At 37.9% G+C, this 249,990-nt stretch overlaps 4 protein-coding genes and 1 long non-coding RNA gene across 12 annotated transcripts in view; 3 read left to right on the top strand and 2 right to left on the bottom strand.

Annotated features, from left to right (window-relative positions):
• Positions 1-8,035: 8,035 nt before the first annotated feature.
• On the bottom strand, positions 8,036-18,938 carry LOC307156752. Its single transcript, XR_013820797.1, has 3 exons — positions 18,200-18,938; positions 9,603-9,719; positions 8,036-8,256 (listed from the first exon to the last, which is right to left on the bottom strand). It is a non-coding gene; the product is annotated as an uncharacterized lncRNA (long non-coding RNA).
• Positions 18,939-19,734: 796 nt separating this feature from the next.
• Positions 19,735-87,096, bottom strand: chchd3a (coiled-coil-helix-coiled-coil-helix domain containing 3a). 6 transcript variants are annotated; one of them, XM_079868260.1, is made up of 10 exons: positions 86,845-87,070; positions 84,705-84,966; positions 84,360-84,458; positions 75,946-76,039; positions 65,157-65,337; positions 48,229-48,243; positions 45,178-45,261; positions 35,829-35,899; positions 25,813-25,948; positions 19,735-20,447 (listed from the first exon to the last, which is right to left on the bottom strand). In XM_079868260.1, exons 1-10 carry the CDS (start codon positions 86,923-86,925, stop codon positions 20,424-20,426), a joined length of 1,047 nt encoding a protein of 348 aa, XP_079724386.1. In that variant the 5' UTR covers positions 86,926-87,070; the 3' UTR covers positions 19,735-20,423. The 6 variants fall into 6 exon arrangements, 5 of the variants coding, with proteins under 5 accessions (XP_079724386.1, XP_079724384.1, XP_079724387.1 ...); XM_079868258.1 differs by having other exon boundaries at positions 84,360-84,966; positions 86,845-87,096; XM_079868261.1 differs by lacking the exon at positions 84,360-84,458 and having other exon boundaries at positions 86,845-87,093.
• Positions 87,097-89,658: 2,562 nt separating this feature from the next.
• exoc4 (exocyst complex component 4) lies at positions 89,659-209,285 on the top strand. The gene is made up of 18 exons (XM_079868311.1): positions 89,659-89,750; positions 92,079-92,268; positions 94,528-94,722; positions 99,467-99,651; positions 101,164-101,264; positions 104,757-104,985; positions 109,410-109,584; positions 122,629-122,774; positions 122,996-123,084; positions 139,836-139,932; positions 170,483-170,702; positions 184,570-184,706; positions 186,559-186,714; positions 188,867-189,045; positions 196,255-196,396; positions 197,728-197,906; positions 197,989-198,148; positions 207,549-209,285. The coding sequence occupies exons 1-18, from the start codon at positions 89,671-89,673 to the stop codon at positions 207,784-207,786; spliced, it is 2,898 nt and encodes a 965-aa protein (XP_079724437.1). The 5' UTR covers positions 89,659-89,670; the 3' UTR covers positions 207,787-209,285.
• Positions 209,286-209,797: 512 nt separating this feature from the next.
• Positions 209,798-229,006, top strand: lrguk (leucine-rich repeats and guanylate kinase domain containing; the record flags this gene model as incomplete). 3 transcript variants are annotated; one of them, XM_079869878.1, is made up of 20 exons in its annotated part: positions 209,798-210,002; positions 210,113-210,214; positions 210,903-210,984; positions 211,242-211,342; positions 211,575-211,656; positions 212,238-212,362; positions 213,881-214,024; positions 214,489-214,569; positions 214,666-214,752; positions 215,025-215,131; positions 215,392-215,511; positions 215,787-215,883; positions 216,740-216,853; positions 216,973-217,174; positions 217,969-218,085; positions 218,979-219,097; positions 219,236-219,324; positions 220,448-220,564; positions 222,084-222,241; positions 222,671-224,194. In XM_079869878.1, the coding sequence occupies 20 exons, from the start codon at positions 209,997-209,999 to the stop codon at positions 222,832-222,834; spliced, it is 2,214 nt and encodes a 737-aa protein (XP_079726004.1). In that variant the 3' UTR covers positions 222,835-224,194. The 3 variants fall into 3 exon arrangements, with proteins under 3 accessions (XP_079726004.1, XP_079726006.1, XP_079726005.1); XM_079869879.1 differs by lacking the exon at positions 209,798-210,002 and adding an exon at positions 228,740-229,006 and having other exon boundaries at positions 210,107-210,214; positions 222,671-222,859; XM_079869880.1 differs by lacking the exons at positions 222,084-222,241; positions 222,671-224,194 and adding an exon at positions 221,432-221,468.
• A 12,737-nt stretch (positions 229,007-241,743) lies between these two features.
• col7a1l (collagen type VII alpha 1-like) overlaps positions 241,744-249,990 on the top strand; it is a 62,517-nt gene continuing 54,270 nt past the window's right edge. Inside the window, exons 1-2 of the mRNA XM_079868252.1 lie at positions 241,744-241,938; positions 247,812-248,040. Coding sequence (XP_079724378.1) covers positions 247,959-248,040 — 82 coding nt within the window. The 5' untranslated portion in view covers positions 241,744-241,938; positions 247,812-247,958. The remainder of the gene's footprint in view (positions 241,939-247,811; positions 248,041-249,990) is intronic.

Here is a 249,990-nt window from a genome sequence, read left to right as displayed (position 1 = left end):
GACTTTTGAAGAAAACATTAGACTTACCAAGATTCCGTCCTTGTGAGCAACTTCCTAATGTGACGATAGGAAGACCCTGTCTCCCCTATAAATGTAAAAAAATGGATAAAAAAATTAATATGGTTAACTTGTGTCAACAGTCTATTATTATGCAAAGAATAGCATACTTACTATTTCCACATACTATAATTCTGTGCACAATTTTTTTTTAAGATGATAACTGGATGCCATTCACTGAATAACATGCATGTAATAAAACTTAATTTGACCATAAAGCATACTACAGTTAGATAGCTGCTCAGCTGTCACAACTAATCATCACAACACACATATATCATAAATCAAAAAATGACCACAAATGAGAGTTCAGTAACGTGACACAGTAAGATTAATATTTCCTCCAGCCTGTACCATAAGGCTCATTGTTTTCAATAAAGTGTCACGGCGCCCCATTACATAATCACATCTGTGATTTGGGATCAAGGTTTTGATGCAATCAATGCCTATTAGAATCAGCCTGTATTGATTGAAAGCAGAGAGCTGATACCATCTCTCCATCTCTGGCCTGCTTAGATCATAATCTCTCTCTGGTCTGTGTGGGACTTGATTGGCATTAATAGGTCAGTGTGTTGCCCAGGGATGCAGACAAGGATAATTTTTCACCACTAATAGTGTGACTGTAAACTGCCCTCAGACCCATTAGGGTCAAGGGCGGAGGTGCATCCTGCCCCCTGAGAGCACTGAGCAGGACAGAACTGTTGGGATGAGATGAGAACTTGAATCAAACTGATTTAAGTGTGGGTTTCCCATTCTCTCTGGCTAACTACTAAAATGTTTCCAAACCTATTTGTTTTAGGTAGCTACTCCGAAAGCCATATTAGTAAGCTTTGGCTTGAATAACCCTTTATAGTTAGTATTCTTTATATTAATATCATTATACTAAATAATTAATGTACATTAATATATTAAATTAACCATTATAAAGTTACAAAGATTCACATCAGTGAAAAACTGACTTACCAATATTGACCTCTCAAACTAAAGCATGTTGTTTGTTGTCTGCTGTATTTGCACGTGTTTATAAAGTGTGATATTCGTTTGTTAGGCTTTGCAAAGTTAAACAAACGGAGTGATTTATCGAACAGGACCAAAAATTAAACGTGGCGGACCATTAATGCGACACCTTGCGTTTGATTTGATTTACGAGCAGGTGCACTTAGAGTATGACGTGTGCAGCGAACAGCCAATCGCGTGAAACATGCGAGGGAAAGAGAGAGAGAGAGATATGTTGGTTTGTTTTATTATTTATATCTGAATGCTTTGGCAACATTGTGATACACAGTCATGCTAATAAAGACCATTTGAAATTATTTAAGAGAGAGAGAGAGAGAGAGAGAGAGAGAGAGAGAGAGAGAGAGAGAGAGAGGATACTTTTCGCGAGATAGCGCGATTGCGTCGTTTGTTTAAGATTAATTGATAAATAGTCCCAGACTAAGTTATTTATTAGTTTTTTTAACTGAAATCAGCGTACACTGACATGTCTTAAAATATGTCAGTGTCATTGTTTTGTCTCAAGATACACACCAGTAATGTTTTTTTGTTTTTTTTTCCTAAGACATGTTTATAAAAGCTCATTTAAAGTCTTAATTGACATGAGGCCTAATTCAGGCTTAATCCAAGCCCTGTCTGTGAAATCGGGCCATATAATCCAAGAAGAAAAACTGCTGTTGCAAAAATTTAAGACACTTTCTGGAATAAAGTAGCTGCATATAATCAAATAAAACCTCTCTTAAATATTATAAAAGTAGCAGATATAGCCATGCATAAATTAATTTGTATATTGTACATCCACATGGAGGCTTAGGCTATTCATTTCTTTTAAATCTTAAAATAGTTTATACATTCATTTTAAATGTAAAGATTTTTATTTTTTATTTAAATGCTTAATCTAATTGTTATAATATACATTATTATGCTAGAATATTAATTATTACTAAGCCAAACAAGACATGCAAATATAAATATCAAAGTGAATGTTTGCAATTACCTCTTGATTCCTCTTGACTCTTACTAACATGTGAGCGACACATAGGATAGGACAATAAGTAAATGCAATAAAAATGGTTGGAAGGTGTAATGTCAACCTGCAACCTCAATGTTCAAAATAAATAATGTACTGCATCAATCCCTGCACAAACATTACAGCTAATGTCACTTTGATACTACAATATCATTTTAACCTATACACTACTATATATATATTTTTTTTTTTTCAGGTGGACACCTCTACCTGGAATAGACCAGTGCCATGACACGGTATGAAAGCAAGGCTCCTAGATTACTTACAATTTTCAATAAGCTTATATTGACAGGAGTTTTTTGTCTACTGAAATTTCTTGGTAAGATATTTTCCAGTGTTTCATGAACAATCCAAAAACACATTAAATAACAGTACAGCCCATTGAAGAGATGCCTGTCTGTCCCTCACAACCTCGTTCTCATTCCCATTAAAAATCAAAGATGGCACTGTGAATGAATGAATGAATGAATGAATGAATGAATGAATGAATTTTAAAGTCATAGTTTCTGCTTTATAGGTTTAATAAAACAACAAGGAAATGTTTTCCCCCTCGTGGTACGTACCCCTGGATGGGAATCACAGCACTACCCTACACAAGGAATTCTCTTTGAAAAATGAGAGCGGGTGTTTGTATCCTGTGGGAGTTTCCTGTACGTTTTCACAAGGTGACATTTAAAAGACAGTTTCACACACTGCAGTTCAGCAGCCATGAGCAGCTGACACATAAAAAACCTTTATCACCGTCAAACCACACGGCAGAGCAGGACCAGCATCCTCTGAGTGTATGTGTGTGTGTTTGAGACCCAGCCATAATAGGAGCAGCAAGCAGCTCAAGTGTGTGTTGGTTGATAATGTCCTAGAGTGTGTGTGTGAATCAGACGTTGATAACAGGCAATGTGCACGTGTGTGTTGATTGCTAATTAAAAGGATATTGAAAGGTCTGTGCGTGTGGTTTTGAGACTACAGCATTGAATAGGTGCACCTACTTTCATTTGAAACAAGGAAATTTGTATGAAATTGTCAACAGAAAAGTGTTTAGATTTTACTGTAAGTGATTGAAATCTGATATGGATAGGTCTATTCAAGTTTGCATACTTCTACACTATTCTACCTCATTTTGTGGTACTAATGGTACAATAAATGTGTTCGCAGGGTTCAAACGTTCAAAGAAAAGTCAGTAAAAAGTGTATTTATTGGAAGTGTGTTAATTTACCATGTTGATTTTTTCACAGGCATTTTGCCCATAATTTGAATTACGCATTTCATTGTTGTGTTTAAGGAAATGTCTGCAAGCTTAACAGAAAAGGTAATTTTCTGCCCAGACTTTATTTGTTTTTGTATGTATTAATATTCCTTACTGAGAGTGTGTAATGTTAGGCTATATCTATCTGCTTGACAAAAAAAAGTCAAAATGGCAGACGTGGAATTTGTTGTGCCAAAATTTTTGTACAGACATGATATGACTGCTCTACCATCATCTAAAGTTGTGAGACTTGTGTTTTAATACTTTTATAATAGCCTATGTAAAACACAATTTTTGGGCACTCATATTGAACTTGCACTTGGGTAAGCTAACATGCTAAAGCTAACAGCAACACTAAACAAGAGGCAATTGGCTTTTTGTTCCATCTGAAACTATATTGCCCTTCAGAAAACTAAATACTTTGCCAAAGTACACAGTGTAAAATGCTAGTACACAGTGTAGTACATCATTTGAGACTGAAGCTATGAATATGCAAACCTGTGATGTTTTAAACTGAGAACATGTGGGTCTTGTATCATCTATGTTTTAACTGAAATGCACTGTGGGAATGAGTGTTGTCTGTAGACTGGAGAATGGTAATTTAGGAAGTGTGTGTGTGTGTGTGCTGTTTTAAACTGAGAACATGTGGGTCTTGTATCATCTATGTTTTAACTGAAATGCACTGTGGGAATGAGTGTTGTCTGTAGACTGGAGAATGGTAATTTAGGAAGTGTGTGTGTGTGTGTGTGTGTGTACTGCAGTTTCCTGTTCTCAGAATGTCTCATTACGATGAAGAGGATCTGACCTCACTACTGCAGTGTGGTAGTCAGCATGCATCTCACACCCCGAGAGGAGGAAGAGTCTCTCTCTTTCTCTCTCAGTACACTCAGTTTTCTCCTAGCGAACACCACTAAATAATAAAAGTAAAGATAATAAAAACTAAATTTGAAAATCTGAGCTTGCCGCCATAACGCCAGGGTGCTTTTACTCAGGTGTTCGGAGTGGATGCAAGTGCATTGCTATGAGGTTGCAAAGTAGTTTTGACTGGTTGCTAGGGTGTTTCTAAGAGGTTGCTCATTGGTCCATTAAAAAAAAAAAAAAAAAAAAAAAGGGACATTTTAAGGCCATTTAACACTGCACCGACAGGCAGCAACAGACACTTTATCAGGTTTTTTCGGATCAGTGTGTTACCTCTGCCGGCATCTGTTGCCGTTGGTCTGCGCTTGTTATCAATGATTGAACAGCTAACACGGAAATCACTTTGAAACCAAACAATATTTTGTTGGTCAGTGCAGTGAATTCGTCTGACCAACTCATTGCGAAATCTGTGTTGGGAATATGATTAACGTGATTTCACCAAGTACAACATGTTCCTGGATCATCATCTTTGTTGATCCTGGAACAACATTCCAATCAACCAATCAGATTTGAGGGACAAGTTTACAGTTTATGTCAAGTTTAGGCTAACGACCAGGGTTAGGTGCTTCTACATCAGTGTTATTCACCTATCATTTCCCATTTCCCTAACTTATGGGCTACATTTTCAGACAGGAATGTTGTTCCAGTATTAACATCACAGTGACCATGAAGAAATCTTTAGTCCATATTCAAAATGCAAAATGTGCAATTGCATGGAGTCCTATTGAAATTATTGGATTTCGCCCACGATGATACGGCGAATACCAATAAAGGTGCAATTACATTAGTGAAATTTCAGGTTAAGCAGCTTTCTGTTGGTAAACATGGCAAATCTGTGTGACCATTACGAAATCGGTATGGCTAAATCTTTCATCATTCCAATGACGTCCAACAACGCCGATTTCTGAACTTCATTTGCAACACTGAACAGCCCCAGATCCTTTCTTGAAAGTCATTTTATATCCGCCACGCAAAAGTCTGATCACTTCGAAACCATTATTTTGGGTATCATTCATGGGAGTTTTATGGCAAAAGTTTAATATCAAACACCATTGAAAATAATACTTAACAGTTCTAGAGACATTACACAACATTTAAATTACTTTTCTCTTCTTCTCTCGTTCATTTGTAAAACAGACACCTCCAGCGGAGCTCTGCTTAACCAAACTTCATCAAACACGGCCGAAGATCTCTGTTGACTCAGAAACGCTCAGTGATGATGCAGTGTTTCAGCTTAATAGAATAATTGAGTCTCTTTATATTTTATTGACTCTTTGAGAATAAAACACACAAGAAAACCCTGCGTTCTCTCCCCTCCACCGCCCTAAACTTCATTTATTTTTCTGCCGGCTTCTCATTATTGATAAGACACGACTTTTCCTTTATTTGAATGTAAATGAAGCGTTAGATTAACCCGGGCCGTGGATTTGAAATATTACAGATGTATTTGTAGGGAAATTAGATTTATTCCGCTGATCTGATGGATTCCTCTGATGGCTTTTTGCTTTCAGTCCTCTTTTTTTATGATGAGCATATATTTGATTTCGGAAATGGAAACAGCGTGGCCCCTCTCACTCCATCTGCTGATTATTTCCCATGATTACTGAGCTGAAGGTAAACAGAACTCACTTGATGGAGGAATCTTTGGGATGCCGCATGTTTAGAAGATTGAAATGAGGCGACAGTGTCATCCATGTCTGAACTCTGGCTCTGTATTTTATCTATCAGGCCTGTCTGACATCATTACATTATGCAGTTCCAGGGCATACACTACTACTTGTGACTCCGACCTTTTAGAATCACAATACAAATGTGTTTTAGGGTTAAATTTAACTTGACATGATGCTCAGTTTTGTGTCCCATAGCCTATACTAATTTATTAAAAATACACTAAAAATGTATTTCATATACATACAATGACTTGAATTACAATGAATTGTATTATATATATTATATATATATATATATATATATATAAAAATAAAATATATATTTGTGTATTGTGGTGTGACCAAAAATGTTATGTGGTCCAATCAACATGCAGAAATGTGCAATAAAAACAAATCTGGTAATGATATTACAGAGGATCCCTGAATGTGCCAATGTCAATTAAATATCAGATAATTACAATATTTAAGTAAGGTAGTTGTTAAGTTTAGGTATTGGGTAGGATTAGGGATGTAGTATATGGTCATGCAGAATAAGACATTAATATGTGCTTTATAAGTACTAATAAACAATATTATGCATGCTAATAAGCAACTAGTTGTGAGAATTGGACCCTAAACTAAAGTGTTACCCTTAATATTTATGAGTCATTGATTAATGTTAATTTTTTTTTATTAAATTGATAAATCACGATTAATTGCATCGAACAGTTTTGTTTATATATGCATGTATATAATGCATGTATGCATGCATGCATGCATATATATATATATATATATATATATATATATGTGTGTGTGTGTGCATACATACATACATACATACATACGTATATATATGTGTGTGTGAGTATGTGTGTGTGAGTATGTGTGTGTATATATTTATACACAGACAAAGACACACGCACACATATTTCACAGTACTAATACTTTTTGGTAATAAGAATTATTCAAATGTGTATTCACGTGTCACATGTATTAAATATATGTTTATTTATTCTTGAAAATGTCTAAACTTACTAACGACATTTTGAAAGGTTTTTCTTTTCGTTATTATTGACACTAATGTCATTGACCCATATATTATAAAAATCAATTTAGGCTGTTCATTTTCTGCCAAATGCATAAATATATATATATATATGTGTCTTATGACAGAGAATAAGAACATTAGTGTATGAAGACATTATGTTTATGCAATAGAGGAATACATGGACAGAACATTGGTGTGTTCAGGATGAGTGTGTATGTGTGTGTATTCCTGCCTAAGGCTGTCTTTGCTCTCTCCTTCATGGCCCGAGTCCCAGCTCTCAGCCTGACCTCTACGCCACATACAGAGAGCAAATGAAGAGGAACTAACACGCAGCCCTGCATCTCTCCCCTCCACTCCACAAGCCTTTCTATCTCTCTTTTCCACCCCACAATTCCCTTTTATCCTCTAATCATCTCTCCCTCCTCTCTCTTTTTATTGCTTTCATACCCGTGCTCACCTCAACTCTCCTTTATTCCCTTCAGTCACTGTGAGGATCAACTTTTATATTTAAAATAGCGTTGTCATGAAAAAGAGGGATAATCCTGTTTTCTGCTCATGTTCTGCACAGGATGAACCTGCAAGGTGTCTCAAATACATATCTATATTCTTGTTAACACACAGACTGCCAACTTTTTCATTTATGCTTAACAAGAGACTATAAAAAAGTACATAAAACTACAATTGTACTATGTTTTTCAGACTTAAGCATTTACCATGGTATTCTTTTAAGTATTTGCAATACACCATGATAAGTGATTATGGTAGTCATTCATTACCTTGGTATAGCCTATATACATCAAAGTATTATGGTAATACCATGGTATCTTATTTATGAGGAAAATTTGATGGTACTCTTGTATGAAAAGTTAGTTTTGTAATGATAAAAAGCAGCTTATATGAGTTGTCCCACCCCGTTTCAAGCATAAGTGTGTGTTGCTTGCTCCCTCCTGAGCAGTCAGACCTGTAGCCATTAAAACATTCAAATATATATGACCATAAATATATATGAAAACATATGAATGCCAACCCACAATTGAAATCCAGAGAAAGGTTTCTGGAGCTCCTCATTTCTGAATCTGCATACAAAGGCACGGCACACTCATACCAAGATGGGTGGAAGGAGGGAATAAGTGTGTGTGTGTCTGTGTGTCTAGGGGTCTCATCTCTTGTCCATGCTAATGAGCGTGAAGTGACTTCACTTGCTGCAGCTGTCCGGCAGGCTGCTCCGAGTCGATTGGTGGCAAAATAAATAAAGATCTAGACGATGTGGTATGGATGACTGCTTCTGTCCCGAAGGCCGGAACACAGTGAGGGTCTGTGGGGAAGACACAAATGACAATTATTAACACACACACACACACACACACACACACACACACACACACACACACACACACACACACACACACACACACACACACACACACACACACACACACACACACACACACACACACACACACACACACACACACACACACACACAGTGCATTGAGACACTAAAACAAATTATGAAAATGGATGAATTACAACCCAATATATCTTTTTAACTTTTTTCTTTTTGTGGTTGAAATTAAGATCTTTTCTTGAGCAGCAAATCATCATATTAGAATGATTTCTGAAGGATCATGTGACACTGAAGACTGGAGTAATGCTGAAAATTCAGCTTTGCATCACAGGAATAAATTACAGTTTAAAACAGAAAACTTATATATAATATTGTTATAATATTTCACGATATAACTGTTTATGTTGTATTTTTGATCAAATAATTGCAGAATTGCTTCGCATAATACACTACTTTTTAAAAAAAAACATTTTAAAAGTATTACCGACCCCAAACTTTTGAACGGTCTTGTATGTATACAGTACTATATACAGTACATAAAAGGGAAAATATATTTTAAGGTCATTTTCCAGTTTTTCACCTTTTTAGCAGTTCACATAAATGATCCTCCAGAGTGATAAATACATTTTAAAAGTACAAATATTACATATAGGATCTCATGGTGTCATAAAAACTACACTTAAAAGGATAATTCACAGAAAATGTTATAATTTACTCACCCTCATGTGCTTCCAATCCAAAGTCGCATCACTTTCTTTTGATTTTAAGCAGGATGTTTAGTGCTGTCTTCCATACAATTAAATTACATGCACAGCCTGTCTAAATTCAAAAATGCATCATAAAAGTACCATAAAAGTAGCCAGAACAATTCATAACCTTATTCAATAGCTCTCAATTCTCATTTGTGCAATTTACTGTAAATATGTGCATATTCAAAATGGGTCGCAATCGGTTGTGAGATAACAAATGATGTTTGACACCATGGACACAAAAAATTTGAATATACACAAATAAATATTTATTTCTTAGTGAACACTTCTTTCAATAAAGTATTAAATAATCAGAAACCCATTTAAAATAGTTTTAGATGTCACACTGTAGGACTTTTTTCTATCACTTCTTGAAATTTCACATCAACTACTCAGAAGTATATTATCGTCTGCTCAAGTAATCCAGGTTTCACCGAGCTCTACCACAGTAATTTGCAGCACACAGCAGACTAGCCTCCTCGCAGAAATAAATGGCACTCAAGTCAGTGACCCTGACCCAAACCCGGCTTCATTACACGCTCACTGAACATGGGCCCTTCTCACCTCCTCCTCAGTCTGGACTCGCGTGTCGAACGGAACATGTCTCATAATGACGGCTGCCAGTCAGTCATTCAGCCACGCTCTGCCACTGCCGCAATGATCTCTAGACCTTAAATGTGCCTGTAGTGAACAAAAATGGAATTATTTGAGGTACAAAATGGCTGTCTATTATCTGTGTGTGACGGTGTGTGTATTGATGGCCTGTGGCTTGTGGTATATGTCACACTTTAGCATGTGGTAATGACAGTCCTTGGGCCATAGTCTCATTAAGAGTGGACACACACACACACTTCACTAGAGGTTACGAAGAGGGCCAGTGCACTCTGAAATTGTTCTGTAAATAAGCACAGCACTCATCTATAACCACTGGATTCCCCTCTGGGATACTGCAGATCTCACGTCAGACTTCAGCTGCCAGCATTTATTGGCTTGATTTTTCATTGTGCTCGTGATATAGTTATAGTACAGATTGAGATATTTGTCTGTGCAATATCGGCTGCAGCTGGGGTTGATTGTGATAATGGTTAGCCTACTGTGGATAAGAGCTGGCTGGTGAGCCAGTTTGGTGAAAAAGTTTGAGTCGGAGAGGGGGTTATTACAGTATGAGTGTTCATGGTGACCATGACTGACTCGGAGAACCATCCAAGATGCATGTTCATATGTTGTATATGCTATTTTGGGGAATGTTGACACTTTTATTTTGAGAAACAGTAGAAGGATGGTAAGGGTAAGGGACCATTATACATTACAAGGTAAGGAACCTTGCAGACTACAAATTCCAGTGTGTGGCAGATATAGCTCCGAGGGTGGGGTTAGGGTTAGATGGCATATATTTAACCCTAACCCTAACCCTGCTATTATTCAAGATACATTAGAAGCTCTTCAAAAAAATGCACTAATGTTCGTGTTTGGAACATATGCAAAGCAACGCAACAACATCCACGATTAGTTTTAATAGGAAACGAGATAACATACGGTCATTATGTCGTGAAATATCACCCTGAAAGTGTTTATTTTGTGTTAATGACCAACTGACTGTACAACATCCCGCTTATTACATGGCTAATCACCAAATAAGGGGACATATTGATTTGAGTTGAGATAAGTTTATAATCTTACAGTACCTGTATATTATCTTAAAGCAATTTCGCTACGAAAAATAGTTCACTACAGCGTACAAAATAATCGGTTTTAGCAACAAGACGAACAATGCAACAAATATTACATCGATAAGTCATCAGAGGTCATTTTCACTACATCCGATATCTGAGACGCAAGATGGTGCCAGAAATTTTGCAGGCAAAATATTTCCACTGTCTATAAGTGTAGTGATGTATCAAGCACAGCTCATACAGAAGTCTCTTTCAAACCTATGCAATGAATTTGCATGCCCAAATTGAACCTATTGCAAAATCATTCGCGAATGTGTGGATTCTTAGTGAAATTCTTGGACGAACATTAATTGCCACTGCACGTTGAATGAAACAAGAGAGCGAGTCCGCAGTGTGTAAACGAGAAACAGATATAGAGAACGAGATATACAGTGTTGCCATGGATGACAGTAAATTCTGCTTCAATTTCAACATTTTTGTTCATGTGTTTTTGTATTCACTGCCATTCATTTGCCTTACTGATGGTAATATGATAAATAGAAATATGATAAATTCGGTGAATGAGCGGAAAAGTCTGTGACTGAAACGGATGAATATTAGTAAAAACTGAACAGTTGGAGTATTCAAGAGACTGGTAGCATCATTCATATTCTGGAGAAAATTACAATTTTATGTTGTGTCCTCTCAGTTTTCAGTTCATGCAAAAAAAAAACACCTTTCATTTGCTTACTAATTTTGTACATTTTAATCGTATAAATCGTATTTTTTAAAAGTAACTGTACAGTACAAACAGGCCGTGAACAACAAGACAGGGCAATACTACAAAACCCAACAGTTAGCAAACAAATCCTGAAACTATTTAGCATTACTGTCTTGTCAGAGAATTTTAAATGATTTAAAGACTGTGTATTTGCGGTTTGCACATCTAAAGCTGCACTGGATGTTTCCCGAATCCCGAGAAACACTTGAGACCAGAGCACTGACACACGGCTTACCAATAAACCATCAACACTCTAGAGGTGAGAGGGAAAGAGAAAAGCGTCTCTGCCTTTCAGTTTGCCTGAGGGAATGCTATCCACTCCATTTTTACATGAAAGACCTTTTCTGTTTTTGTGATTGAGGGCATCGGGATGGCCTGAGGGAAGAGAGTTTGTGGGGGAGCGTTGTAGAAATGGGGGCGTGTTGAATGGTAATTCGCACGGAACAGCAAAATCCAATCATCCCGGTCAGTCGAAGCGCTGAGCATACAAAAAGCTGGTGTGCTCATACACACAAACACGCAAGCTCTTCGAATGGATATGAATCTGCTTTATTCGCGGTCGATTGAAGACAATGGTGCGCGCCGCAGATAAGATTCGCCCGGTCTCCTCGGACTGAGAAAATAACTATTACCCATCCACCCCGACCCCCTCGAAAACATACACACACGCAAACGTGTCCCAAATGTCCCAATGAACATAGATAAGCAAATGTCATGTCATTCTTGAGTTAACACGCATTCATTGCGGTTGCCGTCACTTTCGTAATCAAAATCAATAACAGCCAAAGGGCCATGAAAGTAATAAAAAAAAACAAGCTAATAAGCAGATGCTAATGAGCTCCAGAGAAAGGTCAAGTCTAAACAAAAGATTTCCTCCTTATAAATATTTAACCATGATTAGTATTAGAGGAGCAGGTAATTAAGCCATCAGGCATTAGGGCTGGCTACCTCTGATTGGGTCCTCATTTAAGATTAGTTCACTTGAGTGAAGGACCCCTCAACAACCCCTAATGGGTATCTTTTGTGTGTGAAGATGTCCGCTGCAAAAACAAACCACACACACACATAAACAACGCCAATGACTTCTATCCTTAACTACATACTGCAGATAACAGAATGCAATGAATGTAAAATAGCTGTTTATAAGATATGACTAGCAATTGGGTATTTGCATATGATGATATTGGTTTTCAAAAATAGAGCTCTCCAAGGAAGAAATGAATGAGATCTGAAATAGAAACGAGTAACTATTAAACAAAGAGCTGAACACTATATGGGCAAGGTGTCCTGCTTAGTGCCTGACAGACCGATCAGCTTTACAGGTCATATATGGTAAGGGTTATCAGTAGGTCAGGCACAAAGCAGGGCACCTTGCACCAATGGGGCCTACTATAAATGCAGCATACATGACAACCCAACATGTGCAAGGTGAAATCGACTTGACAGATATATTATAAGCAAACAAGAAAAAGAATGTGGACAGGTTCACACGGTAACGTTATCAGAATCAGTGTTTTGACAGCTGTGCAAACCTATTGATAAATACATTTACGGTTTGTGTACAACATATATTTAACAAATATCAGATTAACTGCCAACAAAGTACAAAAAACCATAAAATATAAAAATATAAAGCTAATTATAAAAGCACATTACATTACTGCTACTAAAAACTGATAAAAAAAACTAAAAGCTAATTCAAAATATTAATAAAAGTATGAATGATTATACTTAATTGGCCTACAGGTTTTGATGAATAACGAGGATGAAAACAGTTATTAACCTACATGATATGATTACGAATAATGAATATGTTTGGAATATGCATATGAATATACGAGCAGACCACAGTGTAGAAAAGTGAGGGTGAAAACAGTTGTATAAAGCTATAAATCTGCTTAAACAAAGTATTTAATTAAAAAAAATTGAATAAAGGATTAGTAGCGCACAAGTGTTACCACATTCATATACCCTACTTTATCCCCTACTCTTTTACCTGAAGTTGACATATATGTGGCGTTTATGTTTGTGTGTGTGTGCACAGGACAGTCCATGGGGACGGCTGTATGTTATCGCTCCTCTGCCATGACACACACACACACACAAGCACACGCACACACAAAAGCAGGTTTGTGTAGACTTGTCATAAAGGGAGCAGTTTGCCGAATCCCAGCACTCTGAGCGGGAGGATGTGAGAGAGCTTTAACCGTCTAACAGAAATTACACAGCTTTGCAGGTGAGTCAAGACGGAGACGGGTTTATTTTTCTTCACACGTTCCCCTGGTGAAAACTCCCCAACCTCGAGACACAAACCAATAAAAGCGGACGAGAAAGCAGTCATATACCAAGCGATAATGCTCCGCCTGCACACATGTGTGCCAGAGGGGGAAAAAAAAAGAGTGAGTGATTCTCTCGAGACAGACACTTGACATTTGTTGAATCAGACAATATATTCTGAAAAAGAAATGAATCACTTTTATCTATTCTCATTCCAATCTCTCATTATTCCCAGTTTATCAACCAGTTTTGGTCCGACGTGATGCTCATATAAGCTTAATAGAAGCATATCTCTCCATTCCCCATGCCACCAAAATAAAAAAGGGCTGTGTAGGATTAGGGCAGGAGAGAGGACATTACTGCTTTGTAAAAGGGACTGAAGACATTTCAGTGCTCCTCAGAGGGAGGGATGAACAGCGGAAAGTACATGAGCGGGGAAGGGGCAGATACACTAGCAGAAGAAATCATTCAAATCCCCTCAAAGGGAAAACCAGTTTTCCAGTCTCACAGTAAAAAGGATTGGGAGTTCACACATGGATAGGTTTATGTTCAGTACGCTCTGCCTACAAAACAGCTCAGAGAGAGAAAAGTATATGCATACTGAACGCTTGAGTCAGTGTGCACCTGTGGATCCTTGGCATTTACACACTTGCACCTGTCAAATTACTACAAGGAGACTAAACTCTGTCTCAAGGCTTGTTATGCGAGTCGGCATGAAATGAAAATTCACCATTCAACTTTATCAATTGCCGATTGGCTCTTTTATTTAGAAGGTGGGACTTTTTCTGCCATATTGAGTGTTGCAGTTTCTCCATCTATAATGAGTGAACCATCTTGATACACAGTCTTTGGTTCAACTTGTTTTAATTTACTTCCTTGTGTTCAAATTTGAATAGCAATTGTGTATCTTGTTTGCCACATCAATCTAAATTCAATTCAAATTCAGTTCAAACTGGTATTCTTAGTTCAATTCTGAAGGGTGCACAACCCTGAAACTCCAGATCCTTTGTTTTATTACTATTATTTTTGAAATGTATGCCTTTACAAGATAGTGCAGAGGAAACAACTCAGATCGAATGCCACCTGTCATGCCACGTCTCCAACATCACCCCGTACAAAGCACCTTATCAAAAACATTTAAACTGAAGTAACTAAAGTGAAGTCAGCTTGTAAATGGGTATCGGCAAGTTTTTTTTTTTCTTCGGTTCACTCTGGTTCAGTTAAGGGAGAACTGAGTAAAGAAAGTTAAACTTCTATCAGCACATGCCACACTCAGGCCTCTGCTGTGACTCCTCCATTTTTCTCCCACTGAAAGGTTCATCCCTCACAAACACGCACCCCGAGACCAGGCACTCACACACCTTCAGCCCACGAGGTCATTCTTCTGTGGCCAAGACAGCAGCACAGAAGTTCATTATCGTGTCCCTAATCTCAGGAGGAAGCATGCATGTTGACCGTAACCTTGGATTCCCTTGCAGACACATGCACATACACAAAATAACCACCAAAACAAGTCACTTCTAAAAATAAAGCCATTGCCACACATGGGAGGAAGAGAGCGAAAACAAGTTCTGTTCCAAATTTTAGTGGGCTGCATACCTACACACTACATTCTGCCTTCAAACCCTTACCAGACATAACAAAATAAGTTTACAGAGTCATGTAACATAATCTATCCACACAAAAAGTGAAAATACTGCATACATAACATTTTTACACTCTAGGAATAAAATGTGCAAAAATTGTAGATGTAGGGGAACAACAGCTTGTTACTAGGGCATTACCCTCAAAGTGGCATCTTTTATTTACCCCTAAGAGGTTCAAAGTAGTACCTTAAGGGTACATGTGACTACTCTAAAGGGCTTTTCGCACTGCATTTAACCCATATCGTTATTCTGAACCCTGCTTTTAACCATGGGTGGAAAAACGTTTCACACTTTGCTTTTGTGCTTAGGCTGGTTTGTGATCATTTTTTGTCAATGAGAACATAATACGTATGATTAATTTTCAGTTATTTGAATAAATGAGAAGTTGAGTGTCTCATGTGATTTGAGCAAGGACTGCCAGACCATCGCTAAAACCTTTTGCAAATCATTTTACGTTTTTTTTTTTTCAACGAGAGAAAAAAAAAGGTAAAACAGGACTTCATTGGATAGTGATGAGTGGCTATAACATACAAAACAAAGCAAGATTATACTAGTTACTTGGCTACTGGTTAACTTTATCCAATAGCCCATGCTGCTTAAATAACAGAAAAGAAGAGCCATTTCAGAAGAAAACGGAGTTATAAAAAATATTTTTTAATTAAAGAATATGGAGAGATTTCTTTCAAATAACATGCAACATCAGATCTTTCAAAATGAATCTGTTAACAAAGTAAGTTATGTGTGTTACTTCACTGTACGAAGGGATTGAGATTCAGTCTTTCTTATCTACCATCTCAGAATCTCACTCTCTCACCTCTTTTACCTGCATGAAGTCAACGAGACTTTCATTTATGCATTATTTAGCTAAATTCAATTAATTCTACATGCCCCATTTTGCCTGAATTACATTAGCAACAATTAATGTATAAATGTCCCAGCCATATTTAACAGGTCAATTAAAATAACCTTTTGGGCAATTTGGGGGGAAAAAAACAGCAGCAAAGGACCTGTTCAAATTTTCAGGAGACAAATGACCAGAGCGGTTATTATATACAGCAGAGCTCTTGAGCTTTTGCACAAGAGAATGAAAACATTACTTATCAGCCGTTGATCCAAATGAAGAATTATTCCAAGATGGTGTCTTAGCTAGAGGCTCTGCAGCGAGCAGACCACAGTGTAGAAAAGTGAGGGTGAAAACAGAGGAAGTCTGCAGTATATAAATTATTTGGAGAGCATGTTAGAGGATATAGCTTGCTAATGAATAGAGCCATCAGGCTAGTGGAGCTCATGGAAAGGACTGCCATCTGCCTCCCCATTATAATAATGAACTGTGTGTCACCCCACGGCAGGAACTGTGCGCTACAGGTGCACAGAACCTGTGGGAGAGCATTATATACCAGAACATCCAAATAAGCTCCACCCCTGGAGCACCAAAGCAGTTTCTTCACACCTCATCGGTTAGACAAATGCACTGGTGAACTACTTGTCACTCAAGACCACAATCTGCAAACTACTGTTCTGAGAACTGTCAGCGTTTAGTTACAGTACCTCATGATTTTGTTAAAGAGATCATTCAAAAAGATAAAATTCCTCACCCTCATATGACTTTCTTATGTGGAACATTCTGTGGAGATATTTTAAAGAATGTTTTACTGCCTTACAAAGAAAGTAAATGGGGTCCAAACAGTGTTACTATCATTGACTAAAATTACAAGTATTAAAAGCATTTTTAAAGAGGACCTATTTTGCCCTTTTACAAAGTCTTGATTTTGTTTTTTGGGGTCTACTAGAATAGGTTTTCATGCTTGAATTCTAAAAAAAAAAAAAAAATTTTTTTTTTTTTTTTTCCATAATTTACATTATTGCAGCACCTCTCTTCCCAGTCTGTCTGTAACGGTCTGTTTAGTTCTGGTCTCTATGAAGGGACGAGGCCTTCAATATGTTTGCCCACAATTTCATAAGTTGTATGGATTATGAAACTTTACTTTTCTTTTCCTTTTTTGGTCACCATTAACTTTCATTGTAGGAAAAAGAGCAGCATGAACATTCTTCAAAATATCTCCTTTTGCTTTCCACAGGTGAAAGAACATTTGAAAGGACACGAAAGTGAGTAAATTATGACCAAATAAAAAAAACCTTTTCTGGGTAAACTAATACTTTAATGTGTAATCCAAAATGATGGTTCAGTTGTCATTCCTATAATGCCAAGTGCTAGTTCGGCAAGGATTAGAGTACCTGAGAAACACAGTGAGAGAGAATCCATAATCCCTCTGTGAGAAACTCTCTTTGATTACACCCGGCAGAAACATTCACACAGCACACAAACAGGAACAATCTGCAAAGTTATCAGAGAAAAGTAGTAGAAAGAGAGGAAAAGCACTGATAAAGTAGAGAGGACTTAGGGAGTATTTCCCCCGTAGCTGCTCTGAGATGAGAGCGAGATCTGCCCTTAGAGGAATAATCTTAACAGAATGAAGATTAACCTCTGATTTCTGAGAGGCAATGACGGAGAAAACCAAGAGCCGTGAGAGAAAACGAACATTTGCGGGCACGATCTCAACGGGGAAAAAGGTAGACACGAAAAGACTGACAGGTATAAAGGGCATGGATCCGTTTAGGGCGCATATGAAGAACGATACATGTAGGAAGATAAAGAAAAAGGGAGATAGGTATTATATGTTGACAAACAATGACACAGATTAACATTTTTTGGATGAATGTACACCACAAAAATGTATTGAAGCAAATAAAGGTCATTTTAATTTCAAGTTGACTATTGAGGGTCTAAGCTAGGGGCAAAGTTACCTGACTGACAGGGTCTCTGAGGATTTAAGTCAATCACAGATGCTGCACAAAAAAACGTGGCCAAGATTTTGATTCTCCATGTGGTGTCCATTCAGCCTTGGCCTCTCCTGAAAAAACAGCCTTCATTTAGTCAGTCCACCATTCAATAGCTTTATAAATGGGTCTGGATTCAAATGTTGAGAGAGAGAGAGAGAGAAAGAGTTCCAGTGAAGATGGCATGTTTGTGTTTGCCATGTTTTTAGACCACCAGTGCGCACAGAGAATGTTCATCTGGCATGGAGAGGAGTTCTCATGGCTGGCAACTTTATAAATGTGTGTGTATGTGTGTGTGTGAAGCGGATTTTTAGCCTGAAAGTGAAGAGGCATTTTCACTGCTCTCCAGAACTACTGGAGCGACACTGCATAGTCTGACGGATAAATTTAAAATGGTGAGGAGAATGAGGGTGGGGAAAGAGATATAAAAGAGAGAGAGGCTATGCTTCAGGATGGAAACGTGCTTTCACTCTCAAATGCTCTCATTCTTTGCAGCGTCTAGCTCTCTCTCGCTTTTCTTCTAATTTTGTGTGTCAAAATATGCTTTTCATGAAACTATTCCTAATCTACAACTATGAACGCCATCAGTGGAACATATAATAGTTTAAAGGGTTATTTCACCCAAAAATAACAAATCTGTCATCATTTACTCACCCTCATGTCGTTCCAAACCCGCAAGACTTTCGTTCATCCTCGAAACACAAATGAAGATATTTTAATGAAATCTGAGAGATTTCTGTCCCTCTATTGACAGTCCATGCAACTACCATTTTCACACTTTAAAAAGTTCATAAAGAGATCGTAAAACTTATCCATATAAACGGAGCAGTTTAGCCCAAATTTTCAGAGGAACAAATTTAATTTAGGCTTTTCTAAATTAAAAGTCACACATCAGTTGTGGTAAACAGAAGCTCGAGCTCTACTAATGAGGTTCATTCTCGTGTGTTACGCAGCACGTTTGAGCTTCCGCAAGATCCAATGAGGTTTATTCTCATGTTCAAGTACAGTTGGGGATCTGTTTGTGTTCGCTAATCAAAGAAACATTCACTGATCAAAGAAAAGCTGATCAGAGTTCTCATTTTTGGGTGAACTAACCCTTTAACTAATGCAGTCAATTGAACTTATTAAGAGAGCAACTTCTGAATATTAAAAACTTCTACTTATAAATAAAAACGAGCATTTAAAACGTGTAAAGCATTTAAAAGAATGTAAAACACAAGGCACAATAACTGAAAAACAGAGAAACACGGTGTAATGGCTGAAGGCTGATCTGATATTCGGATTATTTGTCACGCAATTTAACTAAAGCATAAAACAACAAATTAAAAACATTTTAAAATGTGTAAACAAGTCATGATTGACAAGTTAAAAACTCAAATTTGATTGCAAAATGGACTGAATTTGTAGGCTTATTTGTGATTAATTTGGTTAGTCATGTAATTTATTTGATACATGCATTTAATCATGCCCTCCTATTAAGACAATAATAGGACGCAGTCAGAAGTGGTTTAGGGTTTGATTTGTTTATTCTTTTTAAAGCAGATCAGGGGCTCGACCTGAAACTTGTGAACGACAAGACAAAAAAAATCGATAATGAACATCACACGCAAAAACACAATGAACAGCTGGAAGATGTGACTAGTGCAATGGGGAGTGTGATGGAGGATTGTGGTGGATTAGAAGGGTGGATTCACAGGTATGGCGGCTGGATAAATAAACGCTAAGCGGCCAGATGGACCGAATCTAGAACCAACTCCGATTTCAGAGTTCTGCGATTTTTTTGCGGTTGGGTCTAGACTGGCCTAGTGAGGCCAATATTTGGTGTCTAGTTCGGTTGTTTTCAATGAACGCTTTCCTTTTTGAACCAAAAACGTTTTTGGTTCAGGTGTTCAGAACATTAGAGTTCCACCTACGATCGCCGCTGCTTACTAATTCTGTCCCTTTCAGAATGTGATTTCTCCTAACTGGATTAAAGAGAAATAACAGGAAGGTAGGAGGAAGGTAAAAGTGATTGGGGAAAGGTACAGGAAAAAAGGAAGGTTCAAGGGTGTCTATCTATCTCTCAGTTCACTGCAGATCCTGGTTCAGTTCTGCTCAGGTGTGTCTCCGGGTGGTTTCTTTCCTTGGGAACAGTCGATAAACGGTGGGATCACAGACACAAACAGGTCTTCCTCTCTTCCTGCATGGAGACTTAACCCCCAGTTCTCAACTTGTCCTAGACAAAGATAAAAAGACAGAATTCTTGTTAGGAAAAAAGCGAGAGATGCAGTGGCACGTTTCCAAGGCATCTGCATGCAAATACACAAGAAAAAGAGATTTAGAGGAGAAAAAGGGAGGGAATGTGAGTGCATGTGTGCATATTCTTGAGAGATGAACCACAAGGCAAGCCACGGTGGAAGCAAAAAGCCCCAACACAACCAAACGTAAACATGCGGCTCTTTCTTCCATCAATACACATCTCTCACAGGCTACTGCACCCGATAACAGGAAATAAGAATCCCTCGAGTGAGAGAAGGAGAGAGTATGGAGAAAAAAAAAGGTGAGGTGGTGAAGATAGATGGGCGTTATGACTATTAAAAAAAAAGGAAGAAGCAATGGTGAAGAGGTTTAGAGAGAAAACAAAACGGATTCGTCCTCATTTGAACTTCCATTAATATGAACACATTAAATTGCAATTGCAACCCATTTTATGTAATCTGAGTGAAACGGGATAACGGGGAAACATCATAAAAGTACTTAAGTACATAACATACTATAAAAATAGTCCATATGACTATATGCCAAGTCTTCTGAAGTCAGATGATCGATTTTGTTATATCAAAGAGTTTCCATTGACAGATCTCTTAAATCTTATTCATGTTTACAATTTGCATATATAATATTTGGCATGTCAAGAAGTGTCATAGCAGGTTTGGTGTCACTGACGGCAAAAGTTATTGTAACAGACTGTAAAGCACCAAATTTGATATGCACATATATAAATCAGTGTTATTGTTAACTAAAACTAAAGTTATTAAAGGGGTGGTTGAATATGATTTCACTTTCTAACTTTATTTAGTCTGTAATGTTGCTGTTTGAGCATAAACAACATCTGCAAAGTTACAACGCTCAAAGTTCAAATCAAAGTGAGACATTTTCTTTTAAAGAAATTGCTTTTTAAAGACGACAACAAACGGCTGGTAGGGACTACAAGACATTCCTCCCGGGTTAGTGACATCACTAACCCTAAAATTTACATAATCCCCACCCCTGGGAATGCGATTTAAAGATTATCAAGACAAAATATGTTAATCAATGACTAGAAGACAACTACACATAACTACACTACACCAACTAACCATTCAGAAAATGTTGTCTACATGTTGTCACTTCTTCTAGAATCTCTCCATCTTTCTGACTTCGGTTTGAACATAAAAGGCTAAAAGTTTTTGAAATTTTCAGTGCATGTCTGTGTGAGGTAAAAGGACACAAGCTCTTGAAGCTCCGTCCCCTGTGCCGGGAGCAGCAACTCATTTGCATTTAAAGAAACAGACACAAAAACGGTGTGTTTTTGCTCACCCTCAAAAAGTGACAACTTCAACATGCTATATAAAAATATCTGTGGGGTATTTTGAGCTAAAACTTCACACACACACTCTGGGGACATCAAAGACTTATTTTACACCTTGTGAAAAGTGTATTATACCACCCCTTTAAAAAAACAGCAATTGAAATTAAGATAAAAATGTAATAAAATATAAATATTACTTTAAAATCTAAAAAGTAAAGAATTTAAATGAGTACAAGTAAAATTACCAAAAGGAAACCTGAAATACAAATTAAATAAACTAAATAGAATTATTAAAATACAATAACTAATAATAGAAATGATAAAAGCACAACACAAAACTACTACAACTTAAACCAAAATAAGAATGAAAAATGAACATAAAAATAAACGCTAATTTAAAATATTACTCAATAGTATATAAATAATAATTACACTGATTGAAATTGCTCAATATGGTAATTTTATGAAGATTTTTGTCATTTTTTGTAGTGTGACAGCCCTTGGTCACCATTCACTTTTATTATATGATTGAAATTGCTCAATATGGTAATTTTATGAAGCTTTTAATCATTTTTTGTAGTGTGACAGCCCTTGGTCACCATTCACTTTTATTATGAAAAAGACCAGACTAAACATCTCTTTTTGTGATCGATGAAATAAAACCATATGGCTTGCAACAATATGAGGGTGAATAAATCCCTTTAAGGCACCTCAGTGTATCTCTCTCAGGCACTCACTGCTTTTGTGAGCTCAGTATCATAATGCTAAAATATGCGGAAAGTTCTAGAGTAGAGGAAAAACACTCGAACAGGTGGTGGCATGTGTCCCAAACCTCTATAGGACACAAGTTTAAGCCAGTGAAAAATACGTCTTGGCACAAACAGATGCTGCAGTCACAAACTCTTCCGTACTTTTTCTGAAAGAGTGGACGACAGTTGAGAGAAGAGAGGGAGAGAGAGAGGGAGGGTGAGGAGTGTTTGACCACGCGTTAAGAATAAGAAAGAGCAAATGAGAGATCGCTGGTGATAAAGTAGTATTCATGGTGCTTAGAGAGGAAGAGGGCGTGTGCTTTATCTCTGGACTCAGGGCACTATCGGCTCGGGGTTGTACCGCAGTCACTGCTTTACAAAGTGATAGAAGAAGGAGAAGAAGGTCACAGCCAAAATATTATCAGTCCAGCAAAGATAAACCATGGAGTAATTACGCTCACAAAGCAACAGCCATGACCGATCACTGTCGTTACCCTCTCTGCTGGTCAGGCTGTATCAGGGGAATTCATTCCTCTTTAGCTATGGTGACAACTGATTACAGAGCCACTCTATCTAGACGCTTTCAATAAGAGTTAGTTATACAAATATATAGTGCTTATGTCCGTGTTCTCTGAAAACGACAAGGATAAGATCCTGAGGGACTTCCAGATCCAGACAGACAAGCAAGGACTGGCCAACAAATCAGACTTTGTGATCTACAAAAAAAAGGCCAGGGATTCAAGGAGAACACAATACACAGCATTCAAAGTAGTTCTGCGGGTGAAAGGGTGTCTAATCAAACTCTACAGTATTTTGGTCCAAATTCAATTGTTCATTGATAAAAGATTTAGTTGAATTAAACAGATGCCAACATGGAAAGGGTGTCTGACATGCCCACATCCTCAAGAATCATGAACAAAACTATGCAAGGTAAAATATTACAGATTAAATAGGGCTTCAACTTGCATATTGTTCAGCCAATGCAGCTAATGATGATACAGTATTACTACATTTCAATGTGCGACTTTACTCAGATAAAATATTTATGATAAACACATTGGTATTTAGATCACTATACTTGACATCCAATTTAAAATACAGGTCTAAAAACCAGTTGAAAACCACTGTCCTGGTTTTCAAGAAGAACAGACATGATACATAGAAATGATATTTTATCAGAGTTATGAGTTTGCAGTAAAGATAAAAGACTGGATACCGATAAAACACACAGCTTATTTCCATTGCGTAGTATATGTGTAAACAAAACAGCAAACAAAAAGTCTTTGGAATAAGAACAGACACAAATTCAGTAATTTTTCCGATTAAAATCTCTTAAATCACATTGATACTTTGCTTATATACAGTACAAATATGGTTTGTCAAAAGACATTTCACTGCAGGTCTGGTATAAAACAAAACAAAATTCCAAATTCACACACTTTGCATGGCTGCAGAGGAATAGGACTCCATCTCTCTTTCTCACACATAGACACAGCACATAAGCTGTTTAGCTATTTTGTTATCTGGCTGTTATTTTTTTGGTGTTCCTGTGTGACTAATAAATGCTTATTACACAGGTAAGCTCTGATCCTCACAGCAGAGTCAATGAAATCAGAAAATACCTCATACCCATATTCAATTTACCAGACAACAATACTAAGAACAGGCCCGAGCACACGAACATGCATATACGCAAACACAAAAACATTAGAGATGCTAAAGAAGTTACAGGTAAATTCGGCGCATACACAACTATGAATAAAACATCTCTTTATTTACATGATGTATTGCTTAAGTGCTGCAGAATTCACAGCGCTGCATTAAACTAATACCCAAGAGGGCAACACTCTTTTGCTCTCGCTACCCAAAAACTGTGCCGTTGTAAAAATCTAATGGAAAGACCCATCTGAATATAAATTGTGTTTGCGTGGAATTGCTGGAGTGTGCGGAGGAGATTTTCAGAGAGGGTCGGTCCAATTCTGCCCATTGCCATCCTTGCATTGCAGAATCGGGACCGGGGGATGTTGCGGCGGTGGGGGATTGTGGGACGGTGCTATTTAAATTTCTTGTCCCCGTTTCCACTTACTTCATTTAACACACACTTAGGCCGCACCAAGAACAGCAGCTGTCAGCTGGTATTATGGAAATTACTCTTTCGTCTGAGCCTACAATTTAGAGTGAACTTAGTGGCGCCTGTAGCCAAGCAGAAAGTGAAGAGAACGCTAGGCAAAAGTTTCGATCTGCAAAATGGAGGTGTGGGTCAGGCAGAGAGTGTGTTACAGAGCTTGGAGAGGATGGCAAGGCTGTTTCACTGGATCTTAATGCTGGAGGCTAAAGAGCAGCTGTAGATGCTAATTCCTACACTGGGGTTACTGGGAACTGGTAGAATGCACAAAACAGAAGACACACACACACACACTAGAATGTGTCTCAATTCACACCACTAGCACTATGGGCAAATGAGGCAAAAATTTTTGACTTGCATGAGTGATTCTTTTACAAACTATTTTACATTTATATTAAAACATTAACATTTAACATCTCAGCTGCCCTGGAATAAAGATCTCAAATTGTACACGTATTTACCATATAAATAAAAAATAAGTTATGAAAAATAAAAAACGTTGTATGTGTATATGTATATATATTAGGGCTGTCAAACGATTAATCGCGATTAATCGCATCCAAAATAAAAGTTTGTTTTTACATAATATATGTGTGTGTACGGTGTATAATTATTTTCTATATATAAATACACACACATGCATGTATATATTTAAGAAATATTTGCATGTATATACTGTGTATATATATTTATATTATATATAATTTATATTATATATAAATATTTTATATATAAATAACACATTTTCTTAAATATATATATGCATGTGTGTGTATTTATATATAGAAAATAATTATACTCCGTACACAGACATAAATTATGTAAACACAAACTTTTATTTTGGATGCGATTAATCGTGATTAATCGTTTGACAGCCCTAATATATATATATATATATATATATATATATTTATGTTAGATGAAACAAACTTTTATGTTAGATGCAATTAATCACGATTAATCGATTTGACAGTTAAAAATAGTAAAATTCTGTGAAATGTAACATTTCAACAGTTCTTAAACTTGGGTTAAAACAAAATTAGCAAAAATAAAACTGAATAAACATCATGTTAAGGATATTTTGGATCTGATTCAACTAAACTAAGACTATCCAGTGGTGAAAATATCAGGCATAAACAAACACTCACATATTCACCTGTTTAGCATTGTTGACACACTGTAGGTATTGAGAGGCGATGTTGGAGCACAGCAGAGTTTTCCCAGCATTTTCTCTGTAGCACTTCAGAATCTGCCCCTGAAGGTCAGTGCACACTGGACTAATTTCATATCGCCTGTGAGAGCGCGAGAGAGAGAGAGAGATAGAGAGAGAGAGAGAGAGAGAGAGAGAGAGAGAGAGAGAGAGAGAGAGAGAGAGAGAACCAAAAGTTAAAAGAAGGGAAGAAAGAGAGAGAGAGAGAAACAGAGGACAGACAAATTTAGCAAATGAATGTGGTCATTCATCATAGTTACATTTTCCATTTTTAATAAACTGATCCTGTAGCAGTGACAAAGAGATGTTAAATGATGTTCTTGCTGTGTTTTCACAAGTAAACATCAGATCAATCACTAGTCAATAGCAGAATTGATTTGTGCAGAATTAGTTTGCAGGATAATTGCATGTTGAATCTCATTGAAGGAGGTCTAACAAGGTGCTGATTCAAGACATACATCAGCTGTAGAGGCCGTAGACATCCTGAACAAAACGCACATTTAACCTAAAAGAACACACACTATACAATGGGTTTACATTTATAAACCCACACCCTTAATTTTTAAAATAAAAAAACAAAAATTTTCCTTCTTTATTAATCATTTTTGCCTTTTGACAACCTTCCTAATTGTCAGATTTAGTTAACTTCTGGTGACAGTTTTACCTCTTGACCATAGCTAAGTAAAGCCACCCGTCCAGACAATAGAAAGCAGTATTATTCAGTGCAGCTTATGCTATGTCTCCAATGTGTAGATTCTCTGGTGGCGGGATGGTCCCTCACTGACAAACACACCTGCATCTAAACCCCTCCAGCTGTCCCATGTGTCTGAGCCCAACAGTCTGCACTGATATGGACATTTTGGCAAATAAATGATATATTGTCTGATATTAGAATGCAATATCAATCTACATTTTGAGAAAATTAAACTAAACAACCATGCAACACAGATATTATTTATTTATTTTACTGAGGAATCTTTTTCATATATCTCAGCTACAACTGAAGGCCTATTTTAAAAATATTTATATATTATACATGGCAACTTTCTTTAACAGCAAAATGGAAAATACACACTACCAATCAAAAGTTTGGAATAATTAAGAATTTTTAATGCAAAATACAGTAAAACAGTAATATTATGAATATCTTCCACAAGCATGACTAGGTAAGATTAACCAAATTGGATTCCAACAAACAGTTATTATATGCTTACTGTTACTTGTTTATTTATTCATATAAATAAAATCAACCATAAAACCTTCAGTCTTTTCCATTTCCTTTTCTCTCAATGATAGAGATTTCCACATTTTAATGTAGTAACAATATCTCTATGCAACTGTAATTATATTTTGGCAGAAACTACCATGGTGATATTTAGCAAGCAACCTGTGCACTCAACTCAAGAGCACTTTTTCAAAATGTATTTGCAAAACACCCCAGAATATCCAAAGTTTGACCCAGACAGCATTGAGTTTCATGCTGGATTTTACAAAACGTTGCAGATTGCTATCAACAACTTGTCTATCACTCAAGGTCACAAAAAACAGCACATTTCCAACCAAATATCGTTCTTTGGAGAAGATACTGAGGATAGAGCGGGTCACACTGGGCATATTGACGAAGACCACCCGATTCCCATGAAATCTGAGGCCCAACGTGTCCAAAAACGAAACTTCACCTCTGTCCCTGGAGGATTAGAACACACACACAAAACTCTTCATTTGACTGGGGTGACCTTTGGGACAGCAAAAGGCAAAGCAAGGATTGGGCGGGAGGGAGATGTTATCCTGCTCTATTCAAGGAGACGCTCTTTTTAGATCAGACGCGGTTTAATCCGCGCCGTCATTCATATTAGCTGCTCTGAAGGGCAGATGAATGAAGGAGTGAATGGACGCCCGCTGTCAGTCACCACCCCAACTCTTTGGGTCCCGGAAGGACTGGGGATTCACCCGTTCTCTTTTCTTATCCTTCGCTTTTTCTCTATCTCTCTGTCCTTTCCTCAATCCGTCCACTCAAATACACACAGCTGCTGTCCATCACACATCATCCCCCTTCTAGACAAAAATGACAATGGTAATGGTACTATACTGGTGATGGAAAAGTATATAATTTTAAGTATGAAATAAAACCGTATGGCAGTACTGGGACATACCACCGTGTTATAAAAAAAAAATATGTATGATAGTCTCCTTCAGTTCATTTATACTTGAGGAAGTCAAAAGAGTCACAAACTCCTTTTTTATAGTTTAAAGGGATACTTCACCTCTGGGAAGATGAATGTGTATTTAAAATAGGTCATTTAAGTAGAAGAAATGTGAAGAAATTTTTGAATTTGGAGCTTTCTAGACCGAGAAAAGCCAGAAAATGTATTTTTGGCTTATGTGGATGAAAGACAACAACTCCCAGAATGCACTTGCTTCGCTGCCTTAGGAGGCCACGTCTACCGGTAAGAGTGCGTAGTTGAAAACAACAAGGCTAGCCTACGTGATGAGTTTGCCAGTGATTTAGAGATGGGCCAAAATGTCCGGGATTCGGCTTTTGCGTTCTACAGTCGCCATTCATTATGTTTACTGTGGCGAGCAGGACGAGGCTGACGGCCGCGGGAGAACGGCGCGAGGCCGGTGGCGTCATTACTGAGACGCGCCGGGTATCTCATCTCTCACGGAGGAGCGGGAATTTTCTTAGCAATGGTAAAACGCACATCAACCGATCACTTGTTTAGCGTTCATGTAAACACTACATTCAGATTCACCAATCGGAATGAATTCAGTTAGATTGAAACAAAAGGTGCATGTGCATGTAAACAATGAATGGCGACCACAGAACGCAAAAGCTGAATCCCGGACATTTTGAACGATCTCGCCCGCCGAACAAGTCCGGGAAAAGGAGGATGTTGTTGTTTACCCCTACTTACTCAGCTTTCTCCTACTATTCAGCTTTCTCCACAGAACAAGAGCCTACTAGCTTAGCTTCCAAAGAAAGACGGCTGACTGTACATTCTGTGAGTGAGATCCCACCTCCTATGGGCGGGCTGAAAACATGCGGAACAACGCCATCTACTGGCTGTAGTCTTTAGCCTCTGACCAGAAAATCCTCAGATGACGCAAAATGACGATTTTTGCGTCATCGGAGGATTTTTTCCAGACAAAAAATACATAAATCTCTTGTCTCAGGGGGATATGAGGGTGGAAAGCATGGTAATTCGAAAATAATACAGGTTTTCTACTAATACAAAGCTTAATGCTAAATCCTGAAGTAACCCTTTAAGGGTTGTGAACAATATTAGCTTAAAAAGCATGATACAGAACTAGATATTTTATGTATCGCGCTTTGCATTTAAACATAAGGGGCAGCTAAAAACCTTAAGATTAAATGTATTATATTTATGAATTATATATTTATAAATTAAATATAAGCACACACTACCGTTTAAAATTTGGGAGTGGGATTTAAAAAAAAAAAAAAAAACATTTAGCAAATGTGACAGTAAAGATTTGATCATTTATAATGTTATCAAAAAAAAAAAAGTTGTTCTTTTGACATTTCTATTCATCAAATCATGCTGAAAAAAAAAAAAAGTACAATATCATGGTTTCCTCAAAAATATTAGGCAGCACAACTGTTTTCAACATTGATAAGAAATATTTCAGCAAAATATAAGGACCAAATCAGCATATAAGAATGATTTCTGAAGACTTCACAATGCTACTGTTTTTACTGTATTTTCTATCAAATAAATGCAGCCTTGGTGAGCATAAGAGACATTTTTCAAAAACAATAAGAAATTCATTCTGCCCCCAAAATTGAACAGTAAAAAAAAAAAAAAACATGTATACTTCAGATAAAGCACATCACCATTGGCATACTACAAATTATGATTAGGGACACACTACTCCTAATATTAAATATTATGTTATATAGAACGGATAGTATGCAAATTGGTTTTGGAGAAAAAAAACATAGGAGGGAAAAAGCTTTGTTGTTCAAACACGTCATCTGAGGTTTAAACCTAATGCCAATGGCATTATGGGTAAAATATCCACAAATCAGCACAGCTGAATGGCACCTTCACCATCTCTCTTTCTATCTCCCATTCTCTCCCTCGCAACCCACAGATCGGGTGTCAAAAAGCAGGACAGCTCTATGATATCATAGGCGTGTATATATTTATTTATGTCCGCGTGTAAATCCCTCCATCCAGCTGAAATGGTTTTTGGAAGAAAAGAAGTAGATGTGGGTCATAAATCACAGCGAGCAGGCGCTCGGATGACTGTGACACCGAGGGCTGAGAGAGACACACAGATATGAGATGCTTTATCACAGGAGGAGCGAGAAAGAGAGAGCTTCTGAATGAAAGACAGGGAAAAGAGGAGAAAGGACAGAAAGAAACTGTGCTCTAAATTATTCCATGGTTCTACAACCTTCCTTTTAACCTACACTAGCACATGAAGGACTTCCTATAGGTGTGCTGGTCTGTAGGGGATTTACTAGGCAAAAAACCATTCGGGCACAGTAGCGCAGGGAGGAACGGCAGACGAAAGGCACAAAGACACCCTCTTCCCTCTGCATTCCGCTTGTTAAAATACCAGCACACATTTCTCAAACAGTCTTAATTCTCTCAAATCAAGACTAATGAAATATCGGTCCACCGGCGCTGCGTATTTAACTCCAGTGTTTTACAGTCGGCTCGGATGAACTGAGACGTCTCTCTCTTAACAGACATGTGACTATCCGTCATCATTATGAGCACTCGCAGTCTAGCGGGGTGAAGAGGTTAAGCGTCCACTTCTGAAAAAAACACATGTATGTTCATTTAGGAGCTGACGGCGTGTGTGACAGGCAGACAGAAATCAAAACAAATGAAGCAGTTACGAAGAAAAATGATAAGCACTCATTTTCGTCGTTTTTAAAACATGATCCATCAGTTGCGAGAGGGAAGAGGAGACGCCACGGACTCTGAAATGAACTCGCATCGTCCCATTACCTGTCGGGCTGGAAAGAAAGGGGGGGGGGGGGGGGGGGTTCAACGGAGAAGATGAGCAGAGGTCAGATACCAGGGTGAGAAAGGCAAGGAAAGACAAAACACAACGATGAAGGAGTTGGAGGAATGATTTATAGGTAAAGATGCAACAGAGCTAAGAGTGGTCCGTCTGCAGTCTGGAGACACACTTTCAAGATGATGAGGGTTTGATAACCTGTGACAGCACCAGTCATAACTGTGTGTGTGGAGCTCCTCTTGTTGAGTGAGAAGGCCATTTACTCCGCATTGATATTCTTTGCTGTTCAGCCGTCGACTGACCTCTTTTAAAACAGAATACTTAGCTTAAATATTATGGCTTGTCTACTGCCGTTCACTTATATTTCACTGTAATAGCTATAATTGTGTTCTCTGAGACAGGTCAAGCTGTGCTTCAATAGGCAGTCAAACTTCATGGCCTTTTAAGAGGAGTTATTCCTTCTAAAGAGCAGACTATTATAGTCTGAGATCTTGCTGTGGATTATGGGGCTTTTCCAAGGAGACGTGAGAAATACCAACACACAGTCTCAAAATAACCTCTATATGCAAATGAAGGTGCTAGGGATCCAAGATATATTGGTACTGTATTGGATATCAACTGATATTAGAACTTCAATGCTCATTTCCTATTTTTTAAGAAGATTAAGATTCCATTGCTGTCTTTTAACAATCACTGAAAGTTACATAAATAATTTAATAATGCCATCAAATGTAATTTTTGGAAAACAATGTATGTAATATACATAATTATAATTTAACATTTAATAATAATAATAATAAGAATAATTACAATTTATTATGAAATAAAAATATTCACTTATAACATTCAAAACAATTGATTTTACTAAGTATAATATACTAATAAAAACTATAATATCAGATTTTTTTTTTAGAAAAAAAAAAAAAAAAAAAAAAAAAGAATGCATTTTTCTACTATAAATAATTTATTATTACTTAACACTAAATTCACATGTTTCAACCTATACTTGGACTGTTTCTCAATTCCAAGAACGCAAAGAACGGTCTCCAGGCCTTTATCACTTTATTAAAATGAAGCAAAACAAAATATGACAAATGTTTTCTTTCGCGCGGCGTCAGTCTTTTAAGTGAGAGCTAGAGGTTTAAAGCTTACAGGCTTCCGTACATCGTCCTCTCGCAGCGTCTTCTTGAATTTCTAATGGTTTGATTCTCTCAAGTCTGCATTCGATGCATCCTCAATATCAAGAACACATCTGGGTACTTTCATGCATTCTCTGTACTTGTGTTCTTGAGTATTGGAATTGAACTTCGACGGTTGATGATGTACGAGAACACAAGATCACTTAAGAACACACATTGAGAAATGGCTTTAGTTTAACTATTCATGAAAAGCAGACTGATAGTGATGTGAAAATGTGGCGTAGTGCATTGGAACACTAATTCCAACAAGTGCACTTTGACCTAAACAGGACACGTTAATGGGCGACTAAACTGGGTGAGCAGAGACATTTAAACCCATTTAGAGAACAGAAGATAGCAGAACATAGGGAGAGGTCAACACTGTGAAACTGCTTTGATGTGACAGAGTTCGGTAACACCCTGGGGACACAAGACAAACACACAGAGTGCATGCTTAAACACAGCATCACAGGGATGAGGCAAAGGTCAGCACTGACAGGTGGCTGAAGACAACATCCCATTCTTCCAGTCAAGCATTTATCTGTAATTCAACCAGCATCCACGGCCGCATAGCTCAACAGGCTGTGTGTGTGTGCATAAGTGTGTGGAAGAGCTGTTTCATATGTGTGTGTGTGAGCAGACAAGCATTGAATGCATGCATTTGTGCATGTATTCTTCAGCATCATCTGATGCTTAACAATTATTTCTAATTCCAACCTGCTCCTAACCTCTACTTTAACTGTCTAACCTCAAACTTAACATCTTAATCTTCACTTAAACTAAACCCTATCCTTTAACTCTAAATCCTAAACATTACTTGCACCAATTTTCCAAGTCTAAATTCCCAACCTTAAACCATAACCCATTGGATGACAGAAATGTCATTCCAAACCCATCACTTAAAGTTCAGTTCACCATGTCATCACTGTATTGCTTGGTTCTCAAAGGTGTTTTGAGTTCTGTTTGGCCTAGAAGCGGTTATGAACGTCACTACTTTGTTGACATCCAATCAGTTTCTATTAAAGCTGCATGATTCTCCCGTGATTCTGAACGGACAACTAAACAAAATAACGCAATTTACTAGCTGTTCAGACAAAATGTTAATTGCTGCAATCTATTTAAAATTACTAATTAATCTGAATGAATTATTTTAAAAATAAATGGTTTGAATAAAATATTCACTGAATTACTCATAAATACTTCACTTGTTTCATTACTGGATGAATCAGAATTTTTGAACGAATCTTTTGAATGAATGATTCAATCAAATACTTTTTTGAACAGTTGCTTGTCGCCACCTACTGGTGTAATGATGTAATTATACAGTCGTTATTTAAAGTGTCAAGTTTCTTTCAAAAGGTGATTAACTATTTTGATCGCTACCTTAGAGATCAGCATTTATATCTGGATTATAAACTTTAATCCCATTACCTCTGTGAAAATCTCAATTATTGTAATCGTGTGAGTGTTTGAATCGAGAAAATGATTTACGTCTAGAAAATGAGTTAATGATTAATCGTGCAGCTCCAGTTTCTAGAATATTTCAACCCCTAAAATATATATTTTTTTAATATAAATATATAATATCAAAGCTGAACAATCACAGATGTTTTTCACACATCATCTTATATTGTCCCTGTACATGGTCAGAGAAATTCACAGGATTTTTTTTTAAACTTCTTCATTGTTTGTGTTATCTAGTCACTCCACACTTGCATAAATAGAACATTTCTAAACTTGCCATGTTGCTAGACACAATCTGTCATCAACGGCTGCTGATTCATGTCTCAGAAGTCACCAATAAGGATAGGCCTAACCCTAAAACAAAGGGTGTCGATCAAGGAACATGCTTTACCCTGGGTAAATCGGATGTTATTATACAGATGTAAAGGCATTGCAAAAAACATTACAACACCCCTTTGTTATTCGTGGAATAAGGTAAATTAAAATAAATCATGTTAAATCGAATAGGCATTTTATTTTACAGATGTGCAAACATCCCAAAGCAATTAGACCATTTGACCTCAGACTGATTTTTCCAGAAGTCAAACCCACAAGCACATCTAAAGCTTTCAGCTACTGAGAGAATAAAGACGTCGAAGAGACGATCATTTACAACTTCAAGTAAAAGATTATCATTTCAAACTCATGTTAATTCCATCAATTATGCAGATTTAGACCTCCATCTCCAGGGCAGTTTCAACTTTCAGGAAATCAAAAGGCTCAGACAAAATATACTTAATTCTTTTTACTCAACCCAATTCCTGATAGGATCTTATCGCCTGTTTTCCCTTTAGAGGGGAGATATGTTTGGAATATCCATTTGGGAAAAGCAATACAGATAGACTTGTTTCTAATGTACAACCTAAACACACACACATACACACACACACACACACCTGTGGCCCATCATTCATATAATACAGAGACTTTTATGTTTCCTTTCTTCTTTCTCACGCACATGCAGTTAAACCTCATTATTCTCGCAGTCAGTAAAGCTGCGTCTTTCCTCGTGAAACATCAGACCTTGAAGACATTTCATTATATAGAAAAAAGCCCACTCACACACGCTTTTCCCTCCACCCCGTAATCCAATCACAGCGTTGCTAATGCACCTCTCTAATGCAATCAGCCAATCACAGCATCCACTGTTGCCCCGCTGGTCACATGACACCCCAGTCCAGGCCTGTGCGAAGAACCATGTCAGGCTAATGCTATTTTAATGCATTTCTTAATGCAATTTAGCATTAGCCGCACAACCTCCCCCCTCCCGACTCCGATCCTGCCCCACTGGACACCACAAATCAATTTCTGACATTTCTAAAGAGACGATGATCCCTGTGTTGGCACTGAGGAAGAGGGATAATGACAGCCTAATGCGATTTGTGAGCGCAGGCTAGTCCTGAAACAGGCTGGCCTTCATTCACTTCCCCTTTACCAACATGCATTACTATTGGGGCTAATAGGCCACATTAAGACATATGGAGCCAAAATGTCCTATAATTGTAGGGCTCTTCAGTTACATGTTTCCAGCTACAGTAGCCTAATGGTCAAGATTTCACATTCATGACAAGACTTTATCGGAGTTTGTCAGAACAGATGATGGAAACATCTTAAGTGTGTTTCCGGATGAAGTAGCGAAGCATGATTGCATATGTTTTTTGTAGATTCAAAGTGATAGTTTGACTAAATTCTGTTCATCATTAACTCACCCTCATGTGTTTCTTTTTACACCCGTAGGACTTTCCTTCTACCGTAAAACATAAAAGGAGTCATTTTATAGCAAGATATTCTCCATATAATGGAAGTAAATGATGTCAAGCAACATTTTCAGTTAATAACACCTTACATTTTGCTCTGTTCCTTAAACAAGGCTTTCTCATGGCTTCAGAAAAAGATGATTCATAAGGGCTGCTTTTATAATGGTGCCCCTGGTCTTCATTGGCTTTCATTGTATGGAAGTGAGCAGCTTGGATTCTCTAAACAAAGATGTTTAAAAAAATATGAGGGCGAGTAAATAACGTTAGAATTCTCATTTTTTAAATGAAACCTATACCATACCTAATTACAGCCTTGTGTAAATGGGAACTGACAGAGATGCTAGAACAAATGCTCATTGTGAAATATGTAATGAAGCCAAGGAGCTACCCAGCATCAGTGTGTGCTCACATATGCATACATGCCTCTTACTTACACAATGTATTGCGTCTGAAAAGGCAGGATATAAGCTGTATTAATGTTGGACTTTAAGCTGATGAACGCCATGGTGTGTAATTCTGAACTCACTTGAACTTGGCGTTGACCTCGTCTGCTGCCTTGTGATAGTTCTCATTTGACACCTTGTAGAACTGGCCACTCTGAGGAAGAGAGAGAGTGAAAATGTGTGTCAAAATAAAATATTTACAGAAAATCACTTTGCTTTTCAGAATTAAAATCTATGCCTGTTTGTTTATTCCTAATCCTTTTGCTGTCTCCCGCAGTATGAATAGATGAAGGGGAACATTTATAGACATAAAAAGCTCCCAATAACACAAATGTTCAAAACAGCAGCAGGTCCAACCCAACTGAGTCTCCACCTTTCTGTGCTTCCAGTACAAAAGAAGGACAAAAAAATTGATTGAAATATAATTTTAAGCATTTTTTTTGTTTGTTTTCTGGCGTGCAGCACAAAGAGTTCTGCTGGCTTTTAGATTTCAAAGATGGGAGGAAATCAAAGAAAAAGTGTCATCAAAGATGAAAAGGTCATCACACTAACAGATGATGGCAATCTAAAAACTTATGAGGATCTTAGTGAAGTGTGTCAAGAGTAGGTGGGTAAAAATGAATGTTCCTTACAACCTGGAATGGACCTTGATAAACCGTTCAGGTCGGCGATTCGAAAAGATAACTGACATTTCGAAGAAAATGGGCCGAATGTCAGATGGACGACTGAATTTGAGGATGGGACAACAAATACTTGCTCAAGCTACATCCATAAAGAGAGCTCTCAATCACAGCGAGACAGGTTCATCTCGCATTCACTCTCTCGCACACACAATCAATACAAATGAAAGACAACAACCATGAGGATCAATAATTATATCTTAGGCTTTTAGTGAACCTACTGTATAGCTTCTGATGGACTGCATGTGAAGTAGAAGCCATTTGTCTAGTGGCTATAAGAAATGTGGTACTAGAGTCCAAAATCAGCTTCCCGTCAAACCTACCAATGGCTGGTAGATAAGCAATTTGCATACCATAAATTTTATGTATGCGTGATATAATATTCAACTAAAATAAGAAATCCAACTAAAATATAATTACATTAAATTTCCAATAGTTAAAAAATAGTTACCAGCTAATAGTTTTATTTACTTGCTAAGGAAAGATTTTCACATTTGGTGCTTGGCAAATTTTACTTTGGTCGCTGCATGGTACTATTACACTGTGGGACCTACTGTAGGAAGCTGAAGGGCTGACTCACACACTTGTAAAGTTACAAAATAATGTTTTATTTCCCCCTGAGTAAATGAGCCTGCCATCAAGCCTATTATTTGAACAACAGCATTGAGTGTTAAAGAGGGCATCAGGTACGAACCTGACTCTGAGGGGCCTGGTAAAAGGGAACAACAGCAGTGATTTTAAGAGCATGTTGTGATGATGCTGATCTGATGGGAGAAGTCAGCACTAATGAGGGATACACACTAAGAAGTCGCTGGCCTGTAGAGACACTGATTACATGAAAAGTCGGACCTCCACACACACACGCTCTAAAACCCCATGACCTGATTGGCGGTGTAATTTGGGAGGTCTGCCTTTTCCCTTGATTAAAGAGAATGGGATAGGTGCTGATTTTGATTTCAGAGTTGGGCCACACTGATTTAGAGGCCCCTCCATCAATCTGAGAGCGTACGTTTACCACCCACATACTCTTTCACGAAACCCTAAAACCTCGTCTTCATTCGTCATGGCTAGAGTATCAGATTATGATTACAAAACTAGATATTTCACATCTTAATCAGTTGTTTATATTTATATTTCATAAATATTAACGTTTTGAGAACTTGCACCACATGACATTTTACAACATGAACTAAACTTGCCTTGTCATGAAAACACCAAATAATCTGATATTTTAAGAGGCATGTTGACCTTAACACAGTCATGAGGATCTGCAGGAGTCATCTCTATGATGAGTTACAGTAGTAAGACCACAAGACTTTTTTGGTAACGCCACATGACTTGATTTTGCTTTTAATATTAAAACACTTGACTGTTGGACTTCTCGACTTGGTCAGACCACATGACTTTGCAGACAAACGTGTTTTATTATTACTATTACCTAAATATTTTAGAGGGAATAAAACATGTTTGCAAAATCAAAGCCACTCTATGGTAAGTTAAAACACTTGTCTGTTGGACCACATGACTTTGTTGGTCGCACCACAATTTATTTCTTGTTTTATTTATTTATTATAAATATTAAAAAAACACTTGTTTGTTGGTTGCAAAATCAAAGTCACGTGGTCTAAGTTATTATAGAGAGGCTTTGATTTTTCAAAAGTGTTTTATTATTCTTTCTTCTTATACATTTAAGAAAATATAAATATATTGTACAAAGTTATGTGGTGAGACCAACAAAGCCACTTGATCCAAAAAGACAAGTGTTTTAATAATAAAAACATGTTTTGTCTGCAAAATCAAAGTCATGTGGTGTGACCAACAAATTCAACTAACTTATCATAGAGAGGTTTTGATTTTGCAGAAAAAAGTGTTTTATTTCTTCTTATGTATATTTAAGAAACAATAATAAAAAATCTTTGCCTGCAGTATCAAACTCGAGTTGCAATTGACAAAGTCATAAGGTCCAACAGACAAAACTGTTTTAATATTAAAACTCTTTTGTTTGCCAAATTAAAGTCATGTGGTCACACTAACAAATCATCAGGACCACTACAGACATACATAACATACATAACATACATACAGTATACATATAATGTTATAATGTTACAATTGTATCAACCCTAACATTTCTTTTTTCAAGGTTTCATTCCTTTCCTTAGCAAGCACCACTAAAAAAAAACTCCAGTTCTTTACCTGTTCCACACAGCAGCTGTGAAGCACTCTCTCACTTTCTGTTTACAGGCATCTTAAAATAAAACTTTATTTAATCCGATGCACACAGGGGTGTTATGAACTAATGAAAGAATCTCCTAAAAACTACTCCTGCCACTGACGGCACATATAGGTGGTGTTTTGAGAAACAACCCCATGTTCAAATTAAATATCGCAGGCTTTATAATGAGAGATCTGAGCAGTGGTGCAGTAATCAGCAGGCTGCGTTATCTCTCACAGACCAGAGAGGATGTGGAGGGAAACCCCCGCTGAGACAGCCATTATGGCTCAACAGCACGGCAGCCATATTGGCTCCGCAGCGCACAGGCGGAGGCGCGAGACTGCGCTTTAACAAATCAAAGCTAGCAACTGCAAACAGGGAAGGAAAGCAGAACAGAGGCCTGTGGAGTCGATCCTTCCGTCGTTGCCTCTTACTGCGGGAGACTGTGAAACAAAACAGACGAGTGGAAATGTCCCAAATAAGCACAAATGCTGTAGCTTAATGGCAAAAACCTTCAGTCCAAGCATGGAAAACATTTTTAGAGTGACATATTGGTGACATTTTACAACTAATACAGAACACCATATGGGGTTGGAATGACAAGATCGTGAGCAAATGGTAAGAAATGTTGAACTATTCCAATTTTACTATGCTTGTGGCTGGAAGTAAAAACAAGGGGACATGACTGTGAGTGCAAAGCTCAAGCTGTGTCTCTTGTCTAGATAAAACTCTGCTAATTAAATTAACGAGGCTTCGTGCGGAGACAGACACTGTCCCTTTCCAGTGTGTCGTCTACAGGGAGGAAGAGATAATGACCACACATTGATCTCAAATAAAACAACTCACATTCTTCACTTAACAATGATGTCAGAAGCACAGAAACAGGAAAGAGAGAGAGTTTTACATGAAGAGATTAGCTATTTACATTGAAGCATCACTACGGGTTACTACGACTACATCATATAGCGTTGCTAGGTAACAGCCCCCAGAGAGTCAAAGCCTTGAATGGAGTTCAAGCAAAAGTGTCGCTACATCATGTGATAAAAAAAGATAAGAAGTTTTCTTTTGGAAACAATTTCAGACAGAGTTGTGCTCTTGAAAATCTGACTCCGCACCCTCAAAATTATGGTTGAGAATTGAGAACTGGTTATGATTTAGAACCGGTTTCAATTAAAAAAATAATAATAAATATATAAAACAAATAAAAATAAACGGGCAAATAAGTAAATAAATACTGTTATCTGGTTGTCCAATGAATGGCAGATGGGGAGATCCCATTAATCAATCAATTAGTAATTATTATTATCAATATAATAATAACAATATTAAATATCAAAGTTATTATTATTCAATACAATTTATGAATCATTCAATTACACATCAATAATTATTTTTGCAATCTCATAGAGCACAAACCTCCCCACCAGGTTCATGTTTTTTTTTGTCTTTTTTTTAATTGAATCTAAGAGATATTACAATACATTACTCACAAATATTGTTAGTTTAGTATTGTGTTCGTTTAGTGTTAGTTTAGTATTTTTGGTTTAGCATAAAGATAAGACTAGGGCAGTTGCATCTTAAAAAAATGATAACAGAATTTAATTTAATCATAAAGGGACTGGGAATGGCGAGACGGGATTAGAACAGAATAGCTTACAATTCCCAACTCTTGTTACCAGTTTGCACCTGACTGACAGGTGCAATGCACTTTGGGAATTTTATCACTAAGCCTGACTGGCTTGGTAAGCGATCAATGTTATTATGCTTTTCTTACACATTATCAAGGCAGATCATAAGAATGTCTAATTATGAGCAAGCTAACATCCATTCCAAGCCACTGCATTTAAGTGCCTTTGAGGTCATTTAAATTCCATTGATCAGGCTAAAATCACTGTATTAGCAGCTTTCTTCAACACCTCAGACTTTCCACTGTTATCATGGAGCATTAGGAAAAAAAGACACAAAACTTCTGATAACGCAATTGAGTAGACAAAAAAATGAAAAGAAATGGAGAAAAAAAGAGGAGAGCGGTCAGTTGAAATATGAGATTGTTTTACAGAGTGAAAATCTGAGGCGAATATATACGTCGTGCGGTTCATATATAGATATTGTTTCAGAGGCAATTTGAGTGGCCACGGCAATAAGTAGGCTGGAGGTGGTAGTCGTCTCAGAGCTGTGACGGGCTGTCACACGCAGGCCACTGATAAACGAGCAAACTGAATTGAAAGAGACATGTAATATATATCAGCGTTTTATTCTCTTCTCTCTCTGTATCTCTCATTCACTCTTTTTTCTTTTTCGTAGCTGGTATTGTTAGAGACCAAAGGCTAGGGAAAACCACAATCCTGTGGTTCCCAAAATGATGTGCGACACTGACATTTATATATAGCCACATTCTTTCTCTCTTTTATTGTTACACAGAAGATTAAAATGAACCTACTGGTCACTCATTTTCACGTAATTACAATGAACAGAGATTTCAAGCTTCAAAAAGGAAGCATACATACATATATACACACACATACATACATACATACATACACACCACTATACAGCTCTGGAAAAAATGAAGAGACCACTGCAAAATTATCATTTTCTCTGGGTTTACTATATATAGATATGTGTTTCGGTAAAATTAACATTTTTGTTTTATTCTATAAACTACTGACAACATTTCTCCCAAATTCCCCCAAAAAATATTGTCATTTAGAGCATTTATTTGCAGAAAACGACAACTGGTCAAAATAACTAAAAATATGCAGTGTTGTCAGACCTCAAATAATGGAAAGAAAATAAGTTCATATTCATTTTTAAACAACACAATACTAATGTTTTAACTTAGGAAGAGTTCAGAAATCAATATTTGGTGGAATAACCCTGATTTTCAATCACAGCTTTCATGCATCTTGGCATGCTCTCCACCAGTCTTTCACATTGATGTTGGGTGACTTTATGCCAATCCTGCTGCAAACATTCAAGCAGCTCGGCTTTGTTTGATGGCTTGTGACCATCCATCTTCCTCTTGATCACTTTCCAGAGGTTTTCAATGGGGTTCAGGTCTGCAGATTGGGCTGGCCATGACAGGGTTTCAATCTGGTGGTCCTCCATCCACACCTTGATTGACCTGGCTGTGTGGCATGGAGATTGTCCTGCTGGAAAAATCAATCCTCAGAGTTGGGGAACATTGTCAGAGCAGAAGGAAGCAAGTGTTCTTCCAGGACAACCTTGTACGTGGCTTGATTCATGCGTCCTTCACAAATACAAACATGCCCGATTCCAGCCTTGCTGAAGCACCCCCAGATCATCAATTTTCAGCTTTGTCCAACACCTGGTCGTCTAATGGTTAGAAGGAGACCTGGAGAGGCCTACAAGCCACAGTGTCTCGCACCCACTGTGAAATTTGGTGGAGGATCGGTGATGATCTGGGGGTGCTTCAGCAAGACTGGAATCGGGCATGTTTGTATTTGTCAATCAAGGTGTGGATGGAGGACCACCAGATTGAAACCCTGTCATGGCCACCTCAATCTCCAGACCTGAACCCCAATCTGCAGACCTGAACCCCATTGAAAACCTCTGGAAAGTGATCAAAAGGAAGATGGATGATCACAAGCTATCAAACAAAGCCGAGCTGCTTGAATGTTTGCACCAGGAGTAGCATAAAGTCACCCAACATCAATGTGAAAGACTGGCGGAGAGCATGCCAAGATGCATGAAAGCTGTGATTGAAAATCAGGGTTATTCCATCAAATACTGATTTCTGAACTCTTCCTAAGTTAAAACATTAGTATTGTGTTGTTTAAAAATGAATATGAACTTATCAGACGTTTTCTGCAAATAAACGCTCTAAATGACAATATTTTTATTTGGAATTTGGGAGAAATGTTGTCAGTAGTTTATAGAATAAAACAAAAATGTTAATTTTACCCAAACACATATCTAGTAAAACCAGAGAAAATTATAATTTTGCAGTGGTCTTTTAATTTTTTCCAGAGCTGTATATGAATAATGCAATTACACATACTTATTTTTGCTAGGAAAATGATCAATATTATTATTATTATTACATAAGTATTTCATAATTTTATGAAATATACATAATATAATTATGTAAATATACAATATTTTTATTTAACAAAATATTTTATTCTAAATACGTACTATTGTTATTGTTATTATTATTATCATTATAATAATTTATTATCAGTATCTGCATCTGATGGTTCTTTTAGAAAAGAATATGATGGTACATTTTATTGCATATACTGTATATGTTCCCTACTCTTTTCTATGCCACTCTCTTGTATTTATGATGTCTAACCAACAAATCATGATTCACAAACCAACTGGGCTCAGACACACTAGTGTTCAGCTGAGTGTGTCTCTCTCAGAAGGGGTGAGGTCTGTGTATGTGTTTGTGTACATGTTGACACAGTGCCGGGAATATTGAACAGAGCTCGATAAGTGATTGATGAAGCTGCGAGTGATCAATAACGCCTCCGCATGCAGAGCTGAAATGGCGTGAAAGCTGTCCTTGTAAAGAGACAGAGAGACTTCGGTGTGCAAGATCAGCTAGATTCATGGACACTGTATAAGTCTAATCACTGAATTAATGGAGCTTTAAAAGAATATTCTGGGTTATTTTCTAACCTAGATTCTATGGACTGCATTTGTGGCATGCTGTCGATAACCACAGACTTGTCCTTTATAGTGTACAAACTAACACAAAAAAGCAGTTACAGTAAATCACTCGTTACAGAAGCTTTCAAGTAGAGACCTGATGCAACAGAGTGTGGTGTGGGACAAGATTTGACGGGCAAGCGCGGGTTCAGGAAGTAAGACACTCGTGTGTGTGCATGTTTGCATTCTGGAGAGCATTAAAGGTTTCTATTTACAACATTGAGCAACAACATACAACATTCTATTCACATGTTGAGCAATGTAGATAAATCACAAATGTATCTGTTGATTTCTTGAACGCAATGGCCAATCAGAGGTATTTAATTTAGAATCCACCCAGTTGATGGGCCTCATTGACTTTCATAGTAAAGGTTTTTGTTTTTTTTTACTATGGAAGTCAATGGGGTCCATCAACTGTTTGGTTACCCATATTCTTTAAATTATATTTTGTGTTCAGCAGAAGTAAGAAACACATACAGGTTTGGAACGACATGAGGGTAAGTAAATGATGACAGAATTTTCATTTTTGGGTGAACTATCCCTTTAACAGTGGTTTGTGAATGTATGCTTTAATAACAAATAATTTATCAAGAGCGTTTAGGCTGGGATACGTAGGTTGTGTCTAGACGGCCTAAACTATTTCATGGAAATTTCACAGAAAAAACTGAAACTGAAAAAACATATGTATACTTTTACCTTAAGTGCTAGCTATCAAATTAGCCTTAGGCCCCGTTTACACAAAGGGAAGACACAGATATTTCCCAGCGGTTTGGCCTCTCATTTAGACGAAAACCCCGTTTTTATCACAGAAAATGATTATTCCTAAAAACTCCGGCCAAAGTGGAGATTTCTGATAGCGCCGGTTGTGTTGTGGTGTCAACTGGGAGAAACGGGGTTTTAGGTTCTCAAACGTCACATTATGCAACGTCATGTAAGCGCCCTAGGAAGTCGCTTGTGTTATTCGTTGTTGCCGACTCTGAGGATTCTGATTGGCTTGCGTGGCTTTATCCTTCTCCCTTCACTGCCACCCATAGGTTTGGCATAGTTATGATGGCGCTCGATGGCGTATTTATGCGGGCTGATGTAAATTACAACTTTTTTGAAAACGATGTTGTGTGCACGATGTTATTATTGAAAACGGAAGGGGGGGGGGGGGGTATTTGTTTCTCTAAATACCCGGCTATGTGTAAATGTGGCCTTAGAAAGACGAAAGATTCTGCAATTTAATTCCATAAAATTTAAATAAGACATGTTAGTGTTTTGCTAATGCTAAAGTATGTGAATTGCAGATGAGCTGAAAAAGCACAAAGAGATGGTTACTGAGGGCTAAACCTTTGAGACACCTATGGACACACACAACCTACACTTTTAAAATGGGTCAACACTAGATATCTACCATTTTTGCACACACTTTCACACCCCCTTCTGGGAGCTCAGTACGTGTACGTCCTTTGAGGGTGAAGAATCTGAGGTGAGGGAAGGTGGACGCCTCCCATCCCAGAGGCTCAGAGGAGGATCTGACCATGAGCTGCAGGAGGGTGTCAGTTTGAGGACACAACAAATGAGTGAGCAAGGTTGCAGAGAGGCCTCAGCCGCACACTGCAGATCAAGACAACCTGCCTCACCATGGTATTGTAAAGCAAGACAGCCTGTCTCACCTCTGCCTCTATAACACCAGACAGTCTGACTCACAATCTACCTCTATAGCTCAGGACAGCTGCACCGCGCATTAGTGAGTTACTGTTGAGAATTCGTAGAATATCGTATTCGATAATATCGTTAATAATAATGTAGTGCTTTAGCGTTCATCACTATATATATATATCTATTCAGGAACTGTGGATAATGTATAGGTTATACCCTTTCCTTCAGCTTGGCCACTTGCTCTCTGTAGAAGGCGTCCTGCTTCCGGAGCTCTTTGTCTCTCTCCTCCAACTGTCTAGCCTGTGGAGAACACACACATAGGCAACTGCATTCAATATAACATCACACAGAGTTTCTAGCATCAGCAGACAGCAAAATGAAATGCTTGGCAGGATGTTCACGCTGATCTTTTCCATACAATGATAGTAAATGGGCAGTCAAGCTCCAAAAAGGACAAAAAGCACCCTAGAAATAACATAACAATTGGCAATATGACTTGATCGTTATATTCGAAGCTTCTGAAGTAATTTGATAGCTTTATATAAAGAATAGAAATAAATGTAATAAATAATAATAATAAATTTTATTTATCTTCCACCTTTCTTAAACTCAAAAATGCAACAAACATAATGCATACAAATTAGCAAAAATAATACATGGTACATAAATACTACTACTACTAATAATAATAATAATTATAATAATATTAAATATTATTACTAATAGTATACACTATAATATTTTATTTTATAATATTTTATTTTAGAATATTATTCATATTTGTTATTCAAATATTTCATAAAAATAAAGTTTTGAGCAATTTCTTAAAACAATTAAAAGTTGAACACATCACATTTGAATATGCAAACCTACTTGACTAGAAGTGATATATGACTTAAATCTTGGTATTTTCCTCACAAAAAAATGCAAAATAAAACTATAGCATATTACAGCACATCGGTCATATTGAGCACCTTCATGGGGTCCTATTATGCTGTTTTACAAAGTCTTGATTTTGTTTTTGGGGTGTACTAGAATATGTTTTCATGCTTGATTGTTCAAAAAAACGTATTATTTTTCACATTATTACAGCACCTCTCTCCCCTGTCTGGCTCGAATACGCCGATTTAGATGAAGCCACTCCTTCTGAAATACCAAATGTGCTGTGATTGGTTAGCTGGCCCAGTGTGTTGTGATTGGCACCGCGTAGTGCGCGTTTGGGAAATGTCCCGCCCCTCCATAACTGCAAATTCTTCTCTAGTGTAAATATTAAGTTTGGCGTCAATTTCAAACCAATTCGAGCCCGATTCAGACCCTGACAATGTTAACGAACAAGAGCATTGTGCAGAACGTACTTCATGCACAGCACGGATTTCAAAGGATGTTTCAGAGTGGCAAGTTTTTTGTAATTTTCTTATACATTATAGATATGATGTTATCCACCATTTAATCATGATATCTGTCAGAAAACTAAGGTAATACAAACAGTAATCGATTACAAAACCATGTTTAAATGGTGAACGGTCTTACAAAAGCAAGAGCTTACAAAAGCAACAGAAAACTGCTCTCCAAAAAATGTGCAGCACATATATAAATGTTGGGGTTATAAATGTTCAGGAACAGTCTTTAAAAATCAATTTTAACCACTCTCGTCAGCTTTAGGAAGGTCAAACAAATGAGTGGAAAAAACTGTCTCTTTGACATAGCGACAACACTATTCTCTAACGCAGTTTTACCAGGCTTCGTCCCCTTTTTGTGCAATCCGTGGGCAGGGATTATTTAAATGAGGAACATTATGACCACGTTGTGGTTCTTGGAAAGTGGATTCTGTTAAAAATATATCCCTTTGGAGTGGAATTTGAGCTTTGTAACCTTGCAGATCTTTTTTATGCTCAAACAGCAACATTACACACTAACTAAAGTTGAAAAAGTGGAAAAGCATAATAGGACCCCTTTAAATTATTTTTAGCTTTGTAGCATTGGGTCACCATTTACTTTTATTGTTTGTAAAAGATGTTTAAATTTCTCCTTTTCTGCTTAATGGAATAAAGTCAGTTTTGGAACAACTTGAGTGTGTGTAAATGATGGCTTAATTTAAATTTCGAAGGGAGCTTTTAACATAACTTGAATATATTTCTTCAGGCACAATCATAACTAATCTAAGTCCTAACACATAGCAGCACAGTAGATATTCTCTACCCTGAAGAGTATGGCCTCAGGTTGCTGGCATTATGAGAGATGACATAGACCTTTGATTATTCCAAGGGCATCAGTTCATGACAGGGTTCATGTGGGAACGTTCACTGGAAACCTCTTTGTGTGTTAGAGGCTTGGTGTGTGTGAATGGAAGAGACAAAGCGATAACATCAGCAGTGGAAGAATAAAAAATCTTTATGGCCTTATCCGTGATTCTCTGTCCTATCGCACATGATTCTCCCCCTCTGTCACTCCTGACCTTCAGCTACTAGAAGTGACCCTCACTAATTTATAACACACTCAGAGAGGAGATGCAGTATGCTGACAGCCATGTTTACTCATTTGAATTTTTTATTTATTGCCTTTTGTGCCTTCAAAATGTATAGGACTGTTGAAAACAGACTCCAAATCGCTTTTTGATTGTGGTTCTACTATTCCTAGTTTAATTTCCCCCTAAAGTTTCCTATCCTAAAAAAAATAAAAATAAAAACACTGGAAGGAAATAAAAAAAATGGAAAAAGAAAATAAATGAGATAATCAATAAGAAAATAACACTCAAAAAATAAATTATTTAAAATATAAATTTCTTAAAATATAAATGTAATAAATGTTTATTTTATTAACTAAAATTGTAATTTTCACAAATTACAGAAAAAAAGTACAAATATTTTTTTAAAGGCATTTTTTGGTTATGTTGTGCTGGTCATCTTGGACTTCAACTAACATGTAGCAGCGTGGATGCAGCATCATGCAATAGTTTTCAGATTGAGCAATTCACATTCAGCAATGATTAATTTATTTTGTAAGCAAAAGTGTCCCATTGCACATTTAAATAATGTGGCTCCTTACATATGAACAATGAAACAAAAATGAAAATTAATTTCTGCGCTGGTGTAGAAACACAATGGCAAAAAGATGACATCAAATGAAAGAAAAATGATGATTAGAAAAAATCTCAGCAGTAAATCACAAAAAGAGAGAGGTATAGTATATTTAGGCATGCAGTACTGCAGCAGGAAGCAGGTTGAGACAGATATGGGATGTATAAATCAAACCTCTCTTGTGCCTTACCTTTCTCTCCAGTTGCTGGAGTGAGGGAGCAGAAAGAAAAAGGACAGAGAAAGAGAGAACAGAAATTTAACGATGAAGTTCCTATAATTACATTCAGTATTCAAAGGCTGAAGCGCACACACACACACACACACAGACAAACACAAAGACTGCAGTGTGAAGCAGCGGGGTGTTGCTATAGTGCAGGGACACAGAGACGGCACGTTCATCTCTGTTATCAAACACTGTCGCAAGGTGAGAAGGAGCTCTTCACAACAAATCTCATCTAAAACATAAACCCTGAAAATCTGATCTAATCTAAATCTAATCAGAGCGGAGCGATCTCCATCAGAGCTCAACCCCAGCGCTCATGGAGGCCAGTGCGGCTGATGAACTTCTCACTCACTCGTATATCTATAAACCCGCAGGTAAGTCTGCCGTGATTTCTAGGTCACTGAGAAGTGTTAATAATCCCAAAGAAAATTAAACTTTTTCATCTTCTCACGCATGCAAATTTCTCATTCGTTTCATAATGGGAAAGGTAATATCACCACATGACATTATTGAAAATGACATTTTTCTGCAGAAAACAGTCGCTTGCTTTTTGGTTGGGCATTAAAGGTCATTGTAAGGGCATTGCTAAGTGGTTGCAAAGGTACTCTGAGTTGTTGTTTTTTCATGTTGCTAGGTGGTTTTCAAGTCAGTTGCTTGCTTATCTGATATTATGGTCTCTTAATGTGGTTTGGTTCCATCCTTCCATGCAAGTTCACTGGATTTCCCCCCCCAGACCTTTTATGGCTTGCTCTTTTAAAAAATTCAAATCTAACGGCTTAAAAATGTAATAGCACACCACTCCTAAATCATATGTGTGAATTTACGCTCGTCAGTTAAGAGTTTTGCAGCATAAAAAAAAAATCCCTAACCCAAAGCATGAGCAATAGTATTAGTGATGCTTGCCGTAGCAAAAACTGCTAACTTAACATTTTCATCCTCTTACCAGGGATTTTATGAACAAAAAAACATTACAAAAATGTTACTTGAAATAAAATGAACATTAACTGAAATAAAATCAAACATAAAAAACAAACATTTTATTTTAGCTGGCTGCTAAGGCAACATTTTGATTTAGTTTAACTTGATGTACAAATAAATAAAAATACTAAATCCATAAAAAAATAAAAAAATAATATAAGGTAGAAAAGCGAAAAGGTACATCTTTGTATCTTATTTACCCCTAAATTCCTTCAAGGTACATAATAATATGTTTAAATACTTATTAATACCTTAAGTGTACATATTAGGACTTTAAGTGTACATACTAGCACCTTTTAGCTTTTGTATCTAAGGGTATTGCCCCAGTGACAGCTTTGTACCATTTTTTCTGATAGTGTGTGTAACACGATTTAACAGCAACACACAGTTGTAGTTTAATCAAGTCCCACACCTGCAGCAGTGAAGACGGACAGAACTGCTCTCCAAAAACACCCACAGCCCTCGACAGAAGAGGTCCAAACCCTCTGGCAGAATAAATCTGACCTCTGCACTGTTCCCTTCCAGCACTCACACACAAACACAGACACATTCAAGTCTGCAAGCCAATCGAGGCCCTTGCGTGGGCGAGAAGCATTGTGGGTAATCAGTCAAGGAGACATTATGGCTCCAAATTTTCAATGAAAAAAAAAAAAAAAAAATGCAGCTACCACCATTGACCTTCAGCCTGAAACACACACACACACACACACACACTGATGGAGCAGCTGCATTCACAGACCAGTAGGCAAATGCAGTGAAAGCGTAACCAATGAGCAATTAAAGGACAGGGAGGCACTGCCACCAATGCGCACGCAGGGATTTTCCCTTTTTATTCAATGAATCATGGGGGCATATGGCAGCCCTCTGTCGCTCAGTCACACAGACTGTCAGGATTATTTCCATCACATCACACTCATTCAGTCTCCTGCAGGTCATATAATCAAATTACACTGCTTACATAGGGCCCTGAGTCACATGACCAATCGCTCGCTATTATCCCACTAATGAAGAACAGGGAGTGGGATGGGAGGCTGAGAAATGAAAGTGAAACTACAAACACCAAGAACAAAAAATGGGGAGGATGGAAGGGAGGACAATGAGAGTGATTTATCATTCAAGTCACACCTCTCGTGACATGTATCTGGACGAAGAGAGAGAGTGACCCACAGTAATCCACTGCAATCCAACCGTTCTACAAAAGATTTTGTATGTCTTTGGTTTTAGAGGGATTTGATTTGAGCCATATATAATGTTGCATATTCTGAAAAAGTCACTGGCCTTATTAGCCACATTCAGTTTTTAAAATCACATTTGGCGTTGGGACACTGCTCCTTCTGGGCCCAGTTTCCAACATTAGGATTCTTCAGAAGGAAATGCAGAGTTGCAGGTGCTACACACAGCCAGGGACAGCAAAAAGTGTGGCTTTATTTACCATCTTTTTTTATATTCCTATGTTTAAGAATAGAAGTATCTGAAAAATAGTCCAAATTAATCTTTATACTTCACTGTAACTAAGTTTTGAATACCAAATAGACATTGCTGATAGACATTGTGAATGTGGGAAGTTGTGCTTCAAGTGCTCATCTGACTTGTGGCAGTAGTTCAGAACAAGTTTGCTTAGTATTGATAAAACAGGAAGGAAGTTCTGAAAGTTATTATAATAAATTCAGAGTGCAGCGAACCATTTTATTTCCAAAGGATCTAGGAAAATTTGATTTCTCATTATATGACCGATTAAAAACACTGCCATCCCTGAGACAATATTTGCATTTTGTTGTTGCCCACTCACACCCATTATAAAATAAAATAAAAAGCTAATGGCCTGACTCAAATGAATATTCTAGGTTATTTTCAATCTAATGTCTTTGCACAGCACCATAAGCGTGTCAACAAAAATGAAATAACAGCAAATGCATTTCCAATTTGTTTATACACACAAAAGTACAAGCCAGACACCAAGAGTGCCACACATTAAGTTGACTATAAACTATTCTTTTAAAGACACAACCAAACACTATCAACAAAGGAATCTTTTGTGAGATGAGCAATAAAAACAGATGCCCAGTGACATTTATCATGCCGTATCCACCAAGCGAGAATTCAGCACGGCCCAAAGCAACAGATGGGCCGCATTTCCTCCAGCTCTCTAACTCCAAAAAACTTAGACAGATATAATGCGTCAAAAACTTTGTATTAATTGCGAGCTTGCCTCTTCCCACACAATCTCCGGTCTCGCACGGCAGGATGACTTCGGCATCACCGCAGCAGACCCCATGGTCAAATTAAACGGGTCGTTTAGAACGAAAAGTGTCTCGCTGAATATCAATTAGCTGCAGCTGAATAATTAAGAAGAGCAATGTTTTTAATTAGCCAAGTGCTGGAGAGTTTGAGCTCACGCAGAACATTCTGACATAACAGGTAAAAGCATGTGCTGAGTCAGGGAGAGATTTAAAAACATCTCTCGTTCTTCATATTTCCATAATTCTACCTCCATTTCTACTCCTCATTTCACCTGCTTTGTCATTTGCTCTCCTACGCAAAGTACAATGACGTTTAGGCAGCTCAACCCTCTTCTTAATGAAGCAAGCATTGCCCACAGAGACCCACACATATGACAACAAATCAAAGCTCTTTGTTAAAAACGTTGTCTCTTTCACCATGACCTTCGACGGCCAAACCGAACAAGGTCAGAGTTACTCAGCACCCGGCATCCATCACCAGGAACTCAGTTGCCAGAACAAACTCGCAGTGTGCCAAGAGTTCACCTGCCCAGCAGGCACAGGTCGAAGGCCAAATGTCGGGTCACAGCCAGCCTGCTCGGATCTAATTGGCACTGAGAAGAATGAGAATAAAAGTGATAATGAGAGAGTGTAAATGTGTATGTTGTAGGAAAAAGATGTGTGATTGTTTGAGCAGGTAAGTGTGGTTGGAAACAGAGTTTAAAAGAGGCTTCTAAAAAAAAGTATGATTAATATCCAGTTAAACTGTTTAGAGTGGATCAATGCTGATAACACCACAACATACCTTTAACAAGGTCGATTTATGCATGACAACATGCAAATATGGTAGATTTCACATGGTTTCAAACAAAACATCTTCATCACATGGGACAATCCATTGAATCATGCTTAAAGGTGTCTGGAAATCCAGTGTATTACCCAGCAGTCTGTGCTGCTATGACAGAAAGGGTCAGTGAGTAATTGAGAAGGATGCTGAACAGAGGTCAGAGGTCATTCTAGCGTAGGCAGAAGGAGTTGGCCCCCTGTGTAGGACTGGACATGTCCTCTACCGAGACAGGAGAAAAAAAATGAACTGTCCTGCCAGTGTCTGGGCCTCATTTTCTGTGAGCAAAGATCAAATTAGCAGCGAACCAGAAGGCCTGTCCTTTACTATTAAAGGGACCAGATACAAAGATTTCCCAATCACACTTGGTGCCCTACATCCCGACCCCCACTCTACGAACGACCTGGTACTCTGACACCACGATCGATCCAGTGCCCTAAAACACACAAGCATGCACGCACTCCTCTGTCCACCTGTCAAAAAGCATCTCCATCCAATCCATATGAATTGACAGTCACCAGATCTGCTCATAAACAGATACATCAAAATTAGTATCTGGTCGAGGAATATTGTCATTGAAATATTGTGTACTCTAATCTAGTTCTGATTAACACAAGCCATCAGACTACCAAACAAGCCACTTTGAGTAGGTTACATATTTCATAAAAAAAGGTTTAATTAATTAGGCCCAAATGAGTTTTGTCCCCTTCCGCACGTGACACGACCATCACACATTCATATCTAGAAATAAACATAATATTTGTATTTATTTATTTGTTTGTTTGGTTGGTTGGTTGGTAGGTAATGTGATTTCAGCATGAACAGCCAGGACACAATTAATTTTTTACATGAATTGTATAAATCCAATGTGACATTTTGCAAAATTACATGCTTAATTTACCCTTGCCGTAAAAATGAAGGACAGCAAAAACTGTCTGTGATGCGATGGCGAGGTGTTAGACCTCATTGAAATATTAGTAAAAAAAAAAAAAAATTTAATGAAAAAAAGTAATAAATGAACAAACCTATTTAAAAATATATTATATTATTTATAAAGTATGTATAAATCAATAACAATTAATTATATTGTTAAATTAAATAACATATAATACATTTTTTAAATGTTTATACCTTTAATAAAAATATCTGTGTATTAATTATACAATGTACTCCATTTCAATTAAGTTCATTTTAATAAAGCAGCTATGATTTAAATAATTATTAATTAAATAAATTACATAAACCAATTTACATTTTTTGAATTTAATTAAATAATAAATAAATAAAATGTTGCTGTTTAGACCATTGTCTAAGCCACAATTAAAATGTACGTGAACGGACTTACAAAAATGTTGAATTTGAGCACAAAATTTGGCACTTTCACTTTTGAAATGTATCCTAATTTTCCCATATGTTAAATGGCTGTACGTATCATTGAGGTTTAGAGCCCATGTCACTGTCTGTGCCAGGCCAGCTGTCAGTCTACGGGTCAAGCTCGGACCAACCTGATCATACAGTTTGATTAATTAACTGATCAGCAGCCCGAGGTATTAACTGATGGCTAGAGCACTTTTCAGCTTGTGTTATCTCTGCTGAGGCCATATGGGCAAAACCATGGGGAAATCAAATCATCAGTCACGTTCATGGAGCGCGCTCTCTAAGGAGGACTAAGCCATCTATTACCACCAAGAGAGAACAGCCGAATAAAGAGGAAAGAGACACCCCTGCAGACAGAGAGGAGCAGAGGTAGACAATAGAGCGGGGATCTAGGACAAAACAAAAGAGCGTCCCACTCTCTAATATCCAACTCTAGGACACACGGAGGGACCTGAAAGGCTGAACAATTGCCTTTGGAATAAAGTTCTCCCTCGGGGGAATGAGGGGACAAATAAGAGAGGGAGAGAGAAAGGGAAAAGGACAAAGACAGAGAGAGGGTCAAGGGAAAAAAATTGAGATACATAACTGAGAGAAAGAGAAGTGTGGTTGCCCTTCAGACATGCAGTTGCCTTTGCATTTCCTGCTGATGGTGATCGCATGACTTCTGTGTGTGTGACCTCAGTCAGGCAGTACTGTAATGAGATAGAGCTGTTTACATATTCATGTCCACTGGGGCTTTCTAGGTAAAGGAGGGCTGCCCTTGGTATCTCCCAGTCAACTTTATTTCCATGGCAGTTCAAGGTGAACCTTGTTTGACCATTTCTATCTACAATAACTGGCCTTTTTTTCTTTTATCACTTTTATCAGAAGTCAGTAGATTACTTCAGTGTGGTATAATGTTTCTTCTTATATAATACACCACCTCTATGATGTTTTATTAGTGGTGCTTGCTAAAAAAAAACTTGATTTGCACTGAATAAAGGCCCTTCAAGTGAAAACAATGACTGACCTATAGTGACGTCATTTCAGATGGAAGTTATGAATCGGTAATCTACTGCTATACCTGCAGTTCCCGGATGCGAAATGTTGAATTTTCTGTCGAATTTGAACCACTGAATTTTGTGGAAGCGAATCTGTAAAGTGAAATAAAACGGACCGAAAATTGCCTGTCGAATATTATAGGCTTGTATTTTTAAACAGAATGAATATTTTGGAAGTGAAATCTGAAAGGTGAAAATGGATTATTGAATTTTTAATGTTGTGAATGTTTTGAATTGAATTATTCACAACTTACATAATACAACCATGATGAATTTTCAGCCCATTAAAAATGCAAGCCCTAAAAACACAATGCATTAAAATGCAAGCACGGTTAATCCAATGCATATTATTTTCAATTAGTGCAATTCAACAAGCTTTTTTGTTTCAAAAACATTTGGTATTATTTCACTTCCATAGCTGCTTTATGGTAGAAATTGAAGTTGTAATTCTAATTGAAAGTGATACTGTTTTTTCATGTGTAATACTGTAAAACTGCTGCTTTAAAGCAACATATTTTATAAAGTGGTATATAAATTAGGGCTACCCCCTAATATTCGACCAAACGTTGCAGACGTTAAAGGCAGATACTAAATATTAAAGTCTCGTTATGGTTTAGTATTGACCTCAATAATTATTTAAACAATCAAATTAATATAAATGGACGATTAGTTGACTAATGGCTTAAACTATTCGACTAGAAAAACCTTTTGTCAGGGGCAGCCCTAATACAAATAAACATGACGTGACTTGACTGGAGTGCAGAATTGCACAAACATATTCACATCGCTAGGTTCAGACGCTTTCTTAAATGCTGTTTTCTCACTACTGTCATTTTTGTGGTGTTTATTTTGTTATTGAGAGGAAAGCGAGCAGCAAATATTTACATATTCATTTAAACACCACTTTTGGCAGCGTCATGATGTTCGCTAACACCGCTGGTATACCGCTTTGGTCGAAGCTAACTTAATTGGATACTCCTGCTGAACGTGCTGAATGTGTTTGAGATCAAACAATAAATGAAGATCCCCGTCATAGAAATTTAGAGTTCTAACGTCAAGAAATGCCGTAGAAACCACCAAAAACAACTTAGCATCGGCACAAACCCCCCACTAAAGCACTCAGAACATAATTTATTCCAGGTTATTCTGAGAGATACAATTTCACACACACACAAAGTGGGAGTTAAAATTTAGATTGTGCTAAAAGATTCTACTGCAGATCTGTGACCGGTGGCAGGACAGTAACTCCCACATGGCCGCTCTCTCTGTGCTCACATTTGGGCATCTTCCCAATTAAAGGCAGATAAACAGCAGGGCTGTGCTCTCACCAAACTCTGAGCAATTATCAGTGTGCCTCAATTCACCGTGGAAAGTGTTGTCTTCATTTGCAAAAAAAAAACAACAAAAAAAAAAAGTTTTTGTTTTTTTTACTATTTTGCTAATGCAGACAAGGAAACAAAATGAAACTGAGGCAGCTGGTAGCAGCACGTCCAAAAACATGAATCAAGGGTGAATAAAGCCAATGTCAATATGGGCATTAGTGGAAACCTAATTATGGCATTTGTCCATCTGGAGAAACCTCATGACCTGGTCCATTCACATCCGAGCAAAGCCCTTTTCACCCAAAGATGCATGTTCAATCATGTTTACTATGTAAATTTAGCAAGGGATAATGTACAGTTGGCCGGTCGTTACCACAAAATGAACCCAGACGGGGGAGCAGCGGTCTTAAATCACCCTGAAAGAGTTTATTTTGCTATAATGACCGTCTGAGTGTACATTATCCTGCTTATTAAATGTCCACTTACCAAATAAATTAATAAATGAATGGACTTGAATTATTGATTTTGAGCTAAATTATTTTATGCGAGAAAAAGAGACTGCGGAGCGGAAAACCAAGAAAAAAACAAACCAAGTAAAAATGATTAGAATAAAATATTGTGGTCATTACACAAAATATTTATGCACTGGATTCTAAAATTGACCAATCAGAATCAAATATTTCAGCAATCCGTGCAATAAACGGACTACGACTTTATTCTTCATTTTTGCGTCAATGTTCCACTTTTTGTCTTTAATTCAGTGTCCTTCACCTCAGTACCAGGTCAAAATACACCTTTGTTCATTCTACTGCTCACAATGCTTCCGGCGAACTTTAATTGCAAATCTACTCTCGTAATGAAGTGTGATAATCAAGGATTAGGGCTGTGGATAAGGAAAGCCCAGATCATAACAGCTATATCCCACTTATTTCAGTCTGTCAGGAGCTCTGCCATCTTTGCCAAGAAAGTGATTTTTTTTTTCTTTCTTCATTTTATATAACTGGGGAAGTCAGTTTCGAGATTTAAAATGAGGTCTAAAAATAGCAGTGTTTTCAAATACCTTCTCTCTCTAGAGGCACGGCTACATGCAGAAACCCTCCTGTTGCCTTTTGGGCTGTAAATTGACTTCACAAGCTGCTCTGTCAGAAAGCAGCTTTCCTGACACCTGCTGCCATCCATCAATCCAACCCTGGTCGAAGCTCATGGAAACGGGCGGCCGGCAGAGCCAATTAGCTGCCGGGGTGAGCGTCGGGCACTGGTGCCAACCGGAGACCCAGCCAATTAGGGCCAGTTTCAGAACACTGGCACTGCAGGTGGGCAGCAAAGGCTACAAAACTCAGTGAACAAGGGGGAATCAGCAGGGAGCCCAAGCCGAGAAGGAGACGAGAGAAAACAAGCACACACACGAAACGGGATTGTATGTTACACGCCTAATTTACTGAAACTGAAACTAGCCATCCACACACCCACGTATTTACATGCTGAACATATACAGTTGGTCTTAGATTACCATAAATCTAAAACACCTACCTCACTGCATTGGCAAAACATCATTTTGCAGATTCACAAATAGCATCCATAGTTGGCGCATAGATCCTGGTTTGCATGTACTGCCATGATAAAGCTATTTGATATAAAGTTTCATGCTTTACATGAGATTTACAGGAAAAAACTCAAAATAATGCTACAGAAATTATATATTTATTTATTTATTTATTTATTTATATGTATAAAAAGCTCTGTTCTGACTTTCGTCTTGGTGCATTATTGCCTATAAAGGTTACACACACACACACACAGATAGAGAGAGGCATAGATAGAGGTCTGAGATTGGAGTCAATGTATAAAAAAAATAACAAAAATTAAAAAAGTGCTTCAACCTTCCCCAACACTGTTCTACAAGACATAATATCTTCACCTTTCTTCATCATTTTAATTTAAACTAATTATCCTGTACTCAAGCTTACATACCCTTAATTCCTAATATATTTTCAAGAATCAGAGACTGTTTGCAGACATTTGTGAGCCTGTAGTTTGTCCAGAGCAGTCAATCTGTCCACCCTTTTTTTCCACCAAGAACAAAAACCCAACAGGTCCACCAAGTTCTTGGGTTTTACACAGCATCCTCTTCACATTTAATCACATTAATCATCCCTACAGTAGTTATTTGATGTTGAGATCAACTCAGGACAACTCCTACACAGTCACAAAAATGCTGCAAAAAGTCATTAATGCTCAAGGAGGCAAAACAAGATTACGAACCAAGGTTATGTAAACTTTTGAACAGAATAGTGTAAATTGACGTATTATTTTGTCTTGTGGGATATATGTAAACATGTGTTATCTACTAAAAATGCTGAAAATCTTTTCAAAAAGGTACATAAACTTATCAGCATATCCGCATGAGAAACACCATCTCCATTCATATTGCAGGACATACACACAAAACATCCTGTTTATCTCACTCAAGACTGAAAACATGGAGAAAACTCATTTCTCAGACCTCTTGAGCAAGGCAAAGAGGGGATTTTTTTTTTCTGTCCTTCCCAAATACCACCAACAAGTACATCCAATTCAAAAACCAGCAAGTCCTCTTTAATACCTGGGAAATTAAATTGTGGGGTATTATCAGTCAGGGCCAGTCAGCTGTATCTAAAATGTGACAGCGTTTGAAGCACGCAGATTTGTGAGAGAGAGAGAGAGAGAGAGAGAGAGAGAGAGAGAGAGAGAGAGAGAGAGAGAGAGAGAGAGAGAGAGAGAGAGAGAGAGAGAGAGAGAGAGAGAGAGAGAGAGAGAGAGAGAGAGAGAGAGAGAGAGAGAGAGAGGTTGGGAAAGGGGGAAATTTGTGCTCTTGAAATACAAGCTTAACTGAGGTGGCGTCTGCAGCCCATCCAACCATCAAATAAAAACATCTGCAGACTCTAATAGGTAGAGCTGATTGTGGAAGCAGAAAACTCAATTTGAGATCAGAAAAAAAAAAAAAAAAAAAAAAAAGTTCAGCCATAGTTCAAACTGTCACCTAAAATTAAAGTAATACGGTTTCATTAAAAAGATTAAAATCATATAGTCACATGAAATGAAGACTCCGGTCATACAAGTAGGAAACAAAATAATAAATTAATAGTAATCAATAAAATGAATACATTAATTATGACTAATTGTACAAGAAAATATCCACACCATTCAAAAAGTAAACCATTAAGTTTTGATAAAGTTCAAGTCAAAATTGCCATATTGAAAATATAAAGAAAAATACTATAACACTAAAAATACTAAGTGCCCACTTAACAATTACCACAATAATGAATTTTAACTGTTTTATCTTGTGCTTGCTTTTTTTTAATTAGTTAGTGTTAGTTAAGTGTTAAATATTTGCAAGAGGTTTACAGTCAGATAATTTCTAAACACTTTTCGGTGACTGCAAAAACAACAATCCCTTGTGATTTGCCGGGTGAGAAAGTGTCAGGCACACATTTCAGGAGCTTTTGCAAGACTGTCTGATCTTTTGTCTCAACAAATCACGTCGCCAGCCATCGAATAAGTTGCATCAGTCACTGGGTTGCAGATTGATGACTCTGCGTTTGATTGAAATGTTCGCCCCAGGGTTTGCCAGTGTCTGAATGAAATGATATGCGTTGTGATTGATTGGCTGTCCTGAAAGATCGCTAGAGGGCCAGAATCACTGAAACCCAAACACTACCAGACTTGACGAGTTTATTAATGTCTAGAATCGCTGACAGCATGTATGGTTGAAGAGATACACGAGAACTTCTCGCCAGAGTGCAGAAATCACAAAAAGTCATTGCAATACATCTAAAAATGAGCAAGTTCGATATACTCAACAGGTCTATTGGGAAAATGACACTCGAGTTTAAATTTATAGCAAAACATCTAAGGAAACAGAAGAGATTACAAATGTCAAATAAAATCCATTCTTGTGTCCACCAAACAAAAATCCAGAACCGCAAAACAAGAACACTGCAAGTGCTTTCAAAATCTAGCAAAACTCAGGGTCTTTTGGCTGAAGAAAACAGAGCTTTGTTTCTAAGCTGGTGGGCTTTGAGGAAAATTATTTATGGTTTCAGGTAGAGTCAGCAAAGACTCAAAGAAAGACAACCATCGGAACAGCAACCTCAGAGCTCTTGGCTGGGGCGGGATAATTGGAGAGGCTAATTTGGGCATGCGAAGACTGTTCCCGGAGAATGAAGCTGGCACTAGCACTCAGCGGTGCTATTGTACGTGACAAACAGTGTCTGAAGACCAGAGCACAGTGTGAATTCTGATGAGAGAGGGATCGATATCTCCTTGAATGAGGAGATGAAAAATAAAATGCTCATAGAGCTGCACTGGTCAGCTTAATAGTTCACAACCTTTGAAATAAAAGCTGTGTTTCTCAGGCATTAGTCTCCTGTCGTCTTTGAGAAGCAAAAGGCGGAAATGTGGTTTTCATTTGGTTGCCAAAAATCGATTTCTAAAACCATCTATTTAACAATATAACGGCAACAATTCTGTTGATGACATAAAATGATGCAACACAGTGATGATTACATGCACCATTAAGTTTCCTACAGTCGTTAAGACTTGTATGGAAATCCCTCTATATAGTAACTTATGAATATGAAAGTGCCAAGACAACTATTTTAAAAGCCTGTCTTGTGTTGCAAAAACTGCAATATTTTTGGTCATTTTCATTCATTTATGATATACTGTTTAGGTGAATTGGTTCAAAACTCTTATGTAAACATTCATTTGCATCTTGGTCTCTGAAGTCCCTGTATTGAATTTGGCTTAGTAATAAAATACTTTAATTCCGCAAAAATGCATTAATTTGATCAAAACTGACAGTAAAGACATTTATTATGTTACAAAGAAGTCTATATTTCAAATAAATGCTGTTGTTCTGAAATTTCTACTCATCAAAGAATCCTGAAAATGATAATAATCATGGCTTCTGCAAAAATATTAAGCAGCACAACTGCTGTCAACACTCTTAATAATTAGAAATGTTTCTTGAGCTGCAAATTAGGATATTAGAATGATTTCTGAAGGATCATGTGACACTGAATACTGGAGTAATGACAGCTTTGCCATCACAGGAAAAATGTAATTCTAAAACATATTAAAATAGAGTTCATATTAAAATAGAAAACAATTATTTTAAGTAGTAATAATATTTCAGTATATTACTGTTTAACTGTATTTTGATCAAATAAATGCAGCCTTGGCGTACATAATTATTATTTTTATTTTTTTTAACCAATCCCCAAATTTTGAATGGTAGAGTAAATTTACAAATTTTTCATCAAGACATCTTTTGCCATTTCAGTGAATGAAGAGATACATACTGAATACCAACAAATGACTGAAAAATAAAGATTGCTTTCTTTATCCACTAAATATAAGTTACTATCAGGATACAAAGGTGAACCAGCAAGACATTTAGGCATCACAAGAGGTCTAAAAACAAAGTCGAGGCAATCCTGCTGCCCAAATGACCTGCCTCTGCTTAGACCGCTCAAACCCAAGAGAATACGACTAATACCGTAAGAACCCATTGGCCTGTGTAAACGTCCCATGAGTGAACAGTACACCGCCTGGCTAATGCATTTGTAAAGCAAACTGCAGAAACCCTGAAGTGTGGCACTGCGGCTCTTACTCGCAGTAAGAATGCATTTCAAAAGCCTGATTGATGTTCAATGATTGAACGCCTTGCAGTCAGGCAGAAACACAGTCAGAGGAAGGGTCTGCTAGGACAAAGGACTTAACAAATCATCTTTGAAAGGTCCATCTATTCAAAGTGTGCTGAGAGCAGCAGAACCATGTACTACCCCAGCAAAGACTTTCAAACACTTATTGATGTTTTGGAGGCAATTTAAACTAAATTTGCAATTACTAGCAGGTTGAACATTACTTCGTTATAAAAGAATAATGCATTGATTAACTCGCTATATCTTGCATGTGTGCTATGTTTATTAAATGCATTGTCACCTTGGTGATGTGTAAATCAATTTTTTAATTCAAGCAAAAATTACTGACCTACACACATGCTGCTAAGCTAAAAGGCATCTAGCCATGCCGTAAAGTCAAAAAATGTTGGATGGGAAAAACAAGTGTGAAGGTCCCTAGAAACCGGGAGATTACAATGGGAGTCAGGCAGGTTAGTCTACAGTCTTTCACAAGGAAAAAAATCATTTCAAGGAGAAAAAAAATGAAATAAAAGAAAAGAGTTTTATGATAGCACTGTCAGAACAGATGATTACATGAGAAAAAGCGGCATGAATCTGGCGATAACCCTTCAAATTCTATTAAAAAAGCTCTGCTCAAAAAAGAACTCAAAATTGAGAGGGATGAAATGTGTGTGATGATGTCCGGGAGTGAAAATTTTCTGTTAAGAGGAAAAGACAAGAACCTGTCCAACTAATTTATCTCTCCATGAGTGTTCATTTTGAACTGAAAGGAAAAGTCATCTCTGAAGACGTCTAGTTTCCTCATTGATCCATTTTATTTATTCAAACCTACATGTCCATTTCCTGAATGATTGCAGAACAGTGAAAACTGCAAAACACTGCAAAGCACCAATTACATACAATAATTAAAGCATCACAGATCAATAAAATACTGATCTGAAATGTCTTAAGCTTAAACATCCGCTACATTATAAAGACAGCAATTTTACATGTCCTGAGAAGACTTGCATAGTCAGACCTCTGACTGAACATCTACAATGCAGCTTATTCTGGACTAGAAACACCCGGATGGATGGATGGATGGATGGATGGATGGATGGATGGATGGATGGATGGATGGATGGATGGATGGATGGATGGATGGATGGATGGATGGATGGATGGATGGATGGATGGATGGATGGATGGATGGATGGATGGATGGATGGATGGATGGATGGATGGATGGATGGATGGATGGATGGATGGATGGATGGATGGATGGATGGATGGATGGATGAAGGCTATTTACATGGCAAACCCAAGGTCAATATCACAAAAAATAAAGCATTTCAACTTGACATAAGATTTGGGTGATGCATTCTAAAATATTCCATGTAAACATGTTTCTGAATAAAATCTAGCATTATCATAAAAATTACAGTCCAACAGAATATGTTTGGATGGATGGATGGACAAACAGATGGAAAATTGTGGAAAAGATCGACTTTTCTGAAGATAAACCAAAAGTACAAAAAGTGTAGATTACTTCACAGACATAACTGTGACAAAACAAAACAGAATATACAATTCTGCTTGTGGATATCAAGTGGAAGTGTAGCCTCCATAATGAGCTGAAGGACAGCGCAGAAAGAGCTTCCATATATGACAGTCTGACTCTTGATAAACCCATAATATTGAGTTACACTCATAAACCAGCAATTTGTTACTCAAGCATGCTTCATTATTGGTCTCACTCACAACTGCTGATGGTTTTGTGTGTATTATACTGTATTGCAATTGGTAGGGATTGAATTAGAATGGATTGTTTCTCTGGGCTGCTGGGATCCATATTTGTGTTTGTTTCAGCTACAGCTGGTCTGTTCAAAATATAGATATGGTCTAAAGTCAGTTAAAATATGAAAGAGAGTGTCCTACTGCTGTGGTCAGGCTTTCAAAGGGTGAATGCCGAAATGAGACCAGCACCAACAAATCATGGGGAAAACATTCCTACACACAAAATGCCTCGAGCCACCTCCTCCTCCATGCATTGCTTAGATTTACCCATCGTTCCTATTGACAATTTCCCAATTCTCTCTCTCTCTCTCTTATACACACCTTCCTTCCAGCCGTGAATTACAGCACATCTCACCCTCATCCCAAAAATGATTCATTTTTCTATTACAGAGATGACTGTGTGAAATGAGCTATGTAATCAATACCATACGTTTGTAAACAGCTCCAGTTCTCCAGGGAACCTCTTTTTTTATATACCTCATGCTCAAATAATCTGTGCCCTGTCAGAACCAATGGAGGGGCCCCTCGTCTTACAATGTGTTTACAAGGGCAATTTAGCTGCCTGCAAATAAAATTACCTTACACTGGTATGTGTACACACTGGTATTCCTTTTGGATTAGCAAAGAATGGAAAGACGACGTTTAACAAGTTTATCAATAAAGGCATTCCCACACTATTCTATGTGCTTGTGCGACTCTTTGAAGTAATTTAGTGTGTATGTGAGAGTTTGATGATGTTTTGATGGATGTGAATGAGATAGATAAGTGGAATAAGGTCCAAACATGAACTCCTGGAATAAAATAATTTTGTAATTATTTTAATATGACAGACAGACAGACAGACAGATAGACAGATAGACAGATAGACAGATAGTCCATACTGTAGTGAAATGATGTTCGTACCCGTTTGGTTACTCTGAGAAGAATGAATTTAGAGGCTGCTATATTTTTAATGCAGTGTTGAATAAAGCAAATATGCCACAAAAACAAACACACACACACACACACACACACACACACACACACACACATATATTGAAAAACATTAAAAAGGCTTTGTTCAGACAGGCAGCAAAAATGTGATTTTTTTTGGCATAGCCGACTTAAATCTTTTTAGTTGTTTGTACACTGAATAGCACTTCTTTCTTCCTTTAGCTCAAAGAGTAGAGCATGGTGCTAGCAAATAAAAGTATTTAAAAAGCATCTTCCAAACGCTTACATGTAAACGGAATCCAGTCAGATAGAGTTTCCAAATACTTTTTTACATGCAGGACACAATGTCATGTGATTATAATGTCATATGCACAGTAGTTTCTCATTTATATGTGGCAGTAACTGTGTAATGAATGGTAAATGAGTGAGTAGTGTCACACATAGCATTTTGATGAATGTTTAAATGCAATTACACCTCTGACACTTATGCTGTCTGTCTTTCCACAATGACTCTTATGTCTCTTGGCACTTAAGTCATCACTACAGCAACCAATGTTGATGGACCGGATATTGACTACACTGTCTGAACAAACAGATCAGATTTCATCACTTCACTCCTAAAGTTTTGGAAATCAGATTTATGTGCAGTGTGAAAAAAGCTTAAGTGCTTAGCTGTTTAGAACATAGTCATGCAGTTTTGTGTTTGATGATTCACTCACATATATCTGAGCTTGCAGTCTTTCATCCTCAGCGGTGACTCTTTCTCTCAGTATGGCCTTCTGGATGCTCTCCTCTGCACTGGCTCTCTCTAATGCAAGGATTCTGCTCACCTCATCCTTTACCAGGGCTTGAGCTTCTGCCTGGGCCTGTGCATGAGCCTGGGACCTTTCCTTCTCCAGCCTAAACGTAATGAAGCACAGAACACAGAAAACATCAGATGCATCTTCTGGTCTACATCACTGCAATTCAAATAGCTCTTTTTTTATTGGCTGATTGGTTGTTTGTTTGTTTGACTGATTGATTGGCTACAAAACTAATATTCCTGAAACCAAATAGGTGGCTGCTTTCGAATGATGATTGAATGCACTTCTTTATCAAAATGTCCATCATGGTGAGGTATTAATTCAAAAACAGTTGATTATGCCTTAAGAGGCAGGACAAAACAAACAAACAAAAATAAGTACACATTTTGGATCATTAAGCTTGTAGTGTAAATGCTGCCTAATAGACCTGCCACTGTCTATGTTGCTGATAATAAATTACACAACAATATTGACAACAAAAAAGGAAAAAGCACTCAATGTTCTTGGCTGGATCATTTTAAGAGCTTTAATAAGCGTTCTACAATCAAAAATGAACAACATTAGCCCTGAAAAAGAAAAACCGTACAGCTAATTTTAATTACAGGCCTGCATCTCAGTCAAACTCAGACAGCACTGAATCGCTATTAATGCATTATATCTAATAATCATACACTGAAGACTATGCCAGTAATTTAATTAAGAAGAAATTGAAGGCTGCATGCCATTGTTTCACTTTAATTAGTAAATATTCATATTAATATGTAACTTTTTAAATAAATTATAGTGAGTTCAAATTGCGCATTGGTATGATTCATTTCTCTAGATGAAACTTTTTCATGTGAAAAACATTACTAACAAGTTCTTAAAAATCTCAATAATACGATTAGTAAAGTTAAGCACACAAAAATGCTTTTATTCACAGCTTGGGATAAATATGGAAAAAGACTAAAAGTACCAGCCTCAAGGAAGAAAAGCACTCCTAAATCAAGTGAGATTTTAAATATGGTGCCTCATTTGAAGTTGTTTAATAGGTGTGTGGCGGTAAAGAATCTTTGATGTTTTCGAGATAATCTTGCGGAGCTATTTGGAATTTTGAGCTAGAATGTTGAGAGACTTTATGAGCTGTCACCCGGTTCACACAGTTGCCTAGCAACCTCAGCTGCACCATCAAGCAGGAGGTTTGATTTGTAAAGTAAACTCAGGCAAGATACAAACTGTAATCTGCAATGCTGTGTTTTCAATCAAACAGCAGCCATGTAAGAAAAAAAAGAAACCGAAGAAGCGAAAAGGGCAATAAGGGAGTGTATAATTATAAATGTTACCGAGACAAACACAAACAAGCGTGTGAGATTTCCAAAGATGTGCTTAAAATTCCACAAAAGTTTGAGAAATACAAAGAAACCAAGATACTGAGGAAGCACGAAGGGTTATTAGTCTTCAACAACAACAACAACAACAACAAAAAGAAGCAATTCCACAAAAAAGTACCAACTATTAAACAAATTAAGTATGTTTTAAATTATTTTTCAAGTAATGGTCATTGAAGGTGGTGGGGGTGCTCAACCTTCTCAAAATATTGATGGTCAATCTCAATACATGTATATGTTCCAATTCATTTTGAATAAGCCATGTCATTTTTCTCAGACGATTCCAAAAAAAAAAGAAAAATTCCAGAAAATCTGAATATTTACTCATTATGTTGCCAGGTTGTAAGGGTCTTGGGACCCTAGAGATTACTATCTTCATGGAATATGCCAGAGGCCAACATAAAACTATGATTTATGATTAATATTTACTAGTTTTGCAAGCACAATTTTACTAACAACCAAACAAGAATAAATAAAGACAAAAAGAAAAAGAATATTTGGTGTCGTCCTGTTGTGTGAAGACACACATCATTGAGCGTTTAGTTCTCCTGAGAAAAGTGAGAGCGACTCCAGCCATGTCCAGTCTCAGTCTACTGAACTGGACACATATCAGCACAACACATCCATCATTACTTCCCTCTCTGGTATTGTGTGTGTTTATCCCATCTTCCAGTACTAAAAATAGGCCAAAAGCGTCAAGTGAGCACAATGGTGCACAATCGCTTGCAGGGCAAAAACACAGGCCACTCAAATACAATTATGTTCATCTCAAAAAAGAAAAAAAAATAATATGCTGCAATTATGATACCTATGTGCCCAAAATCGCACTGCAAAACAACACCACTATTTCCTTCCTTATCCATGATTAATGCAGGTAGTTGAGGACATGCAAGGCCATACAATAGCAATACTAAATCTTAGAAATAAGCAGATGAATATTTCATGACAGGAAGAGAATGCCACATTGATGAAGACACGTTCATCAGAGCTAAAATAAATGAGTTGTACCACCCTTTGATTGGAAAGACTTGAAGAAACCACTTTCAAGCTTCCAAATAGAGCAACTTCCAATGAAAAGGCCCACTGAGAAAGAGCGTGACCTTAAAATCAAATAACGGCAAACCAAAAAGTTTCTAAATAATTCAAGCTATATTTCAGAAACCTATCTCACTCTCTCCATTGCTATAAATAAACTATGCTTTGATAATGTCAGCCAGACAGTACCCTGAACTATTCGGCTATTCTTCAGAGTTCTATGGTTATTTGATGTTACACGTTACCCAAGCACAAACCCCTCGATTCTTAGCTTAAAACGCTGTACAGAAACGCCGTTTGCTCAGAGACTGGCTTTTGTACGTACGTCGTGGCTCTGTACACCTGCAGGAGCTGATCTCACTTCCCCTCCGCTATCACACCATCTGTCGGCTCTCTCCTTCAATTTAAATCAACGTGTATTCGGGACAAAACGGATTCTGACACGCCCGTATTAAAGTTATAGAATGTTTCCCTCCTCGATAGCATTTAAAGGAGCCATGCATTATTAATGAGGCAAAATAATGTGTAAGAATGTAGGGTTTGAATATTTCATGACACCCCCCCCCCCACCCCCTTCTCTTCCCTTGCTGCTGGTCATGTGGTTGTTCCTTTACAGCTCTCACTTGGGGGGGATTTGTTCCCCTAGGAAAACTCTTAAGACTGATGCTGTAATTGTCAAATAATGAATAAACGCAAAGCTGCGCGTCTGTTGCTTTAATTACATAATTTGTCTTGGGTAGTAGTGGAGCTTTGGCTGTGCACTCTGATGGATTCAGTGCAGGAACTTTTTTTTTGTGAGATTACAATTTTTGTTAGATCATTTTTAACATATGAAAAGCCAATCCTCATCCTGAAGTTGGAATAGAAAAGAGATGAATAAATAAAGCAAATGGTGATTAAGTCACACAGTGACATGGATGAAATGAAAACAAACACAGGCACCCAGCATGCCTCTGGGGAGAGGGAACATACGCCTGCATTTCAGCTGTGAAATGATACTAGTGAGTGTGCGAGAGCTGCAGGGTGGACTGTGACAATGAGTGAATATAACATGTGGTTCTGTATCCTCATGCATGCACTAATGCATTTATTAATATGCATATTGAAGAGATAGTTCAGGCAAAAATGAAGCTCACATTCACGTTAGGACTTCTTTCTTCTGCAATATATTTGCCACTTCTTTAAAATAATGCGAGCGAGTGAGGCTATAAAGCTCCACAATAACTAAAATGCACTATAAAAGTAGTCCATATGTAATTACCGGTATATTTCAAGTCATCTGAAGTCACTAGGATAGCTTTACATGAGGAACAGACTGAAATTCACTAAAAAAAATGTTCACTGATAATCTTGACATCTGCACTTGCTTTCTTTCTGGTGTTTATGAGGTAAGCAGTGATGCATGATTTGTTGATAAGTCTTTTGAGGTGGCTCTTTTTTGAGATTAACATCAGTTGGATTGATTTGTTCATAAATTGAACTGATCTGTCTCTTGAGTTCACCTCTCAACAGTTGACAGTACTTCACTGAAGTTGAGATGGACTACTTTTGTGATACGTTTACGGTGCTTTTGTGTCCTTTTTGAAGCGCAACAGCTCCAGACTTCTTCAGTTTCATTATTTTAAAAACAGAAGCTGAGACATTCTTCAAAAATTACGGTTTGAAAACAAATGATATTTAATTTTTAGGTTAAATATCTCTTTAAATGGGTACTTCGCTGCTGGCAAAATGAGCTTTCATTAAAACTTGGCTGCCTACACAGTAGAAAGGCGGATTTTTGTTTTGTTTTAATCAGAAAAAATGGCTTCTGACTTCCCTTTTGCCAAATAGGTAGGAAAACACCCATAATGCACTGGGCATGATGCCATCCAAGGCGCCTCCCACTAGTCTGCTATGGATACGCTTGATCGGAGTCAAATACTGCCTTCCTTTAGTAGGAAATACTTCTTAGCAAACTTTTAGTCATAATGGTGTCGACTTGTATTGTTCCAGAGTACAAGAATTTAAAAGAGTAAACGTTTAGTGGGAGTGAGTTACAATCGGTTTCCAGTGAAGGATCCAGCGAGTTGAATAGGCCGTGGCTAAAGGCTGCAAAGAATTGTAAATATGGAGAGAACACGGCTACTGAAAATCTGAAGCGCCTCCTTTTTCGTAGTCAACATTTCAAACTGGATGACGATAAATACTGTGTTTTAGAATCGTGTTGTTACAATGTTGGTAGTAAATACAAATGAACAATGTTTACTCATTCTCTGTTACCTGGACCGAGAAATTCAAGTTTTTTGAAGTCCTCCGAAGTAAAATGCTGTCGTGTACAGGTAAGAAAGTTGTTGCCATAATGTTCCATTTTTACCATAAAGCCGAGTAGACAAAGTACAATACAATGTTCAGTGATAAACCTACGCTTACAATAAGTGTTCTGTTAATAACCCTATGTCGATCCAACCGTCCTTGGGCAGGGATACAAAAATGTGGAAGTATAATCTGTAGTTTTCACGAAAGCCTTGGAGCTGTCAAAAGTCTGCCGAATGACGCAAAAAACATGAATTTCTCGGTTCAGGAAACACGGAGAACGAGTAAACATTTAATTTACATGTCTATGTATACTATAGACACTGTAACAATACAAAGCAGGTTGAAAATCGGCAAAATTACACTTTAACTGCTGTATATATAAACAGCATAACTGATGTATATAATTTCAGAAAGAAAATTAAGTTCCAAAAGTTCCACTACCTGGTTGACTAACTAAATAATTAGCTGAATAAATAAAAGGGTAAAAAAATAAACATAAAAAAAAAAAAATGTTAATAGTCAAATAAATTAACAGGTAAATAGCTAAATAAAAAAACAAACGTCCAAATAAATAAATGGCTACATAAAAAAATAATAAAGCAAGCAAGCTGTAATGAGCAGAGGAGAATGCGCTGTTGTTTGAGGTGAGGTCAGGGGTGTTGAGAATGGGTTCATGCCCTAAGATGCACCCTCTCTCTGAGGACTGTGTGTAATCCTCAATGAGTCTCTGCGTGGCCAAGAACTGAGGCCTTTCTGCTGATGCAGCATTGCGCAGGTCAGCCAAGCCCAGTCTGTGCTTCTGATCTGCAGAACGGTTCTGCTCCAGTGCCTGCTGCAAATCTCCCATTAGAAAGGCCCGCAAAGGACCTCATACACAGGCCTCTGCAGCAGAAACACAAACACACACAGACCACCTTCTTCAGTTTATCCATACACACGTAAACATGTGATTTTTAATAGTGCGGTCAACTAGATTTCATCTAGATGCATTCATTTATTTTTGTTTTGATATTTTTGCTGCTACAGCTATACAGACAGACGCACTTGGTGTTTGTTGAGTCACTCGCTCGCACTATTTTTCTAAGCATCTTGCACTCTGAGCATTACATTTTAAAAAAACTTAAGAAATGCTTTTAAAAGGTTTAAATGACTTTCAAAAAACACATCCTGAGACCCCTGCATTCTGTTTCACTCTATTGTGCTCCATCTAGCAGTCGTTCAGGCAACCCACCCACTACATTCTTTTGAAAATACGTAGTTTTCTGATCCTTAACCTCCTACATTTAATAGCATATATTCACACTCTCAAGCAAAAACGAATGGCCCCACAATACAAAACACATTTTACATCATGAAACACACTTATAACAATCTGTCTTATCAGTTATATTTTAATCAGAAATAGAAAAAGTATAAGTAGATGGATATTGGATACTGAGGTGTGTATGTGTGTGCAAGGTTTATCAGAAATAGCGCATCATGGAAGGCCAGCACAGTGCTAGTGCTAATAAATGGAAGCCATTACTGACCCTACCTTAGACCGACACACACGTTCAGGCGCACTAGTTAGGTAGCTGTGAAGAAATAAAGCAAAAAGACATGTAAACACTGTGAAAGAAGTGAAGGAATGTGTACTTCACATATAATCACACCTTATAGGTGTCTTTAATGAACCGCCCACTGCCCTGAAGGCAGCTAGATTAAAGGTCACTGCTAAATTAAGTTGGCAGGGTCTGACAAATACTGTATACCAGCGGATTCATCGGAATTGTGCTCTTCTAAATGGCATTTGAGCATCGCATGCAGATTTAGCTCATGGTAAATGTGGAAATACAACCCACCTGTAATGTAAGTGAACTCAAAAGAATCAGTACTGAAAATAAAATAAAATAAAATAAAATAAAATAAAATAAAATAAAATAAAATAAAATAAAATAAAATAAAATAAAATAAAATAAAATAAAATAAAATAAAATAAAATCATAAAAAATAAATTGAAAAAATAAATTAATAAAATAATAAAATAAATTTAAATAACATTGTGAAAAATAAAATAAAGAACAAAGATAAAATAAGCAAACATAGCATAGCAAAACAAAAACATAACCAAAACAAAAGCTAAAACAAACAAAAACATAACCAAAACAAAAACCAAAACAAAAGATAAAACAAACAAAAACATAACCAAAACAAACAGCAAACCAAAAGCTAAAGCAAAGCAAAAAAAGGACATCAAATTAGTTAACCAGCTGTTCACCAATCTAACTGACTGAATCGGGAAACAGAGAAATACAACAATGAAGAAAGCACACAACAATGGACCACCTGAAGGCGAGGTTGGAGATTGCCAATATAAGGTCTTCAGACCCAAAGCCAGAGGCTAATTTCATTCATTCAATCCTGCAATCTCGTAAGGGCACTTTTAAAACAACACATTCTAGGGGAGACTGAAAGAGGAATGAAAGAAGAAATGGGAGTTGGAGAAAAGCTAAATGGAAGACAACATTAAGGACAATATTGATTCTGTCCTTCCAAGCATGACATCATGGTCAATAAAGCGCCTACTTTCCCTTAATGGCGTTGCCTGGGCGATAGGATGGAGCACTTTTCCTGAGTTGCCTCAACAACAATGCTGTAAAACAACACACCGTGCCCTTAAATTTACTTTTATAGCCAACAGAAAATAAACTTCCTGTCAATAGTAATTTCTGCAGGTCAGAGTGTTGGCCTTGTTGAGAATAACAGTATAAGAGGTACCGGCGTTGACAAGAACTTGAGACTCAAAGCTGGCACATCCATCACAAGCTTTAGATGAATAAAATGGAGTGAGTAGTTAAGGAACTTGCACTTTATAGAAGTAAAGCGTGGTGGTGCAACTAAAAGGTTTGGAAAAAGATGACCGCACATGATGGAGAGATATTAAAGGCAAAATGAATGTCACAGTACAGCCACCAACTCACAGATAGAGAACAGGACAAAAATGGAAAACTAAGCCCTCACCGGTTGAAGCTAATAGATCATCATATATGAAGAAATTAACTCCACCCTGACTCCCACTCCCTCGCTTTCATGCATGATTAATTGCTTTCACAAAAAAGAGAAAGAAATATGAAAAAAAAGGAGGCAAATGGATCCAGACAAAGCACAGACAGGTCTGTGCCCCAGTTTGACTGTTGATAAGACAAAATTCTCATTAACGCACAGCTTCTCTGTCTTGTACTGAATTAATCAAGAGTTTGTACCTCAGCTCATAAACTTGGCCCAGGCCGTGGCATATTTTTCATTTAAACATTGTGGAGGATGCATTTCACCTCATGCAAAAAAAAAAAAAAAAAATCTAATGTTAAGTCAAAGGAGAACAAATATCTTGAATAAATGATGTTCAACATTTTTTAAAACCTAACCTGAACTAGACTAGGCTCATTTTTAGTTTCATTTAGAGAGGTCCGGATGTTTATGTTCATGTATCTACGGTGCATGAATGAAAGAGAAACTTTTGTTTCGCTTGAACATGTTGTTGCAATGGATTTCGTGCTTAATAACTTGAAATGCTAATCGCACTAATGTAAAAAATTTTTTTTTTTTTAGGAAAAAAAGTTAAGTACAAGAAATCAAACACATAAGGTTTAACAAAAGACCTAAATGGACTAACTACTTTCGCGTTCTAGTTATTACTTCCTTAGGAGTTTACAGTAACAGGGTTCAGCGCACCTTCATATAGACAGTTACTCATGAGAATGCAGATTATTACTACGTTTTATGGCTGTCAATTGATTAAAACAATGAATCATAGACTGCGTTAACATGAATTCTTGAATCAGCTGAATATTTTTCCCACTAACCGGCAACGGACCAGTGCTTGTCTTCTCATTAACAGTGTTTCTCTCTTACTGATCATATTTCATGCTTGTTGAGGTTACATTTTTAAATGAATTTGACTGGTAAATAGGATTGCTTGTGTGCGTTGGTGCTCTTATTCCAGTCTTTTAAATATTTCATAAAAAATAATAAAGGTTTGTACTGATGTTATTCATCGGATCTCACACATTACAGCATCGGTCGCTTGTTTAGATGAGCACTGACACCCTGTGTTGAAATAATCACGAATGTTTACCAGCAGCTGCTTTCTCAGATCGGCTTGTGTTGGATTAAAACGTTGTGTTCCATTGAGTTTCTCCTGTCTTCTGAGTTTTTTTAAGTGGCGTTCAGTCAACTAGCTGAATATACATACAGTGAGGAAAATAAGTATTTGAACACCCTGCTATTTTGCAAGTTCTCCCACTTGGAAATCATGGAGGGGTCTGAAATAGGTGCAAGTCCACTGTGAGAGACATAATCTAAAAAAAAAATCCATAAATCACAATATATGATTTTTTAACTATTTATTTGTATGATACAGCTGCAAATAAGTATTTGAACACCTGTCTATCAGCTAGAATTCTGACCCTCAAAGACCTGTTAGTCTGCCTTTAAAATGTCCACCTCCACTCCATTTATTATCTTAAATTAGATGCACCTGTTTGAGGTCGTTAGCTGCATAAAGACACCTGTCCACCCCATACAATCAGTAAGAATCCAACTACTAACATGGCCAAGACCAAAGAGCTGTCAAAAGACACTAGAGACAAAATTGTACACCTCCACAAGGCTGGAAAGGGCTATGGGGAAATTGCCAAGCAGCTTGGTGAAAAAAGGTCCACTGTTGGAGCAATCATTAGAAAATGGAAGAAGCTAAACATGACTGTCAATCTCCCTCGGACTGGGGCTCCATGCAAGATCTCACCTCGTGGGGTCTCAATGATCCTAAGAAAGGTGAGAAATCAGCCCAGAACTACACGGGAGGAGCTGGTCAATGACCTGAAAAGAGCTGGGACCACCGTTTCCAAGGTTACTGTTGGTAATACACTAAGACGTCATGGTTTGAAATCATGCATGGCACGGAAGGTTCCCCTGCTTAAACCAGCACATGTCAAGGCCCGTCTTAAGTTTACCAATGACCAGAGGAGTCATGGGAGAAAGTCATGTGGTCAGATGAGACCAAAATAGAACTTTTTGGTCATAATTCCACTAAACGTGTTTGGAGGAAAAAGAATGATGAGTACCATCCCAAGAACACCATCCCTACTGTGAAGCATGGGGGTGGTAGCATCATGCTTTGGGGGTGTTTTTCTGCACATGGGACAGGGCGACTGCACTGTATTAAGGAGAGGATGACCGGGGCCATGTATTACGAGATTTTGGGGAACAACCTCCTTCCCTCAGTTAGCATTGAAGATGGGTCGAGGCTGGGTCTTCCAACATGACAATGACCCGAAGCACACAGCCAGGATAACCAAGGAGTGGCTCTGTAAGAAGCATATCAAGGTTCTGGCGTGGCCTAGCCAGTCTCCAGACCTAAACCCAATAGAGAATCTTTGGAGGGAGCTCAAACTCCGTGTTTCTCAGCGACAGCCCAGAAACCTGACTGATCTAGAGAAGATCTGTGTGGAGGAGTGGGCCAAAATCCCTCCTGCAGTGTGTGCAAACCTGGTGAAAAACTACAGGAAACGTTTGACCTCTGTAATTGCAAACAAAGGCTACTGTACCAAATATTAACATTGATTTTCTCAGGTGTTCAAATACTTATTTGCAGCTGTATCATACAAATAGATAGTTAAAAAATCATACATTGTGATTTCTGGATTTTTTTTTTTTAGATTATGTCTCTCACAGTGGACATGCACCTACGATGACAATTTCAGACCCCTCCATGATTTCTAAGTGGGAGAACTTGCAAAATAGCAGGGGGTTCAAATACTTATTTTCCTCACTGTAACTGAAAATAAATAAGTTGTGCCATTTCAAAACAGAAGTGCATCACAAGCTCAATGCAAGTAGTCCATAGCAGACATTTTCAAAACTCTATACTCGGTACTCTGTTCAATACTTTCTAAAGACACCAATTTGAGACAGGTGATCTGAGCTCTTTAGTAAATGTTGGTAGAGTAAATGTGTGCATTGATAGTCACCGCTGGTTGAGTTCCTCTTGTGCCTTTCTCCTATCTTCCTCCAGGCCTTTCTCCAGCTCTTCAGAGATCTTCCTTCTCAGTTCAAACTCATCCACTAAACAGAAGACGAAACATACACATTAGATGCTGAGCTACTGCTAATACACTTACTCCTGAGTGTTTGATTTTGTTGGATGTCATAGAAGGTCATAAAAAAGAAAATGCCCTGAGGATAACCAAGTTGAAAGTTTTATTTCTGGTAACATTTTAGTTTAGGGTCCAATCCTCACTATTAACTAGTTGCTTATTTGCATGCATATCACTAGGATATTGGCTGTTTACAGTATTAGTACTTATAAAGCACATATTAATGCCTTATTCTGCATGACCATATTCTACATCTCTAATCCTACCCAATACCTCAACTTAATTACCTTACTAACTATTAATAAGCAGTAATTAGGGGTTTATAGAGGCAAAAGTAATAGTTAATAGTGAGAATTGGACCCTAAACTATAGTGTGACCGAAGTTTCTTTGAGGCAGTTTGTACTTGTTTGTAAAGAAGTTTGTTAAGAAGTTCATAAGCAATATAGTGAGGTAGGATATTATTTTGAGCCCTCAAGACATCTCTGCCTTATGAAGCAAAGCAAAAAAAACACTTTCAAACACACAAATCAAAGCAACACTTCTCACAACTTAGTGTTGATATCAACACCGTCACAGTCAAACATGTCAGTGTGTGTCCTGTTCTTTATCTGGATGGCTAATTGTCCGTGAAAGCACAGCAGAGATATAAAATGGACAAACTCATAGCCTCCAGTCGAAAAAAGCAGCAGCAGTACCGCAGCACTGCAGAGGCCTGGGGCTAATGCATGACAGGAAGTCCGAATGTAGATGGAGATAAAGGCTTACAGTTTGTGTAAACAGCAAGCATTTAGTCTAAAAATAAATATATAAATAAATAAAAGTACTAACACAATCATTCCTCACAGACACGTCCTAGTCAAATCTTTTGTCACAAATCCAAGTCAAGTCTTTCATGGCAAAGTCTAAAAAGAAGTATATGAGGTTTTACTTAAAAAGATCATTTTATCTTTAACATTAAGTACTTCTGAAATAAAGTATTTTTAAATAAACTAAGTAGGCAAGTGATGGATTATTTACCTAAAAAACCCTCACTGAACAAAGCACAAATGTCTCAACTTTCCCCATAGTAAATTAATGAGTACTAACTAGGTAATCAAGATTTGATGCACAATATATGAGAGAAAAAAATATTCTTGCAGACATACTGTAAATATTAATGATGACTAGATAGAGACTAGTCTCTAATTTGGAGTGAATAGAATAAAAAAAAGAAAAACGAATAAAATATTTTTTAAAAAATCTAAATATAATAAACAAAACAAAACTTTCGTGACATACTAAGTGAGACTTGTGTTTCCAACTCAGGTCCACCACATTGGAGCATTTAATATATATTTTTTAAAACATTGAAAACATTGTCAACTACTCTTATATGTATTTCCTTATACTTAAAGTGCCGCTATTACGCAATTTTAAAGGCTCCTAATTTTGTTTTGGAGTACAGTTCACATTACCTACATTTCTCAAAAGAGTCTGAAAACGCTTCGTTCGAAGATTCAGTCTCTCTAAACTCTACACTAGGCCGAGAGCAGTGAAAGCGCGTAGGTGACGCTCATAATGCCACCGTCCTGCTTGTATCTCATGGAGGAGCTCCGGCTGGATAAAAGGAGGAGTGACGACAGTAAAGGACGAGAGAGGACCAGACCTGGACATTTACGTTATGTTTTATTTCTGTGTGTGCCGAAGTCATCCGTGAGCGGCTGACGTTTTTACCTTCGGTTTGGGTTTATTTTATGATATTAAAGTTTTGCTGAACGTTCGCCGGTTCCCGCCTCCATCCTCCTTGATATACACAGTTATATAAACAGTAACGATGGCGTTGTTTTTTCATATCATATCTTTGTTTTTCCATATCAATTCCAGCGTGTCCTCTGCATACTTTTGAAGTGCATGCAAAGTAGATATGCTGAAAAAAGTCTTCTGGACATTTCGACGACACAAACCAAACTCTTCCAGGCCTCAGCAACAACTACAATGTTTGAGGGCGGGTCAAAGTAGACATTGTTTGCGGAAAGCCAATGAAGAACATAGGCTGGCATTATGCAAATTTGTCACATTGTTACGTAGAGTGGAATTGCTGATGACTTGTTTTGGCAGCTCAGAATCGATTATTTCTTTTAGGAGACAATTACTTTATTTGTCATGCACTTTGAAGACCTTTTACATTCACAAACATCTATATTACACACTGCATGAAAGGTATTATTTGAAAAAAGCATAATGGGGGCACTTTAATATCTTCAGGAAAGTAAGACGTAGTAGCTGTCAGTAGTTTAAAGTGATGTTTTATAAGCAGCCGCCAGAAGGAGCAGTCAGTATGAGTGCCATATGGTTCCGTTGCGTAACAATGTTCATTTTAGAAACAATTTGAGACTGTAAAGTCAAGAGAGGAAACCTGTTGGGAGAGAAACACTTAAAAGTTATCACTTACACCAACCTTCTTCAAGACTAATGAGAAATCTTTCTGTTACCGTGACAATGCCGAAGAGGGAAAAAAGAAATTAATTGCGGATGCTGGCAGAACATTTATCAAACAGCAGGGTAGTGTAATGGATACAGGCAGACAGGTGCTGTTTAACCTCAATCCCACTAGATACCATCAAATTAAAGATATGGTGTAATAACAGAGATCCTTCACGGGTAACACATCTGATCTCCACCTGTAAAACAGGGCGATCCGATTTTTGTATATAACGGTTTCCCTTACACTTTTTGACCCGCAGTCCATTCACAACACAAATGATCATTAGAGCATACACAAAAACTTAATCTTCATATGCAAACGTATGCAAAAAATTACCAGGATGCTGATGAAGACAGAGAATTTGTAATGTCAATGAGCAGATGTCTATATGTATATATACATACATACACACACACATATACACGTGTGTGTGTGTGTGTGTGTACATAAAAACAACACTTTTTCATGTAACAATTCCAGTAAAGACTTATTGTAGGGTCACTTATTAAATAAATAAATCAATAAAGTTATACATTATTATAGTTATATAACAGTATATAATAATAATACAGTATACAAATATGTGTATTGTATTTATTTATTATGAAATATGTAACAAATAAATAAAAATATACATATATATAAATATATATATATATATATATATATATATATATATATATATATATATATATATATATATATTTATATATATGTATATTTTTATTTATTTGTTACATATTATATATATATATTACATATATAATATATATGTAATATATGTATATATATATATATATATATATATATATATATGTATATTATATATATATAATATATATATTACATATTATATATATATATTCATTATATAAGGCAACTGAAAGTGTATGGTTTCAGTTGGTTTTAAATTATATCCCAAATTTATTCTACATTTAAGTGTAAACTTATTGATTTAATCAGGAAAGCGGCATGAATGATTCACAAACAGATTTTATGCACAAATACATGCCTACACACTGTTAGTGAATGAGACCCCCTGTTATCAGCTTCTCAGAAAAGGAAAATGTAGCACACTCGTTCTTTTTTTTTTTTCTTTTCTTTTCCATCAGGCTTAAGACTTTTCTACAGTGTCACACATTTATTCAGGCTCTAGGTTCCCATAATTCATTAATTTAAACTGGGCTTTAATATTTAAAAAGGATAAAGAAAGGAGTTCTGTGGATTCAAAGGATAACCAGCTCGTATGTTAAAACACCATCTGAGAGTCTTCCGGGGCTTTTCGCAGGAGGTCACCGAGAAGTTCAGAACGACATTAACCGTCTGGGTGCCCGTGTCACTCCTGAGTGAGAACAGTAATGCTTAAAGATGAAAAACTCATCATCTTTAGATATTTCTCTCTCTTTCACTCCCTCCATCATTCTCTGCAGAAATTTTCAAAAGTAGCTTTCGGGCAGTCGGGAGAGAGATAACAGACAGAGACAAATTGCATGTCTCATAAGATGTTTCATTAATCTCCAGACCTGAGAAGAGGAGGGGCTAATCTAAACCAATACACGTTCCTCACGATCCAACTTAAACGAGCCTCAACATCTTTCTACACACATGAAGAGACTCCCAGGAATATCAAACAAGGAGATCTTTCGGTAACACTTTATGTTACATACGTTACATGTACTTCCCATAGTACAGTAAATTATGCATAATTACATGCAATTAACCCTCAAACAAACCCTAATCCTACCCTAACCCTATAGTAAGTACATGTTGTTAAAGGGATGGTTCGGAGTAATTTCAACTTAGGGTCCTTTGCACCATGACCTCGAGCCAAACACCCCCCCTCCCCCCCCTCCTATGATGTATCTCGTAAATTACCCCACTAATAATGCCCAGAATGGTACCAAACTTCTACAGTAGTACAAACAGGTCCTGTACTCATAAAACGAGGCATTGGAAAGTTTGTAAGTACATCAGGAGTTTATTTAAATAACACTTGCCTGATGGCTTACACTACAGCTAACCCCAACGTCGAGGTCACTTCCGTGATTTGGGAAAAGCCCGTAAAAGTTCCAGCAGAAAGCGATGCATAATGATGTAGTGTAACGACGCCCAGTTCCAGGAATGCACTCATATTTTGTTGGTAACAACTTAGTGTTAACTAATAATCGTTGCAAACTGGTGCTACCAACAAAATGTTACATATGTTACATGTACTTACATAGTAATAGCAGTAAATTATGCATAATTATGCAACTAACCCTAAACCAAACCCTAATCATACCCTAACTCTATAGTAAGTGCATGTAGTTAATTATTATTACTCAGTACTAAAATATATAATTACACTGTAACAATGACACCTTAAAATAAAGTGTAACCGATCTTCCTTATTCTCAACCTACACTTTCATCTTCTCAGGTTTCATGGAAGTTTTCATGAAACAACATGCAAATGGGGCAAAAAGATCATTTCATTATGATGTGTAAACATGTTTCCCTCTCTGAACTTGGCGATCCTCAAGGAGCTACTTAATATGTAACGGAAAGAATGTATGTTTATGTATGGCTGAGACAAAGAAGGATTTGTGTGCTGGTAATTAGAGCGTAATGGAAAACGGTGTGTGGGCCCTGCGTATGAATATTCATGGTAAGCTGAGAACGTGTAGGAGGATCAACCTTGACCACTGTCTAATCACCGTGCGCAGGGACTCTGCTGTGATTTAGTGATGGACTCGATCATCCAAAGCTTCTCTTAATACCTCCACTCGTGGGCGCACATAATCAATGTCTCTCATTAAGGTCACAGCCTTTGACCCTTAGAAGATGAGCTGAGCCTCTTAAGGCAAGAAGAGCTGTGGCAAAGAGGCACAATTTAAGAAGTGAGTCATCAGGAAATGGCACAGCATTAAGTTTGGTTGAGGCTTAATCTTTCAGTATGGTCACTGGTCATTTTTAATAGATGTAGATACTAAGTTTCAGTAAGCATTGTTTGGTAATTGTTCACCAACTTTTCATTTCACAAAAGAAAGACATTCAAATAACATGAAGGTGAATAAATCGGGAGTATTCTATCACTGTATTCTGGCTCAACTATGCTAACATTTTTGCTATGCTATATTATTATTTTCCAAAAATGTAATAAGCACTTAAAAGCTTAATTAGATAAGTATTTGATTAAATAAGCCTTTTTCTATTATTTAAATGCTAATGCAATATGCAATAGAAAATAGAACAAGAAATACAGAAAATAACTATGTAAGCCTCATTACACAAAGTTCATTGTTTAATTGCTTTCAAAGATTGCAACATTATTCACGACAATAAAACCTGGAAAATCTGAAAATCTGTTTTTTTAGCACTTTTCCCTCAATAAAACATTAATAATAATAATTATTATTATTATTATTTCAGCAGCTGTATTGAAATGTAATGAATTTTCTTTTCAGCAGTTTTTAAATTAATAAAAATAAGTAGCAAAATAAATAAAAATAAATGTATTTATTTAGATACACACACATAAGCATATATATAATAAAAGATAAAATGTTTCAGCAAGTTTCCCTAGTTTCAAAGGGGGTGTGATGAGAATTACAGGGTTATGCTATTCACTGTCATTGTATTACATAATCCCAGAATACATATTTATAGTGAACACAAAAGTGTTTCTGTCATCATTATACCAAGGAAGCACAAGCCAGCAAGAAAAACGAACACGTGGGAAAGGGAAACCATGAGAGAGATTGAGATGTAGGGAATTTTAGATAGACGGATAGAGAAAAAACAAGTGTGTGTGAGAGCCTCCATGGTAGAGCTCATTAAGCAGATCTGTGTCTCATTAACAGGGAGCTGTCTCGTTATGTGTGATGCGGGCGGGCGGGCGTCTCTTTTTCCCCTCTCTGTAAGTAGAGCCAGTTCATATAATGTCAGCTCCAGCCCACAGACTCTGCAGGTTACACTACTATTATGGGCCGAGAGGGCGCACACAGAAATTTTCACACGTATTTGAGCTGACAGCCACCGTTTCAATACATATTAGATGAGCTTAATTATGTGGCGGTGGGAGCAAGGAAGCTCACAGCTCAGAAAAAGACAAGACGTGGAGGAAACATCCAAGTCCATTTTTAGCATGTGCTGTTTGACAAAAGGATAGATTGTGGGTTAACGTTATAAGTACATAATGTGTTTAAATAACTTTCTGCTGCACTAGCCCCAAAACAGGAAATGCATCACTCTGCTATAATGACAGGCCCAAAATACAAGAGCACCAAACCCGATCTTAAATTGCATACTTGATCGGGACTTGTATACACCTGGTATTCACAAGTGGACGATGCTAAATACAGGTGTAGACTGGGTCTAAAGCATTTTGAGTTTAAGATTTTTAATCCGAGATATTTTAGCAAAGCTACATAAATCAAAGACGACACTCATCAAACGCTATTGTGTACTTTATGTCATCAAAGATTGGACTTTGAGCACATGCATCATTTGGAGAAGGTTTATAGTTTAGCCAAAAATCATGTGACTGAAGAAAATGTCAAAGAATTGTGGGTTCTTTTCTAATAGGCGTCTCAGTTATAATCACTCAAAACCGCATCTAAACTTCCGATTGAAAGATCTATGAACAAAGTCTTACTCGCTAATGAGAAGCAAAGCGGTTGCAAACGTGATCGGATCGACACACTTTTGGGAGGACATGCTGTTCGAGGTACCTTGGAGGCTGAACTGGCTTAAGTGGAGTTCCTAATTACAGCATTGATTCATTAACTCTATTACAAGTTAGAATTAATCGTTTCATTAGCACTCAGGCACAAGCTATGAATCATAATATGGAAGGATCCAGGCCCACTCACTAACATCAAGAGGACTAAACTTTTAGGAAAAAAATTCTCTAATTTTTAAAAATCCATACGGTTGCATTTCAAATAAATCTCAATCATACTGGAGTAAAGCAGGTGTGCATTTCTGATTGATGTGCTTCGTTTTTGCAGAAAAAACGAAAATATAAATTAAAACATAATTTAAACAGATAGTTCAGCCAATGACTACTCATCCTGATGTCTACTACTTCATCTTCGACGCACAATTAAAGCCATTTTTAATGAAACCTGACATATTTCAGTCCCTCAATTGAACGTCCATTCAACCAAATCTTTGATGCTTCAAAAAGTTCAGAAAAACATCAGAAAAATAATCTTCTGAGCATACATGATGGCACTGTATGATGAACAGATAATAACATTTACGATGCCTTTATGAACTTTTAGAAGCATTCTTGAATATTTGATGGAATGAACTTTCATTAGAGGGAAAAATATCTTCATTTGTGTTTTGAAGAAGAACAAAAGTCTTATGGGTTTGGAACGACGGCATAATTTAGATTTTCAGATGAACTATCCCTCTAATAATACGTTTCTCACTGTCCCTGCCACATTATAATGTATAAAAAAATAATGCTTCTGCACAATAACGACTACTATGGTACTATATGCATGTTATTATGTTCCAAAACACTTTATTCAAGGAAAATTGCAGTGGCTCCACTCCACCCACGTACTCTGAATGTGTTTAAGAGAAGTTTGAACTCCGTGGAATTACCCAGAATGACTTGATGCGTAATATTACCCCTTCACAAAGGTGTACCAACACATTCAAAGTGCTTACAAGATGCAATTTACCCGAGGAGTATCATTAATGCTCATGAATGACAGGCACTGAAGTGCACTGTGCAATATGTGTGAAACACCTCAAGTGTAATTCACGAGCAAACCACATGAACACATGCATGTGTGTCAGCATTGCGTTACAGAACAATCCAACTCACCGGCAGGAGGTGGTGGAGGAGAAGCCACAGGTTCGTCTGCGGTCGGAGGAGGGCGCGGGATAGTTTCAGCGGCAAAAGCGACAGGGGTGTCAAATTCAGCTGGAGGGGAGGGGGCGGTTATTTCCACAGGTGGAGCAGAGACAGGTTCAGCAGCAGTTTTAGTGATAGGAATGGATTCCACAGGGGGAGGAGGTGTGAAAAGCTCAAAAGCAGGAGGGGCGGGAACAGAATCAGCAAGGGGAGGAAGGGGTCTGGGTTTGGAGGAGTGAGGTGTGGCAGTTATTTCCACAGGTGGAGATGCTGTTATAAGCTCGGCTGTGGAAGCAGGTGGAGAAATGGACTCACCTGCAGGGGTTGATACAACACCCACTGATGCAACAGGAGGAGGAGGAGGAGGTGCAGGAGTGGTCACTTGCTCAGGGAGTTTTACCCGCTCTGGCAAGGGAGGAGGTGGAAGGGAAGTAACGGGGTCAGATGGAGGAGATATTGGCACCAGTGCTGGCAGAGGATCAACCACAAGGGGAGAAGCAGGAGGGGTTCTGCTCGGTGCCTGGGGTCTCGGCGGGCCTGAGGGTTCCCTCATGCGGTCGATGACCTTCTCTGAGAGCTGAAGAACAGAAATGAAGAAAACAAATGTCAGTGATCGTGACAATATTCTTGCTCATTCTCTAGTTTTAAACAGAATGTAAAATAAATGATAAACAATGCCGGCTCATTAGAAATGGTCATTCTGCTTGAGCACTTGAGTAAAAGCACTTGTGTATTGACAGCATTTTTAAGACAAGTTTGTCTTATAAATATAGGCCTTATAGACAATCATATTTAAATAATAATAAAAGTTGCTGGATTTCAATCAGTGTAAAATATTTTTTATTTTTTTAGTTATTTTAGTTCTAAACTGATTTGACTTAGTCACACAATAATTATATTTTCATTCTTCCGAGTATATGAAAGTGACAGGGATTTGATTACAGGATAATTACGGTGGCCAAGAGAGCTAAACGTGCTTGCAACTGAAGAAAACACACGCTAATAGAAAAAAAACATCAGCAAATTAAGAAAACATCTTCATCAGTTTGACAGCACATGTGCTGCAAATACACACAACGCACACATGATCAGGATGTTGAAATAAACAACAACAAAAAATTTTTTAGGTCATCAACAACAACACTAACGAATAGACATTGAACAATAAGCAGGTTACTCACAAGTCCCTTTGAAACATTTTCCTTGTGGTCTGTATTTTTCTGTTTATTTTTCTCACATTTCTGTATTTGGTTGTGTTGTTGTGAGTATTTACAGCACGTGTTGTCAATCTGATAAAGAAGTTTTCTTAATTTGCTGGATTTTTTTCTATTTGCATGTTTTTTTTTTCCCCAGTTGCAGCGCATTGAGCTCTCTCAGCCACCGTGGATAATCCTTAGTGAGGGCCTTCAACTTTACTTTAACTTTTAACTTTTTATTAAAATTGTAATTATAATAGTAGTAGTAATAATGCTTTAAGTAAATTTAAAAAATACATAATCATTCATTTGGTAGAGTATATATATGAAGAGTTCAGATGCAAAAGCCTCTAAGTGCCATCTGAAATTTTCTTCTAGAATGACCAGAATATTTAAGTTCAGTAATTTCACTTAAATGACAATTAATAGGTAATTTGCATTGCCATTTAAGTGAAATTATCGAACTTAAATATACAAGGTTTATAAAAATGGTCATTCTAGAAGAAAATTTCAGATGGCACTTAGAGGCTTTTGCATCTGAACTCTTCATATATATATATATATATATATATATATATATATATATATATATATATATATATATTATATATATATATGAATGAGACTGTTAAAATGTATATATTATTGAAGATTAGGCTTGATATGCAAGACTCATATTTTTATATAGATTTATATACAATTACAAGGGGTCCCTGTTTTATCTCTTCGCATAGGCTAAAGACCACTGCTGTAACTTACTTCTCATTTATGTAAACACTGAAAAACACCAGCAAAAAACAAAACAGTCTCAAAAAGCAAGTGTGAATAAGGTGCATGTTTAAAAACAAATAAATACACTGTAGTACCAGTATCAACTGGCATAAACAGCTGTGTGAAGGGTGACTGTTTAACCTATACAGTATGAGTTATAGGGTGGGTGGGGGGTGGGGGGCACAGTGCTGTCATGGTTGACATTGTAATGCTTGAACTGTAACAAGTGTCTGGTAAAGTAACTCTTCTTAGGTAGGCTTGCTTATCAATTACATAACTCGGTTTTCCAGGTCAGCTGAAGCGAGTGTCCAGGCAGTCAGGGACAGAACGTTTATCCAGTTAACGTTAGATAAGTTAAGACTGTTAGATGCCTTCATCACGACCCCGCGCATGCATTCAAATCACAGCAGAGGTGAATTAAAGCCATGCGTCAGTGTGCGTGATGTGCATTTGACAGGTGGAGGAGAACAGACATGAGTGTCACTCACCCTTATGCCCTTCACTATCGTTATGTTCTCATTTTCATCCGATTCAAAAGACACGCGACGCGTGCTGCTGTTGGCTCCCATTCCTGGTCAAACAAGCCCCTGGTCTTTAACCAGTTAATTCATGTAAATCTGATAAGTAGTTATGAAATGTAAAAGAGTTGACAGGTTGTTACGCGCGAGCACCGGGGCTGCACGTTCCAGCTTAGAAACAAACAGCGCTTCCGCTTTTAGCCCCTCCCACCTGGAACAGGCGAAGAAAAACGATTCTCATTCGTTGAGCGCAAGTGCTTAGTGTCTCTATTGGACAACATAAATGGAAGAAAAATGTATTGGATTTCAAAGAATAGATAGGCCTATTTATTTATTTCGGACAATAAGCATTTCAGATCTATTTTAGAGCGTAATAATTAGAAATAATTTGCTGCTATGTTACAATGACTTACAACAGTTTTTAGTACAATCTGATAATCTAACAATCTAAGATGTAAATAATGTATTCTACTTTAATATTCACCTATTTAATATTTTTTCCTAAGATTTCACATTTCAATTCTAGTAAAGAAAAAAAAAGACAGAAAAAGACTTTTTAACCTTTATTAAATCTGTTCAAATAACAAACACTAAATTCAGCACACATAGAAAGTAAGAGTGTGTGTGTGTGTGTGAGAGAGAGAGAGAGAGAGAGAGAGAGAGAGAGAGAGAGAGAGAGAGAGAGAGAGAGAGAGAGAGAGAGAGAGAGAGAGAGAGAGAGAGAGGCCTGGTAAAACCTACATTATGGGGACAAAACGTCCCCACAAAGATGGCAATATCCAAAATCCTTGTCTTTGTAGGACATTTTTTGGTCCCATGAGGAAAACAGCTTATAAATCATATTAAGTGATGCTTTTTGAAAATGTAAAAATGCATAAATTCTATAGGTTTAGGGGTAGCGTTAGGGTTAGTGTAAGGGGATCGAATATGCAGTTTGTATACTGTATACAAAACCCCACAAAACATGAAAACGCAACACATGTGGGCGTGTTTACAAAAACAAATACTAAAATAAAAATAAATGAATAAAACAAATTATAAAATAAATATATTTTGCAAGTAATTTAGAGAGTTGTAATGCATTTCTTTTTTTCAGCTGCTTTGAGGTTTGAAAAAAAAATTCTAATAATTTTTAAATCCCACAAAACTTGTAATACATTTGTGTAAATAAATATATAGATATTTTTTTTAAAGATTTTTTTGCATAAACCCCCCCCCCCCCCCCCCCCCCCCCACACACACACCACCACCACCACCACCAAACTTAACAATGCAATACTCAAAAGCCATTACATTCTTTTTAACCATTCGTGCATTCTGTCCCAAAAGTGCTTAACTGTAGAAAAGAAGTTCCTGAACTCCTCGTGTCAAATGATCTGTGTGGGCATTCTGTCCTTTAGTGGGTGGCTGTCTTTGTCTACATGTCCTCAGGCGTCATTGTGACAACCTTTTATCCTGCACTAGGTGATGAGAAATAACCTAATCCCAGTGTCATCAGCAAAGGACAGTAGATTGTTCAGAAATGATGGGCCTCAGAGGAAGCCGATAAGAAGAACTTCTGGATCTGACTAAAGGCTCAGAGGAGCTAAAGGAAAATAACCTCAGAGTCTCTGTGATTGTTTCCTTTTTTTGAAGCGGCACAAAATTGGCCACTATGTTATCTCTGCTGTCCACGGACACATCAGTCAAAGAGGAGACTGCCAGATCGACCCTTTCCCACACAATCAATGCCCTTTCCTCCCTGGTTTGTTACAGCAGAGATCGTCAGGAGATAGAGGGGAACAGGTCCAGAGCAATATATCCTAGGAACAGAAAGCAATTAACAACCTTCACCTTTCGCTCCATATTGCTCCCATGGCTAATGTACGTCTGATTTGTGAAAGAATTTAAACCGGTTCTCAAAACTGGTCTGAACGATTTGCTCAAAATGAAATGCACATTAGTTACTTTTAGTATATTTATTTATTTATTATTATGTAAATTAATTTTAGGATTGTCTAATATGTGAACTATATTTATTATTTATCATGCATAAACTGCTAATGAGACTTTATTATCAAAACAGGAATAATAAACAGCAAAAAATAAATAAATAAATAAACAGCAAAATGTGATTAATTTTTTATAACTATAAGAACACAACATTTACAAGCAAAAGGATAATAAACAGAATATCCTAAGAGGGTACATTCCTGAAATGAACTATAAAAGCATATTACATTAGCCTATCTTATACATTTTAGACTATACAAGCAATTGAAATTCTAGTTTTTTGAAGAATCTTTCAATCTTTCATTTTATCAACAACAACAACAACAACAATAAAACAAACAAAGTAGTCTTTTTTATTTACAAGTAAACCTATATATACACTTAATATGAAAAAGGTAAATTTTCAAAGAGGCACAACATTATTATTATTTTTGGCTAATGCAGAAGTTTGTGATAAATTCCTTTTAATAAAATGATAGCCAATCCAAAACACTTTGCAATAAACAGTTCCAAATTGTTTCTTCGAAATTATGACAAAATGAGCAATTAGGTGAAAAAGGGCTAACAACTTTATAGTTTACTACTAGGTAATAATTGTGCAATAAGAGATTCATATGCATATGGTTCCTTGAAACGAACTGTTCAAAAGAATCGAGCCGAGGAAATGAGTCGGATCTCCTCTCAATCCCTCACTTTTCATGGCTGCAAAAAAAGACTTCATTTCCCAGCGATCCCTGTACGCCTGAGGGAGGCTTCCCATTGGCTGAAGTCCGTCACGAGTTGTTTGGGTGTAGTAACGGAAAGATGGCAGCTGACACAGGCAGATACAGGAGCGCTGTCTCCAAAAGCAAAGATCCCTCTGGTTTACTTATATCTGTAATAAGGTGAGCACGATATTTTTTTACAATGTCTAGCCGGCCAGCTTGATTTTGTCTGCGTTAAATCTTTGCACCTTCTTTTTGCGAAGCAAACGACATGAATGGATAACCGCTTAGCATGTTTGCTAACAATACATCCTGTTATATTGAATTATTTCAATTATGGATTAAATAACAAGTACTTCTTAAGAGGCTTCACGTCTCATCAGCTCAAGTTTATAGTTTGCTGTGAGGTCCTCTGAATGACAGAATTTGTAGGCATAGTTACTGTAGGAACTTGTTTAAATGGACTGCTTAGGCTATGTTTTGACAGGACTGGCAGAGTTTCAAAATAAAGACTGTGTTTCAAAACTTAGTAAACTGTTTACTTAAACAGCACTGTTTCAACATCATAGACGCAGTCTGAATATTTGTTTGCTTGTCAACACATAAATAATACACATAACAACATACAAGAACAATAACATGAAAATACAACAATAGAAAATTGGTCCCACTTCATATTAAGTGTCTTTAACATCTAGGCTATGTACTGGCATTTAAATTAATAATTTGATTCAATGCACTTATCGTGTGTATGTTTTACATTGTACTTATATATAATGAATGTAATATATAATCTGTTATTAATCTGTAATTACATATTTAATTATATTTACGTCTTAACCCTTTCCCTTGAAAAGGTAACGTAAGGAATTATTCTTAATTTTTCTGTAATTTAGTTACAGTTACTTCTTATGCAATTGACTATACAATAATTCTATATAAAACAATTGTGGATTTAACATAAAATTTTAGGTTAAAATGTATGTTTTTAATGTAACTTTATACACTCAAGTTCAAGAATAATTTATGCAATTTGTATATTGTTTATTTGAAAGAATCAAATGTGCAGTTTTGTGTCTGCCCTTGTATTGTTCAACTGGTCTAGGTTGATATGGGACTTGGAAAGTATCTAGTAATAAGTAATACAATACTTTTTAGAGAGAGTAATTATTACAGTAATCTAATTACACTGTTGAAGATGTAATCAGTAGCTAGTAATTAAATACTTTTTTAGAGTAACTTACCCGACGCTGCCCGTATCCCACCTCAACAGCAGCAAAATAATTTTGCAATACAACATAAACACAATAATATATATATAAGTACATACTAGTTAAATAAATCTAATATAAAGTTGAACCTTAAATCTTAAAAATTACTGTGGAAAAAACACTATATATAATATGTGATGTTAAATATACTGATAGATTTGTTCCAGTCTGCACAGTTTATTTATTTATTTATTTATTTATTTTTAAGGCCATTGAGAAGGCAGGGAAGAGTCTATCATGAAGACAGGAAGTTCTTGTATATAGACTTCCATTGCCTTGTGGGACATGTGACAGATCTGACTCTGAGAATTCCTATTTGAAGCCCTCATGGTGTAACGCTTCTCAGCTGATGATAGATGGCAGCCAGAACCCAATATAGTGTGCTAAAGTAAAGTTACTGCCTAATTGATAATGATAGTTACAGTGCATGACTGTTGGTAATGCCTGGATGAGTTGTAATGAACTTTTTTTACTTGCTTACGTAGATGAAACGTACTTTCTTCCATCGAGCCCAGTTAAGTTGGTAAGGTGTCAGAGATCCATCACTCTGCTTCACGGCTCTTTTATCTCCATTTTATCCATCAGCCGTTTCCATTAGGATGTCTTCAGGGCAATCCGTTGGGGTCAAAAAAGAGTGAGTCTATGGGTGGAAGCTATATCTACATGATCTGTGCTTCACTGCGAGCTTGAAGGGACCCTTCCCTACTGAATACTGGTTCTCAGACGTTCCTTCTATATCTCTATGAGCTCTAGAGACTGAAATGAATGTAATGAGTTCTTTTGGGAGATTGTGCTGCCTTCTTTTACTCTGATTTAAAGCCACACCGCAGTGGAAATGAGTTCAGGACAGACTTTGAGAGCTGAGCTGTGACTGGCAGCCTGCGGACTGGGACACTCGGTGGATTGGCGTCGGCCCCAGCGGGTCTCTCTGAGTGGGTGGGCTTCTGGTGATGGATTGTGGTTGCGATGATGGCCAAAAATCCAACAACATCTGTCTGAAAGTTTGTATCATAATGATGACAGGATGAGCTTATATTGGGTGCAGCCTTGTCTCTGGCATTCATGCTGTGCTCTGAAGAAAGCGCAGCTGGTATCACGCATCTATTCTATTCTGTAGAAAATGAGTAGGCCTATTAGAAGCTCTTCAGATATTTCAGTATCGTATGCGAATTTTTCTATGCATATTACTATACGTATAGTTTGGTGATGTAGCATATGTTTACTATCTTTCGGTCAGGACACTGTCCAACAGTGATGACGTGCAGGACCGAGAGACCGAGAAGGGCCGTCTGGAGGAGGCCTATGAGAAGTGTGACCGAGATCTGGACGAGTTGATCGTTCAGCACTACACAGAGCTCACCACAGCCATCCGAACCTACCAGAGCATCACTGAGAGAATCACCAGCTCTCGCAACAAGATCAAACAGGTGTGCCACACGTTCATCTGCGTTTGGAAACTCACTAATAACCAATGAATGTATGGTTTAGACCATGGGTTTCAACATTTTTCAGATCAGGGACCATGTTCCAAGACTCAACCAGGGACCTCCTGTATAATAAAGCGAAATTTCACAATACATTTAATTAGCATTATATAATGCTTAACACATTATTAATTGCAAATGTTGACATTATCACGAATATTTAAAGGGATAGTTCGGCCAAAAATGATATTTAACCCATGATTTACTCACCCTCAAGCCGTTCGAGATGCATATTTCAATCTTTTTTCAGACGAACACATTTTCAGTTATTTTAGAAAATGTCTTAGATCTTTCAGTGGTTATAATGTGAAGTTATGGGGTCCACCTCCTTCAAGTCCCAACATGTGCATGCATCCTTCACAAAAGTAATCCATCCGGCTCCAGGGAGATAAACGAAGGCCTTCTGAGGGTAATCCGTGCGATTTTGTCGTAAAAATATACATATTTAAAACTTTATAAATGAAAATATCTCGGTCAACGCACGTTCACGGCAGTGGATGCCGGCGTATGACGTAGGACGTAGCGTTTGATTTAGCTGTACTTCGCTCTACGTCACGACGCTTCCTACGCTTAAGTCCTGGGTTAAATATCATTTTTGGCCGAATTATCCCTTTAAGTGCTATATGTTTTACATAGACTGCTGTTCAAAAGTTTGAGGTCAGTAAGATTTTTAAAAATGTTTTTGAAAGAAATACCTTAAGGCTGCATTTATTTGATCAAAATTACAGTAAAAACGGTCTATTTGAATATATTTTAAAATGTAAAAAAGCTGAATTTTCAGCATCATTACTCCAGTCTTCAGTGTCACATGATCCTTCATAAATCATTCTAATAGGCTGATTTGCTGCTCAAGGAACAATCCTTATTATTATCTATGTTGAAAGATACTTTTCAGGATGCTTTGATTAATAGAAAGCAAAAAAAAAAAAAAAAAAGCATTGTAACATTAACCTGTCATTTTTAATCAATTTAATTTGCCCTTGTATTAACTTCTTTCAAAACCAAAAAACATCTTACCAACCCCAAACTTTTGAACGATAGTGTATGTTCTCCACAGACCTGAGTACCTTCAGGGACCCTGGTTTAAAATCCCTAATTTTAGGTAGCTGCACAATGAGTTAGTTATATATTTTAAAAACATAGGCACGTAGAAGTCCATGCATCTTTATGCTGTTTGTTTATGGCTGATTGAAATAACTTCCTCACTGCACATATATTTTTTTTCTCCTGGTCAGCAGCTGGTGGAGATAAAACGCAACTGCTGCTTTGCTTTATAGCCCACATAGTTCTATAATAACCTACCGATACGTAAACACACACAAACTGCATGCAGTCTGATATAATGCTGGCTGTAATACCCAGGGAATGATTTATAAGACATAATTAGAGGGAAAACAACACGCTGTAGCAGTTTGACGCAAAAAGGGAAATTAAAAGCAAATCAACAGCTTTTTTGGTGTTGTTTTTGTGCTTAATCTTCTCTCTCAGCCATGCGGCCTGATGGGTCGTCCCTCAGGCTTCTGGTGTCAGGCTTCCCACACGCGCACACACTCAAACTTGCCTCAGAGAACATAGAGAATAGCAGTTCTGTCTTCATGCTGCTGAAGTATTTGATGAGAGGTGCCAAGGGACCTCCAATCACCATCTTTACTCATTATTATTTAAAGACACAGGTGACTGAGTTTGTTTATTGCACTCTTGAAAAATATGTTTGAGTCAAGGACTCAAAAAAAAAACGTCTCAATTTGCGTGTGTGTGCGAGCGCAAGTGGGAAAACGGAAGACATAAACTCAACGCAGCCAATAAAACCTAACAGTGTTCGTTAATTTTGCTGTTTGTTTATCCAGCTTTGGGATTTGTTCACGTTTGTGCATGTTTTGTAAGCTCTTTTAAGAACATTAAAAATGAACTAATTACTGCTTCCCACGCCACCCGAAACATGGTGAGCCATCATAAAAGAAACATTAGGCATCACTAGTAATTGTCTTCGATGTCTGAAATAATATCCTTGTAAATTAGCCACTAAGCTTGGGTTTTAATCTACAGCGAAATGTTTGTTTATCATCTTCTCCCCTGCTGCTGACACACTTGAAAATAATTATGCATAGAAAAAAGAGCAGTGAAAGGAAAACTGGAAAGATGATGCTTGTTTCATCAAGTGTGAAGGGTTTTTTAACTGTATGTGGGCTTCTCTCTGCTTAGGTCAAGGAGAACCTGTTGTCCTGTAAGATGCTCCTCCATTGTAAGCGAGATGAACTGAGGAAGCTGTGGATCGAGGGTGTCGAGCACAAGCATGTCCTGAGCCTGTTGGATGAGATCGAGAACATCAAACAGGTTCCTCAGAAATTGGAGGCGTCTATGGCCAGCAAGCACTACCTGCACGCCACGGATATGCTGGTGAGTGTATGTTCAGGGTTGCCAGTGAATACTGTGTTGGTATGAGAAATCTCATTCATTCCTTGGTAAGTACATATTAGTTGATTTTTGTTTCTCTGGCTTGTACCCTGATATAAACATATAAAAATAATTATAGATCTTTACCTTGAGCTTTGCACTCTAATAGTAGTGTTTCAACTAATTTCATGATGTACATTTTGGAATGCTTGAGAAGGGGTTCTTCTGTATACAATAATTACTTTAATTACACTAATTATACAGTATAGTACATTAATTATATATTGCATACAATAATTACAATTACAAAGTACTTTCATTTTTTAACTGAAGAGTGAAGGAACAAGACCTTGATATTTTGTTCAATAAAAAAATGAAAGTAAAGAAATCCATAGATGGCCAATAAAATAGTATATATTATTATTTTTAAATGTTTGTATATAACATATTGCAAACATTACATGATATTTCAGAGAAATTATAAAGAAACTTAGACTTTTGATGGAAATGTGAATTATGAAAACATAAATGTCTTCAGTTCCTGTCCATATTTACACCATCATTCAAAAGTTTGGGGTCATTAAGGAATTAATACTCTTATTCAGCAAGGACACATTAAATTGATAGAAAACTGACAGTAAAGACATTTTATAATTTTACAAATTTCTATTTCAAATAAAGTCTGTTCTTTTGAACTTTCTGTTGATCAAACAATCCTAAAAATGTATCATGGTTATTAAGCAGCACAACATTTTTAAATATTGATAATAAGAAATATTTCTTGAGCAGCAAATCAGCATATTAGAATCATTTCTAAAGGATCATGTGACACTAAAGGCTGGAGTAATGATTCTCAAAATTCAGCTTTGCTATCACAGGAATACATTAAAATTGAAAATACATTAAAATATAAAGCCGTTATTTTAAATTGCAATAATATTTTGCAATATTATTATTATTTTTTTGATCACATAAATGCAGCCTTTGAAGAAGCATGTGAGGCTTCTTTCAAAAAACATAAAAAAAATGTATTGACCCCAAACTTTTGAATTTTATTGTACTGTATTTCCTTTTTTATATATATATATATCAACATAGTGGAGACGAGTGACATGAAGTTATTTAGGAGAGTGAGTGATTTATTTTTAGTGAGAGGGGAGATGGTATCAAAACTGCATGGTGTGTCAGGAGCATGTTGGCTAAACACGGCTCCAGTGCTGATTAAAAAAGTGGCCTATTCAGTTACACAATTCTGGTCAGGTGATTTATTCCCACTGCATTAGTCAAAGCTCATGGGCCCAAAACATCATCAAAAATTAAGAAGGAACATGGACTTCCGGGTGTTTTTTTTTTTAAGATTCTAGGTTTTACTTGTGTTCTTTTTCAGTGTGTTTTTTTTTTTAGCACATTTTTATCAGGTGTTTGATCACACTGTTTCTCTGGGTACATTCACACTCAACAGGGGAAATCAGTGAGTAGCGGTGGTCAGAGATGACAAGCTTCCATCCTCCTGCTCTCTCAGGTCCCTCAGGTGTTCTTCTCCTCCGGTGTGTGTGACTGTGTTAAATCTGACAAGGAGTATTGGGACTGCCAACAGAGATTACGGTGTACACGGTGTTTCAATTTGCAACTCTCGTCTGAAAACACTGCCCCTCACTTTTCTGTGTCTGTTAGACGCACGCACGCACGCACACACACACACACACACACACACACACACACACACACACACACACACACACACACACACACACACACACACACACACACACACACACACACACACACATTTCTAACTGTTGTACCTGTCAGTCTGGTTAACTTCCCTAGTGTGAGCTTTTCAGATGAGCTGTCATTCATTACCTCACATCTGTTGAATTGTCCCTTTCCTCTCTTTCAACTTTTTACTTAATTCTGTTTGTTTCCTCTTCCCTTTCCTCTGGATTATTTTCCTTTTCCTCCTCTACTCCTTTCTTCTACCTCTTCTTCCTTTACCTTACTCTTCTTGTCCTTAATTTTTTCTTTCCTTTCCTTTCCTTTCCTTTCCTTTCCTTTCCTTTCCTTTCCTTTCCTTTCCTTTCCTTTCCTTTCCTTTCCTTTCCTTTCCTTTCCTTTCCTTTCCTTTCCTTCCCTTCCTCTGTGTACTTGGTCTTTTTCTCTTTCTATTGCTTTCATGTCCTTAACTGTTCTACTTTCTCTCCTTCTTCCTTGTTCCTTTCCATGTCCTCTTCCTGCCTTTATTCTTCTTTCTCTCCATCTTCATTTACTGTCATTTCACACACTCTCTTTTAGCCTCCTTTCCTTTCCTTTCCTTTCCTTTCCTTTCCTTTCCTTTCCTTTCCTTTCCTTTCCTTTCCTTTCCTTTCCTTTCCTTTCCTTTCCTTTCCTTTCCTTTCCTTTCCTTTCCTTTCCTTTCCTTTCCTTTCCTTTCCTTTCCTTTCCTTTCCTTTCCTCTTTCTATTGCTTTCATGTCCTTAACTGTTCTACTTTCTCTCCTTCTTCCTTGTTCCTTTCCATGTCCTCTACCTGCCTTTATTCTTCTTTCTCTCCATCCTCCTTTACTGTCATTTCACATACTCTCTCTTAGCCGCCTCCTTTTCTTCCCTCTCTCCTCTCCCAAATATAAAGAGAATTAACTCAATTGAAAATTGAAGTGTCTTCTCAACTAAACCTGGTTTGGCAATAAGAAATGTAAACAGGCACACTCACACATACTCAGAATGAACCTGATCATCTGATCCTGGTATACACTGTGGCTCATGCAACCCTCATTTGCATGAACAACTCCTTGACTTGCATGACCCCTTCTCTGTCTGTCAGAAGCGGTGCACAGAGTGTGCAGTGATGGCCCTCCAGAGCACTATCAACAGGCCATTAGCTTTCCTCTAAATAATAAAGCACATTCATTCACAGCCATTTTGATTTATTTGCTAACTATAAACAAGCAGTAGCCACTGCAGGATCATTCAGTGCTGAAGGAGAGGAGAGGTAAAGGAAACGAGAAGTAAAGACTAGAAATACAAGTTAATGCAGTAAAAAAAAGCAAGAGAGTGAGAGATTAAATGAAGGATGGAAGGAATAAGGGAAAGGTTGCATAGAAGATCAAGGCTCTGGGACATGTGAGCCAGGTCAGGTGAATGAAATGAGGAAATTGAACTTATCAACCACACAAATGCTTCAGATTCAGTTTGCAAATGCGACAGCATGGCAAGTAGCTGCTGATACGGTGCAGATTCAGGACAGCATTAAAGCTAAGCCTGAGGGGACTACCGGTACCTGGACTCGCGCTCCATGTTAAGTTGCATTTGTTCTTTTTTTGCTTTAAAATCCCCTTGCATGCGTTTATGAGAAAGAGAGGAGCAGATGAATACAGATACACAAAACATTTTTTGATTACTTTCTATATCCACAGCCTATTTTCTATAATATGAAATATATAACATGTATGTAATATGCATCCATCCATTTATCCATCCATCATTTAGAGATTTTTGAAAAAAAGTAAGCATTACTAGCATATCAGTGTGTGTGTGAGAGAGCAAGCTTATGTATGCATTTAGCTTTCCTGCATGTTTTTTGCATCATTCTCTCATCACTTTGTGTTCACTGATAAGCTCAGTCGTATGCCTCATTCAACCAGCAGCCGCATACTTCATTATGCTCTCTGCAGGAGCCACACGCACTCAGCAGAGTGAATATTCAGCGGCACTGCAGTCCACCACGCTGCATTCCCCCTCTTTTAATACTTTGATTGGACGAGAGTTGTTATTGTGCTCTATCACTGTGGTTTTTGATGGGCAGGTGGGGCATGTGCTATTATGTGATCCTGGAGTGCAGCTAATCCAGGAGGCTTTCCAACAATGGATGTACCTGGAACACGATATACCTTTAAAACTAGCAGTAAACACGCTGCATTGGGATTTGGTAGTTTCAACCTAACATTCAAAACAACAGATACCAAGGAGACAAAGTAGATGAATAGACACATTTAATAGCCAACATGCTATGGCCTTCATAAATATTCATATACTTCACATTTTAAAATGCATTAAGCCACTGCAAAAGATGACAAATATTAAAGCAAGTTAATTTAAAGAACACCTTATCAAGCAAAACATTTTACAAAAAGTTTAAGATTTAAATTAAATTTTTTTTTTAAACATTTATTTAAATTATTCTGTCCAAAATTAACATTTAAAAATGTTTGGACACTTTATAGTTATAAATTGATTATATTATCAACTGTCAAAGGTAACTGACCCCAAACATCCACTACAATGACATTTATTTATTTATTGCAATAAAATTCATTCACTTTTAAGTGTGGCCAAATATTTTTGATATTATATTAAGTAATATAATGTAATATATTACATATTATACTATATATATATATATATATATATATAGATATATAGATATAGATATAGATATATAGATATAGATATCTATATCTATATAGATATAGATATATACAGTGGTCAACATTTGAAGTGGATCAAAACCTTTCATCAAACTTATACATGAATTTTGAACAACACCCGTTCTTGTCTTAGGGACAACTTTGATTAACTTTTTTGATCCACTTCAAATGTTGACTACTGTATACATATATATGATGTTATATATTTGATATTTAGTATTCCCCATCCCATTATTTAACACAAAGTTATTTATTGTCTTCCTTCATTTTTGCTCATAGACATTCAGGCAGACGTAAACTTCAGGCGTGCTGTTGTGTTTGCAGGTCTCAGCGGTGGATTCTCTTGAAGGACCCCTGTTGCAGGTGGAGGGTCTCGGCGACTTGCGACTGGAGCTCCACAGCAAGAAGCTCAACATCCACCTGGTGCTAATCGACGAGCTCCATCGCCACCTCTACATCAAGTCCACTAGCCGCGTGGGTCACCGCGGCAAAGACAAGGACAAGGGACGGTGAGCTACAGTAACGTGCTTCACATTTGATTGGGCAGAGCATGCAGTTTGGCAAAATTAGAGGCTAATCGTTTGATTCAAATATAGCGTCATTTCAAATCAAAGATTATTCAAGAAGGAAAAGTGCACCGTATCACTTTAAAGATATGTTGGCTCAGTATTGGACCCGAAGTAATATGAAAATAATATTACAAAATGTGAATAAAAACCTCACTCAAAACTTTTGATTCCGGTTGTGGCAGTAAACCGAAAGCAATTACCTTTGGAGCGGGAAAGTCATTTCTCAGCTTTAGATTAATTTACCTTTGCTGGTGGCGGGGCGCACAGCTCATCTAATTACTGTGTGTACTTTTTAAAGAGAGAGATGTGCTCTCTTAAACCAAGCATCCCATGAGTCACTGCTGTCTGATCATTAATAAGGGTGTGGAATATGCCCGACAGAATAACTGATCAGACTAATTAAGAATCCAGGGGCCTGAATATGGGCCAGAGCCGGTGTTAAACCCCAGCTAGTTTGACATTCTGAATAAACTTTAATTAGTCAAAGGGGTGACACGTAGAAAATGTGTCACGCTTCTTCTCTAAAGTCTGTTTCTAAATCTCAGCATAGTTCTGCTTCACGTAATTAATGACAGGCTGCTGACGGGGTGATTGCGCTATCTTGAAGGGAAACCACAATATTAATTCTTTACCGAAGGCTTCGTTCTCCAGGCTCTTAATTCATTAGCTTGTTGGTAAACAAAGCTTCTCTGGCCCTGTTGCTTCCCTCTCACCAGAGTCATGTAATTAGCTGATTTGCGAGTGTTCTCTTCCTGTCCCTGCGTACAGGGCCTGGCCGCCGTGGCACTGATGCCGGCATTCAGCATAAACAGAGATAAGTCATTCGCACCCTCGTGGATGAGCACGAGAGGAATGATAATAGGTTTTTGCTTTTCTCGATGGCGGCAGGGCCGCCCACGTGCGCACGGTCGCCGGGGGACTGCTGACCCCCTCCGTCAGCGTGCCGTGTGAACCGCTGCGGCTGCCTCGGCAATGCTAATTCTCTGAGATTAGACAAGGCGCAGCGGTGTAGCGCATTAAGCTAATGCAGGTTGGTGACCCCCGCAGTGCTGAAGTGTGGAGTTGTTTGTAATAGCGTTTTTGATCTCAGAATTGTACGGCCGTGTTTGTCGCTCTTCCACCGCTCTGTTTACGGCCATGTAATTATAGCGCGACGCTTTCATGAGGAGAAGCGATTTATTAGTCAGGGTCATGACGCGACTGCAATTTTCTGGCAGGGTTTTTACTCATTCCGTCTCTCTAGTGTTTCGCAATCTGTCTTGTTTGATTCTTCCTGTTCTGACCACTTTAATGGAAATGTTTTTGCGGACAGTTCTCGATTATTTTCATAAAACATTCACGGCTGCACTTGTTATGAATCCTTAATAGATGCTGTCACTCTGAAAATGGTTCCTGTCGTGAAGAAGGAAATAACAGTACATGTGTTGTTGTTGTTGTTGTTTTTTTCTTCAGGTCCGCTCCAAAGGACACATCTGTTTTGGATGTCGGCGGTTTGTCCACTCCACGCAAGCTCACAGAACCCTCACAGTTCAGCACCCCGGGAACATCCATCGGTAAGAACAGAACAACGGATATGACCAGACATCAAAACAACCCTGATGTGTAAAGAAGAATGAATAGCAAGTAGTGCTGCACCATACATAGTGAACATTTTTGGCTGAAACCAAAGCCAAAAATTCTGGAAACACTGGGCCAAAAACCAAAACTAAAAAATAGAATTGTTTAGAATAACTGATTATTCTAATATTGTTATAATATATATTTTTTTACAGTCAGGATATGGTACTAATTATAAGGGATGCAATATAAGTCAATTGAATATAAATGAAATATTTATACATATTTTTTATTAAAATAAAATTAAAAAATGAATGTTTATTTATTCATTTTAAGTATAGAATACATACACATTTACAAATACAATAAAATTAAATATAATTGACACATTTAGTTTAGTTATATTTAGTTAAGTTACAGACTTTCTGCTTATATTCTCTTTTGGCCAAAACATTATTATTATTATTTTTTGTCCAAACTTTTTCAATGAGCGAAATTTGGATTATGATTGTGAAGACGAAAAAACGAAACAAAGTGACTATTAGCCATTGAAAGAGAGAAATAGAGTGCTACTTTTGCAGAGAGAGAGCGAGAGAACGGGTGAATTAGAACTTGATTTAGTGGCTCATAATTTGAATGATGGATTCCTCTCTGCTGTACTGAAGGGAACAGCGGGTGTCCGGGGCGAGGGATGAAACGATAGCGAGGGGTGATTTTGTCCGTCTATGGGCCTGGTGCTCCATATCGTCTGCCAGTGTTCAAAGTGCCAGTTAAATCATTAGGACACACATCTGACCAGTATCACTGTGTCTATTAATATTGCACTGGGGGCTGCCACAGATAAGAAAAGACTTGCAACTGTTGCTTCCTGTGTGTTACTGAAAGCAGTGGCATACACATACTCCTATTATACATGCATGGAGAAGGTGATTGTAATATACACACACTAATTCGTTGACATACCAATTTTCTCTTTTACAATTATACAGTGACTCACACTTTCACTTGCATGTACCTCTAAAAAGACTTGTCTGCACAGCACACACACCAGAACACACTCGCTCCGGTTTCATGATCTCAGTACATCATGTTTCAGTAAGCATATTAACCGGTGCAGATGAGATCCTCTCTTACGTTATTAATCATGCAGCACTGTCAGCACAGCGGGGGTGCGGGCCTTGTTATCCGTGCTCTCCTGTGTGGGGCCGACTCCACTGTGAGCTCTGAGACTGTTATCAGTCCCGCTAACCCACCCACAGCTGTCTGTTTCTGTTTCTCCCACACTGTCTCTGACATGCTGTCACTTTTCAGAACAACTATTGACAACCCAATCCAACCATCCATATTTTTGTCTGTCTGTCTGTCGTTTCATCCATCCATCCATCCATCCATCCATCCGTCTACCTGTCTGTCGTTCTATCCATCTATCCGTCTGTCCATCGATCCATCGGCCTGTCTATCTATCTATCTATCTATCTATTTTGTCTGTCTGTCATTTCATCCATCCATCCATCCATCCATCCATCCATCCATCCATCCATCCATCCATCCATCCATCCATCCATCCATCTACCTGTCTGTCGTTCTATCCATCTATCCGTCTGTCCATCGATCCATCGGTCTGTCTATCTGTCTATCTGTCTGTCTATCTATCTATCTATCTATTTTTGTCTGTCTGTCATTTCATCCATCCATCCATCCATCCATCCATCCATCCATCCATCCATCCATCCATCCATCCGTCTACCTGTCTGTCGTTCTATCCATCTATCCGTCTGTCCATCGGTCTGTCTATCTGTCTATCTGTCTGTCTATCTATCTATCTATCTATCTATTTTTGTCTGTCTGTCATTTCATCCATCCATCCACCCGTCCGTCCGTCCGTCCATCCATCCATCCATCCGTCTACCTGTTTGTCGTTCTATCCATCTATCCGTCTGTCCATCGATCCATCGGTCTGTCTATCTGTCTGTCTATCTATCTATCTATTTTTGTCTGTCTGTCATTTCATCCATCCATTCGTCCGTCCATCCATCCATCGGTCTGTCTATCTGTCTGTCTGTCTGTCTATCTCTTTTTGTCTGTCTGTCTGTCGTTTCATTCATCCATCCATCCATCCATCCATCCATCCATCCATCCATCCATCCACCTGTCTGTCGTTCTATCTATCTATCTATCTATCTATCTATCTATCTATCTATCTATCTATCTGTCTGTCTGTCTGTCGTTCCATCCATCCATCCATCCATCCATCCATCCATCCATCCATCCATCCATCCATCCATCCATCCATCCATCCATCCATCCATCCATCCATCCATCCATCCATCCATCCATCCATCCACCTGTCTGTCGTTCTATCTATCTATCTATCTATCTATCTATCTATCTATCTATCTATCTATCTATCTATCTGTCTGTCTGTCTGTCTATCAGTCTGTCTGTCCATCCATCCATCCATCCATCCATCCATCCATCCATATCTATCTATTTCACTTTAAATTACTTACACTTTATTTGTTCTTATTTGGTCTGATTTTGCAAAAGCAGGTAGAAACGTCTCTAATTCACACTCAGAGCCAGAGTAATTCCTGTGTCGCCTGCAGTTTTCTTCACTTTACACGAAACGCTCGCAATTATTGCTGTCGCAGTGCTTTATGTGTGATAGGGTGACGGCATCAGACAACATTTCCCCTGCTGCGGAAGACGCTTCCCTTTTGTCGCCTATTTTGTGTAATGGCCTTTTGCACATCATTTGTCGGTGGTAATTGTAGTAATTATTCAGCAAGCTACAGTTGGGGGGATTGAAGAAGAAAAACCTGAGCCCATTAACTTGCCATACACATTAAGACCATTTTAAACAGTCATTGGATTTGAGGGTATTAGCTGACAGAAAAATAAGCACTTCACTGTACGATCACTCTATTGAGCGGGTGAATATGGAGAGGTGTGTTATGCAGGTTTTTAAGGAGTGTGCTGATGACAAGGGAGGGGATGATTGTGAAATGGTGAAGCGTACCACTTAAACATTGTTAAAGATGACTCTAAAAATGTATTTAAATTACAGGCCGTTGTAGGTTCAGTAATCTCAATGTATAAATGCTACAATATGTATTTGATTATCAATATATTAAGGTTAATTTACGTTAACATTACTAACCTTTTTATCTGTAAAAGCTCTCTAAGAAAAGCTACTCTAAGATTTAATAAATTAAATGTAACAACATTATACTATATAAATCTTAACAGATTGTTAGCACATTTAGAACATATTCAGAATTATTAATTGATATAATCAAATTTGAATGTACATTAGTGACCTTTAAATAGTTATGTATTTAATGACTCAACAATTTATTTAAAAGCATATCGTACACTTTATTAATGTATATTAATTTAGATGGTCCATAAACCATTCTGTCAATTCATGCTGGTGCAATTATATATTGTTGTAGTGTTCTTCATGGAGTGTATGTGTGTTTGTGCAGTGCAGGAAATGAGAGAGGATCTGGAAGTGGACCCAGAGGAGAACAGCGCAGAGTTCATGGGGATTCTGATCAAAGCTCTGGCCAAACTCAAGAAGATCCCTGAGACCATTAAAGCTATCATGGATCGTCTGGAGCCTGAGCTCAAGCAGATTCTCAAGAGATCCACCACTCAAATCGCTGACCACGCATACCAGAGAGGAGAGAACCTGGCACAGGACAACCAGCCCAGGTAAAAGATAATGGATCGATTGGGCTAGTAGCATCAATTAAAAGTTGCTATCTGTCATGAATATCCGTAGTTATACTTTACCACACTACAGCTGTTTCCTAGTTGATTGATTTGATTGATGGATGGATGGATGGATGGATGGATGGATTGATGTAGCCTGGTTAAAACCAGACCATTCTCAGTAGTAACTGAGTTATGGTCTGGCAAAGCTTCATTAATAACTCATTTCCAAAGGGGCGTCACCAACGGACGTCGCTCAAATGCCTCTGGGCGCAATTGGATAGAACTAAAACCAATCAGAGCGATCGTCATCGTGTAAAGCCCGCCTCAACGAATAGTTATACTTTACCACACTACAGCTGTTTCCTAGTTGATTGATTGGTTGGTTGCTTGGTTGGTTGGTTGGTTGATTAATTGATTGATTGATTGATTGATTGATTGATGGATGGATGGGTGTGTGTGGATGGATGGATGGGTGGGTGGATGGGTGGGTGGGTTGATGGGTTGATTGATGGATTGATGGATTGACAAAATATTGTATGGTGGTTAAAATAAAAAGGCGCTTATAGAACAAATGAATAGAGACATCATTCAAACAACTCAAATAAATTTATGCAAATACACAAATGAACACTGGGAAAAGTGTGAATCTGAAGTTTTGTCAAGACATATGTAAAATTTGTAAATCGTATTGTATTTTTCCAAACCTCATTTAATTTCATTCATTTTTAAATGCAACCACTTAAATTAGTAGGAAGGGCAGATCTTTCTTTATGAAAATCAGAATTTCTGCATATATGAGACACAATCTATTCTTTTCAGCTCCCTATATGCGCAGCCATACTGAATATGTTCTCAATGGCTTTTTGTTTCAAACATCTGTAGTGTAGACATTCATTTAAAGACAGCATAACACTCTTTGAGACATTTGCAATTTTAGTGATACTCATGTAGATGAGACTTGATTTTAGCATTTGGCCTGTGATTGGATCATGAAAAGTGAAGTGTTAATCTATGATATTATTGGTTGATTTTAATTTTTCCCTGCCTACATGGCCTTAATTACATCAAATCAGGAATGTTTTGATGGAAGATTATTAAAACAAATTTATTTCTTTACATTAACACGCACCAACAAATCATGCACAGGGCGAGAATTATTAATTAAAGTATGTCCTTAAATAATGTAGGAAATAAAAACCGCAGATGACAGTCACTTTAGCCTTTTAGTTCTTTTAGTTCTCCCTTTTAAAGTGATTTTGTTTTTAAGGTAATGCACTTTGGAAGGCATTTGTACTGAAGTGTGATTGGTTTTCATTGTTTTCCTTCTTTATTGCGCTCTCTCACTTTACCCGATGATGGCTCGCTGGATCAATGCACTCATCTGTCATGTGGCATTCAAACCTCCCTCATTTCCAGAAATGGTGTAATCCATAAAAGCGAGCCACGGCCAGGGTCTGCTTAAGCATCGGCTCTAACAGAGAAAAACAAAAGCAAGAGAAGAAAAGACCGATAATGAAGGCTGTTAAAGAAACGCTCTTTACCCAAGGCAAAAATGAACTCTCAATCGCTTATTTTTTCATAGCTATTCTTTGGGATTTAATGTTTGCCCTCCTCATTTCTCTCAAATATAAGCTTCCAGTTTGCAAGTGAATATCCACTGAATTTTCATTGTGTGCTTTTAATGATATAAACTGGGGTTTTTCTTCGAAAGCAGTGACTAATGCTGGAAAATATCCATTCATCACAAACTCATTTGAGAAATGGTTTTGTTGTACCTAGTGTGTTTCATCTGAATGTGCTAATGTATCATACAATGCAATTACCTTGATACATAACACACAAAGCACTGCTGAATTAATATGGCAGTTCATAAATCTGTTTCCTGTAAAAGGTAAACCACCTGAAAACGTCCAAATGACCTGAGTGAAAATAAGGTCCTGTTTTAACCATAGTGCATTTTCAGTGTTTACTTTCTTTAAATTATTAAATTACTTGTCTATGTCTGTGCTAACTTGAAAGTTGAGGTAGGGCTCTGTTTCTATGGAAACCTCAACAGAAAAAGCAAGTCACTGCTGCATTACAGTTCACAGTGAAAATATGCCTTACACAGTGTCCTAACCTGGCATGATGTGACAAAGGCTACATTCACACTGCAATTTCTTTGTGTCTGTTCACAGTATCTTTTCAAATGTGGCTAACATCAGGTTTGAGTGTGAACTGGTCACAGTCCTGAACTGACCCGCATGCAAGAACTATAACTAAGAACCATGCAGCACGCTGTCTTCGAAATCCAGACCTAAATCTGAAAGATTATCGGTCTGGCATCGACTAATGAAAATCGGCCAGCTCGAGGGGCGGCACCAAGCATGCATTTGAAAATCTCACTGCACGCAATTGGATAACACTATGACCAATCACAACAAGCCCCATACGCTTAGCTACCAGCGGAGCTAATTGGTAGATTAGACTCTTGCCGTATCCGGTCGGCAAAACAGCAAATTCGAGCGCCGTCTTCTGTTCCTCTTTTAGATAAAAAGCCAAGTCTAACTCGTTCATTGTAGAGGCCAAAGCCGTTTCAAACAACTGGTGCTCATCCATAGCCATCTTGAAATGTTTACTAATGACTTCGACGTCACAGCGCTGTCGTCACCTGTTTAGCTCGCCTCTGGCTCGCCTATATCGGATAACCCGATGTGATTGGTGCAGCTCGGATACAAGGGCATATTTAATGAGCATCATTACTCGACGCCAGAGTAAACTCGCTGTGCTCCAGAACTCTGGATTTCCAGGGTACCTGTATACTTGTAATACTTATGAGTATAACAGCTCACTATACTGACTAACTTCACTGTTGCTTTCACTGAGTAACCAAAGACCTACCGGTATTTAAAATCTTTGGAGTGGAGTGACAGAATTGTGATGAACGTTGATCTAACATGACGTAAAAGTCACATGCGAAACATCAGACCTGTATCACATATGGAAGTGGCCCAAATAATTGTTTTTGTGCTCTTAACACTTGTGGAAAAACCTCCAGGAAAAAAAACGGTCTGAGTTGCGTATAAGCAAGAAATAAATAAATAATTGGATTTGGGCCATTTTTGCCTGCAGGAAACAATCAGGAGTTATTTGATAAATAAAACACAGCTATGTGGTGTAGGATGAGATTTCACAGTGGACATGGCTACCCAGCATAACACATAATGGAGACCCAAGTGGTCACTATAATATTTTTTTGATTGTTGGTGTCACCGCTGGCTAGGGCAAAGAAAAAGAAAGAAAAAAAATCTTAACCATGTAAAAGACAATTAATTAATGAATTAATTTATTGGTTTGTTTGTTCATCCATTTATTTTTTATTTATTTTGCTTTTTTTTATATATTTGCTTTTATTTAATTATTTAATTTATTTATGTTATACTTTTTTAAAATATTTTTTTATTTTATTTATTAAAACCATAAATATGACCATAAATTAAGAAAGATACTTAGATAGACGGTGTCGTTATGACATCTACCAACTGGTCCATGCCAAAACCTTGTCCCCTTGGTTCATATGTGTTGCTTTGGGTTGGCTTTCTGCGCTGTTTGTATGGAGTGTCATCCTGTATAATATATGTTTACATGTTGAGTCTGAGTCAAGGGTTATGTCCTGTCCTTTGTAAATCAGGCTTAACATGTGTTATCATGCACTGTCTCCCACATGAACATCCATCATCTTCCTGTCTTCCACCTCCCAGCAATCTTTATACCCTACATCATGCTGTCACCTCCAACCTCTTCATTCCGCCTATCAGGGTTTTCTTCTGCCTCGCTATACTGGGATGAATGAGTAAACTCCACAAAAGTCAGACAGATGTGTGTCCTCCTAGTGGACCCAGAGAGTTTGACAGATGCTGCTAATTGTTGTTGGTGAACAGCTGGTGCTGCTCAACAGGGAGACTCTGTCAGCACCCTGCTGCTGTCATGTTCATTAGTAACAGAGAATGGACCGCTTTTGGCTTGGTTTTGGTGATGTGGAGGGATTTATGATAGACAGACTGACTGACTGCAGTATCGGCTTTGACTTGGAAAGCCTCTAGATGAGGAGTTTTTAGATTGGGGTCCAGGGACCCACAAGGGGGTGCTGGGAGTTCTGCAAACAAACAGAAAAGCGAAAGTAATTTTGGTTTGCAAAATGTAAATTTTAGGGCTGTCAAGGTTAACATGCTAACTCAAGATATCATTGGATACTAATTCTAATAATTAATATGATGAATGCTATAGTTGTTAACATATCTCTCCGTCTGTCTTTCTGTGTCTGACAGGTTCAGGAGTAGCTTGTATTTGTGTTTCTCCTTGTCATCACTGCATTTGAGCTTGCTAATATTAATAATTTTTTATCCATTTTGAAGTGTTTCTCACTCTATTGCCCTCTACAGGTTGTTGCTGGAACTCCTCGAGCTGTTGTTTGATAAGTTGAATGCAGTGGCCCAGGCTCACAGTGTGGTTCTCCGTCACCTACAGCAGATTGTCGTCTCTCCCAATGGAGCCCAGGAAGGTATCAAACTCTATGAGCAGGCGGATGTCTATGCCAAGATCCAAACCGTCCTACAGGTCAGTTTCTGGAGAGGCATTCCATAGAGCAGATCCAGGTAACTGGGTAATATATTTGGAATCTGAATTATTGCAGTGAAATATATGCAATATGTTAAAATTGGGCTTTGCAAGAGACTATTCTGACCACCTATGGCCTTGCCACCACACAGCAACGTATTAGAAACCATTCAACTGACCTTAGCAACTGCAAATCTTCAGCATGAAATTCATAGCAACTCCTTTGCAACAACCCAGTGCTGAGAAACCACACTCTTATTTAAAGCTGTCATTTAAAACAAAACATACTATTAACTGATATTTACTAGCTGTATATTTAATTACTAGTGAACAGAAGGGCTGTTTATAGTTATTAGATGTTTCATGTGCCGCTTCTGTAAAACGGTACAAGTGGAGAAAGAATGTGTGGCTGAAGTTTTGTGAGTAATCTACATAAACTCATCCCAAGTGCTGTGTTTAATTGGAAAATGTTGTATTTTAGTGTGTATGTGTGTGCTTGTGTATTTGGCAGAAGACTGATGGGCAGGTGAGATTACCAGCTGTTCACATAAACTTTGAGAATTCTCTCAAGAGGCCCAACATTTAGTGTCTGTTTGTGTGTTTGAAAAGTACCCGCTGGAAATCCTGCCGCAGGTTTTCATTTCGTGTGATTTGAGTGTTTACATTTATTTGCATTTATATTTCTTGTTGGTTTTTCTGTGAAATGGAGTAAACTAAATTACTAAATTATTTTTGGAGCTAAAAGCTCTTACTAAAATTATAATTAAGTCAACAACAAGGATAAAATAACATTTATTTCATGGAAGGGGAAAATGCTTCCCAAAAGTTGTTGTTGTTGATTGAAAATGCTGTGTCCAATTAGATCAAACTATATTTAAATGGTTGATTTAGACAAAATTTTTTTTACGGTTTTGCTTTGTTTTGTTTATTTTTTGCAATTGAGTAATTCTTTTTCAGAGTTACTCCAGTCTTTCTTGATTCAAGTGGCAGTTTGGATTCCTGATTCACTAGATCAATGCAACAATCACATCTTGCTTTTCTCTAATCAGTAACCGTAAATGGAGAATGGTTCTTCTGATGGGTTATGCAATATTGACTCGCATATATCTAGAATTATTGTGCTCAAGCAGTTTTAAAACCATTTTAGGGACAGATGGTCAAACTAATTGAATATTCAGATTCATAGAGGTTGTAAAAACTAGACCTCATAACCTTTTCATGTTTATATCATTCTCTGTATTTGTACTTTTTCTTCCCTTTAAGACTTCCATCTCTCTCCATTCTCTCTCTGCCTTCTATTGCATGTGCACTCTTTCAAAGCATTATTTTTCAGCTGCATGTTAGGGAGGATCCAGTCATGCAGTAGAGACAGGAATCAGGAGAACGAGGGCGGGAAGGAGGGAAAGAGAGATGGGGATGGTGGTGCAGCTTGGGAATGAGTAAATGGGTTTGTCATCACTCCATCACACAGGGTGAAGAGTCAGACTGTGACCTTGTACCTTCCTCCCGTATTTTTTACTCCTCCTTTCAAAGCAGTCTGCAGAGAGCGGTAAGGAAAGAACAAGCTCGGCCCTGCCAACTGTTGCTAAGGCCCGCTGAGCTCCTCGCAGACCTTAAGTAACAAGGAGCGTCTTTCTGAGAGGCGAGTCTGGAAGTCAAAATATGCATTTAACTGCCGTATGATGAGGGGTTTGACTGTGTGCACGTGCACTGCCTCTTTTTTCGGCATTCATTAGCATGAGAACCTCACGCCCTAGCTAGCAACAGATTCATTTGTTTATTTAGAGCCTTTGCTTCAACTTGTATGCTGTGTCTGTAAGCTTAAAAAATATTGCCTTCAAAGGATGCATTCTAAGATAGGAAGGCATCAAGGCACGTCCGAATCCAATATTAGCTTCACTCCCTGTCATCCATCCATCCATCCATCCATCCATCCATCCATCCATCCATCCATCCATCCATCCATCCATCCATCCATCCATCCATCCATCCATCCATCCATCCATCCATCGTTTGTTTGTTCCATCGGGGTTGGTACGATTTGTATGCTCACCAAGGCTGCATTTATTTGATCAGAAATACATTAAAAACAGTAATATTGTGAAATATTATGACCATTTAAAATAACTTTTATATTTTAAAGTCCCCCATATTAATATGAAGACATGCTTAAGACATCATTTATGATCATTTGAGATGGATGTATGGAAATTGTTTCATAGTTTTTGTCTTAAACGGGTTGAATGATTTACAGCAAAAAATTCAATAATCGGGTGGTCAAAATCAAGGAAAGGCAAAAAAACGAAAGGCAACAGGATAGGGAAGTGTTCCTATACTGCAGAGTCATCTTGGCTTTGCTGAAATAGATGATATTAAGTGTTCAGTGTGCTTCGTTGCCCAAGCAGGCTGCTTGCCAGGGGCTGCGGAGTCTCCCGTGGTCACTGCGTGAGATAATGCAAGCTCTTGATGAGAATCTTCATTAAGGTAGATGAGGTTTTCCTAATCTTTTGTTTTATTTCTCTCCACTTGATCACATCAGCAAATCTCATCTTATCTCTTCTTCCCTTCACCTGACTGCGACAGTGTTTTGTCAGTTTAGACTGGTCCATCATAAAAATACACAGCATCTTCTGAAGACGTGCAGAAGAAGCTGATTCCTTTCTGTTTTCTCTTTGGAATGAAGAATGTGGGAGAGTGAGGAAGAGTACAGTGGCACACTTTTCTTTCCTTTTTTGTTTTTTTGTCTTTCTGTATTCTTTTTTTTGTTTACTCTCCTTTTTCTGTTATATTCTGTCCTGTCCTTATTTCTATGTATATAGAGTGGTGCAGGTATGTGACGTCACTTTGTAGGCCAACCAGCATTTACCATAGGCTTTTGGATTATCGCTAAAAATATCAACAAAAGTTTATGATACTTGCGTGTTTTGTCCACCAATATAATTATCACAGATGAACACAACTTTTATGAATTTTGAAGCCTAAATGCAGCTGCCAGAAGCAAAAAGCTAAAGGTAGGCTATAAATGAACTACACCATGGTCCCACGAATTCAGCGTAACCATCGCTAAGGTTCATACAACTCTTTCAGTTTTTATCTAAAAACCTTTTCCCAGAAAGTTTGAGTTATAATAGTTTGTAAGAGCACATTTATAAGCATAATGATGCTGTAAAAACGGACTTTTCGGCGTGATGACGTTTAATCTCCTCGACAGCCTTTGTAGTCCCATTTGTTAGCAACCTCCTTTTTCAAGACATGTACCAGCTTCAAAAAATCCCGAGTGGGGTAATATTGATGTATTTTAAGTCGTGTTCAGCACAGACCTTATTTCAGCCATTGATTTCGGGATCATGGAACCGGCAGTGCTCTCTTATTTCCTTTTTTCTGTTCTTTTTCTTTTTTTCCTTTTTCTTCGCTTTTTCTTGTCATTTTCTTTTTCTGTCCTGTAGTTTTCTGTTATTTTCTGTCATTCCTTTTTCTCATACGGTGACACTCTTGAGTTCTGGTGTCAGGTGCTGATTGCGGGACTGTTCTCAGGTGTGACTTGCACTGATGCACCTGATGTTCTCTTTTTCTCTCTTAGGTGTAGATGAGACCCCTATGCACACTTGTCTTTCTAGCTAGCTTAATACCGAACTTTTACCGAACGAAATTTCCTCTTTTCCTGTGGGAGAATTACATTGACCTTTCCATTACACTGAAAACATAAAGGCCATGGACAGATGGACCTGAGAGACATGTTATAATCTTTATTTCTTTCAGTTCCTGAATCTTTGAACTGTGGCTCAGCCATTCTTGAAGACAGCTGAGCAAAAGTATGTGAGTGCTAGGATCCATATTTAACTTGTAAACCTGGTTCATAAAGGACCATGCAGAGTTTTTTAGGAGTGTGTGGAGTAAATAGATATTGACTTTTTGAAGTGGCCGTTGACTGAAATTTTTGCCGCCGACAGACCAATCCCAGATTTGTCCTAGCCCCATTTAAATGCCACTGAACAAGTGACAAAACTGGCAGTAGTAATTATAAATATGTTTTAGAGGTTTTCAAGTGGTTTGGCCATAGGACCAACATTTTCCTATAGTCGAGCCAAATTTTTAGGAATTTGAACCAAGCAAATGTATTTATTTTTAAATGGTTGACACGCACACACAAGAACTTTACTTGACATATGCATAAATTACAAGAATATCACTAACACTGATGAATAAACCGTATAAGGTAAGGCTATTAAATAACAGTCCTTAAAGTTTTTGTTAATATAAAAAAGTTAGGAAGTGAAAGTGAAAATAAAGTGGTGTTTTAGGTTAAGGTTACAAAAACACTGTTTTATGGTTGTGATAATGTTTTCTTAAATTTATTCTATCATCCCTGTAGATGTTATTGATATTAAATAGATATTTGACTTTTGATAGATTTTTTATATGATATCAGGGACGTCGTTAGGCCTATTTTAGGGGGGCTGAAGCTACCCCAAAATGTTCCTAAGCCCCCCTAAATTATAATAAGAATAACAATTCGATTTATCAATAACCGTATCCTCATTCATATTTAGACGCAACAAATGATATATATCCAGCTACAAAAAATAGCCGAAAAGTCGGAAGTTGGACAGTGCAAAGAGTCGTAACAGAGCTGCCAACTCTCACTCATTCACCGTGAGACACACGCAATTAACACTTTTCACACACTCTCACGCCACACATCTATTTTCTCACGCACAGAAAAATCGTGAAGCAAAGAGGACACGGAGACCAACAGACTAGACAGAGCAGGTTACTTTATGATATAAAATAATCTCAACTCTCAGATTATGTCCATTTTATTACGAAATTCAAACAATAAATACCGTTTGGGCGTTTGTAAATGTTACGTGACAGATCCCTAGCGCACGTGAACCGATCATAGTAAAAAAACACGAACACTGTTGAAAGATACAGTAGTAGGCTACAACTTACCTAAATCTATATTCATCATACAAAATATCGATCAATCAGTGTTTTTTAACACCGTGAAGAGGTCAATAACATAGCTGGAGAACAATTATGTCACATTTACCTCAGGAAAGCCATTTAATGACCATAATAGGCTACAGCACGTAGTTGGCAAGATAAAAAGAGCTATAGAGAGTATTTTGCTAAATATGTGTTCTATATTACATATTTATTATATTTTTAATTATATCATTAAATAAAGTTTAATGCATGTTTACCGCATTAGGTGAGTTGTTTTTTTCTTGAGAAAAATTAACGCCTACCTTGTGTAGCCTACCTAATATTTATCCAAATGAGTCAATATTAAATCAAAATACAATAATTGAATTGAATTGAAATAATAAAAAAGCATAGCTTACCAGAAATTGTATTCTTATGATTGCTCTGAACATTTCTGACTAAGTTCAACAAACATTAAATTACTTATTCATAAACATAAAAAAATTATTAATAAAAATGTAGGTGTGACGGGGTTGAGACTAGGGTAACAGGGTTGAAGAAGGTAACAGGGTTGAAGAGACAAATACAGCTAAACATATACAGTACATAGCTGTTTTTTACTCAAATTCACTGTAAGATTTTCTATAAACGCAAGTTAATACCCTGGGGGCTAAGCCCCCTCTGTCTTCCAATCCTAGTGACGTCCCTGTATGATATTGAGTTTTCTTTTGATGTTGCTGTTTTTTATGCTGACGGAACAATCCTAGATATATCTGAATTATTAATTATTGGTTTATTGATAATGTTTTCTTACAGTAAACTTAGTTATGTTTTGAGTCCCATCAGATATTGATATTTATATTTAAGAGATGTAGGATTTTTGATATTGAAGTGGCTGTTGACATTTTACTACCTTTTTTTTTTTTTTTGGTCGCTGACAGACCAGTCCTGGATCTTAATTATTCATTATTGATTTTTGGTATATTTAATATGGTCTTGACTCTTGATATTTGAATTTTGCTTTTAAAGTTTACTTAATTCTCACAGAGGTCCAAGTCCCGCGCTCTAGAATCCATATCCCATTGTTAAGAAGATAAAAATGATGGCACTAGTTGTAATCTCCCTCTTTGCGCTGTATTACTGTCCCTCCCCCTAAGCCTCACGGACTTGAGCCTGGGAATGATGGGTAAGAGGGTGAAGGGAACAAGAGCGTGAAAGGGGAAAAAAGAAAGGAAATTACAAACTTTCCACTTTGACAACTTGTTTAGATTTAGTGGGAGCCACACAGCCTCAGAGTAATTGGATTATACAGTGTTAGTGAGGCGTTTCATGCCCTGACAGTGATTAGTCTGGCAGCGGAGGGAGAGGCAAAGTGCTTCTGTTTCATGTCGATGAGATAGACAGACACATGGCCTCTAAATGAGCTGTTGTGTACCAGCCTAAATGATCTATTGTAACTGGCCACGGCTTGCATATTGCTTGTGGATTTGAAAGATTTCCACCACAGGGTTAATGATCATAACAGTTCATTTCCATGTTTTAAAACCCAGCGTTCCTTTTTTCCCCCCTAGGCTTTATGGTCGAGACACGCTGGTTGTTTTGAAAAATGCCACTCTTATGTTCATTAATTGCTTCAGTAATTATGCATTCTTTTGTGATGTGCGTCTCTGTAATAGCAACGGCCGTAGTGGACCGTACTGAGTATCGCTGAGGGGAATGCTAATGACATCTCGTAACGAGATGCTGCTCCAAGCATTGACCTCTCTATGTGATATGTAATATCTACATTGAACTAGAGTATGTCAGAAGTACTGGATATAATACAGGATGAGGGATAAATAATGTTCAGCGAGGCTTTTGAATCAATAGACGTCACAGTGTATCACTGATGAGGTCAGCTTGTGTTTTTAGAGAAAGGTTTTTGGCTCTCTGGGGGGAAGGGGTTGTTTGCCCATGTCTTAGTCTTGAACAAATATGTTTTTCAGCCTGGAGGCTCACACTCATTCTATGTGTTGTTGTTGTTGTTGTTGTTGTTTTTTTGCATCGTCTTGGTTTGTTTGCTTCGTCTTGGTTTTTTTATTGAATAGATATAAGATATAGACAGTATATTGAGTTATTAATTAGTATGTTTAATATTGTTTTGATAATGTTTTCTTACAGTAAACTTAATTGCCATGTTCTGAGTCCAAGTATATATTAGTATTTATATTGAAGAGTTATTTGAGTTGATTTTTTTATATTGATAATTTTTGGAAGTGGCTGTTGACTGTATTTTATGCATTTATTTTGTTTTTATTTTATTAATTTTTCTTTTTTCACTGTAGGTTTTATGACCTTTTCCATTTTTAATCCTCACTACTTCTCTATTTTGAATAACTATCAATGATTGGACTCTTTCTTCAGGTTATTTGCTATGAATGATCTTATATGTACAAATGCATGTATATGTATGTCACTATAAACTATCTTAAGCCGCTTTTCCACCGTCGGGCCGAACGGTTCTAAGAATGGTTCCAGTTGTATTTCCACTTGAGCCTGGTACGGCACGATCAAACTGTTCTTGGCCCGGGAATTTTCTGCACCGTTGGCACCTGGTAGATTAATTTCAGCTTCTAACTATTTATAAAAATGCTAAAATTATATTTACACTCAAAATATCTGTTATAAAACAGCTGATATTCTGTTTTGTAGACATTATTTATTGTGTGTGCTGGGAAAATCTGATGAAATAGCATGCCAGAATGTGGAGAGAAGACAACAAAGAGATAAATTAATCAACAAGTAATTTTTATCTCTAACTGAGGTGTATATTTACACCTATGTGTGCTTATATTACTAGTAATGGTAATGTATCCATGGTGACAGAACCCCAGGTTCATTATGCCCCTCCTCCACAATAATAACAGGTCAGGCATTTTTAATTCCATCTTTTAATTGCACAGTTTGGTAGTTTTTGTGAGATTTTAAAAGTTATGAAGGTCGTGCATGCAACCAGTTTAAAAAAAAAACACACTTCAGAAAGGGTCATGTTTTGGTGTCAGATGCCTTCTTGGAAACCATGGAACGAGAGAAAGCAGCGTTTTCTTTGTAATCTCAAGAGGGGTAGACGAGAGGCGGGAAGCTTTGTTTATTTCCCTCGTTTCTTAAAGCACTCTGCAAACGTCTATCATCAGAGAGCAGGTGCTCACCTGCACATCCTTCAATACTGTTTTACTTCTTTAATTAGCTTGATTTGTGGCTAAGAGAGGGGATGAGTGCTGCTTTTCACTGTTCATTAAATTGAGCATGTGTCCTCAAAGACAAAGGGCTGGGTTTAAAGGTTCACTGAAGATTAACTCTTGCTTTTCCAGACAGTATATAAACACTTTGCTGAACTTTGTGATGGTTTTGAGCCGTAAGGAAGCAGAATTGTTTGTAACAGCAGTGGGTTATACTGACGCACACTTATTCGTGCACATCACAAACCCAGCCAGTGTGCTGCTCTGTGTTTATTATCTGGTGTGAAAAGCCATTTGCTGTTTCTCACAGGCTCTTGTTTCCCAAGCCCATTTTCAAGCTAGTCTTTTCTTGGAAGAGGCCATGAATATTGATTTTTTTTCTTTCTTTCTTCCCCTTCTGTTAAAACAACCTAGTCTTTAAGGCTCCAATAAAGAAGAGGGCTTGTGAAATGAATGTTCGGAAATGGAAGGGTCCAGAGTGTGTCCATCACGTAACTGCTCCTCAAAGTGGGGATTTTAATTCGTATTTGTCCTCCCCTTTTCTAAGAAAAAGGTCATCTGGAGGATGTTTACCGAGGAAAGTCAATGATAATCATTCATTTACTAGGAATCTACCAAACTACCATATTTTCAGAACCTACTTGTCAATCATCTTGACCCGTCCTTAGTGTTTTCTCAAGGTCATTTGCGAGATTAATGTTTTTCTCCGTGAAGACACTGATCGGTGTTTAAATTAACACTGAAATGACCACGTATATTCTGGCTCTAAAACTGCCATGTAAAACAGGTCTTTTGTTAGTATGTGTCCATCCATGGGCGGCATAAATCATAAGTGGGACGCTCTTTGTATCTGTTTGACGTGGTGCTTTTAGACGTTCCTGCTGTAGATCAGCAGTTTGTTCTGCATGCTTTATTGCCAGGCTCATTCGAGAGTTCTTTGTGTTGTTGGCGGAGCCGCCTCTGTTGTTTCCACTTACTTGTTTGGTGTTTTAAAATGGACACAGCACTGTTGCTGCCCACGCTTCATCCCTGTTGTTGCAGAAAAACGAAGGCTGCTCTAATAAGCCGCATTATAATGGGGACGAAGACACTTCTGATGAGGCACGAGGTGCTTTAGTGAAAGTGACCTTGCTGGCTCTGGTGGTGGTATAATGAGTTCTGTCTTCAAGTTTTCCTCCCTTCATCTTCTTGTGTTTATCTGTTAAATGCCGTGCAACAAATATTTTCATCTGCTTGCAGTAAAACCCTACACTGCTGCTGTTACTCTCGCACTGAAACATATTTAAAGGATATTACAGAAAATGAGAATATTGGCAGTGATAATGAGGACACAGAAAAAAAGAAAAGAATTAATTAGCTATTAAAACAATAATTCTATCTTTAGACATTGTTGTTTTTCTCTCTTCTTCTTATTATTATTTAATGTTAGTTTTTATGCCAGTTCCAAATACAAATGTATATTCTATGGAACATTGAATGGCTAATAAAGCGTACAGCAAATAAAATAAGATCCATATGAGGGGCACTTAAAAATTGACTGCATTGTACTGAAGGAATGGCTTGTTCATTTTTGTTTTTAGCTTTGCTGGGATGAATCTGCTGACTGATCACTTTCTAATCTCTCTCTCTATCTGTCTCCCTTCCTGTGTTTACTGTTATCTTCATGATATTTCTCTCTCTGTCTCCCATCCTCCATTCATCCTCCATGCGGTTAATTGCCTTAAAAGTTCCATGTTCCCTTCTTTGAGGTCACTGAAGTGGGTCCAGACTCCTTCATCAGGCAAACGCTGGCATTTAATTAAGTCGGGGGTCTACATGCGAAACCCGCTCCATCACTGGATCAGATGGGCATTAGTAATTTATAATCTGACAGGAATGTAACGGGCTGGCCGGATTGGACTTGTCTCTGGGTTGAGGAATGGCTGTTGATGAGGCTTCCCCTCCTCTCATAGACCGTTCCCTTCTTATCACTGTTTAATTATGCTATTATCAGTCAGATGTAGTTCCATCTGTCCTTTCCTAATTCCATCTCCACTTTGGACTGTTTTGCAGCTGGGATTTAGAAATAGACCAAGCAAATTGCTGCACTAAATTATGGAGCCATTGGAAAACGGCTTGGTAATTTGTGGAAAAGTTTACTTGAACAACTTTTTTAGTACTCTTGCAGCTGTTTGAACCTCTCTAAATGGTTATGGATCGTGTTGAATGGGATATTCATGAACTCGGATGTTTTAATCCGAGTTAATGGGAATTTGCTGGCGGACATGGGTAAGCTTTTGAAGTCACACAGACAGACTGGAAAGATGTGGGCCTGAGACAAACCTAGAAACAGATTCGTTCAGACTGATCCAATTAAGTCATTCTAGACTTGGGATATGCATAACTTAACTACATATTTTATTGTAGTAATGTATTTAAGGACTGTATAAGTTAAAGCTCCAATATGTAATATTTTTTCACCACAAGAGGGCGCAGTTTCCAACAATAACGAAGCTTGATGACGCTATGAAGGAGGTGACAATGGGAGATGTCGTTTTTAATGCGTTTTCACCATCTAGCGATGTATCTAAATGGAATTAATGAATCATTATCACGGATGAGGTAATTTATTCGTTTTTGTATTACCTGTATGTCTGATCGTATTATTTTATGTCATCATAATTAATGAACTGCAAGGAACGTGAAATGTTATGCTATATTATTACAGGCATGTGGTGTAATTCATATCTATTAAAATCATCTTTACTGTAACTTTTACGTTACTTGTACAATAATAAAAAAATTGATTTGCTTATCTGTCTATCAATAAACTCGCGAGAGCAGAGTCTCTGTCAAGTCCAAGATTGTCGCGCAGCTCTCTCCATCTCGAAAACGCCTGGCCGATATTTATCCGAGTTTTATTCCTCCGTTTGTCACACAGTCTGCTTGTATCCGAATATGGACGCTTTCGTTTTGTTGGCACTTCAATACTCGCCAAAGAGTAATCGTGATCCATAACAGCTATAACCATACAGTCTATGGCTATAACGCTATAACCACCACTTCCGCATTTGACCATGTGATATTCCGGTGTCGTGGAATATCACATGGTCCACACCGGAAAAAAAGGATAGTGCGGACATTGCGTCACTGAGAGGCGACATTTCTTTTCCGGGACGGACAGTTATTTAAAATCGGAATTTCTCTGAAATAAAAAATCTTTGGAGACTTTTGAGATATTGTAAGTACACAACTGGAGGAAATATATCACACTGTGCAAGTTATTTTCGGAAATTTTATTACAAAATTGTTACATATTGGAGCTTTAATGTTAAAACTGGTTTGAACAATATTTTGTGCGTAAAGCGCTGTGTAAGGCCTGCCCAATTGGTCCAACGGTTTGGTTTGGTCATGCCATGGTTACCTACGTACACTTGACTAAAGTAACATTATATTAAACAGAGGTAAGACTCACCCTATTTAGGTTGGTCGATCAGCAGTTTGCTGTCCTAAACGGAAATTCCCTTTTTGTCTTTATATCCCAAGTGCACTTGAATTAGTGCCAGATATTAGCGAAATTCAAATCGCAGTTGGTGTGCCCTATGCTCTACTCAAAACTGGACGTTAGTCCGTTACTAATCTGACGCAGATTTGCGGTAACAATCGATAAAACGTATTCTACTAAAGTTAATAATTTCAGAGTAAGTCAGAATAGAGTCAAATGTAACAATTTATTATGTCAGGTAAATGTATCATGTCAATTACATAATCAGTTCAATGATAATAAATACAAAACATCAAATACTCTGGAATAAAGAAAAAAGATGCGAACCTGACTAGAAAATACATGATGCTGAGTGTCTTGAGCACACTAAGCATCAGAGGCTGATTTGAGGTACAAATCGCCCCGAGCCTCTTGTTGGGTTTCTTTAGGTACTCAGACCGAGACAGAAACTTCTTTCACATGGAAACATTTGCTAACAGTGGGAATTTGAGGGTTATATAATACCGTTCAAAGGTTTGGGGTCAGCAAGAGTTTTTTTTTTTCTTTTGGATAAAAATGAACACTTTCAAAAAATTCAGCAAGGATGCATTAAATTGATCAAAAGTGGCAGTAAAGACGTTTAAATTGTTTGAAATAAATGCTGTATTTAACTTTCTGTTCCTCAAAGAATACTGTAAAATGCATCACAGTTTCCACAAAAATATTAAGCAGCACAACTGTTTTCAACATTGATAATTATAATAAATGTTTCTTGAAGACCAAATCATAATGACCAATAATGACTAGACCAATAATGACTGCTAAAAATTCAGCTTTGCCATCACAGGAATGTATTCATATATTTATATACTTAAAATAATTATATTTAAAATATGATAAATAAGAAAACAGTTATTATTAAAAAAAAAAAATCTGTTTTTTTTTTTTTAAATCAAATAAATGCAGCCTTGGTGAACATAAGAGACTTCTTTAAAAAAAAAACATTAAAATGTCTTACCGACCCCAAACTTTTGAACCGTACTACTGTAGAGTAGTGGGCAGAAATGATGTGCAGATACACAGATGAATACATATTAAATGATTTAAATTATGATAATAATATATATACAACATTTTGTGAAGGCTATATCATGCTTTTTCTCACAGTATAAATATGCATGAAAATATACAGCTGGCTTTTCACAAATGAATCATCTCATTTGGGTGTCTTTTTGCCTGTTTGCTTGTGTTTACAAAATGCAGGGCTGCCAGCAAGTGCACTAATAAAAACTGTTTATCATAAGTGCATGTATTGGAACAGCTGCTTAAAGTGTCAAAAAGTCTAAATGAATTTGGTTGTTTACTGTAATATATGACTGAATAAACATTTGAATATTGCATGTCACTCAACAATCTGCTCTTATGCTCTCTCAGGTGCTGCTAATGGACTACCTGGACGTCAAAAACACCCGTAGCGCTGCAGAGCCTTCTGCCCAGCTGTCCTACGCCAGCACCGGCGGAGACTTCGGAGCGTTCTTCTCCAAGAAGAAACCTCAACGACCCAAACAGTCTCTATTCAAGTACGTTTGTTAGTGCAGGTTGATTCATGAATTGAATTGGAATTGAAAGGTTTTAAGCAGACAAGGACCACACGAATAATACGGGTTAAGTGCCTCATGGGAGACCATTTTCTCCTTACGCTTATGTTTACAATCCGTCAAATGCATCAGATTTCAGGTTAACTTAAAACGAAAACCCTTGACCTGCTTTAATACGTGATCTTTGACAACTCCTTTTGCAGGTTTGAGTCGTCTTCCCACGCCATTAGCATGAGCGCGTACCTGCGAGAGCAGCGGAGGGAGCTCTACAGCAAAAGCGGGGAGCTGCAAGGTAAGCCAGGGGACCGGGGGGAGGCTGAAGGAAGGGGCCGGAGATTGAGGCATGGGGGACTGCAGGTGCAGTGTGAATAGGAGGGAAGGAGTGAATAGAGCGATGATGGAGAGGAGGCCCTGAAGTCATCAGGGTGAAGAGTCGCTTAGCTATGTATCATCCACCTGTTAGAGCTTCTTTTGTTCAGCGTCTCTGTGCTACAGACACATACACACACTTCCCGCTGGAGTGAGACAGACATGCCAGAGAGCGTCTCTTTCTCTCCCCTCCTCTCTCACTCTTGAAAATGACCTTGCAGTTTCAATCAGCGGTGCTTGACAGTTGTATGTCCCTTCTTGTTTTTCTTTTTACTTTTTTTTTTTTTTTTTCCCTCAAGCAATTCCTGTGAGACGCACACTCTGTGAAATGATCGAGAAGGAGCACAAGGTGTTAAGACAAAAAAAGTAAAGGACACATAGAGGGAGAGAGGTTGAGAGGCAGTTGCTTCTCACACCATTCAGAAATACTGACAGGTTGTTTTCTTGACAAAAAGTTTCATACTCCTTCAGTACAACTCCCAAGTTTAAAACAAGGGAAATGAAGCACAGGACATGCTCTCCAGCTGTCTATTTAAGCTTTTGTGCCGCTGTTTGTATTTATTTATTTGGAGTTTTATCATTTTTCTGTGGATTTTTTTCTGTCTGATTTTATTTTTCAGTTTATTTCTTTAGCAGTTTTATTACATTTCTGTGTAATTATTTATTTATTCATTGTTTTTTTTTTTTGCAGTATATTTCTTTTGTAGTTCCATTTATTTTGCTGTTTAATTATTTTACTGTTTAATTGTTTGATTTGATTTTATATAATAATATAATTATTATTTTGCACTTTATTTATTATGCAGTTTGTTTCATATATATTTATTAGGGCTGTCAAAATTAAAGCATTAAGTTTGCAATTAACTTTTTTTTCTCATTTTAACGCTTTACAAATATTGAATGCAATTAATGCAGCATCTGTTTTTTTTCTGTCATCCTTTGGCTGTGCTACAGTATATGATCACGCTATCCTATATTCAAGAGTGATAAGACGCAAAAAAAGACTCTCTCCTTTTTTTGTGTGTGAGAATTTATTTCTCCTCTCCATAGTTCATAACATACAGGTTTGAAACAACATCAGGGTGGATTAATAGTGACATAATTCTTTTGTGTGTGTGAACTATCCCTTTAAAGATGTTGGTTAGGCATTCAAAATTCTTGAGGTGCGGCAACTTCGCAAAGCGCACCAACTTAATTTTTCAAGTACAATTTGAATTGATAGCCAATCACAGTCGACCCGTCAGGTCCAAAAAGAGCAAGGTGAATGTGGAGATTAATGAGATAAGGAAGTAAATGGGCTTCTAAAATTCTTATGGTGTTCTTTCAAATGCTTCACATGTGAAAGGAGGAGAACATTTGATTGGGAAAGCACCTCGCACCACCAAATAGGAGATGAAATTTCCACTGTTCATTTCTGCCGTCACAATACGGGCGCTGTGTCTGTCGCCTGAAAGGACGAGAGGAGATTGAAGGGATGAAATAATTTAACAGACGGAATAAGTTGACTCGGTAGAGGGAGGGAGGAGAGAGTTGAAAGTCATTGTTTCATTGCGTGGGCAGAGGGGCCATTCATGGATTTCTTAGGGAATAAATTAGAAAAATTACAATATGTATTAAAGCCGACACAGGAATGTTTCTTATTTTAATTTAGTTTTCAGTCGCACAGACATTCAAGACTAAAGCTTTGTGACGAGTAGATGGTCTGATCTATCTGAATGTCTGTAAAGAGACATTTAAAAGTCACAAAATGCTCCATAAATAAGCAGATACTGCAGTTAGTATAATGCCCTCTCAGAGCGACCTTCGCTGTGTTTTAATAACATTGACAAACAGTCGGTCGCATTTAGTATAATTGTTTTTTTTTGGTTTTTTTTACACAACTAACAATTCAGTCACAGTGCAAGGCTAAACTGTACAGATGTTAAAACATCTGTGCCTCTGCAGTGCAGTTTTCGCCAGTAGGGTTGCAAGTACATGAGGAATTGATCTATTGAGTATGCTAAGCACTTGTACCGCTTTCCAGTGATATAAAATGATAAAATTTCAACATCTGCTGTAAATAAAATAACGCTTCACCAGTCTTGGAGCAAACAGCTTTGTCAGAGTTGCGTGAGACTGCAATTATGTGCGTGTGCAATGTCATGTGGAACGTCTCTGAGTGAACGTGTGTGTGTGTTTGTAGCACTCATTATGAAACTGCATTCAGAGCCTCTGTAGCTTAATTACAGCTTTCTCTCCACCAGCACGACTCCTACAGATCAATTAATCCTCAACTTCTTTCTGAAGAGTTCATTACTGCTTCAGTGCTCTCCTCTTTCTTTCTTTCTTTCCGGGTTTTGCATATTTTTCAGACAGGTATAGTGGAGAATGAAAGGAAAAGTTTGGGTAAATGAGGGGGAATGGGATTGGAGCATGTTGTAGGCAAAATTCAAACTTGGGGGGATTTGAAATTTTTTTTGTAATTTATTTTTTAGGTGATATAGTAAAAAGTATATGAAATATATAGTATATTTATATAAAATAATAGAAAAAGTGAGCATGAATGGGATTTGAGCATTTTGCAGGCTGAACGTGATCTTGCAGCACTGGTATGTGCACCAAGACTAATATAAAACGTTTCTTCTTTCTTTACTTCTTTTATGCTTTTCCATAATATTTTAGGGTATAGTGAAGAATGAGAGGAAAATGTAAAGAAAATGAATTAGAATGTGATTGGATCATGTTGCAGGCTGAACTGGCATTTCTTGCAAATTCACCTCTGTCACCTCCCACTATTTTAATGGCTTTTTCATAATTTTAGCCAGATATAGTGGAGAATTATAGAAAAGGTGAGCTGAATTGGAACATGTTGCAGGCTGTACTCAAACTATCAGCACTTGTATGCACTAAAACTCATAAAACCTCTTTCTCCCCAATTCTTTTGCGCTTTTACCATTTTTTATATTGTGGTGAGTTCTGGTATTACACTCACTTTCCTGAATAACCCCTAGTATCAATGTGTCAAGGTGGTCTTTTCTATTAACATTCACAAATCCTGTCACAATATGTATAGTGAGACTGAGAGAAAATGTGAGAGAGTGTGATCGAAGGCTTCTCTAGACTCTTCATTTATTGAGCGTTTCTGTAATTTTTAGACGGTTATAGGGGTGAATGAGCAGAAAATTGTAGGAAAAGTGAGCTGGAACGGGATTGGAACATGCTGCAGTTTTAACTCGAACTTTCATTTCTTGTATATGCACCAAGGCTCATACAAACTCTTTCTCCCCCTCCACTCTTTCAATTTTCCATGCTTTGCATGATTTTGTAGAAGGGTATATTGGAGAATGAGTGAATAATTCCAGGGAACGGGATTGAAAAATGGGAGCAGATCATGTTGCAAGCTGAACTCAAACTTGCATTTCTCAGTATAAGTATCTGGACACTTAACCCACACCTGAGAATCTGTGATTGACAATAGTAGATATTGTTTTCTGTTTCATATATGACGGATCCAGGAGTAGTAATACTGTACGTCTCATATCTATTCATATGTCTGTCCTTTGGCCTATTCCTCACATGTCGCTTCAATCCCACAAACCTGCAAACCATACAAATCAGAGATAGAAGAAAAAAGAGACAGAAAAGCTCATTGCGTGTTGGGCAGGGATTATCACAACGCAAGGAGATTCGTCTTTTTCTCTGAACACACGTATACAAATTGAGTTTTCTCCTTTAGGCTTACAGCGAGAGGATAAAGGGAAGGTCTTGTTTATGCATGAGTCTGGTGTTCCCCAGAGAGAGAAAGAGAGTGAGAGAGGTGGATCATGGTGAGTGGCGGGGCTGTGGGTGGAGGAGAGTTGTTGTCTGTCGCTCTGATTTGTGAAGCACAATAGGGGTAGGAGAGGTGCAAATGGAAAAATCCCTCACCAGTGGAGTGAGGAGGTGGATATGGGCGTGTGTGTGAAAGTGTGTGTGCGACTATATAAGCTCTGTCAGATTTCTCTACACTAACGAAAGTTGTTTTGTTTGTGGACTCTCTTTTTAGTAGTGTTTCCATCAAAAACTCTCTAGCCTTACAGGCACTTTCTGATAACTCGCTCTCTATCACAAAAGAGCTGTTTCTACGAGACCTTTCAAACTTTTCCAAGTCAGAGTGCTGATTTAGGTTTCACACATTCGAACGGAGACTAAATTCTGATACACAGAGGTGTTTCATATAGATCTGTGCACCTTTACGGAAACATTTTCTGAATTGTTCATATACATCCAAGGTTTCATTTTTAATTGAGTCTTTCCACTGAGTTCAAGAGTAAGAAGGTTCTTTATTATCAAACCAATCAATAGTTGACTTTACAGTTCTGATATGTTGTTTTTAAACTCGAACCTGAAATGAGATTGAGCTTTATTATATAAATATTGGATTTTGCCACATATAAAACAGGGGAAAGTGATCAATGTCTTTTTGTCCTTCATACACAAACATGATTTGATTGATGTTTTTCGTGTCTTTTTTTTCTTCCTTTCCTTGTAACGACTTTTGCGTCTTTTTAGCTACATTTGCACTTCACATTATTGATACAAAGATGCGTTTTATTTTATTTTATAAAAAAAAAGAAAAGAAAAGTTAATCACTCTAGTTATTAAAGCTCATGTGCCAATGGTGGCACGTGTGTGTATTTTCTAACCCGGCCTAGATGATTGTAAAGTAATGATTTCAGACCAAATGTAGCCTGTCTGTCAAGTTGCAATGATGGAAAATCCTAAAATAAGACGGAAATTGGATATGAGTGTTTTAATAGGTCAAATGATTTATAAGTAGCTAAATTAAAAAAAAAAAAAAAAATCTGTAAGAGTTTTTGTTGTGTACTTTTTATTGTTGTTGTTTTGCATGCATCATGATCTAATCCATGCCACATATTGGTGGTCTTGACCTTTCTGCTTCTTTCTTTTGTTCTTGCTCACTTGCTTTCTTTCATTCATGCTCTTTCCTTTTCCTCTTGACCTTTTATTTTTGTAGATGTTGATTAGCCCCATATCCTCTGTATTCAGCATTGGCATTTCTTAGCATCTCTTAAAGCACCAAAGACAGTATGCAATCAGGCATTCCTACTGAGAGCCACCGGGAGAGAAAGAAAAGATGAGAGAGACAGACCGACACGCTACAGGAAGCATTGTTAGGTGTGATTGTTGAAGAGGGGCTTCACTGTTTGACAGACAATCAAAGCATATTTGATGGACGCCGACGAGAGGCATAGGAAGGACACAAAAAGGTCAGAAGTTTGTTTTTGGGATTTGAACCCAGATGAAACACACCTGGAAATACTTCAAGAGACAATGAGACTGATTGTTTTGATGGTTTTTGTGTATTTAGTCATGATTAAAGGGATATTTCACTCAGTTGACAGTTTCACTGTCTTTTCTTTCATGGAACTCAAAAGGAGAGGTTTTAAAGAATGGAAATGCTTATCTTTTCCACACAATGAAAGTGGATTGGGTACCAGAGCTGTCAAGAAAAAGAGCACCATAAAGTATCATAAAAAGTTGTTCATATAACTTGTAAGCTATATTCCAACTGCGTTTAAGCCATTTAGCTAAGTGTGAAGACATTTAAGTCATTATTCACTGATAATCTTTGGTCACCTTTCACTTTCATTATATAGAAAAGAGCAGCTTGGACATTCTGCCATTAAGAATTCATTTTGTGTTTCATTGAAGAAAGTCAATCAGGATTCAAAATGAGGGTGCGTAAATTATGTCATATATTTATTTAAAAATTTTTGCTTGAGCTATACCTTTAAGAAAAGTCTCAGAACATCACAAGTGTGTGTGTGTGTGTGTGTTTGGTGAGCTTGATGATCTGTGTGCTAAATGAGGCCTGATGGAGCCCAGAGACTCAGAAAAGATATGACACTTCAGACGCCACATGAGAGCGAAGCTCTTTAAATGGCTCTTTAAGCGAGATGCCGCGTGTATGTGCCCGTGTGTGCAAGAAAATTGATAAAATATCATCTATTGCGTGTATGTTTCTGTGGCCGCAACCTTGATCATTTCTTAAACACCTGATTTAACTTAATAAATAGATAACCAATAGATCTGGCTGGAGACTTTATTGCCGCAGATGTTGACACATCACGGCTCATACCTCATCTGAGGAAGAGAGTTGTCGGGAACAAGAGAAATGAGCAATTAAATTACTCCTTTATGCTGTTGTGGTTTTCCTTTTGTTTTTTCATTGTATTTGTTCCCTTGGCTCCTCATCCAGCACATCAAATTGAATCTAAACAAATAAGAGCAGCCCACCAGCTGTGGAGCGTCAACAAAACACTGCAATACACGCTTCATGCCAATCAGTGTCCAGTGCTAGTGTGTGTGCTAGAGTGCTGTTTGAGCCATTAGGACATCCTCAACTTAACTTGTTCTGTGGTCAGACAACTTTTTGTTTTATTTACTAATTTACCATGTTATCCATCCATCCATCCATCCATCCATCCATCCATCCATCCATCCATCCATCCATCCATCCATCCATCCATCCATCCATCCATCCATCCATCCATCCATCCATCCATCCATCCATCCATCCATCCATCCATCCATCCATCCATCCATCCATCCATCCATCCATCCATTTCTACTTCTCTAAGTAAAGATTTTTGCAGTACCAAGTCCTAAAATGTATTTCATGCCATGCCAATGTTGGTTCACTAAAGATAGATAGATGATGGATAGTCTACCTTTTTCTGAATTTAGATTTTTTAAAAATTGATATTGATATAACAAGATGTTAATATATTAAGGATATAAATATATAAGGCATAATATGCATATATCGCAGTGTTGATCTTACTGGGGTCATATTGTACAATCTGCCAAGCAGAACTTATAATGGACAGTAAAAACACCCATCTTTAGATGCACGGCCAGTTTCGTATGCTTGTGTTGGCTTTGAGTCACAGATCATAAAGTCAAATACCGAAATTCACTCACACCCAAGTTCCATCACAGAGCGGAGCAGCAGTCAGCTGGCATGCGGTCGGGGCGGATGCTTCATGTTCAATCTGTTTCCCAGTAATTTTATAGCAGAAGCTGATTAGGGTTGAAACAGCATTACGGACCGTGATTGTGTTGTTTTTTTCTTAGGGGGGGGGGCCGACTGTGATGAGTGGAGTCCTGAGGTGGATCTCATCATGGACGCATTATTGAATTACTGCAGTGGTGAGATGAGATTGGCCCGTGATTGGCTGAAATGGACTTGGAGGGTAATAACATATCAGTGGTGCTGTGGGTATTGACTACAGACGATCTCTTGCCGTTGCTTTTCTCCTTCATGAAGTGGAACTAAGAGAGGAAATGGAAAATAGTAAAAAATGTTGTTAATATTTGGTTGGTAAGGAAAAAACGCTATGTTTGAAGAACTTGATGTTGAACGGTGCCTAACAAGGTAAAGAGAGTGCAGCTAAAACTTTTTATTTGCATTTCTGAAGTTCTCTGGTTTGTCTTACGGGTAGATTGTTGTAGCTGTTATCAGACGGAGGGCAGACACATAATTACAGACTTTGTCTGAGTGAGCGTGTGTGTCTGTGTTTCACAACCTGTGCTAATTTTAATCAACGAGACCATCATCACCGTGGCTGTCACAGGCTTGTTTACCTTTCATTTGGGATTGGCGTGATTGAAGGAGAAGTGGTGGGGGGGAGGGGGTGATGGAGGGAGGAGGAGAGGGAAAAAGGTGAAAGAGAGGACAGAGAACAAGGGTGATGATGATGATGATGAGGATGATGTCTGGATGAGTGGAACAACCTTTTAAACACAATCACAATCACTGGCTCTCTGATTCTAAATCAGTGGAGCTTGAGAGGGCAGCAGAGACCCGTCTCAAATCTTATGTTCCTGTCCTTCAATCACAATGAGACTCAACAGAGGTGGCCTATGGAAGAGAGAGAGAAAGAGATGGAGAGATAGATAGACAACAATGCCAGAAATGGCTAAACCCAGGGTTAATATAATCCTGGGTTATCTGTTGCATGTTTCACAGTGTACACTTTTATTTGAATGTTTACAAGGTTAATTGATTACCTGTTGTACGACCTGCTTTAATGATTGCTTGTCCATCTTCAGAAAAGTCATCATGTAAATCTGCTCTGGTTGTCTTTGAGGACTCAACATATCCTGCCAAAATAATAGTACAGTACTGTTCAAAAGTTTGTGGTCGGTAAGATTTGTTTATTTAAAAGTAAATAATAATTTTATTTAGTGGTCGACCGATATATCGCCGAGGCCGATATATCGGCCGATATTTGGAATTTTTTAGATATCGGCATCGGCCGATAAATCTTTCCGTTTGGCCGATATATTTCAAAACAGTTTGTGACTGTGCATTCGCGCTTTTTTCCACTGACGCGAACAGAGCGAGCGTGAATGAACTGAATACACTCGCTCTGCTCCGCCCAGCACCATAAAACAAGCCACTCAGAAGTGAAGCAGACATCTGACAGACACAGTAAATGACCATTCGCATTCGCTTTCTAACCTGACGCTACATTGTGTTACACACAAAAACACTCCGGCGTGCAGCAGAGTCTATTCAAACAGTACCGTGATATGTCAGATCCGCAGCCCAGCGGTAGCTCCAGTGGGGGTCACAGATGTCAGATGTGATATAAACGAATTCAAACACAACTGAAAACATTTTACCTCACAAACAGTCAAAAATCCTGTGACTGGCTGTTCCTCAGATACGCGCGTTGTTCTCGGGTTACATTTAAACTAGAAACTGTTTTCCAACGGACTCGCGTGCACGGAAAAGCTGGGTCGCGTGCATTACAGATCAGTTGGTCGCGTGAGGTAGATGAGAAGAGAACACGATGTAATAATATTACATTTAAAAATAAATCCTTGAAAATGTTATTCACTATCTACTGTATTTATTTATCCATGATTGGCGTAATATCGTGTGTAGTATACATTTTCATATGTTCATGTATGTCATGCAAATACATGTGACGGCTTGCAACTTTTTAAAGAAACACACAAGCAAAACTAAACACATAAATCATTATTATTTAAATATACTTGAAGTAAAACAACCTTAAAAAAAGGTTGAACTATTTAAACTATTTTAAAGTAAATAGTGTAAATAAACTATGTGAGATTTATATTTAACTATGTTGTACATAAAATGTATGTAATCTCACATACTATTTTGTCATTATGAATATTCTTTAGATTGGTTCATTAATGATAAATGTTATTTGTTGTAACCTGCAGTAAGCAGCAGTAATTATTTATGTGACTGAAAAAATGACTGCTGCTTACTGCAGGTTACAAATAAATAGTTTTAGTTGCACTAAAACTTTATTTATTGAAGTGTTACCTTACCTTTTTGTTTACATTTTAATTTCTTAGTAAATATTTTTTATTGCAAAAAGAATTTTGCATAAATAGTATGTACAATAAATGTTCATTTAGTTTCACCAATATTCATGTCTCTCATTTACTGTATTCACATGTATTGCATCGGCCTCATATCGGCCAATCGGCCAGATTGCTTTCTCAATATCGGCATCGGCATCGGCCATTAAAAATCCCATATCGGTCGACCACTAATTTTATTCACCAAGGATGCATTAAATTGATCAAGAGTGACCTTAAAACATTTATAATGTTACAAAAGAAATATATATATATATATATATATATATATATATATAAAAATGCTGATTTTTTGAATGTTCTATTCATCCTGTAAACAAGTATCAGCTTCCACAAAATATTAAGCAGCATAACTGTTTTCAACATTGGCAATAATAAGAAATGTTTCTTGAGCACCAAATCAGCAAATTAGATGATTTCTGAATGATCACGTGACACTGAAGGCAGGAGTTTTAAAATATGTATAAAAATATATTTCACAATATTACTGTTTAACTGTATTTTTATCAAATACAGTTCTTCTTTCTGACCTCAAACCATTGAAACAGTAGATTGTATCTCTTCATCAGTCCAGTTAATACGTTTGGTATCACTATTTGACACTTTTTCTTTACCTCTACAAAACTGAAACTATACAAAGTATGAGTGTTTCTTTAATTAGTATGATTAATCAGTTATCGGTCATCTATTGCTATACAATTTGCTGTTACATTCCAGCATGACATCAGCCTTTACTCTGGGTTTAAAAAGATGTTAACAGTGCAGTGTGAAACCCTTAAAGAGACACAGACACATAGGAAAAGTGAACCATGTTCTTCTTCTTTACTTTATCTTTCGGACATTCACATCCAACTACCAGATGAGGGGGAAAAAAATAAACTTGGCCAGGCTTTTTTCGACAGAGAGACAGACAGGCAGAATAAGAGGGTGTGTGCTATTATGGGCATGAATGTCGGATTGGAAGTGGAGGGGTTGACTTTATTTTCTCTTTTGTAATGGAGTGAAATGAAGCAGTAGCGATGGCTCAGTAATCAGGGCTGTTAGACAGACACTAGACATACCATTATTTTTAGAGAGGAACAGATCGTGGTCACTCTAATAAACAACTTGACTTTACTTCCTTCACTGCCTTGTGTTTTTGACCTTGGGAGACATCTGTTGACACCAGAGTCGTTTCAGTGAATGAATTTATAGTGAATTTATGGAATAGTTCAGGTAAAAGCAAGATTGTAACTGAATATTCAGGACTGGTGAGGCTAAATGTAAAAATGTTAAACTGAAGTGTGTGATTTGCGTATGATTTAGACTGAATTCGAACCTGCATCTCCTAAATGTGCATTACAGCTAAACTAGTCTTGTATCTAACCACTAGACAATGGATCCAACAAAAAAACAGGTTGTTTTGCTCTTAGTGCAAAAATTCAGAGCTGTCAACCTGGCCTTATTAAAAATACATGCAATAATGCATCATATCCGAAGCGAGGGGAATTGGCCACCATGCCAAAATTAATAATTTATCCAACTCTATTTCCACAATTATGTATTCATTCATTAATTTGTTTAATTGTCATCTTAGTGCATTGTCAACATACTGAGCTAGTGCTCTCGGCTCTCTCCTGAACGGAAATATTGGAATATTGTCCCCTCAAATGAGTTTTAATAATAGAGGAGTCTCATCAGAAGCCAATCAGACATGAAGACATGGCAGAGGAATTATAACCAGGCCAACTGGGAAGTCATGAATTATTGAAAATTGGCCTGTTCTTTTTCAAGTTCGAGGTTTCTGCCTGACAGCACTGATTGGCCACACACGCACACACCTGTCGATCTTCATTCCATTTTGTTAGGAGAAACCTGGCAGCTGGTATGGGTTTGTGCTGTGTAGACTGTCTATCTGTGGCAGCTCAACTGATAACCAGGTGTGAAGACCAAGCCAGAGCACTGTACAAATGGAGAATGGGCTGTGCCTTGTGTTTATGTGCATTTTCAAGTATGCGTTTATGTTTTGGGAAGGCCTTGCCCCATTAAAAAATTATTTGGACACTTAAGTCACACTAAAAAGTGTGTAAGTGTCACTGGATTCAATTAACAAAATATCAAAGCAAGTATAATTTTAAAGGAAGATAGCACACAGGTTTAAAAGTTAGGTTTTATTGTTAGGTTTGTCATGTAATGAATAATTATTACTTTTAAACAACAATGTCAACAGCTATACGCACACACACACACTATATATATATATATATATATAGATGTGTATATATATATATATATATATATACCAAATAGATAGAATGTTAAAAATGGTATTAATTGACACACTTGTCAGACAAAATGCACTGCTAATTTTGAATGATTAATGGAGATTGATTAATTATAAGTAATTACAGAATGTACCTGTAGGGGCTAACAGGACCATGCTAACCATCCAAACCCTCGAACCTTGATATTTGACTACATACATCCACACAAAATGACTTTGGGGTCCAGTAAGCAGGGTTCTCAAGTTTTATCAAAATCTTGGAGTGAGATCACATGCGGTTGGGGGAGGAGCCCTAATGGAGCCCCGCCCCCACCTGGCCCCGCCCCCCAATTTTACCCATTGTTCATAATTAACCAGCACAAACTGAAATTATAACAACTGGTAAATCTGATAAATGACAGAGCAATTAATCACATCAAATATACTCTTTAATGTTATATTTCAAAAATTAAGTTACAAAAAATTTACAAATTGCTCCAAACAGTTTGGAAAAACAAATATTTTTGCATTTTGAATGTGTCTAGTCGAAATGGTATAATGATTTATTGTGTGGTGGGACATTGAGAACAAATGACATATTAGAGTATTATTAAGGTATGTGTGTGTGTTTGTGTGTGTGTGTGTGTACACAAGAGTACACACTCCATCTTATGAAATGTGTTTTGTGTTGCAAGTGTTTGAAAAATACAAATGCAATGGCAATCAATGATTAATGTAACGTTATGTTTTGACAGGATATAAAATATTACCCAGAGCACTCTGCTTTAATACGTATGTAGCCTTAATGTAACTAGAAATACTATTAATACAGTATAATATATAATATAATTTAAAATAAAATAAATACATTTAAATGTATTTAAAATAAAATGAAGAAATACATCTTCATTCCTTCCCATACCCACTAACATTTCCCTTAGTTTCAGATAACGTAAGCTAGCCAAACTGAGCCAAAGCTTCTGGCCTGGTTGCAAAGTAGTTGTAGAGTTTTTGACTGCATCAATAGTAATGTATACGATGGGCTATATATTAAATGTTCTAGCCTTAAAATGTTAGACGAGCTTTCTTACAACTTACTTTCTCCATCATCACGACGTGTGTTCGCGCGATGTTGTTGGTTACCTAGTAACGAACGTACGGTGGCCGAGAATGTTCCGTCAAGTTCCGTGTGTTCGCGCATCTATGTTGCCTATTAACGAACGCAATCTGGCCGAGATACGTGCTGGCGGCAGGAAACTTCACTTTGTGTGCCCGCGCCTCGTATACAACGTTATATATAAAGCTTGTAGGACAACTCGGTTGGCATTGCCTTTTCAGCGTGAGAAATACACGGTGTGGCGTGTGAGCGTGTGAACTGGTTGAATTGCGTGTGTCTCACGGCCAATGCGTGAGACTTGAGAACCCTGAGTAAGTAATTGCAAAACTAGAAGATACTTCTAAGGAACTGAATTCTAACATGATTTGTTTGCAGATGCCACTTGGGGTCATATTTTGCATCAAATGCAGTGACATTCATACATGTTTTTAGTGTGACTTAAGTGTCCAGATACTTTGGGGCCACACTACTTTATATTTGTCCTTGAATGAGAGTCTGAGTGTTATTTCTGTGCTGCACGTGTTAACTGGTCTACCACACACAAACACACACACACGGACCAGCTGGATCAGAGTTGACTGTTTGGGTTACACAAACAATGCTACAATATTGACACTCATTGTAAATGAGTGATCTCCGATCTGTTGTCAATGTTTCTGCTGTCACACACACACTCCACAGCAGACTTTTCGGCCTGATTGCATGCCCTCACGCATTGACATGCATCTGTTTCTTTCGCATACACACATGCACGGATAGATCCACTGGGACGGCTGGTGTTAGTGAAGGCACTACACGTTTCTCTGCTGTAGATCCGGGCAGGGACAGAGTCTCAGATCAGACCATTTCTAATCAAACCCACGAAAGTGTAGCTAATGCAATTTCACTAAGTCACTGGCTGGCTTGATTACATGGGGGCTGACATGAGTGGGAGGTGTGCGTGTATGCGCAGTCACACATTTTTCACTCATCAGACTGACTTGCACAATACGTGCACTTTCTTGTAAGTCGCTTTGGTAAGAGAGTGCCTGTCAATAATAGAAATGTAAATTTGATGTTAAGGCGCATCCCAATCCTAGATTAGCGGCATCCACAGGGGCCACCGGGCCAGGCTATAACACCTCTCGTATACACTCGCATGATCTTATGCACACATAGATTATTAAAGGAAACACTCTTCAGCATAATAATAAACCACCAACAGATGTGGAGGGACATAATAATAAATTGGACCAGCTAACTCATCGTATTTATTCACATTTGTTTATTATTTGAATGTTGAAATAACTTGTTAAACTGTTGTTTATAAATGATATATTTAACACAGCAGATGTTGGCCAGTTGCTTTTCCAGTAAAGTCTGTCGTGCTGACAACATTTTAATGGACCTTCATTAATATGTGCTAGAATCTGAATAATGATTTGAGTCAAGCCAGGCTGGCGTGGGATGACATTTTCTCCTCTGTCTGTGCCATTAAATGTAACCGCACAATCTGGATGCATAACTCTTTGACCTGCTGGCTAGTGCTTCTTTCATTTATGTGTTTTTAATTAGTGATCAACTGTTTTGGGGTTTTTAATGGCTCATACTGATATAGAGAGCAAAGTGGTACATGATACAATTTAATGATGGCAAATGATAGCCGCTCAAAATTTTACGAATTAAATGAGCACTTTTTTTACACAATATTTACTGAAATTGCAGTGAAATATATTTAAAAGCAGAAACTAGTAAAGGTCATCAATAAGGATTTTTTTTTTTAAAATGGTCTCAGTCTTTTATTTTTAGCAACATTTTTATATTTTTTTCATAAAACATTATTGTCTTATTATAATAAATAATTATCATTACAAATAATCATTTCTTATGATTTTTATTTCCAATCAATACACTCACCATGAATCGCTCACTATGTATAAGAATCAAAAATGCAAAGGTCTGCACTCTAAAAAAAAGTTTTATTGTTGACAGGAGATATTGACAAACGTTTCGGCTCGTTGCCTTCGTCATTGTAAGATTTTTATTTGAAATAATATCTGGAAAATGTACAGCTATATTGCACTTCATGAACATGTCTGGTGGAAAACTTTACAAATAATTTATTCATAATTTAGAACCGATTCTTTCTGATGCTATAAGTCATTCCGTCACTTTTTTTTGACTAAACCTGTCACCATTTTCAGTTGTTGTTTACCTATTTATATATATTTTATATATTTTTTTTTATCATGCAATTCTTCTTTGTACTAGTTCTCTCTGTTTTTCTCGCCTCCTGTTGCTTGTTTAGGTCAGAGTCAGTGTGTGCGTTGTCAGCTGTGTTTTCTTGTTTTGTAATTGAGTCTTAATTGAATTAGCAGTAGCGAGATTGGATTGATAGAGAGAAAAAGAGAAACAGGAAACTAAATTGCTCCCTTTCCAGAGCAGCAACTTTGAAAAACAGCCAGAGCTCCAACCAGAAAGCTTTTAGAGAGGATAAAGAATCCTCTTGTCTTTTTTTAATGAGAAAAAGTGGTGGAAATGAAATAAGAGAGAGAGAAAGCCAGAGAGCTTTTCATCAGAACGTGCTCCATGAAGAATGTCAGGGAGGTGGAAATGACAGGAACAACAGCGGGAGGTGCGTGTGAATGCCGGACAGGTGCACTGCGGGGTTTTTAGTGCAGTAAAAGGTGAACACGTTCTTCATTTGAAGCACGTCTTGCCTCTCAAAACAATGAACAAAGATAACTCTGATTCCAGACTTGCGATTAAACCCGTACCAGTGGGTCTGAGATTACAACGTTGGACACAAATCATGCAAGCGCACTCTTTTGCTTCACTTGTAATTCCATGGCAATCAAAACCCATCACACACGTGATATACGTTCGTCACAGAAATCTTCCGCCGTTAATTTGTGTTCCTGGACTCATTTCCCATCCCCTGGGCAAGAAATCTCCTGTAACAACTGACTGATAAAAGCAATTAAAGTGATTCTTCGACGAGGGGCTTGTGTGTGTGATGTGCACACGAGTGTCTCAGATGTTTTTTCCTGCATGGTGTTTGTCAGGATAGCGGTGGCCGGGCTTAGTGCTACGTAGTTACAGAAGTCTCTCCAGTGGCAAATCTCAAAGGGCTGTGAAATTTTAATGAATAACATTGTCACAGAGCGAGAGAGATGCCAGTGGCCTGCCACGGTGGCACTTCTATTCATCGACCCATGAGGCCACGCACACACCTTCTGTCCGCCCGGGAATGTTCTTATTGATGGCAGACTTGATTCTCTTGTTGTCAATTATATTGATTACTTGTGGATGAGTGGAGCTAATAAGGATTGGAGCTCACTTCATTTTTTTGGGCCCTGTCTCATCATGATGGCGTTACACAGCCATGATTTTCTTATTAACCCTGTTAGCGCAGGACTACGGACAGGCAAAGAGGAGCAAATGGGAGACAGAGGAGGGGGAGACTTGCATTTCTCTCTCCGGCTTGTGGTAATTGCAATGATTTGATCAAATGTTTTGCCTCACTTTGCTTTGGTTTTTTTGTTTCGCTTTGTTTTGTTCTGTTTTTGCCTTTTGTTTTTTGCTTTTTGGTTTGATTCATTTTGTTTAGTTTTTTTCGTTTGCTTTTTGTTTTGTTTTGATTCATTTTGTTTCATTTTGTTTCATTTTATTTTGTTTCGTTTTGACATTATTGACACACTATTGTCAATGGAAGCATTTTTTGTGTGCTATAAACACTTCTTTGATCATTGTGACAGGCTTCACGTTTTTTTTTTTTTTTTTACTTTCACCGATTTTTCTCAAAACACCTGCATTCTTTTCTATTCTTTTATGCTAAACACAAGAATGCATCCCATGTGAAGGGTCCCGTATCAATTGAGTTGAAAGTCTGTTTAATCTTTTCTTCCTGCTTCTTTCTGTCCAGGTGGAGCTGATGATAACCTGATTGAGGGAGGAGAGACTAAGTTCCTGTGTAAACCGGGAGCCAGAAACATCACGGTCATCTTTCAGCCATTGCTTAGGTAGGTCCTGTTCACAAATGTGTCTGCTGAACATGCTTTATAAAGCTGCATTTCAACAAGCTGTTTAAACTCTCCCCTGATTCATCCATCTATTTCGCCATTACATGTGGTTGTTTTTTCCCATTCCTTTCATATTTTTCATGGCCGGCGGCCATTACTGTGTCTTTACCGAGCCCCTGCCATTGATTTTGATTTGTTCTGACGGTATCAATTGGAGTGTTCCATTTTGAACCGCTCCGCATTCAATTTTCCTTTCAATCTCCTAATCTATTGGATCATCGGCCCAACCCACTAATGCCCTGTCATATTACCACTCTAATTCAGAGACATATCCCAAGCATGGTTGTCCTGCCCACAACGTGACTGGACTTCCCGATACTCCTCTTGCTCGCAATTACTTTCGAGCCATGGTGCATTGATTTTCTGTTTTTTATTTATCTATTTCTTTTTTTCCAGAAATGGTCAGTGTCACTCTCAGAAGGCTTGTTTTTATGTTCTGGATGTAACACCCTTTTCAGGCACTCTTTTAAAAGACCCTTTGGCCTTAATGCACACTCTGTGGATGTACGGCTTTTGCCTTGCTATACCACAGAAGTATGGAAGCCTGGTTCTAAAGACTTTATTGTAGACATTTTAACCCATGTCAAGTCAAGCATATGTTTTATAATAGAACAAACCTTTAACCCTATTAAGTATTAAGCTTAAGAATGAGAAACTACAACATGAATAAAATGTGGCTTGTTTAACTCTCTCCTCACAATTAGGGCCTGTTTACACCTGGTCACTTCATGCGTTTTCTCAAATCGTTTCTTCTATCCGATCGTGAAAAGACCAGGGGTAAATGCCCTCCGAAATGCTTTCGAGAAGGATTTAAATCTGATCGCTCACATCAGGATGTGATCTGGGCCGCATTCCAGATGAAACTGGGCAAGTCTAAATGCATGCAAATCTTACTTCTCCCAAAATGTTAGAAAATAAACATGTGAGAGGGTGTTATAGGCTTTATGACATATTATAGCCAGATATTACGGCGCTACCACAACACGCATCACCGCAGATGAATCTGTGTATCTCTTGTATATCCAACATGCAAACAGCTTAAAATAAAAGAGAAAGTAAGTCGCAGACGCTCAAAACACAATCATCTTCATTAAAAGTAGTGAGAGTAAATGTTCTTACCAGTGCTGATGCCACGCTCTCTCCTATTTCGGTCTTTAATCTTGATATTACTGATGATAAATAAAATGGAGATCATATCTGTTGCTTTCACTGACGTGAACTCCGTTAAATTTGCATATAGCGAGGGAGTTGAAGATCGGATTTATATCTGTTTTGCGGAGACACATTTATGTGGGCAAGCGTAAACAGAACCGTTTTAACAAATCGGATAGCTATCCGATCAGTAAAAACTCATGAAATGACTGGGTGTAAACAGGCCTTTAATGTCTTATTTGTCGTAATGGTACCACATCCTCATTTTGTGTCATTTCAGCTTAAATTCTTCTCATGTTCACATCACATTAGCAATCGCAACCTCAATAGTGATGAACTTGTGTTGAGTTTGCCAAACTTTTTGCCCATTTAGTCCATTACAAACCTGTCTTTCGGGATATAAAACATTAACCCTGTTGCTAAATGTCATTTGGGAAAAACACATCTTTTAGCCTGCTGTGATTCTGGCTGTATATTTTACAGTACGCCCACTATGAAGTGGAGGCACCTGCTGCACACTGATATATTCTAGCCGTGTTCATTAATCTAAATGAGCTTCTATCAGTGTTCACGCGAGCAGGGCGACAGCAGCAGGGGATGGACAGAGGGAGTGTCAGACAGCTGTCCGTCGGAGATGAATGGCAGGCGGATCATCACTCCGACAGTATAGACAGCTCATCTGGTCCCTGCTGGGGTGACGGACCGGACAAATGAATGCATGAATAAACGAGTGACTGCACTCCACCTTTTGCCTGCCGCCACATAATGGCTGCTATCAGTCATAGTCCTCTGCGAGGAGCCTGATGTGTGGCCACCCGACCTTGGCTGTGCTCGTGGAGCTTAATTCTTCGCTGCATTGATACACATTCAGCCCTATGAGGAAAAAATATATCCTTGTAGCCGACTTTGCTTTTGGGAACATGGGTCTAATATTTTTTACCGTAAATTGCACAACTTATCACTTCTTGTCAAAATCATAGTTTTTATCTTTTGATGGAAATGTCCTTTTAAATTTAGTCATATTTAAAAATGTCATATTGTCAGTCAAGTAAAGTGACATGTTTTGGTTGACGGAAATAGCATTTTAGTTCACGATAATATGAAAATGAGGACAATTTGTGCCAAACTGTAGCAGACTAATCTATACATTTTTAAATTTAGAAACACACATTATACTACATATTTTGCAGTCTTATCTGCAGTATTTAAGAATAAACTTTGTTTAACTTTTTTTTAGGGCTGTCAAACGATTAATCGCGATTAATTGCATCCAAAACAAAAGTTTGTTTTTACATAATATATGTGTGTGTGCGGTGTATAATTATTTTCTATATATAAATACACACACATGCATGTATATATTTAAGAAATATTTGCATGTATATACTGTGTATATATATTTATATTATATATAATTTATATTATATATAAATACTTAATATATAAATAACACATTTTTCTTAAATATATATGCGTGTGTGTATTTATATATAGAAAATAATTATACTCCATACACACACATATATTATGTAAACACAAACTTTTATTTTGGATGCGATTAATCGCGATTAATCGTTTGACAGCCCTACTTTTTTATATATTTTGAAAAATGTGTAAAAGTATATTATAAGCATATTTTGCACACCAAAATGTTTTACTTTTTTAATACTTAAAAAAAAAGTTTTCACTTGTATGCGTCATAATAGGGAAGAAAAGACTATCACAACTTCCGTTTCGTGCCAACTTTAAAAACTTTTTTTATAAAGTTTTTTAAAAAATTTATAAATATATATTATAACAAATATTTTGAATTTTTGTTATATTTTATCATATTTTTCTCATCAGGGTTATTTACAATACAGGGCACATTGACAATAAAAAAAAAAAACTTTTCCGTGCCACTGTGTCAAAGGCAGCAGATAGATAAAATATTAGCATATGTTGCAATGTATATGTTGCTTAATTTTTTCAATAGACATCAATGGAAAAAGTTTTTTTTTTGTCAACAGAATGCTGTAGTTACAGGGGACACTTGGCCCATGCTAAACCTTGACCCCTTTATTCACCCCTACGCAGCGATCGAACAGCACCTGTGCGGACTGATACAGGAGTTTGTTTTATCAGTGACCGAGAAGAACCTAAACTTACGTCAAAATCAATACAGGCTCTTAATGTTACTGCCAATCAATTCACCATGCAATTTGTGATCAATAGTCTCTGTGGAAGAGGCTGACGTTGAAGATCTCAAAGGTGTGGAGTTTATGCTTCTTTTTTTTTTTGATTGATGCTGGGCAGGAGCAGTCCGAGGGGATCGATAATACCTTTGGGTAACTTCACACATCTCCAGACCCGCTCACTGTACGCTAATATATGGGTTCTGCTAGCACTGTACAGCGCAAAGTGTGAAAACACTCTGCCGTGTATCAAATCTCCCAATAGATCAATACGGTTGCTCCATAAAGGCCGCTTGTGTACGTGTCTGTTTGTTTGTGTACGATTCCGTTGCTTTCAACTACCTGAATCAGTCTGGAAGTACTTTCAGTGTTTTATGTTATAGCCTCACTCACTCATTTGTGGGTTTTTATATTTGTGTGTGTGTGTTTGGATACGCATGCGAATTGGAGACATGCTCACTACAGCGAGAGGGGAGACGGAGCAGGTAGGAGGTAATTTAGTTTGACTTGTGGGGCCTCACGCTGACATTTGAGTGGTATTTAAACCCTCCTGCCCTGACTGAAGTTGGCATTTTGAAAAGGGGGCAGTCTGCGGTTTGCCATAATCTCTTCCCTTGTATGTGTCCATGCTCAAAGGTGATTAGGCCTGGCAGGGACCAGAGTCTTTGAGATCACACCCCTGCCAGAGAACAGATGTTAGAGCTGCCCTGTGCTGTGGTGGGGAGGGGGGTATTGGGAGTTGGGTTAAAAGTGACATTTGGGAAGTTTCGAAAATCACTGATTGTCAGCTTGATGTGTGTTTGTGTGTCAACATGAATTGGCATTTGAAACCATACTTCCGTAATGTGACATAAACAGAATATTCATTTCTATTATTTAAGTTAATTGTATTTTTATTATTAGTAATGATGATAATAATAATAATACATGTTTCTGGATCATGTGACACTGAAGACTTGAGGAATGATGCTAAAACAATTATTTTAAATTGTAATAATATTTCTATAAATATAAATATTTATATACTATAAATGCCGCCTTGGTGAGCAAAAGAGACTTCTTTCAAAAACATTGTAATGCTTTCAAACTTTTGACAGTGACTGTATTTTTTGAGGATGACTTCTGAGGAAACGTTTACGCCTAAACTATAAACCCATTCACGAACTCAAACAGCACTTGTCAAGTGACAAATCACTGTCACTGTATCTGTCTGTTCTTTTTCTATTTTCTGTCCTCCTCTGCCTTGTATAGCTCTGTTTTACAGTCTCTTCCATCAGTTTCACATTTAGAAACAATTGTATGTAATTGTAAAACTCTTTTTTTTTTTTTTCTGTTGCAGCACTTTTTTTTTTAGTTTGACATCTTTTTTCCATCCCTTCTTTTTGATCTCTCTCTTGCTCTCTTTAACACAAGGTATCAATTTCTTCAAAGGGATGGGAAAAAGCAATTCTGCAGATCACAGAGGATGCTATTTGAGAAGTGTCAAAACTTTTGGAGTTATTGATGGCTGGGGCCAATTTCCTGGACAGTTCTGTAGGCTTTTTTCCCCCACTGGTGGCGTAGAGTTAAACACATTTTCTCTAATAGTGTGTCAGTTTGAGCGTTTTCAGTGTAGCAGCATTGTGTTTTGTATGTTTTACAATGGTCTAAAAATATACTCTCATGAACATTTTAAAAATATAATAAATTCTACAAAGGGGCTTGTAGTCCAGGTAGCCTGTCCCCTCTAAAATAAGAGACTTGAAACAAGAAGTTTAGAAAGGTGTGCTTGGAGAGTAACTTAACATGTCCCTTGATGTCCATTGTTTTATGTTGGGAGATGTTAGTGGTAGTTCATTGTAAGTTAACAGTATAATCACATGACTGGTTCTTTTATGCGTATAACCAAAATCCACTTTTATATGGTTCTTTCAGGTGTTTATACACTGCAAAAATATAACGGATTTCCATATAATATATCTTTTCCATGGTATGTGCCTCGATGTAACCCAGATGGAGGCAAAACATTTTTGGACACGGTCTCAGATCTTGCGTCAAACAAGCACCTGGAATTGAGATGAATGCAAATGCTATCGGATATATTTCCCCAGGTATCCATCCACTCCACCATCCTTTCATTCATCTACACTACTGTACCATCCATCCAGTCACGTCCGGGCATTATCTGGTCATGTCTTGCCCTACGCAAGATAGGAAGACTGCCATGATGATAGGACAGTGCAGAAACAAAGAGCCACGATAAGAGAAAGTCTTTCCTGTTCTTCTACTGTCAGGAAATTCTACTCATATTAGGACCAAGTGACGGTAAAGGATCTCACTGATAGTTGTAGGATATCGTCCTCTAATATGATAAGCACACCCTTGAGGCTTCATCACTGTCATCTGATTGGCTCATGATGATGGAAAGCTTTTCCGCCTGGGAAACTGCAAAAGACATAACATGTTTTCACATTGTTAAACATCTTTTTAAAAATCGCTATCACCTTTCAAAAGAACATGTCGGTTGTGTGTAGGAGGCTAGATTTCCGTGGACCATCTGCCTGACATTTCCTGAAGAAAAAGTCAAACTTTAGTGTTATATAAACAAACTGTGCAATAGCAAACTGCCATTAGCCAGAATGGCCTCGCATGTCTCTAAATGACTCAATATGGCAATTGACAAAGTCAGTTTTTGGTCCATACAAATGTGTTTACCTCTCAGTTTACTGGAGCATGAGGGAGTTCTGGTTCTTGTTGTTACAGGCCTATGTGTCACCGTGTGTCTGTATCAGACAAAAACAGTATCGTTTCACCACACGTAGCATGAATGGTCATGTCATAACTGATTTTGTTGTGTCTTCTCATTCAGGTGTAGATGCAAATGCTGTTTTTTATGCATCTAAAAGGACAAAATATGCTGAACACTAGCATCAATTGCAATTATCAATGTGCTTTGATTGGAGAGGGATGGAGAGGGTTTGTTTAGCCTGCTTTTAGTGGCCCAGTTGGGGCTTTTGTCAGGCTGGAATAATCTTCTGCCAGTCGCTTTCGTTGTGCAACAATCATTTTTCACACACATGTCTCTCTCTCTCTCTCTCTCTCTCTCTCTCTCTCTCTCTCTCTCTCTCTCTCTCTCTCTCTCTTTCTCTCTCTCTCTCTTTCTCTCACTCTCTCTCTCTCTCTCTCTCTCTCTCTCACTTTTCCTTCCCTCGGTGGGTGATTAGGGGTGAGCCATCGGTCCAACGCTAGTATGTGCACCTTGCAGCGTCTCCAGCTGATTTGGTGTCCTCTCACAACGGAAAGGACAAACGTCGCTCGCACATTTACTTCAGACAGGCCACCACAGTTAAAAATTTCAGAATAAGAGCAAAAAATGTTTTAGGGGTACTTCCCAGGTGTTTAGAAGCCTACTGAAATCCTTTCTTTATTAGTTGCGGGTTTTGCATCTGGCTAGGTCGTATTGGGCTTTAAAGTTGACGCGTAACAAAAATGGACTCCATTTACTTAATCTAAAATAGTATTTTATTTTCCTAGTATTTTTTCAGTTATTATTGTGAACAATTCTTCTAGTTATTTCAAAGAAGTTTGTCCTCAAAATCTTTCATCAAAATATAATAACTTCCACCCACCTCTGATATTGCTTTCCATTTCAGCTGATGACAGTTCTTTGTCAACCAAATGGTGTGTAGGGACCACTCTTCAAAATCCAATCAATTTCCAACAAATAAAAACGAGTCCCTCAATACAGTTTTTTTTTTTTTACTAAACATCCTTTTTCATCCTAGTTCACATTATGGAAGTAAATCAGTTCACTGGATTGTTTCACTTTCAACCCATGTTTGGGTCAAATATGGACTTAACTATATGCCTCTCATTTTTACTTTAGCACAATTTCACAATTTCCAAATCCAGCCTAAATTAGAATTCAACACAAGTGTCTCAGCCGGCGTGTAGGTCTGAAGAGTATCCTCAGCTGGGCCTTTCCTTTCTTTTTTTTCCCCCCAAATCTTTTCTCATATATCTAGGGATTTTCTTGAATAAATAACCCTTCTCGTATGTGCACAAACACTATGAGGCGTAGCTGTGAATATTGCACTGCATTATACATCAAAGAGAAACAGAACAGCGAAGAGGAAGACAATGCATTTTTCGGTGGTAAAGGTTAGAAAACAGGCTGAGGGAGCAGCACAGCTATTTGTTTTGCTTGGTGCTGGCGAACATCCGCACTCTTTTGGGGGGTGGGGGGGGGATTGCTGCTTTGCTGTCTTTTCCTCCTCTTGTTTCCCTCGTCTATGGTATGGCTTTATCTTGCAGATGCCCTTTATCTCTCCCTCCTCTCTGCTGCGCTCCATGCATAAGTAAATACTAAAGAGCTGAGTATCGAGCAAAGGAGTCGCCGTGAAAAAGTGCCACTTCAGCAAGTTGCCTCTGCGTCTCACTAACTTTCGAATTTAATAAAGCCACACGTGTGCTTGAGATTGTGGTTGAGATTTGACAGACCAGTGGAAGTCTAAGCCTTATCTTTTTGAGTTAAAAGTCATTGTGTATTCCCACTGCTAAGATTTAATGATAGTAAAGCTGAATGTGAATCTGAACATTCTGTCACACTCACCTAAAGGCACATTGGTGGCTTTATCTCTCAAATGACCAGTGCATTGTGGGAAACTGAGTGTTTTATTTTTTTTTTTCGTTCATTTTTTTTTCCCACACACAGATTTTGGTTTGTTTGTTTGTTTGTTGGTGGTCTCTTTCTTATTTATTTTTTTACTTCCAAAGTGACGAAGCTTGGCTGTGTTCAATATACTTCCATTCTACTCTTTATGCAGTACATATTTTGTATACAGTTCATAATATGTACACCATATTTTTTTGAGAAATTACAAATTTTATTCAGCAAATATGCATTAAATTGATCAAATGTGACCGTAAAGGCATTTATATTGTTACAATAGTTTTCTATTGAACTTTATATTTATTAAAGAAAAATCACATTTCCAATAAAATATTAAGCAGCACAACTGTTTTCAACATAGATACTAATAAAAAAGAAAATTCTTGAGAACCAAATCAGCATATTTCCAAGGGTCATGTGACACTGAAAATCTGCTGAAAATTCAGCTTTGCCATCATTGGAATAAATTACATTTTAAAATATTTTAAATTATATCCTACAATACAATGCACTCGACTTGACCTTTCATTTTCCATGAATGAACTGGATGTAATACTGATGGACATAATTTTGAATCTGATTGAAATCTGATTGAACGTGAAGGGTCAAGTGACAAAAAAAAGTAGCACATTGCACTTTGAATTCATGCACATTGCTTTATATACTGTTTTAAACTAGCAGGCAGAATACAGTATATACTGCATATATCTAGTCATCAGTGGCTAGTATTCCAGCAGAAGCATTAGAGCACATTTTACTGGTGTCCTGTCTAGTATGAACACTTTCAACAAAAGTTTTATTTTGTAAGTTTCCAACTTTAGTTGCTGTTACTAAAGACACCCCAATTACTATGCTCTGGAATGCGAGCACTGACTCACTTGCAACGTCCAGTGCTAGGCGGTAGCCAGGGAAAGTGTGGATAGACAGTGAGAGAGCTGTTGTCAAGGTGAGTGTCTGGAGACCAAAGAGGAATGGATGAATGCCTGGAATAGAAATGTATGGACGGCCACATACACACATAAAAGGGGATTCAAAAAGTCAGAGACCACTACTGACAGTGCTTCTTTTTTGTTAATTATATTAATCAGAAACATTTGACTTTTTTCTTTTTTCTTTTTCTTTTTTCTGTTCTGTTCTGGGTTTGGTTTTGGTTGGTTTCATTTTGTTTTTGCGTTTATTTATTTATTAAAAAAAAAAAAAAAAAATCACCAGGTTTAAAAAAAAACCCTCCATATTACCAAAGCTGCCTCAGACTTTTGGACTATATATACACTCACATACTTATGTTTGCCTTTTACACACAGAGTTGGGATGAAACCCCCAAATTCGTACCTCATCAGTCAACAGCCGGCCAAGTGTCATACACACACACGTGCTCTGAGAAGAATAAGGACCTCTGTCATGAAGATCTTAGGCAACTCATGAATCCTCCTATGTGTGTTATTAAAGATTAACGCGGCCCAGTAGCTTCTCTAATGCAGTGATAGTCATCACTGCGGCCCGGAATAGCCTCGGCTAGCTCCGCACACCCGGCCATGCATTAAACATGCCTCTCCTTTCTCTCTGTCTCTATCAGGCCAGGCACTCTGACCAAAGCGTATCATATAAGCAGTGCCCGCATACCACTACCGTTACTAATGACCTTTGACCCCAGCGGGATGGGGCTATCCCTCCTGTTGTCAAGCGAAACTACAGTCAGTGCGCCGCTGGACAGCTCCCCATTAATAACGGGCGCTCAATGTTGTGGTCACTCACACACAATGACTTCTCACTATAATAACGAATCCGGCTTCTCGCACCTCTGTGCATTTGATTTTAAATTCCAGTGGTTGGATTATACCCCAGCCAGGAACTTTATGAATTATAGAAGATAGGTTGGAGTGGATTTGCAAAATCTGTGGCAGGATCTTTTTCTTCTCTGTGGTGCTATCTAGTGACCTTTGACATTGCTGTGGTTTGGCAAAGGGGAGCTGTAGAGGTGACCCAGTTCTCGCGGGATTATGGAATCCTATATTTTTATTATATTATACTTAATTATATTATATTATATTATATTTTTTATTTTATTGTTATATACATTTTCAAAAGTATACTGTTGCTCACCCAAAAAAGCTTTAACCCAAGAATGTTTTTTTTCTATATAATGAAAGAAAGAAAGTCATACAGGAACACCTTAAAGGAGAACTCCAGTCAATTTTAACATTGAGCTCATTTTTTTGTACATTTGGAGTGCTGTCAATACAGAGAACAACGACAAAAATTGGTGTTGCCTACACCGTGTTATCCTCTTTTTAAAATTTGCACCCTGTTGACTTCAATGGGGCAAGTTTTAAACCTGCTTTTAGCCTCTTAACATCCTTGATGTGTTTACACCCATTGTCATCCATTACAAGTGCACAGGTCATGTGAGTGATTCCTTCGGAGTGAACGCGGGTCAATCTGACTGAAGTAGATGTGAAAGATATGAATAAAAATGATGTTTATTTAGCCAGCGCACATACCTGTATTTACATCCTGTTTTCGGTCAAAGTCCATAGTAATCGATTGTCGAGTTCACGCGCATTGGTTTAGTACCTATGATCATGCGCGTGAACTCGACAATCGATTACTATGGACTTCGACCGAAAACAGGATGTAAATGCAGGTATGTGCGCTGGCTGAATAAACATCATTTAAAACTTGCCCCATTGAAGTCAACAGGGTGCAAATTTTAGGCAACACCGATTTTTGTCGTTGTTCTCTGTATTGACAGCACTCCAAATGTACAAAAACATGAGCTCAATGTTAAAATTGACCGGAGTTCTCCTTTAATTTAAATTTGAAGGAACTATCCCTTTAATGTTTGGTTATATAATTTCACAGTACCTGTGAAAACCAGCATACCAAAAAGGCTACTGGTTTGAGGCCATATATAAATGCATTATCATAAGCATAGTCATTAGCACAGTGCTTTTGAAGGCATCTAAAGAGCTTTACAGGAAATGGTGGTTCACTGACTTGTTTGTGTGCATGTATGCTCGGGGTTTTCGAGGTCAGATGAATGTGGCTGTCTAGATGGCCGAATGGTCTATACCTTTCATCTTAACACCTCAGTAAGTGTTCATATGTGTGTGCGCATGTTTGTGTGCGTATCGCTGCCTCTTTGTGTTTCACCTCCCAGAGCGGAGGGCAGGTGCCACTCTCTGTTAGCGTCGAGCCACAGAGCTCTGGCAGCTACATCACAGCAGCCTTTGATTCGCCAGCCTTTCCAGGTCGACGAGCTGATGCCTGATAATAATGTTGTTTGATTGCTGAAGTGAAGAAGTAATTGATTGATCCTTTGGCGTGTCTGGGGTCAGGCTTCAGAAGAAAGCCGGTCTCTTGTGTTGATTCTGGGGACAGATTCCTCTTTCAATCCCAGGAAGATGAGCAACGGAGGAAGAGAAGATGAAAAAAGAAGAGAGGAGAGTGGCCATTTCAGAGAGTTTCCTAAAAAAGGAACAAGCTTGTCTAAATGGAGGCCATCTTGTATTAGAGCAGGAGTCTTTACTCTTTTGTGGATAAAGAGATGGAGCAGGGACCCCATGTTACATATCAGAAGGAACTGTTCACCCAAAAATAAAAATACTGTCATCATTTACTCACCCTCATGCCGTTCTAAACCTGCATGACCTTTCTTTCTACTGGAAACACAAGGAAGAAATTATGCAGTTTGTGTCCATATAAGGAAAATCAATGGGGTCCAAAACAACAACCCACTGGACCCATTGACTTTTGTTGTTATGGCCAAAAACAGAGACAATTTTAGCCTGTTATGTACCATATTAATGTATTTACATTCTTTTTTAAAGATGTGTACATTGCAACAGCATTTGGAATAATAATTATTAATGTGCTGATCATAGACTTGTACATTACATTTACTTTTATGTAATAATTTTTAATGTGGTAGCAACAAAGAAACATTTAGCTTTTTAACTTATGTAATTTTCACATAAATGAGTAAAAAATGGTACCCTGCGGTACTGTCTAAGAATCATGTATTTGAAATATATACTGTACATTGAGAGAGAGAGAGAGATGCACAGCGTTTAATGGCTAATAAACTTTAATTGGATTATTGGATTGGACAATCTATCTTTCTGCATTAATTAAGCTCTGGGTCAAACACTCTTCACTCCTTCTATAATCCACAAAGTGATTTAGGGAAACTGCCCATTTAAAGGATACAAATTAGAGTTAAATGCAAATCAAAGCATATAATTGACAATTACTGATGATGACCTGTGCCTGTGTTCCTGGCCTGATCATCAGACAGTAACCATATGCTTCCTGAGTGACCGACATGGGCACACGTCCTGTGCATGAAGAAGATGTCACACAGTATATATCCAATTGAAGACTGTTATAGCATTAACAGGTAAAATACTGCACGTTTTAACATTAATGCTGCTTGAGTTTATTGAGCGTTTCTTGTGCACATGTTTCCAAAGCTTATAATTCCTGTTCAAGCAATTGACTGAATGTACAGAGCTATGTTTTTAAACTGGAGATTGAGATGTTTCTAATGATGAATCAAGAGTTCCTGGCTCAGGCGGTGTGCCTGCCATGCTGAGCAGGTAATAACCCCCGATTAGACTCTTTACACGAGAGAATGAATGCCGAATACCAGGCCCTCTCTGGAGGAGAAAGACACGAGGAGAAGAGGAGAGCAAATTAGAGAAGCTGAAAATAGGAATGGAGGTTGAAGACGGCTCTCTAAACTCTCATCCTGGTTAGATCCCTGCCAATGTTTACCTGTAAAAAACAATATGCCATCATTGAATCGCTTGAATCATCTTAGAAAAGTCCAAAAAAATATTTTAAGGAACAGAGTCCAAAGTGTTTGTAAGACAAGCAAAGGTTTTTTGTTTGTTTGTTTTTTGTTTTCTTCTTCTTTTTTTTCGGTGTTTAGTTTTTTTTTTTTTTTTTATGTTTTGTTTTCTGTTATGTGTGCTGTGTTGTGTTGTTATGATTAATGGTTCCATTAATGATTTTTTTTGCATTCACAGTGTTTGGAATTCATACAACGTTTTATGTTTTATTTTGTTATTTTGTTTGAGTTTTAGACCATTGGAGTGAGGACAAAGAGAGTAAAGTGAGGACATTTTAGCCGGTCCTCACTTTCTGAGACCCCTTTAAAGGCCTGTTTGAGGGTCAAGACTTGGTTTTAGGGAAAAGGTTATAATTAGGTTAAGGGTAGGTTTAGGTTTAGGGTAAGGGTTCAGTTTAGGCATTTAGTTGTGATGGGTAAGGTTAGGGTAAGCGGCTAGAGATTGCATTGTGTCAATGAATGTCCTCATAAAGATAGATGTACAAGAGTGTGTGTGTGTGTGTGTTGTTTTCCAATGCCTTAACATTTCTATTAAAATATTTTTTGTAGTTTTAAAGAAAATATATTTTTCTTATGTGATCATATATTGATACTAGTATATTAATGATATGCTATACTATATACTAGTTCATTTAAAGGGGGGGTGAAATGCTCATTTTCACTCAATCTCCTGTTAATCTTGAGTACCTATAGAGTAGTATTGCATCCTTCATATCTCCAAAAAGTCTTTAGTTTTATTATATTTATAAAAGAAAGATAAGCTGTACCGAGTCTTTCCGGAAAAAAACGAGCGTCTGGAGGCGGGCCGTGTGGGCGAAGCCAGAGTCATAGAGAGAATCCGTCGATCTGGGCTTTGTTTATAAAACATTCATCGTTGCATCCACTGTTCCTAACGCTGGGTTCTTTGGGAAGCTGAACATGGTAAGCTTTCCCTCACATCCAAAAACACACTTTGGAGACACTATGCAGCGCTGCCGATGATTTCCTGTTGAAGCGCGTTGATGTGCGCGGTCTCGCTCTCCTCTGGTCGACGTGTGCGCGGGCGACTTTTCCGGGAGAAATGCTCATATAAGGAGTTCCACTCTGGTCTACGTCATTAGATCCACGGTCGAAAAAAAACCAGCCGAAACTTGTACCAACCCGGAAGTAAGATTTTCGGCACAGAAATTCTCCGTTATTCGTCCAAAATATTTTTTAAAAACTTTGGCCATGTTAAGCATGAGAATCCATCTCTTTAACACTGTAAACAACTCTGAATACATGAAACACCATTGTACCCCCCCTTTAATTAAATAATGAAGATATACAATATATATATATATATATATATATATATATATATATATATATATATATATATATAAATAAATAAATAAATATATAATTCTGGGGATTTTTCAATTACCAATCCTAGTGGTTTTTGATTAATTCATAATGTTTCTAAAGGTAACTCTTCCATCTCCTTTATAAATGGTGCTTATTCATGAGTCTGTAGATGTTGGTGTCATAATGTTGCATTAGTGGAATCTGTTGTAGCTTTGGGCAAGCTTGCTGGAGAATCCCTAGTGAAGCCACAGGATTTGAATTTGATTTAAAACATGATTTAGTGCAGTTACTCCAGGCTACTCTCTCTCTCTCATATTGAAATGAATTCTCTGCTGCATAGCCCTGGTTGCTCTGTGCAGGCTGTGTGAAGCTCTGGCTGGCAGCCTGATTGTGTTGGGGCACTGATACAGCTCACCTTGGCATCCTTCATTATCGTGGGTGGCTCTGTGTCCTCTCTGATGCCATTAATGGTACTTCTGGTAAGCGTTAGTTAAGGTAGTGCTGATAATTTTTTGTGCTAAAATATGCCAAAGAGGACAATTAAGGTGCAAGGCGGCATTTATTGGCGAACTGTGATTGCTTGTAAGTTGCTATCATCGTTTTTTTTTTCTTTCTTTTTTCAGTTAATGGCTTTACAGGGCATCAGGGATTTGTGCTGCCCTGGCTGGCTAAGCACATCTCTTTCTCTATCCCTATCATCTCAACCTCACTATTAGCAGAAACTAATGTTGGATAATAATTTCTCAAACCTTTTTTTTTTTTCTTTTCTGCTTTTAGGACTTTTGCAGCACCATTTTAATGACAATTAAGCATATTTCCGACTCAAATTATTTTAGGCGTTTTATTTTTTTCCCCAATTATATTTCACATTAGATTCTAATTACTGCTCTACGGGATGTCTTGTAACAGTAATCTGTTTCTTTTATAATTGAAATCAGCATAAATCATAAAACAAATGCTGCTTTTAGGTTAAAAATATGATGTACAAATACTGTAGTTAGAAGTAATATGTCGTTATTTTAATGAGAATGGAGTTTATTTTGGCATTACACTAATGAGAACTGGTTGGGACAATGTGCTTTATTGTCATGAATATAATGTCACAATGCAGTGAACCTCAAATGTCTTAAAATATGCCTTATTTACTGTAGGCAAATTGTAATTAATTTTACATTTTGATTTAAGAATGAAATGTGAACCAGGCTTGTTCTTGACAGGTTGTGTGATTCACACAAAAACAGACACTGTAATGTGCATATGGAAGTTTAGTTTAGAGTGCTCATAGAAGTTTAGTTGAGTTTTAGGTTTAGTACATAGTGCACATAGAAGTTTAGTTTTTAGTTTGCTGCTTACATAAGAGTTTGGTTTTCTAAGTGTTCTTAGAGCAGAATGGAGCATTTTATTGAATATAGAAAGCATGCTACTTTTTGCTGTAAAACCCCTGTGTGTTTTACAGCACATAATGTATGGATTCCGTTGCAGCCACTTTTTTTTCTTTGTTAAATAGATCAGGTTGTCTACTGCCAGTGTTCACAGCATAATCTGATTCATGTAAATGTACACTGTTCTCCCCCACCCTGGATTGTGTTGTAATACACCCAAATAATTTACATTTCACTCAGACATGAAGAAAATGAGGGAATGTTCAAGGAAAGCGAGAAGATGGGAAGGAGATCTAACAGTCAGAGGAGACTATGAGGGGAAAAAAAATCCATTACGTGTGATGTTACTGTTTCACTCACGGCAGCCGAATTGGGTGAAATGATATTAGTTGTGTTGTAATGTGATTTCTGCGATGTGTGAATATGAGATTCTAATGGATTTGAGGACATTACAGCAGTCTTTATCTCTAGTATTTATTCCTGCTGGTTGCAAATGTAATTTACTAAGTATGAGGCATCAGTGGGGTTCTGCTTTATGCTCGGTAGGAGAGAGAGAGGAGGAGGACTGGGGCGATTCTTCAGGGGGGAAATGCCATAACAGATGGTTATTGAGAGAGCTGGGGACATATCAGATGCTGGAGAACTTTGGTCTTGAGTGAAAAGAATAAGAGTGTGTGCGAGACTTGAAATGGAGTCTTTTCTTTGATGAAGAGCCATCAAAAGTCTCTGTTTTACAGGCCACATGGATCCCAGGTGCTGGGAGTCTGGGCCGCTTGATTTTTCCAATCAAACCAGACAGACGACTGACAAGATCAAGATTGTTCTCTTTCTTTCTTTCAGTTTTTCTCCCTCTCACTCGCGCTCTCTTTTCACAGTGTTGTGCCATATTCGGCTTTCGTTTTCATTTAGCTATGAATTGAGATTCATCAGATGAGCGCCTTTCATTTTCTTGCTCTTTTGGAAATAGAACGTATGTGAAGCCAATTTTAAAGAACGAGAAGACTCTCATTACAGAGAGTCACCCTACCCATAATGCCTTGCACTTACAGAGTTCCCATATAAAACTCTACTTTTTTTTTCTTTTTTTTTTTTTACTCAAATCAAAGATCAAAATGAAACATAATAAAGAACAAAGAGAAGCATGTTGCAATATTCCTAGTTGATTTCATTTGGTTACATCCAACTACATCCAAGCGTTTGTCGTCATCCATCATGTTGCAAACAAATGATACTAAAATGTAACTCTGATGAGAGAGAAAATCTCTTCTTGATTAACATATTCCTGCGCTTTTCAAAATGTTTCAGTTATGTTTCTCAGTGTCAAAAATGTATGTTAGTAGCAAAGGTAAAAAAATGCAAAGTTTTAAATTCAAGAAGCTTTTTTTAATAGTCAACATCAAATTGGCATTCACAAGCAATATGATGTCTGTAATTTTATGTAGTTTAGAGTGAAAAAGGATATTCAGCATGAAACATATTTAGACAAGACTTGATTTTATCATCCACAGTCATCCAAAAACTGAAGTCTTTTCTGAGGCTGAGCAAGTATTCCATTTTGATGAAAGATTATTTTACTATTGTTATTATTTTATTCATTTTAATTTATTTATTTATTTGGAGTCAAATGGACAAACGAATTGTGCATAATATGGAAATGAATTGGAGAAATATATGTTTTGACTTAAAGATTTATTTGGAGTTTAATTTTTTCTATATCCATCAGTTTGCAAATTTTCATTGTTAGTACTCTCTCTCTCTCTCTCTCTCTCTCTCTCTCTCTCTCTCTCTCTCTCTCTCTCTCTCTCTCTCTCTCTCTCTCTCACACTCACACTCACACACACACACACACACACACACACACACACACACACACACACACACACTCTCTCTCTCTCTCTCTCTCTCTCTCTCTCTCTCTCTCTCTCTCACACACACACACACACACACACTCTCTCTCTCTCTCTCTATTATATATGTGTGTGTGTGTGCTAAATTTTGTAATATAAACTTTTTTACTGTACCATTTTTCAGCAGATATTTTTTATTTATAATTATATAATGCTGACAGATCATGACCTAGTCAAATATGATTTACACAAAAGTCATCATCTTTGCCAGAGTATTTTCGTTTATCTCATTTATGATCTTTAAAACCACAATGCAAACTCTGAGTGATATTTTTTTTGCTTTGCTTGTTTACCACCTGCTGCTGGCCATACTATTTATATAGCATTCTCCACCAAACACACTTCATCACTCACATAGATACTAATCACAGCGAAAGTACTGGAACACACCATTGCTTTCTCCTTCCATTCACGCACACATTTCACTTCCTCTTGTTCCCAGTAGCCACAACTCCTGGTAGCCTGTGTTTCTCATTGATCTGGATTAGAACGAAGGGGAGACCGCCGACAATCACACAGTGTCGCCCTCGGCAAAACTACCCAGCTAGTTCAAATCTCGCTCAAGGTTATTCCCTCATTCCAGAATCGCTACGCATGTGCTCTCCAGGCCTTCGAAGATAGACAGCTTCGCATTCCAGCGGGAGGGTCACCTGACCTCATCCACTTCCACCACATGCTCTACAGCCGCCTGCGTACCTGTGCACATCTGCACCCCGCATACCTGCGAAAGCCAGACACGCCAGTTATTTGCACGCTAATGTGAATCATATATTTGACAGCTCGAAGCAGAGGTGATCTCGCCGGTCACAATTGAACCTCGTCCAGCGAAATATGAACCTTATTATTTTGCCTCAGGCATAAGCGCATTCGATGATTGACTCGCCTCTTTCCGATGGAAAAAAAACGCCACTGAATGCGATTTTAATAGGTCGCTTTTTGAGCGGCACCTTCTGAATTTAACCAAATCTTGCAGCTGCCCTCTGCCCCCCATGTGACCAAACAACACGGTATTTGTTTCAGAGCACTTTGATTCCCTGCCTCCGTTCTGGCCCTCTTATTTCATTGTTTTCTTTTCACATCCAATCAACCGCCGGTACACCTCAAACCATTTCAATATACCACTCGTGCAGATATACGGCAGCAAATGCCTGCCGGGGGAATAACGCTCCGGCTTAGAAGAGAGGGAATTTGTTAAAAAAGTGAGTTGTGGAGTGCGAAACGAAAGCGAGGGTGGTAAATATGATTTAGTGTTTTATTCCAATTTTGCAAATGGCTTCGTGAGCGCTATAAGACCAATAGTGACTCGTAGATTGGTTTCCGTTTTAAGTGCACCTGTGGGTGATGGAAGGAAAGGAAAGCATCGGATATTCCTATCAGAATGATCCCTGCGCTCAGTTCTCACAGCTACGGAGCGACGCTGTAATGCGGTACAGTGTTGGGCAGCTTTAAGAGACCATTGTATGATCTGACCACTGTAATGATCTATTGCAGGGGTCGCTGGCAGATAACAGCTACCCTTACATACTTTAAAGCCCCTTATCTGGCTCTGCTCTGCAATACATCCTCTGGTCTGGTGTGAGAAAGCACTTATTTTTAGTCTTGGTGTCTGCTGCAATGCAGTGTAGGGTCTTGGAGGGTGTTAAGTGTAGTTATGTACTGTAGTTTCTCTCTCTCTGTCACTGAAAGGAAAGGACTGTTGTGTTTAGTGTATGGGGGCCTATAGCAGTTTACACTTACTTCAGTGAGTCATACTGAATCATTCACTATCAATGTCCACAGTTGCTCGACAGTTGAAAAGAAAGTTCTGTTCCATCTCTTGTTATCAAAGAGCAAGAGTGTAAAGCCTGTCTGAAATGGTCTCAAAAAATGAAAATTCATGATCATTTCATATTTTTTTTAATATCTGTTTAATATTGCAATGATAGCTGTCTGGAAAACTTTGTGCTTCCATCATGACTATTAGGAATTGATTCTTTTAATGAGTCACAAAGTTACAAAGTGGTGTCAAACTTGCTGTGACTAGGCTACGTTCACACTGTCAGTTTTTGGGATTGACAACCACATATACTTACAGTTCTGAGTCTCGAAATGTCCCGTTCACTAACTAATTTATAGTAGCGTCTGGAATACTGTTGTCTGTACGTAGGACACAAAACTGACGGTTCCTGTGTGTCCTTCAGATGACACACAGCTCCGTTGCTGTAAAGCCGGGAACACACTTAACGAATGTAAGGCCGATTATGAATGTAATTTGATACTTTGAGAGTTGCGTTCAGTTAGTGTTCACAGTCGGTGTTTAAAATCTGCTCCAGTCATTGGAAACAGTCTGTAAGTGTGTTCAGTTCAGTCTAAGAATATTTCAGATAGTTGTTAAGTGTGTCCCTGGCATAAGTTACCGAAATCACACATGAAATCACGCAACACACGGTAGACCATATTAGTAACCATAGCAGTAACCATACTGTGTGTGAACGTAACCGTATTAAGGCTGGTAGCTGCATTCTGCTACTGTGAGAATATATATACTCACTCTGTGAATCATTCAGGGCTGTTAGTGTGTTTACATCAGACTCCTTCAGTTAATCATTTATTGTTTATATCAAAAAGATTTACAAAATTGTCTCAAAATTGCTGTGACTTCACAGTTCACAGTTAACTCCCTCACTGAGTCATTTTTTGGTTATGTCTGATTCAAAATGAACCGGGAACCATAACTTGTAATTAAAGACAAAAGAGCTTTGTTGCAATAAATGGTATTTAAAAGAAGCATTGTAATGTTTTATAAAAATATTATTGGTCAGTGTTTAGCATGGTGAGGTCCGTTTGCAATTTTGAATCAAGTGTAACTGAAATTTAGTTTGGTAGTAAAACTAATGTGGGTGACATGTTCAAATCTTAATCAACATAATATTTAGATTAATCAGAAATGTTTTTTTTTTTTGCAAAATAAATGCAAAGGATTTTGCAGTTTAGTTCCAAAAGTGTTGAATTTTAATTCAATTAAATTCATCATTTCAAAGCAGCTTTACAGAAAATGCATGAGTCCATATTACAATTTATAGATAGACTAATTAAAAAACTAACTGTCCCTTGGGGGACATAAATATAATGAAGTTGAAGTTGATTTAGATTTAACAGTCTAAGTTATGTATTTCTGAAATTTACATATGTACATATATTTTAGAAACCAATGGCTCTCTAGTTCTTTTTAATTTTTCAGTTAGGAGCCATGGAAGGAATAGTTTAACTAAAAATCATGTTGTTTCAATCCTGAATCCCTTTCTTTTTTCTCTCCGTAAAACACCAATGGAGACCTTTTGACTGTAGCTGTAACCCGCTGTACTGTAGCTTGGTTATGAATGCGCATATAAACATACTTATTGCTGCATGTAGTTGCCTGTGATGTGTGAATGATGACGGATGTTAGTAGAGGGCATTATTTGGGTTGTAAAGCAGTGCTAACGTCCTCCTGCCAAAAATCCTATGTTTGTACACCAACACCAGACGAGGTGTTACTGAGCACACGCTTTCTAAAAGTTGCTCCACGGAGAGCATTTCTTGGGTTCACATGTTGGTTTGGTCTCTTCTGTCACCTCTGAGGATCAGCCTTCACTGTTTTCCACGGCTGACCCATAAATCATAAAGCTGGCCCTGGGCCGCGCTCTTTGGCGAACCCTCTGTGATTTAATTAAGTCCTTCTCCTTCACAGAGCCCCGAGGAGCTGGAACACGGGATCGCTTACCAGGTTCTTTCAGTAGGAGACGCTGAGCTCTAATTGAAGGAGCTCTAAAGTGCTTGGAGTCTGGTTCACAACTGAGATGCGATGATGACCTGCTCGCACTATTGGCTTCATGAAACTCCTGAACCCCCTCTTGCACTGTTTAGTGAGCATTCGCAGCCTTTATTAAGAGGGAAGTTGAAACGGGCCCTAGCGATTCAGCCATTTTGTGGCCTGAAAGGGAGCTTGATTAGGCCAGATCCCGAGGGGTGTTGAATTGTTAAGCCGGCAGTGTGTCAATCAACACTTCTCGCCCTTTTAACCGCACAATCACTTGCCTTCCCTCCCTTTTTCTGGCTCGTACTCTCACACACGCTGTTATCGCCTTGTGCGTGATGCCGCTCGCCCATGCAGGCTCCCATTAAAGGCAATAATGCAGGCCACTCCCAACTCCTGCTCTAATGGCTCAATTTGCAGAGTTTCCTCCCTCGCTCACACCACGCAGGGTAATAACAGCCCTCCGCTGCTCTGAAAACAAATGCTTTCAGAGGCAAAAAGACTGACAGGTTATTATCCAGTCCAGATGTGTGGTGAGCTGCTTGGGTAGGCAGTGATGTGCGTTTGTAAAGGCCGCATTGAGCATTCAGAGGTGGAATAATGTAGTGTGTTTTTTCTGATCGCCAACATCTACAGTTGGCAAACAGAATGTTTAAGCAAATAACACAAACGATGATGGATTTTCATATTTTCTATTGAAAGCACCTACATGTTCAAAAATGTAAGGTGGAAAAGTATGTGAACCCTTGAATTTAAAGGATTAGTTCACCTCAAAATGAAAATTTCCTGATAAATTACTCACCCCAATGCCATCCAAGATGTCCATGTCTTTCTGTCTTCAGTGGAAAAGAAATTAAGTTTTTTGAGGAAAACATTTCAGGATTTTTCTCCACACAATGGACTTCAATGGCAACCAGAATGTTGAAGTTCAAATCAATGCCGTTTCAAAGGGCTCTGCACAATCCCAGCTGAGGAATGGGGTCTTATCTAGCGAAACGATTGCTCATTTTCAAAAAAAAAAAAAAAAAAGTATATACTTTTTAACTACAATTGTTTGTCTTGTGCTGGTCTGCGATGCGCCACGCATTGCGTCATCACGTTGGAAAGGTCACGAGTCACGTCATCTTTCTAAGTTATTTGTCTGTGCACTCCGGTTCAAAAAGGTAGGGAAGGGTGAAAAATTCCATCTCATTTTCTCTTCCAACTTCAAAATCGTCCGACATCTTTGTTTTAATTTATTATTTTTATTTTCTTCTTTTTTTTCGTGACCTTTCCAACGTGATGACGTAATACGCGGCGTGTCGCAGACCAGCACAAGACGAACAATTGTGGTAAAAAAGTATATACATTTTTATTTATTTTTTAGAAAATGACCATCGTTTCGCTAGATAAGACCCTTATTTCTCGACTGGGATCGTGCAGAGCCCTTTGAAGCACTTCAGAGCCCTTTGAAACTGCATTGATTTGAACTTCAACATTCTGGTTGCCATTGAAGTCCATTGTGTGGAGAGAAATCCTGAAATGTTTTCCTCAAAATACTTTATTTTCCACTGAAGAAAGAAAGACATGAACATCTTGGATGGCATTGGGGTGAGTAAATTATCAGTAAATTTTCATTTTGAGGTGAAATAATCCTTTAAAGGGACATTTCATGACAATGAAATAATGCACAATAGATAATGCTTTATAATAAACTATTAGAGAGCTACAAATGGCCATTTATCTGTTCAATAAAATACCTTAGCTGTTGAGTAATAAAACCAGCATCTCCTTTTACAACATTTCAAATCCCTCAGTTCTCGGCATCTCCATAAAGCCAAGCCCATGTTGATTCTCGTTTTATTACATGCTCTGTCACGTTCTCTTTTTGCCAGCAGAAGCTCATCTGTTAGGCATATATCCACACCATACACGCATTAAAGTAGAGGTCCACTCCCGCCTCCTCCCGCTTAAAAATCACTCTGTGTTCACTCGCTATCTGCATAAAATGATTTTCTTCCTGACCCGACTGATCCTGCTAAATCCCACTAATCTCAAATCTTACATTTTCCCTAAAGAAAGAGAGCATTACAAGAATTTTATTTGTTATTTTTGTCTTATCATGACACTGTCAACACAGTAAAAAATCCTTTGGAAAAAGGATTGATTCATTATTTACAAAAAAAGTTACATAATACAGTACCTTTAAGCGGTATTCCTGAGATTTCTGATCCAAACTGCTTTCTTGAGGTCAAAGTTTTACATACTTTTCCCTCCGACAGAAAAAGGGCGCAGAGGATGAGAAACTAGGCGAAGATGGTGGGAGGGAAAGATGTTGAGAAGGGAGGAGGCAAAGCAAAGAACGTGAAAGTGAATCAGGGAGGGTAATTTGTCAACACGGGAACATGTCAGCCAAATGAGCTGATCTCATTTCCTGTTGACTGCAGGAATCCAAGCCCCTGGTCTTCTTCGTGTGATAGATTTCACCTATTTTAATTGGCCAAAAACACCACTTTCCCTCTTGCCGGGGAAGGATACAGACAAAATTATGAGAAAGAGAAGGATGAAGAAAACTGAACTTCTTTGAGAATCTGCCAATGAATGGGGTTCGTTCTCTGATTTCCGCCTCCATGTGTTTTAATTAGCGTGCCGGTCCTTTGCTTTCCAATAAAGCATTTCTGTCCTACACATATTGCGCTACCTTAAGCGAGAGAGTGTGTGTGTGTGCATGTGTGTGAGATCTGCAGCAGACAGCAGGAGGTCTCAGAGCTAGTGGGTGTATGTGTGGGTTGGCCATATTCATTTACCTCACCGCTGTCTTTGTAGGAACGCAAAGAAAGCTAAATACATCGCACGGCGAAGTCGGTTTCAATAGTAACCCAGTAAATGCAATCTTAATGCTTTTTTAAAGACAGTTTCCCTTCATTAAGGAGGCTGGAGAACTGACTGCACACATACTGTACAGAGAGAACTGACATACTGCCATCTAGTGGTGTATTTTGGGTATTTTAGTGGTTTGCTCTTCATGCTCATTTAAAAATAGTCTTTACATAGATTTAACCATGTGAGACCTATAGAATTAAACTCTTTTTTGACTAATACATTATTGGCTTTTTAATTGAATGAGGCATGCATCAGCTATTAAAAACCTTCTTTTGAGGTGATATTATATTGAAATAAAACAAATTAATTATGGTCTATAAATTCCATAAAACCATCCCACACAGCAATATTTTTTTATGATCATTGAAAGGTGACTTTTCATTGTCGTTGCGGTGAATATCCTCTGCTTGTTATATTATGACAAGGTTAAAAATGCCGATAAAATATAGAAGGTAGTCTTTATTGTTCATGTGCCTCTTGTTTAGGTTTACAAATTTTACTGAAATGACAAAGCATATGATCATAAAAACATGCTGAAGGCGGGGCAGATGTGAAAGGAAAATGTTAGGATTCTCATTTAATTAAAAATGCTTTATTGAATAAATTACTTGTTATGCTGGTTAATTAATTGTACATATTTGCTAAAAAAATATTTACTGAGGAAAACAACAAAGTATGATCATTCTAAAAGTTGCTTAATTCAATATATATATATATATTGAGCAATCCATTTTGCAGAGTCCGTCAGTTCTTTTTTTTTTTTTTTTTTTTTTAATGCTAGATGGACTTTCTTTTTCAAGTTCAACTATTTTCCAACCAAATGCATTTTGTTAAGGTTTTTTTCTTTCTTTTTTTTGCACTCCAACTCTCTCCTAATTTATTTTGGGCTTCTTCGCGTTTAAGGGTTACTTAGTAGCATAATATACCATTCCTAAGTTTGGGGTCAGTAAGATTTTTTTTTTCAAGTTTTATTTTTTTTTAGTATGGAAGCATTTAATTGATCAAAAGTGGCAGTAAATACAATTATAATGTTACAAAAGATTTCTTTCAAATAAATGCTGTTCTTTTGAACTTTCTGTTCATCAAAGATTTATCATGGTAAAAGGGTTTCCACAAAAATATTAAGCAGCACAACTGTTTTCAATATTGATGATAATAATAAGAAATGTTTCCTGAGCACCAAATCAGCATATTAGCATGATTTCAGAAGCAGACTGGACTAATGGCTGAGAATTCAGCTTTGCATTACAGGAATACATTACATTTTTAAATATATTAAATTAAAAACCGTTATTTTAAATTGGATGGATGGATGGATGGATGCTAAATTAACATTGAATTCACGAAAATAATTCAAACTTTAAGAAGTGCTGTTTCCTGAAGGAATGCCAAAGCCTAAAATCTGTTTAGACTTTTATGACTAGATATAAAATGTAGTAGAAAACCAAAAAAAGTTTGTAAAGCGGTGACACCTGGTGAGTCTGACGGCTTGTGTGCGTGTTTTGGAGTGTCAGCACTCTGTTTATATCCTCAGCGTTCTCTCTCTGATCGCATAAAGCTCTCTGTCAGTCTTCAGAAGTGAATATTACACCAGACTGCAGCATGTCCATTACACAAGCCAACCTGCCCAGCTGCAGTGACAGACAGCAAACCTCAGGGCACTTTACTCTTATTAAAAATGACTCCGCTACACTATTCTTCATGGCCTCCCTCACCCTTCTGTTCAGTAGTCTTCAATAATACACAAATACATATTTATACTACAAGGATGGTTTAATTACTGAGCTTGTAATTGGTTTGGAGGGGAGAAGTACAGGAAGTGGTTGACGTACCTTCTTTCGTGTGCGTGTGCGTGTATTCATAGGCAGGGCGCTTTTCACACAATAATCCAGTGAAGGCCTTGGGCACAGACATCTGCTTTCTAATGACAGTTAATTAGATGCTGTTGAGCGCAATCAGAGGCAGTCGGCGCTAATAAACTGGGACTCAGTGTGTGTGCAGTGTTTCTCTGTCTGTGAGAGAGTCTACAAGACGACGGCTTTGATTTAGAAGAGTCACACTCTATGAGTCAGTGGTGCTTTAGACTTCAGCTAGAGAATTCAGGCTAACTCACTGCAGTAGAAAGACTACTGAAGAACTTGTGCGGAAATAATGGGTGGTTGTTAGGGTGTTGCTATGCGATTGCTAAATAGTTTTTTTTTACAGTGATATGCTGTTGCTAGGGTGTTCTGGGTGCTTATTGCTTACAAAAGGGTCTCAAATATGCATATCTACTGTAAGATTAATGCTTAGGGTTAGAGTTTATTCATATCTCTAATCCTCTGTGAGCAATAGAAGTTATCAATCTTGTGGCCACACACAGGCTAAAACCTCTGTTTATTCATAGTAGAGTTATAATCATTATTCCTAGTCTTCCGGACCCTCATCAAATGTTCATTGTGTTTCATTTCTGTTATCCTCTGGATGGATTGCGATCATCCGTCAAGGAACAGTTATGTCCCGATCACACGGCAGTAATTGTATTTCAGTGAAGAACGTAAAGGACCTCAGCTTTGATTACATGCCATAATCCCCTTATTAGCTGTGAGTTATGCTTATAGACATCTCATTCTGTATGGTAAATTTCCTGCTCTGATCCCACATCAGTTTCATCCGCATGACGCTGACTCGTAAACACATAAACAATGCTGTTATAAAAGTCTTTCTTTCTTATTATATTAATTATTATGTTTGAATTATTTCATAACTATCCATTCTCCACAAGTCCCGTGTGTTTACATTAACATTTTATACAAATGATTGATAATTCTCATGTCACACTCATACTTTTTATTGTAGTATATCACTACTTGTCAAATGGTTTTACTCTATTTTAACACACCCAAAGCTCAAGTCGAATTCAGAAATCCCTCATAGAGAATCATAAATCTGTGTGACTCTCCATTGGAAATGAATGACTTCTCTGGTCTATAGATGGTCTATCGTCTGCCGGTTATCGTAAGCAGGGAAAAGGTGGCTTAGGTGTTCAAAATTCATCAGATTGAATGTTTACTTCTAATGCACATGTTTAAGACTTCTGTCTGCTGTGCTGCTGTCATAGAGAACAATGTGGCTATTTTCAGCAGGGCGTCTGGTGAGCCCATGTGACTGTGAGACTGATTGATCCACAGCACTGAGTTTTGCCCTCTTTGCTCTCTTTTTTCACCCTTGGATTATCCACATTCTCTTTATCCATCCTCCAAAGAAGTCTTCTTCATCTTGTTTTCAAACATCTCTTTCATTCAAGCCAGGTTATACACCCACATGCTGTTTACACATTATATGTGATTGCAGAGAGGAGCGCCATCTTCTCCACACCTGCCTAATGCAGCGTACCACAGATCAAACGCAAAAAAAGAGTGTTTTATTTCTTCTGTCCCAGTAAGATGAATATTTTTTAATTGTCTGAGGTTCCTCTAAAGGAATCATGACTAGTGCTCAAGCTGGGCTCCAGATAGCAACTGCGATTTTTGTCAGATATGAAATGAAAAACGTAAAATGTGGGACAATTTTTCAAAATTATTTAGCTATTGGCGACGGTTGAGAAAATATATGGCTTTCTCAGATATCATCTTGTTGCAACAACAAACACAGAGTCGAGAACAAATGACTCTTATGAATCAATTCAGAAATTAGTAATTTAAAAAGATTCATGAAACAAATAGTGATTTGAGTCGGTCAGTGAATCGTCAAGAGCCATTATAGTTCAAAACGGAACCTTTTTTTGTTATGTCTGATAAGAAGCGTCAAAAACTAAACATTAAAACGACCTATAATAATTAAAGTTAAGTATCTGTGACATTATATTTCACTACTTTAAACTTGAGGTGTCTTTCACAGTTGAAAAGCATTTTTACTGTCTGTTTGCTGTAGTAACTGGTGTCTTGTAGGTCATCGGCTTTTTTTTTACAGGCTGTTCTGTGTCTCTTCCTTTAACAGCCACTTCTGTCATGACGGTCAATGTGGTCACGCTCACGATGTCCCTGATGCGCTTTCCTTCTCTGAATTTCGGACGAAGCAAAATTCGATTAGCTGAGAGAGCCAACGAGCCTGTAGAGCCAACGAGCCTGTCACCTTCCATTTACCTCATAAGATCATTGATCAGACAGACTTATGGAATGAAATATTAACACAGCAAGATGATCACATGAAGACAGCGCCCGAGATACGCTTTTGTGTGTCACTGTGCACACATTTAACTGTGTGTCTATTAGACGGTTGAGAGCGAAAAGTAAGAGACACCATCTGGTGTGAATAATTCTTATAGAGGACATTTATATGAATAATGAAATGGAGATTGAGCTATTATCTTTGTCTGTATTTCTAAACCATGGCAAATTATTCAAGAGGGTCCTGAGAGGCCCTGCCGTATATTATATACAGTCCCGGCTGCAGAGCTCCGCTAATACACGATGCACTTCGACACCATACAATTGTCTGCACTTTTCATTCTGGAACTTCATAGTTCCTCATTCAAAGACTTTGAGCTTAATAAATTAACAGAGTTGTAATAAAGTTGTTAATAAATTGTTATACTGATTTGGAATACATCATTTTTAAAGTTTCATTGGGTCAGGAATGACGAATGTCAAGATTAACTTATAGTGAGCATTACATGACAGAAAAGGTCATCTACAGTAAATGTAAAAATCGGATAAACGAGCATGCAGAATTAAATATCCAATATCGTCTGATACAGATAAATGAAAAATTATATGGAACTGATATATTGTGCTTATTAACGCTTTTTTTATTGTTACCAAGGTGATATTATTATCTCTTATCTAGGACCCATGTGCGTCAGTGTTCCCTTAAATAAATACAGTCAGACAATAAAATAATTGACAATGTTTTTATGGCCTCAGGTATGACGAAAACCATGAAAAGGTTTTTAGGTTTTAGGTTTATGGCAGTGTGTTACTTAAAGAAGTGGCAGAGTTGTTGATTACTGAGGGCTGAGCCAGGCTTCCACTGTTAATGTCTCACACACACACATATGAACGTGCACATGTGTGTATGGGCTCCCCTCTGCTGGGTTGACTAATTGGCTGTGCAGTGCTGAGGGAGGTGTTTAGTGTCGGGGGGTTGTGCAGCTGTAGTCTCGTAGTGATAAATCAGTGTTCCTGCTGATCTATGAGCCTCTGTCTGCTCGTACGCAACGGCCCATCCCTGCTCAACACCTGTCTTGTTCCCTCTCCGACACACATGGTGTGTGCAGTATTTAAAAGCCAGAAAAAGGTGCTCATATTTGTTTTTTATTTGTTTTTTTAAAACAAGTCTGAGACCTCATTGAAAATCTGAGTTTGAAAATCTAATTTAAACCTGGAAAGGACCAGAAAATTATGATTTTGACATTTAAAACAAAGAAAAACAAACAATTTTTATTTTTTAATATATAGATTATTTAAAACTCTCATATTTATTTATTTTCTTCATCTTTTATCTCAAATTGCTATTTGCTAATAATATAACTTGTAATCAGGAAATTTGTATTACATTTTGAAATAAAATGCAAAAAAAAAAAAAGTGGAGAGATGGAAGAAAATGATTTGGGACACAATGTAGCTTGGATTCGAACCCACTTTTCCCATATCAGCACCACTGCACAATGTGCTAACCATTAGGCCTCAGCTCTGACATTTTCAAACTTAGTCAAACCATGCATAGACTTGTCTCTTTTGTGTAATTTAACTCTTAAATACACAAATGTTTCGCCAATCATTATTACATACTTGGGTCTCTACCTGTCGGGATAATATAAAACTCGCCTGATTTTAGAGTAACAATTTCAGAAGAATAAAATAAAGCATATTTAGTTACTTTTTGAAGTACAGCTTCTGACTCATATTCGCGATCTCAAACATATTCTCAAAACTGTCATTTTCAACATCTTCAAAATCAATATTTTGATCACTGACAGATTCTTCGTCAGATCCACCATCAAATGACAGTGACACGAATATTTGATCGAGTTCAGTACTTAAATCGCAGAGCCATTTCAAGTTTTGCTGATGATACTTCCTATTCTATTGTTTTCTGCCTGTGGTAACTATGAGTGAAGTGTATCTTCATCATTGTGTATCAGACATTGCCACCTTGTGGAATAAAGGTGAATTGCACTTTATTTTCTTCTTGTACAGAAAAAATATACTTACACTGTTACACAAATCGGGTCGTTAGCGACCCTATACAATTATTACAAAAAATTAATCGGAAAACAGGCATTCTTTTATAATAACATTTTCCTGTTATATTGTTTATAATGAATGTATTGAGGAATACTAAGAAGATGAGGAGGAGGAAGTGAATGACATCCCGGGTCATGCTTTTAAGGGTTACTGAAAATGCCTTGTTTTTTGTGTGTCATCAGGTTCATTCAGGACATCGAGTCCCGTATGGGTCCTGCTCAGGCCAAGCAATGTCAGCTACGTACCTTCCTCACCTACTACATCAACGACCTGTTCCTCAGCCAGGTCCGCACCGAGACCAATAAGGAGATTGAGGCTGTGACCAAAGTGTCCGACCCGCTCAAGATCCTGGCCAACGCTGACACTATGAAAAACCTGGGAGTTCAAAGACCTCTTCTACAGGTATCTTTTTTGTTTGTTTGTAAATGATCCCAAAAGAAGCTTTTTCAGACATTTTTCTGTAAATGTATGACAAAATAAACTGTACACACACAATCACATATAAGATAATACACTTATTTTTCGCCGTTGCTTCTTCCTGCTCTTCTTCCCTTTCATTAGTCGATCTGTTTATTAGATTAACTGTTCTAACAGCATTTGCCTACCGGTCAAGTGTACAAAAGCCCGGTCTGATTGTTTTCTCTTCTGAATTGCATCGAAGAGGAAGGTTATTTTGTTCTCTTCTCCTTCTCTCTCCCATGAGTGCCAATAAAGGCCACCTACCCACCTATCCCCCTGCATCATAATTGGAGCTGAAATTGTGTTTGATCCTGGCTGACCTGGAATCAGCAGTTAAGTGCAGCTTATATAACACACAGCACTGCTCCTTGGTGACCAGCTGCCAGCTGTCCATCTCTCCAAGGGCTTCTTCCTGTCAGCACAGGAAGTTCAACATTTCTTTGCCGTTGAGACCTCTATATGTGCTTAGTTCATCAGCAAAGGGATTTAGTACTCTCTCTTCTCACCTTTCCAGTATTTGCTTGTTATAGTTCCCATAACAACAACAAATTAAGAATCATTTTAAAATATAGGAGATATTTTAGGTGCTGCTTTAAAGATTATATTATAGTATATTATATTATATTATTAATTACGTTATATTATATTATTTTAATATTTGATTTAATTATTTTAGTACTGCCCTGAAGAAGCTGCCACACAATTTTTTTTGAAGGTTTAAACAAAACAGATTATTGGAGCACATTTTCAGTCTTTCTACTTCAGAAATTCTCATTTCAAACAGTGTGTTACTTATCGTTTATTTGTGAAATTTACTAGCAATTTCTTAGTGAAAATAGTTTCAATCCTACACTAATTCAGTGGAACAGATATTGTCTTCGATGTTTGTCTGCATGCTTCTGTTTGTTCCTGAGTGTATGCATGTGCAATTGTGCATGTACAACTGAGTTATTTCAATGTCTTCCTGCGTTCGGAATCCATGATCTGGTCAATTAACTTCATGAGAAGCTCTCTTTGCAAATATATGAGGGCAAGAATGTCATTGTGCTGAGTGTGATGAGTTTTAGCGCTCTGATATTATTCAGATGAGAGCCATTATGGTCCCCTTTTACTCTTTAAACTGAGACCTGTCATCACAAGTCTCTCCAAGTTGTGTGTTCATGTGTGTACGGAAGTCTTAGCATTGCTTTCATTTTGAGAACAGTGGCAGTTCATTACAGAGGGGAAGACATCAAAAGCTCACAGCCATTTGTTTATGATTATGATTTCTCCTTAACGAGGACTGCGGCATCTTGCTAATTACCCTGCTGGGCTAATGAGCGCCTCTCTGGATAGCGGGAGCTCCATAAAATGCTCTTTTGTTTTGGCTTTTTTTTTAACGTTTTAATTACCTTAAATCAAAGGTGCTGCAGCTTTGCTGCTGACAGCCCATGTGGCACGTTCCATTCTGGCCTTTAGCTTTGTACTGTTGTAGAACCATATCCTGGGTCATGGGTTTGTGTGTTAGAGAGACGCACTGAGGGAACGAGAGTTTGCTCTTCAAGGAGATATTTAATGAACTCTTGTATGAAGAGCTGTATTAGTATGTGAAGTTTTTTGTGTTCTCAAGCATGTGTGTGTATTTATTTGTGTGCCTTTGAAAATTGCCTGTTGATTTTGAACTTAGCAGAGGAAAGAAAATCAGTACAGCATTTGGAAAGCATTTGCTCCACGTTCATCTGCATCAGGGTCCAAAATGAGCATTTGCCAAGCACTAAATGTGGGTAAAATTTGGCTTTAACAAGTAAATAAAATTTTACTCACCAAATGGCCTGTTACATTTCAAGCAAGTTTACAAGTTGTGAAACTGAAAGAAAATTTAGCAAAGAAACTTCTGCCAAAGGTCTGACTCCGGTATTGGCTCTGGCTATTCCTAGACAACTTTCCTGTTGTAAAATTTTTACTTGGATTTGTCAAAAACATCAGTGTCACATGATCTTTTCTGAAATCATTCTAATATACTGATTTGGTGCTCAAGAATCATTTCCTAGTATAATCAATGTTGAAAACAGTTTTGCTTCTTAATATTTTTGTGGAAACCATAATACATTTTTTTTTTTTTTTTTTTTTTGGGATAAATACTCTATTGATGCAAAATAAAATAATAAGTAGAATATATGAAACCTTATATTCCATATAAAACTATGATTTAAAAAAATATTTATTGACTCTCCATTGGCAGGTTTAGTAAACATTTCATTGTGGCCCCTAATATGTAAGGGATAATCCACGGCTAGCCATGCATTAAAGGATTTTAATGCACGACGTAGAGGCGAAGAACCACCCGACGCGAAGCGGAGGGTGGTTGCCTCTACGAAGTGCATTAAAATTCTTTAATGCATGGCTAGCCGTGGATTATCCTGCTTATACCTTGGTTATTTGCCAAGTTAAAAATAAGTTAAAGCTGTAACTGATGTTTACAGTGTATATTTTTTACAGACGTGTAAAAATGACGGTTATTTCTTAAGTTAAGGCTCGTCAGTTCTTGCACTCCGTACGCTTTAAATAAAGTAGAGCCATCAGATTGCTTTTATTTGAATGAATTCACATTTATTTAAATTCATTATTAAAAGAGAGAGACAGAGAACTGAAGGAGAAGGAACAGAGAGAGAGAGAGATGCTTGCGTGAGTTACTGTGTGCGTCGATCTCTTCTTTAAAGTCTAGCAGCTACAGTCCCCTCGTTGCTTAAGCATATAGCTAACTTAATGATTCTTTAATGGATTTATTACAATTATTTATGAATGACAGGCAACACTGATACAAATTAAACGATATTCAAAAATCATCCATTTAGCCTACCTAAACGTTTCCATATGCGTCTCTCACTCTGCTTGCAAGTGTATCTGTGTTACTATGGTTACCAATGTAGCGGATTAATTTCGAACTGTAATCAAACTGACTGGAACTACCTGTGCATTAAACGGTTTTACTGCACACCTTCCAGCCAATCAGAATCGAGTATTTAAACAGCCCATGGTATAAGCACCGATATTCAACAGTGACTAATAAGGCCAAAGAGAAAGTGCCAGTGATGAATTGGTAAAATGACACACCTTGTGTTGCGTCATTCTATTTTGCTGTTAGATTGGAAAGAGGTTATCTCCATGACCATTTGATCTGTTGCTACTACGATCAGAGGATTTAACCCCGCCCGCTTTGCCTCATTAGCATGTGATCACCTGGAACAGGTGCAGAGCCATACTGTAAGAGCAATTTGACAGCATGTCTGTTTCTGACAACAAATACATGGAAAAGTCTAATTTCATCTGAAGTTATGAAACAAAAGTTTAGTTTTCCACCTCCCAGAATTCAATGCAGTGTGTCATTGAGAAGGTGCAAGAACTGTGCATTGACCCTCTTCTCAGACTGAACAGCCATCCATCCTGTGACAAGCCATGAAGTTGAGTGAGGCTTCTCTCCAGATTGTCTATTGCCTCTCTGATGCATTTTAGACCAAATGGAGGAGGCAAATGATGCTTAAAGTAGTGCTCTCCTGTGGTCAAGGAAATGATGACAAAGAGATGTGGGTGTGTGTTTATGGGTGCATGTCTGTGTATTCCAGGTGCCGTGGCTCGGATGTTACAGCAGGTGTTTTATGAGAAATCAGCCCGGGAGAAGTGGAGCATTGATCCGTAGGGAAAGGGGGTTTTCTTTTAGTTTCACAACATTAAATATACTGCACTTTGCCATCAGGAACCATGTTAACACACACACACACACACACACACACACAAACCCAGTCACACACCCATAAACACCCACTCCCGTTTACTTGCTTTACCGCAAAGGAGGAAATCTTAGGACAGATTTTATGTCAGTTGTTATCAGCATTTTTAAAGCTAACCAACTTTTTGTCAACTTTTCCTTTTGTAAAATCTCTTTTGGACAACCACCGTATATATATATGTTTATTTTTATAGCGCCTTTCAAGAACCCAAGGTCGCTTCACAAAATAATACAAATAGTAGACAGACAAAAGAAACAAGCAATCAGCTTATTAGGCTATATCAAGCAAACAAACAGAAAAGCAGATGGAAACAAGCAAACACTACAAATAATGCACATAAGTCAAAGATAACAAACATATAAGCCTTTTTAGCAGCATATAAATTTCGACAAAGTATGTGAAATAAAATAAAGGTGAGAGAGTGGTAGACAGAGAAATGGAAATGAAGATTATTTATTGAGCATGGTAAATATATGAGTTTTAAGTTTTGATTTGAAGATCTAGAGGTTGTCGATGGCACAAAGATTAGGGGGCAGTTTATTCCATAGCTTAGGGGCTACAACACTAAAAGCCCTACCACCCACAGTAGATAGTTTAAACCTGGGGACGAATGGGCAAATGGGCAAATTTTCGTTGCTAGATCTAAGAGTCCGGGCAAGAAGGTATGGTTGCACTAACTCAGCGAGGTATTGAGGTGCGGGACCCTGACAGGCTTTATAAACTAAGACTAATAGTTTAAACTGGATGCGATTGACCACAGGAAGCCAGTGAAGTTGATGAAGGATAAGGGGTAATATGTGCAGATTTTTTATTATATGTAAGTGCTCGAGCAGCAGAGTTTTGTACCATTTGAAGGCGATGTATTGCTTTGGTGGGTAGGCCGCTGTATAAGGAGTTACAGTAGTCCAATCTGGAAGTTATGAAAGCATGAATAACAGTTTCAGCATCTCCAAAGTTAAGAGAGGGGCGTATACGAACAATATTCTGCTGGTGAAAGAAGCATGATTTAACAGTCTGACCGATGTGTGAGTGAAAGCATAACGTGGGGTCAAACAAAACTCCCAGATTCCGCACAGTTTTTGAAGGCCTAATCTGAACACCATCAATATCAATAAAAATGTCATGTCCGGGTAAACTCTTTGATTTGGGGCCAATTAACAGGATTTATATATATATATATATATATATATATATATATATATATATGGCTAGATGTGTTGTATTTCAATGTGTTGTACTTTCTCTTTACCAGAAAGAAATTTTCGATGTTTTATATGTTGAATGATAAACAGAAAGGTAGACAAGTAAAACTTAATGAATAGACTGTACTTCTATTCACAGCCTTGCTTTCATGTGCCTAAAATGAAATATGAGTGACCATTTACGGACTATTTGGAAAAGGTTGCTTTTCAAAGGCTGTCTTAATAGAAAGCAGACACTTAGTTAGCCTAATTGTTAAACTTAATTAAAAACAATATATTTTTTTCTGTTTGTAATGAAAAGTTGGAGAATGGTTTCTTGGCACAAATGCAAGTTGACAGCCGTGTGCTCTGGCAGAGAGAGGTGTTACTGCATTAGCATTACAAGCACAAGGATCGCTCAAATACGAACAGCCCCTGCTATCAGCACCCCCGTCCTGGAAGCTCAAGTTGGCTGTCCTCACTCTGTCTAGCATGACAACAAGGCCAGTGATATCAGAAGGCCTGGCCATCCATGTTCTGCCTGCTCTCGTTCTTAAACTGCTCTCCATTTCTTTCTCTGTGCTGATCTGTTCCACTGATGCTATCTGCAGGTCCAGGGCCCACTGATGGATTCATTTCATTAGAAATGTTTTGAGGGGTCACTGTGTGGCTTGTTTGGAGATTGGCTCTATTAATCTTCCCCACCACGGGATCCATGGTGCTGCTTACATGGGCCATATGTCCAGACACCTCTTACAGGAACGCTTATACTCACACACTTCATTTTTGCTGACGTTGGTGGAAAATGGCAATCTTGGTCAAAAAAAAATTTAATTTGTATTTGGTTACTGGTTATATTGTTATTCATACACACAGACTTATAGAAATATATAATAAATAATACTAAAATAACACTGGTAATTTCTGAAACAGATATTTTTGTAAAGGCCTAAAAAGTTTTGACATCTTAATTGCCGAAATATTAGGCCCCTTGTTTTCCAGGAATCTACAAATGTCCAATATTATTTATAATATTAAGTTCTTTCAGACAAATAGGATCTCAGTATAGGTATTTAGGCCTATTCATGGTTGGAGCTATAATGTTCTCAGAATTTTCAGGGCTGTGTTTATTTACAAGTCTGTTTTTAGAGACGTGATTTACTGTCTGTCTTTGCCATTCAGTCGAAGCTCATTCTGAAATGTGGACTTGAGCTGCCACCAGCGCTTTGCTAATGAAGCTGACCTTTTTAATCACACTGTATTCACCATCAACACACACAAACGAACCCCTGCACATCAGTCTAGAGTTGAACTAATGAGAGTGACCTTTTTGTTTGTAGGGTCTGTTGTGTGGGGGTGTATATTTGGGGGTCTCTCTCTCTCTCTCTCTCTCTCTCTCTCTCTCTCTCTCTCTCTCTCTCTCTCTCTCTCTCTCTCTCTCTCTCTCTCTCTCTCTCTCTCTCTCTCTCTCTCTGTGTGTGTGTGTGTGTGTGATATCTGTTGATTGACATCTTGTAGCACAGCTTGGTGTGTGCCTTTTATTAGGGACTTCTCATCACCACAAAAACATCCAATCACAGAACGATTCAGGTTTGAATGGTGTTGTCTAGACCTTGTTTATATCTGCAGGAAGTCGTCTCTGTACAGAGACACATATGCACATCAGGATCAAAAAGTTACCGTGATTATGTATGGAATATTTATTTTTGAAATACATTAAATAGATAGAATGGGATTGGGAAATCGTTTTAAACCGATATTGAAGTTGTCTTTTCTTAAAGGTCACAGATGCATATAACGTGTCTGAATAGAGAACGCCTTTGTCACCATGGATGACTTCATGGTCGATCAAGTGACATTATTATATAAAGTTACAGGAAATGCGGACATCAGAATCCATAGAATAATTTAGTGTTTAATGAATTATTGATTTCTAACACTTTTGCTAATACGCTATATAAGTATATAGAGTCATTTTTCCATGATGACAATAAATCATTTTCCACGACCCCTTCTAACCTTTCTTCACACCCTGCAGTTTGAAAAGTGTTAAAGTGTTGGTCAGCCAACTCAAGACCTGAACCGGATTAATGTGGTAAATTAATGTTATTACTTCAAAAGACTGCAGTCCTTTCAATTCAACTGATGAAATTTATCAAGATTCAGCTGACAGTGATGCAGTGCGCACTCTTTCTTCTGTCCTTTAGGGCCAGTCACCTTCTCCTGTTTTTTTCTGCTTTTCCTTTTCTGTCGTTACCTCAGAGTTCTGACTTGGGTTCCTCCCTCAGGCCAGCATTATTTTTTTGGGCCTCGACTGCACCAAAGTTGCCTTCTGAGCGTTTCTTCACCTGTGGGCCCAACACAGTCCCTCTTTCCACCAATTGTCTTCTCCCACCGACACTGGCCTAAACTTGGGCTATACCCCTACCTGAACTGACAGTGTGGAAGAGCTAATCTCTGCCTAAGGAGCTAAAACAAGAAAACAGCATAAATGTAGCCAAATATGCTGTAAAGCAGGCCAAGTGAAGAAAAGCAGGCATTTCTTTAGGCCTACTTTGAGTTTGCAGAGAACTGCTCAGAGTGCAGACTTTGGCTGTTTTGAGTCATTTTAATATATTTCCATATATTTCCAGTGCATTGGGGTGTTTCTGCAGGGTTTCAGTGTGCATATGTGTGTACACAAACATCCGTTCCATAATGATAATGTGTATATCATTGCCTTCTGTTTGTTCCCCTCTCTGCACCATTAGCCCCATATGGCTCTATTTCAGGGGGTGTATGTGAGCATGTGTGCGTTATTGAGAAATAAGCATAAAGTTGAATCTCAGTGCTGCCACATTTATGATGGATTTATGTGTGGTCCTAGGAGTATGCTGAAATGAGACTGTAAGACTTTAAGGAACTCTGAAAAAGAAGTTAGAGATAGTAAGTGGTGTTTGGAGGAACAATGTTAGAGGTGGATACACAATGTCTTTGTTTTTCTTGTCAAAGATTGTGCGTTCAATCATAACCTATTGGTCTTCTTTCTTGATTTGGTAGAAGCTCGCACTGAACCCAATGCACACGCACATACCCATAAACACACTGTTCATGCCCTTAGATTGATCCTCAGTTGTGATGAATGTGGATTTACATTTGGATTGAACACTGTTGTATTCATTTGTTCGGTAATCAGCTCTCCTCCAGAGCCGGTGTACCTTTATTTAAATCACTTCTAATAAAACAGGCTTAATCCTTCTGCCAGCGGATTTTCAGCAGGAAGTGCAGTCCTGGTGCTTTTGTGCCGCTCAGTTTGTTTAGCTGGTAGAGTCTGTCACTCACACGCCATGCTTTAGAAGAAATGACAGGTTTACATTTAGTTGTTACACATCATGCATGTTTGCGGCCTGTACTTCACCTCAGTCTGACTCAAACAATGTCAGACGTAGAATGCTGAGAGCTACTGTATAATAGAGACGTGAAAGAATAGTTCACACAGAAATAAAAAATTCATGATTTATTCACCATGTTGTTCCTGTATAACAGATTTTCAGCAAAATGTTTTAACCTGCTCTTTTTCTTACAATAATGAATAGTGAAAAATAAAAATGGTCCACTTTATATAAAATTTTCCCTTTATAAAATGTAATAATACATTATTTGATGGTGATAATAAATATTTTAAAATGTAATACTTTTTAAAAATAAAAAGTAATAAAATAGAGTCTAATAAATTGTATAAAAGAATACAGTTTATTCCCCTTATTCTTTCCCTCTACAATAGCTCTCATATTTAAATGTTTAGATATTCCGTATGGCTTCAAAACACTTGAAATATAGTGTATAAGTTATATGGGCCACTTTTATGGTGCTCTTTGTCCTTTTTGGAGCTTCACAGTCCCAGTATCAATTCAACACTTACATTGAATAGAAAACTGTGACATAAACATTCTGTTCTGCATTGAAGAAAGTAAGTCATACGGGTCTGGAACGAGATGAGATTGAATAGATTGTGACAGCGTTTTCTTTTTGTATGAACTAACGTTTTAAAGAGCAACAGAAGCAACCTCCTGCATCTGCATCTGTCCATACAGTTGCGTTGCGGTTGAGTGGCAGGGTCATGTTGGCATGTGTGTGCATGTCTGTGGGTCTCAGTGGTGTACGGTCACACTGACAGTGATGAATGAACTGTCGCACCGCTGCCCTTCTCATGCATTACACTCCTTTACCCTGGAGAGGCTTGTGTGTTTCTGCATGTTTTTTTCACCTCTGCGACCAAAAGAAATTGCTCTTCCAAATTCATTTACTAAGCATTCTGCCAGTCTTTGCATACGCACACCATTGTATAAATGTTTGTATCTGTAACCCACTCGTGTTTGTGTGTGTGTGTGTGTGTGTGTGTGTATTGTGGTGTAATTGAAGTGCCGGAACGGTTCGGGTTAAATGCTCTGAACTCTGTGCTATGGGGTCAAAACTGGATTAATGGAGAAAACCCATGGCCCGTGAACCTTCTTTACACACACACAGACTCATCTCAACATCTGTCCACCTGCTTGTCATCCATTCTGAATAGGAAAACCAAGTCATTTTAAGGGATTTTAAACTGTGACTTCCAGGCATGGAGAAGTCATGAAAATTAATACAATATTAATTGAGAGCCCAGTCATTTATTCATTTATGCATTCATTAATTCATTCATTCAACCTTTAATAAATTAAAGGTTATATATACATTAAATTGACCAGTGAAATATGTACTTTGAAGATGTAAAATAATAATTATTTGGGAGTGGAGCCCATTCTCTTCTGGCATTCCAATACATTACATATTATAAATATGATCTAATTACATATGTGTAATGAATGTTCAATAGAATAAATTACATCACTCAGTTATTTAATATTTAAGGCAGAGTTTAAAATGTATGGATAATGATTTCTTGGTGGTTTGTTCCAAAGGTGTGTGTGAATCCTGTATTCTTACAGTATCTCGGTACATCAGCTGGGACTGTATAAAGAGATCTCTGCTTACGCTGCATGGGTGTAAAACGTTTTTCTGTCTCAATTTTACTCTATTAAAAGTCAAAGTATCCAGTCAAAACTTTCCTCATTTAATTGAAAGTAAAAAAGACAGCTTTTCACGTTGACTGATTATATCAAGAGACAGTGGAAATTTTCTCATTAAAGTAACTTTGAAGCACAAACTGTGTAAAGAAGCTTTTTTAACCACAAGTTTCCTCAATGTCGTGACTATGTAGGATTCTAGGATACCAGATCTTTAAATCTATTTAATTGTTACATTTTATACAGTAGTTTGACATTTAGATATAGTTATTTAAAGCCTGATCGCTGACCATGTTCAAGTTTGACTTCAACTACAGTTGTAACATAATTAAAATGCATTCTTTCAGGTCAAAGACTCTCGTGACAAGGACAAATACAGTTACATACAGTAAGCTAATTATACTTCACATTATTATTTTTTTGTCTACTTTAAATAAAAGTGAAGTAAAATTCACAGGAACGGGATTTGACTTGGTACTTCAGTAAGAAAGAAAATAAATGATATTTTTAATAAGATTAAATATGCATGTACTACAGTGGTCTAAATAAACTATATTAATATATTGGAAATTTATGATCTAAATAATTATTATTGTTATGATTGAAATAATAACAATAACTATTTGTCATGGTTGGTTGATGCAGAGATGAGATGAGGGTCTATTTGCAGCGGTCTGTTTTTATTTACCAACTTAAAGAAAACAAAGATACTCAGGATGCAAAAAGCTCAAAAAACATTAATAGAATGACCAACTATTACTGACAAAGATGGAACCAAGACTAACAGAAAACAGGTTCAATATATACTAACCAAAACCAATGAACAAAACAAGAAACAGGTTCAGTTCATTAATCAAACAATGAATAACCATGGAAACACTAACACAGGAAACTGAACAGGAAACGGTGCAAAACAAACTCAGACCATACGTAACACTATTATTATTAGTATTATTGTCTATATTAATACTATCTTCATGTCCATAAATCAATATGTTGTGTGTTTTGGGTGGAGCTGAGCTGAATCTACTCATCTTGTTGGGAAAAGCTGCCTGCATGTGATTTAGATGCTATTGTCAGCCATTATGAAGAGCTCTGCCATTTCTGCTGCGACTCTCACGGTTCTTACTTGTCATTCTGTGAGAGAGAGTATGTGATTTGTGTGTGTGTATACACACACTCAGGCCTCTGAGTGTCCCTAAGCATGTGAGTTAAGTTCTCTTTGCTCCACTGCGTGTTGTGCTTCCCTCTCATTGACGCTCACCAGTCGAGTCCCACTGCGCGCTGAGCGTTCATTATTATGACTCTCTTCATTTATACTGCGCTAAACCTTGTGCCATTAGCAAACACTCCCTCCAGCAGCTCTGCTCATTTTAGGAGGACTGTAATCAATGCTGGCGTGGCTGGACGTACTCCAGTAAGAATTCAAAGGTGCTCTGTAGTGTGAGCGGAGTAAGAATGAGTCGGGAGACGCAGAAATTTCCAGCAACAGATCTTAAACCTCCCATGGCACTCTGTGATATTTAAGTAGAAAGGAGGGATTTTGCTAGCGATGAGACAAGAGAACCTCTGCTGGTTTGATTTTTCTCTAAAGCTTTCGCCGTCTGTCTGTCTGTTTCGCTTGTGAGGCTTCTATCCATCCTTTAACTCTATTTTCCTCTCATTCTCTCTTTCTCTCTCTCTCTCTGGAGCTTGATTACTTTTTAATGATTTCTGGGGCTAAGACGAATGAGTGTGTTAAATGAGGAGAATTAGACATGTGCCGCAGAGCACTGGGGCATTTGTTACTTGAATAATGGAGCTTAGAGACTTTGTTTACTGGGAAATATTGAGCTTCATAAATGAGAGGGGGAAAGAGAGACCGAATTTTGCAGCTTGTATGATATTTCTCTGGTCATTCACTGTAGCTTTTATTAGGCGTGAGCAGTATATCGAAAATGCATGATCTATTCAATATTATGTTGGCAACGTAAAATTAACGAACATCATAAACACCGACTGTGATTTTAATGCACTTTTTTATTTGACTATTGACTTGCCACAGTAGTTTCACAATGTCTCTTTGTGTCATGACCAGCCAGACTAGTGTATATGAGATCACTAAGACTTATTTACTCATTTAAACCTCATTAACATGAAGTAGTTTTGGAATGTTTGAGTCCGATTCATGAATCGGTTAGGTCATTACTCGTAAATGCTCATAGAAGTCTCTGTGTTGCATTTTTAAATTATATAAGTAAAAAATACATGTAGGTAAAATTGCGCTTATATTGTTATATTGGTGCATATAAATAATATATATTTTTTAAAATATATAATTCCTCACATTCATTTGTGAAAAAGTGTTCAAAACAAGCCTTTATTGTTTTAACGACTGTACATTTTAATGTATACTTTAAAAAAATGTTCTCTATATGAAATATTTATAGATAGAAAAATATGTACTGTATATGATGGTGTAATTTTATATATATATATTTTAATATGGATAAATATTTTAACTGTATGTGTTTATATATAAGATAGTATTCAAAATACGCACACAAATTTGTTCAGTATACTTTTTACCATCACATATATACATACAGTTTAAATACACGTCACTATATTTTTATCCATTTGGATAAATATATTGATAATAATCAAAATGCTGAACATTTCTGAGAGATATGTTCTATTCTCAGTCCCCAGTCACCATGCCAACCTTTCCTAGACGCTCGTTCACACACATAATCGGATACACTATGGCGTTGATGGACTTGTTCCAGTGTGACCAGGGGCATAGCTTTGAAGGCTAGCGTTCCCCCGCTGAGTCGTTTCTCTCCCACCCCCCTCGGTTCCCTGGTGCAGTTTACTGCTAGAGAGCTTGATGGGCCAGGGCAGTGCCACGGATCATTACCTCGCTCTCCGCCCCTGGGGCTCAGGCAGGGGGCGCAAGCAGCAGGCAGTGATATGTGTATTAGCAGATTGTACGCCAAATGTACAGCAATGCGCTAATAAGAACAAACTACTCGGGGCACTCGCCGCTGCCCCCTGCTGTGCAGGATGGCTCATGATGTGGTCGGATTGAGTTAGTGCTGAGCCCAATTAAACAGTGCATTTGTGCCAGTGCCACAAGTAAACTACGATTCGGTGCAGTAGGCAACACCGTTACTATCCTCCTGCCAATGGCGTGCTAACACTCGCTGTCACTTTCAGTCAATCACTACTGGCGTTAGAAATGCAGCCAAATGTTGGTGGCTATGCTCTTTTGTTTTGGCCCTTCATAGTGTTAAAATGTGGTTCTGTTTTGTGCCCGGGCTTCTGTTTTGTTTGAGCGGATAGTTCTTCTGCTATTAGCATCATTAGCTTTGATGGCAGGGTGCAATCGTTAAATGGTAGAGAGGAAGTCGCAGTGCCTGAAGGATGATGTGCCCAAGTGGAGGTCTGTCATTGCCACACATATAAAGTGATATCCCTGTCATATGTTTCTGTATCATGGTGCTTCTTTTACCGTAGCATGGTTGTCCATCTCTGACAGGTGAATGGAGGGTTTTGATCGTGCTTGTTTTTCGGGCTATTTGACTTGTTTGCTCAAAAGCGAGCAATTGAGCAGATAGACTGCAGCATTCTGTAGTCTATCACGGTCCTTTATAGAGGGCGCCTGCACTGGTCATCCTTAAACTCAACCCTGACCTCAGACCAGAACCTCCCCTGCACCTTAACAACAGCGACATTTAGAGTTTCTAAAGCAATCATCTGATTCATAGAAACGAATAGAGGTGATGCCCTGACTTCAGAGTATATTATATTGAGTGTGTGTGTTTGTGTGTGTTTTCAGAGCACTGTGGTTGTGGAGAAGTCAATTCAGGATCTAATGAGTCTGATGCAGGATCTCAGTGCGTACTCTAACCAGTTCCTGGAGATGGTCTGTGACAAGCTCAAGGAGTACAAGGAGATCTGCAATTCTGCTTACAGGTAATAATACTATGTGACACACAAAATCGTATTTGAGAATATGAGTTTGTAGTCTGTATTGAATGTGATGCAATAAAAAGGTACTAAAACATAATGGCATGAAATGTCTTTCTGTTGGGTTGACCTGGCAGGTTGCACGCAACAACAACATACACCGCAACCAGTGTGGTTTTCATGAATTAATGACTCTTATGAAGTGGTTCTTAGTGAATCAAAAACATACGCAGGACCAGTTTTGTCTGATTTCGTAAATGTATGTCTCTTATGAGACGGTTCTTTTTTAGCATATCAAAAACATACGGCGTGACCAGTGTAGTCTAATTCCTGAAATAATGACTCTTATGAAGTTCTTTTTAGTCAATCTAAAACATTCTTAACATGCTGTTCATATGATATGTCTAGTATAGTCGAGTTCATGAACAAATGAATCTCATAAAGTGGTTATTTTTAGTGAATTAAAAGCATACTGCCTGGCAGTGTAGTTTCCTGAACAAATGACTCTTATGTGCTGGTTCTTTTAATGAATAGTTCAAAAAGACAAGTATCTGTTTTAAATTAGTCTGACGGACGGAACATTTCTCTGTAATGCTATTTAATTATAAAGAACATTATATAACATTATTAAATTACATAATGCCTTAGATCATTCATGAATGTTCATTCAAATAGTTAGACATTTCTTTAAAATCAAGGTAAACCTGTTTTACAGTATATCTTCTCAATGTACTCCCTGCAGTATCTTCTCAGATCCCCAGGGGGTCTACGGATGTTTGAAAACCTTGGTATTGGAAACACTGGATGATTGGTCTGCTCATGTGTTTAAGTGAAGTGTGTGTGTGTGTGTCCGATCACATATGTGTAAGTCAGCAGGGATCTGGACTGAGCTCAATCATGGGTAGAAAGTGCAGAGGCAGCCGTTTTCTCACACAATAATCACATGCTACCAATCTGTCCCTCTCTTTGTCTCCTTCTCTGTCTTTCTTTTGTTCTATCTCCTTCGTTCTCAGCCATAAGATGAGTGAAACGCACTGCATTTCGTTCTACATGATCTGTTCAATCATTTTACACATCGCAGACAATAACAGTTTATTCATCCGCGCTCTTGTCTGCCTCTCTGTATACTCTTCTGTGGAACCGTGTTCAGCTGCCAGTGCACACTTTTAATGGTCTGCTTATGCAATACTGAAGAGATTTATCTGAACTTATGGTTCATTTACATATTTTAGAATTTTTTGAGACATGGAGTGAAATGGAGCTTGTTTAATCCCTCAGCCAATCACAGACTTTGTTCCTAATTTAGCTCCTAATTTAGCTCCTTATGGAGTGTTTCATCACACTTGATGATATCTTCCATTTACTAGTAATTAACAAATCATTATATAGCACTTAACAAATCAGTAGATTAATTTCATAATATTTTTAGCTATTGCCGTGTACATTAACATCTGAGTATTATATAATGTGTTTAGCATGTTTACAAACACATTGAACTGTGGAGCTAATATAATATATATATTTTTTTGTTATTATATATGAATTTGGCTGTATTCCTGTAATAATATAATATAATACAATATAATATAGTATAATATAATAAATATTTTTAATTTTAAAGATTTAAACATTTAATGATTTGTCATATACATTTTTAAATAATAAATATATCTTAGATTATATTTAATATTTATTAAAAACATACAAAAATCTAATGTTCAATGTTTACAGACTTTAAAATTTAAGGCTGAAAATTAAAATGATACTCACGATTTTCCATGTTCCCAAAGTTGAATTAAATCAGTTTATTTTAATCCTGAAGTTTTGTTGAGATTATTGTGTGGTGTGTGTGTTGTAGGGGTATCGTACAGTGCGAGGAGAAGCTGACCATCAGTGCATCCTGGGCTAAAGATGAAGACATCAGCCGTTTGCTGCAGTCTCTGCCCAACTGGGCCAGCATGACCCAACCCAGACAGCTCAGACAGAAGAGAGAGGAGGAAGAGGACTTCACACGGTGAGAGCACATGCTAATATACACATACATAATACAAATACACACTGTTCCCAATGTGAGCTCTCCACACAGATTCATCACCGAGCACACAGTATATACAAACACACTCGGACAACTGCTATCAGCTCACATCCGAGCAGGTTAGCGCACAGACGGCGGTCATGTGCTGTATAACACAGATCTGCAGGCCTTCACGTCCTGTAAATAGATCAATAAACACACTTATGTACTCGATCCATTTCAAGTCCAAAAATTGCTCTTCGTCGAAAATGAATGTTATTTTTTTGTTTGCCAGACGCCAATGCATTTTGGTATTCTGTTTGGGTCCTGTGAAAGGGTGAAATCTCGCCCTTATAGCTTCAGCTGACATCTTTCAACAAGAACAAATTCAACTGCAGGCAATCACACTGTCTGCCGTAACATTCCAGCATCCCAAACACACATGCAATTCTGTTTTGGATTCACTTGCTCACTCTGTCTCCCTCCCTTTCTCTCTTTTCCTCTCAAGTGCACACTTAAATTAAAGAAGACACAAGTATGAGGAAAACTGTGATTGGACAAGAGGGAGGGGGAGGGCTGGCTCCATTTTTATCAAAATTGCCCTCAACGTGTTCTTCCGTCGGTTTGGATGTGCCATGGCCAGCAATTGTACAATAAATAAATGAACTGGTTATGTGGGGCAGAAAAATCCAATCTAGCCGACCTGTTGAAGCTAAACGCAGACGGCGAGCAGGAGGCTTTTATCATATAAATGACCCTGACAGTTTCATCAGCTAAAGAGGGATTACGCCACATGTATGGCAATGCTATACAGAGTGATAAAAGCTTGTTAAAAAGTCTTCCGTTCAATAGACGCTGCGTTTTATCTTAAAATATTTCACAGCGTTCAGAAATGAGCCACGTGGATTTTGGATCACATTCATCACATACCTGTAGAGGAGGAGGTCAAAGAAAATACTGACTTTATAGATTTGCTTCAGAGTAAGGGAAAGCGTTTTTTTTAAGTACACATTAGCACCGGTGTGATCATCTGGCCAGTGTTGAGGCTGTGCCAACAGTGGTGCCCAGAACACTAAGATATTTTCATCGCACCTTCCCACCAGGACATACAACATCTCTTTTCCCCTTTAGATGTCTTCTGCCCCCCTGTCCACCTTAATTCTCCCTTCAGTAGACTGTTTAATATCTGCTAACGCTTTAATGTGATGGTCCCCCAACAGGCATTCTACTAACTATGAGTAACTTTGCAAGTACGTCAACTTATTCTAACCCTACCAGTCTACTAATACTCTACTAAAACTCTAATGAGAGTTAGACATGTGTGAGTAGACATGTACTGTAGGTGCAACGTCACTTAGTCAACTGAATGTCAAAGGGACCATCAAAATAAAGTGAAACCTTTTTTGCAAAAAACTTATTTGCCAAACTATAAATAAAATAATAATAATTGCAGTAATACGATACAAATTGCAAAAAAATATTTCCACCTATTCATTTTCAGTTTAGTTTTGCAAGTTATGTGAATTAAAGTGGTAATGGGTAAGAGGATAAAACAATTATATTTTGCAAACTTCAGTTGTGTCAATTAAATTAAGAATATAAGAGAATAAGAAACTTTAAAAAAGAAAAAAATAATAATTGCAACAAATATTTCCACCTATTATTTTTCAGATTAGCTCATTCATGTACCTCTTTTTTAAGGTGTCATTTAGAGGAAGAATGCGTAATATCTCAAATATAATAATATTAAAAATAATAAATCCAAACTAGTTTACCAAATACTTCCGCTGCCCATCTGCTCGGACAAACAGGTTTTCCTACCCCAAACGCTCAGTACTTGTGGAGTCAAAAATGGACATGTCTCCAAAAACGGCAATTTAATTATGCTTTTGAAAGTGACTTTTTAAATGACTCAATAAACTGGTCTATAAATATTTTAACATGAAAAAATGACATGCTTCACCTTTACCGATCTTTTTCACTTCTAAGCGCTGGTTTAATTAACATCCACCACAGACAGTTCAGTTGTGCTGAGCTGTTATTAAAATCAATCTGTATCGACGCCATGGCCACATTCAGCAGACCATACGGAATAATGATTAAACACGAGTGAGGCTTTTTCTTAATGCTGGAAATGTTCTGTCTCTCACAGGGCGGCATTTGCCAAGGAGTCTGAGGTTTTGACAGGGAATCTGGGTGATAAGTTAATTCCTCAGAATGAGATTCTGCGGGACGTCAGTGATCTGAAGGCTCTCGCTAACCTGCAGGAGAGCATGGAGTGGCTCGCCACCCGCCTCAGGGGCTTCTTCAGCACCCTGCCCCGGAGCTGCAGTGAGTGTGTTTACTGTATACGTTTGGCTGGAGGTTTGCGTATTGAGTATGTGTCGACCATGTATTGTGTCAAAACGTTTTCCAATTTATTATTTTTCCTTTACAGAATAAATGATCATGCAAACGTTTTAGTGATAATTTGAATCGAAATACTGACAAATTTGAGTAATCTTAATGTTTGCTATGTCTCCTTTTTTAAAACTGTGCATTTCCAGGTTTAAATTAGATTTAAATCCCAGTGTCTCCAACTTCTGAACCTCATCACTTTATCAGAACTGAATAAATACATTTTATTACTTCATCAGAAGAACTGATTGAGCCTCATGAAAGATAAGCCGGAAATCGTCTGTGTAAATCATTTTTTAAACGATTCTTGCATATTGTCACATTGACATGAAATATATTGAGAATATTGAGCTTTACTCCGAGACTTCAATGAAACTTCAGCGATGGATGTTTGACGTCACATCGGTGAAACTTCACACAATACCTTCCGAATTTCCTCCATTTCTTTCACTGAAATCTGTAAATAAGCTATTTTAAAACTATTGTTATTTCTGTTTTTTGGGTAAAGACTGCTTCAGAGCGACTCGCGTCCAGAGCAGATAAAAATTCAATAAGAGCGCGGTGGAGGACGTGGTGTAATTACCATTAGTTCTGTGCAGAAGCCGTAATGGAGTGTTTTATCATGGTGGGACAGCTTCAGCATTGTTCATTATTTAGTGTTTGCTGAGCTGATGGGACCGTCGCCGACGGAAACCCTTATCTCTGTAACCCCCCCTTAAATTGGATTTTATATTATGGAGCCAGTCAGGTATGAACAAGTCATTTTCTCCTGTCTTGTCTTGCAGACTAAAACACGTTTGCCAGTGTAATGTGGGGGAGATTAAACAGCGTCTCACCACCAGAGACTAAGCTTTGAAGTGGATCGAGTGAAGAGAGTTCCTAGAGAGGGAGAGTGAGAGAAAGAGCTCTTTTGCCCTTGTCTTTCTAAAACGCAGGCCCACCGTGCACAGGAAGAGACATCCTTTATGCACCTGTGACCACCCTGACGTGGCGTTTGTGTTCTAGAAGTATTCCACAAAGAATGTCCAGCAGTTTGTCAGACTGACAATGAGACCTTGTCCTTGTCTCAGTGAGTTTAATCGGTGGCATTGCTCAATCTCCGTCCCTCCAACCTCTGCTAAAACAAACACTCGGACCTCTGCGATAAGATGCGTGAGATAATCCTGCTCTTTAGCGTCATGGTGTTGAATCTTAATGTAATCTAAATTTGATTTGGCACTAGGACACGTTCTTGCACCGATTGTTTGGGTAGAAATCAATGGACTTTGATTGGTCATGAAGACTGTTTGTCTCATCGCTCATCTGGGATCTTTTCAATAACATGAAATCTTCCCTAAATCTATCTGGGCCCAGAGCCCAGTTTCCTCAGGACATGTGTGTTTCTGTATGTTCTTTCTTGTGTTCGTCTGTCTGGGGTTTTTGTACACTATTAACACTATTTGTATTTTTTGCCCTCTCAGACTTTTTTTTTGTAGTAAAGATTGTGCTTGGATGGAAGTGAGGACATCTTCTGTACATGCAGATTAAATATAAGAGAGGCTGTTTACATGCAAATTGGGAATTTGATTTGCAGTATGCGAATGCTGTAAATTAAAATCTGAATATCACAACAACAGTTTGCAAATACTGCAGCGTTTCCATCCCATGTCCTAGAAAAATAAAATAGATGTTGTTGCCACTGTGGAATCCACTATGGCTTTTTTTATTATTATAGATGGTAAATTATTAGCAGTTTAGAGCTTGCGGATAAAATACTTTTTTTGCTAGCTATCAGCAGTAGATGCCTTACGTCTGGAGCGACAACGTGTCTGAAGGTAATAGCGGCCAATCATTTTGATGACAGGCTTTTGCTCCGGCATTTCAGAATGAATTTGAGACGCTGTGAGATGATACTGATCCAATGATTTTCTTTTCTGAACGATTTCTTTGGTCACATGTTTTCTGCCTCAAGCAAATTTATGCATTTTTATGCGGATTTCACATAAAATGATGTGGACGGAAACCCACCTACAATCCCAACTCTCACTAACATCACTCCTCTCGTTCTGTCTGAAGTATTAAATGAAGCAAAAAAACATGGGTCAAACCTAGTCAGTAGAGACCATTCGTAGAGAGTTGAATGTGGAAAACTGCACCGCTCACTATGTTCTGATGGTAACCTTGCACTTTAAGTTAAAAGAGACAACCTCCTTAATGATATAGGCATGACAATAAAGAGGTTTGACATGATTTAGAGCTTTTTTAAAAAGCTAATTTCAGGATCCCATTCTCCTTAGATTTTATTTCTGATTCCATACACATACACCATCTGTATTTGAGGTTTCAACCTTTCTCTATTCATGTAAACGGGAGCTATACTCGCATGACTAGAAAATAGCTGAACAAGATAGCTGCCAAGTGAACTGAATTTCTTTGGCCCCAGGTTGAGTTTTATCTCAGGAGTTTTTCTCTGACCATTACCTTCGCAAGACCTTTAACCACCTTATACCTACCTAGGCTTGACAGACAAAAGGCAGAACTGTTGTCCAAACAAGCTTCTTCCTTTCACATGCTTCCAAATCCAGCTTCCTATAGCTCTCGGGAGATTCATCGCTCTCATATCGCTGAACAGACGTAGAGCTTTGAGCTTTCATAGCCTTTAGTGCCAAAGAAAGAGTAACTCTTGGGTCAAGCGATCTGTTCATTTTTGGAGTTTTAAAAAGTACCTTTATCGCCGACAGTAAAGGTCTGCTTTCCATCTATTAGCATAATGTCTATGGATACACACAGACACACTTTCATTTCTGGAATAGCTTTTACTGAAGACACCTACTCAATTTCTGTCCTGAAGGCTTTGCCAGCGAGTCAAAGTGCTGACGCAGTGAGGTCAAAGGTCGTCGGCAGACAGAGCTTGGCTCTCCCCATGCAGATGTCACTGCTGTTACTGCAGCCGAATAATTAACGCTCTCAGCCAATCACATGCATCATTCATGAGGCTTCGGTCTCTCTTTTTATCTCTCTTCGTCTCCCTCTCCCTTTGCTGCCGCAGAGGTCAGATATCTTGTTTATTAGAGCGCTGTGTTTAACAGCCTGTGGAAGGTGTGCGGCGAGATGATGCAGTTTTTCTACAGCAGTTTTTGGGCTTAAGCTTCACCCTGACTGCCAGTGGGATGTGGTCGTGGAGAAGGGTATCAGCGAATGATTGATCTCCGCTCTCTCCTTCTCTCTGTGTCTTTATGAGTGCCACCCTCTCACAGATGGCATCGAACAGACGCTTAGGCGAGATAGGATTTGAAAATAATTGGATGAGTCCAACTCACGCACACGGCACACATCTACGCAGCGTACAGCCTCCGATAAAAGACATTTAAGTTAAAGGAAGACAGAAGAAGACATTTAGAGGTTTGTTTTAACTCGAAACAGTGGGGCCGCCCATGTGGCGCGACCTTGATCACACCATCGTGGCGGGATGAGCTCAGAGGCGATGGACATCAGGCCCATCTCTCTCTCTCTCGCACCACCAGTGGGGGTCTGGGTAAGGGGGTCCTGGCACACACAGACTTTAAACAGAGCAGCCATGCTTTGCCACATGCTGCTGCACTCACTCGTTCACCGACAGTTGGTATGTGTATACATGAGCACACTTGTGTTAACAAACACACAACTTGACAACCAGCTCTACACATGGATGGAATTCAGACTAACTGCATAATTCAAACTTGCAGGTTAATTGGCGTGCAGCATCGGTTTCCTTTGGATTTGCAGTACACTCTGAATGTCTGGATCATGCTGTTCATGATAGGCTCAGTTCCAAATTCACTAAAATTATGAACCGATTTAAATAAACAGCATTTTTTTTTTTTTTTTTTATTGCATCCAAACTGGTAAAACAGCTTTACTTTGGCTGGCTGTGCAAAAGCAGTTAATGATTGAAAGCTACATAGAGGAATATGAAATTGTTCATGTTAGCTTTGTTTGAAAATATTATTGAATATTCTTATATATAATGCATATTATAAATAATATATTAAAAAATGTAATTTTATGATGTATATATCATTACTTTATTTAAAAAAATACATTATATTAAATAATAAATACATATAACACTAGAGAAAGGAGAGAGAGATATATATACAGCAAATCCACAGGCAATATATTCATATATTAATTTAATTATAATAAACAATCAAGGTTTATACAGAATGTACAGATATACAGATTTATTCAAAATTCATTTATTCGACTTAATGTCAGGGTTCTGTCACTTTCCTTAGTTCTGTTTATTCTTGGGTTAGTGACACTGCTATCGTCTTGTCATGGTGAGTGTGCGGTTCCGAGTTCGCTCGGGCCGTGCACTCTTCTATCCACAACATGTGAGTTGGTTTGTGTGCAGAGCGTGGTGTTCGGAATCTTCGGATCCTGGCACTTCGGTCTATTTTGTTTTGGTTCTGTTGGGATTCGGACATTTATGTGTTTGTCTTCTGTTGTGAGAGCACAGGATGAGCATTCGCTGTGTTGTTGCGTGAGTGAGCGTGCGGTTTCGAGTTTGCTCGTTGTGTCGCACGCAGATTGTGTTTTCATCTGCCTCGTGCTTTCATGTTATGTTTTGTCTTGTGTTTCGCGGCACATGCTTTGCTGTGATTGTGTTCTTGTATTTTTGTCATGTTTGGTGTGAACACATGGCTTGTCATGTTTGTTTCATTGTGTCATGTGCTCTTCTGTCTATTGTCTTAACCCCGCCCATCTTGTTATCTGATAATTGTTTCAGTTGCCCCACCTGGTCTGTGTTCAAAATCACCCCCTATACCCTCATCCACTATTCCCTACATTACTCCACTAATATAGTCCACTTGAAGGAGTGAATGAAATTCGGACACTAAGTTCGCCGGAAGGACTGCCTCTTTTGCATAGTTTATGCTTGCTGTTAAATAATCACTTGAAACTTAGCAAACTAGCAGCTCCAGTAGTAAGATGAAAAGATTTATCTTGAACTCTGTCATGGATGTATAAACCTTAATTAAACTATTTAATAATAAATTAAAAAGGAATTTATACCTGAATGATTTTATGCTGTAGCCACATTGGACCAGCGGTTTGGAAAGTGGATGGATGGATGATTCAGCTGCGGATGCCATCTTCTGGCGAGATGCGGGAATTCATTCGCCACGACCGTCACAGTGCATTATGGGTATTCTCTAGCCGTTGAGCGTACATCAATTGTACACTTGTTATTGTGGTGCATTGTGGGATTGAATAAGTGCACTCGATAATATCCACTATGGTTTCGGACACCATCACAAATGGCTATCTCCCTATAGGGGGCTATTTCGGACACAGCCCTGTCTTGTTTGCTCCCTATTTATTCTACTTGTGTGTGCAGTCCTGTGCCAGTTCGTTGTCTAATGTTTCTCGTTATGTGTTGTCAGTGTGACTGGCCTTTTCCAGCCCTGCCTTGTTCTGCCCAGTTCAGTCCATCTGCTGGTCATGATTTTTCCTGGATAGTTTCTGTTGTTTGTTTTATTTTTATATATAAAAAAAAAAAAGAACTGCACAATTGAGTCCTCGCTTCATCCCTTAACCCGCATCCTGAAATCTGCATGCTATATTTTAAATCTTTTTACATTTAAGTCATTTTCACTTATAATCTTAGCCTCTGCCATTTATGTTAAACCTCATTCATGTATATATGCCTCTACAAATTCAACTTTGGTTATGAGACCAATGTAATTTGGCATCATAAGCATCAAACCTGGTGCGACATGTCTTCAAATACCACATCTCTGTCTGCCTTCATTGTATGAAAAAGAGCAGCATGATCATTCTTTAAAACATCTCCTTTTGTGTTCCACAAAAGAAATAAGGTCATTCAGGTTTAAAAGGACATGAGGGTAAATCAATGATGGTTGAACTTAATTTGTAGGTGAGCACATCTCTTTAAATGTAATTATAGGATAGCGTATTTGGTACTCAGTTTTAATTTCCCTGCCAAATAAAACCTTTTCTTGTTACCCTGGCCTGACAGTTCTGTTATCCACGGGACGTCACATCAGGGGAATTTTCTGTGCTCTTACAGATCAGTCCTTGGTGGCCCAGTGCCTCTAATCTACCACCTGGTCATCACTGCTCTATTTGTACTTCTTGTCTTCAAGCCTTTTTAATCATTCCATGCCAAACACACGCTTATCTCCCACAAACCTTTTTCCTGCTAAGAGTTATAGAAAGACAGCAATTAACTACCAAATGTCTTTTGACAGTGGTCTGTGTGTATATATATAATTGCTCAATGACGGTGGCCATTTTCCTGAACAAACTCAAGGGACTCAGTGCCAAGTGAGCAAACCGGCGTCCATCATCAAAGCAAACACGTCCACACACACATACTACTTCTCTGCACACCGTTATATGTGTGTGTGCGAATGTGACCTTCAGAAGTGCAGACATGCCACAGAGAGTTACAGGAAGTCAGTGTCCATCGCCATCTCTCGTGCCTCATTGATCGCCTAGTGTCGTACACGCACACACTTTTCTGTTTGATAGTCGTCCTGTGGCCGTATGTGTGCTTGCGTATCATTGTTGTAAATATAACAACGATTATTGAAGTATTTTACAAGAATATACTACTTCAGTCTTTCTACTTCAAAATTCTAAATATAATGTTTGATTCATTGTTACTTGCCGTCTCTTTGTAATTATTTGCGAGATCAGTTTCAGAGTGAAAATCCTGCAAATCCAAATAGTTTTTTTTCAGTGTACACAGACTCTTCTGGTTGTCGGCTTATTGATTCATGATTTTCATGATTGTGAAATGCAAGTGGCTGGGCATTCTTAAAAATAAAAGTTCTTTATTAGAGTAAATTGTTCGACAAGCAAATGCACAAAAGGTTCTATATAGTGGAAAAAGGTTCTTTAGATTATTAAAATGTTCTTCACGCTAAGAACTATTCACTGAAGGAGTTTTTAATGGACCCAAAATGGTTCTTCTGCGAAAACCACTTTTTGGAGCCTTTAATTTTTGTGGAAACCCAAATACCACATCTACATGTACTTGCTGAACTTGTTGGCATTACTTATTAGGAAGTCTTGGAAGTCTTTCCACTTGTTGGTATAATGGCTATAAATGTTTTTCTGGTTCAGACTATCTTTTATTTTGTCTATTTCTAGGTCTATCCCCAGGCTCAGATGCTCAAGTGAACACAGAGAATGTTCGCAGTCGAGAACAGATACTCCAGACGTTGACTGACCTCTCCAGATCCTTCCAGGACATTGCTGACCGCTGCTTGCTGGTGTTGCATCTGGAGGTCAGGTAGGTCCCACTTTATCATCTCAGTCTGAGAAGGCTCCAAAGGCACACTTTAAGGTATCTTCACACAAACAATGGCTTAAACTCTGCAGATTTGCAGGCTGATTCTACACAGCTACAAACAATCATCTCCATCAGTGTTAAACGGCTTGTATTTTTAGGCCTTCCAAAGAGTCTGCCTGGCAAAAGAGCATCAATGGGTCATTCACTCTCCATACCCTCCTCCACAGGCCCTCCCTGTGGCTCGCCCGATTATTCTCTGATATCATTTAGCTTATGTGATCCTGTTTATGATTTGGAAACAATAACTCGCAGCTCCCATGCTACGCGTTATTGACTTTTTCCATCAAGCAAATTTCCCTTGACAGTGCTTGAGGGTAAATTAAGCCATAAGAGAGGGTAAGAAGAAGAGGATGCAGGCTTTTTGCGGGCGTCTTCGCTTAAAGCTTTTCTAATGGTGAATAATAATAAAAAAAGGGAGGTTTATTGCAGGTCTGTTGGAGGCCATTATGGAAACCTTTCCATCTCACCTTCTCTCTCACAAACACTCTTTATCTGTGCAGCTATACGAAGGTTTATTAGGCCATTAACACTCCATAGATTGTAGCCACAAACAAACACACATGCACCTGCTCACAGGACATTCCATCATCCCAGTTCATTCAGCCTTTATAGAGTGAAGCTGTGGAATAAGATATTCACCACCAGCATCTGGCGTTTCTATGATGACAGTCTAGAGTACTATTAACTTACTTGCATAATAACAATAACGCACACATTCAAAAATGGTTTCAAGTTTTTGTTTGTTTAAAATGGATATTTGCATTTTGATTTAAAGAATTTATCTTGAGGATGAATTTTTCAACAGAACATGTAGAGATGTACTCATTTGGAAAAATTATTAATAAAAAGTTATTTTTATTATTTAAAACTTAACAAAAACTATACTGTTTTTTTTTTTTTTTACTAATAGAAAATTACAAAAGCACAACTAAATCACTAAATCTTTAACTAAAATTAAAATAAAATAACTAATTTCAAAATATTAACAAAAAAATTAATGATGCTAAAATAACACTGATGCAAACTCCCTTTTAAAATAAAAAGTGTGACAAAATATACTAAATTTGAAAATAATTAGTTCACATGATCAAAGATATCTTAATTGAGGTTTTGCAGAAATGTCAAACGAAAAGACTACTTCATGTGAAAAATATTCATTTTGAGGTGAAATCCTGTGTGGGTTAAATAAGTCATATCTCAAGCTTCAGGAAAGTTCTTATCTTACTCAACTCATAATTGTCATTCCCTGCCTGTCGTCTGTGCTCCATCAGGGTCCACTGTTTCCATTATCTGATCCCTCTGGCAAAACAAGGCAACTACGCCATCGTGGCTAATGCAGCCAGCATGGACTACGACCCCCTGGTGGTGAAGCTGAATAAGGACATCAGTGCCATAGAGGAAGTGATGGGAGCCGCCCTGCAGCAGCACAAGTTTCAGTATATCTTTGAGGGTGAGAGTGACCTCTTGCCTCAACAGGAAGCTGATGCCTGAAGGAGCCTTTCTTTTCTGACTGTCTTCCTGTCTCTGTGCAGGACTGGGTCATCTGATCTCCTGCATTCTGATTAATGGAGCTCAGTACTTCAAGCGTATCAGTGAGTCTGGCATCAAGAAGATGTGCAGAAATATCTTTGTGCTCCAGCAGAACCTGACCAACATCACCATGTCACGAGAGGCTGATTTGGATTTCGCCAGGTAGAATGCACAAACACACACAAGTGCAATGATACATTTTTATAAGATAATTTTTCGATACATATCGATACTGAAATATCTGAAACGCCTCAAAACATTTTCCAATCAGCTACACTTTCTCTTTCGCACACCTTTTTTCCGACAGCGAGTTGACACACAAACCCGCCTCCCCTCACTCACTCGTTTCATTATCTATGGATAAATATTGTTGGTTACAGGGTTTGAATTTCGGCGTGGGATTGCGCGAATTACACATAATTTTACTCATTCCCGCAGATTTTGTGCTCACACCCAAAGTGCGCTCACAGAAAGCCGCCTCAGTACTACATTGACTTTTTTTCGCTGCTTATTGCACTTAAACAGTCAAATACACACAAAATAATGTCAAAATGCATGTATTCACGTAAACACAGTCAGTTATGTTTTAAGTGAACGTAAACAGTTGAGAAAAAAACGCATGTGTAACAGTATAATGGATCCGTGTGTCAGGTCTTAAAGTGACAGCAGCCTAATATACCTGCTGCCAAATTATGAGCTAATATTAAAAATATTTTCATGCCAGTTTTTCCCCATGATACCATCGGTACAGTGTGTGTATATATATATATATATATATATATATATATATATATACAGGGCTTGACATTAACTTTTTTGCTCACTAGCCAATGTGGCTAGTGGTTTTCCAAAGTTACTAGCCACACAGCATTTTTACTAGCCACATTTTTGTTGTTGTGAAATTACCTGATAAAAGTTGACTATGGCGTGCTAAAATGTACTTGAACTAGATTTACAACCCTTTTAAATGTAAAACCACTGTATACACCCAAATCAAGACTACATAAATATATAACAATACAGGTCATTATCATTAGCTCTGATAAGGTTGTGTGTAAAGCTCCTTTTTTTAAAAAACATGTATTATGTATTATGTCGCCACATTGCTCCACCGGCATACGACATAACTCCAGCAGGTTCTTTGTTGTCTGTCACTAGCGACAATACTCATTAGGGCTGTCAAAATTGCTCAAAAATGACCTTCGAATATTCCCTCTAAAAAAAACACATAGCTTATATTCGAACTATTCGAACATCTGGTTGCGCATTTTGTCATGACGCGCATTACGTCAATAACAGGACAAATTAATACAAAGAGACATAACTACTTGTATAGGTAGTTTATTTAAGTTTAAACATATTTGATAACGTATTACCTACACGAAAACAAGGAAATCAACTAATGGCCAAGACCGCAGACCTCACTCACTCTCGCTCGCTCACTCGCAGGCACTCTTTCTCTCTCTAGCCCTCACACTCAACACCAAACGCGAATAGAGCATCTGGCGCGAGTGTAAAGACGCGTTTACGCGCGTCTGGAGGTCTTGCGGCGCGAATGAGGCGTCACGCGCTCTGTGCATAACAGTTTAAAAATGAACAACAACAATAAGCGAATGTTGAGTGCTGATCAAGAGTTTTATGCAAGCCATTTAAGGTCGCGACTCTTATATAGCAGGCTTCATTCAGTGATTGAAACAAATATTATTAACATTGATTGAAGTTTTACAGTATATATAATCGACATTGAATGCTCCGAGCGTGCTGTGCAGTGGTAAACATGGAACTTTTCCTTGACATGAAACGGTAAATAATCAAACCAGTGGAAGCCTGCAGTGCATGAAACTGCTGTATCAAACCTACCTTATTCATGCAATATCTATTCAGTCAGTACAGTAGCCTACACTTCAGTAATGTTTCTGTTTAACGTTAAATAAAATGACCCCTCAGGCAGCGCGCCCACTCACAAAGCAGACAGCCACGCCTCTGCTACCGCGGCGTTTTTCCACATTCGAATATTAATTTTCACCTTCGAAATTCTGTTTTTTAAAACTATTCGAATATATATTCGAATTTAGAATATTCGTTGACAGCCCTATGGGAGTTGTAGTGTCGTAGTGTCACACTTATTTCAGATGCCTTTTGAAAAGACTACAATTATTCAACCCGCCAAAGTGGCTAGTTGGAGTGACTGTGTTACCCGCCACGAGCAAAATCCACCCGCATTTGGCGGGTTGGCGGGTGTTAATGTCAAGCCCTGTATATATATATATATATATACACACACACACACACTTTTATATACTTTATACTTTACAGTGTAACCTTAAATTACTTTGTTGTTCAATTCATTTCACATTTATTTGTATGGCGCATTTCACAATACATTTCATTTCAAAGCAGCTTGACAGAAAAAGGATCAGTTAATAATTATCATCTCTCTCCAGTCTGTATATAATTAACAGGATGTTTCTTCATTTTTATGTGAAGATCACTGTCAAAGCTGTGAAATTAGAGAGAGTAATGTGCATTTTTCTGTACAAACAATGCAAATCAATACCCGGCGAATTTCTTGCATGATTATTACAGCGCTGGCTTATTGACCCCTCACTCTCTCATACATGATATCACGTGATGCATGGGTGGTCCAGGTGGTGATTGGAATTACAGTGCATTGTTTACTCTATCAAGGCTCCTCTGATTAACCCCTCCTACACACTCACACACACGGCAGAGAGAGCGTCTCTCTGTAAACCCCGTTATGAATACATTGGCATTATCCTCATAAACCGCTTGGAAAACAAGATAATAAAGGAGCACTATAGCACTAGTCTCTTGCAGCTGTACCCCTGTCATTTACATCCAGCGTTGAGTGTGTATAAATGCCTGTGTGTTGAGGGATTCATTGAGAGAGATGGAAGCATATATGTGGATGCTGGGAGATGGAGCTAGGCCCATGAGGAAAAAGGGGAATCGTTGGCCGCCCTCCCATTTGAATGCTTGCTGTGGGCGACTGGGCCAAGGACACAGTAATAACCATCGATTTGAGTTAAAGCTGAGCAGTGCTGTGGCCAAACTCAGTGGCTCTCCTCTATTATGGCAGGCTTTGGTCACAGTGCCATCTAGTGAGGAGAAACATGCCGTCAGTGGAGGAACACTGCAGAGCTCGTCTAAAAACATGAATATGAGCACATTTATTTATTTAAGCCAGTACAAACAGTGTAATTTGATTGCACAGGGCTACTGCCAGAGGTTTTGATGTTTAAATCTGGAGTAAACAACTACACTAGTAGTTTTTCATTGAAATGACCTTGCGTCTGGTTGTTGGTCCAGTCCCAAAGCAAAACCAGAGTGCTTTTACTCTCGCTACATGCTCACACACGTACACATACACACACCATCTGCTCACAGCCTTAGACTGAGCCAGGCCATGTCCCAGAGTCCTGCAGGTGCCTCAGTATTGTCTTATCAACGTCACCCAAACCTGGCAAGAGACTAATGCGTTCTTCATCATGGATTGATCAAGTTGAGGACAAATTGTTCCAAAACCTCTCCTTACATCTGTATGAATATGAACCCAGTTAATCTGCATTTTCAATCACTACATAGGTACACTACCATTCAAAAGTTTGGGGTCAGTAGGATTTTCTTTTTTTGTCACATTAAATTGATCAAAAGTGAGAATAAGGATGTATTCAAAGAATGTTTCAAAGAAATGCTGTTCTTTTGAATGTTCTATTCATCAAAGAATCATTGATTATAATAAAAATGTTTCTTGAGCAGCAAATCAGCCTATTAGAACAATTTCTGAAGGATCATGTGTCACTGAAGACTGGAATAATGATGATGAAAATTCAGCTTTGACATCACAGGAAAAATATATATTTTTAAATATATTAAAAAAAGAATTGAATTGTGTTTTTGATGGTGAGCAAAAGAGATTTGAAAAATGAAAAACATGAAATATCTTGCTAAACCCAAACTTTTGAATTTTAGTGTAGATGCATGGGCATAGATCAATTTTAACTTTATGCAAATGAGCAATGATGTAATGTGGCAACTGCCAATGGGAGTGCAGAGAGTAAAGCCCTACCTGGTGAAGTTGGGTAGGAATGTCTACTTTCAAATAGTTTGTTCATCTGTTGTCGTCTGAAATCATTAGTTATAATCTGATTAGCTGGCTTTACATGAACTCAGTTCTGCTTTAGAATTTAGAAGTTTAGAAGTTCTGAATTTAATTTTCCATGCAGAAAATCCCTTCTACTATTTTGGAATAATCTATTTTGGATAAACCCGCCCCAGAGCGACACAAAACACTGAAAGTTCTCAAAAAGTACTGTTGTTTGTCACATTGCATCTGGGTCAGACAGTCTCTTTCTTTCTAATTGGCATATTATGCTGCAGTGAAGACCAGACAAAATATATATATATTACATTTACAAAAAAAAAAAAAAATTAATTCAGCCATGCTGCTCACATTCTCTCTTCCAGTGTGAAATATAAAACATTCTCTCTGACTCAGGAATTCGCAGTTCAGAGACTGGCTGACAGACATGCGTGGGTCAGAGGTCAAGCTGTTGGAAAAGCACCTGTCTTGTGAGCCATTTGTAAAGGCTTCTGGAAAAACGACATTTAGCAAGCATGTCAGGGTGACGGCCTGGACTGTTTACACCACGGCTGCTCTGTGCTCCCGATAACCACAAAACAAACCGGCAGCTGCGCTTGACAGCACATTGGTCTTTCTGTGTATGCGTGTGCGAGTAACATGAGGCTTTTCTCCATTTCTGTTTATTATGTTTATCTAGATATTCCTCTATATTTTTCTTTTTTTTTGTTTGTTCTAGGAAATAAGATGCCAGGGAAATTAGCTTTCACACTCAGTCTAAAGGTCCTTGCACACTGATTCCGAAATTTTCGTATGCGTTTTTTCGTATTTGTGATTCGGTGGCTCTGAATAGTCAAAACAACATTCAAAATGCTTGCTACGGATGCGAAAAATGCAGAAAATCTAACCTGATCCGAATTTTTTTATGAGGGACGAAAGTTTCGGAGGCGGTGTGTAAGCGTGATGGCCTAACATGAGGTCGTATTTATTTTTTAAAGTGTGAAAATTTCGGACGCGAATTTCGGACTCAGTGTGCAAGGGCCTTAACTCGCCATCGGATACCAGCATGATTAGCAAAGGTGACCGGAATATAAGGCGATATATCCAATATTCATAATGTATTAATGTTGTTCCATGATTTTTAGGTATTGATTTTTTTCTGGGTTTTGGTTTATTTCTGGGAATCATTTCAGGGAATCTGTTGTATAAACTCTCATACAATTATTAATTTACATCATCACTCAAAAATACTCACCAATGCCTCTGTGGAGCATTTTTCATGCATTAAAAAAGTAGTCAAATATATGTAGATAAAATGTACTATTTATTACTATATATTCATATAATGGCGCTTATGATTAAAAAAAATGTTAATTCTTTTCTCATTTTCTTTCTGAAATAATACTTTTATTTTTATTTATTTACTTACTGTGTAAGTAACAGTTCCATTCACTTAAAAAATATCTTATATATTTTGAATAATTTTGACAGTGCTGTTAGGATAAAAATGACGGTTCCAATTATTGAAAGCTGTAAAATATTGTCCAGCTCAACAGTTACAGAAGTCAACAGTGTATGCACCATTTATGAGTCTATTCCACCTGCTATCCCAGGACTGCTATCCTGTCCAGTTGTTCTCTCATATGTTAAACCAGGTCAAACCATCCTCAAAGCCTCACCTCACCTCACTTAAAAACAGAGCCGCTGATGAAAGAGCAGCTTGTCTGCAAAATGTTCCCATTAAATTGAAAATCAGACCTGTCAGGAGGGAATGTCCGGGAAGCCTGATATGCACTTTTGCATGGAAAGCATTGGCGTTTGTAACTGTGGTGTCGACCAAGCGTGTTCTGTTTGATGGAGAGGATCATCTTGGGCATCTTGCCTGCTCTCTCTCTCTCTCTAACTAATGTGTTGCTGAGAATGCGCTGACAGAAGCAGCCCTTAATGGCTTAAATATTGTACATGCTGGAAATGGGAGGAAACGAATTGTGCTGATTTGAGTTTTTTTTTTTTTTTCACTGTCTCCCTTCGCGCCAACATACATCTCCCAGCGTCCTTCGCCGTATGCATCATAAATTTGCTTAATGCTCCTTGTATGCACTACTGTACACACAGAACCTGTCTAATTAAAACTTAATTGCACTCAGAAAAACACACAGGTGCAGGTTCTATGTGTGAGAAGTTCCTGCTCTTTATTATCTTCTAATGGGAGAGAGGATTGGGAGAGGAGAGGAAAGGAGGTGATCTTAAAAGCCAAGAGTTAATCAGATTAGCAACTCACCACGGTTTTGCTAAATGCTTTTAAATGTGTGCGAAATGAAGTGTGGAGAATGACATAGTTGGCCCATCAAGCAAACAAACAAACATACAGAAGCACACAAATAGCCAGCTGAACTTTTTATGTTGACTTAAAAACCCATGAAATTGCTTGATGAGCAAGGTATATTATATTATATTATATTATATTATATTATATTATATTATATTATATTATATTATATTATATTATATTATATTATATTATATTATATTATATTATATTTCAGTAGTCAAAATTTGAAGTGGATCAAAACCTTTCATCAAACTTATACATGAATTTTGAACAACACTGTTCTTGTCCTATGACAACTTTGATTAACTTTTTTGATTCACTTCAAATGTTGACTACTGTATATTATATTATATTATATTATATTATATTATATTATATTATATTATATTATATTATATTATATTATACAGATTGTTCAAAAACTATTAAAATGTTTTTCATTAATTTAAATAAATATTAAATTAAATAAATAGATAAAAACTGACAACGAAAGTTTAAATTGAAGTGCTACAATTACTAAAACTGAAATACTGAAATAAAAATAAAATAAAGCCACAAAGAAATATATATTTTTTTAAATTACAAAAGCCAAATTTACTAAGACTTGAACTTAAATTAAAATGAAAACTGAAAATATAAACATAAAAGCTAATTCAAAATATGAATAAATACTATATAAATAATACTAAAATAACACTGTACATGTTATGTACAGTGTATATATATATATATATATATATATATATATATATATATATATATATATATATATTCACTTTTATTATATTATTATGTGGGGTTATGTTTAAAATGTAATTTTTTTATTTATTTTGAATCTTCATTTAACTCTTCCATGCTAGTAAGGTGTCTGTTTTATGTCAAATGAAGTGCTGTACAGTATATGAGATTGTCTTCTCCAGTGTCCTGCTTTGAGCCCTAATGAGCTGACAGCACATGTCTGGTGGATTAACGCCCTGGCACAGTAAGGGTTACTGGGACACTGTACTGTCAGGCCTGTTATAAATGGCTGTGTTTTTTTCAGTGTCAGAGATGAATAGGGGTTAATGGAACTGCCCTCTCTCTGTCCTGCAGGTGCACTTGTGCTCACATTCACACTTTTTGGCATGCTTTTCAGCAACTTATGGGTTGAATCTGTACTTTTTACTGGCTGAATATGCTGCGATCGTTCGATTTTTCCATGTTAGTGTTAATCTGCAGCATTAAAGCTCAGCAGTTTATAGGCGTAAGGGCAACACCATTATTTCCAAGTTCTTAGAGAATACTTCACCGAGGTTTGGTAGAAGAAAGCTGATCTGTGAGATGTTGGAGCATGTTTGTTTCTGTCTTTCATTTAGCTCACCCTCTTCAGCAAGTGGACTGTCTTGTGGTATCCAAAACAACATATCCCTTTTGGTCATTTAAACAGGTTATTTAAACAGCCAGTACACTGCAAAAGTCAAGTTGGTCTAATTTCAGCTATACTTTTAGATTTAAAAAAAAAAAAAAAAATGCTACTACAATGCTAGGATGTTGTAGATGGTTGCCAGTTCGTTCTTTGATTTCGCTTGAAGTATACCAGGGCCTTTGAAGAAAAGATTCTATAGTCTTTTAGGATTCATTTTATGGATTTAGTTTTAAATAATTTTGTTTTATTTTGATCAAATTTTATGAATTAAACAGCTTTATCACTAGTTGTGCAATTATTTAAGACATTTCTCCTTATATAGATCCTTTCGCATAAAGTGTTCTTTAAAATTGACTCAAGAATGTTAGGGTTATGTATAGAACCTCATTAAACTTTTCTTTCTAAGACTGTAGATTCTCTGCACTGAAAAAAAAGTGGTGTAGAAACAACTTTCACTCACAAATTGCTAGTAAATTTCACAAATAATTAAAGCAACAGCAAGTACATGTGAAATTTTGAAGTAGAAAGGCTCCAAGTAAGTTGAAGTAAGAAATGTACTCCGATTATTTTAGTTTACAAAAAAAAATGATAGTGCATTTATGGTAAAGATCACAGCCACAAAGCATCTAGATATGTAGCTGCATGTTCTCATCACCTCAAACCCTTATGATGTCTGGCATGGCTTTAAAATTTGCATGTGCTCCATCATGAAAAGACTCAAATTGGCCATTTCTTCCACTGTTTGCTCTGTACGGAGCACCTTTAAAGTGAGAGGTGAAATGGGCTCTTGGGCTCATTTAGAGTGCAGCCAGACGTCTCAGAGCATCTGGAGGAGTGTGCCTGCTTGATAGGGGAGTTAGAGAGAGTCCTGCTGGCTAAGGCCTTTCTGTGTGCCTGAGTAATGCAGAGAGAGAGAGAGAGAGAGAGAGAGAGAGATTTGGAGGAGTCGTCTGCTCTGATGGGGTCAAAACACATTCAGCTCTTATCACCCCTGTTACAAATGTGCCTCTGCTGCAGAAATAGAAGTTGTAAGCTCTTTCTGTGTAGGTGTGTGTATGCATACTCATGTGTAAGTGTCTCCTTGAACTATATGTCTAATGTTTAATGTATGTTTTCCCACCCTGCTGGTCAACAGCATGTTTAGGCCAAAAGGTCTGTGTAAAAAATGGTCTGATGTTCTCAACAAGTTTTGTGAATGCAGGAATTCACAATAAAGAACATTAAGGACAGTGTGAGAGAGTTTCGGCCCAGTTGACAGAACTATCATTTAATTTGATAATTACTTTCATGCTTATATTCTTACATTTTAACAGTTGATTACACTTTATTTTAAGGTGACGTAGTTACATTGTTCTTACTCAAATAAGTACTGCTTAATATTAATTAACTACATTTTCTTACTAGAGTTACGGTTAGGGTTTGGTTTAGGGTCAGTTACTTGTAATTATGCATAATTTACTGTTATTTCTATAGTAAGTAGATGTAGTAACGGTGACCTCCTATGCGAGTTCCTTTCTGGTTAAATGAAAATGTTTTACACCATATGCCATCATTTTCAGGTAAAATGAATTTATATCGCTCTCACAGAGTTATGATAAAGCTGTTAAATTGTCATTAAAAAAAACTTTTGCAAATGCAAAACCGTGTGAATTCATCCTTGAATACAGATCAGCAACACTTTGATATGAAATAACACAAACTCTTTCCTTCGGTTTCTCTGCAGGCAGTACTATGAGATGCTGTACAACACGGCGGACGAGCTGCTAAACCTTGTGGTTGATCAAGGGGTGCGCTACACAGAGCTGGAATACATCAATGCTTTGAGTCTCCTCCACCGCAGCCAGACAGGCGTTGGAGACCTGACCGTGCAGAACATGCGGCTGCAGCGCCTCAAAGAGATCATATGCGAACAGGCTGCTATTAAACAGGCTACCAAGGATAAGAAGATCACTACGGTCTAGGCTCGCACGTTTAAACTTAAATCCGCCAATGCTCTGAAAGGGGCTTCCGTTCGTTACTGTCACAAGCTTTGAGTCAATCACACTTTCAAGCAAACATTATAGTGGTCATTTGATATCGGTTTCATTTCATCTTGTTGCTTTCCTATTTTTTTAATATATATATTGTAAAGTACTAGGGGAAACCAGGGCTTTTCGCACACCAATGCACACACGCTCGCAGAAGGAACACTCTAATAAATGAATCCCATGTAATGGTCTGGTTAGACCAGACGACACCTTTCAGACTGAGAGGAAGGATTCTCTCACTGTGGCTTGGGGACATTTTCGTCTCATTTTCTTACTTTATCAAACCGCTGCTCTCAATTATAGAATCTTCCTGCGCTCCGTCTCCCTGCCCGGCCCGCAGCCTGTGTCTGGAATAACAGATGCCAGATTAGAATGCCAGGCTTTTTTATCAGGCAAAAAAGAAACCCCTCACCCGCCGCTTGTTGATTTGTTCTTCTTTCTCAACAGAAGGAAATGGGAATTGCTAAACCCATTTAGCATTTCTTACATTGCTCCCTACCCGTTGTGTGTGTGTTTGTTGATTACGTATCAGCCCGTCATCATTATGACACAGACATTGATTGTGACATTATAAAGTTTTGATGACACTTTCATCATTGGATCTGTGGATTCTTTGGCTGTTTAAACAGATGAGTTTTTAAGCGTTGATATAAGACTATGTCTACGAAAACGTATATTTGGATCTGATCCTTTTGTCTTATTCACGGCTCAAACTTGCACAAAAAACACAGATCACTCATACTCTGTGTTCTAGGCTATTTTTAGTTCATTAATTATGAATAATAGAACGAGAGAGAAAGCCATCGATACAGAACACAGGCGTTAAGCAGGAAGCCAACCGAGCAATCCATCAAAATGACTCAACCACTTGAATCAATAATTGCCACCACCAGGTTGCCAAAGAGAGAAACACAGAAACGATCTTTCATATTCTTACGCCATAAAAATCCTGTTTGGATGTTGAAGATGTGTTACAGGAATGGTTAGGCATTAGAAATGTCATGTCTGCCTTATTTTATTATGCCTGTAATGTATCTAGTAAGAGGAGTCACAGTAAAGACATAGAAGTTTGTGTTATTATTGGGTTCCCGATGTTTGACTCCGATGTTAGCATTATACTGTACATGCATTCTCAACTGTAATATTAATTTAGACCTCGCTGCAAAAGAATCTAATGGGGATTTGCACAATATTGTGGTGAATCAACACTATTTCACGCCTTTGTTTTGTGGATTTTTTAGTCATGTATTTTGTTTTGTAGCATTTAATAACATTTGATATGTTCACTAAAGGGATTGTACATGCTTGTAAATTTCAATTGGTTGCTTAAAAGTCTTTAATGGTGATGGAGCCTTGCACAGTCCTGGACTACTGGATTTGAACTGAATTTCGCCAATGTTAATGTCAAAATGAAAATAAAGGAATATAACAGACTTTTCAAAGTTCTTTGTATATTATCAGGCATACCAGAAGAGAACATAATCTGTATTTTTCATAAGTGGGGAGTTTAATTTCATTTAACACTTTGCACATACTTATTCAGGTCTTTAGATCTATGTATAGACTAAATGTCACTTAATGAATGTGCTGTCAACAATGCAAATGTTAACACACAACGGATTCATATATATATATATATATACACACACACACATTTTTGAATTAAATGTAAGGTAACTTATGTAGGCCATTTTGTATAAAAATTGGTAAATGTAAGTATTCTATAACTTATGTAGGCCTATATAATTTACAAGTTATGGCTGTATAATAGTGAAAAATAGTTCTTTATGTATTCCTGTATTTTTATGATCATGTTTTGACAACATGAGTCAGATAACTGAATCGTAGCGTTCCATTGATGCGCATGTGCAGAACGCTTGCGCTGCTTTAGTTTATGTAAGGTTACCAGGCAACAAATGCGCGTGCAACTTAGTTATCATTGATTCTTACAGAAAGTCCGGCTTTACTTTACTTGTTAGAAGGGACAAAATGAAGAAAATTAATGGCGTCAAATATTCCATCTTTGGCGTTTGTGTTAAGCTGAACTTGTCAGATTCATTCCTTCCTCTGGTAATGAGCGGTGCTCTCTAGAGACAGGAAACCATAGCAAAAGAAGAGAGGTGACAAAGTCATACACAACAACAATGGAGGTAATATAGCCATTTAAATATGCTTATTTACTATTATTTTCTATACGTAACTCTTTGTAGCCATCATTTAAATCTGTGGGGTTTCGTTCAATTGTTCTTCTCTAATGGAGAATGATGGTGAACTGACGGAGGACGAGGTGTTTAAATGCCTGTCCAACCTGGGACAGTCTGCTACAGGACTCCAGCACACTTACCTATGCCTCTCTGTGCCAGTGAGTGATCAACACACACACATTCATATTTGTTTTTTATTGTCAATGTGGGATTTCCATTTCCTTGTAATATTTTTATACTGACCTAATATTTTCTGTCAATTAAACCAAACCTTCACACAAACCTTTATGCATTTGTACGTATCCGTGTTGATTTTTGTCATGGCTTGTGTAACAGTCACATGACCATATTTGGTACTGTTCATATAATATCCAAAGGTTCAAACTTATTACATTTTTGATCATTTTAGAGCCACATTTGATATCTCTCTCTATATATCAATGTTTTGACTGATAAACAGGTTAAGACATTATTTAGTATGTTTTCTATTGGTTGGTCACCACAATATAAGTGGTTTTATTGTCCGTTTGGGAATATTTGCTCCCCACAATCTGATCTACACCCAAACACACACACACACACACACACTGAGACTGTTACATCACTATGCAACAATTTATATTTTCCCAGGCTTACTCGACAGAGCTCTGGGGTAGAATATTAATATATTTTTCTGGAAGCACTAATATTGTTTAGTTGCATGACTTCGCTGGAGAGAAACAGAAGTGGCCTCCAAATTAGTTTACATCATTTTTTAATGCGCCATACTCTCCTCTAGTTTCAGGGTTTTACCGCATGACATTTTTTTGCCATCTTAACTGAATTTCTGATTGTGTTTGGCCACAGGGGCGAGACTTGAAAAATGTCTCCATTTTATGCAATTACATCTATCTACAAAAGCTAGAGCTTCCCTACAATAAAATCAAAGGTAGGTTTACACCAGCTTAATGTTTGTGTTAAAAGCAAACTATATGGTGAAATTAAATTTGCTGTCATGTTTCGGACCTGCTCATATTTGTCTTCCGCTAATGTAGATAATATCCTCTTGTTGAAAATGTTTGCCGGAATTTTCTTCATCCGTGCCCTTCATGGTTGCTTGGTAGCGGGACAAATAATCTCAGCTGTGCAGATGCTTGTCATCCATCTTTCTCTTGCTCTTTCTGCCTAATGTTTTGTGACTGGTAGATCTATCCTGCGTGAGTCACATGCCACACCTCATCATACTGGATGCTTCCCACAACCAACTCACTGATTTCTTTGGATTCCAGCCACCAAAAAATCTCAAGGTGATTCAGTTCAGTACAGAGCATTGTGATGTCATGTGAGGTTCACTTTTCCCATGCATCGCTGAAGGAAGAATAAGTTTATTGTGTCTCATAGATGTTTCACTATTAATACTACATGTGTTTTACAAAAAAGTGATCTCTAAAAGGTTCGAAATTTTATTTTTGTCATTTCTTGCTTTTTTATGATCATCTTTCATACTGGTATTTTCTTTTCTTTCTTTTTTTTTTGCAGGAAGTGAATTTTTCACACAACCAGATTGCAGTTATGAAGGATCTTTCTGCATATTCTTCTTTGTCCAAACTGATTCTCGACTGTATTCTTTTTAAGGTTGCAAAGCACGACACAACATTCGCAATTCATTTTACTTCAGTAATGTATTTCAAAAGTGAATATAATATAGGGCGGGGTAACACTTTATTTCGATGATCCATTTGAAAAATTTTACTAACTATAAGTAACTTTGCAACTACAGTACATGTCAACTAACTCTCATTGGAATATAAGTAGACTGTTAGAGTTAGGTGTTAGGGTTCGGGTTCGGGTAAGTAGAATAAGTTGACGTACTTGCAAAGTCACTTATAGTGAATAGAACGTCTTTTGGGGAGCATCAAAATAAAGTGTTAGAAGATATTAAGCAGACAGTCTACTAATACTCATGTGACTGGTAGTTGACATGTGCTGTTGCAAAGTTACTTATAGTTAATAGAATGTCTAAAGTGGACCATTGAAATATCCATCGGGAATTGTTGTTTTTTATATAGCATGCACTGATAAATTACAATCACAATAAGACCTGGAATGTGTAATTAAAAAGTAACTAGGGTGATTCATCTTGACTTTAAACTATGGATTTGTTCAAAACAAAGCATTCTTTGACCATTCCTCGCTGGTCAGATAATTCATTTAGTGCCATCAGTGGACTGGAAAAGTGCAAAAGGCTCTCACACCTCAGCCTGGCCCATAACAACATCTCCCGCATTAGGGGTCTGGACCATCTGCCCCTCAGAGTGCTCTGTCTGGTACTATCATCCCTCTTAAAGACACACACACACACTACAGATATTTATAACATAACAGCAACACCCATTTAACACAGCTAATTTATTCCTGATGATTAATAAGTGTAGAGAGGTATAAAATATGAGTGTAATTTGTCAAATATTTACTTAAGAGCAGGTTTGCTGATAAATTAATGTGTGTTTTGAGGATGGAAATTAACAGTGGCAAGGCCAAGGACAGGTACTGAATATGAAACTCTAAAATGTTAATTTCTGTTTGGGAAAATATGTCAACGTCTTCATGATGGGGCGATAAATAAATGTAATCACGCTTGATTTTAATTTCAGATTGGAATAGAGAAATGTGAGGTCTTCCTTGTCTTTCCCCGAAGTGTTTACGAGTCCCTATTGGATTAATTAGCGTCAGACTGCATAACCTGTTGACATATTTTCTGCTCCCCACATAGTATCTCCCCGTCACCTGTCATCCTCTTCCAGATTATGTTGTTGTGTCAACACTTTTAGAAAGGTTGCCATGCTCGCTGTCTGTGATAGTGTGGGCAACACTACAGCCTCTTGTTTTGGCACGTCCTTCTACCATTTTGATATCGTTGACAGTTACTGTTTTTTCCCAGAACCATCCCCTAACTGTGTGTTTTTCAGACAGTATGCATGATTAAGCTCCAGCCTTTTCAGAAAATGAAACAAAGCCTGGTGTTGAAGCCCACCATATGGCAGGCCAGCGTGCCACCAGACCTTTGCCACTCAGCTGAAGGATGTTTATGCTGTCCTTTATCAAAGAGATTCTTCATCGTCAGCAGCGCCGCGTCCTTTGGTGTCCATGTCCCCATGAGGCCAAGCTGCTGGCGTGAGAGAGCCTGGACCCCGTTCAAAAAAAAGACTCGCTCGTACACACCCTCCCACGCGCTGAACCTGTCCGCCCCCTGTTGCTCTGAGACCCTGAACAGCGTGCGCCTGTCAGCCTGTTCCTCTTACACCCATCACACTTTGGATCTGGAGCTTCCAGAGCCCCTCATGGTCAGTTTCCTGCTGTTCGGTGCCAGGCATGGGGGTATTGTAAGGCCAGGGCTTTGGAAGCTGGAATCTTTCTGGCCCTCGTATTATGTTGCGGGTCAATTTGACCCATTTTCATTTTTGAGTTGTCAGAAATATTGAAATACGGTTAAAGTTTTGCTGGTTTTACCAGATGTTTTGTTGTTTGTCATAGTGTGATTTATGGTAATTTGTACTGAAATTCTAACCATACACGAACCTAATACGAAGGCTAGGAAAAGGGAGGTGAGACGGGCGTTAGGTGTACGGAAAGTCTCTCGTTCATTGATATGCACTCGCTACATCTTACCAGATGTTCACCTGTCAGTCCTTACCCATTAGCCTTGAATTAACTGAGCTCACCTGTCAATCACACAGTCACAGCCATACAGAAATAGCACATGACCGTGCAGATCATGTGCAGAGCATTTTAGTTACTATTCTTTGCAATATTGAAATGATAATTGTATATGTGTGTGTTTTAAGAGGGTGAATGTGATACACAAGATTGAGAATCTCCAGACTCTCCGCAACCTCCAAGTTCTGGATTTGTCCTGTAACCGGATTCAAAGCCTCTCGGGTCTCCAGAACATCCATCTCCTGGGAACTGTCAACCTTGAGAGCAATCTGGTAAAGGAGCTGTCACATTCCTGTCATATTATATTATGCAAATGACTCTAATGTTATACCTCAGAACTTAACCAACCAAAAGGAACCAGTCTGACCAAGTGAAAATGGTTAGGAAGTCTAAAATGTGAGAATTGCAACTAAAAATCTGTCAGCAAATAAATGTGCAAAAATGTTACCTTTACAGCAGCTTGTCACTGGGGCATTACCCTTAAAGGAACAACTTTTGTACCTTATCTACTCCTAAAAGATTCATAGTAGTACTTTAAGGGTGCATGTTACTACTCAAAGGTACTAATATCCATCTTTTAGATCTAGAAAGTTGTACAATCTTTGCACATATTTTTCTGTGGCACTAATTTTAGGGGTAAATAATGTACAAAAGTGTACCTTTTGAAAAGGTATCGCCCCAGCTTGTTTCACTCAACAAATTACTCACAACTTGTTTTTTGTTCATTGTATATCAGATCAGTGAGATAAAGGAGGCTGCACATTTGCATGACCTGATTTTGTTGAGAGAAATGAATCTCCTGAGAAACCCAGTGCAGGTAAGGCCACCATAAACATCTCAACTCCACAGCATAGGTAACAATGGTCCTAAAGTCATAATTACCTTATACTCAAAGCCATTTGGCTTCTTGCAGAACCAAGATGACTATAGACTGGCTGTGATCTTCCTCCTCCAGCACCTCATACTTCTGGACCAACACACTGTAACTGCAGAGGAGAAGGTGATCTACTTAAAAAAAAAAAAAAAAAGATGTTTAGTTTCTAAAAAGTGAAGTGCTGTTTATGGCTTTGAGGAGGAAGCCTATTGTTGCACAAAAAAATATTTTTTAATAGGTTGGAGTCAAGGATCTGGGTTCAAGGATCTGAATTGAACAGAAAAGAACTAGAAAGTAACTTGAAAGCTCTGAAAGTTTGTTGTAAAATAAAGCATGTATTTGAACGATTATGGCAAGGTTGAATAGTGAGTCACATTGCTGTTGTCTTTCATTTTCAGGTGTCTGCTGTGAACAAGTACGACCCTCCTCTGGAGGTGATCGCAGCCAGAGATCACATGACCCACTTGATGTACCAGCTCATGCAACCGCAGGTTATTTTTGACAGGTGCGACTTTTCGATCCGCTTTCCTCTTCATTTTATGGGCCTGTCTAGTCCACATAGGCCACTTCCCTCAAGCAGAAAGCCCTTCAAACTACTCACAGAGCTCTGATCTGAACTAAAATGAATCTGGAGCAATGTAGTGAGGCTATTTGAAGTCACACAGTTGGTTATAAACTACATGGTTGAACTCACAGGAAGTTCAATAGCATGGTTCACCACAACAGCATTAAGCTAATATGCATTTTTGCATGTTATTCCACAAGTACTCTCCCCAGTCTGGATGCTCCGTACCCCATGCTGGTCCTAACTGGCCCGCAGGCCTGTGGGAAGAGGGAACTTGCCCATAAGCTGTGCCAGGAATTCAGAGACTATTTTGCTTATGGGTAAGTGTCAGTTTAGAGTGCATTATAAAAGCCACTAAAATATGATTTTTCGAACTAATAAAATATGAATCTGTATTTTATTCGACTGTATAATGTGATGTAATTGTGTTTATCTTAGAGCTGCACAATATTGGGAAAAACTGACATTGCGATATTTAGTTTTTCTGCGTATATATTGTGATATGAAAAAAATGATTTTTTTCAAGATGACATGAATAGTTACACTTGGAAAGAATGAATGATTCTAGTTTCTTTAATCGATTTGTTTGTTGTAGAGCCTGCCACACCACCAGGGGGCCCTATTATGGGGAAGAGGATGGATCAGACTATCACTTTGTCACAGAGGAAGAATTTCAGAACATGATTCAAATGGTAAAGTCTTCAGTCAGACAGCCATACTTTTTATCATATTCTGATCTGCTTTTGCACAATTTTATTCATAACTGTGGACCATTGTGTTACAGTTTTCATGCCCATTCATCTGCAGAAACAGACTCCCAGAGGCCATATTGGTCTATAAAGCAATGACATGCCAAAAATGTGAAGAGGGGAAAGAATTCACCCTAGATTCTCTCTTTCCCCAGGCCCCTCGGGTGCTTCTGAGAGAGTGCACACCTAGTGTGTGCCGCCACTATCTCGTTTAGCTCTGAAGTGTTGCTATATAAGTCCAGTGCTATTGATTGATAGAGGCTGGAAGGAAGCCTTTTGATGTGCGATTATAACCTTATGCCGGCAGCACAGAGGAAGAAGAGACTGAGTTTTACAGACTAGCCTCTCCTACCTATATCATACAAACACAGATGTGTGTCGGCATTCTGCAGACGCAAACGCTCCTCTGCTTTTTCCTGCTTGGTGCTTCTCTCTGGGCCTGTTAAAGCAAAACGAGGGTAGGATTAGAGCATGGTTGGCTTTTGTACTGATGTTTTAAAGCCACCTTGACCAGAGACGTAGAAACATGTGTTTGAGAATTGCTTTCTGCGAGTAAAAGCTTGACCACAGCGTTGCTGCTGGTAAATGGACCCAGGTGCAGTTGGACACTGGGGTCAGAGGTTTGTCTGTGTGGGAAGAACGATGTTCCCTTGCAGCTCAAAGGTCAAGAGTTCAGGTCATTCTGCAGTGAATCTGTGCTGAACATCCATGTTGACGCCCATTCAGAGATTAATTTGAGTTCTATGACAGTCATGTTCCAATTACAGTGTCTTTTTCGGTTTTATTCTCCTACTGTCAGGGTCAGTTTGTCCAGACGATGCAATATGGGGGACATTGGTATGGCCTGTCTCGGGAGTCTATTGAGCATGTGGCTCGTGAAGGTCTGGCCTGCTGTGTGCATATGGAACTAGAGGTATGGCATCAAGAAAACATGTTCCACCAAGTTAACATTCATTGACCAAGCACAAAATTGGGTCAAATGCCACAGTAGTTAATTATACCAGACATTTCATGTGTTTGTTCCAACACCAGGGAGTGTATAGCTTGAAGAACTCATGTTTTGAGCCCCGTTACGTCTTGCTGATCCCCACTGTTGTTGATAATTACGTCTGCTTTCTGAAAGCAAGAGGATTCTACAGCAACGCTCAGATGGAAACAGCTGTGTCTCGCATTGATTTGTATGCCAAGATCAACAGAGAAAAACCTGGCTTCTTTGATAACATCATCCCTTGTGGTAACTAAATTTTATTAACCCATATAGGTTAGTTACGCTGTGTCTGTCTATAGGAATATACTTTTTATTTCCCTTTGTGAATTGTAAGAAAGTGACAATTAAGCAAAACTGCCTTAGCAAGACATTTTCAAAGATTCATTCAGGTTTTTATGGAAACTCGATTGCTGTCTTCTATGTTAGCCAACCCAGGCGTTAGCATCACCCTGGTTCCCTCGATAAAAAAACAGTATGATTTTTCCATTGGCTTTTGGATTATTGCAGAAAATAAGGTCTGTGACTAAGAAAAGTTTTTGTGAACACAACTCTCATGAATTTTGAAGCGTAAATATAATCAGCAGAAGTCAAAAGCTAAACGTAGGTGAGGTTTATAGTCTACGCTTCCAAAAATTATTTCAGCTTTTGTTTGAAAACATTTTCCCTGAAAGTTCGAGTTATAATAGTTTCAAGAGCACAATTATAAGCACAATGAGGCTGTGAAAGTGGACTAGTGATTTGTTGAGTTTAATGTAACCAACAACCTCTTGTCCTATTTAGCCACTTGTTTTGCAACCTTTTAAAAGACAAGTAAAAGCTTAAAAAAAAAATCATAAGAGGGTATTACTGATGTATTTCATATCGTAGAATAAAACATGAAAATATCTTGAGATATCTTGTGTTCACAGACCTTATTTCAAGCATTTAACCAAAAACTCAATCAAAAAACACATTGACTTCAGGATGATGGAACCGGAAGTGCTAAAAATGCTAACTCGTTTCCGGGTTTGGCCCCTGCACCACTATATTATGCTCATCAGATGATCGTGCTGAGGCCTACCAGACACTAAAACAGCTGGTGAAAGAGTACCTGGGTCTAGAGGAGCAGGGAGGAGGAGATGACAGCAGCTCAGTAACACCTGACAACACCTCCACAAGTGAGCTATCACAGTCCAATTTTGCCATTCAATTAAAGACCCAATGAAATCACTTGACAAGCACTAGTTTTATTTTCCAATGTCGATATTTCACAGTTGGAAGAGAATTAAAAAATGTACATTAAAAACATGCATTTTAACATTAGATGTTAGATTTTGATGTTAAATCCACTATTGTTTTATTTAAAATTGTTTTATAGTCTATACAGTATTTAATGCAATTACATCAGAAGTAACTGTAATTAAATTAAATTAAGAGTAATCCCTTACTTTACTTTTTCAAGGGAAAAGTAGTTAAATTACAGTAATGAATTACTTAGTGATGCATTACACCCAACACTGGTCATGTGCCTCTACAAGTCATAACATAATGATAGTTCTGCAGATAATTAACAAAAGATTCATTAAAACAGACTGCTGGAAGTTGAAATCCATGACTTAATCCATGACTAAGACATTTATTTACACTTAGTTAATACTAGATGTTGATTGGGAATTAATCCATGGTGATGACAAATGTATTTAATAGCAATTCATATATGACTTACTCTATTAATCGACACTCATTAATGAATGGTTTAGTTCTTCTTTAGAGTCATACATTAACTTCATGAGACATACTGTACAGTAGATGAATTAATGCATGTTAGTACACCCATATTGTAAAGTGTTACCAAAATAACAGACATGGACTAAAAGCCACAAAACTCTTAATTTGTTTTCATGGGGTCTTTACATTAAGTCAGTTTTGTCTGCGGGGTGATTCGCTAGGATTATAAAGGAAGTAGTTGTAAATAGTTGTACTCAGTGTGAGGCTGTGGCACTTCGCTGCTGCAGCCACAGCAGACATCTGTTCACGATGGCTGAGTGCCCTAACCATAATGCTGTCGTAGACGCAACTGGTGAGTTACTGGCAGCCAACACGACAAAGGACACTGACCTAATGGACTCCTACAGCAGAAACTACCAGAACAAAATCCAGGCCAAGATGACCCCTCAGCAGTCCCCTGCAGTAAGTGAGAGCATGTCCAGTGTTATTGATTCTGTTTATATTACATAATTATTGGTTTGATATAATCCACAGAAGCTATCATGACTGAGAATAGCAGAACACTTAAGTGAGCAAAATATATTTCTGTGAATTTTAAAGGAAATAGCTTCCAATCACAGACGGCAGCAGCTGATTCGGGAAGCTTTGAGTGGGAAGAGTCTTGGTGCTTACGCCGAGCTGTTTCAGAGGTAACATAACACTGTACATTACTCAAAGACTGTGACCGATGAGATAGAACATCACTGTTTCATCCCCAAAACATTGGCTCAATCCAAAATGTATTGAGCTGCCTTGCTGTCTGCAGAGGTAGCTACCTTCTAAGACATCATGCTAACTCAACTAGAACCTCAAAAGTGACTGTTTGGAATGTTTTTGATAAGGAACAACTCTGCACACCACACAAATAATGATTCCAATTGAGTTTAGTGTTAGCATGTGGCAAAGCTAATGATGCAACACTGTGATACATTTATAATTAAACTGCATGCACAAATGCAAGCAACATGCCACATTTCAATAAGCTCATATAAACAGAACTATAATTTATACTACTGTACAAAAGTTTGGGGTCAGGAAGATTTGTGAAAGAAATTAATACTTTTATTCAGCAGTGATGCAATAAATTGATCAAAAGTGACAGTGAAGGCATTTATACTGTTAAAAAAAGTTTCTGTTTTAAATACGTAAATGCCTTTCTTTTGAAATGTCTATTTATTAAAGAATCCTGATGTATCACAGTTTCCACAAAAATATTAAGCAGCACAACTGTTTTCAACATTGATAATAATAATAAGAAATGTTTCTTAAGCACCAAATCAGCATATTAGAATGATTTCTGATGGATCATGTGACACTGAAGAATGGAATAATGGCTGCTGAAATTCAGCTTTCCCATCACAGGGATAAATTACATGATAAATTATATTAAAATAGAAAAATGGTAATTATATTTAATAATATTTCTGTTTTTACTGTAGTTTTTAATCAAATAAAACTTTTTTAAATATCAAAAAACTTTTTGAACCCAAACTTTCGAATAATAGTGTTGGTTGAAATAGTAGATTTTTAATTAGCTGAATTTTTTTGGGTGATATTTCAGTGACATTTCAATGATGTTTTATTGATAATTCAATACTGTATTTCGTTTTACATGGCTACAATTAAATGGTCTGGATTTGTAACAAGCTATTGTGGTTGTATAAAATGCTAAAAAAATTGTCTCCTCTGCACAAAGCACCACCACAGACAGAGGCTAGTGTGTGTAAACAGTGTTTAACTGACACTGTATGTGTGTTTATGTGTGTGTCACAGGAGTGCACCAACAGCTCCATCATCATTAGCCTCTCACTCCCTGCCTCAACCAGGCCCCTCTTCCTCCTCAGTGCGTCCTGTTGGCCTCGGCGGTCATGACCCCGATGAGGACAGCAGGTATGTCACACACACCTTCACATTTTCACCTCTGGTCTCTGACCTGAGCGTGGCAAGACAATTAACCTTTCCCCAAAGTCCTCTCCTTGTGTACATCATTTCCCAGGACGTGTTTTATCTTGTAGCCTCTCCCTTTATGTTTATAACCTCCATCTCCATTTTACACACATTCAGGCTCAAATATCAAAGTTTTCACCCCAGCTCAAAGTTAAAGCATTCAGGTACCTGGCATGCCTCAAGCCATCTGGAAGATGTATGTGTTGGAGCACGTAAATGCAGATTTATGACTATCGGTGCTTTTTCCTCTCCCGTGTGTGAGCTCGGGGACTCTAACCAGGCGAGGAAATATAAGACTACTCCTGTGAAATATGCATGTCCCCAAGATATTTAAATACACTGTAATTTAGCTCATTAAGAGGAATCCTGGGAGACTTACAGAGCCGCCCGGTCTGTGTGGTGCACTGGCGTTTGCTTATTAGCTTGAAGGAAAAAAAGGACAAAACTAATGTGCTACTCCAAATTGTGTTAAACAGTGACTTTTTGTTTCTCCTCCACCAGGGAAAAGCAATATGCAATTGGAGTTTGTTACTTCGCAATCTAGTTATGAATTTTACTGTTGTCTTTATGAAATCAATTGAAAATGCAGCCTGGACAATCTTGGGAGATCTGTGAGGGGACCATTGCCAACTCTATATTAATCAAAACTTCTTAAAACCTGTTTTTTAATGGGTGTCTTGAGATGTTTATTTATTCAGCGCTTGTGTGTATGTGTGTGTGTGCGCCCGCGGGTACATGTGAGTGTGCTTTTTTAACTCAATCCTATAGAGAATGAAACATTTCCATATTGTTGTTGCTATTTGGATTTAGTTTCCAATCGAACTGAGGATTGCTGCATAAGGAGACCTTAAAAGTTGGGCTGTCAGTCAAATTAATCGCACTCCCAATAAAATGTTTGGGTCAGTACGATTCTTTTTTTTTTCTTGCACTTTAAGAAATTAATACTTTTATTCAGCTAGGTTGCATTAATATAATCAAGTGATAGTAAAGAGATGTAAAATGTTATAAAATATTTCTGTAAATACTATAATACTTCTGTAAATTACATTTTAAAATATTTTAAAATAGAAAAGTAATTTATACATACATATATATAAATACATATATGTATATACTGTATTTATTTATTTATTTATTTATTTTCAGCCTTGGTGAGCATTATAGACCTCTTTCAAAAACATTAAAAGTCTTACCGACCCCAAACATTTGATTGGTAATATGATATGTTGATTAATTTATCAAAATTAATATATTAATATATCAGTATTTTGAGAAAAGACATCAAATGAAGATCATTAAAGACATTACATTATTGTGGTAGGGAAGTAAAGTATGGAATAGACAAAAAGTAAAAAGCCAATCACTGACCTATAGTATACATCAAACTGTTTTTATGTTGTAACCCTGTCTTTACCTCTCTCTCTCTCTCTCTCTCTCTCTCTCTCCATCTCCTCTGTCTCAGTTCTGAGGAATCTCGTGCCAGTTCTGGCCTGTCCATGAGGAGCTCAGCAGGGGCGCTCTCAGCTGAGAGCCCGGCCCGGGGATCAGACACTGGGTCAGGGCCCAACATAGAGCCTTTGGATATATCTATGTTGGGGCAGGACCGGGACTCCCTTAGAGGTCAAGAGCTCATGTTCCTTTCTGTGCTCATTCTTTATACATTTTAGTATCTAGTTTGTACATCCCTAAAGATGAACATACATAGAGGCTATTCGCACAGAATGCGTCCATCCCATTGTCTTTCAATATAAACATGGGCTAGACAGACGTCTTTAACCGTTCCGCTCACATCTTGCATCTTTTGCAGCGTCTCGCGCATGAAACTGCAATGTAAATACTCGGCACTCAAGTTAAAAGAAGTTCAACTTTTAAAAACCATGTCTCTAGACCTTGCACTTCTTTCTGTTCTACTGACCTCTCTGCATCTCTGCGTTCTGTTTGAATGGGTCCATAATATTTATTTCATTTTAGAAGGTGTTCGTTCACTCATACAATCACTTTAGATTGTCAGTTTATGTGACAAATGGATGTCTGTTTGATCTCTCGCAGGTCACATGGACTCAGGTCTGACCCCTGACGCTCCTCGCTCAGTCTCTGAACGTGTCTCTCCAACACTCCCCTCCTCCCCGGGCCGGCCAGGTGCCAATGTTAAACCAGTCCTGCCGCCCATCCCATCTGGAAGGAAGACCAATGATTCCGGCTCAAAGCAGTAACTGACAGGACAGAGAGCTAGAGAGGGTATAGATTGTGAGATATTAGAACATCGTGTGAGTGTTAGTAACAAAAATAGGTTATTGAAATAAGTTTAATTAACCCCTGAAGCCTTAAGCCAGCCATTCAATAAATGTCAATGAAAGGAACAGCTGTGCTCAGTGCTGAGAGGCAAAAGCAGGCAGGTCATCGGAAAATATGGAGATTCCCATCCTTCATCTGTGTCCTCCAGTGTGAGTGATCTGAGAGACTGAAGGCTTATCCCTCATCAGCAGATCTAAGCTCTGGAAACGGCCTGAAGGTCTCAAATCCCTGGACACAGGAAATGAGGCAAAAACGTGTGCAATGGAGGTCACACTTTACATTACAATGTTAGCCTACAATATATCGTCATATATATTTCTTATTTTGAAAGAAATTAATACTTTTATTCTGCAAAGGTGCATTAAACTGACCGAAAGTGACTGTCAAGTTCAAATAAATTCTGTTTGTTTCCCAAAATCCCCAAAAATGCTTTCCACAAAAAATATTAAGCAGCACATAATAATGATAAGTGTTGGTTTAGCAGCAAATCAGAAAAATTAGAATGATTTCTGAAGAATCATGTGGCACTGAAGAGAAATTCAGCATTGTCATCACAGGAATAAATTACATTTTAAAATATATCAAAATAGAAAATAGTTATTTTAAATTGTAATCATTTTTCACAGTCTGTCACGGTTCATGAATTCACGGTCTCTCTTTCCTCCCGTACGTTAATGTGTGAGGGTGATTGATTGCTAATCACCTTAATTAGCAGCAGCGCCAGCTGATACCTATCAGCCTCGCCTATATATGTTCATTGCCTGGTGTCTTGTGTTGTCAGATCGTTGTTAGAATTCCCGGTGTTGTGTCCTGTCCTGCTTCCTGTTTGCCTAGCTGCCCTTGCCTGTGTTGGATTCTAGTTCCCGAGTTTCTGCATTTCTGCCTGGGATTATTCTCATCTGGAGTTCCATTGCTTTGTGCCTGGATTCATGGATCACTTCTGGATTCACTTCACTTCTGCCACCGCTGATCGGGTTGCCTGTCAACGTCCCTGGGCCATTCCATTGGACTGTCTTGGATATTGCTTCTCACTTTCTCTATCAATAAACTGTTGTTACTTGCATCTTGTATCCTCCATTATTTATCATGACAGAACGATCTGACCACAACATGGATGCAGCAAGTTCAACAAGCCTGAGTGAGTTTATTTCAAGAAGTATTGCACGCATGGATCAACAGGAAGAACATATTTCGAACATGGGTCATGCTGCGCAAGGTCTGGTGGCACAGGTGTCCGAGCTCACCCAACAGCTCCAACAACTGAAGAGTCCCGCTGTACCACCCACACCTCCCCGTTTTCGATCATGAGCCCATGCAGGTGGGTAGAGCTCGGCTTTCCCGGGAGGAGAGAGAGAGGCGGAGGTCCAAGGGACTTTGCCTCTATTGTGGAGGAGCGGGCCATTTCCTTTACTCCTGCCTGGAAAAGATCGAGCCCGGTAGTGAAGATGAGGCTACTATCGGGTGGGATCTCCGCTGAGAAGACCTCATTATCTACTCTTCTCCCGGTAAGACTGAGATGGGCAACCCAATCTCACAACTGTCAAGCCTTCCTGGACTCAGGAGCTGAAGGTAATTTTATTGACCTGACTTTTGCTCACAAGCTTCAGATTCCCATCACAGCACTTACAATATTTCTGTCAACGCTCTCAACGGACAAGAACTTCCTAACATTTTTCTAACCACCGAGCCTATCACATTTATCACATTTATCACATCAGGCAACCACACAAACGCTGTAATTTCTTCTCATGGGCTCTCCCTTAGCACCCATAGTTCTCGGTCACCCATGGCTGGTGAAGCATAATCCCAGGGTTGACTGGGGCCAGAGTTCCATTTCCACGTGGAGTAATCAATGTTATGCTTCTTGTCTAGTGTCTGGTTCTGTGTTTCAGGAGGAGGCAGTGAATTTGTCAAACGTGCCCGTTGAGTACCTCGACCTGAAGGAAGTGTTCAGTAAGTTCCGTGCTGCTTCCCTTCCTCCGCATCGTCCCTATGACTGTGCCATAGATTTACTGCCGGTAAGTCTCCGCCTAAGGGCAAGTTATACTCGCTTTCTGCTCCAGAAAGGGAGGGCATGGAGAAATATATTTCTGATTCTCTAGCAACGGGGTTCATCTGTCCTTCCTCTTCTCCAGCGGGGTGTATTGATTACCGGGCGTTGAACAACATCACGGTAAAGAATACTTACCCTTTGCTGTTGATGTCTTCAGCTTTCGAGCGGTTGCAGGGAGCATCTGTCTTCACAAAATTGGATTTACGCAATGCTTATCATTTGGCCCGTATAAGGAAGGGGGATGAGTGGAAAACCAGGTTTAACACCCCCAGGGGTCATTTTGAATATTTGGTCATGCCCTTCGGGCTGTCCAACTCCCCAGCGGTTTTCCAGGCACTCGTCAATGACGTGCTGAGAGACATGGTAGACCAGTTCATATATGTCTACCTGGATGACATATTGATTTTTTTCATCTTCTCTCCAGGAACACGTTCAGCACGTCAGACGAGTGCTTCAGAGGTTGCTAGAGAATGGGCTTTTTGTCAAGGTGGAGAAATGTGCTTTTCATGCACAGTCTGTTCCTATCCTAGGTTACATCATCTCGTCTGAGGGAGTGCGCATGGATCCTGACAAGGTTAAGGCTGTGGTAGATTGGCCAAGTCCAGATTCCCGTAAGCCCTACAGAGGTTTCTGGGGTTCACCAATTTCTATCTGCGTTTTATTCGCAACTTCAGCCAACTAGCCGCTCCTCTGACTACCTTGACCTCCCACAGAATGACGTTCAGGTGGTCCAATACAGCCGAAGCTGTATTCGCCAAACTGAAGAGCCGCTTTGTTTCGGCTCCCATCCTGATAGCCCCTGATCCTTCACGTCAGTTTGTGGTGGAGGTCGACGTGTCAGAGGTGGGGTTAGGTGCGGTTCTTTCCCAACACTCTTCCACAGACGACAAGATGCATTCTTTGCGCATTTTATCACCTGCGAACATGACTATGACATTGGTAAGCGTTGGAAGAATGGCGTCATTGGTTAGAAGGGTTGGGGGTACCTTTTATCGTTTGGACCGACCACAAGAACCTGGAATATATTAGATCCGCCAAAAGACTCAACTCCAGGCAGGCTCGGTGGGCACTTTTTTTCAGTCGTTTTGATTTTTCTCTCTCGTACCACTCGGGTTCCAAAAACGTCAAACCCGATTCCTTATCTCGTATTTTTGATCAATCCGAACGCCCGTCCACTCCCGAGTGCATTATGGTCTGACATTATTCGATGGGGTCATTGTTTCAACGTGGCATGTCATCCAGGGGTAAACCGCACCAGTTTTTTGGTTAAGCAACGATTCTGGTGGCCATTAATGGCTCGCGGCATTCGCAGTTTTGTCTTGGCTTGCTCGGTTTGTGCCACTGGTAAGACTTCCAATCGACCCCCAGATGGGTTACTCCAACCGTTGTCTGTCCCTTCGAGACCCTCCGAAGGGAAGATGGTCGTTTTGACTGTAGTGGACCGGCTTTTGAAGGCGGCTCATTTTATTCCCTTGCCCAAATTACCGTCTGCCAAGGAGACAGTGGTGACTGTCGTTGATTACTTATTTCGCTTACATGGCCTCCTGATGGAAGTGTTTTCCGACAGGGGGCCCCAGTTTGTGTCCAAATTTTGGCAAGAGTTTTGCAAATTACTGGGAGCGAATGTCAGTCTGTCTTCAGGGTTTCATCCCCAAAGCAATGGCCAAACCGAGAGAGCCAACCAAGATTTGGAGAGAGGGTTGCGATGTTTGGTATCTAAGAATCCTTCCTCCTGGAGTCAGCAACTCTCAATGGTTGAGTACGCTCATAACTCGTTACCAGTGTCATCCACGGGCCACTCTCCGTTTGAGTGTAGCTTAGGTTACCAGCCACCAATTTTTCCAGGTCTGGAATCTGAAGTCGCGGTCCCCTCCGCCCACGCCTTCATCCAGAGGTGTCGCCACACATGGAACAGAGCCTGTGAGACTCTTCTTCAGGTGGGGACGCGCACCAAGGCCAAGGCCGATCACCACCGGTCGAAGCCTTCCATGTATGTCGTAGGTCAAAAGGTGTGGCTTTCTACCAAGAACATTCCGCTCCGTTTCTAACAAGCTAGCTCCCAAATTCATCGGCCCGTTCACTGTCACCAAAGTCCTTAGTCCAGTGGCAGTCCGACTCAAACTCCCTCCTGCGTACAGGAGAATTCATCCTGTCGTTCCTGTTTCTAAATTAAAACCCGTGTTTCATTCTCTCCCCCCCCCCCCGACAGGTAAGTTCGTCTGGGACAGGTAAGTTCGCTCCTAGGGGGAGGGGTACTGTCACAGTTTATGAATTCACTGTCTCTCTTTCCTCCCATACGTTAGTGTGTGTATGTGTGTATGTGAGGGTGATTGATTGCTAATCACCGTAATTATCTGCAGCGCCAGTTGATACCTATCAGTCGCACTTATATATATTCATTGCCTGGTGTCTTGTGTTGTCAGATCGTTGTTAGAATTCCCGGTGTTGTGTCCTGTCATGCTTCCTGTTTGCCTAGCTGCCCTTGCCTGTCTTGGATTCTAGTTTCCAAGTTTCTGCATTTCTGCCTGGGATTATTCTCATCTGGAGTTCCATTGCTTCGTGCCTGGATTCATGGATTTCTCACTTCACTTCTGCCACCGCTGATCGGGTTGCTGCACCAGACTGTTTTGGATATTGCTTCTCACTTTCTCTATCAATAAACTGTTGTTACTTGCATCTTGTATCCTCCATTATTTATCATGACACAGTCTAGTTACTATATTTTTGATCAAATAAATGCAGCCTTGGTGAGCAGAACAGACTTTCAAAGACTTTTTAAAAAGCTTACCAACCACAAACTTTTTAATGGTACTTAAATTCATTGCAAGTGACTTTGGATGCCAAATGCATAAATGATAGAATATTTTTGCATAAACAGAATTATGTTAACATAATATACATGTGTGTCATGAACTTTAGTGGAACAGAAGAGGTTGAAGAGACTCTTAATTAGACTCTTAGATTAATGTATCTATGGCTCAATCTGACTCACTCAGAGTGAGTAAATATATTGAGACTGCTATTTAGGTATCTCGTGACACAAGTTGCATTTCATTTCCGCTTTCATTTGTCATCGGTGTGCAGTGAGCTTGTGTGTACATTATGTACACACACACCTGGCCGTCCATCAGCGTCAGTCCCTCTAACCGGCAGATGTTGCAATGATCTCATAATTCAGAGGCAGTTTCAGACAAGACGGCTGTGAGAACCCTCGGGCAACCTGCTTACAGAGACAGTCTTCACACTTTTGCTACCTTATCACTTATCTAGATCTCACGACCCCAGTGTTGCTTTATATGCACAGCTGTGTTTAACAGCCTTTAAATCAAGAAATCAACTATTGGTTTCAGTGTGAAAGTACTTGAATCCTGGTGACCTCAATGTAGTTAAATGAGTACGTGAACAAAAAAATACCAAGAAAGACCCTAAACTTAAATTAAACAAAATGTCAGACATTTTGATATAAAATAAGATAAGAAAATTATATTACAATAAGATATCATTTATTTGTTAATGTATCAGTTTAAATGAACTGTGAGCAATGTATATATTTTTTTGGAAGATTTAATCATCTTTGTCAATGTTAGTTAATAAAACACAGTTGTTTAGAACAAATACAACATTTAAAAATTATTTAGTAAATACTAATACATGCTGTATACTTATTATTCATTGATAGTTCAATACTTAATGTTGAAAAATGACACCTGATTGTAAAATGTTACCAAATCAGTTTTGAAAAAAACAAATAATTTTTTTTTTTTTACAAGATGACATTGCCGATCTTCTTCCAATTTATCATTCAACTCGTAAAGGTAACCAATCGGCCACCGCCGGCACACTTTCGTAAGATGACAGAGAATCTCTCATAATCATGGAGACCTGACTCATAATTTCCTTCTTTCTACCTTTTCTCAGGACATATATCCATAACTTGGCCTCTGAAAACCAAGATCATATCTCCGAGAAAGACAAACCTGTCCACATTGTATTATTCAGAGTAGTGCTGGGAGACAAAAAAAAAAAACTGGCATAAATCATCTTTTTCACACAGACGTGAGAGGGTAAACCATAGGAGGGCTGCTGTATTTTACCCTTATAGCTGCAAAAACTGTTTGTCAGCTCAAGCCCACAGGGGTCACATTCTGTTCTGCTGTTTGCTGGTGAAAGAAAGAAAATCGCTCCGAGTGATCTTGGAGTGATAGAAAATACAGATGCTCCAGTTTTCAAAAACCTTGAAGAAAATGTTAATAATAATTTCTGTAATATGAATGTGTAATTTGAACTTTCCAGTTCCAGAAAGTTGTGTAAGAGCTTGCAATAAATGATTTTGCACTATTAATGCTGTGTCCTTTTAGCTTTGAGTGCTTATGAATGTAAACAGGCATCACTTTATCAGACATCCAACTAATATCTCACTTTAATCAAAGAATAATTTTAATTTTATATCAAGACATGCAGATATCTAGGCCCATTTTGAAATAATCACCCACTGTATCTTCGCAGAATTAGCAGCCCTGTTAGTTGCGACCGTTAAACTTTAAGGGAATGTTATTATTTTATTTAATATTTTGTGTAATTTGTCTAATTAATTATGCTTTTAGTAGCCAAGTATTTTCTACTACTCTTACTCAGTCTTTGGGGTAACGCATTAAAGTAACATGAGTTACGCAATCAGATTACATTTTTCAAGTAACTAGTAAAGTAACGCATTACTTTTAAATTTAAAAATTTTATATCTGGGTTACTTTTCCAAATAGGTAACTCAAGTTACTTTGTTTCATTGACAGACAGCTCTCCTGTCTCCATGTTGAGAGAAATCAGGAGTTAGTGCAGAGGCGTTTTGTGCGCTGTGTGAACATGCATTTACTCATCTCACCTGCACAAAAACAGATTCAGTATTCCTCAAAGTGTATAAAAAACAATGAAATGCAAACTCTGAATATTACACAAACCTGCAATAATTAAACGTTGAATTACGCAAGTATACTTTATGTATTTAATCTCACTTTATTAACCAATTGTCTTTGCTGCTGACCTTCAATGAACCAATTCAACCATACTAAAAAGCAAAAGCTATTCTTCTGCAATTCAGAATGGCAGCACAGCTGAAAGGTATATTTGAGCTGCGCCCTCTACTGTACACGCTTGAATTTGTATTTCCTTCAGCCTGAGGTTCATTTCCTAAAAAAATGTAACTTTTTTTGGTTATTAAAAAACAAACAAGCAAGCCCAGCCCAGGTGAGAAAAAGTAACGTAACGCATTACGTTCCATAAAAAATAACGCAATTATTTACTGTTTTTAGGGAGTAACCTTACTTTTTAAAGTAACTACCACCATTTAGTAAAGTATTACCAGCATTTAAATCCATCCTGGAGAATGTTCTTCCAGATTCAGTGCAGATAATGCGTAAAGATTCTGCAGATTCCATCTGAGCGTTTAGGTAATAGTAAATCAGTACAGTTAGTTCGTTTACAGAAGGATGGATACTCTGCATCTCCTTTGGGAACAGGACAGTTTCCTGCACTTAAAATGAATCAGCTGTTGGGGCGCGTCACTGACAGAAGCCTTTGAACTGGATATACAATATTAGAGGCTTTGGAAAAGGGTCAATCTGCCCAGAATAATGTGTGTGGAAACTTCTGGAAACTCCTTACCAGGCAGAGAAATGATTATGTGCTGTTGACTGACGCGTTTCTACGGTTCACCAGAAATGAAAAATGTTATGTGTGTCTTCAAATCAATGTCCTCCACAAATGATTCATTTTTAGAGTGCTACCATTTAAAATGCATTGTTTTATGTCATTCGATTCCAATGAAGGAATGTACTTGTGCGGTGAAGGTTAAACTTGTGATTAGCTCTAACAATGTAAGTTTCAGTTTCTTGGGTTTGCTGCTGTGTTGTTGTGTTGAGTCAACGTTAAATCTTTAAATGTGTAGTTAGATTCACCCCTGAGAATTCAGAAGTGCTTCTGCCTGGAATCCATGCAGTTCAGTTGTTGTTACCAAGGCAACAGGCTCTCTGCAATGCACCTCCTGTTTGCCTATTTGGAGACAGGAAGCCTGAAGCATTGACTCCGTGTGCCAACAGCCCCACATTAATTCCCCCTCATGCTGATGGAAGAAGATTTCTAATACTTTTAATTAGAGGTTACGCTCTCTCTCTCTCTCTCTCTCTCTCTCTCTCTCTCTCTCTCTCTCTCTCTCTCTCTCTCTCTCTCTCTCTCTCTCTCTCTCGTTCTGTCTCTCATTTTTGCATTGTCAGATAAACTATAAAAGTTTTGCAACGTGTTAAAATACTTGTTAAAAGAAAGCTGCACAATGAGGGTTCAGTTTAAAGCTCCTCTCCATTAGGCAGTGCTTGTACTTTAAAAGTGGCATGTTGGCACGCACATTTGGCACTCTCCCTGAATATGCTACACTTTGGTCTCCCAGGACTTTTTTTTTTTTTTTTTAAAGAAAATGCCAATCAAATATATTTGATTATGTTGTTTATTAGATACGTTTACGTAACTTATACAAGTATTAAACACATCAAATGTCTGTATCCCTCCTTAAATTATGATTTTCATAATATGATCATAATATGAGTAATTTATGACCTCAGGGATTGTGAAAACCCCAACAATTAAATTCAATAAAATCCACCCAATGTTGTAACTGGATGTTCAGTTCATTGTTGTGACAAACTTTAAAATACATAATCCCATTTTAATTAAGTATCAGTATCAAAAAAACATTTGGTCCCAATATATATATATATATATATATATATAGTGTGTGTGTAATATTTTTTTTGTTTACAGTATTTCTTTATAAACTTAATAAACCTTTTGGTTGACAATTAATGTTTTCTGAAGCTTAAGCACATACATTGTCTGAAATTTGTTTAAAGGTCCCGTTCTTCGTGATCCCATGTTTCAAACTTTAGTTAGTGTGTAATGTTGTTGTTAGAGTATAAATAATATCTGTAAAATTATAAAGCTCAAAGTTCAATGCCAAGCGAGATATTTTATTTAACAGAAGTTGACTACAAAAAACGGCTGGATTGAACTACATCCCTCTACTTCCTTCTTTAATGACGTCATTAAAACCGTGTTTTGACTAACCTCCGCCCACAGGAATACAGGCGTATTGATGGCGAAATGTCAACAGACGTGGTTGATGTTTATCTATAATCGGATACCGCAAAAGTTTAATTCGAAGTTGTTAGTTTGCTCTGTCCATTTCACCACGGACTGTTTTTCTAACCTGGGACAATATCAAGCAGACTTCTCTCAGCGTTTCATACTGACGGGGGCAATTTCAACTATATTCCAGCAAGCGGTAAGTAGTGATTTACTATGGAAGTAGCGATCAACTTCACATCGTTTCTCTTATTAGGATGAAAATAATCGTACTTAAACTGTGATTAATATACAGAAAGCGATCAAAGAACAATCCCTTTCCAATCGCCCAAGCTGTCAATCACACAGCGCAAGTTTATCTGGACACTTGCCAAAACTCGTTATGAAATCAATGACGCTGTTACACTGCACAACGAATCTCTTACTGTATTTATATACATCATGTTTGCATTGGTGAAATCATTAGTGAGTGCAGAAACTGCGTTGCAATGATAAGATCTTTTTTCACGCGATCAACAGGCTGTTATCTGCTCAGTGCTCATCACTGCAACCTTTTATGTGATTGAAATAGATCTAAATACTTAAAAAACTTCTCACGATTCGTTAATCCTGATAGCTGTAATAGTAAAAACTTATAATAGCTGTAATAGTAAAAGTTTTCCAGATAGTTCCACATGTAATGCCAGATATTTCATATTAAAGCATGTCAGCCAATCACAGCAGTGGGCGTTTACGCTGAAGTCTCACAGCAGACACGCCCCTTCAAACAGGGTGTTCAAATCAAGGGATGAAATCAGGCTAGGAAATATGCCTTTTATTTCTAAATTATAAAAAATTTTGATCTAAAAAACATACTAACATTATAAGGGCACCCCAGGAAACATTATAAAATAATAAAATAATCCATGGAATGGGACCTTTAAGACTTCTGATCCAGGCCATAATATGTATCATATTTGTGGAAAGTGCACTTGCTTTGCACGATAAATCAGAGCAAAGAAAACTTCGGATGAAGTTCACTGTTCATCTGTCTCTCTCATTCACTCTTCCTGTCTATATTTGCATCTGTTCTGCTAACCCACAGCAGATCTCATGTTGAGCAGGACGCCAGCTGGCCGAAGCTTTTCCTTTTATCCTGGGCAAAAGCTTTACTCATAAATGCAGTGCCGCTTTTTAAACGGGGCATTTAATGTCTGATGGAGAGCAGCTCTGCCGATGTTATCAGGCTTGTTTAACAGGTTTATTTATCACCCTTTGATGGTGGAGCCAGTATCACTGTTTCTCAGCTCTCAATGTCCTCTAAGCAAATGTGGAATCAGGCATCTAAAAAGCCCAGCATGCCTTTCCAGGTCATCCGCACTCCGGCTTTAAGTTGAGGGATCATCTAGAGCACATGGGCATCCATAAATGATACTTTGAGTACAGTTACAATAAAATCCGAAGCTCGGAAGCAAAACTTTATCATGCCAGTATTCTAAAGACAGTCTGATGTACTATATGAATAAAAATATTCATTGCTCAAATCTTATGTAATCTCTCCTGTACAGTATCCCTCAGGCCCAAACCCCATCAGATGTGACTCCACAGGCCTCAGCACACCAAACCCTGCTTGTGAACAGAAGCTTTGTGGGATGATCACTTACACCGACCCTGCAGACACGCAGATAAGTGACATTTGACATTCCTCTTCATACACTGTTTACATTCCTTTTGAGCGAATGGGGATGATGACAGCATAGTTGTACAGTTACAGTATCTGGGTGTTTATGTTTGAGTGATTATAGCCTCTGTTAATAGTGGGGGTGTGATTGTTGTTTATTGGGCTTTTGATGAAGGATGGAGAGGAAGGAGTGATTAGTACACTTGAGATATCACACACAGGTAGGAATGGGTGGTGTGTAAGACTACTTTCACATCTCAACACTCAAAAACGGCTGCAAATGTGGTAGTATTCTTAAATAAAGGCTAAAACAGACCATCATGACTAGCCCAATTTACTGCCATGCTAGAATAAAGGAATAGTTCACCCAAAAAAGGACAATTCTGTCATTATCTCTTTCTTCTGTTGAACACAAAAGAAGATATTTTGAAGAACGTCAGTAACCAAACAGTTGACGGGCCCCATTGACTTACTATACTTCCATACTATGGGGCCTATCAACTGTTTGGTTACCCATATTCTTCAAAATATCAGCAATTTTCGTTAAACCTTGCCTTCTCGCTGAATATTGTCAAACTTTGGCACACTGGAGTTTTTTAAAGCTGTCTTCTAAGCATTCCTCAGGTCTGTGTTTCTCCTCTCCCAGCGGCTGGTTAGGCCATCAGTGACTCCTTCTGGTACACCAATTTCTGCTTTCTTTCATTTGTAACTCTGCATTATGGCTTGTTAGCGTCCATCCTCTCTCTCCTTGCCCATTGTTTTCCTCATTGCTCCTCCTCTTCCTCTTGAGATTTTTCATTGGATGGTTTTGGGTTGAGGGGAATGTTTTTCGGAATGGATCTGGCCATGTGTGCATCTCTAAACCATATGGAGACTCTACCTCCCCCTGTGAGACAGACGCTGATTCTTACATACACTCAGTCTTTTTAGTGGAGAAATGTAAACCTATACTCCGGGGCTCAATGATAATGATTTGTTTCTGTCGGCCCAGTCAGGCCAGTACATTTTATAGTTGCTCGACCAACATGGCTTTCAGTTTGCAATCATACAACTATAATTTTATATACAATTTATTTAATTATATTTATTATATTTTATGAATTATATTTAATTTATTTAAAATTGCTAATAATTAGATAGATAGATAGATAGATAGATAGATAGATAGATAGATAGATAGATAGATAGATAGATAGATAGATAGATAGATAGATAGATAGATAGATAGATAGATAGATAGATAGATAGATAGATAGATTTGACTTTTAATTTCAGTTTAAAAATGGCTTGGTTTTAGTTTTTTAATTTGCAATACATGAAGCTGTTCCTCCATGAAATCTTTGAACTCATAGATGTGTTAGCCAGTTAGATAACTTTATCTGGGTGACATTTAAATCAACAGAATTCACAAAAGCAATGTTCAAAACAAGACATAAAACGTCCAAAAGCTGACCTGAAACACACTCACATTGGTCCTGGTGCATTATTGTTAAGCCCTGTGCTCGTATTTTCTTTATCACTGCATATGGATATCATTTGGTGTAGTAGATACAGTGTATATGAGTGTATGATTGCTTATATAGGGAGAAGACACTGGATTTCGCTTTTGGGAAATTTAGGGCTTGTCCCTGCTTGTGGTTTTCTACTCATTGCCTGAGTGAATGTGAGAGATGGCTGCATTCCTGCTACAATACATTTGTGCATGGTTTTGATATTCAGTAAAGCATAAATCAAGCCCGAGTTCAAAGATTGGCCTCATTAGACATCTGACTGTCTGAGAGCCTATATAGCTTGCAGACTGGAACACACACATGTGTGTCTGTGTGTGTGTGTGTGTGTGTGTGTGTGTGTGTGTGTGTGTGTGTGTGTGTGTGTGTGTGTGTGTGTGTGTGTGTGTGTGTGTGTGTGTGTGTGTGTGTGTGTGTGTGTGTGTGTGTGTGTGTGTGCGCATGCACTTGCTTGCATGCTTTCTTGCTTTCTTGTTTGCCTGCTTGCTTGCTTGCTTGCTTGTGTGTGCGTGTGTGTGTGTGTGTGTGGATATGCAATTTAATTGTAAATATAACCAAAAAGTTGTAAAGTGTGGACTGAGGTCTGTAAAGTGTGATTAAAACTTTAACAGTTTTGACAGTTTCGACTTCAGGTTCTGTCAGTCAGTGTGTCTTTGGCCTATATTTTCTGACATTCATCAGACTCAATGGCTTCTTTGCCTTATGGAATAATAGCTAATAGAAAGGATGGGCTTCTGGATCAGGTCCAAAAGAGGCACCCTAACCTGCCTGGACCATGTGCAACTAGATACTCTTGGTTTCAAGTGTTCTTTTATGGCCCTACTGGTGGCCATATAGTATTTTATGATCGACATACTGTAAAACAAATAGTCTTAGCAGCACATAAGGATTGAATACATATTCATGAAGCACCCCAGCAAGGTATGAAAGAAACTATTGCATGAGTCTCAAACTGGGCCAAATGTGGTCCTTAAAGTTTATCTTTAAATCTGGGATGCAAATTAATGTAACCTGAAAATCCATTGGTTTTCAAACTAGAGTTGGTTTTCATACATCCATCCATACTGTACATACATAAAATGTATTAAACATATTTATTTACATATAAATGTAAATATTTATTTAACGGATTTAAAAAAAAAAATCCATTTCATTCAACTTTTATTCTGAATACATGATGTTAATATAAATATATCTATATTAAATATCTAAATAAATAAATAAAGCATTTAAAGAATTTTTTTTTTTTACTGTTTCATTTTGCTTTTTTCTGATTAAAAAATATTAATATCAAATATTTTATTCGAGTTAAAAGAATATTTTATAGTATATATAAAAAATATATAAATAAATAAAAAACATACATATATACAACAGATTATATTTTACTCATTTGTTTATGTTTTTGTACAGTGACAATATAAAAGGTAAATCCTTTAAACAATATGTTGTCTTTTAATGTCACATTAAATATTTTTCTCTCAGTTTTTTTTTTTATTATTATTTATTTTTATACATACAAATAAGTAACTGCCATTATATTAGTGACAGTGTCCCTCACACGTTTTTATTTACCATATATGTGAATAAATTGCTATTTATTTCAGGTTTTTATCCATTAAAATAACATCTGAGCATCACATCAAAGCCATATCGTGATGTTTCTGGTCTCTTAATGAGGCGGATACCTGCCTGATCTGCAAGGAGTAAATTACATTGCAGAAATACAATCTCAGGCATCATTAGTCCACTAAGCATGCAGAGCAGTGCACTACGTGTGAGAAAGAGATGAGTGGCTCAGCAACAAAAAGATCAGTCCATGCACCAATAACTGTATTTAAAGGGATACTCCACTTTTTTTGGAAATAGGCTAATTTTACAACTCCCCCAGAGTTAAACAGTTGAGTTTTACCGTTTTCGAATCCATTCAGCAGAATTTCTGATATTTAGAAGAATATCAGTAACCAGACAGTTTCTGGTCTCATTGACTTACATAGTAGGAAAAAAAATATATACTATGGAAGTCAATGAGACCAGAAACTGTCTGGTTACTGATATTCTTCTAAATATCAGAAACTCGGCTGAATGGATTCGAAAACGGTAAAACTCAACTGTTTAACTCTGGGGGAGTTGTAAAATGAGCCTATTTCCAAAAAAAGTGGAGTATCCCTTTAAAGTACATGATTGGACCTAAAAACAATTGTATTTTTTTTAACTCAGTCAACTGGCCCCTGATGGAGAGTAAAATTTGGGTTGAAAACCCCTAGTGCAATGCTGTGTGTGTGTGTGTGTGTGTGTGTGCGTGTGTCTGTGTGTGTGTGTGTGCGTGCGCCCGCGCTGTGTGTGCGTGCATGTTCCAAACAGACAGACAAAGAGCACATATTTTTGTGTTGGTTTTAAGTGTCATTTGGAGGTGTGTTTTGTTGTTGCTGATGAGCACGTCGGCATACTTTAGGCCTTGTGGATTGAGGTGGGCACTGAGCCAAATATCTACCAGCAGGGGATACGTATCTTTGTGATTGCCGTGGGCAACAAGTCCTTGATTTCCTGGATAACTTGCCAGTTATGCCAGAGACCGCAGACATGCACACGCACAACTATAATATCATATTCATATTCTCACCATATTACTACTCCACAGCTCTCCTTATTTCTTCTCTCTGTTGACACACTTCCATAACTTTAAATGAGGCACTTGTGTTTATATTACATCAATCAATACGATTTCCACCCAAAAGCAAAACTCAGGCAGGCGCATTATTTAAACATGGACTTTAAACTCATTCCACGTCAAAAACACAATTAAAGTGGAGTCGGAATGGCCCTGCAGGGCAGAATAATGAACTGTTTGAGCCATCGGAGCACAGAAAATGAACTTATAATTAAGATTTCAGCATTGCACTAAATCTATACATCATCCGATTGGATTGTATTTCTCCAAGGAGCATGTGAAGCAATCGCTATTTATTATTCATAACTGCTGAAAACATGAAAACAGTCTTTTGTGTTGACGCAAGGTCTATGATGGAATCGTGGTACAGACACAAAAGGTGACAGCCAGTGAAGAGAGGCCTCAACTAACATGCCTGTAAAAACAAGCTAACGCACCAAAGGAGCAATTACCCATCATGTCAGTGATGTTTTTACAACGTAGTGTCAGAAACTCAGCCCAGCCCTGTGAATTCCTAATGTATGACCGACAGGAGAGATATATTTGGTTTTCACTGTTTCTCTTATACTCATCCCTGCGTACATTGTTGTTTTTACTCAAGCCTAAAGCTTGAATTTAATCAAAGCACACTTCAGCTGCAGTATGAAGCACTTTGGGGTTTCGTATGCATTAAAAAAAACAGCAATTAGCAGCTAGTTTTAAAAGACAAGCCTGGTTAATATTTCCCAGGCTGAGTAGCCATTATCAGCTTTGTTCAAAATGTATTCCTCAATGCATTTAATTGCTTGATAATGCAGTAACAGCACCATTATCGTACAGTGAGTTTTCTTGTGAAACTGGTCTAAAACGATTTCCAACACTAAATAGTTCTTGAAAATATTAGGTCTCAAATGTTCTTTGTTGGTGGGCATTTCTCACAGCAGTCCTATACTTTCCATCATTTCTCTGTAGCACCGTCTGCATTGTGTGAGTTCAATCAGTCAATCAGATATAATGTACAATCAGTCGGTTATTATTGCAAAATGAACACAGGCAGAGCAATCAGGGTCTGGATTTAACACATGTGGGTCTTTTTTTTTTTCATTTGTTTTTCATTTTGTGATAATGGCCAGCTGACTGTACATTATTTGTCTTATTTCATGGCTACTTACCAAATAAATACAGAATTGAGATGCACTATTGGTTTGAGATAAAGGTATTATGGGAGAGAGGAGGAAGAAAAAAATAACTAGAACAGTATATGAAAATTATTTGCCAGAAACTTCAATCAATTACACACATTAGTGTTCATATATAAACATATTTTACCAAAGAATGCTTCAACTGACCAATCAGAATCAAGGATTTCAGAGAAACATGTAAAATATCAAGGTTAGAGCATGCAGGTCTGCTTGATACTAAATCTGTTTTTTAGACTTTAGATGGCATACACTAAGTTGAAAATGTTGGGGTCGGTAAGGTTTATTTAATTTTTTCAAAGAAAACTGTTATGTTCCTCAAAGCTGCATCAAAATACATAAAAACAGTAATATTGTGAAATATTATTACAATTTAAAATAACTGCTTTCTATTTTAAAATGTCATATATTCCTGTGATAGCAGAACTGAATTTTCAGCATCATAACTGTCATATGATCCTTCAGAATTAATTCTATATGCTGATTTTCTAAAGAAACTTTCGTTATTGTTATCAGTTTTGAAAACAGTACTGTTTAATATTTTATTATTAGTATTCATTTCTTTAAAAATAAATCTTACTGACACCAAACATTTGAAATGGGTGTGCAAGGTTTGAAGTGCAAGTATTCTTCAAGCCTGAAAATCTTATGATTGTTATGTAAAGTGGTCTAAAAAGCTTTCGATGAAAAAGCTCCCAAAGCCATTTACACAAATCTAATCTACAATCTCTTTTTTCTTTCAGTCTTCTCATCCCTCTTTTTTTCATTGGTTCTTCGCCTCTTCATCCCTGCAGACACCCACAGTCATGAGGATTTATGTCTCTCTTGGCGTCCTATAGATAGAGCTGACCCAGTGGCCAGAGAGGTCCTGAGACATGAAAGCCTGACCTTACTGTGCCCAGCAGGGCTCTGCACACCTGTGGGTCGGCCAGGAGGACACTGGGAATCAATTTCTCTCTCTCTCTCTCTGTCCTTCCACTCAGTCAATGCCTTCTTCATCTGTAACTTTAATACTCGCCTTTGTAGCATCTCCCTATGGGCTATCTGAGGGATTGTCCATTACACGGTGTGTCACACTGTTTTTCAAAACTCTGAGATTTTGTTTTGGACTCTAGGTAACTCCATAAATTGTGCTATCATCCTTGGCCAAAATGAGATTAAATTGGAAGATTCATTTAATTTAATTTCACATTTTAGTGCAATTAATTATTTTATTTTTTATTTATGCATATTTATTTATTATTGATATTTGATTTATATAAAAGATAATACATAAATAATAAATAAATAAATAAATATTTTTATATCCAAAATATGTTTTATTATATACAACAAATATATGTATACATTCTTCTACTTGTATGCAGTTCTCTTTATAGCCTCTTGAGTGTTTTTTTTTTCTTTTTTTCTCTCCATGATGGCCCCATGCCTGACCTTTGACCTAGTTTTTCAGCTTGTCAGGTCTGTGTATGTGAATGGGGCTTGCTGAATTATAGTGTGTCATGAGTGACAGCTGGCAAGAACCAATAAACTCCATCCCTGCATTCCTGCAGAAGACCATTAAAGACCTGTCACATCGCTTTCTCTGTTCAAACAGGGCAGTTACTGTGTTTTACACTGCTGTTCAAACGCAGCTCTTTGGGAAGGCATGTGACCAGCTTAGAGGTCTGGCTTTTTTATTTGTAAGATCTAAAAGCCCTGGTGCTACATGTGGAATAAGTCCACCTTTTTGACACCAACTTCTGCTGCTGCTTTTCAAAAGTCACATTTGGGAGGTCTCACGTACTTCCACAATAATTGGAAATGATTTTTTACCAATTAAGTACCTAAATTAGTACCCAATTTTGTCCCGAGAGATTACATGTGCAAAACTTAAGGAAGTTTTTTGTCACAGCTGGTCAGGCAAGGAAAGAACAGATGGATACTTTTTTGGTCAAACAAACAACACACGATAATCTAAAACCATAGGAGAAAAAGAAACCGCAACAGCTAAAATACACAGGCTAAATGATGAACCAAGCAAGACGCAGGTGAACATAATCAATTAATAAATCAGAAACAAAGGACATAATCAGAAACCAAGCAAACAGGAAATAAACACAGGGAGGAATCCAAAGGAAGCTCAACATAAGAGTCCATAACAGAACAGTTTGTGGATTGTCTGTATTTTGGCCATTAGCTTTTTTTGTAATGCAGTGATTTTAATAACTTGCTGCAGGAGTTTTTAATGTCATGATGCTGCTCAGGTGACTTTGATGCACATAATAACTGTGCAAGACCTCAAAACATAATATAAAACAAAGTCAATTACCAAGAATTTTTATTTTGCAACAAACGTTTAACCACTGAAGAAACATTTGAAATTCAGAATGAATAATACAAAAAACAGACAAACCTCTTTACAAAGAACCAAATGTCTTTAACTCAGTTTGTGCCTAAAACATTATATGGAATTATCTTCATCTTCTTAGTTGCTGCTCTCTCTTTCTTACTTTTCTTTTCACTCTCTCTCCCCATCCATCTTCTTGCTGTAACTGTGAGCCAACCTGTTGTAGCTCTTCCACACCCCCTAAACTTTCCCCTTTAGAGGTATTTGCTTCATTCATTCACTCTCTCTTTCCCTCACACACCCTTTTGCTCTCTTGGATTCTCACACCCCTCGTCCTGGGACAGTGTACTACAGCGTGTGGAGTCCCGTAACCTGTGCTTGGATTGTATTATTACCTGACGGATCTGCAGCGGACTGGGTCTGTTTCCCGTGGACAGCAGTTTTTGCATTCGAGAGGAGGATCATGGTGCAGGGGACAGTGGGACAGTGGGAAAGGTGAGAGAGGGTCTCTGTATGAACTTTGCAGCCCAATGCCTCACAGTGCAGAAAGCTGTATATCTATCTAGCTCACTGCCAAGTTTCTTTCTCTCGTTTTCTTTTTCTTGCACACTCTGGATGTGGGCCATTCTCTCAGAGTTTCTAAGCCAGTAGTTCTCAAGTTTTGCTTCAGGATTTAGACTTTCTTGGACATCAAGTGCCAATCCATCTCAGAAGAATGAATATTTAATCTAGTTTGATTTGTATTTTCTTTTACTCTGTGTAGTTTGGTGCATGGTTTTTGAGGATGAAGCAATACTATGCAACCTATGTTAGCATGCATCTAATTTGGCTATAGCTTCAACAGAATGACTCTAATATGAATTGACTCTAAAATATTGTAGAGTTTGATTGGGTGCATAATGTTTTCTCATCCTTTAAAAGATGAGATCTTTCCCACTCACAGCGACCCAATAAAAACAGACCTGCGGCCCATTTTAGGGTCATGACCCTTAAGTTGAGAACCACTGGTCTAAGCTACTGCAATTTTGCGTTTTTAAAGTTCATTTTCTCAAACATCTACTGATTAGAACTGGTATAATTTGACCCAAGTTCATTTATTTGTTTAATGCATTTTTTGATTAGGTAATTGTGGAACAAAATCCGAGACTCAATCCACCATGTGCCTTTCCACTCCATTTAGTCTGACGGCTTCAATAGCCCTGCTAATGCAACTAAAATGCCTTGAACAAAATAATAGAGTGTGTCTGTGATGCCTCCAGTCTGATAGCTTATTCCTTCACGCACAGGCTTTTACACGCCCCTCGAAGTTGAACGGCACTCCGGCTTTAGTCGTACTGCCATAGATGAGCCGCATAAAGTCACTTCATCACTGCACGTTGGCGGCTTGCCTTTTTTTGACGCTGATAAGCCTCCACAAACAGCGTCCTTTCCGGCTTTTATTGTGAGCAAGCGAGTACTGAGAGTGTGCGTGTGGACATTTGCACTACAACAGATGTTTTGTGAGGACTCTCCTCCCAGTATCTTAAAAACATTCATCGCTGAAGCGTCATTTAAGGATGTTTGGCTCATCTCATGAATGGTCGCTATTGAACTTTGTGTTCATGTTTGATTTTGTGCATTCACCATTGCGCTACATGCAACAATTGCGTGAATTGTTTGGATTGGCGTCTCTCCATGTGTGCGCTAGTGTATTTTTGGACGCTTTTAAGAAATGTAGTTTAACTCTTAATTTATAGCCACACAGATAATCTCCTGTGAAGTGACCGTATGTAGAAACTGCTAACAAACAGCAGGGCTTGTAGAGAGAGCAAGAAGGAGAATTGGGTCGGCTCCTGTACCTTTACAATCCTTTAAAGTGCGCAATCCAGCTGCACACTCACCTCTCCGGTCGGCCTGCGCTTGTGAGATTACATTATCTGTATGCTGTATGCAAGTTGCTGTGTGGCAGACATCAAAAAAATATATAGCTTGAGTCACAGCGGTCGCACCTTCCTTTCTGTACGTGGGCACGAATAATCGCTCGTTCAATCAGATTCATTCATAAATCGCACAATCAGACGGCAGTGCAGCAATTCAAAAAGTCTTATCTGCCCCGTCCAGAGAACCAGAGTCCATGTAAAGTCATGTAAACTAACTGTGGTACAGAAGTGCTTGAGGTTACATGCTCGAACAGGACTGAGTTTGAGTGGTATGTGCAGAGTTCATGGCCACAAAGTTGTTTGATGAAAAATCTGACAGCTTTCCACTGCGTCTGATGCTTTCTGTGCTAACTTTGTATGCTAAGGGCTGCTTAGAAGTGTCTTTCGTGATGATATAAAGTTTTAGCACTACTGTATGTAAAAAATGCTTTATAGACTCTTGTGCACCCCAGAGAAGTTTGTTAAAGTCAGCGAACCCTTGCAGCTGCATTAATTTTGTGGACTGTCAGACTCGTTCCCTGCACATTAGAGATGGCAGTTGTGCAGTAAACCATTGCATTTGGATGGTTGTGGTTTCTGCACAGCTTGACAGTGCTGTCTGTTGGTTGAACAGAGACCCGCTAGTCGTAAATATTCCCTACTGATGTAACCTGACAAAGCCATAGCGGTTCTGCGCGAGATCATTGATTCCATATGCTATGTAGTTAGTTAGCACAGTATTTGGAATGACAGTTTTTATTTGGAGAGGAAGCTGTTCACCTGTCTGATGCTTCTGGATTTTGAATGCTTTTACAGTTTGGGATTAGTCCTGATTTCAAAGGATGAAGAGATAGTTAAAGCTTCTCAGGTGTTAGGAGATTTTATTTTCAATTCTGTTCTATTGGTCCAGGATTTACAACAACTCAATTTCAGGAGAATATGGAAGCCTGTTTAACGTCACATTGTGAGAAATAAAGTCACAATTACAGGAAATAAAGTAATTGTGACATATAAAGTCTCACTGTGAGATATTGAATCACAATTATGACATAAAAAGTCACATTGTGAGATATTAAGTCACAATCACAAGAAATAGTTACCTTGTGAGATATTAAGGGCCAGATTTACTAACCCTCTTTTGGCGTTAAACAACTACTGTCAGGATTTACTAAAGACACGCAGTGAAAAAATAGTGCTGAAAAGGCATGGACAGGGTTATTATTGTAGATGACCTAATTGCATATACTTTCGTAGGAGTTTCCCTTTCAGATGTAAAATTTATGGGAGGAGAGCATTTAAATGAATCAGGTGCTTTACAAAGGTTTGCGTTCGTCAATTTACTGGTATTTGCGGCGTTATTTACCGCCCCAAAAAAAGAATGTCTTAAACCAGAAGCAAATCTTCGCTGCTCTTGGTCATTACGGAAATGATCCGGCTGCGTCTGTGTTCTTTAATTTGCACGCCGTCAGTAGATAAAGCGCAGAACTTTCCACTCCCATCTGCGCTTTTTTGAAATTGCTCTCTCATGCTAATTTGCGCTGTTTAGTAAATCTGGCCCTATGTCACTATCATAAATTTCACAATCAAAAAAAAATAAAGTTGCAATCGAAGTGACGTGAAGGCCAAGTATGGTAACCCATGCTCGGAATTTGTCCTCTGCATTTAACTCATCCAAGTTAGTGCACTCACATTAGGAGCAGTGAGAAGTGAAAACACACACACACTGCAAACCATGGACACACACAAGCCCAGAGCAGTGGGCAGCCATTTTTGCTGTGGCGCCCAGGAAGCGATTGGGGGTTAGATGCCTTGCTCATGGGGATCTCAGTTGTTTCCTGCCGGTACTGAGAATCAAACTTGCGAACTACGGGTTACAAGTCCAACTCTCTAACCAGGCCACAACTGCCCCAAATTGTGACATACAGTCACATTGTACGATATTAAGTCACAGTCACAAGAAATGAAGTCACAATTGTGATATTTACAGTAAATTCACAATCACAAGAAATATAGTTGCAATTATGACCTATACAGTCACACTGTGAGATATTAACAATTATGACATTGACCCCTGGTTTCATTGACAAAGCTGAAGCCTATAGTCCCAGACTTAAATGCATGTTTTATATATTTTAAGATATGTCAGTGCAAGTTGCTTTCAGTTACAACAGCTCAAACATGCATTTAGTCTGGGACTATGGGCTTAAGCCTTGTCTGTGAAACCGGGGGATAAAGATACATAGGTAAAACCCTAATTTTACTTTCAGATAAGTGAGGATTTTAGTGATAATGGAGAAGTTACATCAATGAATTGGTGTCCTTGAGGGGAAACTCATCCACTCTCTTAAAAAATCTAGAACCTTCTGTCCTAAAGGCAGATTGTACTGTATTTTCACTGCAGTTCTCACCTTACTCTCTAGACCAGGGGTCACCAAACTCGGTCCTGGAGGGCCGCTGTCCTGCGGAGTTTAGTTCCAACCAGGTCCATCACACCTGCCTTAAAGTTTCTAGTATGCCTAGTGAGACCTTGTTTAGCTGGTTCAGATGTGTTTAATTGGGGTTGGAGCTAAACTCTGCAGGACAGCGGCCCTCCAGGACCGAGTTTGGTGACCCCTGCTCTAGACCACACACAGACATAAGTAAAAATGAGCAGTCTTGGTGTCTTTCACAAAGGTCAAGTTTGTTGTGAAACTTTGACCTCAATGTCAACTGCCATGTGTGACGTAACCTGCTAATAGTGTCAATTCACTGTCTTTGTACTCGTGGGAACAACGATGTGTGAAGATGCACTATAAATATATAAAAAAATAACAAGTTTGATTAATGCTGTTGCCTAGATGCTTAAGGTTATTCATATCACAGTCCACAGTTCACAGAGATAACACATAGAAGGTCTTGTCATAATCTACACGTTTTTTGATGAGAAACCTACTAAAAAGTCCAACTAAGCAAACTTACCGGAAAACTTAGCTGGTAAAGCTGGCTGAACAAGGAAGTCTTAATCCAAAACACTATAAATGATTATGGGCAGCTGGTGTTTGTCATTATTTACTTGTTCCAAACCAGTTTGACTTTCTTTCTTGAATATAGAACATACATCGTTCGTGAATAATGACCATGGCAGTGGCCTAAAATGACAAAAAAGCACCATAAAAGCATGATGGTTCCTATACATACGCATCTGTTATAATATAGTTTTCTGAAGACATACAACAGCTTTTTTTAAGGAACAGAGTGCAATACTGTTTAAAAGTTTGGGGTCAATGTTTTTGCACAAAGTCTCACCAAGACTGCATTTATTTTAAAGTCCGCGTGAACCGGAAGTTGCAAACGACTTTTCTCCAGTGTTGTGACGTATTTCCCAGTGAAACGGAATATTGAACAGAGGGCAGGGTTTTACTCTAGCGCTCCTCCTCTCCATCTCTCACTCATAGCAGACTAACGGCTTGAGGGGAGTGGTTAAGCGTTTCTCAACCCAAGCCGTCAAACCTACATCATCAGAGAAGGAACGCCATTCCAGACCCGGAAGTAACTTTTCAGACTTTGATTAAAGATTACGACGGCAAACAATGTTTTTCTGTGTATTAACTTGCACGGATTAATTTTTCACCACACGACTAGTAATATGCGCTAACAAAGTAAATAGGGTCAATTTTGATTTCAGTTGGACTTTAATCAGAAATTTTTATATTGTAAAATATTATTGCAATTTAAAACAACTGTTGTCTATTTTAAAATATTTTAAAATGTAATTTATTCCTGTGATGATAAAGCTGAATTTTCAGCATCGTTACTCCAGTCTTCAGTGTCACATGATCTAACTGAAATTAGTCTAATATGCTGATTTGCTGCTCAAGAAACATTTCTTATTATTATCAATGTTAAAAACAGTTGTGCTGCTTAATATTTTGTGGAAACTGAAATAAATCGTTTTTCAGGGTTCTAAATAGAAAGTTCAAAAGAACAGCATTTATTTGCGATTGAAATATTTTGTAACTTTATAATTTCAGTCACTTTTAATCAATTGTGTCATATTGCAACTCCTTTTTGGGACCTTCCATTATATGGAAGAACAACATGTACATCATGATACAATTATCATTCTTTTTACTGTACAGATTATTATTGTATTACTATTTTATTATTGTCCTCTGTTGAATTTAATCCTGAGACGAATAAACTTAAAAGAATAGCATTGTGCAGTACCCCAGTTCCTTAACCTTAAACAATTCTCTTTTATTTGAATAATACCTGTCTCCATCTGAGAGCTATTCATTTCTTAACCGGTGCTCAGCGGGCCTGCACAGCCATATCTGACAGGATAAATGCGGCGGATTATACAGGCGATTTTCAGCGAAGATTCAGCGATTACATTGACTCTGCTAACAGAACAGATCAAAATGATTATTCTGAATGTGTGTATATGCATATGTATGACGATACCGATCTCTCTCTTCCTCTGTCTTACAGATAAAAGGGAGAGAGCATATCAGCTAAATAAATTGGAGAACAAGCCCGTCTCAGGACATCAGTCCAAGGAAGAGGATCTGCCAGCAGAGAGATAAGAGGGGGAGGACAGGGAACGAAGAGAAAGTCAGAGGACGAGAGAGAGAGAGAATGGGATATTGCGGCATAGGCCTATGGATCTTCCTCTTGTCCCTGTCTCTCTCCCATCAAAACGCCACTGCAGAGGCTGAAGGTAGACTGCTGACTCATGCTTTATTTACATGCGATAGGGCCTCTTCAGTCCCCAGTGAACTGCCAATATCACGCCCTTCAATCAATCACACTCTGAAAAAGGTTGCAGGCAAGGTACAAAATGAACATTTGCCAAGCATTAAATGCTCAAGCAAAAAAAAAAAAACAAAAAAAAAATGTAGGTGAATAACTAAAAATGAGTGACTTTCAGAATAAGCAAGAATGACATCCAACCCTTTGCTTTTGGATGTGAACGATTTGAATTAAGTCAGGGGTGTCCGTTCCTGCTCCTGTAGGGCCACTGTCCTGCAAAGTTTAGCCTGCAACCCAAATTAAACATCTGAACCAGCTAATCAAGGTCTTACTAGGCATACTAGAAACTTCCAGGCAGGTGTGTTCCAGGTGTCCTTCCAGGCAAGGCAAAAAGAAAGAAAACTTCCAAAAGAATGAAAGAAACATTCTTAACATTTTGTTTTTAATTCACTTCATGATTTGACTAGCATCAAAAAAAGTTATTTGCATACTTTGAGATTTCTTTTACTTTCGCATTCTACAATTTCACATCAACAATAAGTTGATATGTATAGATGCTAGTTAATAAGTTGCAAATGCTGATGCATAACTATCCATTATGTTATTAAAGCGAGACAGTAGAAAGTAAAAAAGTTAACACGATTAAATAATTTATTGTTATTAGTTAATTAATTAATACTCAGTTTTAAATAATCATATTTCTTTTTATTTTTTAATGTATTAGTTGAACAATTAATCAGTTACTGAAATGTTGGTGCTTTTTGCCTATTCATTTTTATTTTATTTTGTTATTTTATCAGTTGAAAAATGAATCAGTTACTTCAATGTTGGTACTTTTTGCCTTTTTTTAATTATTTTTTTTTATCTTATTTAATTTTATTATTATTATTATTATTTTATTAGCTGAATAATTAATCAGTTACTTCAATGTTGGTGCTTTTTCGCCTAATTTATTTATTTATATGTAATTTAATTTTCTCTCTTTTTTCAATTTACTTATCTTATTGTTTTCTAGGACAAATAATCACGATATTAAAGAGATACTGTACTAATTGTACATGCATCTATCTGGCTGATAGGTTCCTGTCACTGTTCTGTCCCAAAAATATACATGTCCTTGATGAGCCCACAGTTCAAATCCTTACAAATTTCCAGTTGTATGAGATTCTTTATGCAATATTGTTTCAGGAAAGTTTACTTTTAATCATTACCATGTGTATCAGTTCACCTGAAGAGGCTGTACAGGTGGAGTTTTTTCCACATGTGTTCTGCTGAGTCAGCGGGTTCTGCTGCGGCACATATGCAGATCTCCTGCAGCTTGATCCCTCTGGTTTGAGCCTTTTAAGATAAATCATTGTACCCCTCTCTGATTTCCATCAGCTCAGAACTGTCTACAAAAAAATCAGTATGTGTGTTTCTGTTTCACCTTGAGCTGTGTGTGTGAGAGAACGAGAAAGAGCAAAAATGTGAAACATATTGCATTCACGCAGGATGGTTTTAGAGGAGTCTGTCAGGACCAATTACTGACTGAGGCACTAATGCCCTGAAACACTGTAATTTTCCACACCTCTTCAAAATGGCTGTTTGCAGTGACAGACACTTGACTATGAAATGGAAAGAATGTGCTTTCTGAGGTCACGTCCTTGTACTTTTCACCATCTCTTCCTGCTTTATGTCGAAACCCTGTTAAATGTAAAACATACCCAGTAATCAACCCTTTATCTGTAAATACAAAGGTAGTCACTTCTCATTGCCTTCAGGGCATTGTTGTCATGTTAGCCTGTCAGTCTGTTACAGTTGCTTTGAAAGTAAACAAATGTTTGCTTAATAACCTTATTTCTTTACTGACTTTATGACTCAGCACTGAATGCAGCTCTTTTATGTTGTATCGTGTTAAACTACATCGTCTTCACAGGCT

Source organism: Squalius cephalus (genome assembly GCF_949319135.1).
Source record: "Squalius cephalus genome assembly, chromosome: 4".
Lineage (NCBI taxonomy): Eukaryota > Metazoa > Chordata > Actinopteri > Cypriniformes > Leuciscidae > Squalius > Squalius cephalus.
The sequence above is the reverse complement of the archived record's forward strand: the minus strand, read 5'-3'. Positions and strand labels throughout refer to the sequence as shown.

Excerpts from the sequence above, each read along its gene's own strand:
- chchd3a (XM_079868258.1), bottom strand. The coding sequence starts at position 86,925 with ATGGGAGCCAACAGCAGCACGCGTCGCGTGTCTTTTGAATCGGATGAA. Across the intron at positions 35,900-45,177 it reads TGGCCAAGCTGAAGGAAAGG|AGTGGCCAGTTCTACAAGGT; the intron begins GTATAACCTATA and ends TCTCTTCCTCAG. Across the intron at positions 20,448-25,812 it reads GTGTCAACAATGCTAAACAG|GACAAGTTGAGAACTGGGGG; the intron begins GTGAATATGTGA and ends ATCTTTGTCTAG.
- exoc4 (XM_079868311.1), top strand. The coding sequence starts at position 89,671 with ATGGCAGCTGACACAGGCAGATACAGGAGCGCTGTCTCCAAAAGCAAA. Across the intron at positions 99,652-101,163 it reads AAAGACAAGGACAAGGGACG|GTCCGCTCCAAAGGACACAT; the intron begins GTGAGCTACAGT and ends TTTTTTCTTCAG. Across the intron at positions 186,715-188,866 it reads GAGGAAGAGGACTTCACACG|GGCGGCATTTGCCAAGGAGT; the intron begins GTGAGAGCACAT and ends TGTCTCTCACAG.